General features: G+C 37.4%; 4 protein-coding genes across 10 annotated transcripts; 1 reads left to right on the top strand and 3 right to left on the bottom strand.

The window, feature by feature from the left end:
• Nucleotides 1-855: 855 nt before the first annotated feature.
• LOC126778727 (transmembrane protein 145-like) lies at nt 856-14,818 on the bottom strand. The gene is made up of 15 exons (XM_050502349.1): nt 14,765-14,818; nt 13,768-13,917; nt 13,242-13,378; nt 12,198-12,516; nt 11,103-11,303; nt 10,212-10,296; nt 9,470-9,691; nt 8,650-8,822; nt 8,359-8,490; nt 6,932-7,019; nt 6,224-6,297; nt 2,189-2,263; nt 1,846-1,937; nt 1,275-1,735; nt 856-1,004 (listed from the first exon to the last, which is right to left on the bottom strand). The coding sequence occupies exons 1-15, from the start codon at nt 14,816-14,818 to the stop codon at nt 856-858; spliced, it is 2,412 nt and encodes an 803-aa protein (XP_050358306.1).
• A 2,113-nt stretch (nt 14,819-16,931) lies between these two features.
• On the bottom strand, nt 16,932-34,420 carry LOC126778881 (sorting nexin-32). The gene is made up of 11 exons (XM_050502623.1): nt 34,280-34,420; nt 32,501-32,626; nt 31,493-31,663; nt 30,635-30,756; nt 29,567-29,735; nt 25,256-25,415; nt 24,651-24,766; nt 24,065-24,174; nt 23,717-23,789; nt 20,491-20,600; nt 16,932-19,953 (listed from the first exon to the last, which is right to left on the bottom strand). Exons 1-11 carry the CDS (start codon nt 34,283-34,285, stop codon nt 19,860-19,862), a joined length of 1,257 nt encoding a protein of 418 aa, XP_050358580.1. The 5' UTR covers nt 34,286-34,420; the 3' UTR covers nt 16,932-19,859.
• Nucleotides 34,421-35,171: 751 nt separating this feature from the next.
• On the top strand, nt 35,172-113,492 carry LOC126778767 (neurofibromin-like). Of its 3 annotated transcripts, XR_007670227.1 has the most exons (66): nt 35,172-35,301; nt 35,693-35,848; nt 42,621-42,807; nt 43,386-43,507; nt 43,848-43,950; nt 44,247-44,347; nt 45,427-45,576; nt 46,011-46,110; nt 47,138-47,280; nt 47,860-48,059; nt 48,383-48,491; nt 48,727-48,885; nt 49,046-49,239; nt 49,691-49,874; nt 50,637-50,823; nt 51,634-51,736; nt 52,973-53,096; nt 53,326-53,431; nt 59,045-59,084; nt 59,615-59,786; nt 61,110-61,252; nt 61,675-61,783; nt 62,100-62,206; nt 62,931-63,047; nt 63,730-63,884; nt 68,294-68,451; nt 68,979-69,131; nt 70,561-70,739; nt 73,277-73,412; nt 74,105-74,195; nt 74,535-74,709; nt 74,786-74,969; nt 75,442-75,494; nt 75,577-75,777; nt 76,304-76,426; nt 76,623-76,761; nt 77,215-77,379; nt 78,021-78,122; nt 78,418-78,555; nt 79,008-79,188; nt 79,534-79,640; nt 80,128-80,204; nt 81,329-81,510; nt 82,619-82,722; nt 84,232-84,282; nt 84,550-84,636; nt 85,112-85,283; nt 85,824-85,962; nt 91,314-91,532; nt 92,304-92,383; nt 92,805-92,938; nt 93,687-93,827; nt 94,383-94,462; nt 95,356-95,531; nt 95,602-95,714; nt 96,407-96,509; nt 97,182-97,252; nt 102,109-102,213; nt 103,208-103,337; nt 104,150-104,225; nt 105,674-105,761; nt 106,380-106,478; nt 107,076-107,256; nt 108,260-108,313; nt 108,468-112,083; nt 112,182-113,492. XR_007670227.1 is itself a non-coding variant. In XM_050502392.1 (65 exons), the coding sequence occupies exons 1-64, from the start codon at nt 35,242-35,244 to the stop codon at nt 108,262-108,264; spliced, it is 8,229 nt and encodes a 2,742-aa protein (XP_050358349.1). In that variant the 5' UTR covers nt 35,172-35,241; the 3' UTR covers nt 108,265-108,313; nt 108,468-113,492. The 3 variants fall into 3 exon arrangements, 2 of the variants coding, with proteins under 2 accessions (XP_050358349.1, XP_050358350.1); XM_050502392.1 differs by having other exon boundaries at nt 108,468-113,492; XM_050502393.1 differs by lacking the exons at nt 103,208-103,337; nt 104,150-104,225; nt 105,674-105,761; ... (3 more) ...; nt 108,468-112,083; nt 112,182-113,492 and having other exon boundaries at nt 102,144-102,183.
• Nucleotides 113,493-131,365: 17,873 nt separating this feature from the next.
• LOC126778764 (neurofibromin-like) lies at nt 131,366-213,935 on the bottom strand. 5 transcript variants are annotated; one of them, XM_050502383.1, is made up of 66 exons: nt 213,825-213,935; nt 213,278-213,433; nt 201,433-201,619; nt 200,733-200,854; nt 200,281-200,380; nt 199,884-199,984; nt 198,667-198,816; nt 197,620-197,719; nt 196,449-196,591; nt 195,670-195,869; nt 195,233-195,341; nt 194,841-194,999; nt 194,487-194,680; nt 193,852-194,035; nt 192,928-193,114; nt 192,028-192,127; nt 190,917-191,046; nt 189,945-190,050; nt 187,935-187,974; nt 187,233-187,404; nt 186,554-186,696; nt 186,023-186,131; nt 185,600-185,706; nt 184,758-184,889; nt 183,888-184,042; nt 182,567-182,724; nt 182,021-182,173; nt 180,448-180,626; nt 179,834-179,969; nt 179,094-179,184; nt 178,574-178,748; nt 178,261-178,438; nt 177,736-177,788; nt 177,453-177,653; nt 176,562-176,684; nt 176,093-176,231; nt 175,474-175,638; nt 174,731-174,832; nt 174,301-174,438; nt 173,668-173,848; nt 173,216-173,322; nt 172,651-172,727; nt 171,322-171,503; nt 159,549-159,652; nt 157,987-158,037; nt 157,643-157,729; nt 156,997-157,168; nt 156,315-156,453; nt 154,787-155,005; nt 154,020-154,099; nt 153,464-153,597; nt 152,441-152,581; nt 151,806-151,885; nt 150,737-150,912; nt 150,554-150,666; nt 149,759-149,861; nt 149,017-149,087; nt 139,075-139,179; nt 138,038-138,142; nt 136,914-137,043; nt 136,003-136,078; nt 134,492-134,579; nt 133,775-133,873; nt 132,997-133,177; nt 131,940-131,993; nt 131,366-131,785 (listed from the first exon to the last, which is right to left on the bottom strand). In XM_050502383.1, the coding sequence occupies exons 1-65, from the start codon at nt 213,882-213,884 to the stop codon at nt 131,989-131,991; spliced, it is 8,343 nt and encodes a 2,780-aa protein (XP_050358340.1). In that variant the 5' UTR covers nt 213,885-213,935; the 3' UTR covers nt 131,366-131,785; nt 131,940-131,988. The 5 variants fall into 5 exon arrangements, with proteins under 5 accessions (XP_050358340.1, XP_050358343.1, XP_050358342.1 ...); XM_050502386.1 differs by having other exon boundaries at nt 178,574-178,724; XM_050502385.1 differs by having other exon boundaries at nt 184,758-184,874.
• Between the last annotated feature and the right edge of the window lie 6,779 nt (nt 213,936-220,714).

Genomic DNA, 220,714 nt, shown 5'->3' with positions numbered 1-220,714 from the left:
CCGAGGCGAGAGACCGCGGCGACCGTCCAGGGTCGGCGGATGTCGGGCGGATCAGGGCTCTACCCCAGCAAGCCCTGATAGCCCGATGGGAGGAAGAACTGAGGTCCCCCACAGCGGGCCTGGCGACAGTGGAGGCGGTACGTCCCCACTTAAATCGCTGGGTCAAAAGAAAACGAGGCACGCTCTCGTTTAGGTTAACGCAGGTACTTACCGGGCACGGCTGCTTCGGTAAATACCTGCGCAAGGTAGCACGGCGGGAAATGTCACCTTCCTGCCACGAGTGTGGTGCGCCAACCGAGACGGCACAACACAACCTGATGGAGTGTGCCGCGTGGGGGCCCCAGAGGCTTTCTCTGGCGGCAGTTGTCGGCGGAGACCTCTCCGTGCCGAGCATCATCAACGCGATGCTCGGAAGCGATGAGTGTTGGTCGGAAATGGTCTCCTTGTGTGAAAATTTAATGTCGCAGAAGGAGGCCGCGGAGCGGGAGGACGCCGCTGCAAACCTGCTCCGCCGAAGAAGACTGGGGAGAAGAATGAGGCGCTATGCGCACCTTCTCCCTGCGCCGCAATAGGCGTCGCTGGGACTAGGGGGTTCTCAGTACCCTGGTAACCCCATAAAGAATGGAGGCCTGCATACGCAGGCCACTCGTCAGAGCGTCGCGGTAGCATGCGCAAGCGATCCCATGGCGCTCCTCGTTATGACGGAAAGGGTACCGCTGGTTTTTTAGTGGATATTCCGTTGTTCGGGGCGCACTCGGCGCCTCGGACATCGGCGAGCCCCACATCCCCCCACTGTTCCCGTGGGGGAAACGCGTAATGCGTTTTTCCAGCGTAAAAAAAAAACTATACTTATTGCTACTCTCTAGTTGGTACAGTGAAAATATCCGTTGGCGTACGAACATATTTCTTCTCTCGACCTTCGTGTATTGTGCTCATATCTCCAGAATTTGATTGTGAACTACGGAGCGAAGGTCTTTTGCCGTTTGATGGATTTTGCTGATTATCTGAAAATAATATTATATTATCTTAACCTCTGGTCGTGCGATCCACCAATAGAGAATATAAGCGCCTCAAACACGTGTTTGTTTTGTATGTGTTGCGTGAGCGTTGTAGACTAAGCTCCAAGCTTAGAAGTATTCCTCAAGTGTAGAGGAGACCTTTACTAAGCAGTTTGATATTTACAAGCTGTTGCTTTTAAGCATAAGTATTATAAATTTCGAAAAATCACAAGCCGGAAGATGTTTTAAGTAATAAATAATAAAAAGAAATGTTACCTTCTTCGTTTACACTTGTAGACGTTTTCAACTGCATGGCCACAACACACGGGCCTTTAGCCAACGACCATATCGGAACATCTCTCTGTATAGGCGCTAAAATATTTCTTTTAGACCTTAAAATCACGGGTAAATCCATCGTATCGTTGTCTCCATTCCCTAAGCTTGTTAAATTCTCGTTGTCTGGCAACACTGACTGATTCGACACTTCGTTTTCCCTCGCATTTTGCTCAATTTTAGACATTTGACTGTCTATAGTGAAAACCTCTTTATCGCTTATTGAAGGGTTTATATCATCTGAAGAGTTTGTCTCCGTGCTTGCGAGAGGCGTGAGTCCGTTTTTAGTGTTACTTTCTGTTCTCTTTATCCTGTTAACTTTTGACGTATCATTTTCTAACGACAATGGCGGCGCTGTCGCCATGTATTGACTGTACATATTATCTATTAATTCTTCTGTTCGCCTGTAAAAATTTTCGTTGCGCATTGATTTTTAAAAACAACACAAATTTTATAATTTACCATGTAATAAAGATTTTTGTATCAATCTGAAATTATTTAAGTAGGTACTTACCTAGTTAGCGGTATGATAACGGTCTGGGCTGGCCCATCGCTGGGATGATAAGCCGTGGGCCCAAACCTGTCTAAATTGGTGCTGCGGCTCACCTGACAGATAATTTACATAATAAGTTATTATTTAATGTTATGTTTCAGAATTTATTTAATTACTATTAATAGCCTAGCTTTAATAACTTTAAATAAGCGTAGATTAGATAAAAAATAGATTGGGGACATACTTATATATTAAAACGATAAGGGAGTGTTAAAATATAATAAAAATAGTAAAAAATAGATACAGTTTTAATATTGATATTATCAACACTTAACTCGGCTGTATCTAATGTTTGGGCACCTACCTCCATAACTCCAATTTGTGTTGTTCGCACGTGGTACGGGAAATTTTTGTTCGCGAACACAGGCAGAGTCAACAACTGAAAAAATATTTTGATATTTAATGAACATATTAAAAATATATTTTTATTTACATATATTTACTCAAATATATAATTTTTGGGAAGTAATATATTTTACCACTGCTTTTTGTCATGAAAACATTTCAGTTTAGTATCAAAAATTATTATAAAGGTTATTATGCTAAATTATGTCATGAATGAAATATATTTTTTTGTATTGTATTTGCCGTGGAGTACCGGCTTAGAATAGTACTCCCCCAATCTCATCCCGTGGGTGTCGTAAGAGGCGACTGAGGGACGGGGAAAAGGGGGGATGGGCAGCAGCGTCCCCCGTCCCATAAACATCTTACCCCCCTACTGCGCTCGCCAACACGCCTGCCCAGCGCGGCGAGTATGGGCAAACCCCTCCCTTAATGGCAGATGCGCCCAAAAAAAAGGCCCCCAGTTACCGGCAAGCCCGCTAGGCCCGACCAAGGTAGCGGTCGCGGTATCGGCAGGGCAGGGGGTGCTAAGAATCACCGGTTCACGGCAGGCTACCGTATAAAACGACTGCACATGGCAACGTATAATGGACGCTCGATGAGGCTGGACCATCACCTCGCCGAATTAGAAGTAGAGTTAAGTCATATAAACTGGCATATACTGGGGTTATCTGAAGTCCGAAGACAGGGGGAGTCCGGTAACTTACTCTACTTCCGCGAAGGTGATAACCTCTCCCAGGGTGGTGTCGGTTTTCTAGTCAAAAAGGATCTCATTAGCAGCATTGTGGAAATCAGTAGTGTGTCGAACCGGGTAGCGTACCTTGTCCTAAAACTTTCCGACAGGTACTTCCTGAAGGTCGTACAGGTATATGCGCCAACTTCGACATACTCTGATGATGTGGTCGAAGCGATGTACGAGGACATCGCAAAGGCCCTCAACGACACTTCGAAGGCCCACTACAATGTTGTTATGGGAGACTTTAATGCTAAAGTGGGAGTACAAGATAGCGGTGAATCGAAAGTCGGACCTTACGGCTTGGGCTGCAGAAATCACAGGGGGCAAATGCTGGTAAACTTTCTCGAAGCGCAGGGGCTTTTTTTGATGAATTCTTTCTTTCAAAAGAAGACTCAGAGGAGGTGGACCTGGCGAAGCCCCGATAACGTGACAAGGAACGAGATAGACTTTATCATTTCGAATAAAAGGCACATATTTAGAGATGTTTCAGTGATCAACAGGTTTAATACCGGAAGTGATCACCGCTTGGTTCAAGGCACTCTAAATATCAACTTAAAAGCCGAAAGATCGAGAATGATGAGGTCTACTCTCCGACCTACCATGCTCCAAGCTGCTCAAGGCTCCGAAAAGTTCCAAATGGAACTTCAAAATCAATTCACCGCGTTGGAAACCATAAGCAGCATTGATGAGAGAACCGACACGCTGGTCAAAATACTGCAAAACACATCCCGCAAGTGTTTTCCGCCACAGAGAAGAGACAACGCACCAAAATTCTCTGCCGAGACACTCGAGCTCATGAGAAAACGACGAGAACTACCATCGTTTTTGTCAGATAGGGCCTTAAATCGAATAATAAAAACGCTGACGCGACGCGATCTCCGACGCTCCAATACCCGTGCCATCAAGGCTGCGATTGAGCAAAATCGGGGATCGAAAGTGTTCGCTCGCAAGTTTGGGAGGCCGCGTCTGACAAAACTTAAAACTGAAAATGGTGGGGTCGTTACCTCTAGGCCTGAGATTGTCGGAGAAGTAGAGAGGTTTTATGGGCAGTTGTTCTCTTCAAGATCGGATAAACCCGTGGGAATCAGTACTGATGACCAGCGCGCCCCTCTTATGCGCCATTACTCCGAGGAGCTCCCGGTCGTTGACCAAGGAGAGATTAGGGCGGCTCTAGAACAGCTTAAAAACAACAAAGCTCCGGGAGATGACAGAATCACAACAGAGTTGCTTAAGGCAGGCGGGACTCCGGTCCTGAAAGAGCTAGCAAGCCTCTTTAATTCCGTCATCCAACATGGCAAGACCCCGGAAACGTGGAGCGGGAGTGAGGTGGTACTGTTTTTCAAGAAAGGTGATAAAACCCTCTTGAAAAACTACAGATCAATCTCCCTCCTGAGTCACGTGTATAAGCTGTTCTCAAGAGTCGTCACGAACCGTCTCGCCAGACGACTTGACGAGTTCCAGCCCCCAGAGCAAGCCGGCTTTCGATCAGGCTACAGCACCGTGGACCACATCCATACTGTTCGGCAGATTGTGCAGAAGACCGAAGAGTACAATCAGCCGCTGTGTATGGCATTTGTGGACTACGAGAAAGCCTTCGACTCCATCGAAACCTGGGCAATGCTCGACTCATTGCAGAGATGTCATATCGATTGGAGATATATCGAGGTACTGAGATGTCTGTACAACGCCGCTACAATGACTGTCCACATCCAGGACTGTAAGACGAAGGCGATCCAACTGCGCAGAGGGGTGAGACAGGGGGATGTAATATCCCCGAAACTGTTCACCAACGCGTTGGAAGACGTTTTCAAAACGCTGGATTGGACTAGGTATGGAGTCAATGTAAACGGCGAGTACATCTCACACCTTCGATTTGCCGACGATATCGTCATCATAGCAGAGTCGCTGGAACAACTCACCGAAATGCTGCGTAGCCTAGGCGAGTCTTCCCGGTGTGTCGGTCTCGGTATAAACTTGGACAAGACCAAGGTCATGTTCAATAGGCATGTCGTGCCGGGACCGATATACGTCGAGGGGAAACCTCTCGAAGTTGTTAGTGAATATACCTACCTAGACAGATAATACAAGTCGGTAGGAACAACTTCGAGAAGGAAGCCGATCGAAGAATTCGCTTGGGATGGGCAACATTTGGCAACCTTCGTCAAGTCCTCAAGTCGTCTATACCGCAATGTTTGAAGACGAAAGTCTTCAACCAATGCGTCTTACCTGCCATGACATACGGTGCCGAAACGTGGACACTAACTGCGGGACTAGTCCACAAATTCAAAGTCGCTCAGCGTGCTAAGGAGCGAGCTATGCTCGGAGTATCTTTGAAGGATAAGATCAGAAATGAGATTATCCGGAAAAGAACCGGAGTCACCGACATAGCTTGAAGTGGCAGTGGGCTGGTCACGTATGTCGTAGGACCGATGGCCGTTGGAGCAGACGAGTCCTAGAGTGGAGACCGCGAATCGGCAAGCGCAGCGTAGGGCGCCCTCCAGCCAGGTGGACCGACGACCTTAAGAAGGTGGCGGGCACCAACTGGATGCGGAAGGCGGAGGACAGGGAGCTTTGGCGCACCTTGGGAGAGGCCTATGTTCAGCAGTGGACAACGATTGGCTGTTGATTGATTGATTGATTGAATATATTTTAAAAATCATTTTATTATGTCCAAATGTTTAAGTTAGATGCGAAATCTACCAACACAATCTCAATAGCATGCAGCAATATGATGATGGTGTCCCGCTGAACGATTTCGGCCACGGTTATGTCTCATGGGATACTAACTAACCGCACGGGACATATACTTAATAGTGCACAAGTGTGTGCGCAAACACAGGTGAACTCTCTATTTCCTAACTCTCATAATCCGATGGCACGGCAATCCGACACGACCGGAAAGAGTTCAGGCGCAGGACCAACGGCTTTACGTGTTTTCCGAGACACGGGAGTGTACACACTACCAACTTCCAGACCCCGGGATGTTACTTAAGAGTTTTTTTGATTGGTTGATTTATCGGCCTGACCTGGGGTTTGAACCAAGAACCTCGGGATCTGTAACCTTATATCTAGTTACTCGAGCAACAATCTAAAGCTGACATAAACCACTGACCATCAAATAGAGCATATTCTCGACGTGAAAAATACAATCTATACAAACAGACACTTACTTACAGACACTTAACATACTTAAGGGGTTGACATACAATTTATAGCTATATATCATTTCAGAGTAGATGTAAGTTAATTCTATTGACTAACCAAGAACATGACGTGACCACAGAAAGTTATGAACAGCAGAACAGCCGTGACGACGCTCTCACGCACCCATTTATCTAAAAGATAAATATTTATATTGTATTATTCTCTATATAAATCTTTTATTATATTATTCTATATGCCTTGTTTATTTAACTATTCATCTATTAACTTTGACACAGTTATTATTTTCATTTTAGATCCAATCAAAGATATTAGAATGAGACCATAGACAATTTAGTACTTTTTAATGATATGACATATTCTTAATATTTATAAACAAATTTTAAAGGTACTTTTAAGTACGACATAAGTAACTTATATGAGGATAAGTTATATTTTCATTATTTAAGTAGTATTCTTAGAATCATAGAACACTGTTTTTAGCAGGCGCCGCTTTTACCACACTTTTTATTTCTATATAATTTAACAAAATAATTACAGTATACAGCTTCCGGATGTAGATTCTACCGAAAAGAATCGGCTAGAAACTCATTAGTTGTATTTCGAGCTTAGAAATAAAAAAGTACTATAATAATTTCACGCCAATTTTTGTCTATAATACATTTATTATCTTTAACAGATATATTTAGTCATTTTATTTTATGTAGGAATTATATCCCTTGTTAAACATCAATAAATACATTGTCAACCTAGCGAATAATTAATGAATTATGTTAAAACATATAAATGATATAATATTATACTTACCAATATAAGAATTTGCAGTTAGTATAAACAGTGGTCCCGCGAAAAACCATAAAGTGCCACAGATAAAAAATGGGCAATAGAACATGTTCTGAAAATAAAAACAATTATCAACCCTTACAATAATCAAAGATGGTAGCAGCCTGTGAATGTCCCACTGCTGGGCTAAGGCCTCCCCTCCCTTTCTGAGGAGAAGGTTTGGAGCTTATTCCACCACGCTACTCCAATGCGGGTTGGTGAAATACACATGTGGCGGAATTTCAGTAAATTTAGACACGTGCAGGTTTCCTCACGATGTTTTCCTTCACCGTAAAGCACGAGATGAATTATAATAACAAATTGAGCACATGAAAATTCAGTGGTGCTTGCCCGGGTTTGAACCCACGATCATCGGTTAAGATTCACGCGTTCTTACCACTGGGCTATAATCAAAAATAATTTAATCTTATTCATGTGAACAACGGTACTTGACGTACTCATGGTCCTCACGAGGGTTACAAGTGTGTGCGTCAACAGCGGTGCACTCAGTAAAAGGGGACGGGTTAAAGATAACGGGTTGGGCTTGTAACTCGAGAACTAATCTCATCCCATTACATAGTAATAAAGTGAAGTAACAGCTACTTATGGCCCACTGCTGAGCTAAGGCCTCCCCTCCTATTTAGGAGAAGGTCTTAAACCTTATTTCACCACGCTGTTCCAATACGGATTGGTATATACATATCCCAAATATCGCAGTGTGTCGAGTCGAAAGTCTTCGACCAGTGTGTGTTGCCAGTGATGACTTATGGATCAGAGACTTGGTCGCTCACAATGGGCCTCATAAGAAGGCTCAAGGTCACTTAAACGGCAAAGAAGAGGGCTATGCTGCGAGATCGAATCAGAAATGATGAAATCCGCAGGCGAACCAAAGTAACCGACATAGCCCGAAGAATTGCTTAATTGAGGTGGCAGTGGGCGGAGCACATTGCTCGCAGAACCGACGGCCGCTGGGGCAGAAAGGTTCTCGAGTGGCGACCACGAACCGGAAGACGCAGCGTGGGCAGGCCCCCTACAAGGTGGACCGACGACTTAGAACGAGTCGCGGGAAGCCGTTGGATGCGGGCAGTGCAAGACCGACCAACGTGGAAATCCTTGGGAGAGGCCTTTGTCCAACAGCGGACGTCTTTCGGCTGAGATGATGATGATGATAATATACATATGTATCAGATTTTTTTTCTAATATTTATGATTCATGTAAAGCACATAAAAAATCAGTGGTCGCTTCAATTAACATTTACGTAATCTAACCACAAGACAATTTCGGATAGACTTAGAGTACTAATGATTATTATGTCTTATTATATGATATTTTCCTGACTTACAATTCATCATAATATTTTTTTATTATTATACCTAGTAGCGTTGTTGGAATACTTTACTTTAACACCTACCTTTTCAGGGCACTTTTTGACTGTAAAAAACGTTGCATAAGCGAACGCGCACCAAGCAGCCACGCGTAGAACAATCAATCCATAACCAGCTGGACTCTCATACAGGTAGAGAACTTCTCCTGGATCGAATGCCTACAATTATAAAATACATATAATATTTTCAGATTCAGAAAAATGTATTTTCATACAAAAAAATTTATAGTTTTTAACTGTTTTACATACGATGCCTTGATAAGTTAACTTACAAACCAAAGAACTGTCAATGAACCTCTTGAATCATGGATTACTCACTTTTGCTTGGTAAACGAACAGCACCACATACGTCAGTACATAGCAGCACATGAATATCGTCAGCCTGACGGTAAATGCCACCTTGAGTCTCCCACGAGTGATGGTATATCCTTTCGCCATCAATATCAGGAGCAAAAGAAATGTCGTCTCCGATATCCCGCAAAGAAATTGACCTGCAATTTAGAATCAAATTGATAATGTTATGGTTGCTAGCTTAGTGATGGATATAACCCATTTGTGGTTGGTGAAATGTGTAAGCTGGTATATCATATGGCCAATATATCAGTAACACATACTTTCCAACAAATAAACTATGGACAGGTATTTTTAATTACATTAAAATACTATTACTATATAAGTTTCAATTGACTGCCTCGTTGGTCCAGTGGCTAGATGTAAGGCCCCAGACCCGGAGGTCCTAAGTTCGATTCCCAGTTCGGGTAAACAAAAAGGTATTGGGATTTTCTATCAGGAAATTCTCACTAACAGGCCGGAGTCTAGAAGTTAGAGTTGTGTACACCGGGAGTGTAGTGCCGAATAGAGAGTGCATCTGTGTTTGCGCACACCTAAATCGGTCAGAAGGACATTATAATTATTATTAAATTTCAATTATACATTTGGTACTACGTACAGTTATCTTCGTTCGAAGCTTCGTAAGATGAAAATATTGCGTCCTAAGTTGAAGCTTCGTAAGCTGTCAGGATTTTTTATAACCTTGACAGCGTTTGTCAAAATTCTTAATAATTGCGCCAGTATATTAAATGTCAAAGGTTGCAAACTCACTTTAGCATTTTTAATATATTAGTTAGCAAAAAGTCACCTGTTATCTTGGCGCTGGTGCTGCCAATTCCATTGTACGCGTAACGGATGTTCGCCATCGCCTGCAGCGCGACTCCACCGTGCTGGGCGACGAGAGACATCAGGAACAGCTTGTAAGTAGTGTGCAGCAAGTGACGGCACTTCAGTTCCACGCTGCACATCACCACTGCCACCATGACTATCACGTACGCGAAGGTATACGCTAACAGAATGGGAAGCACGTCTGAAAAACATAGTCAACATTTTTAAGTGTTTATTAAAATTAAGTAATATTTTTTACGTATGTTTTTCTTGCTTTGGTTTTTAAATTACATTTGTATGTATTTTTAATTTTTTTATAGTAGGCGAGGAGCTTATGGGCTACTTAATGGTAAGTCACAAAACGCCAATAGACATTGGCATTGTAAGAAATTTTAACCGTCGCTTACATAGCCAATGCGCCACCAACCTTGGGAACTAAGATGTTATGTCCCTTGTGCCTATAATTACACTAGCTTACTCACCCTTCAAACCGAAAAACAACAATACCAAGTACTGCTGTTTTGCGATAGAATATCTGATGAGTGGGTGGTACTAGACGCACTTACACAAAGCACTACCATCAGTTAATTTACATACATTTATAGCCAAGACCCGGGAAGAAAAACGATACGAATCGGGCGTCAGGCACTCGCGATTCGTAGCTGTACAAAATAGGTGCTAGATCAAGGAGATAGTGGAGTTTTTTATTAGTAAATACTTACAAAATTCATCAGCCGAAAAATGTTCATGCCAAAAATCTCCACTAGGTCCGTTCGTCATCAAAAATTTGTAGCGCACATCCAGTCCCTAAAAATATAAATAAAACAATTTATTCGGTTATAATATATAAGAGATTTTTATACCACAGATTTTAATATTACATTATTATTTTTAACTTATCCTATTAATAAATCTTATGCCAAAAAAACTTTGATAACTAAGGCATGTACATATATCTCAATACAAGATTATATAAATGATAAATAAATTTATTCTTACAAAACAGCTCTCGGCTCTATACAAGCGACTTACGTGAATAATTTTGAAACGTTTCACTTTAAAAAAAAGAAATATATTAACTAAACAAATAAAATCAATTAATCAAACTTTCAAAAATACACACAGTACTGGTATTGTCTGAATATCAGAAAGAAGAGCTCTTTTTTATGTTATAGGTAGGCCGACGGGCAAATGGGCCACCTGATGTATTGGTCACCATCGTCCATAGACATTGGCGATGTAATGAATATTAACCTTTTTTTTTTATAGAATAGGAAGGCGGACGAGTATATGGGCCACCTGATGGTAAGTGGTCACCAACGCCCTTAGACGTTGACATTCTAAGAAATGTCAACCATCGCTTACATAGCCAATGCGCCACCAACCTTGGGAACTAAGATTTTATGTCCGTTGTGCCTGTAATTACACTGGCTCACTCACCCTTCAAGCCAGAACACAACAATATCGAGTACTGCTGTTTTACGGTAGAATATCTGATGAGTGGGTGGTACCTACCCAGACGTGCTTTCACAAAGCCCTACCACAAGTACCATTCCTTCCTGGAATTCTCTTAGGGCTATTTTATTTACTTTTCAAGATATAATGTACGCTACCTTCGGATTGTCACAGTTGCTGATACCAATGAACCACCATCGTTCCCTCGCCGAGCGGAACCTTCTAGAATTGTGGCAGCTAACGACAAACTTAACCGTCTTCCCATTCGAGTTGCTAAGCTCGTTCTGATTGGACTCCGAATACAGTCTACGTCGACGATATCGTTCGTAGAGTTCAAATGTTGAGCGTTTAATTTTTTTCTGAAAATTAAACAACATTAATTACGATAATAAGCAATGTTACTTTTATATTTACCTTCTACTTATATTTGCGCTCACCGTACGCACCGTACACGTAACACGCTCATTATTCAACAGCATTCTATTTGTTTATTTCTTATTCGGGTTAGTTATATAACTATATACATACTGTATTATTTCAACTAGAATTTTTTAGTATTGTTTGTCTATTAATTATTAATATTCGAATTTATTATTAAAGAGGTTTACCGGCATAAACCACATGCAAAGCGTTTTAACGTGATGTCAGTATTGAACTGATTATATTAATTTTTATTATTGCTTATTATTTATATTAATTTATTATTGCTTATTATATATTAAGTTTTTTTTTATATGCGCCGGGATGGCAAATGACTACTCCACCTGATGGTAAGTGGTAGTAGAGTCCAAACGCGACGACGGCCAGTACAGTCGGGAAGAATGTTCTGTACTAGCCGTCCTCGCCTTGCCGGCCCGCAAGATGCCTCTTTACGCCTCGTTTGAAGGAACTCGGGTTGTAAGAGGAGGGGAATACGTGAGCTGGTAAGGAATTCCATTTTTCGGAAGTGCGACAAAGAAATGAGTTGCCAAAACTCTTTGTGCGCGATGGAATTGATGTCACAGTTAGGCGGTGACATCGGGAGCCAGCACGCGTAGACTTATGATAGAAGGGGGAAGCAGGAATAAGAGAGAATAATTCCTCAGAGCACTCGCCGTGATACAGTCGATAGAAAGTCTACTTTAAATTTGAAAAGAAATGGTTTTAAGTAAGATTTGATCAGATCGATTTCGTGGAATGTAAAAGTAGAGTATATTTTGTGTCTGTTTTTGTCTGTGATGTAAAATAAAAGATTATCTATCTATAATACTTACTCCGGTGTTGCTATGATTTTCAAACATAATTTCGACATCCCTTAAATTTTCCAATCGGCTCGCATTGTTCTCTGGCCCTATATTCTCCCATAATTCATCGTCAGGCGGCAACCCAGTTGTAGTAGAATTAAATTCATCGGTTGGTAATAGTTCGTACCATGTTGTGAAATTTGTATCGACTATAGTGGATTTCGGTTTTGGGGTAGTCGTTTTTAAAAATTTATCGTAATACGAGGGATCGGCGGGTAAATCGTTTTTGGTTGAATTTGTGTTCTTATCCTTTAATTTTGCCGTTGTTGTTTGTGGAACTGCCGTCGAACTGGAAATAGCATTTCGTTTATTTTTAATGTCGAAATCTATTATAGCAGGATTACCAAGTACATTTTTTTTTAATTTTTTTTTATAGAATAAGAAGGCGTACGAGCATATTGGCCACCTGATGGTAAGTGGTCACCAACGCCCTTAGACATTGGCATTGTAAGAAATGTCAACCATCGCTTACATAGCCAATGCGCCACCAACTTTGGGAACTAAGATTTTATGTCCCTTGTGCCTGTAATTACACTGGCTCACTCACCTTTTAAACCGGAACACAACAATATCAAGTACTGCTGTTTTGCAGTAGAATATCTGATGAGTGGGTGGTACCTACCCAGATGAGCTTGCACAAAGCCCTACCGCCAGTATACATAAAAGTACCACCACTATACATTAAACTTTCCAACTGTCAAAAGGATAATTAAAGCGAGATTTTCTTAAAATATATATACATACTTACATATAAACACGCGTGTAAATTATTACTTATAAATCGATTCGGATGCATTTTTCTGCGTTGGGTTTAGTATAACTTCAAGGTACCATCTCAATTACACTGATATTGGACATTGTTAAGTTTTTATCAAAGCGATAATTCAGGCAATTTTTACTTGTTTTTAAAAGGAATATTTGTTAGACTTACTTTCCAATCCAATTATATTATTTGCACCTAACCTATTTATATAACAAAATACATTGTTGTAAATTAAAATGACGTTTAAAAACCTTTTTCCGGCTGGCAATTCTTTATTCGCTTGAGTGAGTATACAACCCGAGTACTCTGTGTCTGGGTACCAGTGCGATAGTTTTATTATCTGGTTCTGTCCACCTTTGTTCAGTACTGCCTCACGTTCCTTGCAAGTCTGCAAATAACTGAGAGTAAGTCTTCTAAAAATAAATTCTTGATGAAAAAAAAAACTAAGAAAATTGGCTTATTAGGCTGCAGATCTTAACATCTTAGGTTCAGTTACAGTCCAGAGTTGGGAAGTTGTCAATGCCCGTTATGAAGTCACTGCCAACTTGGGAATAATTAGCGTTTTAGGGACTCAGTGCAAAAAATTACCGCCGAAACCAATGAGGCAATTAATGGATTACGTGTGTAAATAACTAGCTAACCGTAAAATACATTCTTATTGAGCGTCTACGTCGAGGAAGGAGTAACTGTGACAAATTTCAAGTTAATCGGGACCATAGCTTGGAGATCTCGTGATGAGTGGTATTTCGCTTATATATATGAGATGAATCAACCTACCTTGGTACTGTGGTACACAGACGGCCACTGGCTCTCATCATCGTAGTAAAGCAACAAGTTCAACGTCCCAACATCTCGTTCAAACTCTATCAAATATTCGAACTGTCCTTCCAAAGAAAGGAAACAGAATCGAGCGAGAAAAGCCCAGTTCTAGAAAATAATATATTAATTTGTTTAATTTCAAATTCCGGCTCCGAAATTTTTAGAAGCATGAAAATGTAAGTTTAGCTAAAGAAGTAACAGCCTGTGAATGTCCCACTGCTGGGCTAAGGCCTCCTCTCTTTTTGAGGGGGAAGAGGAAGTTTAGCTAGTTATATAAGAAAATACTAGAATGAGATAGATGTATAATTCTAAAATTCCAATTCCTTTGAAAGTATTCAAAATATTTTAATTGTAATTATTATTTATTTTAAGTAGTCTATTGTATTTTCTATCTATGATAACTTTATTTCCAGTAAAGATAAAGGCTATATAACGTATAGTATGCTTATGTGCTGCATATTTTTAAATAAAGTTTTTTTTTTGTTATAAGTAGGCGAATGGGCAAAGGAGCCTGATGGTAAGTCACCCATAGACATTAACGATGCAAGAAATATTAACCATCCCAAACTAAGGGACTGAGATGTTATGTCCCATGTGCCTGTAGTTACACTGGCTCACTCACTTTTTAAACCGGTACGCAACAATACAATTGCTGTTTAGCGGTATAATTACTGATGAGCAAGTGGTAGCTACCCAGACGGGCTTGCACAAAACCCTACCAATTTGAATAGCATATCCATAATCAACCAGAATAAATTACAAATTTACCTAAATTATGTAAAGTACAAACAATATCAATCCTTATAAAAACGCTCCAAATTACTTTGTATATAAATAACTTACTTAAAATAAAGCTCTTTTTTAGCGTTTTTCTTAACACACATTACTAATATCAATAATAATTATTTATCATCTGTGCGTGCAACACACAGCAAAACGAGATATTTATACAAACCTCTTTCGTGTTCACTCTCCCCTCTACCCATTTTCCCTGAACTCCGAGCGCCATGACCGATAATAAAAGAAATCCGAACGTTGTTGGGACCATATTGATGTAACATTATATTGTTAGGGAGTCTTGATTCTGTACATAAAATTTAAATAAATATATATGTTATGCTATATGCTACTTGTCCCTGATTCGCAAGTGTAGAATAAAGTTCTAAATTGAATAAAAAAGTTAATGTTGAAGGATATAATACAAATACAAAACAAACAAATTCTCGTTTTATTTGAGTCACGGACTCGCCAGTTTCATTATAGAAGACAAACATACGTAAGAAAATATTGAAATATTGGTAATTAGTTACGCTTTAATTAATTTAAACGAATGTACCTATAGTAAAAATGTTAATGAAATTCAGAAGATTTAAATCAAATTAGCGTTAGACGAAAATTGACTCGCTAGAATTTAAAATGTAAAATAATAATTCAGTTGTATTATTTAAAGCACCTATGTAATTTAACTATCGGAAAATATTAGCTATTGTTTTGCCGGTTCTTCTTGGTAGAATCTACATTAAGAACCGTTGTAACTTTAAATTTAAAACAATCCTGTAAAATGGCAAAATTAAAATTGTAAGAACCTACTCAAATAAAGTATAAAAATACATCTTCGGTTACATATAAGATTTAAACTATATATACGAATGCTACTTACCAATGTTTTAGTATTTGTTAACCATGACTATATTAATATTTATATTAATATTTTGTATGAAATGTTAAAGCTTAGGCTTGTTTTGAAGGTCCGTTTGTTGTGAATTTGGTTTCCATAGCAACGCGTCATATTTGAAGCGTTCATAATTATTAGTTAACCCAATTAGTTAAACGTAATAATTGTCTCTGGGTCTTTTTATTGTCTATGAAAATGTAATTGACATTCTTTCTCTTTGAGTACGCCAGAGCGCTAAATTAAACTTTTTTTTTTAGTTAGGAAAAAAATATACCAGGAACAAACATAAGCTTGTTAAGTGTAGCCTGACTGCACAAACCCTATTAATTATGTTTGCGGGATATTACAGTTTCTGAGAAAACAACAAAAATGTTAAATTATAAAAATCCAAAACAATTACATAATAAGGATCATTTGTGTTATGAAGCATATTATATAATAAACGACTTTTTTTAGATTGTATTAGAAATAATACACGAACGGTGTGTGTACTTGGTGTAGGACTTTGTGTTAGTAAGTCCGTACCATCCACTCATCTGATATTCTACCGCTAAACGGTATATTTAGTAATGATACAATCGAGTTAACATTTTAGTGCACAAGGATGGTGGCGCATTCGCGATGTTCAGAATAGTTAATATTTCTTACATACAGCCCACTTACATTCAAGTGACCAATTTGGCAGTTAGCCTACCTATTTCATAAAAAAACGCTTCTATTTTAATAAATAATATTTTATAAATATATAATTATAATGTCCTCTATGCATTACAAAACCAATCATCCGATTGTCACGAAACTGGTGAGGTAATTGCGTCCGCCCTTTAATTCCTTGTCTGAAAAATATTTTTCCTTTGCATAATAAAATATTTATGTAAACCAGTGGTACTAAACTTGAGGCCCGCGTGCGGCCCGCCGGTCTTTTGTGGTTGGTCCACTTGATGTTAATTTATTTTCACCTATTTTAAATTTGAAAGATTATTAACACCAAAATCCTTCTCCACCTTTTTATCTACCCCTGCGTAGCCTTTATTCTCCTGTAATCGGTTGTGCATAGTTAGTTTTAAGTTAATGTAAAAAGTGATTTTAATGTTTGCTTTGTGCAGCTGCTGGAGATTTTATTGGTGGTAGGGCTTTGTGCAAGCTCGTCTGGGTAGGTACCACCCACTCATCAGATATTCTACCGAAAAACAGCAGCACTTGTTATTGTTGTGTTCCGGTTTGAAGGGTGAGAGTGACCCAGTTTAATTACAGGCACAAGGGACATAAAATCTTAATTCCCAAGGTTGGTGGCGCATTGGCTATGTAAGTGATGGTTGACATTTCTTACAATGCCAATGTCTAATGGCCTTTGGTGCCCACACTACATCAGGTGGCCCACATGTTCGTCCGCCTTCCTATTCTATAAAAAAAAAGATCCAAAAAATAAATAAAAAAAAACACTCAAAATAATAAAATTCCTTTAATACATACATTTACCTAACATTTACATAATCATCATAACTTCATCACCCCCCTGCAGCTAAAACAAGTGATTATAACAAATACACTAAACACCTTATAGATACACCCATTTTATACGTAGTCGGGTAATAATATACACGTAGCCTTAAAAACAATTAAAACTATCCGCGTTACCTATAAATTTTTAGCAGGCGATCAGATAAACGATGCTGATCTCTTCTTTCGAATGTCAAATCCGTGATGAGAGAAAGAGAGAATGAATTCAACTAAACCTTTATAAGTAAGGCCAGGAAATACCTATAATCTATATTAATAGATAGAAGTTATCGTATAACATTGACGTAACGATAGGGTACGAAACGAAATGGCTCAACTAATAAATTTAAGAAAATCTGATGTCCGGTTTTTTATTTTCTACAGATAGGACTGATTCAAGGTTGCCATTTACTTGTTGAGCGAAGGTAACTTCGTTCAAATATCACGTTTTCAATCTTACTCAACGGCACTGCTCCAATGCCTGGGTTTACCGAGATCTAATACAAGTTTCTCGCCGGTTCTTTTCGTTAGAAACCGCATTCCGGACCGGTGCTAACGCTCGACTATCCAAAGTATTTGTAAAAGTCTATTTGAATGAAAAACGATTTGATTTGAATGCCATTTGGTGGAATGTGAATATTTTAGAGTTTTATCCAATATATGCAATGTTAGTTAAAATAAATAAAAATCAGACAATCATCGCTTCAAATCCATTCCATCCATACATTTCAATTGAGGGTAAAATTAGATAAACGATAATAAAACTGTTAAACAAGTGGATCTGTAATACTTAATAATATCTAATGTTATCAATATATTAGATATTTCAATAGATCTCAATCTGTGCCGCAAAGACCGCCATATGTTTTTATATATTCATTTCAATAAATCAAAAAATTCCAAGTTATTACATTTCATCCATTACTCTATAGTTACGTCAATTTAAACCAAAAACGATCTCCGTAATAATACATAAAAATAGTGACGTTTTTAATTGTTCACAATTTAAAATCGATTTATTTCATAATCATTAATATTTATAAATGTGTTACAAACATTTTTCACTTAAAATTTTCAATCAATTCAATGAAGCTAATTAAATAGGAAAAAAAAACTAAAAGCTTATACCTGAAGCAGACTAATTGTTTATTCTTTTAATTATATAAATCTTTATATAGCTAAAACAAGTATTTTAACAAATACACTAAACATCAACCAATAATTTTAACGTTTCTGCTGTCTAACCAATTCTTTAGATAAGGTTGTTTACACAGGACGCTGTAAAGGAAACGGGCGTTCAAATCCCGCGCGTGAAATATTATACTATATTCAGGTTAGCGTGAAAGGTAATTTATGTTGAAAATATTAATTTTCAATTAAATTAATATCAATTTATATTTTAGACAACCAGATTATGGAAATCGATATTTTACATTGTTGCAATCACTAATTCAATCTGTCAAAAAGCGTATATATATCCTCGCCGAAAGACTATATAACATAATATACATAATGAATAAAGTTTTTTTTTATATTAAACATTAAAACTTAAATAAATCAACTTGATATACATTATATACTAATCAGTACATATATTAAAATACACAATGGAATTTGCCAAAGGCATTGTTCTGATGTTGCCATTCACTGGCATTCAAAATAAAGATAGGAAAAATTACTTAGAACTTCTAAAAAAAAAATCACTAAAAAATAAATCAAATACATCTTACAACAGTAACGTTATAAATCACTTGAAACGAGAAAATATCATCAAATTTGGTACAGTATCTGTCCCGCGACGTAATGTCATGACAATTGTTGAGCTTGAAGATTCGGTGTGTGTGTGTGTACAAGCCCGTCTGGGTACAACCCATTCATCACATAATCTACCGCCAAACAGCAATGATTACTATCATTGTGTTTGTGAAGGGCGAGTAAGTCAGTGTAACTACAGGCATAGATAATATAACAACCAAGATACCAAGGTTGGTGGCGCATTGGCGATGCAAGGCATGGTTGGCATAGTTCCAATATCTGAGCGCTTGTGACCAATTACCATCATGTTAATGCTGAGCCATTTGCCAGTATGCCTGTTTGTTGATAAATGAGATAAATGGATGGTATCTACCCAGACGGGCTTCCACAAAGCTGTACACGATGTAAAGCTCGCAAGCATTTGACATTTCTAGAGACCTCGCTCTACACGAGCGCCTCTCGCGGTGTAATCAAGCGCGATAGTCCTTATTGGAAGTTGATTGTAAGCAAATTGTGATGATGATGTTCTACTGGTAGATTTCGGTCACGGCGACCATTTTTATGAGACTAGCAATCGCGGTATATTATAGTAATAATTTGACATTTTCACGTTAAAAGACTTGAAAAATATATAACCTAACAATTACAGTAGGCTCCCGGTAATCTGACACGTTTAGCAAGAGGACGTTGAATCAAATTATTGTGAATGTTGCCAGTTGCCTCTACTTTTTGAAAAAATAATAACTTACATTTCGACAAATGCCATGAAACGCCGAAAGCAAACTAAATACTACATAAGACGTAGTTATCGATAAAATAAATAGACGACAAAAAAGCGCACAGTCAGTATTAGTTGATTTCAATGGAGGATATATAAAAAATTATACACATATCAGGCTTTATAGGACCAAATATTCGACAATTGAGACAGAATCCGGCTTTTGCGTTTTCGAGCCTGGCAACTTTAATCATGTAACAGATTGAAACATTTACAACTCATGTTATGAGTTGCAACGAACTACCCGGAGCCTATTTTTTTACTTAATGTAAATAAGGTTTAATTAATAGAATTGAATACATAAACAAATTAATTTCATTGACGACGCTATCATCACTCACGTTACTGACATTCCCTTAGCACTTGTAGGGATTTCCTGAACAACTCCTGCTGGGCGCGCGCGTGTTTGATCTCAAGTTCCGCCAAATCTATCAAACTGTAAATGTAAATCAGTTTATTATTGGAGTCCGAAGTCAACTGCAGTTAATAAATAAAAGTCAAAACTCTATCAAAACTAGTAACAGCCTGTAACCCATTTCTGGAAAAAAGCTCCCCTGTTGTTGAGAGAGTTTGGAGAGCTAATCCACAAAGCTACTCCAACATGGATTGGTGAATACAAATGTAGCAGGATCAGATTATTAGAACATGAATTCAAACCCAAGATTGTAAGTCCAAACTCGGGCAAGCACCACTGACTCATCACAGCTGAATTTTAATAATATACCTCGTCCTCGGCGTTGTAGAAAAACATCTTGAGGAAACCTGCATGTAGGATGTACAGCATGATAAAAAAGCCACAAAAACTTTCAAGAGAATATGATTTTGCCCAGCAGTGGGACATGAACAAGCTGTTTACTTTTAATCATTGAAAAAGGTAAATTCTTGTAATATATAAAGAAAACGATTATGAAATGTTCGTGTCAAAATAACATTAATTCATACAAATAAAAACTAAACTATATAAATGACTTACCTCTTACGGAAAGCGGTGACTCTTCGCACGCGGAAGTCGAGCAGTTCTTCCCGCGCGCGCGCAGACAGCTGCTCGAAGCGCGCGCACGCGTCCGACTGCGCCTGCTCCGCCTGCGGGGGGGGGGGCGGGCTCAATGTATATGTGCGATTATATATTATGTATATAAGCAGCCACATGAAGTTCTCCTGACCGTTTTCGGTCACGGCTACCATACTTCTGGAATACTAGCCAACTGCGTCGGACATATTATAGTGCACAAGTGTTTGCGCAAAATGAAGTGCACTTTCTATTGCCTCACACTTATATTCTAATGGAACGACAATCTGAAACGACTGGAAAAAGTACAGGGCCGGAACCACTGGCATTACGTGTAATTCGAGGCACGGGAATGTAACACTGCCAACTTCCAAGCTCCTCCTTGCTGCTTTGTATTTTTTTAACATAAAAACCCAACAATTTTTGATCGACGCGCCCTGGGATTTGAGCCCAGACCCTCGGTATATACAGCTACATAAGCAAGCTACTACAATATCAACGAGGCAGCTGACAAAACTTCAAAACTACCTCGAAAAACTACGGAACCATCTCCACTACATCGGAACCGATTCTGTTGTACACACAACATTAATTTGACAAGACAAAATAACGCTATCCCTTTCAAACGTTTTAGGTTAAATGATAGCAAGCAAGCCTAATAATTTAGAGCATAATTCGTTATATTCGTCATAAGCTGGAGCCTTTCAGCCTGAGGTACTCAGAACACGTAGTTTAGAAACGCATAGATAACATACATTCATATTAATTAAGAATTTCAATAAAAAAAAAGTAAATCTTAATAAGACGTTGAGTTATGTTCTTTGCTTTCACTTCCGTTTCCATGGCAACGAAACTATCAACATACCTTTTCAATCAATCATAAATGCACAAATCAAAAAGCAGTCAATGATATACTATCTTGAATTGGAACTTGTTACATACTGATTCTGTTGTTTACTACCACTCATCAGATATTCTACCGCTAAACAGCAGTACTCAGTATTGTTGTGACAAGAGACATAACATCTTCGTTCCCAAGGCTGGTGGCTCATTGACGATGTACGAAATGGTGACCACATACCATCAGGATATCCATAAGTCAGTCCACCTATCTATTTCATAAAATTAAAAAATATATAATATATTTAAAAAAAAAAAAACAATCTTATACACTAACAAAACGAAACGTGCCTTCATATAATATATAACAAGCGTCATGCAAATGTTTAAAAGCGTGCGTTACCTCCTGGACTTCCATCGGCTGTGTGTGCATGGGAGGAGAACGTGATATTAATTAGTGATTTTTTTAATTATAACAATATAACAATGTACAATTACTAAGAAAATACGGCAAACCTGGTGTAGTACAACTAAAATCATACGGTGCGTATTATTTTTTAAAACAACGTTCCAATTCAGTCATAGACAATTCCAATCGAAAAATGGGAAACAAACCTTAGATCTTGCTATGCACTTAAATGTATAAACTTAAGTAAATCATTTAATTTAATTAATTATTGTTAATTTTAAACCAATTTTTTTATATATATTAGCCGGGAGGGCAAATGACTCTACTCCACCTGATGGTAAGTGGTAGTAGAGTCCAAACGCGACGACGGCCAGTACAGACGGGAAAAACGTTCTGCACTAGCCGCCTTCGCCTTGCCAGCCCGCAAGATGCCTCTTCACGCCTCGTTTGAAGCAATCATTTTATACATATATTAATAAAATTATTTCAATGTACATTTGGTGTGATCTGTACTTAATATTAATTACTTGTTAACAAATATATTTGCGGGCCTGTCGTGGACGAAATGTATTAGAGACTTGTAAAGAAATCATAACATCTGCAAAACTGTGTTTCGTGCAAATATATGATTATTATCATTATTATTTGTATCTTTTTTATATCTCCCTTGTAACAGGGGCAACTTAACTACCACGCGGGCCATGACCAAGCGTGACAGGTTTGTTAAATATTAAATTGACAATGGTGATGTGAGGAACTTTCGTGTAAGACGTGTGGTGTTCAGTATGACTGCCTTTTGTAAAAGTGCGACAGTGGACTTGGACATTTGGAGAATATTGAGATTAGTCTTGAGTGTTTTTGGGATAACGCCTGTACTGGAGAGAATGATTGGTAAAATTTTCACTGTGTTTATTGACCATTGTTTTTTAATTTCATTAGCCAATTCTATGTATTTTATTACTTTTTCATTGTGTGTACTGAGTAGCTCATTATTATTATTATTATAGATTTATACATTTACAAAATTCAAACTGTTCTCGATTAATATATCCTTATTAATAATACAACACTATTCCACTTAACTGGTTATAAACACTTTAATTCCAAATATAGTAATAATTTTGCTGACATTCAGAATCCAAGCGAATCCATAATTAAAATCATAGACAATTCAACATCTCGACCAATGATATCGCGTCGATTCAATGTCAAAGTTGTTTATTGGTCTTTACTTCTCTTGTCGTTTTAACATATATTATAAACGCACTAATCTAAGGTAATAGATTATTTCTGTAAACTTAATTATCGTTTGCAATTTTGTAATCTGATTAAGATTTATATAAACTAAAAGTAACAATTTTATCATTTATTACGTATCATAAAGACAAGTGGTATATAATTTGTCATGGCGATCAAACGGTATACAAGTTGACGTGTCGCAGCGCCATCTAGCGGCGAGATACCACCTTGTTAGTTCTATAAAAATCACAATAAAAATAGTTCAATAGCCACTGGGTCATAGTGACCCTGGCCCCTTGGGCCAAAATGGAAAGACGCGTCAGATAAATCTGACGGTGAGGAATAGCCCGGTAAACGGGGCAACCCCGAGGCCCGTACCTTGACTGGCCTAGGCCAGCCAGGAGGACCGAACTCTCTCACAATAAAAATACTATACGTGTCAACTTTAATGGTTTCTCTCACACTCTTTTTAAATCTGATATGTAATTTTGTATTTTAAGTTAAATATTTAGCTTATCCCTATACATATATATTAATGTTGTATGAACTTGGTTTTCGCTTATCTGTGAGCCCTAAAATTTTTGTTTAAAAAAAAAACTTATTCTACGTATGTGACAGTGCACGAATAATATTGTAATGTAGTGTGTATTTATGTGTGTACAGGCATGTGTCAAGTTTATTTTATCTGTGAACAATACTCACAGCGTGGACGTCCTTATTTTTGGCCCTCGCTCTTTCTAGATTCCTATTGGCTGCTTCATATGCGGCTAGACACCTAAACAAATAAATATAGGCGTAATATATTATTCAGTTGTTATTTACTATTACAAATACACAAAATATATAAATTTTAAATCGGACTCTCGTAAGGACTGGTAGGACTCTCGTAAGGACCGGGCCACCAGATGTCGTGAAGTTGTCACCACCAACAGACATCGGCACTGTAAGATATCCAAACCATCCCTTATATCAACAAAGCGCCACCAACCATAGGAGCTGAGACGTAATGTCTTATTCGTTGAAGTAAACAAAAGTATCCGAGTCTCCCACCTCAGTCTCCGCACGAGCACGGCCTTGGCTGCGTGCGCGTCCCGCATGTAATACCGGAGCGTGTCCGCCAACTTCAAATCCTGGTCCGAAGCCATTCGACCTTCGATTTTCTGAAAAGATTATTGATAGCTACTTCATCTTATTCATTTATTTATTCTTTACTAACAAAAATTAGTCTACAATATATATCTTAAAATAATCTTAATATATAGATAACTGCATGAGACGTGATCCTGCCTATAATATAGGAAATTAATTATAATAATAATAATATCCTGGGACATTATGCATACACGGCCATCTGATTGATCAAACTAAGCAGAGCTCGTACTATGGACACCAGACAACTGATATGCTACATATACTACTTTTCTTATGTAAATACATACTTATATAGATAATTACACCCAGACTCAGGACAAAGAGACATGTTCATGCACACAAATGTCTTGCCTGGGCGGGAATCGAACCCGCAACCATCGGCGTGAAAGGCAACCACGCCAACCGGCTCGTCAAATTGTAAATATATATTTTAAACATATTTTCTCAATTCATAAATAAACCACCAAAAGCACAATGTACATACCCTGCACTTGTCAAAGGTCTCGGCCGCTCGCGTGAGGAACCGCTCCGTGGAAGGCTGTTCCCTCGTCGCGAGCTGAGTGATGCAGGACGACAGTTTGATGTGAGCGTCCGCTACATCTGAAACGTTATCATACATACGAGCGTGAATTCTCTGGGAATTCTATAATATTCGGAAATAGATAGTTAATGATGACGATGATGGCGATGTGGCCGATTTCAGCCGCGGCGGTCATTCTCAAGAGAGATTAGCGTCTATCTAGCGACTGCGCAGGACATATTATACTGCACAAGTGTGTACATAGACAGATGCACTATTTATTCCCTCACTCTCATACACCGACGGTAATCCGAGACGAACGGAAACAGTTCAGGCGCAAAACCAACTTTACGTGCTTTTCGAGGCACGGGACTGTACAAATTTACATTTTGGATTACTACTGAGGATTTTCGACAAAAAAAACTCAAACTTTTTACTGGCCCGACCGTGGGCTAAAATTCTAATACATCCTTATTTAATTTGTGTAGTCGGAAACTTGGTATTGCAAGTTTACTGCTCATGATTCTTCACTGATTCTATCGAAATGTTTTGTTACGGTGAGTACTCACCCTTATGTTTGGAGGTCATCCTGTCGACCTTCGCGACGGCCTCCTTCAAATGCGAATAGTACTCCTGCAGGAACGCCGTCTCCTGCTCGAAGAAGTCGTTCACATCCCTCACCGTCGCCCCGAGGTAGATCTCGTCCGTCGTCGTCGTCATCGACCGGACCTGTACATTTATTACGAGAATTATTTCAACACTAACTACTGCTACTAAAGCTTTGTGCAAGCTCGTCTGGGTAGGTACCACCCACTCATCAGATATTCTACCGCAAAACAGCAGTACTTGGTAGTGTTGTGTTCCGGTTTGAAGGGTGAGTGAGCCAGTGTAATTACAGGCACAAGGGACATAACATCTTAGTTCCCAAGGTTGGTGGCGCATTGGTGATGTAAGCGATGGTTAACATTTCTTACAATGCCAATGTCTATGGGCGTTAGTGACCACTTACCATCAGGTGGTCCATATGCTCGTCCGCCTTCCTATTCTATAAAAAAAAAAAATAACTGACTTCAATATCATCTAGCTGATTCTTACATGAAAGAGAAGACAAATATGTCGTAGAGAGAGAGAGAAAGAGAGCTATATATCTTAACAAGTTTCACTTTAATCATTTGAACAGTGGGGCGCAATTTTTTATCCTTTTTCAATCAACAGCCAATCGTTGTCCACTGCTGAACATAGGCCTCTCCCAAGGTGCGCCAAAGCTCCCTGTCCTCCGCCTTCCGCATCCAGTTGGTGCCCGCCACCTTCTTAAGGTCGTCGGTCCACCTGGCTGGAGGGCGCCCTACGCTGCGCTTGCCGATTCGCGGTCTCCACTCTAGGACTCGTCTGCTCCAACGGCCATCGGTCCTACGACATACGTGACCAGCCCACTGCCACTTCAGCCTGCTAATTTTGCAAGCTATGTCGGTGACTCCAGTTCTTTTCCTGATAATCTCATTTCTGATCTTATCCTTCAAAGATACTCCGAGCATAGCTCGCTCCATAGCACGCTGAGCGACTTTGAATTTGTGGACTAGTCCCGCAGTTAGTGTCCACGTTTCGGCACCGTATGTCATGGCAGGTAAGACGCATTGGTTGAAGACTTTCGTCTTCAAACATTGCGGTATAGACGACTTGAGGACTTGACGAAGGTTGCCAAATGCTGCCCATCCCAAGCGAATTCTTCGATCGGCTTCCTTCTCGAAGTTGTTCCTACCGACTTGTATTATCTGTCCTAGGTAGGTATATTCACTAACAACTTCGAGAGGTTTCCCCTCGACGTATATCGGTCCCGGCACGACATGCCTATTGAACATGACCTTGGTCTTGTCCAAGTTCATACCGAGACCGACACACCGGGAAGACTCGCCTAGGTTACGCAGCATTTCGGTGAGTTGTTCCAGCGACTCTGCTATGATGACGATATCGTCGGCAAATCGAAGGTGTGAGATGTACTCGCCGTTTACATTGACTCCATACCTAGTCCAATCCAGCGTTTTGAAAACGTCTTCCAACGCGTTGGTGAACAGTTTCGGGGATATTACATCCCCCTGTCTCACCCCTCTGCGCAGTTGGATCGCCTTCGTCTTACAGTCCTGGATGTGGACAGTCATTGTAGCGGCGTTGTACAGACATCTCAGTACCTCGATATATCTCCAATCGATATGACATCTCTGCAATGAGTCGAGCACCGCCCAGGTTTCGATGGAGTCGAAGGCTTTCTCGTAGTCCACAAATGCCATACACAGCGGCTGATTGTACTCTTCGGTCTTCTGCACAATCTGCCGAACAGTATGGATGTGGTCCACGGTGCTGTAGCCTGATCGAAAGCCGGCTTGCTCTGGGGGCTGGAACTCGTCAAGTCGTCTGGCGAGACGGTTCGTGACGACTCTTGAGAACAGCTTATACACGTGACTCAGGAGGGAGATTGGTCTGTAGTTTTTCAAGAGGGTTTTATCACCTTTCTTGAAAAACAGTACCACCTCACTCCCGCTCCACGTTTCCGGGGTCTTGCCATGTTGGATGACGGAATTAAAGAGGCTTGCTAGCTCTTTCAGGACCGGGGTCCCGCCTGCCTTAAGCAACTCTGTTGTGATTCCGTCATCTCCCGGAGCTTTGTTGTTTTTAAGCTGTTCTAGAGCCGCCCTAATCTCTCCTTGGTCAACGACCGGGAGCTCCTCGGAGTAATGGCGCATAAGAGGGGCGCGCTGGTCATCAATACTGATTCCCACGGGTTTATCCGATCTTGAAGAGAACAACTGCCCATAAAACCTCTCTACTTCTCCGATAATCTCAGGCCTAGAGGTAACGACCCCACCATTTTCAGTTTTAAGTTTTGTCAGACGCGGCCTCCCAAACTTGCGAGCGAACACTTTCGATCCCCGATTTTGCTCAATCGCAGCCTTGATGGCACGGGTATTGGAGCGTCGGAGATCGCGTCGCGTCAGCGTTTTTATTGTTCGGTTTAAGGCCTTATCTGACAAAAACGATGGTAGTTCTCGTCGTTTTCTCATGAGCTCGAGTGTCTCAGCAGAGAGTTTTGGTGCGTTGTCTCTTCTCTGTGGCGGAAAACACTTGCGGGATGTGTTTTGCAGTATTTTGACCAGCGTGTCGGTTCTCTCATCAATGCTGCTTATGGTTTCCAACGCGGTGAATTGATTTTGAAGTTCCATTTGGAACTTTTCGGAGCCTTGAGCAGCTTGCAGCATGGTAGGTCGGAGAGTAGACCTCATCATTCTCGATCTTTCGGCTTTTAAGTTGATATTTAGAGTGCCTCGAACCAAGCGGTGATCACTTCCGGTATTAAACCTGTTGATCACTGAAACATCTCTAAATATGTGCCTTTTATTCGAAATGATAAAGTCTATCTCGTTCCTTGTCACGTTATCGGGGCTTCGCCAGGTCCACCTCCTCTGAGGCTTCTTTTGAAAGAAAGAATTCATCAAAAAAAGCCCCTGCGCTTCGAGAAAGTTTACCAGCATTTGCCCCCTGTGATTTCTGCAGCCCAAGCCGTAAGGTCCGACTTTCGATTCACCGCTATCTTGTACTCCCACTTTAGCATTAAAGTCTCCCATAACAACATTGTAGTGGGCCCTCGAGGTGTCGTTGAGGGCCTTTGCGATGTCCTCGTACATCGCTTCGACCACATCATCAGAGTATGTCGAAGTTGGCGCATATACCTGTACAACCTTCAGGGAGTACCTGTCGGAAAGTTTTAGGACAAGGTACGCTACCCGGTTCGACACACTACTGATTTCCACAATGCTGCTAATGAGATCCTTTTTGACTAGAAAACCGACACCACCCTGGGAGAGGTTATCACCTTCGCGGAAGTAGAGTAAGTTACCGGACTCTAGAGTTATCGTGTCCTCCCCCTGTCTTCGGACTTCAGATAACCCCAGTATATGCCAGTTTATATGACTTAACTCTACTTCTAATTCGGCGAGGTGATGGTCCAGCCTCATCGAGCGTCCATTATACGTTGCCATTTTCAGTCGCTTTATACGGTAGCCTGCCGTGAACCGGTGATTCTTAGCACCCCCTGCCCTGCCGATACCGCGACCGCTACCTTGGTCGGGCCTAGCGGGCTTGCCGGTAACTGGGGACCTTTTTTTGGGCGCATCTGCCATTTAGGGAGGGGTTTGCCCATACTCGCCGCGCTGGGCAGGCGTGTTGGCGAGCGCAGTAGGGGGTAAGATGTTTATGAGAGGGGGGACGCTGCTGCCCATCCCCCCTTTTCCCCGTCCCTCAGTTGCCTCTTACGACACCCACGGGATGAGATTGGGGGAGTACTATTCTAAGCCGGTACTCCACGGCGATCCTCCTTCTATCCTTAATATCCTCCTTTAAGTATCCTTTTTATTCTGATTTATTTAATGTATGTTTCATATAAAACAACTCTCGAGCAGTCTAATAAATCGTTCTTATTTATTTGTCCAGCTTTATTACTATTTGAATTTGTTACTATCGATCATATATAAAACTTGTAACAAAACTGCAATTTTATTCAATATTCCTAATCCCGTTTGCGTTTTTCACGTGACAATTTTATAACATAACTAGTTACTTCTAAGAAGGAACACATAACTACACATGACATGGATTAGATTAAAAAAAATCTGGAACTTCAAATCGTTCTTAATGATTGCGATGCTAATTATTAATGTATGTTATTTTTTGTACCAAAAGTATGGGCCTTGTTGCTGAACAATTAAAGATATTATTAATATTAATATTAATTATATGACCACACTGTATAAAAGCATATAATGTGCAAAACTATTTGTACAGGTAATATTATATATGATACTTAATGCGTTAAACGAAAATGAACTCACGAGACCACCGATAAGGTCCATTTTCCCTCGAGGCTTAGCGCACAAGTCCTGCTCGTACTCGAGGAACACCCTCAAGTGGGCGTCACTTCTGAACACAGGGTGCGCCGCTAAGCGCTGCAGGAAAACTTCGTGCATCGCCACAGTCTTCTTGAACGTTGCGAGATACTCCCTGAAAAAAAATTCATAACGCACAATGTTACCGAACGTTTAATCTCGAAATGTTACACAAAAACGTTGCTTTAATAATAACAGTAACAACCTTTGAATGTCCCACTGCTGGACTAAGGCCTCCTCTCCCTTTTTGAGGAGAAGGTTTGGAGCTTATTCCATCACGCTGCTCCAGTGCGGGTTTGTGGAATACACATGTGGCAGAATTTCAGTGAAATTAGACACATGCAGGTTTCCTCACGATGTTTTCCTTCACCGTCAAGCACGAGATGAATTATAACCACAAATTAAGCACATGAAAAGTCAGTAGTGCTTGCCCGGGTTTGAACCCACGATCATCGGTTAAGATTCACGCGTTCTTACCACTGGGCGATCTCGGCTTTTTTCATTAATAATAACACTACAAATAAAACTAAATTATTTGTTATTTTGTTGTAATAATGTTACCTTTGTTGGTAGTTCGATATTAAATAAATAAATATATATATATAGACACATAATACAACAAAATTATAATAATATAGGTAACATGTAATTTTAATACATTAAATAAACATTTGTTATTGTTGACAAAATTAAATAAACTAGTTTCCATTTGCGTATGAGGGGGGGGGGGGTTAGGTATTAAGTATTACTCCATATCAAGACATGAATTAAATATAATTACTATAAAAAAAAACTAAAATTTATATTATAATTAAAATAAAATTAACGGCATCGAGCCATATCAGTTTTTGTACCCCTGACAATGTATGCAAAATTTCATCGCAATCAGTTTAGGAATTAAAATGTGATAAATTAAAATATATACAAATAACATCTTTATACTTTTACGATTGGTAGTAAGTCGACAGCCAACATAGCATTTTAACATTATTATCAAGTATTTAATTCACTCACTCCTCAAGCTCCTCCTTCATCTTGAGGAACTCCTCACGAGTGAGCGCCCCCTCGCCCTCCCCGAGACGCTGCAACTTTTCACGGGACGCGTCGAAGTCCGGTCTCGGCGGCGCAGGCGGTATCTGAAGATAGCATACAAATAGCTCCTCAATCGTTAGAAATAAGTTACTTAATTATTATAAAATGCATGATCAGTTTTAATTAATACTTTTAATAATTTTTAATTATGATTTCACCGATTGATTTTTTATTATAATAATGACATTATTTATTATTTAATTTGACATTTTTTTTTTAAATTACTGATGATTTTTTGTTACTTTTAATTTGAATTTGATTAGATGGATCTGGAAGTGCTGTGTACACTTGTAATTGACATGCATATTAGATATATTATTATTATTTTATTTAAATTAATCTTTTCAATGATTTATATGTATGTTGTAAGTGTGCTATTATAAATAAATAAATAAAGCCTGTGTCCGCCACTAGATAATCCTGGTATTTACCTGGTATTTATATTTTGTTTTCCTTCAGCAACGATTAAGGGATAAATTATAAACTCAAATATATATATATAAGTGCATGAGAATTCAGTGATACTTGCTCACCACTTTATATTGCTGGGCAAGCATCTGAAGCAATTGAATAACAACACTGTATTTTTATGATCCGGTGTGAAGGGTGAGTGAGCCAGTGTAACTACGGGCATTAAGGACATAACACCTAAGTTACCATGGTCGGTGGTCACGTTAATGTTGTAAGGGATGGTTCATTTTCCTTACAGTGTCATTTGTCAGTCCACCTACCTATATTAAATTCAAAACGTAGAAAACCACAGATAAATATAAAACTCACAATATAACCAGCATACTCTTCATTCTCCTCGTATCTGTCATGCAGCCAGACAAACTCCTCGTGCTGTCTCACAACGAAAAACTCCGCCTTTTGAAACTCCGGTAGCGTTGTCTTCGTGTGAACAGTGAATTTTACTTTTTCCTTTTCGCTTAGAGCGTCGGAAATATCCACCTACAAACAAAAATAATAAAATATTTATATATATATATATAACGATTATCTGTGGACAATCGTATATCATAGTAAAGTAAAAGTAAAGTCACAGCCTGTTAATGTCCCACTGCTGGGTTAAAGGCCTCCTCTCCTCTTTTTGAGACGAAGGTTTGGAGCTTATTCCACCACGCTGCTCCAACGCGGGTTGGTAGAATACACATGTGGCACAATTTCAATAAAATCAGATAAATGCAGGTTTCCTCACGATGTTTTCCTTCACCGTCAAGTACGAGATGAATTATAAACACAAATTAAGCACATGAAAATTCAGTGGTGCTTGCCCGGGTTTGAACCCACGATCATCGGTTAAGATTCACGCGTTCTAACCACTAGGCCATATCGGTTTCTATCGTATATCGTAGCTGTCACGGAAACCTTTTGTTTATTCAATTTGTTGCGTGCAGTTACTCTGGCATTTGTTATTTTTAACGCAGAAGTAACTAATTTGAATTGTTTGTTACATGTCTTGATGAAATGTCCTTAAGTTCGTTATTTTGTGATTATTTACTTCTATATAATTAATGTTTCACTTCTTATACAAAATAATTATAAATGAGCCTCTTCTCATGGGGTGGTTTGGATTCCACCATGCTGATCCAAGGGGCTGGTGAATACACATGTGGCAGACATGATTCATACATCACAATGTGATTCTTCACCACTGATCACAAAATGAATTATAAATATAAATGCTGCATTTATGAAATTAAAATTCGAGATTTATTAACCACACTATCATTCGAATATTTAACTGACAGATATCAGACTTATATATATATACAATATCATACCAACCATTAAGCTATTATCAGCTAGAGAGACATTCTCATTCGGTTTCTTCTTTTCCGGTTTGATGTCACCGCTGGAGGGTGTCGATATGGGCACCGACAGGGGATCATGGTTGCTTTCTTCTACACAATCCTGAAAATATTACATTATCATAGTTAGTGAGAATAAATACTTATAATAGAAGTAGTGTAAAATAACTAGTTAATATTAACTCATTTTTACCATAGAAATTGTAACTATGAAACACCATCAGAGCCCCATCAACATTGGGAAATAACTGTTTACATTAATTGCAAGATTCCAACTTACAAAGTTAATTATGTACCTCACAAATTATCAAATCCAAATATTCTTTATTGTGTAATTGGGCTTACAAAGATCTTGAACATATAAAGTAGAATTAGCCAATTTCTGATACTTAGCATGCAATATTTAATATTTTGTTTAAATATCAATATTGTAATCTATTAATTTTATGGTGGTAGGGCTTTGTACAAGCATGTTTAGGTAGATACCACCCACTCATCAGATATTCTACCACCAAACAGCAGTAGTTGGTACAAGTAAGTGCAATTACAGGCACAAGGGACATAACATCTTAATTCCCAAGGTTAGTGGTGCATTGGTAATGTAAACAATGGTTTACATCTGTTACAATGCCAATTGCTATGGGCGTTGGTGACCACTTACCATCAGATAGCTCATATGATCGTCCACCTACCTATTCTATAAGAAAAAAAAATGAAATACAATTCATTACTACATAGTCTGTACAAGTCATACAATGATGTGCAGTTTATATAAATGTAATATTAATTAGAATTGGCTATAGATATGCTTGAACCAAATTCATATAACACTACAGTAGTCTTAAATAGTTCATAAACTTAGATTAACTGAAGAATTATGTTGTAAATATAATAAATATGATTTCAGCTACTGCGGCCAATCTCAAGTGAGATTAGCCAACTACACAGGAGATATTATAGTGCACAAGTGTGTGCGCAAACACAGGTGTACTCTCTATTCCCTAACTCTCATAATCCGATGGACGGCAATCCGACATGACCGGAAAGAGTTCAGGCGCAGGATCAACGGCTTTACGTGCTTTCCGAGGCATGGGAGTGTACACACTTCCAACTTCCAGGCTCCGGACTGCTACTGAGAATTTTCTATCAGAAAAACCCAATAACTTTTTTATTGGCCCGACCTGGCAATTGAACCCAGGACCTCCGGGTCTGCGGCCTTATATCAAGCCACTAGACCAACGAGGTAGTTGTAAATATACAAATATAATTACATATATTACTTATGCTTCTTAATTTTCATATATTGTTTTTATAACAAACAATTGAACAGGTTTTGTTTCATTTTCACTTGACGTAATTATTTTGTATAAAAAACTACTTTCAGTTTTTTTTATTTAATACAAAATATACATTTTTTTAATAAATTCATGACTAATACATCAGAATCATTCTCAAACTAATAATCCTCTATCGCCTTGAAGTAATTACTGATAGCGTAAACTATCGCGTTAACACAAAACAAAAAAAAACACTAACTCCACGTCACGATTTCTAATCCCGGTAAAAACTTCTTTCACCATTCATTTCTGTTTTCATATCATTACAAATACCTTACTGACCGAAATATGAAAATTTATTTGCAAAATATTCTTACTGAAAGATTTATAGCGTAAAAATATTGTTGGAATCTAATAGGATACGCCCCCCGGTATAAGTAAAAATAAAAAATAAAACAATAAGAATTTTAACAACTTACCATCATATTGGTTTAGGAAAGTATTGTTAAGTTTATTCCTCAGTTGATACTAACACAATTGAATTAAATATTAATTTGTTTAAACAAATCGGCGACACTTAACGAAAATCACAAAACCAATTGTCAAATGATCAATTGTCATTTGTCATGCTATGTCAAATAATCAAATTGTCAATATTGTAAATTGTAATGGCACTTTATAAGATTAGTGTTGGTACTCATAAAAATATATCTATCTTAGCTAGTTAAACTTAACAAAAAAAAAAAAGATTGTGGGTTCGGTGCGTTTTTTTTTAATTTTTAACTACTTAAATAAAGTTATATTCCATTTTTTATATTATGCTATTTACACTTCTAAGTTAAACATAATTTGCAATGGTTAGCTTTAGTTATTTTTCTAGTAAGTTGACTTAAAAAACTTTTTATGAAAAATAACCATTAAAGTTTAAATAAAGTTTTTTAGTTTATGGTAAGCAGTTATTTAGATGAATAATAAAAATTAGAATATTTGTTTTCAGCTAATTATATTTTCTGTTTTATTCATAATCAATGAAATGTTTTACTTACGAGTAAGCTATTAAAATTAATATTCTACTGGTTAGTAGAATATTCATATATGTACTACACAATAATGGTCTTTTGAATGTAATTTTAAACTTCACGTTAATTTGAAATACATTTTAAATAAAATAATAAAAGTAAATCTACTTACTATATATAAGAATATTATATTGGGGACTGAAGTATAATTTATTCCATTAATGATCAATCTAGTAGTTAAATTCTTTTTGTATCAAACGTCAGGCAGGAAAAAAAATTCCGTCAAATCACGATTTGGTGGGTAGGTACTGAAGCCTGGCCACACCGAAATATTTTATTGATCGATCGAGGAACAAAAAGGGATCGCACAAACTACTAGTTTATTAATTATTTTCCTTGAAAATACATTTAAAACAAACAAAATGGGAACGCAGAAACCTGGAGAATGGGCTAATTCGCTCATTGCCCGATTCGAAGACCAAGTAACTATAAAAATATTATATCTTTTAATTTATTTATCTCGACCATCCAATTTTCATAAAAATTTATTTAACTATATTTTTATCAAAATATTTTATTTCCCTTCAGCACGTACGTATTTTAAACATACAATTGCTTCATTCACTTTTGATTTCGTCAATTTAAATACGATACTTCTACGCCTACGCAAAATTTTTCTTTTTTTTACCGGATTTGCAGGTAGTTTTTAAATATATCGTTTTGAACTATCGCCTTTACGTTTAAATAATCTTCTTTTATTATTTATTTATAATATTAAAATCATTCGACAGTATTACTTGTATATTAATTGTAGTTTTTTAAAGGAAAATTCTATTTTTTTTATTATATTAAAAGAACAAAAACAAATTGCAGCTACCATACAAAACTGGGGCTCAGAACCTCCATTCTCGTATAAATGAAGAACAGTTAATGAAAAACAGCAAAGCATGTTTAGTTCAGATAAGTCGGCATCGCTTCTCTTTGGTGATTGCTGGCTTAACAAAAATATTGCAGAGAGTCAATGAATTGGTATGTATTAATCAAATTATATATTTATTTACAAAAACATGTAATGTCAATAATACTAATAACTTGATTAATAGTCTTAATTTAAAGCTGGTATAAGTTTTATTTTTATTGGTCGGCTCATCCGCCTACCTACTTTAAAAAAAATAAAAATATAATAGGTATAATAATATACACGGTGGTAGGGCGTGGTGGTGGTGTATAATAATATACAGGGTGGTTTGTGCAAGCCCGTCTAGATAAGTACCACAAGCTCATCAGATATTCTACCGCTAAGCAGAAATACTTTGGATTGTTGCATTCGGGTTTGAAGAAACCAGTGTAAATGTAGGCACAAGAGATATAATAACATCTTCGTTCCCAAGGGTGGTGGTGCATTGGTATTGGTGATGTAAGGAATGGTTAATATTTCTTACATCGCCAATGTCTACGGGTGTTGGTGACCACTTAACATAAGGTTTCCCATACGCTCGTCAGCCTACCTATAACATAATAAAAAGTGTTAATCACAAGGATAATAATTTACCAGTATTTCATTTTGAGTCTTAACTGCCACTGTGTAAATACAATAATTTATTTATTTAGGAAATATTTAACAAACATAGTGATGAGTAAATATTTAGGCTTATTATCTATCAACTTTTTACATATTATACCGTTTAACGGCAATACCTAGTAGTATCTTGTTCCACTTGAAGGGTGAACCAGTGAACTACAGGTACAAGGGATATAACATCTTGGTTCCTAGGTTTGGTGGGGCATTGAAGATATATAGGATGGTTATTATTTCTTACAGTGGCAATGACTATGGTAGTGGTAACCAACACGTGGCCCATTTGCTAGTTACAAAAAAGTTATAAAAAAGTTTCCACTGATTGTTCATGTATACATATGTGTATACATATGTATATCCTTATATTAGGAATTAAAAAACAGTTTTTACCCACCTAACTCATTGTATCGGCAAAAGGTGTTCATAATATAATTATCTAGTTTTATTTTGAATGAGGTAAGTGAGTTTACATTTTTTATAAGTGAGGGTATCTTATTGTACAATTGTGCGCCTTCAAAAGTTATACTTTTTTGCCGTAATTAGTTTTAGTTTTGGGCAAAACTAGAAGACTCGCACGACGGTTACATATTATATATAGATACATGTATTATAAATATATAATTGTGTGATTGTCGTACTTTTTGTTTCTTTATAAAAGTTATTTGTAGGTGTTAAAAGCGGGTAGTTAAAAATAATTTTTATAATTTTATTTGCAATGCATATATCTACAATGCTTTAGTAAATGGAGTTGTACTAAAGCTTTGTAGATTGTATGACGTAATTTGTAGGGAACACATCTGACTACGTTACGAAGTTGCCCAATTAAACTCGAAATTTTTCTTTTTATGTATTTTATACGCACAATTCATGTTAAAGCACTATCTATTTTTAGGCCAAGATAACTTTCACTGGTTTTTTGCTGTAAAGGTATATCATTAATCGTAAGAGGGTCAAACTGCGGAATTTTGTTTTTAACTTTAAATATTATATAAAATGTTTTAGAAATAACTAACATGTAATACTTTTTCGAGTATTTTTGATAGCACCGGCAGTACTGATATAGGTCGATAATTGTCTGGGTTCAGTGTTGAACTTGATTTATGATTTGGGCTAATCTTTGCTATTTTGAGAGTGTCCGGGATTCGTCTTTGATCAAAAGTCCATTTTTTTATTTTTTTATTTTATAGGAAGCCAACACAATGTACAATGTTTTTACATGTCTGTCCCAGAAAATAACAATTCCAAATAATGACACTTATTAACACTATACATCGCAATTATAGGCTAACTCATCATGGAATTTCACATTTTCAGCTTCGTTCACTCCAACGTAACATTTTTAAAGATATCGCGTAAACAACACGTATACAAATAAATTAAGGAAGAATAAAGAAATATATATATATATACATATACATACATATTATATATAAATATATACAATATTATATATATAAATACGAATATATATTATGATAAAAAAATTTATACACAAAAACGCAAAAAAAAAAAGAAAGAGTTAATTAATGAACCATTCGTGGCAGTACTTTGATCTTTAAATTTAAATATGCAATCCGTCATAATATATTTTTATTTTAAATTTGTGCCATCACCAAACAAATCTAAATCCGCCTCTTTATAAACATTATTGTACGTTTTGAAGGCCCTGTTTAAAGGCGCTGTTATGCCTATATTTGTTCGTGAAAACCGACATTTAAAAGTCGGTATGTTCACAAATCTTGAACTCTGTCTCGGTGTAACTAATTTATTTCATATGAGAAGATCGGGGCAGTCTATTCTGCCTGATATGATTTTATGTAGAAAACACATCCATGACATCTCTGCGACTTGCAAATGTACTCATGTTGTAATGTTTTAACATATCAGAGTATTCTTTCAAATATTTTTTATTCTTGTCCTTATAAGACAAATTTTTAAAAACTTTTTCTGTACTCTTTCCAACCTATCCTTATGAATTTGATAAAACGGATTCCACGCAACAGAGCAGTATTCTAACCTACTTCTTACGAATGATTTATACAAAGTAACCATTGAGTTTGATTTCTTATTTTTTTTTGTGTTTCTTTTAATAAACCCTAGAGCAATGAATGACTTACTTATAATGTGATCAATATGCGGGATAAAATTCATTTTTGAATCAATTATTATTCCTAAATCTTTTATTTGGTTTACTTTCTTTAGAATGCAATTATTTATGTTATAATCATAATTAATTTCTGATATTTTTCTACTAAACGTAGTACTGTGATATTTTATTTCATTTAGTTTCATGCGATTTTCATGACACCATTTCGTAAATTTATTTAGATCACTTTGTAAACATTTAGAATCTTGGATTGTATTTATATTCATATAAATTTTCAAGTCATCCGCATAAAAACTAAATTTACTATATTTAAAACAGTTAGCCGCGTCGTTAATGAAAATAACAAACAATACTGGATCCAAACAAGAGCCCTGTGGAACTCCAGATGTTGCAAAAATGTCTCTGACTCAAATCCTGGGCGGATTAACAACATTTATTTCTCTATTTTATAAGTACGTATCTAAAAGTTTAAGAAAATATCCATTAAGCTCATAGTTAAAAAGCTTACTCATCAGCACCTTATGATCAACGAGGTCAAATGCTTTTGCTAGATCGGTATAAATACTTGTGTATTATTATCCAATGAATTCGAAATGTCATTAACAAAAACTGCTAAGTTTGACATTGTAGACCTATTTTTAATGAAACCATGCTGATTTTTCGATATATGTGATTTAACTTTCCAAGTGAGAAAAGGTACATATTAATGTTTCGAAAATCAACCACCACTTTTAAATAAAGGAACTACTCGTGCTTTCTTCCAAAAACTTGGAAACTTTCCAATAGCTAATGATTCATGACAAATTATTGAAAGTGGTTTCACTAAAGTAGAAGCTAACCACTTAACGAATATTGGCGGTATATGTCAGAGCCTGCACCTTTATCAATACTTATGGTCTTTAGTTCCGACAGTATCTCCTTGTCGGCTATAATAACGTTACTTATCTGAGAGTTACTTTGGTATTTATTATTATTATAAGTAGTTAGTGAGGTATTGATAGGTGTTGAATCAGAAACATTGTATATACTTGAGAAATATTTAGCAAATTGGTCGCATATGTCTTTTCCGTTAGTAAAATTACGGTTATCCATTGTCATTAATGCCGGATAAGCACATTTTTCATTTCGAAGATTCTTTATATGAGTAAAAAAATTTTGGATTTCTTTTAATATTGTTTTCTATGTTTGCAATATATTTCAAATAGTCTACTAGTACTTTTTTGATACATAATTTTCTATGATTCGTCGTAATTCTATATAAAACAAATTAACCATATCATCAACATCTGTACATACAATAAATAGTTCTTTCCAATTTATTTCTTAAATTTTTTTGTTTATCACATCGTAATCTGCATTAATATACATAAATTTAACTATATCCCTAGGTAAAAAAAGAGTTTCCGATGAACCATCTACCTCAAAATTAATTTCCAGTGGAGGATGATATTTATCGATAGAGCAAACATGTGTGGTACTATCTTGAACATTGATCTTAATAATATTAGTAAAACCTAGGTCTAAAACTATTCCATAAACGTTATTAACTTTGTTTATTTGTGATAGGCCGGTTAAATCCATAAAATCCTTGACAATAGAGTTAGTTGATGAGTTTGTGCTATGTACATATAATTTTTTTGAGTTGTTTCCATTAAAGCATTCGCAAAGGCTAGCTATTATATTTTTAATACATTTTATTGCTTTAGTGTTGATTCCATCTATACCAGTACTGCAGTTTGCATCGAGATTATCAATTATTTTTAAAATTCCAGTAACTGTGCTTGGGCTGAAATCTGAAAGTTTGTGAGTTGCGTCAGTTAGTGGCTTTGGTAAGGCAAAAGAGGGGTGGTCATGAAATGTCTTTGGTATTTCATTTGCTAATTTGGTCCCTATTGTGGGAAACTAATCATTAAATATTTGACAAACTTCCACAGGATTAGTTACAAATTTACCATCTACATAGAATTTTGGAGTAGCACAAATTTGTTTAAGTTTATTAGATGTTAGTGTGTTAACTAAGTTGTACATCCTTTTTGTTTTTTTTTTACACATTTACTAAATTCTTTATAGTAATAAAAGGCCTTTCTATATTGAATCGATTGGTTACCTGTTTCCTCTTGATAAATTCTAGTTTTAATATGTCGTCTTCAGGCTTCCTCCTGTGTTCTGTCTACAGTATACTCCTTCGGTTTATGTCTGTCATGATATCCTTTTGTATCCGATCTTTTTGAGGTAAATTTAATTTTTTTGTTTTTATTATCTTATTTTTTTCTAAACAAAACTTCTATTTTTGTTCTAGCCTCAAGTAGTCTTTGCTCAATTCATCGAAATTGACTGTTTCTATGGTTTTGTAAAGGTTTTCGTAGTTTATCGTTTCGTATTGTGATACGCTCACAATTGCTTTGAGGGGGGGGATTTAATTTTCTTTAGTTCTAAGAATATTTGTTTATGATCTGACTTAGCAGAATTGATGATTGCCATATGATAGTTTTCGTTTGTCAAATTTGTAGTAACATGATCCAGGATAGATTTCCTTGTGCTATTGTCTCTTGTACAATATTTATTCAATATGATGTGTCCAGCTTCTTTTAGTAGGATTTTTGTGGTTACTATCTCTTTTGGTTATCTTTAATCAACTAGCATACAAAATTTCTAGTTTCTAAGTCCACGCGTTCAAGAGTTATATGCATATTAGCCATGATCAATAGACCACTCAGGAAAAATAAAAAAAAAAATGCTTAAAATTTCTGCGCTTTATTTTGTGGTCACTATCACTTTTAGATATCTTTAATTGACCAGCATACAAAATTTCAAGTTTCCAAGTCAATGCGTTTAAACGTTATATAAGCTACAAAGTAGTACAGTCTAGTAGAAAAGTTTAGGCTCAGGAATGTCATCTGACGGCTAGTTTCAGCGACGTCACACTGGCGGGGAGCTCCGCAGCGCCCCCTATTAATGTGAGATGCCAGACGATCAACATATTTAATCCTTAAAACGTTTTTTATTATCTCCATAAATATATTATTTATCATTTGCATCATTCGACCATTAAATACGCGTTTACACCCCGCGTTGAATGCGTGTGAGAGTGGAAGGGGGTTGTTAGGTATCCTATTTCCTCTTCTGTAATGTATACTTGATGGCTCAAAAGATAGTTAATATTATTGGCGTAGTGCTTTTTGATCCCCAAGCTAATATTAAATGTCAAGTCAGAGTACAGTAACAGATTGTTAATGTCCCACTGCTGGGCTAAGGCCTCCTCTCCATTTTGAGAAGGTTTGGAACTATCTCCTCTTCTGTAATGTATACTTGATGGCTTAAAAGATAGTTACTCTTATTGGCGTAGTGCTTTTTGATCCTCAAGCTAATATTAAATGTCTAGTCACTCACTTAATCAGAGTACTCACACAGTACTCTGACTAAGCCGAGATGGCCTAGTGGTTAGAACGCGTAAGTCTTAACCAATGATCGTAGGTTCAAACCCGGGCGATCATCACAGAATTTTCGTGTGCTTAATTTGTGTTTATAATTCATCTTGCGCTCGACGTGAAGGAAAACATCGCGAGAAAACCTACATGTGTCTAATTTCACTGAAGTTTTGCACATGTATATTCCACAACCCGATACTGATGCTCATACGATTGCAGATGACTGTATTCTTTGGTACGCGAATATGAACTTTAAATACTGCGTAGACACTTCAATTTCCCTTGTACAATTATAAATGCACGCAGCGATTCAATGCGGCGCGTTTGATAAGAATTTTTATTTACGTTTTTTTTTAATATTGTATAGGAAGGCGGACGAGCATATGGGCCTCCTGATGGTAAGTGGTCACTAACGCCCTCAGACATTGGCATTGTAAGATGTTAACCATCGCCTACATCGCCAATGCGTCACCAACCTTGGGAACTAAGATGTTATGTTTCTTGTGCCTGTAATTCCACTGGCTCACTCATCCTTCAACCCGGAATACAACAATACCAAGTACCGCTGTTTTGCGGTAGAATATCTGATGATTGGGTGGTACCTACGTAGACGAGCTTGCTCAAACCCTAGCACCAGTAAACGTATTTTACAGCAAAAACTATTCGATCCTCCTGTTTGATTTTCAGTATCAACCAACGACCACTACATGCGTCAACCAGCCTCAAACGGAGCTGGAGAAGGGTTACCATGATAGTTTAGTAATGGTCTTAGATACACTAGAGATATGCCTCAGCTCTCAGCCCAAGTACATGGCGAAGTACGAGGAAGTAATGAACGTTAAGATCTTATTGCGAGAAGTTTGCCAATTTATTGGTAAGTTGAATTCAGATATAACCAATAACTTCCATTTACCCCAATTTATTTAAAAGAATTGATGGAACTGACGGTAAGAATGGATTAAAGTTGAGGCTCAGGCTGGAAGACGTGAATCTAAAACGAAGTTTGCTTGCCTAGTTTGCGATAAAGCGAGTCTTATACAACGTCCTCTGCCCAGTGCCTAGTGGCTAGCTATAAGGCCGCACATCGCGAGGTCCTGAGTTCAAATCCCAAGTCGGGCCAGTAAAAAGTTATTGGGTTATGCCGTCGAAGATTCTCAGTAGCTGCCGGGAGTCTGGAAGTTCGAAGTGTGTACACTCTCTGTCTCGGAAAGCACGTGAACACGTTGGTCTTGCGCTTGAACTCTATCCTGTCGTGTCGGGTTGCTTTCCCATCGGATTATGAGGGTGATAGAATAGAGTGCACTTGTATTTGCGCACATACTTGTGTACTATAATATGTCCTGCGCAATATAAATAATAATTAAATATAAATAGTGTCCAAAAATAATAATGTCCTCCTGACCAAAAATTATTATTATTATCAAGTCAATAAGAAATTGTAATTGGTTTCAGATCTTCGAAACGAGAGCAACGTCAACAGCACCCTCCTCAGGCAATTAGCGAGTAAAGTACTCTTCGCTCTCAGTCTCAATTTTTTCAATGCAGTTTTCAATAGGATAAGCGCACGATTACAGGTTCGTATTGTATATGCATTAAAACTACTGGTTTTTGTTCGAGGTGTATGTTATATAGCCTAATCCAATGGCAGGTGAAGTAAGTTTAAGAAATAGTCAATATTTCTTAAGGCGCCAAGTGTATGAGCGGTCGTGACCACGTACTGTCAGGTGGCCCATCTGCCCGTCGGTCTACATATATTTATATGAATTTCAAAATGTAATATTGTTATTGCGTCTATGCGTTGGTTGTCCTATTAAAATAAATAAATAAAAATAATAATTAATGTATAATAGACGTTGCAATAAAATCCACTCAGCGTTTTGTTTCGAACAATTTTGACATTTTTTTTCCTTCTAGGAATTAGCATCTAGCTCAGAAGAAAACCCCGAAAATTACACTGATATAGAGCTGATACAGCACATCAATGTTGACATATTAAGGCTTATACGGCTTTTGACAAGTGAGTCGGTAAATATAAGTAATATCAAATATATCAATACCAAATGTTGCCATATATTTCTCGATTGTCAGAAAGAAATTCTATTCGTTATCATTGAATTTATATAGTTTTTTAAGTATATTTTATCGGCCTCCCTTATAAACGTTGTAAGACCAATAGATTAATTAAGCAATGCTGTGTCTTCTTCTTTCGAATGTCAAATCAATAATGACAGAAAGAGAGAAATCAGTGTTTAACTATAACTTTTTATATAAGGTAATATATATCTATGTTATATAAACATTATTGTATTTCAGAATCTATTCAAAAGTTTAAATTGTTAAGAAAATCAGCGCATATAGTACTCGTTGTGTCGCTAGAGAAAGCTGTCTGGAATTGGATGGACACATACCCGCAGGTTAGATTATATATTGTATAATTATCTGTGGAAACGTAACTGATGATTTATTATTTTATATTAATATACTATAAGTATCATCACACTGTATGATTCCCTAAAGAGTGAATATAATTTGCAAAAATAATATTTATTATAAAGCTTTAATATTTAAAAGTAATTATAATTTGGTGGTAGGGCTTTGTGCAAGCCCGTCTGGGTAGGTACCACCCACTCATCAGATATTCTACCGCAAAATAGTAGTACTTGTTATTGTTGTGTTCCGGTTTGAAGGATGAGTGAGCCAGTGTAATTACAGGCACAAGGGACATAACATCTTACTTCCCAAGGTTGGTGGCGCAATAGCGATGTAAGCGATGGTTAACATTTCTTACAATGGGAATATCTATTGGTGACACACAGGGCGTTGGTGACCACTTACCATCAAATGGCCCATATGATCGTCCGCCAACCTATACTATAAAAAAATAAAGTAAAATCAAGTAAATAGTAAGTTAATCATTTATATAAAAAGCAAGTTGTCTAACAGTAAATGCCCCACTACTGGGATTAGTTTCCTCTCATTTTATGCAGAAATTTTGGTGTTTACTCATTTCTCTAATGTGGGCTTGTACTTGGACATGAAACAGACTTTCATCCTACATATGCAGGTCCTCACAATCTTAACCTGCGACCAATAGAATCAATTGCAAACCAAAGAGAATTCTAAGAGATCATTTCCCAGCTGTGGAACTATAATAATAATATTTTATTTATTTCTTTGCAAAAAGTTAACAACTTGCCATAAAACATTTAAATACCAGCTAAATAGTGTGAATACTGGTGCTTGCATTAGGTAAACTGTTTTACAAGACACCAGGCATCCACTCCTGTTTATTTGAACAAAAAAGAAAAAGAAATGTATAAAGTGAGAAGTTAGAAATAAAAAAAATATAAAATGAAACAAATATGATGTCCATGCTTATGTGAGCGTGAGTACGTGCGCTGTATACAGTAAAGAGCTATTAAAAAAAAAGCAAGTGTTATACGACCTTTTTCTACTGACAGTTTTATAACATACATATTATTTTATGTTGCAGGAATTCGCAGAAGTCCAATGGCGGTCTAACGATGAATTAAGTAAATGCTGCGACACACTCTTCGAGATCCTACAAGATAGTATCTCGGACAACAAGAAGTCGAGGGTGGCGATGTGGCCGCTGCAGATTATGTTATTGATTTTGAATCCTGTATGTATAGCAATAGAGTTTATATTTCAATACACGCTTTTACATTTAATTAATTTTAAAACCACTTCCACACAATCGATTGTGCTGAAATATTGCACACACTTGATACTAGTGATAATACAAATTATTATAACTATTTACTTCGATTGAGATCAATTTAAATATAATTGTTTATTATTCTCACACGCGCAAATTTCATATATATATATACATATATTATATAAATTACTCAAATCAATGAAATTTCTAACATTCCTATTGACCCCTAATTAATATGTTAGAAGTGGGGATAACATAAGCCCAAGAGGTCAAAATAAAAAAATAAATAATATGTAATAATATCAGTTTTTAGTGATTTATAAAGTAATAGTCCCTAGAATTTGTGGAGATACATTTATTGTAGCGGGATGTTATTGTTTATTTTGTATTTCTAGAAAGTTCTGGAAGAAATAGTGAACGCTGACAGCGGGGCGCCGTACAGTCCGCGACACACGAAGAAGAAGCACTTCATAGACACTCTTAAGCGCGGACTTAGTGAGTTTATGAAAAGTCACACTTGCTTTTTCCAAGAATTAACGTATGCAAATTTTCACGTACGAAAAATCTTCTAAATATATCTAAATTGTGGGCGTGGAGCCGGTTTTTATGAGATTTACACTCAATGCCCCATTGCATTGTAATAAAAATTGCATGCGTAGTAAGAACAGACTAAAAGAGATTTTGGTCCCAATAGCATCCTCCGTGGTGACCACCAGAAGTTACCGTCTTTTTTTTTAACGCTAGAAAATCACATTACGCGTATCCCCCACGGGAACAGTGGGGGGGGGGGTATGTGAGGCCGCCGGTGTCCTAGGCGCCAAACGCGCCCCGAACATCGGAATACCCATTAAAAACCAGCGGTACCCTTTCCGCCTTAACGAGGAGCGCCACGGGATCGCTTTCGCATGCTACCGTCATTAGAAGTTATCGCCTTAACAACCTGCAGTAATAAATTTTAATTCAGCAACAAAAAAGCATATCGGATATCTATTAATTTATTTTTTACTGGCTAAACCCGTGGCATCGCCAGCGTGGATTTCGGATTGTGTCGAAAATCCTGCAAAATCAATTTCAACGTACATAATGCCTATTCGAATTATACATATTTAAATTATTAGGTAGAAGCGGTTGTCTAAAGGAATAAGAGTTTTAATAACTTCCAAATAGCCATAGATAGATAGATAGAATATACTTTATTGTTCACCATTGTTTTACTTTATAAAAATTACATAACATATTGTTACAACCTAATAAGCATTTTTATATTATATGTTTTATATCAAAATTATTTTCAATTTATACGCTCGTTGTCCGCAATTGAATTAATAAAATATACTAATAATTTATTTAATCGCTTAATTTCAGTTTATTAAAAATAATAAAAACATGATGTTTTCACTAATCACTTTAATTATAAGAGATGTTAGCAAATAGCGATTGCAAGCAAATGTACCTTCCGATATTTTCTAAGCAAATAATGAAATATTCACTCGTTTAAAGTAAAATGTGTGTTCATATTCAGGCCCCCAAAACAATTCGAAGCAGATGACAGAAGCTGCAATAGTGACGTGCGTTAAGCTCTGCAAGGCCTCAACTTACGTGAAAATAGCTGACTCGGGTAACGTTATCTTCGTGCTCGTCAAATCCGTCATTAATGACCTTAAGGTAAGTCAATGTTTGTTACACGCTAGATATGATAATGGTGTACTGCCTCGTTGGTCTAGTGGCTAGATATAAGGCCACCCGGAGTCAGGAAGTTGAAAGTATGTACGCTCCCATGCCTCGAAAAACACGTAAAGCTGTTGGTCCTGCGCTTGAACTGGTGGTGTTGGATTTGCCGCCCCATCAGATTATGAGAGTTAGGGAATAGAGAGTGCACCTGTGTTTAATTTTATTATTCAAACAGTAACTTAATATGTAGGTATTGTACTTGGCCACAGGACTAAGTGCAAGTACCTCTCTGTTAGTTACTCTGCCGCCGTAAACAGCATTATTGTAAATAGTAAGAGCAATGCTTAGTATTGTTGTGTTCAGGTATGAAATGTGAGTGAGTGAGCAAAGTAGACACAAGGGACATAACATCTTGGTTCCCAAGGTTGGTGCATTGACAATTTAAGGAATGGTTAATATTTCTTACGGCACCAAGTCTACGGGCGGTGGGACCACTTCCTCCAGACAGCCCATGTACCTCTACTATGAACGCATGTATGTATGTATGTATGTATGTCACGGCGCCTCCCGCAGTCGCTGCTGTTCAACCCCGAGAAGCCGTACGCTCTCGGCGCGCCGTACCCCGGGTACTCGGAGCTGGACCTGCTGACGGACTGCTTCGTGTCGCTGTTCCGCATCATGCCGCACTCCAACGACACGCACAAAGTGTGCCTGAACCTCCTCACCAACATCTCCTACCACTACCACTACGTCATCGTCGACTCGCTACTCAGGTTAGTTCTACTGATCTCTTATTCCTGTTTCTTGCCGACTACCAATAATTCTTGCAAGGAATGGTTAATATTTCTTACAATGCCAATGACTCATATTTTACACGTGGTAAAGGAAAGGTGTATATACAATAAATAAAGTCCACATTCGGATATCCGAATACAGTCTGCAATCGTATGCCGCCGCATGCAAGCGTTCCATGCAAATATTGACTTTATATATTGACAATTCAATTTCCTTTTTCACATGTAGTGTTAATGTAAATCGTAATTTAAACGATAGTTATACAAGTATCGATTCAATAATTTTGATGAAATGTTTTCAGGATAATCAAACAGCCTCGATTGCCGTGGTGGCCGCAAATTGAGCTGCTCTACTCGAGAGCTGCGGAACTACGGGCAATGTTTACGGACACGTTGAATAAAGCAAAGCAGGTATTTATTTATGATGATATCTTGGTTTAAAGTTTTGATTTTTTTTTCGTCATTGTATATATAATTGTTAAATAAAAAAAAAAAACAAATAAATATACATTTCTTATTGTTATAAAATTTAATAGCAACGAAGTATATAGTGGTCGGACCAAGGTTTAAATCAATATATTAAAAAAAACACTACAATAATAGTACACTCAAATATAATTAATAAAAGCTTTTTTTCTATTTTCAGGCCTATAAAGTCCAAACGTCATTACGAATGATATCATTATCACTAAAGTCTAAGGAAGTTCAATCGAAATTCAACAAGTCAGAAGAGATGACAGCGTATGGGAACCTGCTCCTACTGCTTGTGAAACTAGTTCACGCTGATCCCAAGCTCATGTTGAGTGTAAGTTATTTCTTGAGTCATTTCAGAATCATATAATCCTGTATAAGAAGACTTGTTGCCTGGTTCCTTAACTTGACCTTGAATTTGTGATTATCTCTTAAGAGGCGCACGCGCATCTTATCTGTGCTTACTAATATTTTTTTACTTTAATTTCCAATAGAATCGCAGCCGTACGGGGATAGAGATCCAATCGTCTACTATGGAACTGATCGACGGGCTCGTATCACTTGTTCATCACACCGGGATGGAGGAGATATCCCAGGAGGCGATGGACGCGCTGCTCGCCCTGCACAGGCCGGATAGGGTGCACATGTGGAACCCTGAAGCGCCGCTCGACACTTTCTGTGATTTCAGGTAAGAATAACCGGTCATGTTTTGTCTAATTAAGAATCTAGCCAGTCTGGATCAACATCACCTATAGCTGACTCCTATGGTAGGAGTGAAGATGAAATGAACAAGTTTGACCTTGACTTAAAATGGTACCATTGGTGGAGATCAAAATAATCAGTCATTGTATGCGAATTCGTGTAAAAATTTGAATATTGGTGAAGTTGTTATCGGAGCTATGGAAGTGAAATAAATAAATATATATTAATCAAGAAATGTTTGTAATGCATAATATAACAGAATTATCAGCGAATGGCATGGAATTGGATATAATAAACTTTGTAGTTTTATGTAGTGCCGTAATTAAATAATCTTTAAACTTAAGATGTCTTGGGCCCAGCGGGGGGATATTTACGTGCTGTTAAACACTACTGCTGTTATGTATTACTACTATACCAATATAATTTCCTCACTCCAGCTCGCAAATTCTGTACAACATAAGTCAGAAGCTGATCAAGCGAGAGATCGGGAACTATCGCGAAGTGCTGCGTTGGCTGCGCGACGTGTTGACATGCCGGAACGAGTTCCTCGCCAAGCAGAAGGAGTACGCCAACGTCGGCTCACAGATACCGATATGCAAACAGGCGCATATTGAGTTGGAGGTAAGTTGGAATTAAATATTCTGAGTAGATAATCTGATGTAGTACTGGTGGTAGGATTTTGTGCAAGCTAGTCTGGGTAGGTACAACCCACTCATCAGATATTCACCGAAAAACAGCAGTACTTGATTTTGTTCTGTTCCGGTTTGAAGGGTGAGTGAGCCAGTGTAATTACAGGCACAAGGGATATAAAATCTTAGGTCCCAAGGTTGGTGGCACATTGGCTATGTAAGCGATGGTTTACATTTCTTACAATGCCATTGTCTAAGGGCCTTGGTGACCACTTACCATCAGGTGGCTCATATGCTCGTCCGCCTTCCTATTTTATATATATATATAAAAATCAACACAAAATTAATTATACAATATATAAATTGATGGCGTTAGTTGTTATTTTAATCACTTGATGCGGAGATCTTGATATTGATAAACAAAACAGTGAACTGTATATAATATTAGATAGATAGAATAGACGGATTTATGCGCACGCACGTATCTTTGTAAGACGTTCAGATGATGCCGAGACGTCGGTCCGGACAACGGTTCATTCATTGTACTCAGCATCACGCTATATTCTGTTTTAATCTGTGTCTAAGCAAACAGATGCACTCGCATCCGACATATTGAAACACATCTGAATTAAGAATATGTACATACATATTCTTAATTCAGTGGTTACATAACCACAAATAATACAGTGCAGGATACCTGCAAATATAGGATGAAATACTGCCTCACGTTTATTCGCGCTGGCGCTCGTCGCAGGTGGTGTTCTTCATGTACCTGTGGTCCATCGACACGGAGGCGGTGCTGGTGGCCATGTCGTGCTTCGGCCTGCTGTGCCAGGAGGCCGACTCGCGTTGCGGCTCGGACGACGTGTCGGTGCACACGCTGCTGCCCAACTACGCCGTGTTCCAGGAGATCGCGCACACTTCCACCGTGCTCACCACCGGTGCGCCCCCCACTCCTATTTACACCTACACAATCTTAAATAACTTAATGTATACTCAACGTCATATTTGAATTATAAAAAATTGATTGAGTCCTAGAAATATTTACGAAAAGTGGTACTCGTTAGTTATTTGACTGATATTAGTAATGAATATCATATGATATTATATATATAATATCATTTATATTATAGCTTTCGATTCTCGATTTTCTGTATAAATGAAATTAACTAAAACAATTATTATAAACAAAAGTTGGGCCTGGCTTAAATATCTGAATGACGAAGGTCATAAGGTACTGTCGGCATCTTCAATAAAAAAAATATCTTTTTACAAGCAGCCAGTCAGGATGCTTTTACAAAAACATTCACAGTAAGTATCGTAGAAATATTATTAGTGGTAGAGCTGTGTCCAAATCCATCTAGGTAAGTACCGTCCCTCATCATATATACTACCGCCAAACAGCAATACTTAGTATTGTTGTATTTCGGTTTGGAAAGTGTGTGACCAAGTAACTACAGACATGAGAGACATGACACCGTAGTTTCCAAGGTTGCTACCAATTATGTAACTACTTGGCATCAGCTCTTGTCAGTTTATATAGACCCTTATTGTACACGCGTGGAGCCGGGCCAGAAAGCTAGTATTAATATAAACATAGAAGTTTTGAAACTTCTAATACACCGTTATTCCATTACTAAACTAATGAAAACTTGCCAGTACTTGCCATTACTTGCCATCTCTTTTCTATAATAGTAAAATTTAATTCTAGAATATTCCATATCAATTACTAATATAACACTATGATTTAGGTTCAGCAGCTCTTCAAAAACGTATAATGACATTGCTGAGGAAGATAGAACATTGCGTGAACGGTGTTCGGCCTGTCTGGAAGGTGACGTTTGGACGTTGGTGGTGAGTACACCATTTTATACACTTGGGCTACCTCGTTTGTTTAAAGGCTAGATCATAAGGCCTCAAATCGCTAGAGACTGGATTCAAACCCCTGTCAAAAGCCAATAATAATAATATCCTGGGACATTTTTTCACACACTGCCATCTGATCCCAAATTAAGCTTGTACAGAGCTTGTGTTATGGAAACCAGACAACTGATATACTACATATACTAATTTTCTTTTTGTAAATACATACTTATATAGATAATTACACCCAGACTCAGGACAAACAGACATGTTCATGCACACAAATATCTGTCCTGGGTGGGAATCGAACCCACAACCGTCGGTGTGATAGGCAAGCATCCACCAACCACCCCAACCGGCTCTAAAAAAAATAACCTGACAATGAACTCCCATGCATCGGAAGGTACGTAAAGCTTGATACTCTCCCCGGTCGTGTCGGATTGCTGTCCCATCAGATTATGAGATTGAGGGTATAGAGAGTGCACCGGTGTTTGCGCATTCACTCTTGCTACATCTTAGACCGTGTCGATGCTTAAGATTAGGCAAGTCAATGGTCAAACGCTTGCCTATTAAGTGTAAAAAAAAGAAAAAATACGTTTCACGCAGTTGGCTAGTCTCCTTCAGAATAGTATGAAATCGGTTAGGAGGAAATCATCATTATTATACATGTTTAATGCTTTTATTTAATGTTAAATAAGGGTCAAATGATGCAACCGAATTCGAAACCTGTCCCAATGTTTCGTCCAACACGCATGTATGTACTCATAGTGTTTGTTACGATACGAACTAGCAATATGATCTTGAAGTACTGTTAAAATTTGTTGTGAGAATTTTTGTAATGGTAAGGCGTTTAGCCTTTATGTACCGTTGGCAAAACGATTAAAATTATTCATTTTTGTTTTTGTGTATTATGTTTATATTTTATCCAAAGTGAGTATTGAAGAAACTCTTTTTAAAAAAGAAATAAACGTTTTTTAAACGTTTGTCTAAAGTTTGTTTTATACCTATGGCAGAAGAAGTAAAGACAAACAAACTTTTGATTTACACGTACCCATGCGTTTTGCTAAATAATTATATTATAAACTTAGATCAAATAGAGACATTATAAATATTGGAAGTATCGTGCTCATACAAACCGCACGGACACCCATAGACTCGCACAGACCCGCACCGGCACAGGCGGTCCGCGTCGGTGCAGTCGCAGTGTACCCTTACGCTCGTGCGCAGGGACTCGGTGTGCAAGCTGCAGCAGAAGTACCCGAAGGGCGTGGCGGGCGACAAGCCGCCCGAGTCGCCGCACCACGCCGCCGCCGAGCGCCGCGTGGTGCCGCACAGCGACCACGACGGGGAGGTGTGGGCGCGGTTCTTTGTTACCGCCTTTCCCCACGGGGACGGGGGGGGGGGCACACTGACCACTGGCTTAGCGACACCTGAACTCATTTACTTCAACTTGAGTATTTTTCATTTTATAAATAAATGTATATTTCCTACATTTAGATTACGAAGAAGTTATTACGTTCAAATGGACATTAGTATTTAATATATAACGATTAAAAAAAAAACAATATTTTCTCTTTTAGATGCAAATCCAGGAATGGGCGAACATGACCTCGTTCCTGTGCGCTCTCGGTGGAGTTTGTCTTAAATGGAAGCCAGCCCCCGTGCGGTCTCAATTGCACACTGACGGTGAGAACATTGATTTATTTATTTATCATTGTATTATTTTGTATGACGTCATCAGAGTGGGATGGAACCTTGTCAAAAGTAAATCGAACAAAGGAGCGATAGCAAAGAAGTTCCGAATAATAATAATTATTGTTAGTATGTATCATAATAATGTATCAAAATATCTGTGGTTTTAACTACTACTAACGCCACCTAGTGAATAAAGTTTACATCACTGATCCCACGTGTTTTAATAGGTTATGGGCCCAGTCATATGCGCACTCGCGCCACTGTCGACGTACCATTCCGTCTTGTTAAACTTGCCGTTTATTAAAACAACGTTAAAAACGCATTTATTAGTGGTTTTCTTCAATAACGGACACTGGTTCCGATAATGTCCGGTGCTTTTACATTTGTAACAAGTAACTTCCTTTGTTATTAAATCTGTCACTGACTTCTTGTTTGACGTAAATGCATGGGCATTTTGCTTCGGCTTACTTTTGCGATTTTTTAAATAATATTTATTTTTTGCCATAAATGCAGCGCCGCTAGATTCGGATTCATTTGCAACTTCCATGTCAAGCAATTTTGATTTAATGACATCAGCAGTTATCGGAATTCCTGAATGCTCTATAGCCATTATCATAGGTGAATAACGATCGGTTAAACCTGCTAATAATAATGATCTCACCCATTCGTCGGTGATTGTAAATCCTGTGCCATTTAGGCGTTGACCTGTTTCGACAATTTGTGTGACATAGGTAACCATCGAGTCACAACTATCCAGTCTAATGGATATTTAATGTCGAGGTAAGGTTATTTTCCTCGAGAAATCAGGGTCATCAAACATGGTTTTTAATTTAGTCCATAATGCCGCTGAACTTTCGGTATTTCTTTTGTGCACGTACAATGCTGGATCAATCGTCAATATTAACTTTGCCTTTTTTTTTGCCATCTTCTGCTGGCTTAATTTCGAAACCGGCTGGTGGTTTGATGTACTTTTCCATCCCGTCTAAGACCAGTAAGTTTTCAGCCGCAAACACCACTCGTCATAATTCTCCCTGCCTTTTAATTTTGGCACACTTGTTATATAGTTTGAATTCATGTTTCCGTGTATCACAAACACAATTTATCTATTTTTAATTAAAGAACTGATAAATTCGGAAGAGGCCCATAACCTATTAAAATAAGACCTATTATAATGAGAGCTATCAATAATGCAATTGAAGACAAACATGTCAATACCTGAGGTTTTGCAAACAAAAGTGGGGGAAATATGTTAAGGTTAAAAAGGGCTATTTATGGACTAAAGCAATCATCTCTAGCATGGTATGAGAGGGTTAAAGATTGTCTTTGTAAATTATGTTTCAACTATCCGTGCAGTGACGGAGAAGAATACATTTCACTGCCCCTCTCTTTCCCATGGGTGTCGTAAGAGGCGACTAAGGGATATCTGAGCGACCATCTGCTCATCTGGTGGTAGGATGCTAACATCCGCCTGGCTTGTTACCACCGTACGCATGGTGAAAAATTCGTGAAGTGGCTTGCAGCCGCGTTTCGAGGTCAGCCAGCGTACAGCCAGAGCCCGAGCGAGTATTGCCGCGATGGGTGTTGGTCCTATTGGAGACGGCTGTTGAACCAATCCCGGGGGAAACTGTATTGACCTGCCGGACAGGGAGACCCGAAGAAACGGCTGTTCCGCTGGCCGCCCGTGGCATAGTACAGGGGCCCGAGCGTGCCTAACCAGCTCGTGAGGCTGCCCCACCAGGCCACGCATAATCTCGGGGTGGAACGTCGTGCCGGTTGGTGACCGGTAGGTGGGGTCCCGGCGGCCACTTCCGGGGGGGGTTCGGGAGCCCTTCCGTCCGGCGGGTCAGTGTATTTTTCCTTTTGGCAACCACTTGGGGAAACACGCCTCCACACTTTGCCCATCCCTATCGTGGCAATACATCGCTCGCTTCACGTCTCTTTTCCATTTTATTTTTCCCAAATGGCGCAACAAAACAGAAATAACGGTCGTACAGCGGTGCACACCCCCACCATACCCTCGCTGTTTGAGGTCGAGTTCTCTAACATCCGAGGACTCCACACTAACCTCAACGCTGTCCACCACCATCTCGAGACAGCACGGCCAGCAATGTTGTTTCTCACGGAGACACAAATACTCCGTCCTGCCGATACCAGCTACCTTAATTATCCCGGCTACACGCTTGAAGAATCCTTCAAAGCGAAAGCCGGGGTATGCTTGTTCGTCAGGACGGATGTTTGCTGTCACCGACTGCGCTGCTTGGAGGATCCCTCCTTCTCCATGTTGGTGGTACGTGTGGACCTGGTTCGTCAGAGCCGAGTCTACGTGTGCCTCTACAGATCCCACAATGGTGACTTGGAGACAAGCCGATTATTTGACCATCTTAGTCGGGTGGCAGATGCTGCGCAAGAGCAATTTCCTAACGCGGAATTGGTGTTTTTGGGGGATTTTAATGCTCACCACGAATCCTGGTTGAAATCCCTCAAAACTAACCATGCTGGAAGGACTGCTCATGCTTTTGCTCTCACACATGACTTGACCCAACTGGTTGATCAGCCCACCAGGATCCCAGACATTGATGGGCAAGCACCTCCTCTACTGGACCTTCTGCTGACTTCTCACCCGGTGGAATATCAGGTTGTGGTTCAGGCTCCTCTTGGCTCTTCGGATCACAGCCTTATTTCTACCAGAGTGCCACAGGCCAAGCTGCCGCCACTAGCGGTATGCAAACGTCGCGTTTGGCAAATATAAGTCGGCGGATTGGGACGGTATGCGCGATTACTATGCGTCGGTCCCTTGGAAGGAACGTTGCTTCAGTGGGAATGACCCGACAGCTAGTGCCGCTGCTGTTGCTGGCGAGATCATGCTGGGAATGGAATACTACATTCCTAGCTCAGATCTCGTCAGTAGGAGTACGCGTAACCGTTGGTTCACTCGTGAATGTGCCGATGCTGTATCATCTAAGTAGGCGGCATATCACAAGTGGATCAACGGCTGCATTAGCGGGGCATCTAACATTGACTCACTGAAAGCAAACTATAATAAAAATTCCAAGTCCTGTAGAAAGGCATACACGAGAGCGGATGCACAGCGCATTGTACAGATTGGTCATGATCTTGTTTCGCATCCTAGGGGCTCCCGTAGCTTCTGGCGTCGGACCAAGTCTGTGCAAAACAATTTCTGCCAACCTTCGCTGCCACCGCTCAGAAATCCGGACGGATCGCTAGCTCACAGTCCGCAAGAGCAAGCTGATCTCCTGGCTAAACTCTTTGCCGACAATTCCGTCATCGATGATTGTAGTAGTGCACTGCCACCTACAATACCTGCATGTGGCCATACGATGCCTGACATTAAAATCAGGCAACGTGATGTGCGTGCGGAGCTGCAATCACTTGATGTACGGAAAGCTAGCGGTCCCGATGGAATACCAGCCATAGTGCTGAAGAAGTGCGCAGCGGAGCTGTCTCCTGTGTTAACGCGCCTGTTCCAACTTTCTCTCTCTTCGGGAAGTGTGCCGGAGGCTTCGAGAAGAGCTAATGTGCAAGCGGTTCCCAAAAAAGGGGATCGGTCTGACCCGGCAAATTATCGGCCAATAGCTATCACCTCAGTACTTTGTGAGGTGATGGAACGGATTTTAAACAACCAACTGATCCATTACCTAGAAGATCGCTCTTTAATTAATGATCGTCAATACGGGTTTCGACCAAAACAGTCCACAGGTGATCTTCTAGCGTACGTAACGCACCTCTGGGGTGAAGCTATCGACAAGCATGGAGAATCGTTGGTTGTCAGCCTCGATATCTCCAAGGCTTTCGACAGGGTCTGGCACAGAAGTCTTCTCTCCAAGCTGCCGGCATATGGTCTGCCTGCTCAGCTATGCACCTGGATTGCCAGCTTCCTACACAAGCGTAGCCTTCGTGTTTTAGTTGATGGTTGCGCTTCACAATTCTATGTAGTGAATGCTGGGGTCCCCCAGGGATCTGTGCTATCTCCCACACTCTTTCTTTTGCATATCAATGATATGCTCTCTCTTGGGAACATACATTGCTATGCAGATGATAGTACAGTGCATGGTGGATACCACGGACACGCAGTGGCTGGGCGGGCGGAAACTGAGGAGAGGCGGAAGAATCTTGTCATTGACGATAGGACGTTAGAGCTCATCGCCAAATGGGGCTCTGATAATCTTGTCGAGTTTAATGCCAAGAAAACACAGGTATGCGCTCTCACGGCGAAAAAGTCAACATTTTCCCCTCTTCCCTCCCTCTGTGGTACTCCGCTGGTGATGCAAAGCAAAATCGCCATGCTGGGGATTGTCCTTCGCTGCGACCTTCGTCCAAGGGATTACATCGAGGCTGTTATAAAAACAGCTTCACGGAAACTCGGAGTTCTGAACAAGGTGCGGCGCTATTTCACGCCACAACAACTGTGCCTGCTGTACAAAACACAGGTACGGTCTTGCGTGGAATATTGCTCGCACCTTTGAGATGGCTCCGCTAAGTACCTACTTGAGGCCTTGGACCGGTTGCAGCGACGTGCCGTACGCATTATTGGCGACGTAAAGGTCACAAACACCCTTGAACCTTTACAATTGCGTCGTGAGATAGCAGCACTGAGCGCTTTCTATCGACTGTATCACGGCGAGTGCTCTGAGGAATTATTCTCTCTAATTCCTGCTTCCCCCTTCCTTCTTAAGTCCACGCGAGCTGGTTCTCGATGTCCTTCCAAAAAATGGAATTCCTTACCAGCTCACGTGTTCCCCTCCTCTTACAACCCGGGTTCCTTCAAACGAGGCGTGAAGAGGCATCTTGCGGGCCGGCAAGGCGAAGGCGGCTAGTGCAGATCGTTTTTCCCGTCTGTACTGGCCGTCGTCGCATTTGGACTCTACTACCACTTACCATCAGGTGGAGTAGAGTCATTTGCCCTCCCGGCGAATATAAAAAAAAAAAATCTGCTCTCACCTAGCGGTTTAAAAAAAAAAAAAAAACAACAGCCAGTATGAACTATGTTTGTTTGCAAAAACTAAAGATAATGTTAAAATAATCATTGGGTTGTATGTAGATGATTTCTTAATTTTTTCAAAAACGACAAAGAAACTAAAAAATTGAAAAATGCATTAGCTTCAGAGTTTAAGTTAAAAGATTTGGGTCCTGTTAGACAGTATCTAGGAATGAGAATAAATGTAAACAAAGATTTTATTACTATTGATCAAACACACTATATTGAACAATTAGTTGAAAAATTTTAGATGTCTGATTATAAGCCTCAGAGTACTCCTATTGAACCTAAATTGAATATCGAAAATCTACAGAATGTTTGCCTAATGTTCCTTATCAAAAACTCATTGGCAGTTTAATGTATCTGGCAGTATTAACAAGACCAGACATTGCTTATGCTGTAAGCTATCTCAGCCAATTTAATACTTGTTATAATGTCAGTTGCTACAATTATGCAAAACGAATATTGAGATACTTGCAATGTACTAAAAATTATTGTTTAAAGTATACCTATATATATATTGTTTATAGTATATAAAGAATTGAACATAAAATAAAATTTAAAGAGTATCATTTCTATTTCATATACCAGAAAGTATAATGTTTCAGGAAAGACGCCCCTAGAAGACGAGTACTGTCTGGTCACCCGGTAAGTTTAATTATATATATTTTTTTATTTCAATGTTGTAGTTTTTACTTCCTACACAGACGTCGTCATATTTCTTGCCAATTCAAACAAAAAAATAATGAATTATACACTTAAACCTTCGTCGTGAATCTACTGGTGGTAGAGCTTTGTGCAAGCTCGTCTGGGTAGGTACCACCCACTCATCAGATATTCTACCGCAAAGCAGCAGTACTTGGTATTGTTGTGTTCCGGTTTGAAGGGTGAGTGAGCCAGCGTGATTACAGGCACAAGTGACATAACATCTTAGTTCCCAAGGTTGGTGGCGCATTGGTGATGTAAGCGATGGTTAACATTTCTTAAATGCCAATGTATATGGGCGTTGGTGACCACTTACCATCAGGTGGCCCATATGCACGTCCACCTTCCTATTCTATATAAAAAAAAACACTCCGTCCATTACTGAAAACCGTAGCGTTTTTGCATTTATCGCGTTCATACAGACGGACGCGACGGGAGGACTTTGTTTTATAATATGGTATTTCTTTTTATAGATTTATTGGCCAGCTATTAGGATTACTACTCTGCAGTAACGAAGGCTTCCGCGCCCAAATACAGAGTCACGTCAAGGAATCGGTCGGCGACAAAATGTCTCCGGCACTGTACCCGATAGTATTCGGTCAAATAAAAGTAATAATCGACAAGTTCTTCGATCAGCAACAACAGGTATGATATTCATTTTGATTCTTTCTCACAATTAATATATTTTTTAATATAAAATAGGTAGACATCCTGGCAATGAGCCTTGGTAAGTGGTTACCATTTGCCCATAGACATTGGAACTGTAAGAATCATATCATATCAACAACCCCTAACATACCCAATGCTTTTACAAACCACCAATCTAAGGAACTTAACAATACATCTTAGATGTGATGGTTGGTGGCGAATTAACAGTATATAGAGTGGTATAAAAAGTCAACATTTTCCCCTCTTCCCTCCCTCTGTGGTACTCCGCTGGTGATGCAAAGCAAAATCGCCATGCTGGGGATTGACGTTCGCTGCGACCTTAGTCCAAGGGATTACATCGAGGCTGTTATAAAAACAGCTTCACGGAAACTCGGAGTTCTGAACAAGGTGCGGCGCTTTTTCACGCCACAACAACTGTGCCTGCTGTACAAAACACAGGTACGGTCTTGCGTGGAATATTGCTCGCACCTTTGGGATGGCTCCGCTAAGTACCTACTTGAGGCCTTGGACCGGTTGCAGCGACGTGCCGTACGCATTATTGGCGACGTAAAGGTCACAAACACCCTTGAACCTTTACAATTGCGTCGTGAGATAGCAGCACTGAGCGCTTCTATCGACTGTATCACGGCGAGTGCTCTGAGGAATTATTCTCTCTAATTCCTGCTTCCCCCTTCCTTCTTAAGTCCACGCGAGCTGGTTCTCGATGTCACCGCCTAACTGTGACATCAATTCCATCGCGAACAAAGAAATTTGGCAACTCCTTTCTTTGTCGCACTTCCAAAAAATGGAATTCCTTACCAGCTCACGTGTTCCCCTCCTCTTACAACCCGGGTTCCTTCAAACGAGGCGTGAAGAGGCATCTTGCGGGCCGGCAAGGCGAAGGCGGCTAGTGCAGAACGTTTTTCCCGTCTGTACTGGCCGTCGTCGCGTTTGGACTCTACTACCACTTACCATCAGGTGGAGTAGAGTCATTTGCCCTCCCGGCGAATATAAAAAAAAAAAAATATATATATTTCTTGTAGAGCCAGTAAAAAAAGTCTAATCAAACTCAAAATCTATAGGAAATCTGTAGAAAAAGGTTTCCAAGTTTATTTTACAACTCCATTGCTCATTGGTCGATATGTATATACATAAATTACCGATCTAGGCAGGTTTCCTCAACGTATTTTCCTTCACCCAGCGCGTAACCTTCAAGCCCGAGATAACTTATCACAAACACAAATACAGCCAAGGTACAATACATGATCTGCGTTCTAGATACACGTATTATATACTTTAATATATTAATTATACTTATAGGTGATGCTAACAGATATAAACACGCAATTCGTCGAACATACGATATTCATAATGAAAAGTATATTGGATAAAAAGAAGAACGATCAGCCCTGTGAACATCTTAGCACTACATCCATCGAAGGATTGATGTTAGCCATTGTTAGGTAATTATATTTATAGTTATGTATTTCGGGCGATTTCACCCACTTTAAATGGTCCCAGAAATGAGTGTGTTCAAATAAAGAAAACGAACTCTACTGTTTTATTATATAAGCCGTATCTTGGGTTTTGACTTCAAATTTTTATTTAAAAATGTTATAAAACAGTGAGTTTTTTGGGTATTTGGGGTTGCGTTCGAGTATATACATATATATACATATGTAAAACATCTAGTGGTGTGTGCGCAAACACACACTCATAATTCGATGGAATGGTAATCTAACACGACCGAATTGGAGAGTTCAAGCGTGGGACCACCGGCTTTGGTCCGTAAGAAAACGTGCAAATTCCTGTATGTCTTCTTCAACTTTTCTATAATAATTCGACCACTGACCGAGCTTATAATAATACATATACTATTCCGCAGATACGTCCGTCACCTAGACATGACGGTGCTGTCCGTACATATCAAGACGAAGCTCTGCCAAGTCGTTGACGCAATGATGAGGCGGAGAGATGACCTAGCTTTCAGACAGGTAATTTAAAAAATTAGTCATCCGATTGATAAATGGCCCATTTATGACCTTATGGTAGTGGTCACAACCGCGCTTAGACATTGGCGCTGAAAAAAATATCAACCGTACCTTATATAGCCAATGCGCCAACCTTGGGAACTATGATGTTATGTTCCTGTTTGTAGTTACACTGGCCTACTCACCCTTAAAACCTGAACGCAACGATACTAAGTATTGCTGTTTAGCGGTAGAATATTTGATGAATGGATGGTACGTTAACCTGTACCTTTAAAAACACAGCACAGTTAATAATTCCATCGTCAAACGTTTCATCCAGGAGATGAAGTTCCGCAATAAAATGGTGGAGTACGTCACAGACTGGGTCCTCGGGGCCTCGCATCAAATCGCACTGCCCCTGAGGGCGGACGCTTCCTCCATAACCAGGTAGTATACATACAGCTTTGTTTATTTAAAACCAGCAATTAAATTCATTTGGACGATAAATTCAATAACCAATTGTATTTAATAATTATTATTTTAAATTTAATTTTGTAACTCTGATTTTCAAATGGTAAATGAAACTCAGGAAGTGCTTTCCATTAGTTTCATTTAACATAATTGTATTTTATGATATATACCCAGTAGCAAATAACTAGATAGCGCGATTCAGGAATGTGACATATTGAATGAGCGCCATCTATCGCCATTATGCATACTATATAAATTAACGAGATGAAATTTAATTCTTCTTCATTACATCGATAGAAAATAATATTATAAAGTTTCATCCTGTGATTGGAATAGGATATATATATATGTCTTTCTCATTCCATACTCGTGTGGTCCACATAGTGTGATCTTATAAGATAAATTGTATTATATCCTAAACATAACTAATATTGTCAATGCGAAAATGTGTTTGTTTGTTTGTGATCACGTATTAACTATTCAACTGATCATCATGAGATTTTGTATATACGTTGTCAGGGATCCAATAAAGAACATTGAGTATCCACACATACTGTATTTTTGATTGATTCACAAAAAAATCACATTATTTTTATGTTTCTCCAAATGACTAATAGTTGAGTCTTGCGATCTAAATGCACTGTACCACCAGCGGTTTAGTAGTCTTCCTCAATAGTATGATCAGGTATTATATTTCCAGGGAGCTGGACCAGGCCTGCATGGAGGCCGTGGCGGCACTGCTTAAAGGTCTGCCGCTGCAGCCCCAGGAGTCCAACCGTGGAAAACTCATGGAGGCCAAGAGCCAGCTCTTCTTGAAGTGAGATATTTACATGGCAGATATTCTTTATTTATGCATTTTATATAATGTTTAGTTATGTAACAAATACACTTACTCAGTGGTTTATGGTTTGTACCTCTCACTCATAAAATATTCTACCGGAAATCAGCAATACAATTGAAAGGTAGTGAGCCACAGATACAAGGGACATAGAATCTTAATTTTTAAGGTTGGTGGCGAATTTGCGGTGTAAGAGATGGATTAATATTTCATACAATGTGCCAATGTCTGTGACCCATGATTACCATTATTAATTAATTGTTCATACTTCGTAAAATTTTAAATAATCTTTAATTTTTATTTGTTATAACTCTGCTATGTATTTTGATTTAATTATTTGTGAAGACTTAATCGGTATATGTTATAACTGTTTGTCTTCCTAGATTAAATAAATAAATAAGTTAATCCATACGCTTGTCTGTCTATATATATAATAACTGTGCGATTCTGTGCGTTGATATGCCAGTAAGTCAAACTACTGGGGCTAGCACCATGAAAATCGGCATTTGAAAAGTTGTATGAAAATTTGTGTTTCTTCTAAATTATGAGGCGAGCGAAACTACGAGAAGCGGTAGTAATAAATAAATGGTCTTCTAGTATATGTTCTTTGTTATATATCACTTTTGGCGGTAAGTTATATAATGATATAATATATTTCCAGGTATTTCACTCTATTCATGAACTTACTGAACGATTGCAACGAGGTCGAGCTGACGGAGGGCCCGGGACGTTTGGACACCTTGAGGAACGCGACTATCCAGGCCATGTCCAACTTACTCTCCGCGAATATCGACTCCGGACTCATGCATAGTATTGGTAAGTGAGAATAACATTTTTTTTAATATTATGAGTAGTCGGACGAGGTAAAGGGCCACCTGATGATAAATTAGAAGAGGTAATGATGATATATTAGAGGTAAGAAATAATAAACATTTATTACATCGCCAATGCGTTATCGACCTTGGAAACTTTGGGAACTGAGATATTATGCCCCTTATGTTTGTAATTACATTGACTCTTATTAATATATATAATATATTAATAAGAGTCAGATAAAAAAATTGTTTAAGTGTTATTCTATTAATGCATAAGTGCCTAATTAAGATAATTTTTATTACATTTTATTTGCATGTTGATCGAGACGGTGATATTTATTTGTATTTATTATTTTATTATAAGGTTTGTGTTTGTTTACCATATTATTTTTTTAACCAATCGAGCTTACACTGGTGGACTTTGTTAATCAATGTAGAATTTATTTTTGGACATTTTAATGTATTCTTTAAGGGTCTTATGATTTTAATCTTAAACTGTGATTTTTATATCTTTATGTGTTATAATATTTTACCACGATCAATATGAATCTTAATATATTTTACCAAAATGTTCGTGGATTGCGAACTAAAACCAATGCTTTTTTTAGGAACTTAATACAGGAAGATTATGACATTATCTGTCTTAGTGAAACCTGGCTTCATGGTGATATTTTTAATGAGGAACTTTTCGACTCGCGCTACAGCGTATACAGAAGCGATAGAGACTACATTGCGCATGGTAGTAAAATGGGTGGTGGTGTTTTAATTGCTGTAAAATCTCACCTGTTAATAAGATCAACCGCCTCTCTCTCCCTGCTAAATTCTGCAGCTGATGTAGTTGGGGTTTCTATGCCTCTGTCTTTGGTGCCATCCTCTGCATTACTTCATATACACTGTTGTTATGCACCTCATGGTAAAAACCATTATGCAGCTTTGTGTGAATATTTTGAATTGGTTTCCAAAGACCTTCTATCTAATCCTAATGATATAATCCTAATTGTAGGCGATTTTAATGTTTCTACAGCGTCTTGGGTTCATGAAGGATTATTTATGAAATTATCAAACTGCTATGATGACGATATATTTATCAGTACTTTATATAATTTTCTTAATTTTAATAATCTTAAACAATTTAACTGCATTCCTAATAAGGATGATAGGTATCTCGATTTAATTATTAGCAATAGTGAGTGTCAAATATCTAAAATTTCTCCGTTAGTAGCTGAAGATAATTATCATCCTGCTTTGAATGTAAGGATTAATGTTACCACATTCTTTCTTCGTAGTGCTAATCGCGTTATACGCTTATTTAGACAAGCGGATTATGAAGCTATTAACAAGGCTTTAGAAAATATTGATTGGTTAGACTTATTAAATGACACTAATATATCTTCTTCAGTTGATATATTTTATCAAACTATTAATACTGTTATTACAGACTTAATCCCGACAAAAACCATTAAATATGATAATAGATATCCATTCTGGTATTCCAAATCGTTAATTAAAGTCATAGCCGAAAAACTTAAGTATCATAGCAAATGGAGGTCATATGGCAGGTTATATGATTACGATACATTCAGTATATTACGTGAGCGTCAAAAGAGAGCACAAGTCACGTGTTACGACGATTATATTGCTGCATCCGAAAGAAAAATTAAAAGTAACAGCAGGTTTTTTTGGAGTTTTGTGAAGTCAAAACAGACAACGAATGGTATTCCCGATACCCTAACTTACGGAAGTAGGACTGTTGGTGGAGGCACTGATATATGCGACACCTTTAATGAATATTTCAGTTCGGTTTTCACCACGTCGAATGCTGGAGGTTCAAACAGTCACCCAAAAGCTTTGTCTTTTAATAGATTAAATATAGGATCAATAAGTATTTCATTGCAAGCTGTTAAGAAATACCTCAAAAAGCTTGATGTTAATAAAGGCTATGGGCCAGATGGTTTGCCTCCTATATTTTTAAAGGAATGCTCTGAAACTCTTGCTATGCCCCTTTATTTATTATTTAACAAATCCTTAAACTCGGGTGAAATGCCTGCGTTGTGGAAGCGCTCATACGTTGTTCCCATATTGAAGTCTGGTGACAAACACGTTGTCCAAAATTACAGGCCCATATCTAAGCTTTGCACAATAGCAAAACTCTTTGAAAAAATAATATATGATAGCATCTACCCTATGCTGAGACCTTTGATTATTAAAGAACAGCATGGCTTTATTGATAAAAGATCTACGGAAACTAATGTGACAGAATTAATCCACCGCGTCATAACCAGTATGGACAGGGGATACCAGGTAGACGTTGTGTATACCGACTTCTCCAAAGCCTTCGATAAAATTTCACACTTCATTCTCGTTCGTAAATTGGAAGAGGTCGGTATACACGGTGATCTGCTTCGTTGGCTCTCTTCCTATTTATTAAATCGAAGTCAGGCGGTTGCGGTAAGAGGTTACTGCTCCTCATTTGTTCCGATTTCCTCAGGTGTTCCTCAGGGTTCTCACCTCGGACCATTACTATTCAATTTATTTATTAACGATGTCCAGAGCATCATCAAGCACTCGACTACACTTTTGTATGCTGATGATATGAAAATATTTCTCGAAGTTGAATCACAATCTGACTGTTTGTATCTACAAGAAGACCTCAATAGATTATTTCAATATTGCTGTGATAACCAGTTACTTCTTAACATTGATAAATGCAATGTAATATCTTTTTCGAGAAAACGAAAACCGATAGAATTCAGCTATCACTTAAATGGTATAAGTCTAAGACGGGTATCTTTCAAAGTTCGGGAAAGTTCAAAAAAAATTTGTTAAACACCTTGAGTTTAAAGTACAACAAAGTGCTTCCTATTCTTGTTCCTATAATTTATCACCTTTGGCTGACAGACGCATATTGAGAGATCAGGTTTTCATATTTAAAGTTATAAGGAATCTAGTTGACTCCCCTTACCTTTTATACAACATAAATTTTAAATGTCCCAGACTAAGTTCTCGCCACCAGTGTCTATTTGATGTACCTACTACAAGAACCAAATTCACACAAAACAGTTTTATATTCCGATCTTGTAGGAACTATAACAAATACTTTTCTAGTGTTGACTTATTTGTAACCTCACTAAATTATTTTAAAAAATTAATTAAAAATGTTTTAGATAATCGTAATTAGAGTTACTTTTAAAGAGGATGTAATTTGATGTATTTTTATTAATTTATTATTGTTAACATTATTTTATTTTAATTAAATGCTTTTCTCTTCAGATTTTATATTAGATTAGATTAGTTAATTAATATATTTAATTAAATTCATATCATTGTATTCAAATTGCTCTAATTCTGTATTATTTGTAAGTGGAAACTTAATTGGTATCTGTATTATCTTTTTCAATCATATATTTGTGTATTATGTTACTGTTTGTTTCCCAAATGAAATAAAAATAAAAAATAAATAAAATAATTACACTGACTGACTGGAACGCAACAATAATAAGTATTGCTGCTTAGTGACACAACATCTGATGAGTGGGTGGTACCCACCCAGGCGGGCTTGCACAAAGCCCTACCACCAGGTAAATTCGAAAACCATACTTCGAATTGTCGAGTCAAGTCAATTTTTGAAGTATGTATTGCAAACTTTATATTTAGGTCTAAAGAATTTATTTTTTAAAAAAATAAGCGTTTATTTTGAGCCTCTGATGCACAATCAATAATATTACAATTTAAAAAAAAAAACAAATGTATGTATTAAGATAATATTTTAAGTTTATATAGTCATGAATTATCAATCGTTAGTCATATACTGATCACATTGATAAGTCACACTGACAAATAACAGTTACCATGGTAACCGCGTCCTTGACAGCTGCAACGTGTATGCTGCCAGAGCTTTTGTCCACAGATAAACCGTAACGGCCTGTGATTGTCCCACTGCTGGGCTAAAGGCCTCTCCTCTTTTTGAGGAGAAGGTTTGAAGCTTATTCCACCACGCTGCTCCAATGCGGGTTGGTGGAATACACATGTGGCAGAATTTCAGTGAAATTAGACTCATGCAGGTTTTTTCACGTTGTTTTCCTTCACCGTAAAGCACGAGATGAATTATAATCACAAATTAAGCACATGAAAATTCAGTGAGGCTTGCCCGGGCTTGAAGCCACGATCATCGGTTAAGATTCACGCGTTCTTACCACTGGGCAATCTCGGCTCACAGATAAATGCTAACAATATATTTACGACTGCCTTTACAGGACAATCATCTAGCAATAGTAAAGTCTAACAATAGCGCAAGCAAGAAAATTTGCTCGATTTTTCCCTCCAAACACCGTTTCTGGTTGTTGCTGTAATGGGTACCACACCACTTTGATTCAATGACTGATCCTTTAAATTTTGCAATTTGTTAAACAGGTTTGGGTTACCATCGCGATTTACAAACGCGAGCTGCATTCATGGAAGTTTTGACGAAGATCCTGCAGCAAGGCACAGAGTTCGACACCCTGGCAGAGACCGTTCTGGCGGACCGCTTCGAGCAGCTCGTTCAGCTCGTCACCACGATATCGGATAAGGTGGGTGGAGCGATTCCAAGGTACTTACAGTATCAGGCTGTACATGTCCCACTGCTGGGCTAAGGTCGAGGTATTAAAATGCCTCGGCATTTTAATACGTAATGTTACCCATTGTTAGTAAACTGAATGTCCTTAGAATGAGGCTTAAAAATAAAAAGAATAGTTTTAATAATGATTGAAACAATGACATTATATAATTTTGACATTTTTAAAAATTACTGATGAGTTTTTGTTACTTTAAATTTGAATTTGGTTAGATTGAATCTGCAAGTGCTATGTACACTTGTAATTGAGATGCACATTAGATATACCATTATTATTTTATAAATTATTTTTTCAATGATTTATGTGTATGTTGTAAGTGTGCTATTATAAATAAATAAAAAAATAAATAGTTTTAGTGACCAGACGTCAGACATACGTTTGCTTTTGTCACTGGCTCAGTTTTTATTGTGATAATTTAGGTATGCTGTTGTAATGTATTTCAACAGCAATTAAAAAAGAATAAAAATGTGGCAAATTTCCAGGGTGAGCTGCCGATCGCTATGGCGCTGGCGAGCGTGGTGGGCTCCGCTCAGATGGACGAGCTGGCGCGCGTGCTGGTGTCGCTGTTCGACGCCAAGCACCTGCTGGCGCCGCTGCTCTTGAACATCTTCTACCGGGAGGTTGAGGTCTGTGCGGTGAGTGACCCTTACTATACAAATTCTCTGGTCTCAATGCCTTGGCTCATATTTAACCAACTTTCTTTTCGAAAAAGTCACTTACGCCCATATACGCTAAAACCACAGGATCTAAGATGCATCTCGTCGCGTCTATCCGTTCCAACGGCATAACCGGTTACACAAGTACGTCACGCAGCAAAACTTTCATTTTAGTTTCCATGATATTTAATAAAACGCAATAGACGAAAAAAAAGCCGAGATGGCCCAGTGGTAAGAACGCGTGAATCTTAACCGATGATCGTGGGGTCAAGCCCGGGCAGGTACCACTGAATTTTCATGTGCTTAATTTGTGATTATAATTCATCTCGTGCTTTACGGTGAAGGAAAACATTGTGAGGAAACCTGCATGTGTCTAATTTCACTGAAGTTCTGCCACATGTGTATTCCACCAACCCGCATTGGAGCAGCGTGGTGGGATAAGCTCCAAGCCTTCTCCTCAAAAAGAGGAGAGGAGGCCTTAGCCCAGCAGTGGGACACAGGCTGTTACGGTAGGGCAATAGACGAATAGAATTGATCATATTTCGTCTACATAACTTAATTCAACAGTATATCGAATTCATCATACACAATCTGTGCGATGAATCCCAAAAATAATTTCCATGAAACGTTCTTCACGTAACAAATGCTTTTAGGTCATTTTAAGGTACGACCTCGAAATGTAGGTCCGGGCTTTATATATTTCTCGTTGAACACAACGTTAGCGTCATTTAAAATACAAGTGGTGCCACCTAGGTTAGGCGTGTAATAGGGGAACTATATTTATAAGTATAGATATAAATCCAATGTAGTTCCAAGGCGAACCTACTAGCGCCATCTTGCGTGTTGTAATTATCAACAACTGCCACGTTGGTGGATAGAGGGCAGGGGCGATGAAAAGTTTGTTCCTATCTTTCTCTGACATATTTGTCTTAAAGTTAATCCATTATGGTGACGTTATTGATTCGTATATTAATATTAGCTACCCCGGTTTCGCACGGGTAGAATAATGTTTTACATAAAACGTTTATATTGAAGGACAAAAACAAAGAACAATTCTAGTTTTTTTTATTACAGAACAAAACATTTTAACATTTTTTTTATTGGGCAATTGTTTATGAACGCAATACAACAAACATACAACCATTTTTATTTATATACAAGATTATTTACTGGAATTAAATAATTAGAAATAATGTCAAAGAACCAGTATATAGAATAATAATTATATAATATATATATATATATATATATATATATATATATATATAATATATAATATATAATTAAATACTTGCCATATATACAAATTGTTGTTTTTCTGTATACGAGTATATAAGCTTCGATATTCGTGTTTATTTTGTTTATTTTATAACATAAAAACAAATAATTATGTAAAATTATTTTTTAGGTCTCGGACTGCATGCAAACGTTATTCAGGGGGAATTCGCTGGGCAGCAAAATTATGGCCTTCTGTTTCAAAATATACGACTACGGATACCTCCAGAGCTTACTGGAGCCGCTTATAACAGCGCTGCTGGACCAGGCGGATTGGAACGCTAGCTTGAGCTTCGAAGTGGACCCCGCTAGGTGAGAGCAGATTTTTTTTTGAGAGACAGCTCCGCTGCGCACTTCTTCAGCACTATGGCTGGTATTCCATTGGGACCGCTAGCTTTCCGTACATCAAGTGATTGCAGCTCCGCACGCACATCACGTTGCCTGATTTTGATGTCAGGCATCGTATGGCCACATGAAGGTATTATAGGTAGCAGCGCATTACAATCATCGATGACGGAATTATCGGCAAAGAGTTTAGCCAGGAGATTTAGCTTGCTCTTGCGGACTGTGAGCTAGCGATCCGTCCGGATTTCTGAGCGGTGGCAGCGAAGGTTGGCAGAAGCTACGGGAGCCCCTAGGATGCGAAACAAGGTCATGACCAATCTGTACAATGCGCTGTGCATCCGCTCTCATGTATGCCTTTCTACAGGACTTGGAATTTTTATTGTAGTTTGCTTTCAGTGAGTCAATGTTAGATGCCCCGCTAATGCAGCCGTTGATCCACTTGCGATATGCCGCCTGCTTAGATGATACAGCATCGGTACATTCACGAGTGAACCAACGGTTACGCGTACCTCTACTGACAAGATCTGAGCTAGGAATGTAGTATTCCATTCCCAACATGATCTCGTCAGCAACAGCAGTGGCACTAGCTGTCGGGTTATTCCCACTGAAGCAACGTTCCTTCCAAGGGACCGACGCATAGTAATCGCGCATACCGACCCAATCCACCGACTTAGCCAAGAGGAGCCTGAACCACAACCTGATATTCCACCGGGTGAGAAGTCAGCAGAAGGTCCAGTAGAGAAGATGCTTGCCCATCAATGTCATGACATGTCTGGGATCCTGGTGGGCTGATCAACCAGTTGGGTCAAGTCATGTGTGAGAGCAAAAGTATGAGCAGTCCACTTCCACTTCCAGCATGGTCAGTTTTGAGGGATTTCGACCATGATTCGTGGTGAGCATTAAAATCCCCCAAAAACACCAATTCCGCGTTAGGAAATCGCTCTTGCGCAGCATCTGCCACCCGACTAAGATGGTCAAATAATCGGCTTGTCTCCAAGTCACCATTGTGGGATCTGTAGAGGCACACGTAGATTCGACTCTGACGAACCAGGTCCACACGTACCACCAACATGGAGAAGGAGGGGTCGTCCAAGCAGCGCAGTCTGTGACAGCAAACATTCGTCGTGACGAACAAGCATACTCCGGCTTTCGCTTTGAAGGATTCTTCAAGCGTGTAGCCGGGATAATTAAGGTAGCTGGTATCGGCAGGACGGAGTATTTGTGTCTCCGTGAGAAACAACATTGCTGGCCGTGCTGTCTCGAGATGGTGGTGGACTGCGTTGAGGTTAGCGTGGAGTCCATGGATGTTAGAGAACTCGACCTCAAACAGCGAGGGTATGGTGCAGGTGTGCACCGCTGTACGACCGTTATTTCTGTTTTGTTGCGCTACCATTTGGGAAAAAAAGAATGGAAAAGAGACGTGAAGCGAGCGACGTATTGCCACGATAGGGATGGGCAAAGTGTAGAGGCGTGTTTTCCCTAGTGGTTGCCAATAGGAAAAATACACTGACCCGCCGGACGGAAGGGCCCCCGAACCCCCCTGGAAGTGGCCGCCGGGACCCCACCTTCCGGTCACCAACCGGCACGACGGTCCACCCCGAGATTATGCGTGGCCTGGTGGGGCAGCCTCGTGAGCTGGTTAGGCACGCTCGGGCCCCTGTACTATACCACAGGTGGCCAGCGGAACAGCCGTTTCTTCGGGTCTCCCTGTCCGGCAGGTCAATACAGTTTCCCCCGGCATTGGTTCAACAACCGTCTCCATTGGACCAACACCCATCGCGGCAATACTCGCTCGGGCACTGGCTGTACGCTGGCTGACCTCGAAATGCGGCTGCAAGCCACTTCACGAGTTTTTCACCATGCGTACGGTGGTAACAAGCCAGGCGGATGTTTAACATCCTACCACCAGATGAGCTGATGGTCGCTCAAATATCCCTTAGTCGCCTCTTACGACACCCATGGGAACGAGAGGGGCAGTGAAATGTATTCTTTCACCGTCACTGCACGGTAAATGCAGTGACGGTGAAAACAGTAGATGCTTACGATAAAATAATATGGTTCAAATTTTTTTACCTTTAATTTTATTATTGCAAGGCGACCTGGTGGTAATTTTTTGTTTATTTAGTACAGTTTAGATGACTGGCAATCGAGCTACCTGATGGTAAGTGGTCACCACCGCCCATAGATATTGGCACTGTATGAAATATTGACCATCCTTTACATTGCCAGGGCGCCACTAACATTAAAAACTATGATGTTATGTCCCTTTTGTATTTACACGGGCTCACTTACCCTTAACACTGAATACGACAATACTAAGTATTGCGCTTTGGTGCTTAGAATGTGTAATGTATGGGTGACAATTAAGTAGAAGCACTGTAAAGAATATAATCTGTTTCTCATACCGTCAATACGCTGCAAACCACGAGAACTATATCATAAATAGCTTATACCAATGGCAGAAATATGACCTCGGACTTATACATGCCGTTTATCCAATGCAGGCTAGACCCGACCCACGACATAGAAATCAACAGGAACAATCTCCGAAACCTGACACACGAGGTCTTCGAGAGTATCATCGGTTCCGCCGATAATTTCCCTTCGCAGCTGCGGAGCATGTGTCATTGCTTGTACCAGGTATGAATGACTTACTTGAATCAAGGTTTTTTTGGGTATGTCCCTGGAATACCATTGATTATCAACAGGTAACTGTATATATCTATGATTTGTTTCAATCAATCAATCAATCAATGGTTAAATGGTTTGTTTGTTACGTATTACCTAATATCATAAAATTTTGCATACATATCGACAGATGGTACAGAAAAGGTTAACCAAAACAGTAAACAAACCTCTCCCCCCTCCCCCTCTTCAAATGCAGGCGAAAATTAGTTTACTATATATTTATTTATATATTTAAGACGAAGTGCTCTAGAGGTTATAACGCGTTCAAACGTAGACAATCACCTCTGGATGTTCATGTGCTTAATTTGTGTTTATAATTCATCTCGTTCGTTGAGCGTGAAGGAAAACTTCGTGAGGAAACCTGCATGAGTCTTAATTTACTGAAATTCTGCCACATGTGTATTCCACAACCCGCAATGGATCGCCGTGTATAAGCTCCGACCTTTTCCTCAAAAAGGAGAACAGGCCTTAGCCCAGTCGTGGGATATTCATAGGCTGTTACTTACTTTTAAGAATAGATTACTGAAAAAGATTGGTCAAAATTTGTACTTTTTATATTTGGACTAAAAAAAATTACTTCAGATAATTTGCTTGAAAAGCCGTAGGACATACTTGATGTTAATCAACTTCAATTAAATTTCCAGGTCCTAAGCAAGAGATTCGTCCAGTTTCCGCAGAGAAGTGTGGGAGCGGTTGGTACCGTTTTATTCTTACGGTACATAAATCCAGCCATAGGTGAGTTTAATAATCGCAGTGTCATTAATGGTTGTAACCCAAATGTCAGTGAATATATGTACTGTGTATGAGCAGCTTGGTGAAGGGATTGGTGCAAGCCCGTTCTGCCGTCAAATAAAAATACTTAGTATTGTTGAGTTCCTGTTTAAAGTATGAGTGAGCCAGTGTAACTACACGGACAATCGGATATAACGTTTTTTTTTTTACTTAGGTTAGTTGTGTATTGACAACGTCTATGGATGGTGGTGACCACCAGGTGACATCTTTGCCAGTCTATCTACCCATTTTGAATTTTTAAAAAAATAACTATAGGCCTAAAACCAATCTTTTCGCTTCCAGTGTCCCCTCAGGAGATGGGAATAGTGAATCGACCCATTCCACCTCACATCAAGAGAGGGCTCATGCTCATGTCGAAGGTTCTGCAGAACATCGCGAACCACATGGAGTTCTCCAAGGAGCAACATATGTTGCCCTTCAACGATTTCCTGAGGGAACACTTTGAAGCTGGACGCAAGTAAGAGAATTGTTTGATTAATTTGAGATACGGTGTCCAAACGTAACTGTAACTTTAATACGTAAGATATTTACAGGTTCTTCATAGAAATAGCATCGGACCGCGAGACTGTGGACCAGACCTCGCACAACCCATCCTTCATCAGCGACGTCAACGTGGTGGCGCTGCATCGCCTGCTGTGGAACCACCAGGAGAAGATCGGAGACTACCTGTCCTGCAGCCGTGACCACAACGACGTCGGGCGGCGACCCTTCGACAAGGTGAGGTTTAAATACTTTGAGTATGAATGGTATATAAAGACAATTAAGGCGACATTCTCACAGCGAAAATACCGATCCGACAAAATATTCAGCGATCTTCTTTGAACGAGGCGTGAAGAGGCATCTTGCGGGCCGGCAAGGCGAAGGCGGCTAGTGCAGAACATTCTTCCCGACTGTACTGGCCGTCGTCGCGTTTGGACTCTACTACCACTTACCATCAGGTGGAGTAGAGTCATTTGCCCTCCCGGCAAATATGTAAAAAAAAGATTCGTTTTAATGGTCCGTTTTATGGTATTCGTTTTTATTCACTAATTTTTAACCAATCAAAATAGTCTTGTGTATGGTTACACATTTCTTTTTAATATATACAAATGTGCGTGTATACTATGTACGTTGAGTATGTACGTGTGTGTCTTTTGTGGATTATCCAACAGTATTTTACGCCTTAATTTATCATTTTTTTTATTTACAGATGGCAACACTTCTCGCCTATCTGGGACCACCTGAACATATGTCTGTGGAATCGTAAGTTAATCTTTGATAAATCACAGAACTCCACTAAGCAATGTGACCTTGGCACATTTTCTAATATAAAATCAACTCACAGCACTTCAAGTCTTCTGTTCTCGTCGTACGCGCGCTGGTCTTCCATTGACATGTCGTCACCGATTTTCGAGGAGCTTATATTCAAGCACAATATGCACCAGAAAGAAGAATATAAGAGCATAAAGAGTTTAAATATCTTCTACCAGGCCGGCACCAGCAAGATCGGTAACCCGGTCTTCTATTTCATTTCTAGGAGATACAAGTAAGTTGTATATTTATTTTAATTTTAAAATTTATTTTAAATCACCTAACATAGGGACACAGCATAACAAACAACCTAGGAAATATATACGAGTAATAGTATTCGCCCGTGCATTAGGGGGTAATTCCTTGAGGCCTAAGCTTGCTTTGTACCAAATTTTATCAAAATCGATTCAGTATCTTAGCCTTGAAACCGTAACAGGAAGACATAGTTACTTTTACATTTATAATGTTACTATAAATATTTCAATAAGCAAAGAGAATAGATAGACAAACGCGAACGTCACGCGTCACATACATACCTACATAGACTTATATACTTCTATTTGCCAAAATATATTGTTATTCGTCGTTGAAAAAGTGAGATAGAAGAGTGAGATTATAATGTATTATTATAAACAAACACACAAACAGACAGACAGACTTCGTAGGCAACTCAGTAGATAATCAAAGAAAAAAAAATAACTATTAAGTTAGAAAATATGAAATAATACAAAAAATAGTATATTTTTTTGTCATTTTTACAGGATTGGTGAAATAAATGCTAACTTGCTCATATACCACGTGATTATAACCCTGAAGCCGTTCTGCCAGAAACCGTTCGAGTTGATCGTCGACTTCACACACACGAACTCGGATAACCGGTTCAGGTGAGCTTGATAGACATTTATCTGTTCTGTGTATTAATGTGACTCATCGATTATTGTTCAAGTTTTGTCTCTAAAATTTGTGAGAACATTTTGTAGTATAAATTAGAATCTTATGCGTTGCGGTTTCTAAAAATATGGGAAAAATGCTCATTGGCAAAGCCCGCATTGAAGTAATGTCCATTGTTCTATATTGCAGGACGAAGTTCCTGCAGAAGTGGTTCAGCGTGCTCCCCGAGGTGGCGTACTCTAGCGCGCACGCGTGCTACATCTACAACTGCAACAGCTATGTGCGGGAGTACACCAAGTTCCACGAGTCCATTCTGGCGCCGCTCAGGGTATGTCACTACTCACGTAAGCAGGGCGACACCACAACTGGACATCTGGTGTTGGCATAAGTCAACTCACTGATCTAACGATACAATACAATATTCACAAGGGATATGACATCTTAGTTGGTGAAAAAGAAGGTTCATATTTCTTACTGCGTGATTATACCTACCTATTTTATATATACATATATATAAAAAAATGTTTACTCAAATATTTTTAACGCCATTGAATGCCTTTTGAATAATTTAAAGAACCGGGAAAATTGCGTTTTAGAGCAAAAGTGTAAGCAAACATTACACTCAATTGTAGTCCATTTAAAAATATATTGTACAAACATTGTGAAAAAAAAAATTCGAGACCTTTTTTTTAAATTTAAAATGTTCCACTTACCTTTTTTATATAAATAATAAGATGTATAGTGGCAATTCTTCATAAAGTATATCTCGTTTTCCCTCCAGGGCAATAGAAAGCTCATATTCATAGATAACATCAGTCGCCTCAGCGATTACGTTGATCCGGAACAGCAGATGTTACCAGGAACGACTTTGGCCTTGGGAGGACATCTAACGGTCTTCAAGAATGTTTTGAAATTGTCGCACAAAGACACCAAAGTTACCATAAAGGTATGCACATAATGATATACATTTTTGTACACAGAAGCCTTTAAAGTCGCACTCGATATTAATATATTTAATTAATTCTATATATCATTACTAAAAGTATAGATTGCCACATACCAGCTTCTATAAAGATATAGTATTATATATACAGTATTTACTAGCTGTGCCCGCGGTTTCCATCCGCGTATAACTTAAAGAAATAACTATAAGCAGACTTATAATATTTCAGTATATACAACATTTTTAGTTTTATTTACGTTTGATATTAGCCAAAGTTTCACCCAATATAACTGAACAGTTATTTGATAGCATTTAAGTGAAGTTAGCCACAATACATTAGTAAAAACCGCACCCAAATCCGTAAAGCCGTTTTGAAGATTAGCGTGCACAAACGCACGGACAAAAATTGTAACAATTGTTGGTTCGACGCAATAGTTGATAAAGACCCCCGATAATAGTTTTACTCAAATATCTGCCATGTACAGACAGCGATAAGCTACAATTTTATAATATGTTTAGACTTATTTAATTATTATTTAAACTAACAATTAAAAAAGTTTATAATCATAAATAATTCCCCGTTAAAAATAAGTTTATAACATGAATGCAATAAAATGTTCTACCGAAAAATGTGTCCTCAATAGGTGGGAAAAACGGCTCTTCAAATAACGTCAGTCGAGAAGTCGAAAGTGTTGGGTTTGCCAGTTCTCTTGAACGACGTTTACTACGTTTCGGAGATTGACGAGGTGAGTGTTTCCATCACAACTAAGAATGTAGTAAAGAAGATAATACTTTGATTGATTTTCGTCTGATCGGCTTTGGTCTTGGTAACTATACTTGACAGAAAATGGCTAATCAGATTATAGTGCGCAAGTATGTGCGCAAATCAAAGTGCACTCTCGCTTATGTCAATCCAAGATCAATTTTTTTAGTATAAAAATGCAAATAAAATAGAAACGTAATAAATTTGTCATGGTAGAATATTTGACGAGTAGGGTTCGCACAAGGTCCTTCCACTAACGAAAATGTTCTGAATTACAGGTGTGTCTCGTGAACGACAAACAGTTCTCGCTGTCCATCATCAACGAGTCGACCCCTCTGAGCTTCATCCACGACGACTGTAAGAACATCGTGCAATCCATCATATATATCCGGCTCAGATGGGAGCTGACACAGCCTGTAAGTCACTTGTGTGATTTATTACTATATATATGTCTTCATTTTAGGGTCTATTGATAATTTATAAGATCATTTTATTTCGTTTTAGTATCATTGTTAATTGGTTTTTAGTTAGTGATAGAAAAATTTTTCTTTTTTAAAATAGGTAGGCGAATAGGCAAAGGGGCTCCTGGTGTTAGGTGGTCACCGCCGCCCATAGGTATAGATGCCGTAATAAATTTTAACCGTTTCTAACATCGCCATTGCGCCACCATTCTCGGGGACTAAGATGTTATGTCACTTGGAAACGTTTATCATAATAGTTGTAAGCACCTTTGTAATAAAAAATTGAAAATCTGTATTACTAAGACTTAGTAAATAAATTTGTACATAAAATTGATTTCAATGTTAGTATATATTATGTAGCGTTATAAAATAAAAGATACTAATTTGGCTATGTCTTGATGTGCCAGGACTCGGTGACGGACCACCAGAAGATCCGGCCCAAGAACGTCCCTGGCACGCTGCTGAACATGGCGCTGCTGAACCTCGGCTCCAGCGACCTCACGCTGCGGACGGCCGCCTACAACCAGCTGTGCGCGCTCACCGATACCTTCCACCTCAAGATCGAGGGGCTGCTGCTGGAGACCTCGGGTGAGTCCAGCGCGAGGCGATGTTATTTACCACTTAAACGTAAATCAAAGTTCGCATTATTTTTTCTTAAATTATTTCAGAAAGGCAGACGAGCAAATATGCTTGTTGGTAACTGGTCATCTTTACCCGTAGACACTGGCACTGTAAAAAATATCAACAATTCTGCTAACGTCAATATTGTACCTGTAATTACACTCACTACTTAAACCGAAATACAACAATATTCAGTATGGGTGCTAATATGAAACGAGAGAAAGTTACTTACCCAGACGGGCGTAAAAAAATCCCTACCACCGTCCGTATATAGATTGTATAATTTATTTAATGATATAATAATTTCAACAGGACTCTGCATTCCTTCCAACAACACGATCTTCATAAAGACGGTCAGCGAGAAACTCGCTCACAACGAACCGCACCTGACCCTCGAGTTCCTGGAGGAATGTATACAGGTAAACATATTGGAAATATATTGTTACGGTCATTCGTACATTATCATTCGTTCATTGGCCCATTACATTCATTCAATATTCGAAGACTTGACAGTTGACCGTCAGCCAATCGTGAGTCATCCTTTTGGTTGGAAAGGACGCGTGTCGATTGGAGCTTGAAATATATAATAAATATAATTGTGGAATTATATTTCTGGTGTTATTTCTAAATTCCTTCCGAGCGTAAAACTGTTAAAAAATAATGTATTGGGTTTTTTTTGTCTTGTTTGGAGGATATTGTAGGTAGATAGTGCGCGCCTGTGTTTTTTTTTACGGTTAAGCATTGTAATGTCTTCTGCGCAGTTTCCTATCCGTACAGCGATCCCTTAAAGCATCATATGATAGAAACTTAACTATGAGAATGAAAAACTACATATATAAACGCATATAATGAAATAGATTAATTATAATTTTAACGTAACCTTAACGGTTTTATTTATATTTTCAGGGTTTCCGAGTATCGACCATTGAGCTGAAACATTTGTGCCTAGAATACATGACGCCTTGGTTGCCTAACTTAGTCAGGTATGTTAATTATCACTTTCACTCACACCTCACTATATATTTCACACTTTACTTTATATTAATATAATACTCGTTACGTAGCTTTACAAACGTCGTCTAGCAGTACTATTCCGTAAGAACCGACTTCGTATCTCACTCTGAAATGTTGACCACCGTTATATTTAACATTAATATCAAGTCGGCGTTTTTGAATTGTTAAAATTATACCATTGGTTACAACTTATGTACTTGATGCTACTATTGTCGCAATAATGTTCTGGCAGCCATTTTGTTTAGCAACTCTTCCTTTCCTTCCATTGTAGTTGTGAACAGTGAATCTGACTTTTGATAAATTATTAATAATTTTCATCAGTAGTTTTGGCGGGGGGTAACGAGATGGTGACTACTTCCCATAAATTGTTCCATTTGCTTATTCACCATATAGGATATAACATAAAAGTGGTTTTTACAACATCTCTTCTATTCTTATTCTATTGATATAAGAGTAAATATCCTCTAATAATAATAATATCGTGGGACATTACTCACACACGGCCACCTGATCCCAAACTAAGCAGAGCTCGTACTATGGAAACCAGACAGCTGATATACTACTTTTCTTTTGTAAATACGTACTTATATACACAATTATCGTCACTCATTAGTATAATAATACTTTAATAAAACTGTAATCGGCGCAAGAACTCTATACATGCAGTGTTTGCTTTCAAAAGGGTGTACAACAAATGTTCCTAGTTTTAGTACACAATTCATTACGATATAATGTATGTAGCATCCGCTAGCAAACCTTTAATAAATACATAATTACACCCAGACTCAGGACAATGTCTGTACTGGATGGGAATCGAACCCACAACCTTTGGCATGAAAGTATCTACCAACCAAAACCAAAATTGGATATATAAGAGTGTTTTTTTTATAACATACACATGTTATAAAAAACACTTTTGAACAATCAATCAATCAATCATCAGCCAATCATCGTCCACTGCTGAACATAGGCCTCTCCCAAGGTGCGCCAAAGCTCCCGGTCCTACTTACTAAAATGTATTTATTAATAACACTTAAGTTCGTCAATAACACCCAAAAGGTACGAAACTGCTCAGTCATGTATTTATTTTTAGATTTTGCAAGCTGCCCGATCAAAAGCAAGTTGGCCAAATTTTAGAAAAACTGATCACTCTAACCATTGAGGAGACGGAAATGTTCCCCTCGGTGCAGGCTAAGATTTGGGGCACCATCGGCCAGGTGCCCGAACTGATCGATATGGTGCTGGACAGCTTCATAGAGCGAAGCGTCAACTATGGTGTGTATAACGAACGAGCTGATAGTTAAATGGTGTAAATGCCAATTTTCCCAAAGTTGGATTAGACTGACGAAAAGTCCAAAATAACTTATATCGATTTTTAATTAATAGCAACTTCGCCGACATTCAAAACGTCATTTTAAATCTCTATAATGATATCTTAACCGATGATCATGGGTTCAAACCCGGGCAAGCACCACTGAATTTTCATGTGCTTAATTTGTGATTATAATTCATCGTGCTTTACGGTGAAGGAAAACATTGTGAGGAAACCTGCATGTGTCTAATTTCACTGAAATTCTGCCACATGTGTATTCCACCAACCCGCATTGGAGCAGCGTGGTGGAATAAGCTCCAAACCTTCTCCTCAAAAAGAGGAGAGGAGGCCTTTAGCCCAGCAGTGGGACATTCACAGGCTGTTACGGTACGGATATCGCGTCAAATCAAGGTCAAACTTGTTTATTTGTCTTTACTCCTTCTGTGGTTTGGATAGACTATAGACTCTAATGACCGTATAAGCTTATATATATATATATCCTGGTGTCCTGAAACAGTCGACCGTGTTTTTTTTATTATTTCGAGATACCTAAATTATTCCTTTTATTCTATTTTAATTTTATATTAATTAACGCTGCATACATTATTAATTACTATTTTAATTTATTTTATTATTATTTATTTTATTTTATTATTTATAATATATAAATAATAAAATGTAATATGTATATATGTAATATGTAATAATGTAATAATATATATATATATATATATAACCGCATTGGTCTATTAACTAGCGTTTTAAAAAGCTATAGAGCTTTAAGTGATGGGTTCAAACCCCGGTAGAACCAATAAAATTAATTTGGTTATTAAGAAGTTCTTAAGTCACGCGTGTATTGCTGTTGTATTGCTGCGCATATGACCTCGGCTTCCTGAGTGTCGTGGAGAGTAATGTGTGCGCAGAAACGTGCATTAATTTGTTAAGTCTCTGATAGTATGACCGCTGTAACGTAAATCCGTCATCACAACAATGATGGCAATATTCGAAGCATCTTAAATACCTTCTGAGGAGTTTGTCTACGAGTTCGTAAATAATCATACGTGATTTAAGGTCTCGGATCTCCAATGGTCGAGATAATGGCGGATACGGCGGTAGCCTTGGCCTCCGCGAACGTTCAGCTCGTATCTAAGAAAGTTATCGACAGACTGTATAGTGTGAGTCATTATTTTAACTATTTGAAAATAGAATACATTTTTTTTTTAATTTTTTTTTTCATTTATTTTATTTTTTAAACATTTGTTTATACTATAATAGTTTTTCGTAATTACAACCCGCATGAGATAACTCGAGTGTTCGCTCGGATGACATGCGTACTGTTACACCCCTACTTTACATGGGATAAAGCTGAGACTAACATTGCAAAGCGAGAATAAGCTCCAAACCTTCTCCTTAAAAAGGAGAGAACTCCTTAGCCCAGCAGTGGGACATTCACAGGCTGTTACTGTAACATTGCAAAGGCTCAGCAGGAGTCAGTCTCTTCCCAAACACGCTCGCGACGTTTGCCTAAAGATCAATTTACTATTATTCTAAATCATAATTATAATTCTATTTCCATATTTAATAAATACTAATAAGCTTATAATCCATATTTTATTTTTTTAAACTCGGGTCAAGAGGCTCGTTGTAACAGTACCATTTGCTAATGGCACGGACGAGTCGCTGGCGCGTAAAGCGTGGGGTGGTCTGATCTCCTCGGTTCTCGAGTTAACTCTTGTGGGTAATTAATTAAATTTTAAGGTGAGGGAGTTAACAATCGAGGGTCCCCAAAGACGGTAAATTGCGATTGTTCATATTTATGCCATTGATCAAAATGAAATAATGATCCTTTTACTATAGAAAGTATAGCATTTATGTATTATATATTAATATATTTGATCGCACAACACGAAGTATATAATCGTGCTGACGACGGGCTTAAAACAAATTCTCTACCAGACAACATGCCTTGGCCTAGGTGTAGGGAGTTGGTACTTGTGTATTAAAAAAATAAATTTACATAAAACACAAATTATTCAAATACACACGAAAATATATAAATATAAATGTATTATGTATTTAATATAACGTGAAATATGAACTGTTATGACTGCATAGAGTCAACTCTTGCAGGGCAATGCCTACGTCTTACAACAAGATCACAGAAAACTATCAAATTTTATCTGTTGCCAAATTAAAAATAATACTTTAACTTAAATAACGCTGTCTTTAATGAATAAAGGGATTCGATTTTGATTTATTCAATAGCATAAACATTAACTATATAATTATAAACCGCGCTCTATGAGAATGGGATGGACCTTTGTCAAACTCTAACCAAAATGACAGCGAAGGAGCAAGAAGGGGCATTGATAACCATGTATATATTGGTCTATATGTATGTTGAACTGCCAGAATAATTTCGCGTGATTGACTCTGACCCATTATATCAAATTACTAAAATAATCGTACTATTATTATAAATCTCCTGAGCAAAAATCCATACTAATAAACAAGTATCAACGTCTCGCGAGCATCGACGCGAGTTTGCCGATGTCTGACGTCACCGCTGGCGGTGGAGACGTATTCTATTTCCAAAAAGTCGGATCCCATTCTGATCGCGCGCGGGTTATGCAATTGACCATCTCTGAGACCCTTGACATGTACGAACACCTATCATCCTGCAGGCTCTGTCCAAACTACTAAACAATACACTTAGTCCTGAGAACGCAGACACAGTGAGTTTTTTTTTCTTATTTTTTTTTTAATACACTTATTTTTTTTATTGTTTTTTTGACATTTTTTTTTATTTTCTTACAACGTACAAACACATAGATTTAGTACAAGACCTAGTTGAAAAGTTTTTGTGTCAGAAACGTTACATATACGTTGAATTATATATACACTAAAAAAATCTCTTATATTTTTCATTTAGCACGCATTGCTTCAATAAATCCACGATTAAATTCGAATAATGTCAAGTTTCTAATAATATTTTTTAATAGGCTGTAGATAAGACTTGCCTCTCGGCGAAGGCGATGCTGGAACAACATATGATGTGGGTTGATATTGCCATCCTCGCTAGATACTTGGTAAGTCCAATCCTAGACCAGATCCAGGTTTTGCGTCCACCTTCAACCAAAAGACGTCTTGATTAAGTAACCAGTGTCCGCCCAGTAGCCGAAATACGACCATAGACATTTTTCAAAGTTTGCGGAAAAATCTATGAAAATGTATTATTCGAATATTTTTACTGATAAAACTAAAACTTGTCAACAAAATCATTGACTAACAAAGGAGAAAAAGCTATTGAACTGGTCTTTGCATGTTTATATGTAGATAATATATTCTGTTTATTTTTTATTTATTAAGACAAACTCAGGTAAAGTCCATTTTTGTTTCTTGTCTATAAAAAAAAACATTCGTGTCATAATTTGTTATTAAATAACAGATTAAACGAATGTTACCAAAATATGTATGATTCAAGTATTTGATTTTCGTTTTACAATATACAATTGAATAAAAAGCCGAGCCTGGTGATGTGAAGTGGTTTGTGTTGCCGCCCAGATGATGATGTCCTTCAACAACTGCCTGGACGTGGCGAGCCACCTGCCGTACCTGTTCCACATGGTGACGTTCCTCGTGTGCTCGGGCACCGTGTCCATGCGCACCTCCATGCACGGGCTCGTCATCAACATTATACACTCGCTCTGCACCTGCAACTCGCCCAGCTTCTCGGGTGAGTGCCGCCGACTCGCTCGGGATGAGTCAAACGTCTTCTACCCCCGGTTCCGAAATAAACACCGCAAATCTTAGAAGAACCGGCGAAAGAATCTAAGTTTGTCTAAGCTAAGACGTTTTTGTCATTTTTTACAGTTATAGGTATTATACAATAGCAGAATTATATTTTTCATTTGCAATGGTCTGAAGGCGATCGTTTCAGTGTCAAAGCGTGCAATAATCTAAAAAGTCATCGGTTTTGTAATATCCTTTAGCAGACAAACTATTTAACGATTATTTTAGATTTGACAGTTAAATATTTTTGAAATGACGTAGGTAACTAATAACACAATATTATATAATAATAAGAAAATCAAAGCTTTGTTGTAGCCTGTGGTAAGTTGTAAACCCGCTGTGCTTGAACAACAAGAGATTCCAAGGTCAAGGTTCTATTAGTTCGAGAATGTTCGACAAGTCAATCGTGGAACTTTCTCGAAATTTATCATTTATGATTCGTGCATTAAAATTATTTATGTATTGTGAAATGTTTATTTCACAGAGGAGACGCGGCGAGTCTTAATGTTATCATTGGACGAGTTCGCTTTGCCGAAATTCTACCAAATGTTCGGTATATCTAAAGTGAAGTCAGCTGCCTTGACCGCGTTCAGAAGTCCCTACAAGAGACACACTGCAGATTGGTAAACAATTAACTTATACTAACAACTTTTTATTTAAAACATCTATAGGCGATTTGAAAGTGAGATACTACGAATAACACTCACTTGTGCTGTCAAGCCCTTCGTCAGCTGATGCTCTTATTTATTAATTTATTAAAGGTCTTCAACGAAGGATACACTTACAAGTCCAATACAATGTGGAATAATGTTTTAAAATATGTATACTCCTTCAATTATAGGAAACCACATAAACATAATACAATGACTAAACAGAATTAAAAAAAAATGACAAGAAAGTTATGAAATGGTAAGACGATATGGCCTGGTGGTTAGAACGCGTGAATCTTAACCGATGATCGTGGGTTCAAACCCGGGCAAGCACCACTGAATTTTCATGTGCTTAATTTGTGATTATAATTCATGTGTATTCTACCAACCCGCATTGGAGCAGCGTGGTGGAATAAGCTCTAAACCTTCTTCTCAAAAAGAGAGAGGAGGCCTTAGCCCAGCAGTGGGACATTAACAAGCTGTTACAGTTACTCAACAAATTAACATAGGAACTAGTTACGCAAACCTGCTCCAGGAAGATAGCTGACGTAGATTTCCCTCGAACCAAACAATAATGTGCATTTGTCGGGAATCCTAAATTGCAATTTAGAAATAAGTTTCTTTATTATAACTTTCTCACCATTATTATATTATAAAGCTTACATCGAGTAGGTTGTACATTTCATTGTAAAATTAACTTTAAATTAAATTAGTTTTTGGTTCTTTTTCGGCCTTCCGACTGTAGCTAACGTAACTAGTAACGTAGAGTTAGAATAAAGAGCGACGGCTGATGATGGAACAGGGTGGCACCTTGTGATTGCGTAGCGTGTATATTATATACACCGTTGTTGGATATTAAAATATAATAATAATATGTATATTTTGGTAACGGTACTCAGTTTTTATTTATTTTTTTGGTTTTTAATATTGTTATATTTATTATATTTGTTTTATGAGTACGTTTTGTTATGTTCGTCAAGAAACTGTTGAATACCTTTTTACCTTTTATCCATTTCTTTCCTTCCCCATAATTCCTTACCCAGACATTATCCCCTTGTTTAAATTGCCTTATAACTCCTTTTCCTCTTTCTATTTGCTTATTTTGCACCTCCCGTACTCTATCTTCCATCGCCCAATCCCTATGCAATAAGTCTAGTCTTGATCTTATACGCCTACGTTGTAAAATCATGGCAGGTGAAAGACCCGTGGTACTTTGATCGACGTTCCTGTATGCTAATAAATAGGTTTGCAATGCGGCATCGATATCGCAACCATCCCTTAACGACTTTTTTATTGCCCGTTTGCACAACTTAACAGCGCCTTCCGCTGCTCCATTACTAGACGGATGATACACGGGGGAGAATGTAACCTTAATACCGTTGTTCCTCATAAAATTGGCATATTCTTTGCTCGAGAAAGGCGGCCCATTATCCGAAACAATTTCTTTAGGCAAACCGAACCTAGCGAAAGTTTCCCGTAAAACTTTAATAACAGCAGCCGCGGTCGTATTTGGCATGTTAAAAATTTCTAACCATTTCGATGTGGAGTCTATTAAAACTAAAAATGTTTTACCGTTAAGCGGTCCTAAGAAGTCAATGTGTATTCTTGACCATGGCTCCGGAATAAAAGGCCATGGCTTGATCGGAGCTTTCGCTGGTGCTGCGTTTTCCATCGCACACGTAACACACTCATTACAAGTGCGTTCAATGTCGGCGTCGATACCGGGCCACCAAACGTAACTACGTGCAATGCTCTTCATCTTTACTATACCTAAATGACCAACGTGTATTTCCTTTAGCAACTCAGATGTTAATGATTTAGGTATTACTAAGCGGTATCCCCAAATTATACACCCCGCATCTAAATACAATTCATTACGACGTACAAAATATGGCTTAAGATCTTCATCGTCGCACGCCTTGGACCACCCGGATTGTAAGTATAAAATTACTTTCTTAAGTATGTTATCCTTATTCTGATGTTCTACTACTGTCTTCCGTGTTATAGGTAAAAAATTTTGTATGAAATTAACGTAAGTTTTCTCCTCTACTTGTAGTTTCCCTTCTCCCGTTGGAAATCTAGATAAAGCATCGGCCGCGTTCTTATTACTTTGAACGTATTCAATATTATAATTATAACCAGCTAAAATAACGGCCCACCGTTGCATTCTGCTAGCCGCCATTGTAGGGATACCATGTTTATCACCGAAAATAGCTACTAACGGTTTATGATCCGTGCGTAACGTAAATTTCCTTCCGTATAAGTACGTGTGAAATTTTTTAATGCCATAAATAATAGCTAAAGCTTCCTTTTCTATTTGAGCATACGATTTCTCAGCAGCATTAAGTACCCGAGACGCATAAGCTATAGGTCGCTCCCCTTTAGCGGTTATATGTGAAATTACAGCCCCTACTCCATAACTACTAGCGTCAGTTGTTAGAATTAAGGGTAAGTCAGGTGAATAATGTGCTAAAATTTCACTAGATGTTAACAATTGCTTAACCTTATTAAAAGCTATATTACTTTCTGTATTCCATTCATATTTTTTTTCCTTTTTTAATAAAACATACAATGGTGCTAAAATTGTACTAATGTTTGGAACAAATCTAGCGTAATACATAACTAATCCTAAAAATGAGCGCAATTCGGATACATTATTCGGTATGCGAACTTTCTGAATTGCTTCAATCTTATTTGGGCATGTATGAACCCCTTCTTTACTAATTACAAAGCCTAAATATGTAACAGAGTCGGCAAAGAAACTTATCTTTTTTAATTTTTAAACCATATTTTTGTAATCGATTAAATACCTCGTGAAGTGTTTTTAAATGTGATTGGTCGTCCTCCCCGGTAATTATCACATCATCTAGGAAAACACCCACTCGAGGCATATCCGAAAATAGTTGTTCTAACAATCTTTGAAAAATACCTGGACTCGAAGCCAAACCATAAATCAGTCTATTATACCTAAATAAGCCCTTGTGAGTGTTTATTACAGTGTATTTTTTTGATTCATCAAGTTCAAGTTGTGCATAGGCTTGAGACAGATCTAACTAAATCTATCTAACTAAATCGATCTAGTAAATTTGATACCCCCGTGTAATTTAACTAACAGATCCTCGACTCTCGGTAAAGGAAAACGATCCACCTCCAAGCACTTATTTAATGTTAATTTAAAATCACCACATACGCGTATTGTGCCGTCCTTTTTCATTACCGGTACGATCGGTGTAGCCCAGTCAGATGTAGTAACCGGCGTGATCACTCCATCCCGTACCAGCTGATCCAGCGCCCGCTCCACAGGCTCGCGAAGTGCGTAAGCGAGCGGTCGTGCGCGCATGAACACCGGCTTCGCGTCGGGTCGCAGCCGAAAACCAACCGTTCCACCATTGAATCGTCCCAGCCCGTCCGAAAACACTTCACAATATCTGGAACTGAATTCATTAAAATTAAACAGCTTGGAATTAAAATCAATACTATTACAATTCATAATAGGAATCTCGATCTGTAACTCGCTAATCCAATGCCTGCCTAACAGATTCGTTTTTGCATCTTTTATAATAAATAAATCCAACGATTTTCTTTTATTTTTGTAACTAACTATAGGACTTATTTTACCAACGGGTTTTACAATTTCTCCAGTATAATAGCGTAAATTTAAATCACACTTTCGAATTAAATTATGTGACAGATATTTCTTATAGCAATTATAACTAATGCATGATATCGCACTGCCCGTGTCTATTTCCATACAAAGAACACAGTTATCAATATTGATACTAATTGTGTATGGTGCAAATTTTTTAAAATAACTACTTATAGAAAAATTGTTTACCTCCTCACTGCCCGAGCCTTCGTTTTCTGTGCATACGGAACTATCATTTTTTTACGATGTTTAATGACACCTGACTTTGTAGTACTGGACAAACCTTTTTTAAATGACCTTGTTCGTTGCAAACTCGACATATATAAAGTCTAAATTTACACCGATTTACTTGATGATTTGCACCACAAACGTCACACACTTGTTTAAAAGTCGTTCCCTTCTTTTGTCGTGTGAAGTCATTCATATTATTATCGCTCCGCCTGCTAATTATCGCTCCGCTTGTGAGGCTTGTACCACTGCTTAAAACCGGTTCTCGCGTTCCTACGTTCATATATTTTTGTAGATGTTTCCCTGTGCTTCTTTTCCTGGACGTAATCTGGTTTATAGATTCCTCCGCCTCTGATACGCCGTCTCCTGGTACAAATCTCCTGGTACGACCTTCTACCAAGGCTGCATCCGCCTCTGCAGCTTCCATTGTCACCGCGAGTTTAAACGCCGAATCGAACGTTATATTATCCTCCGCAAACATTCTTTGACGGATACAGTCACTGTTAATACCACATACAAATTGATCCCTCAAATAATCCAATAATGTTTCCGAACAAAAACCGCAATGTTTCGTCAATTTCTTTAATGCCGCCGCATATTCCGCCACGGACTCATTATGACGTTGCACTCTTTGTCTGAATTTGAACCGTTCCGCCAATACACTCGGTTTAGGTTGAAGATGACGTCGCATAACATCCACCAGCTCTTCATAGCTTTTCGCAGATGGTTTGACTGGTGTACATAAATTCACCATCAGTTCGTACGCGTCACTTCCGATCACCGTTATCAGTGTCGCTACTCGTATCGCCGGTTTCACATCGTTAACAATAAAATACTGTTCCAACCGATCCACATACAAATTCCAATCGTCCTTGCCAAGGTCGAATTGTTCCAGTTTTCCCACCGACATAGTAATAAAACGATGCGTCACACACGTAGTTTCTTTACTACTCGTCGCCACTGTTGAATATGTGAATAATATATAATATTATTATTAATTATTTGAGGATAATTACTGAGCGCAATAAAAGACGTCCATTCGGTTGAGCGTTTAATAGCGAGAGACCACCATATATGGGTTTACAATTACCCACAGTTATAAAAGTAATATTCTAAAACTACCCCATACATTACAGAAACGAACATTATCATTTATTAAGATAATTCGTGTTAAATAAATTTAAATCAATAAATTAAGTTACGATATTAAAAAAAAAAATTGTTTTGCTAATGGTACTAAAATTGTTTTTAATTTTCATTTCCATTTTTTTTATTACTTGTGTTCATACAGTTACTCTAGTATCCGATATTCGTAGCCTTCTGATCCTTAAGGACGAGTAACGAGTAATATAAGTAACGCCTCAAATACCACCAATACCACCAATCGTACAATCATAAGCAATATAGCAATTGTTAATCGTATAATTAATATTTCATTTAAACAAATCAGGTACTCAGAGCATTCGTACACTTGCTCGGAATTGAGTTGCGGAGCGCCTTCAGCATCCGGGGGTCTAGTGGGTGCCCTCACAGTGGCTCAGCCGGGCGGCTCGCAGTCTGACCGCGAACGTCTTCCACTACAGTCGTTGGAGGTCATCACAGACGCGTTACTCGAGATCATGGAGACGTGTATGAAGGATATACCGAACTGTGACTGGTTGAACACGTGGTGAGTGGAATATGTATATATCTAAGTTAACATGACATTATTCACACACGGCCATCTGATTCCAAACTAAGCAGAGCTCTCGTACTATGGTAACCAGACAACTGATATACTACATATATACTTTTCTTTTGTAAATACATTCTTATATAGATAATTACACCCATACTCAGGACAAACAGACATGTTCATGCACACAAATATCTTTCCTGGGTGGGAATCGAACCCACAACCTTAGCGTGAAAGGCAAGTATCGACCAACCACGCCAACCACGCCTTTCTCTTCAACAACTTTATGATTTAATTTAAAATTCATTATTGTACTGCGATCATTCCTTCTTAATGTAATATCTAATAGTGTTTCGGCAGTAAGCCGTGACGGCTACCGGCACGATGCCGTCATATCTTTGCCATCGCTTTCTACATGCACCCACGCGTGGCGCGTATACTCTATAATTCGCTGCCATATATTATTATAATAATAATAAGCAAAATATATTTATGAAAAAAACGAAACTATTATATGTTTTTATTTATTTTGTGCCATAATAATTCATCGACTCTCTTTAATTATCAATAATTTTAATAACCATCGGTTTATATGTTACAAATCTACCGGTCGTTCCGTTCCACGCAATTACAATAGCCGTGATTACGAGCTTACTTAAATATAGTAGAAACTACATGTAAAAACGCATTGTCATGTTTCTTTTTTTGAAAAATTGCGCGTAGGTATGAAACGGTCAAGATTTTGATGAACACTTTTGCTTGCAGGACATTTTTAGCGAACAAATATATATTTAGCATCAACCCGGCGTATCAGCCGCGTGCGTTGATCGTGTTCGGATGTATCAGTAAGTATAGAAAACTAATCTATGATCTATACACAGGGGGAGCAAAAAGATATTCGACCTTGCATTAACACTATATTGGTCGAAAACTCGAATATTCTATGTTATCCATTATAGTTTTGCGAACTATTTTATTTTATCTTATAACTTAATATTATTTATGATTGGAGATGTTATATCTCTAGTGTATTTAAATCACTGGCACACTCAGCTTTTAAACACCGACACACAACAAAGTATTGCCGTTTGAAGGTAGTGTATGTGATGAGTGGGTATCTACCCATACCGGCTTGCACAAAGCCCCACCACAAAGTGAACCATGTACCAGCTACTGCTGACTGAAAAAAAAGTGTATTCACAATTAGAATCAGTAAAGTGACTAAGTATATCTTTGCTAGTTTGCTGATTCCTGCCGATGTTACAGGTAAGAACGTAACAGATGACGATATGAAGCAACTCCTGCGCATACTCGTGATGGCATTGAACTCGTTCAACGATCTGGCGCTGCTGGAGGCCATCATCATGTGCCTAACGAGACTGCAGCCACTGTTACACCCAGTAAGATATTTGTGGATAGTTTTATTACACAATGGGAAATTCACACTAAAGACTCGTAGTTAATCTAGTGAAGTTTAAAAGTATAGTTATAGTTCGTGGTTGATGGACTTAGATAAGTGCGTTTCTTATGGTTTGCATCAGTATGTCAGGTTTCATGGATACGCTCAAGATCATATAAAAAAGTTTGGTTACCTATTAACCGCCTATGAGTAATCAAACACCACTTTAAATAAAGAACTGTATTGAAAAACAATAAAATTATATAACAAAACATTTTATAATTCTGACTGAGGTTTTATACAGCGCGTTTTACTACTAGTGCCATCTACCGACATACATCGTAACTACGTATATTAATCGAACAAAGTTAATGTCCCCAAAGGACTATTAAGGGCGTCTTGGTGGTGTCATCTGTCCCATAGTTACTACAAGAAGTATGAACTATTTATTTACATTGGAATCTAAGATATTATGGCGCACTCTCCTTTCAAAACCAAACTTGCATAAAGCTTGCATAATGTTGACCAATCCTACCACTTAATAATTACTTAATAAATAATTAACAGCCAGTAAACGTCCCACTGATGGGTACAGGCCCTCCTCTCGAGAGGGCTTATTGGACACGAGTTGCCAGAATTTCATGAAGCCATGATTTTCTTGAACCCGTAATCTCCCGTTACTATTCACGAGTTCCAGCCACTGGCGATCTCGGTTCTCTATATACATTGGTCATATTTTATCCCAACAGGAATCACCAATCCTCAAAGCGTTGTTCTGGGTGGCGTTATCCGTTCTACAGTTGGACGACCCGACGCTATACGCGGCCGGTCTCGCCCTGATGGAACAGAATTTACACACCCTGGACTCGCAAGGAGCTTTTGATAATAAAGTACGTGAAGCATTTATTATTATTTTTCTTCCAAATATTTTGGCAGTCTGACAAATGGGCCATCGGCTGGTAAGTGGTCACCACCGCTGATAGATATTGGCGCTGTAAGAAATATTAACCATCACCAACTGGCCATAAGAGAAAATATCACAGAAAAATCAAATCTTTTGATTACTTTGTTCAACATAGATTACACTTACTTATTGTTAGTCAAATTAGAAACTACTTCCGGTTCGAAAAAGAAATACGCTGAGAAGAACGCCTGAGAAGAACCGAAAGAAACACGGCGGGTAATTTTATCATGTCTTGTTTACGAACTTTCAGTATAAAAAATAGCCAGCAGGCGATCGTTTCATTCCCACAACCATAAATTCACTAATTGTATAATAAACTTTTGTGCACAAGCGTTCGTTTAATTTTTTTTTAAATTAAGAACAGAAGCATTTCGTACGCTTTCTGGGATCCTGTTGTAGAACCGTATGCATTAGCTCATATAAATTGAAGCCGCAAGCCGCAGAGATGTATTCATGACATTTAATCATTTGTGTTCAACAGACATTGGAGGATGTATTGATGGAAACACGGGAGCCCTTCGAAGAGTACTTCAAGCTGCTCGATGACGCCGTCGGACTGAGGTGAGTACATTGTTAAATATATTATCGAACCCATTTGGTATACAGTAAGAAATAATTATTTATCATTTATTTTTTATTTACATAGAACGATAAGTCACTAAAATATGAGAGGACACTGATTTATGTAATACAGGTCTTTGAGCCTAGCTCAGAAATCAGGGACTTCATTATACTTTGTAACTTTTTATGTGAATAAAGATTATTTATTATTACTATTATTACATTATTTTTTATCTTCGGTATAAAAATTCAAGCCTGTTTACCAATATGAGACGCAAGGAGTATGAAATATTTCTTTATTATATATATCCAAGATCCTTTTGTCAATCACCATGAAAGTTGCCACATATATTCTCATTGATAAGGTGTTTTTCATAGTTTCGAGCAAAAATACGAGTGAACGTTGCACAATAGAGGGCGCTGCACGATTGGTATTTACACAGGCGGACAACGTTTACCGGTCTTTCCTTTTTATATATGTATATAATAAGTAGACGAATTGGCAAATAGGCCACTTGTTGGTAAGTGGTCACAATTCGCCCATAAAAAATGGCGTTTTAAAAAAATTTAAACGATCCTTCTATTACCAATGCGCTACCAACTTCGGCAACTAAGATGTTATATGTCACGTGTCTGTATTTACTGGCTCACTCGCAATCCGGGATGCAATTTTTAGCCGTTTCAAAGATTAGCCCGGACAAACAGACTTTTCAATTTTATTTATTTGTAGAGATTTATATAGATTAAGCATTATTTTTCGGTGCTAGTAAATTAAGTGAATTAAATCTATGACACATGTAATGTGTTTGGGTTATCTGTTAAATAATAATAAAGCAACGAATGCCGCTGATTCTATTTAAAAACCCGCGCCGACGTGTTCAATCCTGCCGCAGCTTCTGCTCCAACTTCCACTTCGCGCTGGTGGGCCACCTCATCAAGGGGTTCCGCCACCCGGCGGGCGGCACGGTGTCGCGCACGTGCTGCGTGCTGTCCGCGCTGCTCGCCCTCGCCGCGCGCCCCGCCCACGACAAGTTCCAGCCCACCACGCGCACCGTCGCCTACCTCACGGGTACCGCACTGCAGTACACCGCCACTTCTCTTTGAACGTTCTTTAACAATTGTTTTATCGTATGTTACAGCGTTGGTATGCGTCAGCGAGGAGGTCCGGTCACGGTGTCACGTCAAGCACTCGTTGCCGAAATGGTTGCCGGATAATTGCGACCACTACTGTCCCCCCGTTGAACACCGTCGGGTATATAACGATGTTTATTACATCATTTTTCAATCAATCTCTTGCCTTCTGACCTCAAGTCTTTCCCAAGTTGTGTCAGAGCTCACGATTCTCCTCCCTTCATCCGTTCGGAAACTTCTTATTATATTGCTATCCCTTTCTCGAAGTGTAGAAGGTCAAGGTCAACATATGTACGATTCGTTCACACTGCAGCACGTGTTACACGCGGTAAAGGAAATTAAAATATCTACCCTATATTTAAAGTTCATATTTGAATAGAACGCGCATACCAAGAACGCACGCATGGGGCACTTTTCGATAGTCAACTGTGTTCGTTTACCCAAATGTGGACTTTAAACATTTTGTAAAATACGCTGTGACGCGTTTGATGTGATTATCTTACCAAGGATATAACATATTTATATATGTTAAGGTTGTATGGGCAAGTGTAAAGTAAAACACTACCAATCTTCAAAGTTGACGATTTATTTAGCTTACTTATCTGCAGGTACAATTATAATTGAACTAATTGAGAAGGCGTCCACGAACGCGAAGCACACATTTCGTCTAACTTTAACCTGAGTGGGTGGTACATACCCAGACGAGCTTGCACAAAGCCATACAACCAGTATTACTAAAGTAGATTTTTGTTATTACTGTTGATTATCTACTATATCATACATATAAATAAGAAATTTATGCTATATTTCCAGTCTTCAATGCTAATACAGCCACAGTCCTCCCACACCTCGTGTCACGGGCGAAGGCAGAAGTCCTGTGACGTGCTGGACCAGACTACGTCTTCAGTACACGGGGGTAAGGTGTAAGACATAATACTAACTAGCAAAATTCTTATAGTCTTATAGAAAGAAAGATAAATAGACAACTTTGACCTTGAAATAACGTGACGTCATCGGTCGAGATCTAAGTAGTCTGTGGTAATCATTATGGATTTGTAAAAAATAGCATTTTGAATGTTAGAGAAGCTGTTATGGGAACTTTGGAAGTAAATTTAAAGTGTATACAAGTGGTTAAGTGCAATAGTGTTGTATTATAAATAAAGATAAATTAATCGAGAACTGTTTTTAGTGCATAATACAGCAGAGCTGTTAGCGAAACGCATGGAGTATGTCTATGGATTGTTTATCTTTATTCATGTCATTAAGCGAATGTAGGTGTATCATACATAACGATATATGTTAATAAATGATGATGATGAATGATGAGGCTTCATAAGGTTGGATTATTTGCAGAACCCTAGTTCGGGTCACGTCTGTTTACACTGAATTTTTATGTGCAAAAAATGTCTTCTTAACTGTGAAAGAAATGTCAGCAAAGGAAACCTTTTTGTGTCAGATACATTCAACGTTGGAGCAGCGTAATAAACCAGATCTCTTTGAAAGGAGATGAAGCCCTAGCCCAGCAGTGGGACATTAACATGCTGTTACTACTTGTCATAAATTTAACCAAACATTTTTTTTCTTCAAGGGAAATCCCCGTCCCCTCAGCCGTCGAGCAGCGGCGGTCACAGCCCGCACTTACTTTATATTGCATATCAGGTATAATTCGACATATATATTTAAATTATTGGCGTTTAGTTTGGAGTTATATATCGAGAGAGGCTATTTAATTGGCAATATATACGTATATACAGTAATTATAGCTTGGGTAATGTTGAGGGGACTTATGTTATTGAAACGAATGTATTTGGTAGAAGATGATTTATTAATGACTAATTAGTGCAACGATCTTAATATTTATACGCCATCTGACTTACATACTACTTATTAGACTACACATCGGGGGGTGAATTGAGAAAAAAAAAAATGTTTTGATACAATTTTTTTTTTTAGGAATAGGTACATAATAATTGAATTTAGGTTTTAAATGGCTTAGTTCTATTTTTATGGACAATATAAGGCTTATTACATTTTTAAATTTTTACATTTAGTCCTAAATCTTCTAAAATTACAAATGGTCCAATCCAATGTGTGTCCAGTTTATTTGCCGTTTCATTTTTAATTAAAATTAGTTGTCCATTTGTATAAGTTACATTATTTGTCTATTTATCGTAATTACATTTACGATTTTGTTTGCTTAAAATTAAATTTTCACGAGCATCTTGCTGCGCTACTTGTAACTTAAACTTAAGATCTAAAGCATAATTATCTGGGTTATATAATGGTTCAATATATTGACTTACTCTACAAGATATTACACTTGGTCTACCAAAAACTAGCTCGAATGGTGTGTATTTCGTTTCTGTGTGAACAGTATTATTAAAACTAAAACACCAAAAAGATAACCATTGACTCCAGGTGTCTTTCTGACGAATATGAACGATTTGTTTGGACTGAAGTTGGACTTTTCTCGTTAATTTATTTAAGGGATATGTTATTTCGGCAAAATTTTTGATAAATTTTCGATAATAATTACAAAACGCTACGAACCTTTTAACTTCGTCAGTATTAGTAGGTATGGGATATTTTTGTAGGATTTCGATTTTTGCAGGGTCAGGTAAAACTCCATCTTTTGAAACTAAATGTCCTATATAAAGAATTTCTTTCTTCAAAAAATTACATTTCTTGGGATTTAATTTTAAATTAACTTTTCTTAGCCTTTCCATAACGTCAATCAAATTTTTATTATGTACGCTCAAATTTCTTCCAAATACAACTAAATCATCTAAATAAACAAAACACTTATCAAATGTTAACCCTGACATTGCAACTGACATGGCTCTGTTAAAAGCGCTAGGACTAGTCTTAAGACCCATTGGTAATCTTTTCATTTGGTATTGACCAGTGTTTGTCGTAAAAGCCGTGTATTCCCCCTACTTCGTTTATCTAACTCTACCTGATAGTAACTTTGATTAAGATCTAAGTGTGAGAAATAGATAGAACCACAGAGAGAGTAAAATTTCATTCATATTTGGCAAAGGGAACTTATCGTCCACAATGCAGTCATTAAGTTTCCGATAGTCGATAACAAGTCTCCACTTTTTATCACTATCACTTTTTTTCGGTACTAACAAAATTGGACTTGACCACTCGCTCTTAGCTTCTTCTATAATGTCATTCTTAAGCATTTCTGTAACTTGATTATTAACTTCATTTTTTAAAGAATGGGGTAATCTACACTGCTTAACATATACCGGACTCGTATTTGGTTTCAAAGTTATTGATTGTTGATAAATATTGGTAGTATTTAATTTATCGCCTGGCAAAAAGAAAACATCTGAATACTTTGCACATATATCCTGAATGGATTTGCGCTCCTCTGTATTGAGGTGATTTAAATTTAAAATGTTTAATAAAGCTTTAGCCCTATTTAAGTCATTAGCAGTTGACCTAAAGTCGCATAACTCCTAATCTTGAATCGAATATATTTCCGGTTGAAACATTGGCAAAGTAACATCATGTTCATTGGTATTTAAAATTTCAACAAGTAATCTGTTATTTCGTATCCTACTGATACAACCTGCAAGGAAAACGTTATCAGCTAATTGCTGACTGTGGATAACAAAGTCATTTTCCGAATCATTATCCTAAAGTAAGTAATGAAATGATTCACAACGCGCAGGTATAAGTAAACTTTCATTAGAATAATTCAACGAATCATAAAGTGGTAAGGAACATTCCATTCCATATTTGTTTAAGGTAATGAATGGAATTGTTATAAAAAGTTGATACTTGATACGTAGCGACACAGAAAATCTAAACCTAAAATACCGTCAGCCTTTAAAGGTAAGTTATTGAAAACATGTAGCCTAATATTAAAGTCAACATGAAACTGTTGATCACGATGAAATAAGATGACATCAGTGTAACCTATGGACTGAATTTTACCTCCAATACCATTTATGATAGTTTCGTCTCTAATTACTTTACTGTTACTGGGTAATGCCTGTTTCTTTATAACAGATAATGATGCTCCTGTATCTACTAACCAAAAATATTTCCTATTGTTAATAAAAAATAATAAATATTTGGCTTTGCCATTTAATGCCAAAATTTTATGTTTCAACACGAAAAAACTGCATTTCACTATTATTATCTGCGTTTACGGATTGATTTTGTTCAAGTTTTTCTGAATAAAATCTCTGTTTCTATTGCCACTGCCACGAGATATCGAACTCGATGGATTCTCGTTCGAATCTCGTCCGCGATTCAATTTATGAAATTTAGGTCTACCATGATAATATGTTTGGCCGCGTGGATAATTATTAAAATTTCTTCGATTATTAAAATAACTGGAATTATTTGGCTTACCTGCGTTATTTTGTGGGAAATATGATCTTTCTTGTGATGAATGTGACTTGCCTCTTCCACCAGTGGAGAAATGCATGACATCCTCACCTCGCGACGAAGATGCAGCTGACAGCCATTCATCTTTCGCAGCTTGAATCGCCTCGTTTAGGTGTTTGTATTTGCGTGCTGCAATAATCGTACTTAGTCTTGAATTTCTTAGACCGTCAGAAAAACGTTGTATTGCGAATCGCTCATTAATAGGTTTTAAAATTTCGTATTTTTCAGCATCGCCGTCTGCCTGAGCTATCGTTAAATCTGCAAATAATTTCTCTATCTCGGTCAGCCTACTTTTTAAAACAAATGTAATTAGTAATTTTTGACCCGATGATGACAACATATCCGAATACATTTCTATAGAGTCAATGATACCTTTAATGCTGTTTTCGTTATTATTCATAACAGGAATTAAACTACATGCTGTTTTCAAATCGAACTCCATTTTTAGTTCAGGATTCGAACGTTTCGCTGTCACTGTCACTACTACTCATATGACATGCAGGCTTAGAACATAAATTGATAATTTGTGAGTGGTATGACTTTATTTCATCGCTTATTGAAGCAATGAATATAAAAGACTTAGGCTTTATTTCTTTAGAAGTAATACATTGGATTATATTCGAACTTTTCTCAAATATTTTCTCAGTTTCCGCTAACTTATTTTTTATAACATTACCTTGATATCCTAACTTTCCCTTCTTAATTAAATATTTTCTTATCAATTTAAGTTCATCTAAACATTTAACTAAATCATCTTCCATTCCCTTATAACAACATATTTATAAAAGTAATACATACCAAGTATATTAACTCACTTACGAGTAGTTACCATGGTAGGGGCTACGACCTGATACATTGCAATATGAAACTCTTTGTTTACATTATACATACTTAATCGATTAAATAATATTAATAGGATACATTTATTTTACTAGATTCTACACTAATTCGTTAAAAAAAAAACACCTTAAAGTTTATAAATAGTCATTTTAACAGTTCAAAGTTTATTTCTGAAATGTTATTGGATCACTTTACAAAACACTCACGCACTTTTTATTAATATTAAATATAAACACCTGGTTTTTACGCACTTTCTTCATAATTCTAATGCCGTCACTTCTCTACTGGTTGGGTATGTCTCTTGCGCGGGTGAATGACCGTCTTAAGTTGTTTTGCGTGATCTCATCCGATATCCAATTTTTATGGCATTTTTTGTACTTTTTATAAATAAAGTACAGTGCTGCAATGCCCAGTAGCACACAAATAACCAATAAAACTATGCTGATTGTAGACAGATGCATTCGTATTTCTTCAACTTGTGCCTGGTTCGAGCCTGCGGCGTTTTGATTTACAAATACTGTTTCTTTCTCGTCACTGGATCGGCACATAGTTAGATTTTTTTTTTTTTAGTAAAACAGTAACGAAGAATAAACTTAAATTTCTACATCTTGCTTTAATTTGAACTTATATCCAATTCTTCAACTCGTCGTCCGATTTTGGAGCTGCAACACTATACTGCGATCAAATTCGCGTCGCGCGCCCCAAATATGGCAGGGTCGCCATGAGGGGACTTATGTTATTGAAACGAGTGTATTTGGTAGTAGATGATTTATTAATGAATAATTAGTGCAACGGTCTTAATATTTATACGCCATCTGACTTACATACTACTTATTACACTACAGTAACATCGAGGAATAAACTCAAAACTTTCTCCTTAAGAGACGAGAAGTGTAAACACTTGAAATCGAAATAAAAAACCTGAGATTATATTGTAACGTTTTATAAGCTATTCACTAAACCAAATAGGCTGTTTTTGCCCTCTATAAAAGTCAACCCGCTTTTTTCTATTCTTTTAACTCGTTACTATATTTGATGTGTAAATATCTTAGCACCTCGGTACACTGTAGGGGCAAACTGAGACTTCGAGTGTCAAACGCGGGAGCGTAAGATTTCGAGCGTCAGATGACGTCAGCGTGAGATTTGTCATTGTAAGTGTGTTAACGTGTGCGTGAGATCAGTACAAGAGCTTACATGCTTACACATAAATTCTCGTGAGTACCTATGCACCCACACATATAATCAATAACTTCACCAATATCTTCTAGCCGGTAGACGATGACGGTCGTGTTTCTCCCGGCAGCACGGACGAGATTGAACGCCCTTCGTCCACCAAGTCTGGCGCTAGCGATTGCCCGGATGCCGCTACGAAGGTGACTATTATGCAGCTAATTTTTTTTGTTTTAAGATAATAATGGGAACTGTTCGTATGGGGTATAATAGAACCACCTCTACCCGGGGTACCATGAATAACTTTAATATCACATATCTATGAAAAAAGTATATTATAATATATTTGAAGACGTAAGAATTACGTAAAATCGAAAATAAAATATATATGACAATTTTTTTAGCAATACTTACTGCTACTGTAATTCAAATACTCTTTAAATGCTTTCTCGGATTTCAGGAAGGTTTTTCATAAATTATTATAAAAAGTAAGCTAAGTATATTACTATATGTCGCGGATTCAAATGGATTGCCATTTTAATGGCCGCCATTGTCGTGCAATATGTTGATTTTATTAAATCAGTCTGAGAGCGAGAGACCAAGGGGGCCGTTCGACAAAATGATCACACGCGCTACTGACATACTCCTTTATATTTTATATTTCCATCAGTCGGCTACATAATAAAATAGGCATCTTATATATAGGGGTCTCATACCAACCTACATGACATACGTCACGTTGCGTGGTGTTGCTATTCTAATGAGTGACGTCGTATACCCGCTTAAATTTATTATCTCTGACATATATATCACAACATGTATTATATTAAAAGTTGTATGTCGTAGTATTTTAAAGTTGCACAAGTGATATTACAGTTAGCATGTGTGTGCACAAACACAAGTGCACACTATTTCTAACTCTCATAATCCGATACCATTGGAAGGGGTTTTTGCCTCGCATAACCACCGTGGAACCCGCTTTCGCCAGTGGGTTTCCTGAATCGACAGAAAAACCCAATAACTTTTACTTGGTAGGCCTTTGTCTACCCCTCCGGGTAGGTACCACTCACTCATCATATTATGTACTATCAAACAAAAATAATATCGTTGTATTCCAGTTTCAATATACATAACATTGTATATATAAGTGTATATATTTTCGACGATACATGTATTCATGTTTTTTTTCCTTGCTAGCAATCATCTGAAGACAAAGAGTCTAGCAGTCCGGAATGCAACTCGCTGCTGGACCCGTCCGTGCTCTGCGACTTCACCACGCAGGCGCTCGTCTTGACCGTTCTCGCCACACTGGTTAAATATACCACAGGTAATAAATAATAATAAATAAATTATTCCTTATTTCTCAACACAGAATACCATAGATAAAAAATAAACGTGTTAATAAATAAACGAGTTAGTATTCATCGATTTCGAGACAAGACGTGGAGAAATGTATTAGTTTTTAATTTACATATGTGATTTAATTGACAACAAATAAAATGAAAGATAAGAAATTCAAGTAATTTTTGGCACAATGTTTTGTCCTTCTCTTTCGAAAGTCAAATTATTAATGACAGAAAGAGACAGTCGGTGTGAAACCGTCTATCCGCTAAATAACGTATTAGTGAGGTTAATAAAGTTTGTAGTTTTAGTATGTATCGAAAACAACAGATGGCGTTAGCAGTGTTTTAAATAGGTCCCATGTGTTGTTGTCTGAATGTGTTCTGTTATTTGCTCTCAAGGTTAGCAATTGCACCGATATGTGGATGAATGTATGACGATTTTTATACTGATTTATATATGTTTGATTCTAATAACGCATTAATAAATACACACAATGTATATACCAACACAGATACACTCTAATAATCCGATGGAAAGGCAATTCGTCACGACCAGAAGAGTTCAAGTACAGGACCAACAACTTTACTTGCTTTCCGAGGCACGGAAGTGTACTTCCAACTTCCAGACTCTGAGCCACCACTGAGAATCTTTAACAGAAAAACTCAATAACTTTTTTATCGGCCCGACCAGAGTAGATGTCGGATTTGAACCCAGGACCTCGCGATCTGTGGCGTTATAGCTAGCCACTAGACGAAGAGGTAGTCATTACACTCATTATATTTATCTTGTATATAGATGAAGATGAAATAAGGATACTCTACCAGTACCTGGCGGACGGTTCAGTGGTGTTCCCGAAAGTGTTTCCCGTCATGTAAGTATTTATTATTATTAAGTATTTATATATAGCCATTATTACGACCTATGTATTTATATACAACATAACAGCTCGTTGATGACCCATAACTGGACAAATCTTAAGCACGTTATATACTTTTCTGTATCCCTGATATTTTGTATGTAAAATTTCATGATGCTCGGTTGAGTAGGTAAGACGTGATAGGTCTGACGCTCTCAGCGTCAGGGTAGCATGCGAAAGCGATTCCGTGGCGCTCCTCGTTAAGACGGAAAGGGTACCGCTGGTTTTTTAGTGAGTATTCCGATGTTCGGGGCGCACTCGGCGCCTTGGACACCGGCGGGCCCCACATATCCCCCCCCTTCCCACTGTTCCCGTGGGGGAAACGCGTAATGCGTTTTTCCAGCGTTAAAAAAAAGGTAACATGTGATAACGTAACAAACAAACTCCCTTTCGCTTTTAAAATATAAGTGAATAAATAAAACCGACCCTATAAAAATGAATGAAGTATTCGAATTTTAGTCATGAATCTGTAGAATAACAGCTGTGCTAGATGAAGTGTGTTCAGCAATCGTCGAAGTGACTTGGTCTAAATTATTCAATACAATACATAAAATTACTTTTATCAGGGAGAATGTCTGTCGCCCCCCTGGATTTGACAGAAAAAAAAAACCCGCTGAGTTTCTTTCGCCGGTTCTTCTCAGGTCTGAGGTGCTTATTTCCGAACCGGTGGTAGATTTATGACAGTCAATAAGCAAGTGTAACGCTTCTATATTGAATAAAGATTTTTGATTTTTGACTTTGAGTCGCTCCGGGTCTTACTTGGCACAGAGGTTGTCCATTACCATACAGCGTGGAAATGTGGCCTGTGTTATGGGCTTTGCGTCGGGTGGGAATCGAGAGGGACTTTTTTAAATTTGATTTAAAAAAAAAGTCATTAAAAAAATTCATAAAATTTTTGAATACATGATAAAATAAAATACATATTGTTTACAAACAATTTGGTTATTTCTATAAATGAAATTGATAATCAGTAACAGTAACAGCTTGTTAATGTCCCACTGCTGGGCTAAGGCCTCCTCTCCCTTTTTCAGGAGAAGGTTTAGAGCTGATTCATAGAGCATTGGAGCAGCGTGGTGCTCCAATGCGGGTTGGTAGAATACACATGTGACATAATTTTAATGAAATTAGACACATGCAGGTTTCCTCACGATGTTTTCCTTCACCGTCAAGCACGAGATGAATTATAATCACAAATTAAGCACATGAAAATTCTGTGGTGCTTACCCGGGTTTGAACCCACGATCATCGGTTAAGATTCACGCGTTCTAACCACTAGGCCATCTCGGCTTATAAATTGATAATCGCTATGACTTTATTCACGTCCGCTGATGAGTAGGGTACCATTAACTGCCATGGTCCGTCATAATCAGACGAGTCATCGATATTTTTAATTATCATTACAGCCACAGTCTCCTGGATATGAAGATCAACAATGTTCTAATGCATTGCCACGATCAAGTGATTCTGAGCGCGGTACAGAGCATCATACAGGTAATAACTTTTTTTTGGCATTGATGTTGTAAGAAATGTTAACCATCGCTTACATAGCCAATACGCCACCATCCTTGGGAACTAAGATGTTATGTCCCTTGTGCCTGTAATTACACTGAGTCACTCACCCTCCAAACCGGAACACAACATGTTTAGCGGTAGAATATCGGATGAGTGGGTGGTACCTACCCAGACGAACTTGCGCAAAGCCCTACCACCAGTGAAATGAAGAAAAGAAAAGAGTAACTAATAATAATATAACTCTTTATTGCCACACGTAATAAGGAACATCAAAATTAAATTAAATGAATGGCTAAGGAGGTGGCTCAGCTTAACCTGCAGCGGGAACACGTTCCCATGCAGAGCTGTTTTTGAGCCATCCCCTCCTCCCTGGGATGTAAGGTGGGTGAGACTGCAGGGTTAACTGTGATTCTGTTTCTGCGTGCGTGTGTGCGCGTGCGTGCGTGCATGCATCAGTGCGTGCGTGCGTGTATATGTATCTCTTAAAGAAACTACCGAGTATCTTGCCGATTCTTTTCGGTTCTATATTGTAACATGGACTTAAAAGTACTGTTAATAGTGTACTGGAATACATTTTGATTTTGAAACAACTTTCAGAATATGATAGCGTCGGAGGACGCGAGTCAGCAGCAGCTGCACTACATGCAGAGTCGCGGCTTCGGAGGCCTCTGGAGGTTCGCGGCGCCCTTCACCAAGGTATGTCCTTGAAATCAGAAAATAAATTACTTGAAGAAGAACTGGTGTTAAAAATATGGCTGGCATGACTAGTACATTAAAGTGGCAGTACCCTGGTCACGTATGTCGAAGGACCGATGGCTGTTGGATCAGACGACGCCTAGAGTTCCCCCACTCTAGGATCGGCAATCATAACGTAGAGCGTCCTCTAGCCATTTGGATCTGAAGGTGAAGAAGGTGCTGGACTGGAAGACGGAGAACCGAGAGCTTTGGCGCAACTTGAGAGAGACCAAATCTCTAGCAGCGGATGATGTTTATATAGCATATATATAAGAATTGCAGTTAAATTACAGCTTAATAGGTTGCTACAATCTGCAATCTCCTGTCTGCGATATAAAAATTTAGATTTTGGTCGTTATGAATTGAAATTAATGTTTGTTCACGTGTCTTTTGTTACATCATGCCTAATAATAATAAATATATTCATTGCACAGATAAAAAAGAACAAAAAGGTTTATTAAAAAAAAACATTTGTTTTTTTTTAATTTCCTGGTATTATGGCAAATATATTATAGGCAATAGAATTCGTGCGCACTCACTATCGACTGTACCCCCTAGAACCAGTGCACGGCGGTGAACAGCGCGTTCGTGTACTACCTGGTGACGATGGTGGAAAAATATCTCCCGGGTGACGACTGCGTGCGGCAACCGTCCCCCGACCCCGACCGATCCGATCGAATCGACCGACCCGAGCGCCCCGAGCGACTCGACCTGCACGACCTCGACCAGCGGTTTCCGGGTAAATACATACCTGCATACGTGCATATAAGGTGCTCCAAACCGATTTCGGCCACGGCGGCCAATTTCTTTCGATAGAAAAACCCAATAACTTTTTATTGACTTGAGATTTGAACTGCGGCCTTACATCTAGCCACTAGACCAACGAGGCATACAAACATACATACATTATTACATACATAATCAAATCAAAATATCTTTATTCAAATAGACTTCTACGAGTAATTATGAATCGTCAAGCGCTACCACCGGTTCGGAATGTGGATTCTAGTGAGAAGAACCGGCAAGAAACTCTGCAGTTACTTTTCTATGAGAACCAGCTATCATTCAATCCATGCATAAACAGATCACATAAACGGAGTAATAAGATAATTGAAGGGACAGAGTACTTGAAGCCTGTTTAGCGGCAAGTACTGCTGTTCTGCGGTAGAATATCTGATGGGCGAGTGGTGCCCAGACGAGCTTGCACAAAGCCCTACCACCAGTAAAACCCACTAACGCAGCCACTGATCCACGCGCGATATGCCGCCTGCTTAGGCTACACAGCATCGGCACATTCGCGAGTGGACCAACGGTTACGCGTACCCTTGCTGATGAGATCTGAGTGAGGAATGTAGTATTCCATCCCTAACAGAATCTCATCAGCAACAGCAGCGGCGCTGGCAGTCGGGTCATTCCCATTGAAACAACGTTCCTTCCAAGGAACTGACGCATAGTCATCGCGCATACCGTCCTAATCTGCCGACTTATAGTGCCAAACGCGACGTTTGCATACCGCTGGTGGCAGCGGCTTGGCTTGTGCCAGTATACCTAGAAAAGATTTAACTTTATTAAGACGGAAGCTATTCTATTTCTAGTACAAAACATATTTTTCGAAACAATTTCTACACACACACATACACAACGTATACAAACAAACACGCACACACACACACGCCTTATTTTCTTGCTGTATCGTATTTCCACATTCACATCTAACATAACCGATTTCTTAATTTTTCCAGGGTAATCGCCAACCTACAATATTCTGTCCAGATCGAGAGTCGTAGTTTAATAATGTAAGTATTAAAAACTGTGTCAAATATTATTAAGAAAATCAATTATTTTATAATATAAAATATATAAACAAATTACTATATATGTAATGTTTTTATCGAAATAATTAAGTTTATTCACTAAAGTGTTTATGTATAAGTATTATGTAATTTACAGGACGCGTTGGCAATTGTAGAAAAAACTGCAAACGAAAATTAATAATATCAAGCCCATACCTTTAAAAAAAATGGTGCAAATATCCACAAACGTAAAAAACAATGAATCGAGAAACGGAACACAGCGTTCTGTGCCCTATTGCTAAAAGGCCTAAAGTATATTTTTGATTCAAATGTAAATATCATATGCTAAATCGTTTAAATATAATAAAATTAATTTGCAACACGGCATAAAGATCATATTGCTCATACCAACAGTACTACAACAGTACTACACAAAAGGGTTATGTTATATTGAACAAAGAACATCTAATCCTCGTTTCTATTTATATAACAAAAGAAAAGGTTATTGATATAGGCCCTTCTAGCACCGGGACACAGCGTTATATATAATAATAATTAATAATGTATTAGTCAATTACTAAATTTACGCGCAAAATGTATTTAAGACCGATATAACTACAGTAAATATACAGTAGCACTTCTCCAAGTCGAACTTGAACGGAGATGTCCAAAAATTTAGGGCTTCAAGGAAAGTAAACACAACATTTCGACTTAACGAGGTTCAACTTAAAGAGGTGCTACGATATATATCAATGTTGCTAGCAATAAAAAATATGCCATATTATACCATGACATGAATATATCTATATATATTTGTACTTATTATATTAGAATTTAATTATTTTAAATGAATTAATAATACTATATTTTAATCATGATATGTACCTAACTAGCGCACAAATTTTTTAATTAATATATAAGCAGCTATACTTCTATGCTAAGGCTGTTCTGTAAGAACGAACTCGGACATCGCAAACGGTCGTGTAATGTCGGAAAGTGATACGCGATATTGACCGTTATAATCATAACAGTACAAGGACACACGCGTCAAAATAGTGTATCACTACAAGTCGGTTGTCAACATTTCACGGGGGAATGAAGTTTGTTCTTACTGAATAGCACTGCAAGCGGAATATCGTTGAACCGTCATAACTTGTCTCTGTCACTCTCGTATGAACATATTGGCATCTCATTCGCACGCGTGTTGAACGTCATTAAAGATTTCAATATATATAATTTATCGTCACTTTCATGTGTACGTGTTCTTTGGTCTTCAATTATCGCTATGACAAACATCATAAATAGATTGGCGGTAGGTTTTAATAATGTTTATATACCTAAAGTCTTCTATTTGTATTTTATAAGCGTTATGTATTAAATCCTATACGGCCTATGTCCAGTAGTGGACGAGAATGAGATGACCATGTATAAAAAATTATAGATATAAGTCACACACTTAAACGTATGTATGTATGTATATATAATCATTGACAGGAAGAGATATTTCTCTTCATAAACAAACCATATATTTACATATTACATGCGTTTTGCTAACAGCTCTTATACACTATGTACCACAAACAGTTCGCGATTAACTTACATTTATATCTTAATACAACTCTACCTGTAAATCGTACTTGAAGGGAGACGTCAAAAAATTCAAGTTATAGAGTTTTCGACTATCTTAATACGAATAAGCACACAAAACACTATCCCCGTATTCTAAGCCCTTAAATGGGCTCCCAACATCCGGCTGAGTATCTTAAAGACTCGCCCCCCGCCCGGTGACGCTGTCGAGGCCCTTTGGGCCAACAGCAACAAGTCAATTCGAAAAAAAAAACACTTCCAATTTCAAGTTCAACTAGTTCCGTTCAAAACTTCATCGACATTCCAAATGATTTCCAAATGATTCGGGAATCCATAATGATTCAATACAATTTAATTGATTATTTATATCTCGACCAATGACGTCATGCCGACTCAAGGTCAATAGTTGTTTGTTTGTCTGTCACTCTGACGTCATATATATTATTGTTTTTATGCTGGATGAAGTAAATTTATTTTTATATATATCGGCCGTGTGAACAGGCGTTAAAGTAAGTGTCCTGTGCTCCTGCTTCTGAACTGCTTGAGCTGGTCATGTTATATGCGATCACGTCGGGGTTCACCAAGGGGGTCACTAATTATACCTTCCTTACCTTAAACTTCAATTAAATCCGACGTCCGATTAACACCTGGGTCACAGAGCGCCTGAATATAATTACACATGTGTGCACACGGCACATATACATTTCTATAAACACAAAATCTAGACAAGCATCCATACATCGATATATATTTTGTCCAAAACACTTAGGTGCACTTAGGTTTTGTTTTCTTTTAAATCACAGGACATAGTATAAGGAGCATATTTTAAGTAGTTGAATACAGACGCGGGTTACTATGTAAACAGATTCATGTAACGCTTAATTATTTACTTATATTATAGTGTAATATTAAGCTTTGTGTGCCATATTTATAGTTATAGTTTGTGGAATACATATATATGTAAATAAGCAAGTTTAGTATATATATTTACGAATTTTTTTTCATTGGATAAATGCATTTACGCGTTTCCCCCATATGAAGGGGGGGTATGTGGGACTGAAGGTACTCTTTACAGGGAAATATTCTATATATAAGATTTTTTTGTAGTTAAAATGAATTAAAATTGTATGCCATGATTATATGGCTTGAGTACGTTATGTAGCCTATTATCCGGCTTCAGAAAGAATGCGTTCGTGACAGGTCACGGATCGAATGGACGAACTTTGAAGAGGCGAAGCATTTCTGAGATAAATGTTACCACCGATATTATTAGACCACTAACAAATAATATTGTACTTATTTACTAGGTGGTAGGGATTTTTGCAAGCTCGCCTGGGTAGGTATTTTTGTTATAGATAGGAGGACGGGAAAACGGGTCAATCGATGGTAAGTGGTCACCACCGTCCACCACCGTCGTTGATATTTGCTATTTAAGAAATATTAAACATTCCTTACATCGCCAATGCTCTACTAGGTTTGGAAACTAAGCCGTTATTTCCTTTGTCCCTGTAGTTACACTGGCTTACTCACCTTTGAAATTGGAACGCAACAACACTTATCGTTTTGTTTGGTGGTACCACCCACCATCACATCATCACATATTCTTCCGCAAAACTGCAGTATTTTGTTCCCAAGATTGACGGTGCATTGACGTTGTAAGGGATGCTTAATATTTTATACAATGCCAATGGGCGGTGGTGATCTCTTACCTCCAGATCATCATCTATAAAAAAAAATCATTTCAAAATGTAGCAACTTAGACTAGACGTTATAATTTTGTTGCTTTTAAATCAAATTTGCGATGTTGCAAGCTTATGTCAACTGTCTATTGTAATGCATTCAAGGTTACCAACTGACAAACGTCATGAACGCATTCTTTCAACGGACGGACGTGATTTAATTTTTATATCCTAATGCCAAATGAACATTAGGCGAGCGTTCACAGCTATTGTAAAGCCAGCCAGACTGTGAGCGAGCATTACGTCGATACTATTAAATTTTTCGTTCACGCCAAACGATATAACACAACTACGCTGTGTGCAGTCACTGCTTTGTCTACTGTGGTACTACGCCATTACGCCGCGGACTCTGATTGGCTAGCAGAACCGCTCGTCAAAAAGCCGATCAGCTAACGCTGTGTGAGTGCAATGTCTCCATATCTTATTCCAATCGGAGTAGGAGCAAAGGTAAACAAACGTAGATTTACAAATTGCATGTGATTTTCTAATAGTTCTGCTGTATTACTCACTACAAACAGTTCTTGATTTTTATTTTTTTTATATAGTTGAAATGGAATAGGCGTTTGTCTTCCATCTCATCTGATGGAAAGTGTAGATGAAGACGAAGATGGTACACATACACACACAGATGGTATGGATGGGCATCCAAAAGAAACCTGTTCACTCTACTCTTAAAGGCTCCAGAGTTCAACTTATTAGGAAAAATAGACCCAGGCAGGTCGTTCCAAATCTTGGCGACTTTCACCAAAAACGAGCTGTCAAACCGACTTTTGGGTATGTCAACAACGTATGAATGAAACTTTTGCCTGCGCCTAGTAGTCCGATAAAGGAATGGAGATGGCTCAATCAGTTCGAAAAGAGCCTTCGAGCACTCTCCAAAGTGTATCCTATAAAAAACCGATAAGCTGGCAACTCGACGACGATGCTCAAGGCTGTGTAGTCTGCTGTTTGAGAGCTTTTCGTTGTTAATTAACCTACGGGCTCTTCGGTCAACTGAGGTCTTGATTAGTTTACCTTTATTTATAAAACAACACTATTCCACTTAACTAGTTATAAACACATTAATTTAACTTTCGAATTTCCGATTACAACTTCGCGGACATTGAAAACGCCATTTTTCGCGAATCCATAGTGAATATCATAGATTATTGGAGATCTCGACCAATGATGTCGGTGTCAAAGTTGTTTATTTGGGTTTATTCCTCTGGTGGTTGAAATAGGCTGTACTTTCACACTAGAGGCTCAAAGTGGTCCAGCTGACTTTACGTTTCATGTGTACGCTTCCTAAGTGTTGCTGTTTATCGAATAATGGTCGACAACATTCGAAAATTTAGTTTTATATCGATCAATCGTTAACACGATTTTGTCGCTGACACGTCACGTTTTAACAGCATCAATGAATAATTATATTTTTATATTATATGACATTAAATTAAACGAAGCTTTAATAATAGTTATGTCAGGTGCTAGTTTTTTTTACTTATTCATTCGCTTTTACGTTCAACGCGATTTGTGTGGAATTCTGATTATTGTTACTAGATGGCGCTGTTTTTATTCCATACAAATCGCGATATTAAAATTAAATAAGTAAAAAAAGGCTAGCACACACATCATTTAATTTTCAATATTTTGTAAATTGTCTTTGTAAAATTTTTACTTTTAAAACTCTTAGCGATTAAGACGTTGTTATTTTAAATGGTTATTTACTTAAATTTTTTTTAGTTACATAGAAATATTAATTATACATAAATACATAGAATTTATTACTCGATGCATTTAAAATAGCTGTTCATTTCTTTTCAACGCGTGGCAATAGAGAAAAGGTTTAAAAATGGCGGAATGTACTTCTGTATCACTTACCATCAGGTGTAGTAGTCATTTGCCATCCCGGCGCATATAAAAAAAAATGTTAGTACGGTCAGCAAAATAAAAGGTGTAGTTTTAAAACTACATATTATTATTATTATTACTAATTTTATTACAGTTTATTTATTTATTATATCAACACCAACAAGAAGTACACTAATAAATACAATTGAGTCTTTAAACATGACGTTATACAAATCAAGTGTCTCCTAAATTAGTGTTGCAAAATATGTCAACATTTCGAGTTAACAAAAAATAATAATTTTAAAAATCAAAATATTTATTACAAATAGAAAAGACATTAACAATTAAATTATTATAAAATTATCACTTGATTGGTATAAAATGAGTAAAATATAAATATCGGAGAACATTTAATTTTTTTGAATATTAATTATTTGATTAAAAGCAAACAAAATTAAGAGGTACATTTATACATAAAGAAAAAGATGTTAAAAACAAAAATTTATACAATATTTTATACATTATTATTAAGGAAAAAAAAGATATTTTTTACGAAACTGATTCAAATTTTCATTAAAAATATCAATTTTAAGAGCTTCGTTTGACACTTTTTTATTGTTAAGCGGAGTTAGAGCGGAATGTACTTGTATGAGTAATAATACGTTTATTTGCATAAAAGGATTATACGTTAGGTATTATGATTTACATTGTAAAAAACAATAACATATAACTATACGAATATTATATAGTATGCAAATAATTATAATAATCTGGATTAAAAATAAAATAACAAGAGTAATAATCTACAATCGTCCCTTGACAAATTATAAATAAAAAAATAGAAAAATGTATATTAATATGTATTTTTTGTGTATAATGAGTTATATTTGCTTTAGGCGTTATTGAAAAAGAAAAAATATCTTTATTGTAAAAAAAATGTATACAAATAAATTTATTACAGTTAGTGTATTAGTTTATAAAAGAATATAAAGAAGTTAATTGTTAATAACACAGACAGTGCATTTCTTCGACTAATGTAAGTAGTTATGATGTTTGTCGGTAGATGGCATTACTAGTACATTGTGCTTTTCGTAATCGCGCTGGCCAAACCCCAATTAGAACACACCACATACTTACCCTGGTTTCGCCGGCGGAAACGGGTAGTGACGTCACGACACCGCTCGTGGCTTTAAGTACAGTGCTTCGTTTCCCACCATCCCACCGACTACGTCCTGAGCCGAAGTGCGATCTCGTAGCCCGAGACGGTTCAAATTTCAAGATGGAGGACGCTGTAAAGGCCAGGAGGGCCAACAGCATACTCATTCAAAAAAAAGTCTCATTATCACAGGTCTTTGTTTTAAGCGGTGTTTGATTTCTCCTAGGCGATTACTAGGTAAGCTTTTGTTATAAATTTATAACGGATTTGATAATGAGAATAATTATTCTAATAATAATTATTCTCATTATCAAATCTTATAAATTATTATAAACAATGACGATACTAATTATCGCACTTGAAATACAAAAAGTAAGCTATTCAACTTCATTAAAATATTTGGGTTGTTTTTCTAACCGTAATAGGTGCAACAGAGACGCGAATAGTGTTCGAGTGAAAAAGCGTGAGATCGGCGCCATTTATAAATCGTTTCTCTATTATGACATATACATGATGAAACATTATAAATGTTTAAATAGCTTCAAATATTTGGCCTAAAATTTTCGACCTACATACATGAATACCATATTTTTTAGAAATTAACATTTTTTTTTTGAGAAAATATATTATAAATTGTTAAACAGAAGGAAGTGGATCAGTTGTAAATAAATATTTTATGTATTTTAAATCGATGATAAAAAATTCGTCGTTTAAATGAAACTTTTTATACGTACAGTACAAGTTAGCCGATATGTATTATTTGGTCCTTAATAAATATTGTAAAAAATATAAATTTGTTTTTTATTTACCACCTGTCAATGTCAAATAAATGCTAAATAAATGAGCCACCTGATGGTAAGTGGTAACTGCAAATAGACATAGCGCTGTAAGAAATATTAAACATCCCTAAAACCGCCGAAGAGAGAATTGGAAACTAAGATGTTATGTCCCTTGTGCCTGTAGTTAAACTGGGGAGTGAAATCAAATCGGAACATATTTGAGTATTCTTAAAAATTCATTTTAGATTTAAAAGCACAATTAAACCTAGCGATCACGTACACAATGTTCAGACTTCAAGCCAAGCACTAAACAACATGGATGCATCCAAGATCCAAACACTGGCATTTGATTGATTACGCTATCGTGCGCCAAAAAGATCTCCGAAGTCCAAATCACACGCGTCATGCGCGGTGCCCACTGTTGGACCGACCACCGGCTTGTAGTCACTAAGCTAAATCTCCGTCTTCTTCGTTCTCGAAGATCCGAAAGAGCGAAACCTGCATCTTTGGACGCGAGAGGCTACAAGATTTCGAAACTAGGAAGAAATATGCTGAAGCCTTGACCAGCGCATTTATATCAAATGAAAGAACCGGTGATGTTGAAGCTGATTGGGGTTCTCTGTGTTCTCAAATATTAGATACTGCTGCTGCTACTACGGGTCTTAAAGTCCGCAAGAACGAGGACTGGTATGATGAGAATGACGGAGTCCTTACTGAGGCAATTGACAAGCATCGGCGTCTTTTACAAGTGCGTAGCAGAACACAGCCAGGCCAAGGCGTAGTGGGGATCAAGCAAGGTGACGTGGAGCTGCGAAAGCTATCTCTAGAGATTAAGGACAAGCGGTGGCGGGACAAAGCGCGTCAAGTGCAGTGGCTTGCAGACACTAATCAGCTAGGAGAGTTCTACAGTGAGGTTCGAAGGTTGCTCGGTACATCCCGCTTGAGAAAAGTGCCACTTCGTCCAGCATCTGGCGATGGGCTTCTTAAAAGCAGGGAGGAAGTACTCAGGCGTTGGGCAGAACACTTTAACTTCCTTCTCAATGTAGACCGAACATTTAATCTGGAATACATTTATTCCTTACCTCAGCTCCCTACTTTTATCAAGCTAGATGAGCCGCTGTCACGTGATGAGGTTGTTTCAGCCACCAGACAACAACAGAATAAGCGCGCGGTTGGCATAGACTTTATACGCTTCCACCTTAAATGCCTACGCAAAATCTTGATTATCCAGTGGTCTGATCGTGTGCGGAATTCAGAAGTGCTGCGAAGAGCTAATGTAGGTGGCATTGAAGCTTACCTTATGCGGCGACAACTTCGTTGATGTGGTCACGTGTCAAGGATGGCGGATCAGCGTGTCGCTGATCCGCCATCCGTTGGCTGAGTTGGACAAAATGCTGTCCGAAGCTCCATCTTCCATCCAGAATCAGGCCCAGATAGCTCATCTATATATATTTCTTATGAAGTTAGAATAACTTTAATTATAATATCTAGAATTATTTTAATTATAGATTTTAATTTAATAAAAATTTTTAATTATCAGATTTTAGTTTGATTTATTTTTATAATAATACCTTTAAGATTTTGTTTTTTATCTTCTTTAATAGCAGAATCTTCGTAACGTGTATTTTGCCTTGAAGTGATGAGACCAGATGTCGCTAAAGTCACTGCATTGTTGACTGCCGAATATAAATAGCCTTTTCTTTATGCCTTTTTTTGGTGGAGTTTTGTTCGTTATAAGTTTCTCTAAGTTCAATATTGTGTCTTCTTAATTTTTTTCATTTCCTTTTATAAAATTATAACATGCTTAACTTAATGTTTTTAAATTCTGTTCCAGAATAAGAATTATTAAGATTATTGTTTTCTATAATTAGGTCATTAATTTCACGATTTGCAACTGAGTGAAAAAATTTAATTTTTTCCTGCAATTCATGAAACTCGCTCTGCGTCGTGGACAATTCTGGCAAGCTTTTAGGCTCAAAATTTGATTGCATAGATATGAAGGACTGATTTAAAGAATCATTGAGGCTTATATTCTTTTTATTCTTTCTTGTTGTGATATTTTCAATTTCCATTTTTAGTTGGATTTACTGTCAAATAATTAACTATCTATTATATAATGTTTTTTAAAAATGATGAATCTTTCGCAGAATAGCGGTACCAATTTGTAACTGTACTAACGATCCCGCTCCTCTTAAGTATTTGCTTGGCGCTAGATGGCGTTTTATACATGATTTAATATTATTTTTAAAATGCGGTCAGTTTGATGTTTAGACCATCATATTATGTTTCCTTTTTACTTGAATTATGTGATAAATGTACCTTTTTTTCGTTGCTTACTATGTTGTTTTATCAATATTTTGCAATAGAATCCTCTTATAATAATCACTGATTTTTTTAATAGAAACGACCGTTACACCTTTTCATTCACAAATTTCACTTTTTTATCATTGTCCTTAGAAAAGTACACTTGCAAACACTAGTACAGTTTTATTAGAGGTTTACGCACAGTTGCTTTTTTTTTATTATTTTTTTAAATGTTAGTGATCTTTATTTGCTTACAGTGTAGTGTAATAAGTAGTATGTAAGTCAGATGGCGTATAAATATTAAGATCGTTGCACTAATTAGTCATTAATAAATCATCTTCTACCAAATACACTCGTTTCAATAACATAAGTCCCCTCATGGCGACCCTGCCATATTTGGGGCGCGCGACGCGAATTTGATCGCAGTATAGTGTTGCAGCTCCAAAATCGGACGACGAGTTGAAGAATTGGATATAAGTTCAAATTAAAGCAAGATGTAGAAATTTAAGTTTATTCTTCGTTACTGTTTTACTAAAAAAAAAAAATCTAACTATGTGCTGATCCAGTGACGAGAAAGAAACAGTATTTGTAAATCAAAACGCCGCAGGCTCGAACCAGGCACAAGTTGAAGAAATACGAATGCATCTGTCTACAATCAGCATAGTTTTATTGGTTATTTGTGTGCTACTGGGCATTGCAGCACTGTACTTTATTTATAAAAAGTACAAAAAATGCCATAAAAATTGGATATCGGATGAGATCACGCAAAACAACTTAAGACGGTCATCCACCCGCGCAAGAGACATACCCAACCAGTAGAGAAGTGACGGCATTAGAATTACGAAGAAAGTGCGTGAAAACCAGGTGTTTATATTTAACATTAATAAAAAGTGCTACCAACCCGCATTGGAGCAGCGTGGTGGAATAAGCTCCAAACATTCTCCTCAAAAGGGAGAGGAGGCCTTAGCCCAGCAGTGGGACATTAACAGGCTGTTACTGTAAAAAGTGCGTGAGTGTTTTGTAAAGTGATCCAATAACATTTCAGAAATAAACTTTGAACTGTTAAAATGACTATTTATAAACTTTAAGGTGTTTTTTTTTCACGAATTAGTGTAGAATCTAGTAAAATAAATGTATCCTATTAATATTATTTAATCGATTAAGTATGTATAATGTAAACAAAGAGTTTCATATTGCAATGTATCAGGTCGTAGCCCCTATCATGGTAACTACTCGTAAGTGAGTTAATATACTTGGTATGTATTACTTTTATAAATATGTTGTTATAAGGGAATGGAAGATGATTTAGTTAAATGTTTAGATGAACTTAAATTGATAAGAAAATATTTAATTAAGAAGGGAAAGTTAGGATATCAAGGTAATGTTATAAAAAATAAGTTAGCGGAAACTGAGAAAATATTTGAGAAAAGTTCGAATATAATCCAATGTATTACTTCTAAAGAAATAAAGCCTAAGTCTTTTATATTCATTGCTTCAATAAGCGATGAAATAAAGTCATACCACTCACAAATTATCAATTTATGTTCTAAGCCTGCATGTCATATGAGTAGTAGTGACAGTGACAGCGAAACGTTCGAATCCTGAACTAAAAATGGAGTTCGATTTGAAAACAGCATGTAGTTTAATTCCTGTTATGAATAATAACGAAAACAGCATTAAAGGTATCATTGACTCTATAGAAATGTATTCGGATATGTTGTCATCATCGGGTCAAAAATTACTAATTACATTTGTTTTAAAAAGTAGGCTGTCACAGAATGCTAAATTACGAATGTTACCTGAATACAAAAGACTTAATTAAGGATTTAAAAAACAAATTATTGGTAAAGAAAAGTCCTACCGCAATACAATCACGGCTACAAACTGTATCTCAAGGAAATCGCACTATAGATAATAAATCATCTTCTACCAAATACACTCGTTTCAATAACATAAGTCCCCTCAACAGATTAGCATCCTTCCCATACTTGGCGGTAAGGACAACCTTCTGATAAAACGAACACATGTCTTTTATAATACTATTACTTGTCCATTTTTATTAATTATATAAGCTTTTTAGCACTTGCATCAGGTAATAAGAATCTATCACCTCAGACTTAATAAAATCTGCGGGGCTTTTTTAAATCTAATAATACTCTCCCGACCGATTTCGGCCACGGCGACCGCTTCAACTCCCTGCATGGTGTCGTTCATGTGCTCGCATGTGGCTTATGTAGCCAATCACTCCATTGATGTAATTGTAGTTGATTTCCGCGGGTGGTCGGGCTTTCAACTGGCCGCGTCTGGCATCAAGCTCAGCGTTGCGACTCACTTCAAATTCTTGGATCCTCGCTTTAATGTTGGATCTCCATTGTTCCCTGTTGGCGGCCTGCTGCTCCGACTGTGCGGTTTTTATATTGCACCTTTTCGTGTGCCGCTTAAGCACTTCTTTGTATCTATTTTTTTTTTTTTATATTCTCCGGGAGGGCAAATGACTCTACTCCACCTGTTGGTAAGTGGTAGTAGAGTCCAAACGCGACGACGGCCAGTACAGACGGGAAAAAAAGTTCTGCACTAGCCGCCTTCGCCTTGCCGGCCCGCAAGATGCCTCTTCACGCCTCGTTTGAAGGAACCCGGGTTGTAAGAGGAGGGGAACACGTGAGCTGGTAAGGAATTCCATTTTTTGGAAGTGCGACAAAGAAAGGAGTTGCCAAATTTCTTTGTTCGCGATGGAATTGATGTCACAGTTAGGCGGTGACATCGAGAACCAGCTCGCGTGGACTTAAGAAGGAAGGGGGAAGCAGGAATTAGAGAGAATAATTCCTCAGAGCACTCGCCGTGATACAGTCGATAGAAAGCGCTCAGTGCTGCTATCTCACGACGCAATTGTAAAGGTTCAAGGGTGTTTGTGACCTTTACGTCGCCAATAATGCGTACGGCACGTCGCTGCAACCGGTCCAAGGCCTCAAGTAGGTACTTAGCGGAGCCATCCCAAAGGTGCGAGCAATATTCCACGCAAGACCGTACCTGTGTTTTGTACAGCAGGCACAGTTGTTGTGGCGTGAAAAAGCGCCGCACCTTGTTCAGAACTCCGAGTTTCCGTGAAGCTGTTTTTATAACAGCCTCGATGTAATCCCTTGGACTAAGGTCGCAGCGAACGTCAATCCCCAGCATGGCGATTTTGTTTTGCATCACCAGCGGAATACCACAGAGGGAGGGAAGAGGGGAAAATGTTGACTTTTTCGCCGTGAGAGCGCATACCTGTGTTTTCTTGGCATTAAACTCAACAAGATTATCAGAGCCCCATTTGGCGATGAGCTCTAACGTCCTATCGAGTTCAATGACAAGATTCTTCCGCCTCTCCTCAATTTCCGCTCGCCCAGCCACTGCGCGTCCGTGGTATCCACCATGCACTGTACTATCGTCTGCATAGCAATGTATGTTCCCAAGAGAGAGCATATCATTGATATGCAAAAGAAAGAGTGTGGGAGATAGCACAGATCCCTGGGGGACCCCAGCATTCACTACATAGAATTGTGAAGCGCAACCATCAACTAAAACACGAAGGCTACGCTTGTGTAGGAAGCTGGCAATCCAGGTGCATAGCTGAGAAGGCAGACCATATGCCGGCAGCTTGGAGAGGAGACTTCTGTGCCAGACCCTGTCGAAAGCCTTGGAGATATCGAGGCTGACAGCCAACGATTCTCCATGCTTGTCGATAGCTTCACCCCAGAGGTGTGTTACGTACGCTAGAAGATCGCCTGTGGACCGTTTTGATCGAAAGCCGTACTGACGATCATTAATTAGACAGTGATCTTCTAGGTAATGGATCAGTTGGTTGTTTAAAATCCGTCCCATCACCTTACAAAGTACTGAGGTGATAGCTCCGCACGCACATCACGCGGCACTAGCTGTCGGGTCATTCCCACTGAAGCAACGTTCCTTCCAAGGGACCGACGCATAGTAATCGCGCATACCGTCCCAATCCGCCGACTTATATTTGCCAAACGCGACGTTTGCATACCGCTAGTGGCGGCAGCTTGGCCTGTGGCACTCTGGTAGAAATAAGGCTGTGATCCGAAGAGCCAAGAGGAGCCTGAACCACAACCTGATATTCCACCGGGTGAGAAGTCAGCAGAAGGTCCAGTAGAGAAGGTGCTTGCCCATCGATGTCTGGGATCCTGGTGGGCTGATCAACCAGTTGGGTCAAGTCATGTGTGAGAGCAAAAGCATGAGCAGTCCTTCCAGCATGGTCAGTTTTGAGGGATTTCAACCAGGATTCGTGGTGAGCATTAAAATCCCCCAAAAACACCAATTCCGCGTTAGGAAATTGCTCTTGCGCAGCATCTGCCACCCGACTAAGATGGTCAAATAATCGGCTTGTCTCCAAGTCACCATTGTGGGATCTGTAGAGGCACACGTAGACTCGGCTCTGACGAACCAGGTCCACACGTACCACCAACATGGAGAAGGAGGGGTCCTCCAAGCAGCGCAGTTGGTGACAGCAAACATCCGTCCTGACGAACAAGCATACTCCGGCTTTCGCTTTGAAGGATTCTTCAAGCGTGTAGCCGGGATAATTAAGGTAGCTGGTATCGGCAGGACGGAGTATTTGTGTCTCCGTGAGAAACAACATTGCTGGCCGTGCTGTCTCGAGATGGTCGTGGACAGCGTTGAGGTTAGTGTGGAGTCCTCGGATGTTAGAGAACTCGACCTCAAACAGCGAGGGTATGGTGGGGGTGTGCACCGCTGTACGACCGTTATTTCTGTTTTGTTGCGCCATTTGGGAAAAATAGAATGGAAAAGAGACGTGAAGCGAGCGATGTATTGCCACGATAGGGATGGGCAAAGCGTGGAGGCGTGTTTCCCCAAGTGGTTGCCAAAAGGGAAAATACACTGACCCGCCGGACGGAAGGGCCCCCGAACCCCCCCGGAAGTGGCCGCCGGGACCCCACCTACCGGTCACCAACCGGCACGACGGTCCACCCCGTGATTATGCGTGGCAAAATCTAAGGAGTTGTCCGCCATGCTTACGCTTGCCTTCCATAAGTTCGCCATAAAAGATGCGCTTAGCAACACGCTGATCCGCCATCCTTGATACGTGACCACATCAACGAAGTTGTCGCCGCATAAAGTAAGCTTCAATGCCACCTACATTAGCTCTTCGTAGCACTTCTGTATTCCGCACACGATCAGACTACTGGATAATCAAGATTTTGCGTAGGCATTTAAGGTGAAGCGGTCTAATGTGCGAATATGATGTCGGTACACGGTCCAGGTTTCGGCAGAGTATAGAATATTAGGAAGCACGACCGCCATATATACAGAAATTTTGGTAGCCAGTTTTAGGTCATGTGAGCGGAAGACTCGTATTCAGTTTGCCGAATGCCGCGGCTGCAGCACCGATCCTGCTGTGGATTTCGGCATCCAATTCGCACTTGGATGTAACAGTGCTCCCCAAGTAACGAAACTGATCAACCTGCTTTAGTACGTCATCTCCAAGTTTGATGACCAGTGTTTCACGGCCGTGGATATCCAAAGACATTACTTCTGTCTTTTTGACACTGATCTTTAGGCCAAACTTGCGGCAGGACACATGAAACTCGGACATGAGCTTTTGCAGGCCATCTGGGGAATCTGCCACAAAACATAAGTCATCCGCATAAGTGATCTCAGTAAACATTGCGTGAGACACATTTGTTCGGGCCTTTAACTTGGCTAAATTGAAAAGGCTGCTATCAGTGCGGAAATGGACGCGAACTCCCTCGAGAGTCGTCTGTAGGACATCGCGGACTACAACTGCAAAGTACAAGGCAAACAGTGTGGGCGACAGCACGCATCCTTGCTTTACCCCACAGGTAACGAGGAAAAAGTCTGACTGTTCACCGTCAATAGTGACGCAGCTCCTCATTCCGTCATGCAGTATTCTCACTAGTCGCACAAACTTCTCCGTGCATCCCAATTTTCCTAGAACATTCTAAAGAGCTTCACGAGTCACGTTATCAAATGCCTTCTCAAGGTCGACAAAGCAAAGATACATGTTACGACCCTGCTCTCTGCTTTTCTTCCAGATTAAATGTTCGGTCTACATTGAGAAGGAAGTTAAAGTGTTCTGCCCAACGCCTGAGTACTTCCTCCCTGCTTTTAAGAAGCCCATCGCCAGATGCTGGACGAAGTGGCACTTTTCTCAAGCGGGATGTACCGAGCAACCTTCGAACCTCACTGTAGAACTCTCCTAGCTGATTAGTGTCTGCAAGCCACTGCACTTGACGCGCTTTGTCCCGCCACCGCTTGTCCTTAATCTCTAGAGATAGCTTTCGCAGCTCCACGTCACCTTGCTTGATCCCCACTACGCCTTGGCCTGGCTGTGTTCTGCTACGCACTTGTAAAAGACGCCGATGCTTGTCAATTGCCTCAGTAAGGACTCCGTCATTCTCATCATACCAGTCCTCGTTCTTGCGGACTTTAAGACCCGTAGTAGCAGCAGCAGTATCTAATATTTGAGAACACAGAGAACCCCAATCAGCTTCAACATCACCGGTTCTTTCATTTGATATAAATGCGCTGGTCAAGGCTTCAGCATATTTCTTCCTAGTTTCGAAATCTTGTAGCCTCTCGCGTCCAAAGATGCAGGTTTCGCTCTTTCGGATCTTCGAGAACGAAGAAGACGGAGATTTAGCTTAGTGACTACAAGCCGGTGGTCGGTCCAACAGTGGGCACCGCGCATGACGCGTGTGATTTGGACTTCGGAGATCTTTTTGGCGCACGATAGCGTAATCAATCAAATGCCAGTGTTTGGATCTTGGATGCATCCATGTTGTTTAGTGCTTGGCTTGAAGTCTGAACATTGTGTACGTGATCGCTAGGTTTAATTGTGCTTTTAAATCTAAAATGAATTTTTAAGAATACTCAAATATGTTCCGATTTGATTTCACTCCCCAGTTTAACTACAGGCACAAGGGACATAACATCTTAGTTTCCAATTCTCTCTTCGGCGGTTTTAGGGATGTTTAATATTTCTTACAGCGCTATGTCTATTTGCAGTTACCACTTACCATCAGGTGGCTCATTTATTTAGCATTTATTTGACATTGACAGGTGGTAAATAAAAAACAAATTTATATTTTTTACAATATTTATTAAGGACCAAATAATACATATCGGCTAACTTGTACTGTACGTATAAAAAGTTTCATTTAAACGACGAATTTTTTATCATCGATTTAAAATACATAAAATATTTATTTACAACTGATCCACTTCCTTCTGTTTAACAATTTATAATATATTTTCTCAAAAAAAAAATGTTAATTTCTAAAAAATATGGTATTCATGTATGTAGGTCGAAAATTTTAGGCCAAATATTTGAAGCTATTTAAACATTTATAATGTTTCATCATGTATATGTCATAATAGAGAAACGATTTATAAATGGCGCCGATCTCACGCTTTTTCACTCGAACACTATTCGCGTCTCTGTTGCACCTATTACGGTTAGAAAAACAACCCAAATATTTTAATGAAGTTGAATAGCTTACTTTTTGTATTTCAAGTGCGATAATTAGTATCGTCATTGTTTATAATAATTTATAAGATTTGATAATGAGAATAATTATTATTAGAATAATTATTCTCATTATCAAATCCGTTATAAATTTATAACAAAAGCTTACCTAGTAATCGCCTAGGAGAAATCAAACACCGCTTAAAACAAAGACCTGTGATAATGAGACTTTTTTTTGAATGAGTATGCTGTTGGCCCTCCTGGCCTTTACAGCGTCCTCCATCTTGAAATTTGAACCGTCTCGGGCTACGAGATTGCGATCTCGTAGCCCGAGACGGTTCAAATTTCAAATTGAGATCGCACTTCGGCTCAGGACGTAGTCGGTGGGTTGGTGGGAAACGAAGCACTGTACTTAAAGCCACGAGCGGTGTCGTGACGTCACTACCCGTTTCCGCCGGCGAAACCAGGGTAAGTATGTGGTGTGTTCTAATTGGGGTTTGGCCAGCGCGATTACGAAAAGCACAATGTACTAGTAATGCCATCTACCGACAAACATCATAACTACTTACATTAGTCGAAGAAATGCACTGTCTGTGTTATTAACAATTAACTTCTTTATATTCTTTTATAAACTAATACACTAACTGTAATAAATTTATTTGTATACATTTTTTTTACAATAAAGATATTTTTTCTTTTTCAATAACGCTTAAAGCAAATATAACTCATTATACACAAAAAATACATATTAATATACATTTTTCTATTTTTTTATTTATAATTTGTCAAAGGACGATTGTAGAGTATTACTCTTATTATTTTATTTTTAATCCAGATTATTATAATTATTTGCATACTATATAATATTCGTATAGTTATATGTTATTGTTTTTTACAATGTAAACCATAATACCTAACGTATAATCCTTTTACGCAAATAAACGTATTATTACTCATACAAGTATATTCCGCTCTAACTCCGCTTAACAATAAAAAAAGTGTCAAACGAAGCTCTTAAAATTGATATTTTTAATGAAAATTTGAATCAGTTTCGTAAAAAATTCTTTTTTTTCCTCAAAAATAATGTATAAAATATTGTATAAATTTTTGTTTTTAACATCTTTTTCTTTATGTATAAATGTACCTCTTAATTTTGTTTGCTTTTAATCAAATAATTAACATTCAAAAAATTTAAATGTTCTCCGATATTTATATTTTACTCATTTTATACCAATCAAGTGATAATTTTATAATAATTTAATTGTTAATGTCTTTTCTATTTGTAATAAATATTTTGATTTTTAAAATTATTATTTTTTGTTAACTCGAAATGTTGACATATTTTGCAACACTAATTTAGGAGACACTTGATTTGTATAACGTCATGTTTAAAGACTCAATTGTATTTATTAGTGTACTTCTTGTTGGTGTTGATATAATAAATAAATAAACTGTAATAAAATTAGTAATAATAATAATAATATGTAGTTTTAAAACTACACCTTTTATTTTGCTGACCGTACTAACATTTTTTTTTATATGCGCCGGGATGGCAAATGACTACTACACCTGATGGTAAGTGATAGAGAAGTACATTCCGCCATTTTTAAACCTTTTCTCTATTGCCACGCGTTGAAAAGAAATGAACAGCTATTTTAAATGCATCGAGTAATAAATTCTATGTATTTATGTATAATTAATATTTCTATGTAACTAAAAAAAATTTAAGTAAATAACCATTTAAAATAACAACGTCTTAATCGCTAAGAGTTTTAAAAGTAAAAATTTTACAAAGACAATTTACAAAATATTGAAAATTAAATGATGTGTGTGCTAGCCTTTTTTTACTTATTTAATTATAATATCTCGATTTGTATGGAATAAAAACAGCGCCATCTAGTAACAATAATCGGAATTCCACACAAATCGCGTTGAACGTAAAAGCGAATGAATAAGTAAAAAAAACTAGCACCTGACATAACTATTATTAAAGCTTCGTTTAATTTAATGTCATATAATATAAAAATATAATTATTCATTGATGCTGTTAAAACGTGAAGTGTCAGCGACAAAATCGTGTCAACGATTGATCGATATAAAACTAAATTTTCGAAAGTTGTCGAGCATTATTCGATAAATAGCAACACTTAGGAAGCGTTCACATGAAACGTAAAGTCAGCTGGACCACTTTGAGCTTCTAGTGTGAAAGTACAGCCTATTTCAACCACCAGAGGAATAAACCCAAATAAACAATTTTGACACCGACATCACTGGTGGAGATCTCGAATAATCTATGATATTCACTATGGATTCGCGAAAAAATGGCGTTTTCAATGTCCGCGAAGTTGTAATCGGAAATTCGAAAGTTAAATTAATGTGTTTATAACTAGTTAAGTGGAATAGTGTTGTTTTATAAATAAAGGTAAACTAATCAAGACCTCAGTTGACCGAAGAGCCCGTAGGTTAATTAACAACGAAAAGCTCTCAAACAGCAGACTACACAGCCTTGAGCATCGTCGTCGAGTTGCCAGCTTATCGGTTTTTTATAGGATACACTTTGGAGAGTGCTCGAAGGCTCTTTTCGAACTGATTGAGCCATCTCCATTCCTTTATCGGACTACTAGGCGCAGGCAAAAGTTTCATCCATACGTTGTTGACATACCCAAAAGTCGGTTTGACAGCTCGTTTTTGGTGAAAGTCGCCAAGATTTGGAACGACCTGCCTGGGTCTATTTTTCCTAATAAGTTGAACTCTGGAGCCTTTAAGAGTAGAGTGAACAGGTTTCTTTTGGATGGGCGTGTACCATCTTCGTCTTCATCTACACTTTCCATCAGGTGAGATGGAAGACAAACGCCTATTCCATTTCAACTATATAAAAAAAATAAAAATCAAGAACTGTTTGTAGTGAGTAATACAGCAGAACTATTAGAAAATCACATGCAATTTGTAAATCTACGTTTGTTTACCTTTGCTCCTACTCCGATTGGAATAAGATATGGAGACATTGCACTCACACAGCGTTAGCTGATCGGCTTTTTGACGAGCGGTTCTGCTAGCCAATCAGAGTCCGCGGCGTAATGGCGTAGTACCACAGTAGACAAAGCAGTGACTGCACACAGCGTAGTTGTGTTATATCGTTTGGCGTGAACGAAAAATTTAATAGTATCGACGTAATGCTCGCTCACAGTCTGGCTGGCTTTACAATAGCTGTGAACGCTCGCCTAATGTTCATTTGGCATTAGGATATAAAAATTAAATCACGTCCGTCCGTTGAAAGAATGCGTTCGTGACGTTTGTCAGTTGGTAACCTTGAATGCATTACAATAGACAGTTGACATAAGCTTGCAACATCGCAAATTTGATTTAAAAGCAACAAAATTATAACGTCTAGTCTAAGTTGCTACATTTTGAAATGATTTTTTTTATAGATGATGATCTGGAGGTAAGAGATCACCACCGCCCATTGGCATTGTATAAAATATTAAGCATCCCTTACAACGTCAATGCACCGTCAATCTTGGGAACAAAATACTGCAGTTTTGCGGAAGAATATGTGATGATGTGATGGTGGGTGGTACCACCAAACAAAACGATAAGTGTTGTTGCGTTCCAATTTCAAAGGTGAGTAAGCCAGTGTAACTACAGGGACAAAGGAAATAACGGCTTAGTTTCCAAACCTAGTAGAGCATTGGCGATGTAAGGAATGTTTAATATTTCTTAAATAGCAAATATCAACGACGGTGGTGGACGGTGGTGACCACTTACCATCGATTGACCCGTTTTCCCGTCCTCCTATCTATAACAAAAATACCTACCCAGGCGAGCTTGCAAAAATCCCTACCACCTAGTAAATAAGTACAATATTATTTGTTAGTGGTCTAATAATATCGGTGGTAACATTTATCTCAGAAATGCTTCGCCTCTTCAAAGTTCGTCCATTCGATCCGTGACCTGTCACGAACGCATTCTTTCTGAAGCCGGATAATAGGCTACATAACGTACTCAAGCCATATAATCATGGCATACAATTTTAATTCATTTTAACTACAAAAAAATCTTATATATAGAATATTTCCCTGTAAAGAGTACCTTCAGTCCCACATACCCCCCCTTCATATGGGGGAAACGCGTAAATGCATTTATCCAATGAAAAAAAATTCGTAAAGATACTAAACTTGCTTATTTACATATATATGTATTCCACAAACTATAACTATAAATATGGCACACAAAGCTTAATATTACACTATAATATAAGTAAATAATTAAGCGTTACATGAATCTGTTTACATAGTAACCCGCGTCTGTATTCAACTACTTAAAATATGCTCCTTATACTATGTCCTGTGTTTTAAAAGAAAACAAAACCTAAGTGCACCTAAGTGTTTTGGACAAAATATATATCGATGTATGGATGCTTGTCTAGATTTTGTGTTTATAGAAATGTATATGTGCCGTGTGCACACATGTGTAATTATATTCAGGCGCTCTGTGACCCAGGTGTTAATCGGACGTCGGATTTAATTGAAGTTTAAGGTAAGGAAGGTATAATTAGTGACCCCCTTGGTGAACCCCGACGTGATCGCATATAACATGACCAGCTCCAGCAGTTCAGAAGCAGGAGCACAGGACACTTACTTTAACGCCTGTTCACACGGCCGATATATATAAAAATAAATTTACTTCATCCAGCATAAAAACAATAATATATATGACGTCAGAGTGACAGACAAACAAACAACTATTGACCTTGAGTCGGCATGACGTCATTGGTCGAGATATAAATAATCAATTAAATTGTATTGAATCATTATGGATTCCCGAATCATTTGGAAATCATTTGGAATGTCGATGAAGTTTTGAACGGAACTAGTTGAACTTGAAATTGGAAGTGTTTTTTTTTCGAATTGACTTGTTGCTGTTGGCCCAAAGGGCCTCGACAGCGTCACCGGGCGGGGGGCGAGTCTTTAAGATACTCAGCCGGATGTTGGGAGCCCATTTAAGGGCTTAGAATACGGGAATAGTGTTTTGTGTGCTTATTCGTATTAAGATAGTCGAAAACTCTATAACTTGAATTTTTTGACGTCTCCCTTCAAGTACGATTTACAGGTAGAGTTGTATTAAGATATAAATGTAAGTTAATCGCGAACTGTTTGTGGTACATAGTGTATAAGAGCTGTTAGCAAAACGCATGTAATATGTAAATATATGGTTTGTTTATGAAGAGAAATATCTCTTCCTGTCAATGATTATATATACATACATACATACGTTTAAGTGTGTGACTTATATCTATAATTTTTTATACATGGTCATCTCATTCTCGTCCACTACTGGACATAGGCCGTATAGGATTTAATACATAACGCTTATAAAATACAAATAGAAGACTTTAGGTATATAAACATTATTAAAACCTACCGCCAATCTATTTATGATGTTTGTCATAGCGATAATTGAAGACCAAAGAACACGTACACATGAAAGTGACGATAAATTATATATATTGAAATCTTTAATGACGTTCAACACGCGTGCGAATGAGATGCCAATATGTTCATACGAGAGTGACAGAGACAAGTTATGACGGTTCAACGATATTCCGCTTGCAGTGCTATTCAGTAAGAACAAACTTCATTCCCCCGTGAAATGTTGACAACCGACTTGTAGTGATACACTATTTTGACGCGTGTGTCCTTGTACTGTTATGATTATAACGGTCAATATCGCGTATCACTTTCCGACATTACACGACCGTTTGCGATGTCCGAGTTCGTTCTTACAGAACAGCCTTAGCATAGAAGTATAGCTGCTTATATATTAATTAAAAAATTTGTGCGCTAGTTAGGTACATATCATGATTAAAATATAGTATTATTAATTCATTTAAAATAATTAAATTCTAATATAATAAGTACAAATATATATAGATATATTCATGTCATGGTATAATATGGCATATTTTTTATTGCTAGCAACATTGATATATATCGTAGCACCTCTTTAAGTTGAACCTCGTTAAGTCGAAATGTTGTGTTTACTTTCCTTGAAGCCCTAAATTTTTGGACATCTCCGTTCAAGTTCGACTTGGAGAAGTGCTACTGTATATTTACTGTAGTTATATCGGTCTTGAATACATTTTGCGCGTAAATTTAGTAATTGACTAATACATTATTAATTATTATTATATATAACGCTGTGTCCCGGTGCTAGAAGGGCCTATATCAATAACCTTTTCTTTTGTTATATAAATAGAAACGAGGATTAGATGTTCTTTGTTCAATATAACATAACCCTTTTGTGTAGTACTGTTGTAGTACTGTTGGTATGAGCAATATGATCTTTATGCCGTGTTGCAAATTAATTTTATTATATTTAAACGATTTAGCATATGATATTTACATTTGAATCAAAAATATACTTTAGGCCTTTTAGCAATAGGGCACAGAACGCTGTGTTCCGTTTCTCGATTCATTGTTTTTTACGTTTGTGGATATTTGCACCATTTTTTTTAAAGGTATGGGCTTGATATTATTAATTTTCGTTTGCAGTTTTTTCTACAATTGCCAACGCGTCCTGTAAATTACATAATACTTATACATAAACACTTTAGTGAATAAACTTAATTATTTCGATAAAAACATTACATATATAGTAATTTGTTTATATATTTTATATTATAAAATAATTGATTTTCTTAATAATATTTGACACAGTTTTTGATACTTACATTATTAAACTACGACTCTCGATCTGGACAGAATATTGTAGGTTGGCGATTACCCTGGAAAAATTAAGAAATCGGTTATGTTAGATGTGAATGTGGAAATACGATACAGCAAGAAAATAGGGCGTGTGTGTGTGTGCGTGTTTGTTTGTATACGTTGTGTATGTGTGTGTGTAGAAATTGTTTCGAAAAATATGTTTTGTACTAGAAATAGAATAGCTTCCGTCTTAATAAAGTTAAATCTTTTCTAGGTATACTGGCACAAGCCAAGCCGCTGCCACCAGCGGTATGCAAACGTCGCGTTTGGCACTATAAGTCGGCAGATTAGGACGGTATGCGCGATGACTATGCGTCAGTTCCTTGGAAGGAACGTTGTTTCAATGGGAATGACCCGACTGCCAGCGCCGCTGCTGTTGCTGATGAGATTCTGTTAGGGATGGAATACTACATTCCTCACTCAGATCTCATCAGCAAGGGTACGCGTAACCGTTGGTCCACTCGCGAATGTGCCGATGCTGTGTAGCCTAAGCAGGCGGCATATCGCGCGTGGATCAGTGGCTGCGTTAGTGGGTTTTACTGGTGGTAGGGCTTTGTGCAAGCTCGTCTGGGCACCACTCGCCCATCAGATATTCTACCGCAGAACAGCAGTACTTGCCGCTAAACAGGCTTCAAGTACTCTGTCCCTTCAATTATCTTATTACTCCGTTTATGTGATCTGTTTATGCATGGATTGAATGATAGCTGGTTCTCATAGAAAAGTAACTGCAGAGTTTCTTGCCGGTTCTTCTCACTAGAATCCACATTCCGAACCGGTGGTAGCGCTTGACGATTCATAATTACTCGTAGAAGTCTATTTGAATAAAGATATTTTGATTTGATTATGTATGTAATAATGTATGTATGTTTGTATGCCTCGTTGGTCTAGTGGCTAGATGTAAGGCCGCAGTTCAAATCTCAAGTCAATAAAAAATTATTGGGTTTTTCTATCGAAAGAAATTGGCCGCCGTGGCCGAAATCGGTTTGGAGCACCTTATATGCACGTATGCAGGTATGTATTTACCCGGAAACCGCTGGTCGAGGTCGTGCAGGTCGAGTCGCTCGGGGCGCTCGGGTCGGTCGATTCGATCGGATCGGTCGGGGTCGGGGGACGGTTGCCGCACGCAGTCGTCACCCGGGAGATATTTTTCCACCATCGTCACCAGGTAGTACACGAACGCGCTGTTCACCGCCGTGCACTGGTTCTAGGGGGTACAGTCGATAGTGAGTGCGCACGAATTCTATTGCCTATAATATATTTGCCATAATACCAGGAAATTAAAAAAAAACAAATGTTTTTTTTTAATAAACCTTTTTGTTCTTTTTTATCTGTGCAATGAATATATTTATTATTATTAGGCATGATGTAACAAAAGACACGTGAACAAACATTAATTTCAATTCATAACGACCAAAATCTAAATTTTTATATCGCAGACAGGAGATTGCAGATTGTAGCAACCTATTAAGCTGTAATTTAACTGCAATTCTTATATATATGCTATATAAACATCATCCGCTGCTAGAGATTTGGTCTCTCTCAAGTTGCGCCAAAGCTCTCGGTTCTCCGTCTTCCAGTCCAGCACCTTCTTCACCTTCAGATCCAAATGGCTAGAGGACGCTCTACGTTATGATTGCCGATCCTAGAGTGGGGGAACTCTAGGCGTCGTCTGATCCAACAGCCATCGGTCCTTCGACATACGTGACCAGGGTACTGCCACTTTAATGTACTAGTCATGCCAGCCATATTTTTAACACCAGTTCTTCTTCAAGTAATTTATTTTCTGATTTCAAGGACATACCTTGGTGAAGGGCGCCGCGAACCTCCAGAGGCCTCCGAAGCCGCGACTCTGCATGTAGTGCAGCTGCTGCTGACTCGCGTCCTCCGACGCTATCATATTCTGAAAGTTGTTTCAAAATCAAAATGTATTCCAGTACACTATTAACAGTACTTTTAAGTCCATGTTACAATATAGAACCGAAAAGAATCGGCAAGATACTCGGTAGTTTCTTTAAGAGATACATATACACGCACGCACGCACTGATGCATGCACGCACGCACGCGCACACACGCACGCAGAAACAGAATCACAGTTAACCCTGCAGTCTCACCCACCTTACATCCCAGGGAGGAGGGGATGGCTCAAAAACAGCTCTGCATGGGAACGTGTTCCCGCTGCAGGTTAAGCTGAGCCACCTCCTTAGCCATTCATTTAATTTAATTTTGATGTTCCTTATTACGTGTGGCAATAAAGAGTTATATTATTATTAGTTACTCTTTTCTTTTCTTCATTTCACTGGTGGTAGGGCTTTGCGCAAGTTCGTCTGGGTAGGTACCACCCACTCATCCGATATTCTACCGCAAAACATGTTGTGTTCCGGTTTGGAGGGTGAGTGACTCAGTGTAATTACAGGCACAAGGGACATAACATCTTAGTTCCCAAGGATGGTGGCGTATTGGCTATGTAAGCGATGGTTAACATTTCTTACAACATCAATGCCAAAAAAAAGTTATTACCTGTATGATGCTCTGTACCGCGCTCAGAATCACTTGATCGTGGCAATGCATTAGAACATTGTTGATCTTCATATCCAGGAGACTGTGGCTGTAATGATAATTAAAAATATCGATGACTCGTCTGATTATGACGGACCATGGCAGTTAATGGTACCCTACTCATCAGCGGACGTGAATAAAGTCATAGCGATTATCAATTTATAAGCCGAGATGGCCTAGTGGTTAGAACGCGTGAATCTTAACCGATGATCGTGGGTTCAAACCCGGGTAAGCACCACTGAATTTTCATGTGCTTAATTTGTGATTATAATTCATCTCGTGCTTGACGGTGAAGGAAAACATCGTGAGGAAACCTGCATGTGTCTAATTTCATTAAAATTATGTTACATGTGTATTCTACCAACCCGCATTGGAGCAGCGTGGTGGAATAAGCTCTAAACCTTCTCCTGAAAAAGGGAGAGGAGGCCCAGCAGTGGGACATTAACAAGCTGTTACTGTTACTGATTATCAATTTCATTTATAGAAATAACCAAATTGTTGTTTGTAAACAATATGTATTCTTTTTATCATGTATTCAAAAATTTTATGAATTTTTTTAATGACTTTTTTTTTAAATCAAATTTAAAAAAGTCCCTCTCGATTCCCACCCGACGTAAAGCCCATAACACAGGCCACATTTCCACGATGTATGGTAATGGACAACCTCTGTGCCAAGTAAGACCCGGAGCGACTCAAAAATCAAAAATCTTTATTCAATATAGAAGCGTTACACTTGCTTATTGACTGTCATAAATCTACCACTGGTTCGGAAATAAGCACCTCAGACCTGAGAAGAACCGGCGAAAGAAACTCAGCGGGTTTTTTTTTCTGTCAAATCCAGGGGGGCGACAGACATTCTCCCTGATAAAAGTAATTTTATGTATTGTATTGAATAATTTAGACCAAGTCACTTCGACGATTGCTGAACACACTTCATCTAGCACAGCTGTTATTCTACAGATTCATGACTAAAATTCGAATACTTCATTCATTTTTATAGGGTCGGTTTTATTTATTCACTTATATTTTAAAAGCGAAAGGGAGTTTGTTTGTTACGTTATCACATGTTACCTTTTTTTTAACGCTGGAAAAACGCATTACGCGTTTCCCCCACGGGAACAGTGGGAAGGGGGGGGATATGTGGGGCCCGCCGGTGTCCAAGGCGCCGAGTGCGCCCCGAACATCGGAATACTCACTAAAAAACCAGCGGTACCCTTTCCGTCTTAACGAGGAGCGCCACGGAATCGCTTTCGCATGCTACCCTGACGCTGAGAGCGTCAGACCTATCACGTCTTACCTACTCAACCGAGCATCATGAAATTTTACATACAAAATATCAGGGATACAGAAAAGTATATAACGTGCTTAAGATTTGTCCAGTTATGGGTCATCAACGAGCTGTTATGTTGTATATAAATACATAGGTCGTAATAATGGCTATATATAAATACTTAATAATAATAAATACTTACATGACGGGAAACACTTTCGGGAACACCACTGAACCGTCCGCCAGGTACTGGTAGAGTATCCTTATTTCATCTTCATCTATATACAAGATAAATATAATGAGTGTAATGACTGCCTCTTCGTCTAGTGGCTAGCTATAACGCCAAAGATCGCGAGGTCCTGGGTTCAAATCCGACATCTAATCTGGTCGGGCCGATAAAAAAGTTATTGAGTTTTTCTGTTAAAGATTCTCAGTGGTGGCTCAGAGTCTGGAAGTTGGAAGTACACTTCCGTGCCTCGGAAAGCAAGTAAAGTTGTTGGTCCTGTACTTGAACTCTTCTGGTCGTGACGAATTGCCTTTCCATCGGATTATTAGAGTGCATCTGTGTTGGTATATACATTGTGTGTATTTATTAATGCGTTATTAGAATCAAACATATATAAATCAGTATAAAAATCGTCATACATTCATCCACATATCGGTGCAATTGCTAACCTTAAGAGCAAATAACCGAACACATTAAGACAACAACACATGGGACCTATTTAAAACACTGCTAACGCCATCTGTTGTTTTCGATACATACTAAAACTACAAACTTTATAACTTAAGACGAATAAACACATTCGACCTCACTAATACGTTATTTAGCGGATAGACGGTTTCACACCGACTGTCTCTTTCTGTCATTAATAATTTGACTTTCGAAAGAGAAGGACAAAACATTGTGCCAAAAATTACTTGAATTTCTTATCTTTCATTTTATTTGTTGTCAATTAAATCACATATGTAAATTAAAAACTAATACATTTCTCCATGTCTTGTCTCGAAATCGATGAATACTAACTCGTTTATTTATTAACACCTTTATTTATTATCTATGGTATTCTGTGTTGAGAAATAAGGAATAATTTATTTATTATTATTTATTACCTGTGGTATATTTAACCAGTGTGGCGAGAACGGTCAAGACGAGCGCCTGCGTGGTGAAGTCGCAGAGCACGGACGGGTCCAGCAGCGAGTTGCATTCCGGACTGCTAGACTCTTTGTCTTCAGATGATTGCTAGCAAGGAAAAAAAACATGAATACATGTATCGTCGAAAATATATACACTTATATATACAATGTTATGTATATTGAAACTGGAATACAACGATATTATTTTTGTTTGATAGTACATAATATGATGAGTGAGTGGTACCTACCCGAAGGGGTAGACAAAGGCCTACCAAGTAAAAGTTATTGGGTTTTTCTGTCGATTCAGGAAACCCACTGGCGAAAGCGGGTTCCACGGTGGTTATGCGAGGCAAAAACCCCTTCCAATGGTATCGGATTATGAGAGTTAGAAATAGTGTGCACTTGTGTTTGTGCACACACATGCTAACTGTAATATCACTTGTGCAACTTTAAAATACTACGACATACAACTTTCAATATAATACATGTTGTGATATATATGTCAGAGATAATAAATTTAAGCGGGTATACGACGTCACTCATTAGAATAGCAACACCACGCAACGTGACGTATGTCATGTAGGTTGGTATGAGACCCCTATATATAAGATGCCTATTTTATTATGTAGCCGACTGATGGAAATATAAAATATAAAGGAGTATGTCAGTAGCGCGTGTGATCATTTTGTCGAACGGCCCCCTTGGTCTCTCACTCTCAGACTGATTTAATAAAATCAACATATTGCACGACAATGGCGGCCATTAAAATGGCAATCCATTTGAATCCGCGAGATATAGTAATATACTTAGCTTACTTTTTATAATAATTTATGAAAAACCTTCCTGAAATCCGAGAAAGCATTTAAAGAGTATTTGAATTACAGTAGCAGTAAGTATTGCTAAAAAAATTGTCATATATATTTTATTTTCGATTTTACGTAATTCTTACGTCTTCAAATATATTATAATATACTTTTTTCATAGATATGTGATATTAAAGTTATTCATGGTACCCCGGGTAGAGGTGGTTCTATTATACCCCATACGAACAGTTCCCATTATTATCTTAAAACAAAAAAAATTAGCTGCATAATAGTCACCTTCGTAGCGGCATCCGGGCAATCGCTAGCGCCAGACTTGGTGGACGAAGGGCGTTCAATCTCGTCCGTGCTGCCGGGAGAACCACGACCGTCATCGTCTACCGGCTAGAAGATATTGGTGAAGTTATTGATTATATGTGTGGGTGCATAGGTACTCACGAGAATTTATGTGTAAGCATGTAAGCTCTTGTACTGATCTCACGCACACGTTAACACACTTACAATGACAAATCTCACGCTGACGTCATCTGACGCTCGAAATCTTACGCTCCCTCGTTTGACACTCGAAGTCTCAGTTTGCCCCTACAGTGTACCGAGGTGCTAAGATATTTACATATCAAATATAGTAACGAGTTAAAAGAATAGAAAAAAGCGGGTTGACTTTTATAGAGGGCAAAAACAACCAATTTGGTTTAGTGAATAGCTTATAAAACGTTACAATATAATCTCAGGTTTTTTATTTCGATTTCAAGTGTTTACACTTCTCGTCTCTTAAGGAGAAAGTTTTGAGTTTATTCCTCGATGTTACTCCAATGCTTGTGTAACACATATGGTACAATTTTATCCCACACAATCCCACCCTCACTAAGTTTTTTTTTAAGATGTGATAGCGATCGAAAGACCCTGACACTGGCTTTTAAGACCTCCTCATTCCGAAGCGGTTAGAGTAAAATTATATTATTCTTGGCTTGGTGGGGACCCTCGGCTGGCGGTGCCGGTGCCTTGTTGGCCTAGGCATAAATCTGGGGTAGATACTCCAGATATTTTAACCCGCGAACTTTGGATAACAAGTGATCTGGCAATTTAGCCATCTCTATAAATCTATGTTGATTTCATTCAAGTATTTAGCACTTTTGAATAGTCATTTTAGATTATATTCAATGTAAAGCTACAACCGGTTCGGAATGTTCTACAGAAATAGCACCAGAATAGGCTAACTCACGTCGAGTCCACTGTCAATTTCCAAGTCCCTCGCGGCGTCCCCGGTCGCCGTCTATAATCTTAAAACAAAAAAAAATTAGCTGCATAATAGTCACCTTTGTAGCGGCATCCGGGCAATCGCTAGCGCCAGACTTGGTGGACGAAGGGCGTTCAATCTCGTCCGTGCTGCCGGGAGAACCACGACCGTCATCGTCTAACGGCTAGAAGATATTGGTGAAGTTATTGATTATATGTGTGGGTGCATAGGTACTCACGAGAATTTATGTGTAAGCATGTAAGCTCTTGTACTGATCTCACGCACACATTAACACACTTACAATGACAAATCTCACGCTGACATCATCTCACGCTGACGTCATCTGACGCTCGAAATCTTACGCTCCCGCGTTTGACACTCGAAGTCTCAGTTTGCCCCTACAGTGTACCGAGGTGCTAAGATATTTACACATCAAATATAGTAACGAGTTAAAAGAATAGAAAAAAGCGGGTTGACTTTTATAGAGGGCAAAAACAACCTATTTGGTTTAGTGAATAGCTTATAAAACGTTACAATATAATCTCAGGTTTTTTATTTCGATTTCAAGTGTTTACACTTCTCGTCTCTTAAGGAGAAAGTTTTGAGTTTATTCCTCGATGTTACTGTAGTGTAATAAGTAGTATGTAAGTCAGATGGCGTATAAATATTAAGACCGTTGCACTAATTATTCATTAATAAATCATCTACTACCAAATACACTCGTTTCAATAACATAAGTCCCCTCATGGCGACCCTGCCATATTTGGGGCGCGCGACGCGAATTTGATCGCAGTATAGTGTTGCAGCTCCAAAATCGGACGACGAGTTGAAGAATTGGATATAAGTTATTATTAGCATAGTTTTATTGGTTATTTGTGTGCTACTGGGCATTGCAGCACTGTACTTTATTTATAAAAAGTACAAAAAATGCCATAAAAATTGGATATCGGATGAGATCACGCAAAACAACTTAAGACGGTCATTCACCCGCGCAAGAGACATACCCAACCAGTAGAGAAGTGACGGCATTAGAATTACGAAGAAAGTGCGTAAAAACCAGGTGTTTATATTTAATATTAATAAAAAGTGCGTGCGTGCGTTTTGTAAAGTGATCCAATAACATTTCAGAAATAAACTTTGAACTGTTAAAATGACTATTTATAAACTTTAAGGTGTTTTTTTTTTAACGAATTAGTGTAGAATCTAGTAAAATAAATGTATCCTATTAATATTATTTAATTGATTAAGTATGTATAATGTAAACAAAGAGTTTCATATTGCAATGTATCAGGTCGTAGCCCCTACCATGGTAACTACTCGTAAGTGAGTTAATATACTTGGTATGTATTACTTTTATAAATATGTTGTTATAAGGGAATGGAAGATGATTTAGTTAAATGTTTAGATGAACTTAAATTGATAAGAAAATATTTAATTAAGAAGGGAAAGTTAAGATATCAAGGTAATGTTATAAAAAATAAGTTAGCGGAAACTGAGAAAATATTTGAGAAAAGTTCGAATATAATCCAATGTATTACTTCTAAAGAAATAAAGCCTAAGTCTTTTACATTCATTGCTTCAATAAGCTTATATATTATTCTTATCCGTGCAGTGACGGAGAAAGAATACATTTCACTGCCCCTCTCTTTCCCATGGGTGTCGTAAGAGGCGACTAAGGGATATCTGAGCGACCATCTGCTCATCTGGTGGTAGGATGCTAACATCCGCCTGGCTTGTTACCACCGTACGCATGGTGAAAAACTCGTGAAGTGGCTTGCAGCCGCGTTTCGAGGTCAGCCAGCATACAGCCAGAGCCCGAGCGAGTATTGCCGCGATGGGTGTTGGTCCAATTGGAGACGGCTGTTGAACCAATGCCGGGGGAAACTGTATTGACCTGCCGGACAGGGAGAACCGAAGAAACGGCTGTTCCGCTGGCCGCCCGTGGCATAGTACAGGGGCCCGAGCGTGCCTAACCAGCTCGTGAGGCTGCCCCACCAGGCCACGCATAATCTCGGGGTGCACCGTCGTGCCGGTTGGTGACCGGTAGGTGGGGTCCCGGTGGCCACTTCCGGGGGGGTTCGGGGGCCCTTCCGTCCGGCGGGTCAGTGTATTTTCCCTTTTGGCAACCACTTGGGGAAACACGCCTCCACGCTTTGCCCATCCCTATCGTGGCAATACATCGCTCGCTTCACGTCTCTTTTCCATTCTATTTTTCCCAAATGGCGCAACAAAACAGAAATAACGGTCGTACAGCGGTGCACACCCCCACCATACCCTCGCTGTTTGAGGTCGAGTTCTCTAACATCCGAGGACTCCACACTAACCTCAACGCTGTCCACCACCATCTCGAGACAGCACGGCCAGCAATGTTGTTTCTCACGGAGACACAAATACTCCGTCCTGCCGATACCAGCTACCTTAATTATCCCGGCTACACGCTTGAAGAATCCTTCAAAGCGAAAGCCGGAGTATGCTTGTTCGTCAGGACGGATGTTTGCTGTCACCGACTGCGCTGCTTGGAGGACCCCTCCTTCTCCATGTTGGTGGTACGTGTGGACTTGGTTCTTCAGAGCCGAGTCTACGTGTGCCTCTACAGATCCCACAATGGTGACTTGGAGACAAGCCGATTATTTGACCATCTTAGTCGGGTGGCAGATGCTGCGCAAGAGCAATTTCCTAACGCGGAATTGGTGTTTTTGGGGGATTTTAATGCTCACCACGAATCCTGGTTGAAATCCCTCAAAACTAACCATGCTGGAAGGACTGCTCATGCTTTTGCTCTCACACATGACTTGACCCAACTGGTTGATCAGCCCACCAGGATCCCAGACATCGATGGGCAAGCACCTTCTCTACTGGACCTTCTGCTGACTTCTCACCCGGTGGAATATCAGGTTGTGGTTCAGGCTCCTCTTGGCTCTTCGGATCACAGCCTTATTTCTACCAGAGTGCCACAGGCCAAGCTGCCGCCACTAGCGGTGTGCAAACGTCGCGTTTGGCACTATAAGTCGGCGGATTGGGACGGTATGCGCGATTACTATGCGTCGGTCCCTTGGAAGGAACGTTGCTTCAGTGGGAATGACCCGACAGCTAGTGCCGCTGCTGTTGCTGGCGAGATCATGCTGGGAATGGAATACTACATTCCTAGCTCAGATCTCGTCAGTAGGAGTACGCGTAACCGTTGGTTCACTCGTGAATGTGCCGATGCTGTATCAGCTAAGCAGGCGGCATATCGCAAGTGGATCAACGGCTGCATTAGCGGGGCATCTAACATTGACTCACTGAAAGCAAACTATAATAAAAATTCCAAGTCCTGTAGAAAGGCATACACGAGAGCGGATGCACAGCGCATTGTACAGATTGGTCATGATCTTGTTTCGCATCCTAGGGGCTCCCGTAGCTTCTGGCGTCTGACCAAGTCTGTGCAAAACAATTTCTGCCAACCTTCGCTGCCACCGCTCAGAAATCCGGACGGATCGCTAGCTCACAGTCCGCAAGAGCAAGCTGATCTCCTGGCTAAACTCTTTGCCGACAATTCCGTCATCGATGATTGTAGTGCACTGCCACCTACAATACCTGCATGTGGCCATACGATGCCTGACATTAAAATCAGGCAACGTGATGTGCGTGCGGAGCTGCAATCACTTGATGTACGGAAAGCTAGCGGTCCCGATGGAATACCAGCCATAGTGCTGAAGAAGTGCGCAGCGGAGCTGTCTCCTGTGTTAACGCGCCTGTTCCAACTTTCTCTCTCTTCGGGAAGTGTGCCGGAGGCTTGGAGAAGAGCTAATGTGCAAGCGGTTCCCAAAAAAGGGGATCGGTCTGACCCGGCAAATTATCGGCCAAAAGCTATCACCTCAGTACTTTGTAAGGTGATGGAACGGATTTTAAACAACCAACTGATCCATTACCTAGAAGATCACTCTTTAATTAATGATCGTCAATACGGGTTTCGACCAAAACGGTCCACAGGTGATCTTCTAGCGTACGTAACGCACCTCTGGGGTGAAGCTATCGACAAGCATGGAGAATCGTTGGTTGTCAGCCTCGATATCTCCAAGGCTTTCGACAGGGTCTTCTCACACACAGAAGTCTTCTCTCCAAGCTGCCGGCATATGGTCTGCCTGCTCAGCTATGCACCTGGATTGCCAGCTTCCTACACAAGCGTAGCCTTCGTGTTTTAGTTGATGGTTGCGCTTCACAATTCTATGTAGTGAATGCTGGGGTCCCCCAGGGATCTGTGCTATCTCCCACACTGTTTCTTTTGCATATCAATGATATGCTCTCTCTTGGGAACATACATTGCTATGCAGACGATAGTACAGTGCATGGTGGATACCACGGACGCGCAGTGGCTGGGCGAGCGGAAATTGAGGAGAGGCGGAAGAATCTTGTCATTGAACTCGATAGGACGTTAGAGCTCATCGCCAAATGGGGCTCTGATAATCTTGTTGAGTTTAATGCCAAGAAAACACAGGTATGCGCTCTCACGGCGAAAAAGTCAACATTTTCCCCTCTTCCCTCCCTCTGTGGTACTCCGCTGGTGATGCAAAGCAAAATTGCCATGCTGGGGATTGACGTTCGCTGCGACCTTAGTCCAAGGGATTACATCGAGGCTGTTATAAAAACAGCTTCACGGAAACTCGGAGTTCTGAACAAGGTGCGGCGCTTTTTCACGCCACAACAACTGTGCCTGCTGTACAAAACACAGGTACGGTCTTGCGTGGAATATTGCTCGCACCTTTGGGATGGCTCCGCTAAGTACCTACTTGAGGCCTTGGACCGGTTGCAGCGACGTGCCGTACGCATTATTGGCGACGTAAAGGTCACAAACACCCTTGAACCTTTACAATTGCGTCGTGAGATAGCAGCACTGAGCGCTTTCTATCGACTGTATCACGGCGAGTGCTCTGAGGAATTATTCTCTCTAATTCCTGCTTCCCCCTTCCTTCTTAAGTCCACGCGAGCTGGTTCTCGATGTCACCGCCTAACTGTGACATCAATTCCATCGCGAACAAAGAAATTTGGCAACTCCTTTCTTTGTCGCACTTCCAAAAAATGGAATTCCTTACCAGCTCACGTGTTCCCCTCCTCTTACAACCCGGGTTCCTTCAAACGAGGCGTGAAGAAGCATCTTGCGGGCCGGCAAGGCGAAGGCGGCTAGTGCAGAACGTTTTTCCCGTCTGTACTGGCCGTCGTCGCGTTTGGACTCTACTACCACTTACCAACAGGTGGAGTAGAGTCATTTGCCCTCCCGGCGAATATATAAAAAAAAAAAAAAAAGTGGGAGTTCGATTTGAAAACAGCAGGTAGTTTAATTCCTGTTATGAATAATAACGAAAACAGCATTAAAGGTATCATTGACTCTATAGAAATGTATTCGGATATGTTGTCATCATCGGGTCAAAAATTACTAATTACATTTGTTTTAAAAAGTAGGCTCACCGAGATAGAGAAATTATTTGCAGATTTAACGATAGCTCAGGCAGACGGCGATGCTGAAAAATACGAAATTTTAAAACCTATTAATGAGCGATTCGCAATACAACGTTTTTCTGACGGTCTAAGAAATTCAAGACTAAGTACGATTATTGCAGCACGCAAATACAAACACCTAAACGAGGCGATTCAAGCTGCGAAAGATGAATGGCTGTCAGCTGCATCTTCGTCGCGAGGTGAGGATGTCATGCATTTCTCCACTCGTGGAAGAGGTAAGTCACATTCATCACAAGAAAGATCATATTTCCCACAAAATAACGCAGGCAAGCCAAATAATTCCAGTTATTTTAATAATCGAAGAAATTTTAATAATTATCCACGCGGCCAAACATATTATCATGGTAGACCTAAATTTCATAAATTGAATCGCGGACGAGATTCGAACGAGAATCCATCGAGTTCGATATCTCGTGGTAGTGGCAATAGAAACAGAGTATTTTATTCAGAAAAACTTGAACAAAATCAATCCGTAAACGCAGATAATAATAGTGAAATGCAGTTTTTTCGTGTTGAAACATAACATTTTGGCATTAAATGGCAAAGCCAAATATTTATCATTTTTTATTAACAATAGGAAATATTTTTGGTTAGTAGATACAGGAGCATCATTATCTGTAATAAAGAAACAGGCATTACCCAGTAACAGTAAAGTAATTAGAGACGAAACTATCATAAATGGTATTGGAGGTAAAATTCAGTCCATAGGTTACACTGATGTCATCTTATTTCATCGTGATCAACAGTTTCATGTTGACTTTAATATTAGGCTACATGTTTTCAATAACTTACCTTTAAAGGCTGACGGTATTTTAGGTTTAGATTTTCTGTGTCGCTACGTATCAAGTATCAACTTTTTATAACAATTCCATTCATTACCTTAAACAAATATGAAATGGAATGTTCCTTACCACTTTATGATTCGTTGAATTATTCTAATGAAAGTTTACTTATACCTGCGCGTTGTGAATCATTTCATTACTTACTTTAGGATAATGATTCGGAAAATGACTTTGTTATCCACAGTCAGCAATTAGCTGATAACGTTTTCCTTGCAGGTTGTATCAGTAGGATACGAAATAACAGATTACTTGTTAAAATTTTAAATACCAATGAACATGATGTTACTTTGCCAATGTTTCAACCGGAAATATATTCGATTCAAGATTATGAGTTATGCGACTTTAGGTCAACTGCTAATGACTTAAATAGGGCTAAAGCTTTATTAAACATTTTAAATTTAAATCACCTCAATACAGAGGAGCGCAAATCCATTCAGGATATATGTGCAAAGTATTCAGATGTTTTCTTTTTGCCAGGCGATAAATTAAATACTACCAATATTTATCAACAATCAATAAGTTTGAAACCAAATACGAGTCCGGTATATGTTAAGCAGTGTAGATTACCCCATTCTTTAAAAAATGAAGTTAATAATCAAGTTACAGAAATGCTTAAGAATGACATTATAGAAGAAGCTAAGAGCGAGTGGTCAAGTCCAATTTTGTTAGTACCGAAAAAAAGTGATAGTGATAAAAAGTGGAGACTTGTTATCGACTATCGGAAACTTAATGACTGCATTGTGGACGATAAGTTCCCTTTGCCAAATATGAATGAAATTTTAGACTCTCTCTGTGGTTCTATCTATTTCTCACACTTAGATCTTAATCAAAGTTACTATCAGGTAGAGTTAGATAAACGAAGTAGGGGGAATACGCGGCTTTTACGACAAACACTGGTCAATACCAAATGAAAAGATTACCAATGGGTCTTAAGACTAGTCCTAGCGCTTTTAACAGAGCCATGTCAGTTGCAATGTCAGGGTTAACATTTGATAAGTGTTTTGTTTATTTAGATGATTTAGTTGTATTTGGAAGAAATTTGAGCGTACATAATAAAAATTTGATTGACGTTATGGAAAGGCTAAGAAAAGTTAATTTAAAATTAAATCCCAAGAAATGTAATTTTTTGAAGAAAGAAATTCTTTATATAGGACATTTAGTTTCAAAAGATGGAGTTTTACCTGACCCTGCAAAAATCGAAATCCTACAAAAATATCCCATACCTACTAATACTGACGAAGTTAAAAGGTTCGTAGCGTTTTGTAATTATTATCGAAAATTTATCAAAAATTTTGCCGAAATAACATATCCCTTAAATAAATTAACGAGAAAATATGAAAGATTTGTTTGGACTGAAGAGTGTCAAAAAAGTTTCGAAAAATTAAAACAGTCTGACAAGTCCCCCAGTATTAGAATTTCCCGATTTTTCAGAAAATAATGAATTCGTCATTCAAACTGACGCTTCAGATACAGCAATTGGCGCTGTTTTGTGTAATCAACATATGAAACCGGTAGCTTTTGCAAGCAGACCTCTTAATAAAGCCGAAACAAACTACCCCACTAATCAAAAAGAGTTACTTGCTATAGTGTGGGCAGTAAAATACTTTAGACCATATGTATACGGTAGATCTTTTACGATTATGACAGACCATAGACCTTTATTATATCTATTCTCAATGAAAGACCCCTCAAGTAGACTTCTTAAGTTTAGGTTAGCACTAGAAGAATACGACTTTAAAATTATATATGTAAAAGGTAAGGATAATAGCGTAGCGGACGCTTTGTCTAGAATTAGCATAACATCGGACACTTTAAAACAAATGAACGAAGAAATATTGTTAGTTATGACAAGAGGCCAAAAGAGGCGTTTAGAAAATAAAGTAGAGCAGGATAATACAATTAAAATTAGTAAACCTAACGAATCGTGGCCTGATCAACCACGAGTAGTTGAGGTACTAAAGATACCAAATGATTCAGTGGAAATGACTTTTATAAATAATGAGGAGTTAAATAAATTGAAAAATAATGATAATTTATACGAAGAGAAAGAATGTTTTATTTATAGTCTACGTAGAAAAATATTATATATTAATCTTAACTTTAGGGCACAATTTACGCGAGCCGAATTTGTGACTAAGTTAGGAGAATTTTGTAAAACTAGAAAAATAAATGAACTATGCATAGTAAAGAATAATGAAATTGCAAATATCATAAAAGAATTGTTAAAAGAAATGAAAGAACGAAAGGACTGGAGTGGTCCACGTATCTATGTTCTAAGAGGAGTTAAAAAAAATATGATGGGGAAGAAAGAAAATACATATTACATGACTTTCATGTACTACCCACCGCAGGTCATGCAGGTGTGCGTAGAATGACATATAATATTAAAAGAAAATTTTACTGGCCAGGCTTGGATAAAGATGTTAAAACATTTGTTAGCAAGTGCGTTCAGTGTAAAAAATGGAACATAGTAGGTATGTCAAGGCGCCCATGGACATAACTACAACGGCTTCACATGCTTTTGAAAAGATCTATCTTGACGTCGTAGGACCTTTGCAAAAGGACATTGAAGACAATTGCTACATTTTAACACTTCAATGTGAATTGACTAAGTTCGTAGAGGCCTATCCTCTAAAAAATAAGGACACGGTAAGTATAGCAAAAGCATTAGTTAATAATTTTATATTAAGGTTCGGGATACCAAACACCATAGCTACAGATCGTGGGACAGAGTTTGTATCTACTGTAATGGAACAGGTATGTAAAATTTTAAATATACAAAAATTGACTTCTACAGCTTATCACCACCAATCTATCGGTGCACTTGAAAATTCGCATAAAAATTTAGGTGCTTTCTTACGCATTCAGTGTGATGGTCAGAAAGACACCTGGAGTCAATGGTTATCTTTTTGGTGTTTTAGTTTTAATAATACTGTTCACACAGAAACGAAATACACACCATTCGAGCTAGTTTTTGGTAGACCAAGTGTAATACCTTGTAGAGTAAGTCAATATATTGAACCATTATATAACCCAGATAATTATGCTTTAGATCTTAAGTTTAAGTTACAAGTAGCGCAGCAAGATGCTCGTGAAAATTTAATTTTAAGCAAACAAAATCGTAAATGTAATTACGATAAATATACAAATAATGTAACTTATACAAATGGACAACTAATTTTAATTAAAAATGAAACGGCAAATAAACTGGACACACAGTGGATTGGACCATTTGTAATTTTAGAAGATTTAGGACTAAATGTAAAAATTTTAAAATGTAATAAGCCTTATATTGTCCATAAAAATAGAACTAAACCATTTAAAACCTAAATTCAATTATTATGTACCTATTCCTAAAAAAAAAAAATGTATCAAAACATTTTTTTTTTTTTCAATTCACCCCCCGATGTGTAGTGTAATAAGTAGTATGTAAGTCAGATGGCGTATAAATATTAAGATCGTTGCACTAATTAGTCATTAATAAATCATCTTCTACCAAATACACTCGTTTCAATAACATAAGTCCCCTCAACATTACCCAAGCTATAATTACTGTATATACGTATATATCGCCAATTAAATAGCCTCTCTCGATATATAACTCCAAACTAAACGCCAATTTAAATATATATAAATATATATAATATAAAAACGCTAATTTAAATATATATGTCGAATTATACCTGATATGCAATATAAAGTAAGTGCGGGCTGTGACTGCCGCTGCTCGACGACTGAGGGGACGGGGATTTCCCTTGAAGAAAAAAAATGTTTGGTTAAATTTATGACAAGTAGTAACAGCATGTTAATGTCCCACTGCTGGGCTAGGGCTTAACTCCTTTCAAAGAGATTTGGTTTATTACGCTGCTCCAACGTTGAATGTATCTGACACAAAAAGGTTTCCTTTGCTGACATTTCTTTCACAGTTAAGAAGACATTTTTTGCACATGAAAATTCTGTGTAAACGGACGTGACCCGAACTAGGGTTCTGCAAATAATCCTACCTTATGAAGCCTCATCATTCATCATCATCATTTATTAACATATATCGTTATGTATGATACACCTACATTCGCTCAATGACATGAATAAAGATAAACAATCCATAGACATACTCCATGCGTTTCGCTAACAGCTCTGCTGTATTATGCACTAAAAACAGTTCTCGATTAATTTATCTTTATTTATAATACAACACTATTGCACTTAACCACTTGTATACACTTTAAATTTACTTCCAAAGTTCCCATAACAGCTTCTCTAACATTCAAAATGCTATTTTTTACAAATCCATAATGATTACCACAGACTACTTAGATCTCGACCGATGACGTCACGTTATTTCAAGGTCAAAGTTGTCTATTTATCTTTCTTTCTATAAGACTATAAGAATTTTGCTAGTTAGTATTATGTCTTACACCTTACCCCCGTGTACTGAAGACGTAGTCTGGTCCAGCACGTCACAGGACTTCTGCCTTCGCCCGTGACGCGAGGTGTGGGAGGACTGTGGCTGTATTAGCATTGAAGACTGGAAATATAGCATAAATTTCTTATTTATATGTATGATATAGTAGATAATCAACAGTAATAACAAAAATCTACTTTAGTAATACTGGTTGTATGGCTTTGTGCAAGCTCGTCTGGGTATGTACCACCCACTCAGGTTAAAGTTAGACGAAATGTGTGCTTCGCGTTCGTGGACGCCTTCTCAATTAGTTCAATTATAATTGTACCTGCAGATAAGTAAGCTAAATAAATCGTCAACTTTGAAGATTGGTAGTGTTTTACTTTACACTTGCCCATACAACCTTAACATATATAAATATGTTATATCCTTGGTAAGATAATCACATCAAACGCGTCACAGCGTATTTTACAAAATGTTTAAAGTCCACATTTGGGTAAACGAACACAGTTGACTATCGAAAAGTGCCCCATGCGTGCGTTCTTGGTATGCGCGTTCCATTCAAATATGAACTTTAAATATAGGGTAGATATTTTAATTTCCTTTACCGCGTGTAACACGTGCTGCAGTGTGAACGAATCGTACATATGTTGACCTTGACCTTCTACACTTCGAGAAAGGGATAGCAATATAATAAGAAGTTTCCGAACGGATGAAGGGAGGAGAATCGTGAGCTCTGACACAACTTGGGAAAGACTTGAGGTCAGAAGGCAAGAGATTGATTGAAAAATGATGTAATAAACATCGTTATATACCCGACGGTGTTCAACGGGGGGACAGTAGTAGTCGCAATTATCCGGCAACCATTTCGGCAACGAGTGCTTGACGTGACACCGTGACCGGACCTCCTCGCTGACGCATACCAACGCTGTAACATACGATAAAACAATTGTTAAAGAACGTTCAAAGAGAAGTGGCGGTGTACTGCAGTGCGGTACCCGTGAGGTAGGCGACGGTGCGCGTGGTGGGCTGGAACTTGTCGTGGGCGGGGCGCGCGGCGAGGGCGAGCAGCGCGGACAGCACGCGGCACGTGCGCGACACCGTGCCGCCCGCCGGGTGGCGGAACCCCTTGATGAGGTGGCCCACCAGCGCGAAGTGGAAGTTGGAGCAGAAGCTGCGGCAGGATTGAACACGTGGGCGCGGGTTTTTAAATAGAATCAGCGGCATTCGTTGCTTTATTATTATTTAACCGATAACCCAAACACATTACATGTGTCATAGATTCAATTCACTTAATTTACTAGCACCGAAAAATAATGCTTAATCTATATAAATCTCTACAAATAAATAAAATTGAAAAGTCTGTTTGTCCGGGCTAATCTTTGAAACGGCTAAAAATTGCATCCCGGATTGCGAGTGAGCCAGTAACTACAGACACGTGACGTATAACATCTTAGTTTCCGAAGTTGGTAGCGCATTGGTAATAGAAGGATCGTTTAATTTTTTTTAAAACGCCATTTTTTATGGGCGAATTGTGACCACTTACCAACAAGTGGCCTATTTGCCAATTCGTCTACTTATTATATACATATATAAAAAGGAAAGACCGGTAAACGTTGTCCGCTTGTGTAAATACCAATCGTGCAGCGCCCTCTATTGTGCAACGTTCACTCGTATTTTTGCTCGAAACTATGAAAAACACCTTATCAATGAGAATATATGTGGCAACTTTCATGGTGATTGACAAAAGGATCTTGGATATATATAATAAAGAAATATTTCATACTCCTTGCGTCTCATATTGGTAAACAGGCTTGAATTTTTATACCGAAGATAAAAAATAATGTAATAATAGTAATAATAAATAATCTTTATTCACATAAAAAGTTACAAAGTATAATGAAGTCCCTGATTTCTGAGCTAGGCTCAAAGACCTGTATTACATAAATCAGTGTCCTCTCATATTTTAGTGACATATCGTTCTATGTAAATAAAAAATAAATGATAAATAATTATTTCTTACTGTATACCAAATGGGTTCGATTATATATTTAACAATGTACTCACCTCAGTCCGACGGCGTCATCGAGCAGCTTGAAGTACCTTTCGAAGGGCTCCCGTGTTTCCATCAATACATCCTCCAATGTCTGTTGAACACAAATGATTAAATGTCATGAATACATCTCTGCGGCTTGCGGCTTCAATTTATATGAGCTAATGCATACGGTTCTACAACAGGATCCCAGAAAGCGTACGAAATGCTTCTGTTCTTAATTTAAAAAAAAATTAAACGAACGCTTGTGCACAAAAGTTTATTATACAATTAGTGAATTTATGGTTGTGGGAATGAAACGATCGCCTGCTGGCTATTTTTTATACTGAAAGTTCGTAAACAAGACATGATAAAATTACCCGCCGTGTTTCTTTCGGTTCTTCTCAGGTGTTCTTCTCAGCGTATTTCTTTTTCGAACCGGAAGTAGTTTCTAATTTGACTAACAATAAGTAAGTGTAATCTATGTTGAACAAAGTAATCAAAAGATTTGATTTTTCTGTGATATTTTCTCTTATGGCCAGTTGGTGATGGTTAATATTTCTTACAGCGCCAATATCTATCAGCGGTGGTGACCACTTACCAGCCGATGGCCCATTTGTCAGACTGCCAAAATATTTGGAAGAAAAATAATAATAAATGCTTCACGTACTTTATTATCAAAAGCTCCTTGCGAGTCCAGGGTGTGTAAATTCTGTTCCATCAGGGCGAGACCGGCCGCGTATAGCGTCGGGTCGTCCAACTGTAGAACGGATAACGCCACCCAGAACAACGCTTTGAGGATTGGTGATTCCTGTTGGGATAAAATATGACCAATGTATATAGAGAACCGAGATCGCCAGTGGCTGGAACTCGTGAATAGTAACGGGAGATTACGGGTTCAAGAAAATCATGGCTTCATGAAATTCTGGCAACTCGTGTCCACCAACCCGCATTGGAGCAGCGTGGTGGAATAAGCTCCAAACCTTCTCCTCAAAAAGAGGAGAGGAGGCCTTTAGCCCAGCAGTGGGACATTCACAGGCTGTTACGGTACGGTACGGTGTCCAATAAGCCCTCTCGAGAGGAGGGCCTGTACCCATCAGTGGGACGTTTACTGGCTGTTAATTATTTATTAGGTAATTATTAAGTGGTAGGATTGGTCAACATTATGCAAGCTTTATGCAAGTTTGGTTTTGAAAGGAGAGTGCGCCATAATATCTTAGATTCCAATGTAAATAAATGGTTCATACTTCTTGTACTATGGGACAGTGTAACTATGGGACAGATGACACCACCAAGACGCCCTTAATAGTCCTTTGGGGACATTAACTTTGTTCGATTAATATACGTAGTTACGATGTATGTCGGTAGATGGCACTAGTAGTAAAACGCGCTGTATAAAACCTCAATCAGAATTATAAAATGTTTTGTTATATAATTTTATTGTTTTTCAATACAGTTCTTTATTTAAAGTGGTGTTTGATTACTCATAGGCGGTTAATAGGTAACCAAACTTTTTTATATGATCTTGAGCGTATCCATGAAACCTGACATACTGATGCAAACCATAAAAAACGCACTTATCTAAGTCCATCAACCACGAACTATAACTATACTTTTAAACTTCACTAGATTAACTACGAGTCTTTAGTGTGAATTTCCCATTGTGTAATAAAACTATCCACAAATATCTTACTGGGTGTAACAGTGGCTGCAGTCTCGTCAGGCACATGATTATGGCCTCCAGCAGCGCCAGATCGTTGAACGACTTCAATGCCATCACGAGTATGTGCAGGAGTTGCTTCATATCGTCATCTGTTACGTTCTTACCTGTAACATCGGCAGGAATCAGCAAACTAGCAAAGATATACTTAGTCACTTTACTGATTCTAATTGTGAATACACTTTTTTTTTCAGTCAGCAGTAGCTGGTACATGGTTCACTTTGTGGTGGGGCTTTGTGCAAGCCGGTATGGGTAGATACCCACTCATCACATACACTACCTTCAAACGGCAATACTTTGTTGTGTGTCGGTGTTTAAAAGCTGAGTGTGCCAGTGATTTAAATACACTAGAGATATAACATCTCCAATCATAAATAATATTAAGTTATAAGATAAAATAAAATAGTTCGCAAAACTATAATGGATAACATAGAATATTCGAGTTTTCGACCAATATAGTGTTAATGCAAGGTCGAATATCTTTTTGCTCCCCCTGTGTATAGATCATAGATTAGTTTTCTATACTTACTGATACATCCGAACACGATCAACGCACGCGGCTGATGCGCCGGGTTGATGCTAAATGTATATTTGTTCGCTAAAGATGTCCTGCAAGCAAAAGTGTTCATCAAAATCTTGACCGTTTCATACCTACGCGCAATTTTTCAAAAAAAGAAACATGACAATGCGTTTTTACATGTAGTTTCTACTATATTTAAGTAAGCTCGTAATCACGGCTATTGTAATTGCGTGGAACGGAACGACCGGTAGATTTGTAACATATAAACCGATGGTTATTAAAATTATTGATAATTAAAGAGAGTCGATGAATTATTATGGCACAAAATAAATAAAAACATATAATAGTTTCGTTTTTTTCATAAATATATTTTGCTTATTATTATTATAATAATATATGGCAGCGAATTATAGAGTATACGCGCCACGCGTGGGTGCATGTAGAAAGCGATGGCAAAGATATGACGGCATCGTGCCGGTAGCCGTCACGGCTTACTGCCGAAACACTATTAGATATTACATTAAGAAGGAATGATCGCAGTACAATGATGTATTTTAAATTAAATCATAAAGTTGTTGAAGAGAAAGGCGTGGTTGGCGTGGTTGGTAGATACTTGCCTATCATGCTCAAGGTTGTGGGTTCGATTCCCACCCAGGACAGACATTTGTGTGCATGAACATGTCTGTTTGTCCATGTTGTTTGTGTTTGTGAATAATGTCCCAGGATATTATTATTATTAGTTAGTGTTAACTAAGATATATACATATTCCACACACCACGTGTTCAACCAGTCACAGTTCGGTATATCCTTCATACACGTCTCCATGATCTCGAGTAACGCGTCTGTGATGACCTCCAACGACTGTAGTGGAAGACGTTCGCGGTCAGACTGCGAGCCGCCCGGCTGAGCCACTGTGAGGGCACCCACTAGACCCCCGGATGCTGAAGGCGCTCCGCAACTCAATTCCGAGCAAGTGTACGAATGCTCTGAGTACCTGATTTGTTTAAATGAAATATTAATTATACGATTAACAATTGCTATATTGCTTATGATTGTACGATTGGTGGTATTGGTGGTATTTGAGACGTTACTTATATTACTCGTTACTCGTCCTTAAGGATCAGAAGGCTACGAATATCGGATACTAGAGTAACTATGTATGAAGACAAGTAATAAAAAAAATGGAAATGAAAATTAAAAACAATTTTAGTACCATTAGCAAAACAATTTTTTTTGAATTGATTTAAATTTATTTAACACAAATTATCTTAATAAATGATAATGTTCATTTCTTGTTGAACATAACAAAACGTACTCATAAAACAAATATAATAAATATAACAATATTAAAAACCAAAAAAATAAATAAAAAAACTGAGTATCGTTAACAAAATATACATATTATTATTATATTTTAATATCCAACAACGGTGTATATAATATACACGCTACGCAATCACAAGGTGCCACCCTGTTCCATCATCAGCCGTCGCTCTTTATTCTAACTCTACGTTACTAGTTACGTTAGCTACAGTCGGAAGGCCGAAAAAGAACCAAATACTAATTTAATTAATTAAAGTTAATTTTACAATGAAATGTACAACCTACTCGATGTAAGCTTTATAATATAATAATGGTGAGAAAGTTATAATAAAGAAACTTATTTCTAAATTGCAATTTAGGATTCCCGACAAATGCACATTATTGTTTGGTTCGAGGGAAATCTACGTCAGCTATCTTCCTGGAGCAAGTTTGCGTAACTAGTTCCTATGTTAATTTGTTGAGTAACTGTAACAGCTTGTTAATGTCCCACTGCTGGGCTAAGGCCTCCTCTCTCTTTTTGAGAAGAAGGTTTAGAGCTTATTCCACCACGCTGCTCCAATGCGGGTTGGTAGAATACACATGAATTATAATCACAAATTAAGCACATGAAAATTCAGTGGTGCTTGCCCGGGTTTGAACCCACGATCATCGGTTAAGATTTACGCGTTCTAACCACCAGGCCATATCGTCTTACCATTTCATAACTTTCTTGTCATTTTTTTTTAATTCTGTTTAGTCATTGTATTATGTTTATGTGGTTTCCTATAATTGAAGGAGTATACATATTTTAAAACATTATTCCACAATGTATTGGACTTGTATGTGTATCCTTCGTTGAAGACCTTTAATAAATTAATAAATAAGAGCATCAGCTGACGAAGGGCTTGACAGCACAAGTGAGCGTTATTCGTAGTATCTCACTTTCAAATCGCCTATAGATGTTTTAAATAAAAAGTTGTTAGTATAAGTTAATTGTTTACCAATCTGCAATGTGTCTCTTGTAGGGACTTCTGAACGCGGTCAAGGCAGCTGACTTCACTTTAGATATACCGAACATTTGGTAGAATTTCGGCAAAGCGAACTCGTCCAATGATAACATTAAGACTCGCCGCGTCTCCTCTGTGAAATAAACATTTCACAATACATAAATACTTTTAATGCACGAATCATAAATGATAAATTTCGAGAAAGTTCCACGATTGACTCTGATGTCGAACATTCTCGAACTAATAGAACCTTGACCTTGGAATCTCTTGTTGTTCAAGCACAGCGGGTTTACAACTTAGAACAGGCTACAACAAAGCTTTGATTTTCTTATTATTATATAATATTGTGTTATTAGTTACCTACGTCATTTCAAAAATATTTAACTGTCAAATCTAAAATAATCGTTAAATAGTTTGTCTGCTAAAGGATATTACAAAACCGATGATTTTTAGATTATTGCACGCTTTGACACTGAAACGATCGCCTTCAGACCATTGCAAATGAAAAATATAATTCTGCTATTGTATAATACCTATAACTGTAAAAAATGACAAAAACGTCTTAGCTTAGACAAACTTAGATTCTTTCGCCGGTTCTTCTAAGATTTGCGGTGTTTATTTCGGAACCGGGGGTAGAAGACGTTTGACTCATCCCGAGCGAGTCGGGGGCACTCACCCGAGAAGCTGGGCGAGTTGCAGGTGCAGAGCGAGTGTATAATGTTGATGACGAGCCCGTGCATGGAGGCGCGCATGGACACGGTGCCCGAGCACACGAGGAACGTCACCATGTGGAACAGGTACGGCAGGTGGCTCGCCACGTCCAGGCAGTTGTTGAAGGACAGCATCATCTGGGCGGCAACACAAACCACTTCACATCACCAGGCTCGGCTTTTTATTCAATTGTATATTGTAAAACGACAATCAAATACTTGAATCATATATATTTTGGTAACATTCGTTTAATCTGTTATTTAATAACAAATTATGACACGAATGTTTTTTTTATAGACAAGAAACAAAAATGGACTTTACCTGAGTTTGTCTTAATAAATAAAAAATAAACAGAATATATTATCTATATATAAACATGCAAAGACCAGTTCAATAGCTTTTTCTCCTTTGTTAGTCAACGATTTTGTTGAAAAGTTTTAGTTTTATCAGTAAAAATATTCGAATAATACATTTTCATAGATTTTTCCGCAAACTTTGAAAAATGTCTATGGTCGTATTTCGCCTACTGGGCGGACACTGGTTACTTAATCAAGACGTCTTTTGGTTGAAGGTGGACGCAAAACCTGGATCTGGTCTAGGATTGGACTTACCAAGTATCTAGCGAGGATGGCAATATCAACCCACATCATATGTTGTTCCAGCATCGGCCTCGCCGAGAGGCAAGTCTTATCTACAGCCTATTAAAAAATATTATTAGAAACTTGACATTATTCGAATTTAATCGTGGATTTATTGAAGCAATGCGTGCTAAATGAAAAATATAAGAGAATTTTTTTAGTGCAACGTATATGTAACGTTTCTGCCACAAAAACTTTTCAACTAGGTCTTGTACTGAATCTATGTGTTTGTACGTTGTAAGAAAATAAAAAAAAATGTCAAAAAAACAATAAAAAAAATAAAAGTGTATTAAAAAAAAATAAGAAAAAAAACTCACTCTGGCTGCGGTCTCAGGATTAAGTGTATTGTTTAGTAGTTTGGACAGAGCCTGCAGGATGATAGACGTTCGTATATGTCAAGGGTCCCAGAGATGGTCAATTGCATAATCCGCGCGCGATCAGAATGGGATCCGACTTTTTGGAAATAGAATACGTCTCCACCGCCAGCGGTGACGTCAGACATCGGCAAACTCGCGTCGATGCTCGCGAGACGTTGATACTTGTTTATTAGTATGGATTTTTGCTCAGGAGATTTATAATAATAGTACGATTATTTTAGTAATTTGATATAATGGGTCAGAGTCAATCACGCGAAATTATTCTGGCAGTTCAACATACATATAGACCAATATATACATGGTTATCAATACCCCTTCTTGCTCCTTCGCTGTCATTTTGGTTAGAGTTTGACAAAGGTCCATCCCATTCTCATAGAGCGCGGCTTATAATTATATAGTTAATGTTTATGCTATTGAATAAATCAAAATCGAATCCCTTTATTCATTAAAGACAGCGTTATTTAAGTTAAAGTATTATTTTTAATTTGGCAACAGATAAAATTTGATAGTTTTCTGTGATCTTGTTGTAAGACCGTAGGCATTGCCCTGCAAGAGTTGACTCTATGCAGTCATAACAGTTCATATTTCACGTTATATTAAATACATAATACATTTATATTTATATATTTTCGTGTGTATTTGAATAATTTGTATTTTATGTAAATTTATTTTTTTAATACACAAGTACCAACTCCCTACACCTAGGCCAAGGCATGTTGTCTGGTAGAGAATTTGTTTTAAGCCCGTCGTCAGCACGATTATATACTTCGTGTTGTGCGATCAAATATATTAATATATAATACATAAATGCTGTACTTTCTATAGTAAAAGGATCATTATTTCATTTTGATCAATGGCATAAATATGAACAATCGCAATTTACCGTCTTTGGGGACCCTCGATTGTTAACTCCCTCATCTTAAAATTTAATTAATTACCCACAAGAGTTAACTCGAGAACCGAGGAAATCAGACCACCCCACGCTTTACGCGCCAGCGACTCGTCCGTGCCATTAGCAAATGGTACTGTTACAACGAGCCTCTTGACCCGAGTTTAAAAAAATAAAATATGGATTATAAGCTTATTAGTGTTTATTAAATATGGAAATAGAATTATAATTATGATTTAGAATAATAGTAAATTGATCTTTAGGCAAACGTCGCGAGCGTGTTTGGGAAGAGACTGACTCCTGCTGAGCCTTTGCAATGTTACAGTAACAGCCTGTGAATGTCCCACTGCTGGGCTAAGGATTTCTCTCCTTTTTGAGGAGAAGGTTTGGAGCTTATTCTCGCTTTGCAATGTTAGTCTCAGCTTTATCCCATGTAAAGTAGGGGTGTAACAGTACGCATGTCATCCGAGCGAACTCTCGAGTTATCTCATGCGGGTTGTAATTACGAAAAACTATTATAGTATAAACAAATGTTTAAAAAATAAAATAAATGAAAAAAATTTTTTTTAAAAAAAATGTATTCTATTTTCAAATAGTTAAAATAATGACTCACACTATACATTCTGTCGATAACTTTCTTAGATACGAGCTGAACGTTCGCGGAGGCCAAGGCTACCGCCGTATCCGCCATTATCTCGACCATTGGAGATCCGAGACCTTAAATCACGTATGATTATTTACGAACTCGTAGACAAACTCCTCAGAAGGTACTTAAGATGCTTTGAATATTGCCATCATTGTTGTGATGACGGATTTACGTTACAGCGGTCATACTATCAGAGACTTAACAAATTAATGCACGTTTCTGCGCACACACTACTCTCCACGACACTCAGGAAGCCGAGGTCATGTGCGCAGCAATACAACAGCAATACACGCGTGACTTAAGAACTTCTTAATAACCAAATTAATTTTATTGGTCCTACCGGGGCTTGAACCCATCACTTAAAGCTCTATAGCTTTTTAAAACGCTAGTTAATAGACCAATATAATATAATAATACTGTTTGAATGTTATTTTTAATTAAAAAAAAGGAAAAACATTCCATTTTCAGTAATAATATAATTTATTATTATATGTTGATGAACCACTCTGAAACATTTTAAAATATATTAAAAACTAATAATGTATGCAGCGTTAATTAGAATAAAAGGAATAATTTAGTGTTAGCTTGATAAAATAATCATATTGTAATTTCAAATAACTATTGAGCATTTTGTAAAGAACACGGCTTTTTTGGGCACGGCTAGCCCATTAAAATAAGTCTGCATTATGAAAAGAATTTAATAAGTTGTAATTTATATTATTGTCATATTTACTACAAAATGTGATTTTTGCTTGTTTATTTTTTATATTGTATATTTAAATATTTCGTACTTTTATTATTTAGTAGCTCTATTTTGACTACCGGTTCCGAAAAATATTATATTATGATTAGTCAGTTGAGTACTAGCAAGAGGCTAGCATTGTTTGGTTTTTTTAAAAAAGAGGAACGGTAATTTTTGAGTTGTAAAACAAATTGTATTACCAGTGTGGATAATATTGAGTTATATTAAAATAATAAAACTGTTAAGACGGAGAAGAATGTTTGAATTTTAACACCTTCGAAATTAAGAAAGTTTACAATTCTGAAGTGGGATTACATCGGGCTATACTGGTGAGATTCTATTACTCTGGTGTGATCATACGCCTGCATCAAGGTATGTAACGATTAAATTTAATTATTTATCTATTAAAAGTACAAACTTTTAGTTAGTTATTTTTGTTCAAAACAATGGTATAAAAAAAATTTTTTTTTTGGTTTACTCTATGATGAAGTGAGATTATTGATAGTAATTGATGAATTTGAATACTTCTTGTAAGGTATATCATAATTAGACTACTTTAACTGTGTAATTCTAAATAAACAGTATCTTCTTGTTATAATCATTTAACTGGTAACGAAATTAGTTTGTCTATAATAGTATAGGTTAGAAGGATACTAGAATTTATGATTGTTTTACAAACAAACATAAAATAATACAGTTTGCCCTATCAATAAAAATTATAATTAATAAAATACTAAATTATAATTAAAATATGCATATATGACGAAATTGAAAACTTAACTATGCCATTTTGCTAAGTTATCAATTTATGTACTTTACTCAGTTGTCACTAAAAATTGTGTTTCGTACAATTAACTTAATTTTACAAAATAGATACTTGTTGTTATAATTATTTCAGAATCAGTGGGTGCAGTACAATCGAGTGAAAATGCCTCGTGGTCGGGCCAATAGTAGACGGAGGTCAACTGGGAGGCATCACAGCATTGTGCTGGGAGGTATTGCGAAACACAGCCGATCCCGGACGCGTGCTCGAGGCTCGAGGCAACGTCATCGTTCACCAGCAGAGCTCTACGCTGATCGTCGTGACATCGAGCGTCGCAGATCAAGAAGATCACCTCCAAGGGAGCCCCAGGCAAGAAGTCGAAGCAGGTCAGTTGTAACATCTCCACTACAGCGTACACCACCCTTGGACACGCAGTTACGTGGACCGATAGATAAACTAATAGATCATCGTAGTAGTAGTAGGCAAAAGCGTCGCAGATTAAAGACTCCTTGTAGAGAAAGAGTTAATACATCATGTAGTTCAGTCCGTGATGTTAATAGTGAATTACTCAAATGTATCAAAGAGTCCTTACAATCTATTTCTGCTATACAACCACAAAATAAAGATGGTTTTACGAATAACAATGTAGTTCCAGAATTTGATCCTAAATAAAAAAATCAAACAATTGATACATGGCTGCATAAAGTAAAAGAATGCTCTGAGAGTTATAGTTGGGATAACAAACAGACTGCTCATTACGCTCTACCAAAGCTATTTGGTACTGCAAAAAAATGGTACGAAGGGCAGCCATCAGTTTTTTTTTTTATAGAATAGGAAGGCGGACGAGCATATGGGCCACCTGATGGTAAGTGGTCACCAACGCTCTTAGACATTGGCATTGTAAGAAATGTCAACCATCGCTTACATATCCAATGCGCCACCAACCTTGGGAACTAAGATTTTATGTCCCTTGTGCCTGTAATTACACTGGCTCACTCACCCTTCAAACCGGAACACAACAATATCAAGTATTGCTGTTTTGCGGTAGAATATCTGATGAGTGGGTGGTACCTACCCAGACGAGCTTGCACAAAGCCCTACCACCAGTAAATACCAGTAAGTTTTGATTACATGGGACGAATGGGTCGCAAAATTGAAATCTACCTTCCCGTCATACGAAAATTATGGCCATTTACTTACAGAAATGTTAGCAAAAAGAGCAAAATTTGGAAATGATTTAGAAGAGTACTACTATGAAAAATTAATAGCCTTGAATCGATGTGGGATAGTGGGAAGGAACGCTGTTAATTGCATTGTTTATGGAATAGACGATAGGTCGGTGCGATACGGGGCAGAGGCAGTAGGCTTCGAGAATGCTGATAAACTATTGGGTTATTTGAGGGGTGTTAAGCATGAGCGATTAGACAACTTCAATAAAAAACCGGTACGTTCTGTAACTGGAAATCCACATAAACCAATTAAGAATGATTTAGGAAGGCCATTTAAATGTTTTAACTGTCATGAAACAGGTCATGTAGTATCGGGATGTCAAAAGCCTATTATTAAATGTCAAAAGTGCAAACGCATTGGTCATGATGATCCTGAATGTAATAGGAGCGTTTGGGTAAATAAAGCCGAAGTTAGAACATTATGACTAGAGACCAGTACTGACATGCGAGAAGACGACAAATTTATCAAGAGTATAACAGTTAATGATGTACAGTTAACGGGGTACGTAGATTTTGGTAGTCAGTGTACTTTGATAAAAGAATCCGTCATGAAAGGAATAGTACCACGCGAAAAGTGGCAAGTAAATAATCTACCATCTCTCAAGGGTTTTGTAATACATACGTGAATGCCTTAGGTAAAATTAAAATTTCGTGAAGTATTGACAATGCAAAAATTACAGTAGAGGCAGTTGTGGTACCTGATAATTATCTAAATCATGACCTACTTATTGGACAGACTGCCACGGAGCAACCACACTTATGGGTATTTAAAACTAGTAAAGAATTATTGATTACCGATAGGCGAGTGAGATACGATAGGCGGTTTTAAGATCTCTAAAGACTGTTATGGCTGAAGGTTGTATTTCTGTAAAGGTGTTCATCAATACAAATTTTAGTGGAATGGTTTTTGTTGAAAATGGTCGTCGCTTAAAATATGATATAATGATTGGTACTTACAATATCAAAAACGGTAGTGGTCATTTAACTATTCTGAACTATGAAAATAAATTAATTCATTTTAAAGAGGGTCAAATCCTAGTTCGTGCCTGTATTATGGAAATAAATAAAAACTTTAAAAGTATTAATAGAATACAAGATGTACAAGATCACCATGCTAAAACTCCACTTACATTGGATGACCTTAACATTAATGAAAATCTCGATAAAAGACAGAAACTTAAATTATTACAAACATTAAACCAGTACCGCAATTGTTTTGCTAAGGACTTGTCGGAACTAGGACATACAACGATTGCAGAAATGAATATTCACTTAAAGGATTCAGAACCAGTTGTTTATCGACCATATAGATTGAGCCACTCAGAACGCGAAGAAGTTAGAATCATGTTCGAAGAACTCTTGAAATATGACATTGTACGGGAATCTCAATCGCCATATGCAAATCCCGTTTTGTTAGTGAGAAAGAAAACTGGGGATAAACGCCTTTGTGTTGATTATCGCGCACTAAATAAGAAAACGATTAAGCAACATTACCCGTTGCCTCGTATCGAGGACCAAATTGACAGATTAGCGGGAAATAAATATTTTTGTGCTTTAGATTTGGCGTCGGGATATTACCAAATTCCACTGGCTGAAGAAAGTAAGAGTAAAAGTTCGTTTGTAACACCTGATGGGCAATTTGAGTTTAATAGAATGCCCTTCGGATTAGCTAATGCACCGACCGTTTTCCAGAGAACTGTTAATTTGGTTCTGGGCAATTTACGATATAGCATCGCATTAGCGTATATGGACGACATTTTGGTACCTAGTACATCGTTTGAAGAAGGTATTAAGAGATTAGAAATCGTACTTGAAAGACTTAGAGAGTCGGGATTGACCCTAAACCCCCAAAAATGTTACTTCTTCCGAAATAATGTTGACTACCTAGGTTTTGAAATTTCCAGCGAAGGCGTAAGACCAGGAATTAATAAAATTGAATCCGTCAAAAATTTTCCCAAGCCCAAAGACGTACATAATATCAGACAGTTTATCGGCTTAGCCAGTTCTTTCCGACGTTTTTAAAACGAGATATGGTTAGAAGAGTGGCGCGTTGGTGGAGTTTGATTCAAGAATATGACTGTAATGTGGTATATAAATCTGGCAAAGGTATGATACATGTTGATGCATTGAGTAGGAATCCAACAATGGAAGGCGCAGGGATAATTCAAGCTATTGACGCTTCAGATATAATGACTATAACAGATGATTGGTTAACGACGGTACAGCTAGAGGACTCCGAAATACAACGCATAAAAAAAATTCTTTCTGATAAAGAATTTGAGAACTTGTTAGAGATACGTAAGAATTTTGTCCTTAAACGAGAGAGAGTGTATAAAATAACTGAGGATGGATTGAGATGGGTGGTGCCGAAGGGCTGTAGGTGGCATTTGCACCCGATCCCTAAAGAAACTACGCCCTTCCATACTATTCATATTGATCATGTTGGACCATTTGTAAAATCAAAAAGGAAGAATTGTTACATCTTGGTTATAGTAGAGACGTTCACAAAATTTATTGTTTTGAAGGCGGTTAAAAATACTTAATCCACTTCCACTATTACAGTTCTTAAGGACTATTTTGGAACGTTTGGTTTACCGAAACGGCTAATTAGTGATAGGGGCACGTCATTTACAAGTTTGAAATTTAAAAAGTTTCTTACTGAAGTAGGAGTTCATCACATAAAGAATGCAGTTGCTTCACCTAGGGCAAATGGCCAGGTAGAGCGATATAATCGGACTATTTTGGACTCCTTAGCCTCACAAAATCACGGTAAAGATGAGACTTTGGGATGACAGATTATTACAGGTACAATGGGGATTAAATAATACAGTTAATAAAGGTACGGGCAAAACTCCTATTGAAGTTTTATTCGGATTTAATCTAATTCTAAGCTTACTGGAATTAATGAAGGTAGACTCATTTCGCAAATAGATGAAGACATAATCAAAAGCAATCCTGATGAAAATGAAATAAGCAACATACATGACAGTTTACGTAAGATGAGGGATGATGAAGTAGATGAACATACAAAAATATCACAAGAAAAACAGAAAAATAGATATGATAAAAAGAGAAAAAAACCGTTAGATTTTAAAGTTGCGGATTTGGTAAGAGTTGAAAGAACAACTCATACCATAGGTAGAAGTAGAAAGTTATTACCAAAGTGTTCAGGCCATACAGAATAACAAAAATTATGGATCACGATAGATTTGAGGTAGTAGATACTCCAATTACAAAAAAAGGGGGTACAAAGTATAAGGGTATATACTCAGTTGATAAAATACATCCTTGGCTTTGTTTTAATTCCCAGGATAGTGAATCGTCTACTAGCGAGAATACTGATGATTAATTTATTTATGTATTTATTTATTTATTTATTAGGGAAACATACAGCATATCGTATATTACAACTTAATATAATAATCATATTTTAACACTTATGCCAGTTAAGTTTCCACTACTGTTTTAACAGGGAAGTGGACTAATTTTGATGTTACATAAAATATAACTATTTATGATAAAGTAAAATTTTAACGTAAATATGGTTATGGTTAATTACTAATAAGTATTTTTCACAAGATTATAAAATTTACTTAAACTATTTTTAAACAGATCAATGTGGTTGTATTTTCTATTATGACTATTACAAGATCTTAGAATAAAAGAATTTTTGAAATAATTAGTTTTATAAGTGGGTATTGAAAAAGTATCCTGAGTGCGAGCGTTAAAACGAGGACACTTAAATAAAATCTCACTGAGCAGATATGGAGAATCAATTAAATTATTTAATATTTTGTAAAGAAACATTTGGTCTCTTTGTTCTCTACGTTCTTCAAGTGGCATAAAAACAGAGTCAGGAAAAGTAAATTTGTATCGCAACCTCCTGATAAATTTGTTTTGTATATTTTCAATTAAGTTGACATATTTTGCATATTGTGGATTCCAAACTGTTGACGCATACTTTAAATGTGATCTAACGAAAGCATTGTACAAAATTACAAAGGTATGAATATTTTTAAAATCTGCCCCTTGCCGAAAGATAAATCCAAGCATTTTATACGACTTCATCACTATTTCCTCAATATGCTTATCGAATATAAGTTTGTTGTCTAGTTGTACCCCAAGGTCTCTCACCTCGGTTACCCTTTTTAATTTAGTATTAAATATGGAATAGTCAAAAATTATTTGTTCTTTTTTTTTCGAAAATGTAATTACACAGCACTTGTCAACATTAAGCTGCAAATTATTAGCAATGCAATATTGTCCTAATTTATTTAAATCCTCTTGTAAATGAAAACAGTCTTGATTATTTTTTATTATCTTAAAAATTTTAGTGTCATCAGCGTATAAAAATTCTCAAGTTTTAGAATTTTTGAAACAATTAGTTACGTCATTAATAAAAATGTTAAAAAGTAAAGGGCCAAGGTGAGAACCTTGTGGTACACCCGATGTTACAGGAATAAAACTAGACGTATATCCTTTAATAGCAACGGCTTGAGATCTTTCGCGGAGATAAGATGTAAGCCAACGTAGAAGGTCACCATGTATACCGATGTTGTTAAGTTTTTGTAATAACAAATTGTGCGATATCTTATCAAATGCTTTCGAGTAATCAGTGTATACGACATCTACCTGGAAACCAACTTCCATAGCACTCAATACTGTATGCAAGAACTCACACAGATTGGACTCAGTGGATCGCTTATTAATAAAACCATGTTGGTTACAGGTAAGTAGAGGCCTTAATAATGGAAATATCGTATCATAGACAATCTTTTCAAAAAGTTTTGGAATAACTGACAATTTAGAAATACCGCGATAGTTTTTTATATCGTTTTTATTTCCAGACTTATAAATCGGCGTAATTAAAGATTTTTTCCAAATAGTTGGTAATAATCCGTTGTCCAATGATTTTTTGAAAAGCATTGTTAAAGGCACACATAACACTTTACTGCAGTTTTTTAGGAAAATGGGATGTATTCCATCTGGACCATAACCCTTGGATGTATCTATGTTCGATAAATATCGTTCTACTTTTTTGTCAACAATCTCGATAGAGCTGATGATAGTCTGATTTGCGCTAGTAGAATAGTGATCCATTGTTTGATTTCCACTATTATCCTCAAAAACTGAATGAAAATAAGAATTAAACATATTTGCTATATCGTGTCCACTGTATCCAACTTGAGAGTTAAAATACATTACATTAGGTACAGATGTATGACCTTTTTTAGCCTTTATATAGGACCAAAACTGTTTTGAGCTAAAACGAATATTATTCTCTGCTCGTTCCAGAAACTCATTATAACACGTTCCTTCTAAGTTTTTTGATTGTAGTCGTAATTCAGAGAACTTGTTATAATCGTTTTGTTGGCCATAAATTTTCCATTTTTTGTGGAATTTTAATTTTTTATTAATTAATTTTATCAAGGGTCGCGTAAACCAGCGTGGATATTTATTGATCTCATTTATACACTTAGACGGGACAAATGTCTCTATAATGTGATTTACGATAAGATAGAACGTATCAACTGCCTGACTAATATCTTTGTTTTTAAATTCGTGTTGCCAGTTAACTTTAGCTAATTCAAAATTAATTTTATCATAATCAGCGCTGTGAAAGCGACGTACAACACGAATAGCTGGATTTAAATTTCGCTCAATGGTATTCATATCAACTTTAATACAAAGGGAAGGATGATGTTCATCTGATAAAGGGTCCACACGAGATATGTTACAATTCAGATTGGAAAGTACTAAGTCTAAGAGCCTGTTATTTAAGTTAAGAATATAATTTAATTATTGTAATCCAGTAAAATTCATAAAAACAAATATTTGATGTACAAGGAGACATTCCGAGGGATTTAAAATATAAATTGAATTATTATTATTTAATGACCAAACAGCATCTCGTATATTAAAATCACCTGTAATAATTATATCATCTTGTGAATTTTCTATAATCAAATCAGACATAAATTCAAAAAAATTAAGCTGTGAATCCGTTTGAGAATTATTCTGTGGAAAGTAACAACAAAAAAGATGCAGAATTTTCCTAATAATACCGCGTTTAGTTATAATTTTTATATAAGTGACTTCAGCACTAGGAAAATTAGGCAACTGAACATTTCTCACATCAACATCAATTTCGCGACGGACCGCTATCAGAGTACCACCTCCCTTTGTCATTTCTAACTGCTCGTAATCACGGTCGTTACGATAAACATTATATCGAGCATCAAATAATTCACTGTCAAAGATTCCAGGTAAAAGCCAAGTTTCTGTTAGGCAAATAATGTCATAATCGCAATTAAGCACGTTTTTATAAAATTGATTAGTTTTAGTCTGTAAACCTCGGACGTTTTGATAAAAAATATTTAAGAACATGTTGAATACTTAAAACACAAATAATAATTGTATATATTACATATCTGTAATAAAAATTCCTTCATAGTTTCTATTTCTAATAAGTCATAAATAAATGATTCCCGCAATGAACGCTGCTCAGATAAAACGAATAAAATCATAAAAGAATATACAACACTAACAATAAAATAATAACTAAAAAAGTCATGAAAATGGACATTAACTAAAAAAGTAAAGTTATGAAAAAATACTAACAAAATAAAATTAGACACTTGAAACTTATGTTTTAAATAAAACAATTTCGCACTTATACGATTTTTTTTAAACAATCTTCAGAAGTGATGTGCAGGACAAGCGAGCTTTCTCTGCGTCTAACCATAATCGTGCAGTTACGTACCCAACAAAACAAATAACCCTTTTCCTTTGACTTACGCTTTGCCTCATTGAATAAAGTTTTATTGCGAGTAGAAAGGTGATCATTAACGTAAATTTGATTTTGCATTCCTGAAAATCCTATATCGCAAGCTCTTATAGTTTTTAATTTTCGAAGCAATGACAAAAAACTCGTCTTTTTTGTAACGAGCTTGCATTTTTAAAATAATTGGTTTAGGCCTGATGTCATTGGAATCATTCTTAGTCGCTACTCTTGTGATAAAGTCTATGTCAGTAACCGGGTTCAAAGGGAAATTGCACTTATCAGCGAGCACTTTTATTAACTGTATAAGGTTTTCGCCTTTCTTTTGGGGAACTCCACTAATTTGGATATTTGAACGTCGAACCCATTGTTCACTCTTGTAATGGCTATCTTTTAAATCTTTCATAGAATTCTTTAGCTCATTTAACTCCAATTCGATGTTATGTATTTTTGTAACTTCCTTGTCAAAATTATTAACTTGATCCATGACCACATGACAATTGATGATTCAACGAGCTTAATTTTTTTTGTCCATTCGTTTACAGTTTCTGTAACTTTTTTAAACTCATTGGTTTTAAAATTTTATTGTGGTCGATTATATTTTTGTTTGCGGGTGTTTCGTGTATTTATAAAGCATAGTGTCGTGAAAGATAAACAATAATACTTTGTGTAAATGTGTATTGTAATAATTCAAGTACAATAATGATTTGTTTATCTAAATAAGAAATGTAAAATAAATATAGTAATTTTATTTGGAATTCTATTTTTGAGTTTGTATATATATATATTTTTTTACTAATTTAGAATTGTACATTAATGTTAATTTGCTATGAGCAAAATAATTTTGAAGTGCAAGGTGCACATAATTAACCCATATGAAACGCTATGAGCGAACATAATGTTTGAAGTGCTATGCGCGCATATCAATAAAACGCTATGAGCGATTATTACGAGAAGTGCAATGTGCACGGAGGTAAGTATGTACTGCTAAGACGATACACTACTTGTGAAGTGCAAAGTGCACAGTAACTATAGGAATGAGTGATTTTAGAATAGTAAATTTAATTTATCCAATTATCCTATGTTTGTGTTATTACCGTTATATATAATAAATAAACATGTGTTTGTAAGAACATACTAGTAGTTATATATGTAATCGAATGTAAACACCATATAAATTTGTATTCTTCGCGGGGACGCGAAACTTATCAGGATGGACGAATTGTTAGCTTGATAAAATAATCATATTGTAATTTCAAATAACTATTGAGCATTTTGTAAAGAATAGCCGTGCCCATTAAAATAAGTCTGCATTATGAAAAGAATTTAATAAGTTATATTATTGTCATATTTACTACAAAACGTGATTTTTGCTTGTTTATTTTTTATATTGTATATTTAAATATTTCGTACTTTTATTATTTAGTAGCTCTATTTTGACTACCGGTTCCGAAAAATATTATATTATGATTAGTCAGTTGAGTACTAGCAAGAGGCTCGCATTGTTTGGTTTTTTTAAAAAAGAGGAACGGTAATTTTTGAGTTGTAAAACAAATTGTATTACCACTGTGGATAATATTGAGTTATATTAAAATAATAAAACTGTTAAGACGGAGAAGAATGTTTGAATTTTAATACCTTCGAAATTAAGAAAGTTTACATTAGGTATCTCGAAATAATAAAAAAAACACGGTCGACTGTTTCAGGACACCAGGTTATATATATAAGCTTATACGGTCATTGGAGTCTATAGTCTATCCAAACCACAGAAGGAGTAAAGACAAATAAACAAGTTTGACCTTGAATTGACGCGATATCACTGCTGGGCTAAAGGCCTCCTGTCTTTTTTTTTTGAGGAGAAGGTTTGGAGCTTATTCCACCACACTGCTCCAATGCGGGTTAGTGGAATACACATGTGGCAGAATTTCAGTGAAATTAGACACATGCAGGTTTCTTCACAATGTTTTCCTTCACCGTAAAGCACGAGATGAATTATAATTACAAATTAAGCACATGAAAAAGCACGTGTTGCTTGCCCGGGTTTGAAACCACGATCATCGGTTAAGATATCATTATAGAGATTTAAAATGACGTTTTGAATGTCGGCGAAGTTGCTATTAATTAAAAATCGATATAAGTTATTTTGGACTTTTCGTCAGTCTAATCCAACTTTGGGAAACTTGGCATTTACACCATTTAACTATCAGCTCGTTCGTTATACACACCAGAGTTGACGCTTCGCTCTATGAAGCTGTCCAGCACCATATCGATCAGTTCGGGCACCTGGCCGATGGTGCCCCAAATCTTAGCCTGCACCGAGGGGAACATTTCCGTCTCCTCAATGGTTAGAGTGATCAGTTTTTCTAAAATTTGGCCAACTTGCTTTTGATCGGGCAGCTTGCAAAATCTAAAAATAAATACATGACTGAGCAGTTTCGTACCTTTTGGGTGTTATTGACGAACTTAAGTGTTATTAATAAATACATTTTAGTAAGTAGGACCGGGAGCTTTGGCGCACCTTGGGAGAGGCCTATGTTCAGCAGTGGACGATGATTGGCTGATGATTGATTGATTGATTGTTCAAAAGTGTTTTTTATAACATGTGTATGTTATAAAAAAAACACTCTTATATATCCAATTTTGGTTTTGGTTGGTAGATACTTTCATGCCAAAGGTTGTGGGTTCGATTCCCATCCAGTACAGACATTTGTGTGCATGAACATGTATGTTTGTCCTGAGTCTGGGTGTAATTATGTATTTATTAAAGGTTTGCTAGCGGATGCTACATACATTATGTCGTAATGAATTGTGTACTAAAACTAGGAACATTTGTTGTACACCCTTTTGAAAGCAAACACTGCATGTATAGAGTTCTTGCGCCGATTACAGTTTTATTAAAGTATTATTATACTAATGAGTGACGATAATTGTGTATATAAGTACGTATTTACAAAAGAAAAGTAGTATATCAGCTGTCTGGTTTCCATAGTACGAGCTCTGCTTAGTTTGGGATCAGGTGGCCGTGTGTGAGTAATGTCCCACGATATTATTATTATTAGAGGATATTTACTCTTATATCAATAGAATAAGAATAGAAGAGATGTTGTAAAAACCACTTTTATGTTATATCCTATATGGTGAATAAGCAAATGGAACAATTTATGGGAAGTAGTCACCATCTCGTTACCCCCCGCCAAAACTACTGATGAAAATTATTAATAATTTATCAAAAGTCAGATTCACTGTTCACAACTACAATGGAAGGAAAGGAAGAGTTGCTAAACAAAATGGCTGCCAGAACATTATTGCGACAATAGTAGCATCAAGTACATAAGTTGTAACCAATGGTATAATTTTAACAATTCAAAAACGCCGACTTGATATTAATGTTAAATATAACGGTGGTCAACATTTCAGAGTGAGATACGAAGTCGGTTCTTACGGAATAGTACTGCTAGACGACGTTTGTAAAGCTACGTAACGAGTATTATATTAATATAAAGTAAAGTGTGAAATATATAGTGAGGTGTGAGTGAAAGTGATAATTAACATACCTGACTAAGTTAGGCAACCAAGGCGTCATGTATTCTAGGCACAAATGTTTCAGCTCAATGGTCGATACTCGGAAACCCTGAAAATATAAATAAAACCGTTAAGGTTACGTTAAAATTATAATTAATCTATTTCATTATATGCGTTTATATATGTAGTTTTTCATTCTCATAGTTAAGTTTCTATCATATGATGCTTTAAGGGATCGCTGTACGGATAGGAAACTGCGCAGAAGACATTACAATGCTTAACCGTAAAAAAAAAACACAGGCGCGCACTATCTACCTACAATATCCTCCAAACAAGACAAAAAAAACCCAATACATTATTTTTTAACAGTTTTACGCTCGGAAGGAATTTAGAAATAACACCAGAAATATAATTCCACAATTATATTTATTATATATTTCAAGCTCCAATCGACACGCGTCCTTTCCAACCAAAAGGATGACTCACGATTGGCTGACGGTCAACTGTCAAGTCTTCGAATATTGAATGAATGTAATGGGCGAATGAACGAATGATAATGTACGAATGACCGTAACAATATATTTCCAATATGTTTACCTGTATACATTCCTCCAGGAACTCGAGGGTCAGGTGCGGTTCGTTGTGAGCGAGTTTCTCGCTGACCGTCTTTATGAAGATCGTGTTGTTGGAAGGAATGCAGAGTCCTGTTGAAATTATTATATCATTAAATAAATTATACAATCTATATACGGACGGTGGTAGGGATTTTTTTACGCCCGTCTGGGTAAGTAACTTTCTCTCGTTTCATATTAGCACCCATACTGAATATTGTTGTATTTCGGTTTAAGTAGTGAGTGTAATTACAGGTACAATATTGACGTTAGCAGAATTGTTGATATTTTTTACAGTGCCAGTGTCTACGGGTAAAGATGACCAGTTACCAACAAGCATATTTGCTCGTCTGCCTTTCTGAAATAATTTAAGAAAAAATAATGCGAACTTTGATTTACGTTTAAGTGGTAAATAACATCGCCTCGCGCTGGACTCACCCGAGGTCTCCAGCAGCAGCCCCTCGATCTTGAGGTGGAAGGTGTCGGTGAGCGCGCACAGCTGGTTGTAGGCGGCCGTCCGCAGCGTGGGGTCGCTGGAGCCGAGGTTCAGCAGCGCCATGTTCAGCAGCGTGCCAGGGACGTCCTTGGGCCGGATCTTCTGGTGGACCGTCACCGAGTCCTGGCACATCAAGACATAGCCAAATTAGTATCTTTTATTTTATAACGCTACATAATATATACTAACATTGAAATCAATTTTATGTACAAATTTATTTACTAAGTCTTAGTAATACAGATTTTCAATTTTTTATTACAAAGGTGCTTACAACTATTATGATAAACGTTTCCAAGTGACATAACATCTTAGTCCCCTAGAATGGTGGCGCAATGGCGATGTTAGAAACGGTTAAAATTTATTACGGCATCTATACCTATGGGCGGCGGTGACCACCTAACACCAAGAGCCCCTTTGCTTATTCGCCTACCTATTTTAAAAAAGAAAAATTTTTCTATCACTAACTAAAAACCAATTAACAATGATACTAAAACGAAATAAAATGATCTTATAAATTATCAATAGACCCTAAAATGAAGACATATATATAGTAATAAATCACACAAGTGACTTACAGGCTGTGTCAGCTCCCAGCTGTGCCGGATATGTATGATGGATTGCACGATGTTCTTACAGTCGTCGTGGATGAAGCTCAGAGGGGTCCACTCGTTGATGATGGACAGCGAGAACTGTTTGTCGTCCACGAGATACACCTGTAATTCAGAACATTTTCATTAGTGGAAGGACCTTGTGCGAACCCTACTCGTCAAATATTCTACCATGACAAATTTATTACGTTTCTATTTTATTTGCATTTTTATACTAAAAAAATTGACCTTGGATTGACATAAGCGAGAGTGCACTTTGATTTACGCACATACTTGCGCACTATAATCTGATTGGCCATTTTCTGTCAAGTATAGTTACCAAGACCAAAGCCGATCAGACGAAAATCAATCAAAGTATTATTTTTACTACATTCTTAGTTGTGATGGAAACACTCACCTCGTCAATCTCCGAAACGTAGTAAACGTCGTTCAAGAGAACTGGCAAACCCAACACTTTCGACTTCTCGACTGACGTTATTTGAAGAGCCGTTTTTCCCACCTATTGAGGACACATTTTTCGGTAGAACATTTTATTGCATTCATGTTATAAACTTATTTTTAACGGGGAATTATTTATGATTATAAACTTTTTTAATTGTTAGTTTAAATAATAATTAAATAAGTCTAAACATATTATAAAATTGTAGCTTATCGCTGTCTGTACATGGCAGATATTTGAGTAAAACTATTATCGGGGGTCTTTATCAACTATTGCGTCGAACCAACAATTGTTACAATTTTTGTCCGTGCGTTTGTGCACGCTAATCTTCAAAACGGCTTTACGGATTTGGGTGCGGTTTTTACTAATGTATTGTGGCTAACTTCACTTAAATGCTATCAAATAACTGTTCAGTTACATTGGGTGAAACTTTGGCTAATATCAAACGTAAATAAAACTAAAAATGTTGTATATACTGAAATATTATAAGTCTGCTTATAGTTATTTCTTTAAGTTATACGCGGATGGAAACCGCGGGCACAGCTAGTAAATACTGTATATATAATACTATATCTTTATAGCAGCTGGTATGTGGCAATCTATACTTTTAGTAATGATATATAGAATTAATTAAATATATTAATATCGAGTGCGACTTTAAAGGCTTCTGTGTACAAAAATGTATATCATTATGTGCATACCTTTATGGTAACTTTGGTGTCTTTGTGCGACAATTTCAAAACATTCTTGAAGACCGTTAGATGTCCTCCCAAGGCCAAAGTCGTTCCTGGTAACATCTGCTGTTCCGGATCAACGTAATCGCTGAGGCGACTGATGTTATCTATGAATATGAGCTTTCTATTGCCCTGGAGGGAAAACGAGATATACTTTATGAAGAATTGCCACTATACATCTTATTATTTATATAAAAAAGGTAAGTGGAACATTTTAAATTTAAAAAAAAGGTCTCGAATTTTTTTTTTCACAATGTTTGTACAATATATTTTTAAATGGACTACAATTGAGTGTAATGTTTGCTTACACTTTTGCTCTAAAACGCAATTTTCCCGGTTCTTTAAATTATTCAAAAGGCATTCAATGGCGTTAAAAATATTTGAGTAAACATTTTTTTATATATATGTATATATAAAATAGGTAGGTATAATCACGCAGTAAGAAATATGAACCTTCTTTTTCACCAACTAAGATGTTATATCCCTTGTGAATATTGTATTGTATCGTTAGATCAGTGAGTTGACTTATGCCAACACCAGATGTCCAGTTGTGGTGGTCGCCCTGCTTACGTGAGTAGTGACATACCCTGAGCGGCGCCAGAATGGACTCGTGGAACTTGGTGTACTCCCGCACATAGCTGTTGCAGTTGTAGATGTAGCACGCGTGCGCGCTAGAGTACGCCACCTCAGGGAGCACGCTGAACCACTTCTGCAGGAAGTTCGTCCTGTAATATAGAACAATGGACATTACTTCAATGCGGGCTTTGCCAATGAGCATTTTTCCCATATTTTTGGAAACCGTAACGCATAAGATTCTAATTTATACTGCAAAATGTTCTCATAATTTTTTCACCTAAAATCTAAAATCACAGTAAAAGCACACACACACACGCACACACGCGCACACACACACACACACGCGCACACACACACACACACACGGTGACTCAATATCGCACCGAGCACTAATAAAGATATCTCAAAGAGACAAAGCTTAAACAATAATCGATGAGTCACATTAATACACAGAACAGATAAATGTCTATCAAGCTCACCTGAACCGGTTATTCGAGTTCGTGTGTGTGAAGTCGACGATCAACTCGAACGGTTTCTGGCAGAACGGCTTCAGGGTTATAATCACGTGGTATATGAACAAGTTCGCATTTATTTCACCAATCCTGTAAAAATGACAAAAAAAATATATTATTTTTTGTATTATTTCATATTTTCTATTAAATACGAGTTGAAAACTTAATAGTTATTCTTTTTTCTTTGATTATCTACTGAGCTGCCTACGAAGTCTGTCTGTCTGTTTGTGTGTTTCTTTATAATAATACATTATAATCTCACTCTTCTATCTCACTCTTTCAACGACGAATAACAATATGTTTTGGCAAATAGAAGTACCGTACCGTACCGTACCGTAACAGCCTGTGAATGTCCCACTGCTGGGCTAAAGGCCTCCTCTCCTCTTTTTGAGGAGAAGGTTTGGAGCTTATTCCACCACGCTGCTCCAATGCGGGTTGGTAGAATTCTGAATTTTGCGGTGAAGGAAAACATCGTGAGGAAACCTGCATGTGTCTAATTTCACTGAAGTTCTGCCACATGCGAATTCTACCAAATAGAAGTATATAAGTCTATGTAGGTATGTATGTGACGCGTGACGTTCGCGTTTGTCTATCTATTCTCTTTGCTTATTGAAATATCTATAGTAACATTATAAATGTAAAAGTAACTATGTCTTCCTGTTACGCTTTCAAGGCTAAGATACTGAATCGATTTTGATAAAATTTGGTACAAAGCAAGCTTAAGCCTCAAGGAATTACCCCCTAATGCACGGGCGAGTACTATTACTCGTATATATTACCTAGGTTGTTTGTTATGTCGTGTACCTATGTTAGGTGATTTAAAATAAATTTTAAAATTAAAATAAATATACAACTTACTTGTATCTCCTAGAAATGAAATAGAAGACCGGGTTACCGATCTTGCTGGTGCCGGCCTGGTAGAAGATATTTAAACTCTGTATGCTCTTATATTCTTCTTTCTGGTGCATATTGTGCTCGACTATAAGCTCCTCGAAAATCGGTGACGACATGTCAATGGAAGACAAGCGCGCGTACGACGAGAACAGAAGACTTGAAGTGCTGTGAGTTGAGTTTATATTAGAAAATGTGCCAAGATCACATTGCTTAGTGGAGTTCTGTGATTTATCAAAGATTAACTTACGATTCCACAGACTTATGTTCAGGTGGTCCCAGATAGGCGAGAAGTGTTGCCATCTGTAAATAAAAAAAATTATATTTTAAGGCGTAAAATACTATTGGATAATCCACAGAAGACACACACGTACATACTCAACGTACATAGTATACACGCACATTTGTATATATTAAAAAGAAATGAGTAACCATACACAAGACTATTTTGATTGGTTAAAAATTAGTGAATAAAAACGAATACCATAAAACGGACCATTAAAACGAATCTTTTTTTTACATATTTGCCGGGAGGGCAAATGACTCTACTCCACCTGATGGTAAGTGGTAGTAGAGTCCAAACGCGACGACGGCCAGTACAGTCGGGAAGAATGTTCTGCACTAGCCGCCTTCGCCTTGCCGGCCCGCAAGATGCCTCTTCACGCCTCGTTCAAAGAAGATCGCTGAATATTTTGTCGGATCGGTATTTTCGCTGTGAGAATGTCGCCTAAATTGTCTTTATATACCATTCATACTCAAAGTATTTAAACCTCACCTTGTCGAAGGGTCGCCGCCCGACGTCGTTGTAGTCACGGCTGCAGGACAGGTAGTCTCCGATCTTCTCCTGGTGGTTCCACAGCAGGCGATGCAGCGCCACCACGTCGCTGATGAAGGATAGGTTGTGCGAGGTCTGGTCCACCGACTGGCAGTCCGATGCTATCTCTATGAAGAACCTGTAAATATCTTACGTATTAAAGTTACAGTTACGTTTGGACACCGTATCTCATGTCTGTCTGGTAAGAAGGTTTCCTGACAGCCAATGGGCTAACAGGAAACTTTGTCTCAAATTAATCAAACAATTCTCTTACTTGCGTCCAGCTTCAAAGTGTTCCCTCAGGAAATCGTTGAAGGGCAACATATGTTGCTCCTTGGAGAACTCCATGTGGTTCGCGATGTTCTGCAGAACCTTCGACATGAGCAGGAGCCCTCTCTTGATGTGAGGTGGAATGGGTCGATTCACTATTCCCATCTCCTGAGGGGACACTGGAAGCGAAAAGATTGGTTTTAGGCCTATATATATATATATATATATATTTTTTTTTTAATTCAAAATGAGTAGATAGACTGGCAAAGATGTCACCTGGTGGTCACCACCATCCATAGACGTTGTCAATACACAACTAACCTAAGTAAAAAAAAACGTTATATCCGATTGTAGTTACACTGGCTCACTCATACTTTAAACAGGAACTCAACAAAACTAAGTATTTTTATTTGACGGCAGAACGGGCTTGCACCAATCCCTTCACCAAGCTGCTCATACACAGTACATATATTAACTGACATTTGGGTTACAACCATTAATGACACTGCGATTATTAAACTCACCTATGGCTGGATTTATGTACCGTAAGAATAAAACGGCACCAACCACTCCCACATTTGTCTGCGAAAACTGGCCGAATCTCTTTCTTAGGACCTGGAAATTTAATTGAAGTTGATTAACATCAAGTATGTCCTACGGCTTTTCAGGCAAATTATCTGAAGTAATTGTTTTTAGTCCAAATATAAAAAGTACAAATTTTGACCAATCTTTTTCAGTAATCTATTCTTAAAAGTAAGTAACAGCCTATGAATATCCCACTACTGGGCTAAGGCCTGCTCTCCTTTTTGAGGAAAAGGTCGGAGCTTATACACGGCGATCCATTGCGGGTTGGTGGAATACACATGTGGCAGAATTTCAGTAAATTAAGACTCATGCAGGTTTCCTCACGAAGTTTTCCTTCACGCTCAACGAACGAGATGAATTATAAACACAAATTAAGCACATGAACATCCAGTGGTGATTGTCTAGGTTTGAACGCGTTATAACCTCTAGAGCACTTCGTCTTAAATATATAAATAAATATATAGTAAACTAATTTTCGCCTGCATTTGAAGAGGGGGAGAGTTTTGTTTACTGTTCGGATAACCTTTTCTGTACCATCTGTCGATATGTATGCAAAATTTCATGATATTAGTTATTACGTAACAAACAAAATATAGATATATACAGTTGCCTGTTGATAATCAATGGTGTTCCAGGGACATACCCAAAAAAAACCTTGATTCAAGTAAGTCATTCATACCTGGTACAAGCAATGACACATGCTCCGCAGCTGCGAAGGGAATTTATCGGCGGAACCGATGATCCTCTCGAAGACCTCGTGTGTCAGGTTTCGGAGATTGTTCCTGTTGATTTCTATGTCGTGGGTCGGGTCCAGCCTGCATTGGATAAACGGCATGTATAAGTCCGAGCTCATATTTCTGCCATTGGTATAAGCTATTTATGATATAGTTCTCGTGGTTTGCAGCGTATTGACGGTATGAGAAACAGATTATATTCTTTACAGTGCTTCTACTTAATTGTCACCCATACATTACACATTCTAAGCACCAAAGCGCAATACTTAGTATTGTCGTATTCAGTGTTAAGGGTAAGTGAGCCCGTGTAAATACAAAAGGGACATAACAGGGAGTTTTTAATGTTGGTGGCGCCCTGGCAATGTAAAGGATGGTCAATATTTCATACAGTGCCAATGTCTGTGGGCGGTGGTGACCACTTACCATCAGGTAGCTGGATTGCCAGTCATCCAAACTGTACTAAATAAACAAAAAATTACGACCAGGTTGCCTTGCAATAATAAAATTAAAGGTAAAAAAAATTGAACCATATTATTTTATCGTAAGCAGCTGCTCTCACCTAGCGGGGTCGATTTCGAAGCTCAAACTAGCGTTACGATCCGCCTCGTCCAGCAGCGCTGTTATCGGCGGCTCCAGTAAGCTCTGGAGGTATCCGTAGTCGTATATTTTGAAACAGAAGGCCATAATTTTGCTGCCTACCGAATTCCCCCTGAATAACGTTTGCATGCAGTCCGAGACCTAAAAAAATAATTTTACATAATTATTTGTTTTTATGTTATAAAATAAACAAAATAAAAACAAATATCGAAGCTTATATACTCGTATACAGAAAAACAACAATTTGTATATATGGCAAGTATTTAATTGTATATTATATATATATAATTATTATTCTATATACTGGTTCTTTGACATTATTTCTAATTATTTAATTCCAGTAAATAATCTTGTATATAAATAAAAATGGTTGTATGTTTGTTGTATTGCGTTCATAAACAATTGCCCAATAAAAAAAATGTTAAAATGTTTTGTTCTGTAAAAAAAAAAACTAGAATTGTTCTTTGTTTTTGTCCTTCAATATAAACGTTTTATGTAGAACATTATTCTACCCGTGCGAAACCGGGGTAGCTAATATTAATATACGAATCAATAACGTCACCATAATGGATTAACTTTAAGACAAATATGTCAGAGAAAGATAGGAACAAACTTTTCATCGCCCCTGTCCTCTATCCACCAACGTGGCAGTTGTTGATAATTACAACACGCAAGATGGCGCTAGTAGGTTCGCCTTGGAACTACATTGGATTTATATCTATACTTATAAATATAGTTCCCCTATTACACGCCTAAAATAGGTGGCACCACTTGTATTTTAAATGACGCTAACGTTGTGTTCAACGAGAAATATATAAAGCCCGGACCTACATTTCGAGGTCGTACCTTAAAATGACCTAAAAGCATTTGTTACGTGAAGAACGTTTCATGGAAATTATTTTTGGGATTCATCGCACAGATTGTGTATGATGAATTCGATATACTGTTGAATTAAGTTATGTAGACGAAATATGATCAATTCTATTCGTCTATTGCCCTACCGTAACAGCCTGTGAATGTCCCACTGCTGGGCTAAGGCCTCCTCTCCTCTTTTTGAGGAGAAGGCTTGGACCTTATTCCACCACGCTGCTCCAATGCGGGTTGGTGGAATACACATGTGGCAGAATTTCAGTGAAATTAGACACATGCAGGTTTCCTCACAATGTTTTACTTCACCGTAAAGCACGAGATGAATTATAATCACAAATTAAGCACATGAAAATTCAGTGGTACCTGCCCGGGCTTGACCCCACGATCATCGGTTAAGATTCACGCGTTCTTACCACTGGGCCATCTCGGCTTTTTTTTCGTCTATTGCGTTTTATTAAATATCATGGAAACTAAAATGAAAGTTTTGCTGCGTGACGTACTTGTGTAACCGGTTATGCCGTTGGAACGGATAGACGCGACGAGATGCATCTTAGATCCTGTGGTTTTAGCGTATATGGGCGTAAGTGACTTTTTCGAAAAGAAAGTTGGTTAAATATGAGCCAAGGCATTGAGACCAGAGAATTTGTATAGTAAGGGTCACTCACCGCACAGACCTCAACCTCCCGGTAGAAGATGTTCAAGAGCAGCGGCGCCAGCAGGTGCTTGGCGTCGAACAGCGACACCAGCACGCGCGCCAGCTCGTCCATCTGAGCGGAGCCCACCACGCTCGCCAGCGCCATAGCGATCGGCAGCTCACCCTGGAAATTTGCCACATTTTTATTCTTTTTTAATTGCTGTTGAAATACATTACAACAGCATACCTAAATTATCACAATAAAAACTGAGCCAGTGACAAAAGCAAACGTATGTCTGACGTCTGGTCACTAAAACTATTTATTTTTTTATTTATTTATAATAGCACACTTACAACATACACATAAATCATTGAAAAAATAATTTATAAAACAATAATAGTATATCTAATGTGCATCTCAATTACAAGTGTACATAGCACTTGCACTTGCCTCATCCTAACGACATTCAGTTTACTAACTATGGGTAACATTACGTATTAAAATGCCTCGGTCTTAGCCCAGCAGTGGGACATGTACAGCCTGATACTGTAAGTATCTTGGAAACGCTCCACCCACCTTATCCGATTTCGTGGTGACGAGCTGAACGAGCTGCTCGAAGCGGTCCGCCAGAACGGTCTCTGCCAGGGCGTCGAACCCTGTGCCTTGCTGCAGGATCTTCGTCAAAACTTTCATGAATGCAGCTCGCGTTTGTAAATCGCGGTGGTAACCCAAACCTGTTTAACAAATTGCAAAATTTAAAGGATCAGTCATTGAATCAAAGTGGTGTGGTACCCATTACAGCAACAACCAGAAACGGTGTTTGGAGGGAAAAATCGAGCAAAATTTCTTGCTTGCGCTATTGTTAGACTTTACTATTGCTAGATGATTGTCCTGTAAAGGCAGTCATAAATATATTGTTAGCGTTTATCTGTGAGCCGAGATTGCCCAGTGGTAAGAACGCGTGAATCTTAACCGATGATCGTGGGTTCAAGCCTGGGCAAGCCTCACTGAATTTTCATGTGCTTAATTTGTGATTATAATTCATCTCCTGCTTTACGGTGAAGGAAAACAACGTGAAGAAACCTGCATGTGTCTAATTTCACTGAAATTCTGCCACATGTGTATTCCACCAACCCGCATTGGAGCAGCGTGGTGGAATAAGCTTCAAACCTTCTCCTCAAAAAGAGGAGAGGCCTTTAGCCCAGCAGTGGGACAATCACAGGCCGTTACGGTTTATCTGTGGACAAAAGCTCTGGCAGCATACACGTTGCAGCTGTCAAGGACGCGGTTACCATGGTAACTGTTATTTGTCAGTGTGACTTATCAATGTGATCAGTAAATGACTAACGATTGATAATCCATGACTTTATAAACTTAAAATATTATCTTAATACATACATTTGTTTATTTTTTAAAATTGTAATATTATTGATTGTGCATCAGAGGCTCAAAATAAACGCTTTTTTTTATAAAACATAAATTCTTTAGACCTAAATATAAAGTTATACATACTGTAAAAATCGACTTGACTCGACAATTCGAAGTATGGTTTTCGAATTTACCTGGTGGTAGGGCTTTGTGCAAGCCCGCCTGGGTGGGTACCACCCACTCATCAGATGTTGTGTCACTAAGCAGCAATACTTATTATTGTTGCGTTCCAGTCAGTCAGTGTAATTATAATTAATTATTAATAAGAGTCAGTGTAATTACAAACATAAGGGGCATAATATCTCAGTTCCCAAAATTCCCAAGGTTGATAGCGCATTGGCGATGTAAGGAATGTTTATTATTTCTTACCTCGCCAATGCCTATGGGCGGTAGTGACAATTTATCATCAGGTGGCCCTTTACCTCGTCCCACTACTCATAATATTAAAAAAAATGTTATTCTCACTTACCAATACTATGCATGAATCCGGAGTCGATATTCGCGGAAAGTAAGTTGGACATGGCCTGGATGGTCGCGTTCCTTAAGGTGTCCAGACGTCCCGGGCCCTCCGTCAGCTCGACCTCGTTGCAATCGTTCAGTAAGTTCATGAATAGAGTGAAATACCTGGAAATATATTATATCATTATATAAATTACCGCCAAAAGTGATATATAACAAAGAACATATACTAGAAGACCATTTATTTATTACTACCGCTTCTCGTAGTTTCGCTCGCCTCATAATTTAGAAGAAACACAAATTTTCATACAACTTTTCAAATGCCGATTTTCATTGTGCTAGCCCCAGTAGTTAGTATAGTGACTTACTGGCATATCAACGCACAGAATCGCACAGTTATTATATATATAGACAGACAAGCGAATGGATTAACTTATTTATTTATTTAATCTAGGAAGACAAACAGTTATAACATATACCGATTAAGTCTTCACAAATAATTAAATCAAAATACATAGCAGAGTTATAACAAATAAAAATAAAAATTAAAGATTATTTAAAATTTTACGAAGTAGGAACAATTAATTAATAATGGTAATCATGGGTCACAGACAGACAGGTCACACACACACAGACAGCGCATTGTATGAAATATTAATCCATCTCTTACACCGCAAATTCGCCACCAACCTTAAAAATTAAGATTCAATGTCCCTTGTATCTGTGGCTCACTACCTTTCAATTGTATTGCTGATTTCCGGTAGAATATTTTATGAGTGAGAGGTACAAACCATATACCACTGAGTAAGTGTATTTGTTACATAACTAAACATTATATAAAATGCATAAATAAAGAATATCTGCCATGTAAATATCTCACTTCAAGAAGAGCTGGCTCTTGGCCTCCATGAGTTTTCCACGGTTGGACTCCTGGGGCTGCAGCGGCAGACCTTTAAGCAGTGCCGCCACGGCCTCCATGCAGGCCTGGTCCAGCTCCCTGGAAATATAATACCTGATCATACTATTGAGGAAGACTACTAAACCGCTGGTGGTACAGTGCATTTAGATCGCAAGACTCAACTATTAGTCATTTGGAGAAACATAAAAATAATGTGATTTTTTTGTGAATCAATCAAAAATACAGTATGTGTGGGTACTCTTATGTTCTTTATTGGATCCCTGACAACGTATATACAAAATCTCATGATGATCAGTTGAATAGTTAATACGTGATCACAAACAAACAAACACAATTTCGCATTGACAATATTAGTTATGTTTAGGATATAATACAATTTATCTTATAAGATCACACTATGTGGACCACACGAGTATGGAATGAGAAAGACATATATATATATCCTATTCCAATCACAGGATGAAACTTTATAATATTATTTTCTATCGATGTAATGAAGAAGAATTAAATTTCATCTCGTTAATTTATATAGTATGCATAATGGCGATAGATGGCGCTCATTCAATATGTCACATTCCTGAATCGCGCTATCTAGTTATTTGCTACTGGGTATATATCATAAAATACAATTATGTTAAATGTAACTAATGGAAAGCACTTCCTGAGTTTCATTTACCATTTGAAAATCAGAGTTACAAAATTAAATTTAAAATAATAATTATTAAATACAATCGGTTATTGAATTTATCGTCCAAATGAATTTAATTGCTGGTTTTAAATAAACAAAGCTGTATGTATACTACCTGGTAATGGAGGAAGCGTCCGCCCTCAGGGGCAGTGCGATTTGATGCGAGGTCCCGAGGACCCAGTCTGTGACGTACTCCACCATTTTATTGCGGAACTTCATCTCCTGGATGAAACGTTTGACGATGGAATTATTAACTGTGCTGTGTTTTTAAAGGTACAGGTTAACGTACCATCCATTCATCAAATATTCTACCGCTAAACAGCAGTACTTGATATTGTTGTGTTCCGGTTTTAAGGGTGAGTAGGCCAGTGTAACTACAAACAGGAACATAACATCATAGTACCCAAGGTTGGCGCATTGGCTATATAAGGTACGGTTGATATTTTTTTCAGCGCCAATGTCTAAGCGCGGTTGTGACCACTACCATAAGGTCATAAATGGGCCATTTATCAATCGGATGACTAATTCTTTAAATTACCTGTCTGAAAGCTAGGTCATCTCTCCGCCTCATCATTGCGTCAACGACTTGGCAGAGCTTCGTCTTGATATGTACGGACAGCACCGTCATGTCTAGGTGACGGACGTATCTGCGGAATAGTATATGTATTATTATAAGCTCGGTCAGTGGTCGAATTATTATAGAAAAGTTGAAGAAGACATACAGGAATTTGCACGTTTTCTTACGGACCAAAGCCGGTGGTCCCACGCTTGAACTCTCCAATTCGGTCGTGTTAGATTACCATTCCATCGAATTATGAGTGTGTGTTTGCGCACACACCACTAGATGTTTTACATATGTATATATATGTATATACTCGAACGCAACCCCAAATACCCAAAAAACTCACTGTTTTATAACATTTTTAAATAAAAATTTGAAGTCAAAACCCAAGATACGGCTTATATAATAAAACAGTAGAGTTCGTTGTCTTTATTTGAACACACTCATCTCTGGGACCATTTAAAGTGGGTGAAATCGCCCGAAATACATAACTATAAATATAATTACCTAACAATGGCTAACATCAATCCTTCGATGGATGTAGTGCTAAGATGTTCACAGGGCTGGTCGTTCTTCTTATTATCCAATATACTTTTCATTATGAATATCGTATGTTCGACGAATTGCGTGTTTATATCTGTTAGCATCACCTATAAGTATAATTAATATATTAAAGTATATAATACGTGTATCTAGAACGCAGATCATGTATTGTACCTTGGCTGTATTTGTGTTTGTGATAAGTTATCTCGGGCTTGAAGGTTAGGCGCTGGGTGAAGGAAAATACGTTGAGTAAACCTGCCTAGATCGGTAATTTATGTATATACATATCGACCAATGAGCAATGGAGTTGTAAAATAAACTTGAAAACCTTTTTCTACAGATTTCCTATAGATTTTGAGTTTGATTAGACTTTTTTTACTGGCTCTACAAGAAATATATACCACTCTATATACTGTCAATTCGCCACCAACCATCACATCTAAGATTTATTGTTAAGTTCCTTAGATTGGTGGTTTGTAAAAGCATTGGGTATGTTAGGGGTTGTTGATATGATATGATTCTTACAGTTCCAATGTCTATGGGCAATGGTAACCACTTACCATGGCTCATTTGCCACGATGTCTACCTATTTTATATTAAAAAATATATTAATTGTGAGAAAGAATCAAAATGAATATCATACCTGTTGTTGCTGATCGAAGAACTTGTCGACTATTGCTTTTATTTGATCGAATAGTATCGGGTACAGTGCCGGAGACATTTCGTCGCCGACCGATACCTTGACGTGACTCTGTATTTGGGCGCCGAAGCCTTCGTTACTGCAGAGTAGTAATCCTAATAGCTGGCCAATAAATCTATAAAAAGAAATACCATATTATAAAACAAAGTCCTCCCGTCGCGTCCGTCTGTATGAACGCGATAAATGCAAAAACGCTACGGTTTTCAGCAATGGACGGAGTGTTTTTTTTTATATAGAATAGGAAGGTGGACGTGCATATGGGCCACCTGATGGTAAGTGGTCACCAACGCCCATATACATTGGCATTTAAGAAATGTTAACCATCGCTTACATCACCAATGCGCCACCAACCTTGGGAACTAAGATGTTATGTCACTTGTGCCTGTAATCACGCTGGCTCACTCACCCTTCAAACCGGAACACAACAATACCAAGTACTGCTGCTTTGCGGTAGAATATCTGATGAGTGGGTGGTACCTACCCAGACGAGCTTGCACAAAGCTCTACCACCAGTAGATTCACGACGAAGGTTTAAGTGTATAATTCATTATTTTTTTGTTTGAATTGGCAAGAAATATGACGACGTCTGTGTAGGAAGTAAAAACTACAACATTGAAATAAAAAAATATATATAATTAAACTTACCGGGTGACCAGACAGTACTCGACTTCTTGGGGCGTCTTTCCTGAAACATTATACTTTCTGGTATATGAAATAGAAATGATACTCTTTAAATTTTATTTTATGTTCAATTCTTTATATACTATAAACAATATATATATAGGTATACTTTAAACAATAATTTTTAGTACATTGCAAGTATCTCAATATTCGTTTTGCATAATTGTAGCAACTGACATTATAACAAGTATTAAATTGGCTGAGATAGCTTACAGCATAAGCAATGTCTGGTCTTGTTAATACTGCCAGATACATTAAACTGCCAATGAGTTTTTGATAAGGAACATTAGGCAAACATTCTGTAGATTTTCGATATTCAATTTAGGTTCAATAGGAGTACTCTGAGGCTTATAATCAGACATCTAAAATTTTTCAACTAATTGTTCAATATACTGTGTTTGATCAATAGTAATAAAATCTTTGTTTACATTTATTCTCATTCCTAGATACTGTCTAACAGGACCCAAATCTTTTAACTTAAACTCTGAAGCTAATGCATTTTTCAATTTTTTAGTTTCTTTGTCGTTGTTTGAAAAAATTAAGAAATCATCTACATACAACCCAATGATTATTTTAACATTATCTTTAGTTTTTGCAAACAAACATAGTTCATACTGGCTGTTGTTGAAACATAATTTACAAAGACAATCTTTAACCCTCTCATACCATGCTAGAGATGATTGCTTTAGTCCATAAATAGCCCTTTTTAACCTTAACACATTTCCCCCACTTTTGTTTGCAAAACCTCAGGTATTGACATGTTTGTCTTCAATTGCATTATTGATAGCTCTCATTATAATAGGTCTTATTTTAATAGGTTATGGGCCTCTTCCGAATTTATCAGTTATTTAATTGAAAATAGATAAATTGTGTTTGTGATTCACGGAAACATTAATTCAAACTATATAACAAGTGTGCCAAAATTAAAAGGCAGGGAGAATTATGACGAGTGGTGTTTTGCGGCTGATAACTTACTGGTTTTAGACGGGATGGAAAAGTACATCAAACCACCAGCCGGTTTCGAAATTAAGCCAGCAGAAGATGGCAAAACAAAGGCAAAGTTAATATTGACGATTGATCCAGCATTGTACGTGCACAAAAGAAATACCGAAAGTTCAGCGGCATTATGGACTAAATTAAAAACCATGTTTGATGACCCCGATTTCTCGAGGAAAATAACCTTACCTCGACATTAAATATATATTAGACTGGATAGTTGTGACTCGATGGTTACCTATGTCACACAAATTGTCGAAACAGGTCAACGCCTAAATGGCACAGGATTTACAATCACCGACGAATGGGTGAGATCATTATTATTAGCAGGTTTAACCGATCGTTATTCACCTATGATAATGGCTATAGAGCATTCAGGAATTCCGATAACTGCTGATGTCATTAAATCAAAATTGCTTGACATGGAAGTTGCAAATGAATCCGAATCTAGCGGCGCTGCATTTATGGCAAAAAATAAATATTATTTAAAAAATCGCAAAAGTAAGCCGAAGCAAAATGCCCATGCATTTACGTCAAACAAGAAGTCAGTGACAGATTTAATAACAAAGGAAGTTACTTGTTACAAATGTAAAAGCACCGGACATTATCGGAACCAGTGTCCGTTATTGAAGAAAACCACTAATAAATGCGTTTTTAACGTTGTTTTAATAAACGGCAAGTTTAACAAGACGGAATGGTACGTCGACAGTGGCGCGAGTGCGCATATGACTGGGCCCATAACCTATTAAAACACGTGGGATCAGTGATGTAAACTTTATTCACTAGGTGGCGTTAGTAGTAGTTAAAACCACAGATATTTTGATACATTATTATGATACATACTAACAATAATTATTATTATTCGGAACTTCTTTGCTATCGCTCCTTTGTTCGATTTACTTTTGACAAGGTTCCATCCCACTCTGATGACGTCATACAAAATAATACAATGATAAATAAATAAATCAATGTTCTCACCGTCAGTGTGCAATTGAGACCGCACGGGGGCTGGCTTCCGTTTAAGACAAACTCCACCGAGAGCGCACAGGAACGAGGTCATGTTCGCCCATTCCTGGATTTGCATCTAAAAGAGAAAATATTGTTTTTTTTAATCGTTATAGATTAAATACTAATGTCCATTTGAACGTGATAACTTCTTCGTAATCTAAATGTAGGCAATATATTTATTTATTTATTTATTTATATACTCTTTATTGCACACCAATATAGACAAAAATAATAGGAGTAAAACAAAACAAAGAAAAGAAAAATGTACAATAGGCGGCCTTATCGCTAAAACAGCGATCTCTTCCAGGCAACCTTTGGTAGAGGAGAGAGATAGGATGGTAGGGGTGTACAATTATTTAATACATAAAAAAAAAAAAATAGATACAATATATATATGTATATATACGATACATAAATAAATATTCCATAAATATATAATTATATAATAATATAATATACATACACATTATAAATATATACATTTACATACTATAGATACTTACATAATAAATAAAATATTTAATTGCAGTATTTCTTCATGAAGCAAGATAGTGCTCTTTTATCATTTTTTTAAAAGAAGTAATAGTTGGTGCACGTCTTGCTTCTAGTGGAAGAGAGTTCCAAAGACGAATTGAATGGACTGTAAATGAGTCACTATAAAAAGATGTTGTATGAGGTGGTATTTTTAAAATCAAATTCTCTTCAGAACGAAGATTATGGCTATGTGAAGAACTAAGAAATTGAAAACGTTCTTTTAGATATGAAGGAGAAGACGGATTGAACAGAATACAGTACAGAAGTTGAAGGATGTGGCAATATACATTTATTTATAAAATGAAAAATACTCAAGTTGAAGTAAATGAGTTCAGGTGTCGCTAAGCCAGTGGTCAGTGTGCCCCCCCCCCCGTCCCCGTGGGGAAAGGCGGTAACAAAGAACCGCACCCGCACCTCCCCGTCGTGGTCGCTGTGCGGCGCCACGCGGCACTCGGCGGCGGCGTGGTGCGGCGACTCGGGCGGCTTGTCACCCGCCACGCCCTTCGGGTACTTCTGCTGCAGCTTGCACACCGAGTCCCTGCGCACGAGCGTAAGGGTACACTGCGACTGCACTGACGTGGACCGACGCGGACCGCCTGTGCCGGTGCGGGTCTGTGCGAGTCTAAGGGTGTCCGTGCGGTTTGTATGAGCACGATACTTCCAATATTTATAATGTCTCTATTTGATCTAAGTTTATAATATAATTATTTAGCAAAACGCATGGGTACGTGTAAATCAAAAGTTTGTTTGTCTTTACTTCTTCTGCCATAGGTATAAAACAAACTTTAGACAAACGTTTAAAAAACGTTTATTTCTTTTTTAAAAAGAGTTTCTTCAATACTCACTTTGGATAAAATATAAACATAATACACAAAAACAAAAATGAATAATTTTAATCGTTTTGCCAACGGTACATAAAGGCTAAACGCCTTACCATTACAAAAATTCTCACAACAAATTTTAACAGTACTTCAAGATCATATTGCTAGTTCGTATCGTAACAAACACTATGAGTACATACATGCGTGTTGGACGAAACACTGGGACAGGTTTCGAATTCGGTTGCATCATTTGACCCTTATTTAACATTAAATAAAAGCATTAAACATGTATAATAATGATGATTTCCTCCTAACCGATTTCATACCATTCTGAAGGAGACTATCCAACTGCGTGAAACGTATTTTTTCTTTTTTTTACACTTAATAGGCAAGCGTTTGACCATTGACTTGCCTAATCTTAAGCATCGACACGGTCTAAGATGTAGCAAGAGTGAATGCGCAAACACCGGTGCACTCTCTATACCCTCAATCTCATAATCTGATGGGACAGCAATCCGACACGACCGGGAAGAGTATCAAGCTTTACGTACCTTCCTGCATGGCATGGGAGTTCATTGTCAGGTTATTTTTTATTGGCTTTTAACCGGGGTTTGAATCCAGTCTCTAGCGATTTGAGGGCTTATGATCTAGCCTTTAAACAAACGAGGTAGCCCAAGTGTATAAAATGGTGTACTCACCAACGTATAAACGTCTCCTCCCAGGCAGGCTGAACACCGTTCACGCAATGTTCTATCTTCCTCAGCAATGCCATTATACGTTTTTGAAGAGCTGCTGAACCTAAATCATAGTGTTATATTAGTAATTGATATGGAATATTCTAGAATTAAATTTTACTATTATAGAAAAGAGATGGCAAGTACTGGCAAGTTTTCATTAGTTTAGTAACGGAATAACGATGTATTAGAAGCTCCAAAACTTCTATGTTTATATTAATACTAGCTTTCTGGCCCGGCTCCACGCGTGTATAATAAGGGTCTATATAAACTGACAAGAGCTGATGCCAAGTAGTTACATAATTGGTAGCAACCTTGGAAACTACGGTGTCATGTCTCTCATGTCTGTAGTTACTTGGTCACACACTTTCCAAACCGAAATACAACAATACTAAGTATTGCTGTTTGGCGGTAGTATATATGATGAGGGACGGTACTTACCTAGATGGATTTGGACACAGCTCTACCACTAATAATATTTCTACGATACTTACTGTGAATGTTTTTGTAAAAGCATCCTGACTGGCTGCTTGTAAAAAGATATTTTTTTTATTGAAGATGCCGACAGTACCTTATGACCTTCGTCATTCAGATATTTAAGCCACGCCCAACTTTTGTTTATAATAATTGTTTTAGTTAATTTCATTTATACAGAAAATCGAGAATCGAAAGCTATAATATAAATGATATCATATATATAATATCATATGATATTCATTACTAATATCAGTCAAATAACTAACGAGTACCACTTTTCGTAAATATTTCTAGAACTCAATCAATTTTTTATAATTCAAATATGACGTTGAGTATACATTAAATTATTTAAGATTGTGTAGGTGTAAATAGGAGTGGGGGGCGCACCGGTGGTGAGCACGGTGGAAGTGTGCGCGATCTCCTGGAACACGGCGTAGTTGGGCAGCAGCGTGTGCACCGACACGTCGTCCGAGCCGCAGCGCGAGTCGGCCTCCTGGCACAGCAGGGCGAAGCACGACATGGCCACCAGCACCGCCTCCGTGTCGATGGACCACAGGTACATGAAGAACACCACCTGCGACGAGCGCCAGCGCGAATAAACGTGAGGCAGTATTTCATCCTACATTTGCAGGTATCCTGCACTGTATTATCTGTGGTTACATACATATTCTTAATTCAGATGTGTTTCAATATGTCGGATGCGAGTGCATCTGTTTGCTTAGACACAGATTAAAACAGAATATAGCGTGATGCTGAGTACAATGAATGAACCGTTGTCCGGGCCGACGTCTCGGCATCATCTGAACGTCTTACAAAGATACGTGCGTGCGCATAAATCCGTCTATTCTGTCTATCTAATATTATATACAGTTCACTGTTTTGTTTATCAATATCAAGCTCTCCGCATCAAGTGATTAAAATAACAACTAACGCCATCAATTTATATATTGTATAATTAATTATGTGTTGATTTATATATATATATAAAAAAATAGGAAGGCGGACGAGCATATGAGCCACCTGATGGTAAGTGGTCACCAAGGCCCTTAGACAATGGCATTGTAAGAAATGTAAACCATCGCTTACATAGCCAATGCGCCACCAACCTTGGGAACTAAGATTTTATATCCCTTGTGCCTGTAATTACACTGGCTCACTCACCCTTCAAACCGGAACAGAACAAAATCAAGTACTGCTGTTTTTCGGTGAATATCTGATGAGTGGGTTGTACCTACCCAGACTAGCTTGCACAAAATCCTACCACCAGTACTACATCAGATTATCTACTCAGAATATTTAATTCCAACTTACCTCCAAATTAAAATGCGCCTGTTTGCATTTCGGTATCTGTGAGCTGACGTTGGCGTAGTCCTTCTGCTTGGCGAGGAACTCGTTCCGGCATGTCAGCACGTCGCGCAGCCAACGCAGCACTTCGCGATAGTTCCCGATCTCTCGCTGGATCAGCTTCTGACTTATGTTGTACAGAATTTGCGAGCTGGAGTGAGGAAATTATATTGGTATAGTAGTAATACATAACAGCAGTAGTGTTTAACAGCACGTAAATATCCCCCCGCTGGGCCCAAGACATCTTAAGTTTAAAGATTATTTAATTACGGCACTACATAAAACTACAAAGTTTATTATATCCAATTCCATGCCATTCGCTGATAATTCCGTTATATTATGCATTACAAACATTTCTTGATTAATATATATTTATTTATTTCACTTCCATAGCTCCGAAAACAACTTCACCAATATTCAAATTTTTACACGAATTCACATACAATGACTGATTATTTTGATCTCCACCAATGGTACCATTTTAAGTCAAGGTCAAACTTGTTCATTTCACCTTCACTCCTACCATAGGAGTCAGCTATAGGTGATGTTGATCCAGACTGGCTAGATTCTTAATTAGACAAAACATGACCGGTTATTCTTACCTGAAATCACAGAAAGTGTCGAGCGGCGCTTCAGGGTTCCACATGTGCACCCTATCCGGCCTGTGCAGGGCGAGCAGCGCGTCCATCGCCTCCTGGGATATCTCCTCCATTCCGGTGTGATGAACAAGTGATACGAGCCCGTCGATCAGTTCCATAGTAGACGATTGGATCTCTATCCCCGTACGGCTGCGATTCTATTGGAAATTAAAGTAAAAAAATATTAGTAAGCACAGATAAGATGCGCGTGCGCCTCTTAAGAGATAATCGCAAATTCAAGGTCAAGTTAAGGAACCAGGCAACAAGTCTTCTTATACAGGATTATATGATTCTGAAATGACTCAAGAAATAACTTACACTCAACATGAGCTTGGGATCAGCGTGAACTAGTTTCACAAGCAGTAGGAGCAGGTTCCCATACGCTGTCATCTCTTCTGACTTGTTGAATTTCGATTGAACTTCTTTAGACTTTAGTGATAATGATATCATTCGTAATGGCGATTGGACTTTATAGGCCTGAAAATAGAAAAAAAGCTTTTATTAATTATATTTGAGTGTACTATTATTGTAGTGTTTTTTTTAATATATTGATTTAAGCCTTGGTCCGACCACTATATACTTCGTTGCTATTAAATTTTATAACAATAAGAAATGTATATTTATTTGTTTTTTTTTTATTTAACAATTATATATACAATGACGAAAAAAAAATCAAAACTTTAAACCAAGATATCATCATAAATAAATACCTGCTTTGCTTTGTTCAACGTGGCCGTAAACATTGCCCGTAGTTCCGCAGCTCTCGAGTAGAGCAGCTCAATTTGCGGCCACCACGGCAATCGAGGCTGTTTGATTATCCTGAAAACATTTCATCAAAATTATTGAATCGATACTTGTATAACTATCGTTTAAATTACGATTTACATTAACACTACATGTGAAAAAGGAAATTGAATTGTCTACGCAATATATAAAGTCAATATTTGCATGGAACGCTTGCATGCGGCGGCATACGATTGCAGACTGTATTCGGATATCCGAATGTGGACTTTATTTATTGTATATACACCTTTCCTTTACCACGTGTAAAATATGAGTCATTGGCATTGTAAGAAATATTAACCATTCCTTGCAAGAATTATTGGTAGTCGGCAAGAAACAGGAATAAGAGATCAGTAGAACTAACCTGAGTAGCGAGTCGACGATGACGTAGTGGTAGTGGTAGGAGATGTTGGTGAGGAGGTTCAGGCACACTTTGTGCGTGTCGTTGGAGTGCGGCATGACGCGGAACAGCGACACGAAGCAGTCCGTCAGCAGGTCCAGCTCCGAGTACCCGGGGTACGGCGCGCCGCGAGCGTACGGCTTCTCGGGGTTGAACAGCAGCGACTGCGGGAGGCGCCGTGACATATATACATACATACATACATGCGTTCATAGTAGAGGTACATGGGCTGTCTGGAGGAAGTGGTCCCACCGCCCGTAGACTTGGTGCCGTAAGAAATATTAACCATTCCTTAAATTGTCAATGCACCAACCTTGGGAACCAAGATGTTATGTCCCTTGTGTCTACTTTGCTCACTCACTCACATTTCATACCTGAACACAACAATACTAAGCATTGCTCTTACTATTTACAATAATGCTGTTTACGGCGGCAGAGTAACTAACAGAGAGGTACTTGCACTTAGTCCTGTGGCCAAGTACAATACCTACATATTAAGTTACTGTTTGAATAATAAAATTAAACACAGGTGCACTCTCTATTCCCTAACTCTCATAATCTGATGGGGCGGCAAATCCAACACCACCAGTTCAAGCGCAGGACCAACAGCTTTACGTGTTTTTCGAGGCATGGGAGCGTACATACTTTCAACTTCCTGACTCCGGGTGGCCTTATATCTAGCCACTAGACCAACGAGGCAGTACACCATTATCATATCTAGCGTGTAACAAACATTGACTTACCTTAAGGTCATTAATGACGGATTTGACGAGCACGAAGATAACGTTACCCGAGTCAGCTATTTTCACGTAAGTTGAGGCCTTGCAGAGCTTAACGCACGTCACTATTGCAGCTTCTGTTATCTGCTTCCAATTGTTTTGGGGGCCTGAATATGAACACACATTTTACTTTAAACGAGTGAATATTTCATTGTTTGCTTAGAAAATATCGGAAGGTACATTTGCTTGCAATCGCTATTTGCTAACATCTCTTATAATTCAAGTGATTAGTGAAAACATCATGTTTTTATTATTTTTAATAAATTGAAATTAAGCGATTAAATAAATTATTAGTATATTTTATTAATTCAATTGCGGACAACGAGCGTATAAATTGAAAATAATTTTGATATAAAACATATAATATAAAAATGCTTATTAGGTTGTAACAATATGTTATGTAATTTTTATAAAGTAAAACAATGGTGAACAATAAAGTATATTCTATCTATCTATCTATGGCTATTTGGAAGTTATTAAAACTCTTATTCCTTTAGACAACCGCTTCTACCTAATAATTTAAATATGTATAATTCGAATAGGCATTATGTACGTTGAAATTGATTTTGCAGGATTTTCGACACAATCCGAAATCCACGCTGGCGATGCCACGGGTTTAGCCAGTAAAAAATAAATTAATAGATATCCGATATGCTTTTTTGTTGCTGAATTAACATTTATTACTGCAGGTTGTTAAGGCGATAACTTCTAATGACGGTAGCATGCGAAAGCGATCCCGTGGCGCTCCTCGTTAAGGCGGAAAGGGTACCGCTGGTTTTTAATGGGTATTCCGATGTTCGGGGCGCGTTTGGCGCCTAGGACACCGGCGAGCCTCACATACCCCTCCCCCCCCACTGTTCCCGTGGGGGATACGCGTAATGCGATTTTCTAGCGTTAAAAAAAAAGACGGTAACTTCTGGTGGTCACCACGGAGGATGCTATTGGGACCAAAATCTCTTTTAGTCTGTTCTTACTACGCATGCAATTTTTTACAATGCAATGGGGCATTGAGTGTAAATCTCATAAAAACCGGCTCCACGCCCACAATTTAGATATATTTAGAAGATTTTTCGTACGTGAAAATTTGCATACGTTAATTCTTGGAAAAAGCAAGTGTGACTTTTCATAAACTCACTAAGTCCGCGCTTAAGAGTGTCTATGAAGTGCTTCTTCTTCGTGTGTCGCGGACTGTACGGCGCCCCGCTGTCAGCGTTCACTATTTCTTCCAGAACTTTCTAGAAATACAAAATAAACAATAACATCCCGCTACAATAAATGTATCTCCACAAATTCTAGGGACTATTACTTTATAAATCACTAAAAGCTGATATTATTACATATTATTTATTTTTTTATTTTGACCTCTTGGGCTTATGTTATCCCCACTTCTAACATATTAATTAGGGGTCAATAGGAATGTTAGAAATTTCATTGATTTATGGGTAAGTGACGCGTGTGTTAGGGTCTGTGAGAATATTATAATAAGAAATGAAACTCACGCGGATGGTCACACAATATATGCACACAGAAGAAATAACGTTATACAGGCATAGAAGATCACATATGTACACATAAACACGAACACAAAACTTAAACACAAAGCGAATTATTTTGAAGCGCAAGTAACGGTTATGACGGTGGTAGAATAATGCGTAAGTCGTAAACGTTGGTAGGATCATTCGTAGCCAATATAAAAGATCCGTCGCTCCAATGCGCTTGCACCGGTAGGCGGGGCCTCAACACAGAACAAAGGACGACGTCACAACGGAGATAAACAATGCGGTTGTCCACTGTGTACGTTCGATCGTCCGTTGTGTCGTCAATCCAATATTCTATGTTGAGTTGGAATGTGTTGTGTAGTATGTCTGTTTGGATGTGTGTTTATGTATGTTTATAATATGTGTGTAAGTATGTATGTTAGTGGGATGCACATGTGGTGGACGCCACAGATTTGAGTAATTTATATAATATATGTATATATATATGAAATTTGCGCGTGTGACAATAATAAACAATTATATTTAAATTGATCTCAATCGAAGTAAATAGTTATAATAATTTGCATTATCACTAGTACCAAGTGTGTGCAAAATTTCAGCACAATCGGTTGTATGAAAGTGGTTTTAAAATTAATTAAATGTAAAAGCGTGTATTGAAATATAAACTCTATTGCTATACATACAGGATTCAAAATCAATAACATAATCTGCAGCGGCCACATCGCCACCCTCGACTTCTTGTTGTCCGAGATACTATCTTGTAGGATCTCGAAGAGTGTGTCGCAGCATTTACTTAATTCATCGTTAGACCGCCATTGGACTTCTGCGAATTCCTGCAACATAAAATAATATGTACGTTATAAAACTGTCAGTAGAAAAAGGTCGTATAACACTTGCTTTTTTTTTAATAGCTCTTTACTGTATACAGCGCACGTACTCACGCTCACATAAGCATGGACATCATATTTGTTTCATTTTATATTTTTTTTATTTCTAACTTCTCACTTTATACATTTCTTTTTCTTTTTTGTTCAAATAAACAGGAGTGGATGCCTGGTGTCTTGTAAAACAGTTTACCTAATGCAAGCACCAGTATTCACACTATTTAGCTGGTATTTAAATGTTTTATGGCAAGTTGTTAACTTTTTGCAAAGAAATAAATAAAATATTATTATTATAGTTCCACAGCTGGGAAATGATCTCTTAGAATTCTCTTTGGTTTGCAATTGATTCTATTGGTCGCAGGTTAAGATTGTGAGGACCTGCATATGTAGGATGAAAGTCTGTTTCATGTCCAAGTACAAGCCCACATTAGAGAAATGAGTAAACACCAAAATTTCTGCATAAAATGAGAGGAAACTAATCCCAGTAGTGGGGCATTTACTGTTAGACAACTTGCTTTTTATATAAATGATTAACTTACTATTTACTTGATTTTACTTTATTTTTTTATAGTATAGGTTGGCGGACGATCATATGGGCCATTTGATGGTAAGTGGTCACCAACGCCCATAGATATTCCCATTGTAAGAAATGTTAACCATCGCTTACATCGCTATTGCGCCACCAACCTTGGGAACTAAGATGTTATGTCCCTTGTGCCTGTAATTACACTGGCTCACTCATCCTTCAAACCGGAACACAACAATAACAAGTACTACTGTTTTGCGGTAGAATATCTGATGAGTGGGTGGTACCTACCCAGACGGGCTTGCACAAAGCCCTACCACCAGATTATAATTACCTTTAAATATTAAAGCTTTATAATAAATATTATTTTTGCAAATTATATTCACTCTTTAGGGAATCGTACAGTGTGATGATACTTATAGTATATTAATATAAAATAATAAAACAGCAGTTAAGTTTCCACAGATAATTAAACAATATATAATCTAACCTGCGGGTATGTGTCTATCCAATTCCAGACAGCTTTCTCCAGCGACACAACGAGTACTATATGCGCTGATTTTCTTAACAATTTAAACTTTTGAATAGATTCTGAAATACAATAATGTTTATATAACATAGATATATATTACCTTATATAAAAAGTTATAGTTAAACACTGATTTCTCTCTTTCTGTCATTATTGATTTGACATTCGAAAGAAGAAGACACAGCATTGCTTAATTAATCTATTGGTCTTACAACGTTTATAAGGGAGGCCGATAAAATATACTTAAAAAACTATATAAATTCAATGATAACGAATAGAATTTCTTTCTGACAATCGAGAAATATATGGCAACATTTGGTATTGATATATTTGATATTACTTATATTTACCGACTCACCTGTCAAAAGCCGTATAAGCCTCAATATGTCAACATTGACGTGCTGTATCAGCTCTATATCAGTGTAATCGGGGTTTTCTTCTGAGCTAGATGCTAATTCCTAGAAGAAGAAAAAATGTCAGAATTGTTCGAAACAAAACGCTGAGTGGATTTTATTGCAACCTCTATTATACATTAATTATTATTTTTATTTATTTATTTTAATAGGACAACCAACGCATAGACGCAATAACACATGAAATAACAATATTACATTTTGAAATTCATATAAATATATGTAGACCGACGGGCAGATGGGCCACCTGACAGTACGTGGTCACGACCGCTCATACACTTGGCGCCTTAAGAAATATTGACTATTTCTTAAACTTACTTCACCTGCCATTGGATTAGGCTATATAACATACACCTCGAACAAAAACCAGTAGTTTTAATGCATATACAATACGAACCTGTAATCGTGCGCTTATCCTATTGAAAACTGCATTGAAAAAATTGAGACTGAGAGCGAAGAGTACTTTACTCGCTAATTGCCTGAGGAGGGTGCTGTTGACGTTGCTCTCGTTTCGAAGATCTGAAACCAATTACAATTTCTTATTGACTTGATAATAATAATAATTTTCGGTCAGGAGGACATTATTATTTTTGAACACTATTTATATTTAATTATTATTTATATTGCGCAGGACATATTATCGTACACAAGTATGTGCGCAAATACAAGTGCACTCTATTCTATCACCCTCATAATCCGATGGGAAAGCAACCCGACACGACAGGATAGAGTTCAAGCGCAAGACCAACGTGTTCACGTGCTTTCCGAGACAGAGAGTGTACACACTTCGAACTTCCAGACTCCCGGCAGCTACTGAGAATCTTCGACGGCATAACCCAATAACTTTTTACTGGCCCGACTTGGGATTTGAACTCAGGACCTCGCGATGTGCGGCCTTATAGCTAGCCACTAGGCACTGGGCAGAGGACGTTGTATAAGACTCGCTTTATCGCAAACTAGGCAAGCAAACTTCGTTTTAGATTCACGTCTTCCAGCCTGAGCCTCAACTTTAATCCATTCTTACCGTCAGTTCCATCAATTCTTTCAAATAAATTGGGGTTAATGAAAGGTATTGGTTATATCTGAATTCAACTTACCAATGAATTGGCAAACTTCTCGCAATAAGATCTTAACGTTCATTGCTTCCTCGTACTTCGCCGTGGACTTGGGCTGAGAGCTGAGGCATATCTCTAGTGTATCTAAGACCATTACTAAACTATCATGGTAACCCTTCTCCAGCTCCGTTTGAGGCCGGTTGACGCATGTAGTGGTCGTTGGTGGATACTGAAAAGCAAACAGGAGGATTGAATCGCTGAACGTGAACATTGAATCGCTGTGCATTTATAATTGTACAAGGGAAATTGAAGTGTCTACGCAGTGTTTAAAGTCCATATTCGCGTACCACAGTCATCTGCAATTGTATGAGCATCCCATGCAAATAAGTATAAACTTTAATAAAAATATGAATACATAAAACCGGTTGGCGTGGTTGGTAGATACTTGTCATTCACGCCAAAGGTTGTGGGTTCGATTCCCACCCAGGACAGACATTTGTGTGCATGAACATGTCTGTTTATCCTGAGTCTAGGTGTAATTATCTATATAAGTATGTATTTACAAAAGAAAAGTATATGTAGTATATCAGTTGTCTGGTTTCCATAGTACTGTAATGTATGGGGTAGTTTTAGAATACTACTTTTATAACTGTGGGTAATTGTAAACCCATGTATGGTGGTCTCTCGCTATTAAACGCTCAACCGAATGGACGTCTTTTATTGCGCTCAGTAATTATCCTCAAACAATTATCAATAATATTATATATTATTCACATATTCAACAGTGGCGACGAGTAGTAAAGAAACTACGTGTGTGACGCATCGTTTTTATTACTATGTCGGTGGGAAAACTGGAACACTTCGACCTTGGCAAGGACGATTGGAATTTGTATGTGGATCGGTTGGAACAGTATTTTATTGTTAACGATGTGAAACCGGCGATACGAGTAGCGACACTGATAACGGTGATCGGAAGTGACGCGTACGAACTGATGGTGAATTTATTTACACCAGTCAAACCATCTGCGAAAAGCTATGAAGAGCTGGTGGATGTTATGCGACGCCATCTTCAACCAAAACCGAGTGTATTGGCGGAGCGGTTCAAATTCAGACAAAGAGTGCAACGTCATAATGAGTCCGTGGCGGAATATGCGGCGGCATTAAAGAAATTGACGAAACATTGCGGTTTTTGTTCGGAAACATTATTGGATAATTTGAGGGATCAATTTGTATGTGGTATTAACAGTGACTGTATCCGTCAAAGAATGTTTGCGGAGGATAATATAACGTTCGATTCGGCGTTTAAACTCGCGGTGACAATGGAAGCTGCAGAGGCGGATGCAGCCTTGGTAGAAGGTCGTACCAGGAGATTAGGTGACGGCGTATCAGAGGCGGAGGAATCTATAAACCAGATGACGTCCAGGAGAAGAAGCACAGGGAAACATCTACAAAAATATATGAACGTATGAACGCGAGAACCGGTTTTAAGCAGTGGTACAAGCCTCACAAGCGGAGCGATAATTAGCAGGCGGAGCGATAATAATATGAATGACTTCGCACGACAAAAGAAGGGAACGACTTTTAAACAAGTGTGTGACGTTTGTGGTGCAAATCATCAAGTAAATCGGTGTAAATTTAGACTTTATATATGTCGAGTTTGCAACGAACAAGGTCATTTAAAAAAGGTTTGTCCAGTACTACAAAGTCAGGTGTCATTAAACATCGTAAAAAAGTGATAGTTCCGTATGCACAGAAAACGAAGGCTCGGGCAGTGAGGAGGTAAACAATTTTTCTATAAGTAGTTATTTAAAAAAAATTGCACCATACACAATTAGTATCAATATTGATAAATGTGTTCTTTGTATGGAAATAGACACGGGCAGTGCGATATCATGCATTAGTTATAATTGCTATAAGAAATATCTGTCACATAATTTAATTCGAAAGTGTGATTTAAATTTACGCTATTATACTGGAGAAATTGTAAAACCCGTTGGTAAAATAAGTCCTATAGTTAGTTACAAAAATAAAAGAAAATCGTTGGATTTATTTATTATAAAAGATGCAAAAACGAATCTGTTAGGCAGGCATTGTATTAGCGAGTTACAGATCGAGATTCCTATTATGAATTGTAATAGTATTGATTTTAATTCCAAGCTGTTTAATTTAAATGAATTCAGTTCCAGATATTTTGAAGTGTTTTCGGACGGGCTGGGACGATTCAATGGTGGAACGGTTGGTTTTCGGCTGCGACCCGACGCGAAGCCGGTGTTCATGCGCGCACGACCGCTCGCTTACGCACTTCGCGAGCCTGTGGAGCGGGCGCTGGATCAGCTGGTACGGGATGGAGTGATCACGCCGGTTACTACATCTGACTGGGCTACACCGATCGTACCGGTAATGAAAAAGGACGGCACAATACGCGTATGTGGTGATTTTAAATTAACATTAAATAAGTGCTTGGAGGTGGATCGTTTTCCTTTACCGAGAGTCGAGGATCTGTTAGTTAAATTACACGGGGGTATCAAATTTACTAAGTTAGATCTGTCTCAGGCCTATGCACAACTTGAACTTGATGAATCAAAAAAATACACTGTAATAAACACTCACAAGGGCTTATTTAGGTATAATACACGGAAGACAGTAGTAGAACATCAGAATAAGGATAACATACTTAAGAAAGTAATTTTATACTTACAATCCGGGTGGTCCAAGGCGTGCGACGATGAAGATCTTAAGCCATATTTTGTACGTCGTAATGAATTGTATTTAGATGCGGGGTGTATAATTTGGGGATACCGCTTAGTAATACCTAAATCATTAACATCTGATTTGCTAAAGGAAATACACGTTGGTCATTTAGGTATAGTAAAGATGAAGAGCATTGCACGTAGTTACGTTTGGTGGCCCGGTATCGACGCCGACATTGAACGCACTTGTAATGAGTGTGTTACGTGTGCGATGGAAAACGCAGCACCAGCGAAAGCTCCGATCAAGCCATGGCCTTTTATTCCGGAGCCATGGTCAAGAATACACATTGACTTCTTAGGACCGCTTAACGGTAAAACATTTTTAGTTTTAATAGACTCCACATCGAAATGGTTAGAAATTTTTAACATGCCAAATACGACCGCGGCTGCTGTTATTAAAGTTTTACGGGAAACTTTCGCTAGGTTCGGTTTGCCTAAAGAAATTGTTTCGGATAATGGGCCGCCTTTCTCGAGCAAAGAATATGCCAATTTTATGAGGAACAACGGTATTAAGGTTACATTCTCCCCCGTGTATCATCCGTCTAGTAATGGAGCAGCGGAAGGCGCTGTTAAGTTGTGCAAACGGGCAATAAAAAAGTCTTTAAGAGATGGTTGCGATATCGATGCCGCATTGCAAACCTATTTATTAGCATACAGGAACGTCGATCAAAGTACCACGGGTCTTTCACCTGCCATGATTTTACAACGTAGGCGTATAAGATCAAGACTAGACTTATTGCATAGGGATTGGGCGATGGAAGATAGAGTACGGGAGGTGCAAAATAAGCAAATAGAAAGAGGAAAAGGAGTTATAAGGCAATTTAAACAAGGGGATAATGTCTGGGTAAGGAATTATGGGGAAGGAAACAAATGGTTAAAAGGTAAAATAGATGGTAATTTTGGATCTCGTAATTACCTCATAGGTAGGGATGACGGTCCACCTATCAAAAGACACGTTAATCAGATAATAAAACGTTGGGTAAGCTTTGATTTATCTACGTCAAAATCGCCACCACAAAACCAAAACATGCCGAGTGATCACCCCATATCTGAGCCACAGCTAGAAATACCGACGACTGAGTCGGCTGAATCATCCAACACGGAACTTATTATTCCACCATATTCATATCATCTGATACTCAGGTAAATGTTCCACCATCGATTCGTTCCCAGCGCGTTAGGAAACCAGTTGAACGATTTCGATTCGAATTTGATTAGGCAACTAATATTATATAATTTATTTTAAGTTAGGTTAAGTTAATTCTAAGTAATGTATAAGTAATTAAGGGTGAGGGTGTAATGTATGGGGTAGTTTTAGAATATTACTTTTATAACTGTGGGTAATTGTAAACCCATGTATGGTGGTCTCTCGCTATTAAACGCTCAACCGAATGGACGTCTTTTATTGCGCTCAGTAATTATCCTCAAACAATTATCAATAATATTATATATTATTCACATATTCAACAAGTACGAGCTCTGCTTAGTTTGGGATCAGATGGCCGTGTGTGAATAATGTCCCAGGACATTATTATTATTATACAATACTTCTGTGTTACCTAAAGGTAAGGTTAGGTTCATCTTAACTTTAGACATCTTATATATCAAGTGTATGTTGGTGTATTATTGTTATTATTAGAATTTAGTCTTTGTATATATACACCTATACACCATTAACGTATTGACTGCTTCGTTGGTCTAGTGGTTTGATGTCCAGGAGGTCCTGGGTTCAATTCGAAGGTCGGGCCCATAAAAAGTTATTGGGTTTTTCTGCCAGAAAATTCTTAGTAGCAGCCCGGAGTCTGGAAATTGGAAGTGTGTTCACTCCCGTGCCTCGGAAAGCACGCAAAACCGTTGATCCTACGCCTATACTCTTTCCGGCGCAGGACCATCCGACAGATTGCCGTTCCATCGGATTATGAGAGTTAGGGAATAGACAGTGCACCTGTGTTTGCGCACACTTTTGCACTATAATATCTCTTGCGCAGTTAACTTATCTCTCTTGAGATTGGCCGCCGTGCCGAAATCGGTATGGAGGACATTATTATTATTATTATTAACATATTAATACGTCACTGAGTTAACTGATTGATTGATGACACACGCAGCTTTAAGCCGGACTGTTCTATCGTTTTGACATAACAGTTGGTATATCTGTTTAAGGTAAATCATCTTCGACACCGTTGGACACATGTATGTATTTATTCAAGTACATGTTTTTTTTGTTTTGTTTTGTTTTCTCTCCATATTATATATGTACATCGCTTACTGTAATCTAGTTTAATTAACCGTGCACTAATTTATACACAGCTTGCGATATTCCAGTTGTAGGATCAGCGAGGACACTGTTTCAGGCCCCCCGCAATAGTTACTTAAACTTTTTTTATGTTATAGGTAGACGTAAATGGGCTACCTGATGTTAAGTGATCACCAACGATATAGACATTTTTGTAGGACAGATTTAATAATTCCGAATGACAAGGCAAGCGATATTTGAAAATTCCATCTTTTGCAGCATTGCATGGACTTCTATGGGTATATGAGACAAATCAAGTGGGATATCGCATATTTATTTTAAGGAGGGAGAGAAAATATCCGTGTTCCTCGAAATTGTTGAGTTAAGACGAGCCACATGGTGCAATATGCTGCTCCAATTCGGGTTGTGGAATATACATATGCAAAACTTCAGTGAAATTAGACACATATAGGTTTCCTCACGATGTTTTCCTTCACGTCGAGCGCAAGATGAATTATAAACACAAATTAAGCACACGAAAATTCTGTGATGATCGCCCGGGTTTGAACCTACGATCATTGGTTAAGACTTACGCGTTCTAACCACTAGGCCATCTCGGCTTAGTCAGAGTACTGTGTGAGTACTCTGACTAAGTGAGTGACTTGACATTTAATATTAGGATATTAGGATCAAAAAGCACTACGCCAATAAGAGTAACTATCTTTTGAGCCATCAAGTATACATTACAGAAGAGGAGTTAGTTCCAAACCTTCTCAAAATGGAGAGGAGGCCTTAGCCCAGCAGTGGGACATTAACAATCTTAATATTAGCTTGGGGATCAAAAAGCACTACGCCAATAATAGTAACTATCTTTTGAGCCATCAAGTATACATTACAGAAGAGGAGATAGGATACCTAACACCCCCCTTCCACTCTCACACGCATTCAACGCGGGATGAAAATAATTAATTTCACGGATCCACGGATATCGGTGTAAACGCGTATTTAATGGTCGAATGATGCAAATGATAAATAATATATTTATGGAGATAATAAAAAACGTTTTGGGGATTAAATATGTTGATCGTCTGGCATCTCACATTAATAGGGGGCGCTGCAGAGCTCCCCGCCAGTGTGACGTCGCTGAAACTAGCCGTCAGATGACATTCCTGAGCCTAAACTTTTCTACTAGACTGTACTACTTTGTAGCTTATATAACGTTTAAACGCATTGACTTGGAAACTTGAAATTTTGTATTCTGGTCAATTAAAGATATCTAAAAGTGATAGTGACCACAAAATAAGGCGCAGAAATTTTAAGCATTTTTTTTTATTTTTCCTGAGTGGTCTATTGACCATGGCTAATATGCATATAACTCTTGAACGCGTGGACTTAGAAACAAGAAATTTTGTATGTTAGTTAATTAAAGATAACCAAAAGAGATAGTAACCACAAAAATCCTACTAAAAGAAGATGGACACATCATATTGAATAAATATTGTACAAGAGACAGTAGCACAAGAAAATCTATCCTGGATCATGTTACTACAAATTTGACAAACGAAAACTATCATATGGCAATCATCAACTCTGCTAAGTCAGATCATAAACAAATATTCTTAGAACTAAAGAAAATTAAATCCCCCCCCCCCCCAAAGCAATTGTGAGCGTATCACAATACGAAACGATAAACTACGAAAACCTTTACAAAACCATAGAAACAGTCAATTTCGATGAATTGAGCAAAGACTACTTGAGGCTAGAACAAAAATAGAAGTTTTGTTTAGAAGAAAATAAGATAATAAAAACAAAAAAATTAAATTTACCTCAAAAAGATCGGATACAAAAGGATATCATGACAGACATAAATCAAAGGAGTATACTGTAGACAGAACACAGGAGGAAGCCTGAAGACGACATATTAAAACTAGAATTTATCAAGAGGAAACAGGTAACCAATCGATTCAATATAGAAAGGCCTTTTATTACTATAAAAAATTTAGTAAATGTGTAAAAAAAAAAACAAAAAGGATGTACAACTTAGTTAACACACTAACATCTAATAAACTTAAACAAATTTGTGCTACTCCAAAATTCTATGTAGATGGTAAATTTGTAACTAATCCTGTGGAAGTTTGTCAAATATTTAATGATTAGTTTCCCACAATAGGGACCAAATTAGCAAATGAAATACCAAAGACATTTCATGACCACCCCTCTTTTGCCTTACCAAATCCACTAACTGACGCAACTCACAAACTTTCAGATTTCAGCCCAAGCACAGTTACTGAAATCTTAAAAATAATTGATAATCTCGATGCAAACTGCAGTACTGGTATAGATGGAATCAACACTAAAGCAATAAAATGTATTAAAAATATAATAGCTAGCCTTTGCGAATGCTTTAATGGAAACAACTCAAAAAAATTATATGTACATAGCACAAACTCATCAACTAACTCTATTGTCAAGGATTTTATGGATTTAACCGGCCTATCACAAATAAACAAAGTTAATAACGTTTATGGAATAGTTTTAGACCTAGGTTTTACTAATATTATTAAGATCAATGTTCAAGATACATATGTACCACACATGTTTGCTCTATCGATAAATATCATCCTCCACTGGAAATTAATTTTGAGGTAGATGGTTCATCGGAAACTCTATTTTTACCTAGGGATATAGTTAAATTTATGTATATTGATGCAGATTACGATGTGATAAACAAAAAAAATTAAGAAATAAATTGGAAAGAACTATTTATTATGTGTATGTAGTATTGTGTACAGATGTTGATGATATGGTTAATTTGTTTTATATAGAATTACGACGAATCATAGAAAATTATGTACCAAAAAAGTCTATTAAACACCAAATAAAATATACAGTATGGTATTCGTTCCAGCTCAAAATAAGGTTAAAAGAAAAAAACAAGTATAGGATATTATTTAAAAAATATGGTAACCCACTAGATGGATATGAATTCAAAATACTTAGGGGTGGGTGTAGAGATCTCATTAACTTAGACTATTTGAAATATATTGAAAACATAGAAAACAATATTAAAAGAAATCCAAAGTTTTTTTACTCTTATATAAAGAATCTTCGAAATGAAAAATGTGCTTATCCGGCATTAATGACAATGGATAACCGTAATTTTACTAACGGAAAAGACATATGCGACCAATTTGCTAAATATTTCTCAAGTATATACAATGTTTCTGATTCAACACCTATCAATACCTCACTAACTATATATATTATAATAATAAAAAATACCAATGTAACTCTCAGATAAGTAACGTTATTATAGCCGACAAGGAGATACTGTCGGAACTAAAGACCCTAAGTATTGATAAAGGTGCAGGCTCTGACAATATACCGCCAATATTCGTTAAGTGGTTTGCTTCTACTTTAGTGAAACCACTTTCAATAATTTGTCATGAATCATTAGCTATTGGAAAGTTTCCAAGTCTTTGGAAGAAAGCACGAGTAGTTCCTATATTTAAAAGTGGTGACAAAAAGGATATAAGAAACTATAGAGCAATTTCCATTTTGTCGGTGTTCTCAAAGATTTTCGAAACATTAATATGTACCTTTTCTCACTTGGAAAGTTAAATCACATATATCGAAAAATCAGCATGGTTTCATTAAAAATAGGTCTACAATGTCAAACTTAGCAGTTTTTGTTAATGACATTTCGAATTCATTGGATAATAATACACAAGTATTTATACCGATCTAGCAAAAGCATTTGACCTCGTTGATCATAAGGTGCTGATGAGTAAGCTTTTTAACTATGAGTTTAATGGATATTTTCTTAAACTTTTAGATACGTACTTATAAAATAGAGAAATAAATGTTGTTAATCCGCCCAGGATTTGAGTCAGAGACATTTTTGCAACATCTGGAGTTCCACAGGGCTCTTGGTTGGATCCAGTATTGTTTGTTATTTTCATTAACGACGCGGCTAACTGTTTTAAATATAGTAAATTTAGTTTTTATGCGGATGACTTGAAAATTTATATGAATATAAATACAATCCAAGATTCTAAATGTTTACAAAGTGATCTAAATAAATTTACGAAATGGTGTCATGAAAATCGCATGAAACTAAATGAAATAAAATATCACAGTACTACGTTTAGTAGAAAAATATCAGAAATTAATTATGATTATAACATAAATAATTGCATTCTAAAGAAAGTAAACCAAATAAAAGATTTAGGAATAATAATTGATTCAAAAATGAATTTTATCCCGCATATTGATCACATTATAAGTAAGTCATTCATTGCGCTAGGGTTTATTAAAAGAAACACAAAAAAATTTAAGAAATCAAACTCAATGGTTACTTTGTATAAATCATTCGTAAGTAGGTTAGAATACTGCTCTGTTGCGTGGAATCCGTTTTATCAAATTCATAAGGACAGGTTGGAAAGAGTACAGAAAAAGTTTTTAAAATTTTTGTCTTATAAGGACAAGAATAAAAAATATTTGAAAGAATACTCTGATATGTTAAAACATTACAACATGAGTACACTTGCAAGTCGCAGAGATGTCATGGATTTGTGTTTTCTACATAAAATCATATCAGGCAGAATAGACTGCCCCGATCTTCTCATATGAAATAAATTAGTTACACCGAGACAGAGTTCAAGATTTGTGAACATACCGACTTTTAAATGTCGGTTTTCACGAACAAATATAGGCATAACAGCGCCTTTAAACAGGGCCCTCAAAACGTACAATAATGTTTATAAAGAGGCGGATTTAGATTTGTTTGGTGATGGCACAAATTTAAAATAAAAATATATTATGACGGATTGCATATTTAAATTTAAAGATCAAAGTACTGCCACGAATGGTTCATTAATTAACTCTTTCTGATTTTTTTTTGCGTTTTTGTGTATAAATTTTTTTATCATAATATATATTCGTATTTATATATTCGTATTTATATATATATATATATATATATATATATTTCTTTATTCTTCCTTAATTTATTTGTATACGTGTTGTTTACGCGATATCTTTAAAAATGTTACGTTGGAGTGAACGAAGCTGAAAATGTGAAATTCCATGATGAGTTAGCCTATAATTGCGATGTATAGTGTTAATAAGTGTCATCATTTGGAATTGTTATTTTCTGGGACAGACATGTAAAAACATTGTACATTGTGTTGGCTTCCTATAAAATAAAAAAATAAAAAAATGGACTTTTGATCAAAGACGAATCCCGGACACTCTCAAAATAGCAAAGACACTGAACCCAGACAATTATCGACCTATATCAGTACTGCCGGTGCTATCAAAAATACTCGAAAAAGTATTACATGTTAGTTATTTCTAAAACAATTATTTTATATAATATTTAAAGCTAAAAACAAAATTCCGCAGTTTGACCCTCTTACGATTAATGATATACCTTTACAGCAAAAAACCAGTGAAAGTTATCTTGGCCTAAAAATAGATAGTGCTTTAACATGAATTGTGCGTATAAAATACATAAAAAGAAAAATTTCGAGTTTAATTGGGCAACTTCGTAACGTAGTCAGATGTGTTCCCTACAAATTACGTCATACAATCTACAAAGCTTTAGTACAACTCCATTTACTAAAGCATTGTAGATATATGCATTGCAAATAAAATTATAAAAATTATTTTTAACTACCCGCTTTTAACACCTACAAATAACTTTTATAAAGAAACAAAAAGTACGACAATCACACAATTATATATTTATAATACATGTATCTATATATAATATGTAACCGTCGTGCGAGTCTTCTAGTTTTGCCCAAAACTAAAACTAATTACGGCAAAAAAGTATAACTTCTGAAGGCGCACAATTGTACAATAAGATACCCTCACTTATAAAAAATGTAAACTCACTTACCTCATTCAAAATAAAACTAGATAATTATATTATGAACACCTTTTGCCAATACAATGAGTTAGGTGGGTAAAAACTGTTTTTTAATTCCTAATATAAGGATATACATATGTATATACATGAACAATCAGTGGAAACTTTTTTGTAACTTTTTTGTAACTAGCAAATGGGCCACGTGTTGGTTACCACTACCATAGTCATTGACACTGTAAGAAATAATAACCATCCTATATATCTTCAATGCCCCACCAAACCTAGGAACCAAGATGTTATATCCCTTGTACCTGTAGTTCACTGGTTCACCCTTCAAGTGGAACAAGATACTACTAGGTATTGCCGTTAAACGGTATAATATGTAAAAAGTTGATAGATAATAAGCCTAAATATTTACTCATCACTATGTTTGTTAAATATTTCCTAAATAAATAAATTATTGTATTTACACAGTGGCAGTTAAGACTCAAAATGAAATACTGGTAAATTATTATCCTTGTGATTAACACTTTTTATTATGTTATAGGTAGGCTGACGAGCTTATGGGAAACCTTATGTTAAGTGGTCACCAACACCCGTAGACATTGGCGATGTAAGAAATATTAACCATTCCTTACATCACCAATACCAATGCACCACCACCCTTGGGAACGAAGATGTTATTATATCTCTTGTGCCTACATTTACACTGGTTTCTTCAAACCCGAATGCAACGATCCAAAGTATTTCTGCTTAGCGGTAGAATATCTGATGAGCTTGTGGTACTTATCTAGACGGGCTTGCACAAACCACCCTGTATATTATTATACACCACCACCACGCCCTACCACCGTGTATATTATTATACCTATTATATTTTTATTTTTTTTAAAGTAGGTAGGCGGATGAACCGACCAATAAAAATAAAACTTATACCAGCTTTAAATTAAGACTATTAATCAAGTTATTAGTATTATTGACATTACATGTTTTTGTAAATAAATATATAATTTGATTAATACATACCAATTCATTGACTCTCTGCAATATTTTTGTTAAGCCAGCAATCACCAAAGAGAAGCGATGCCGACTTATCTGAACTAAACATGCTTTGCTGTTTTTCATTAACTGTTCTTCATTTCTACGAGAATGGAGGTTCTGAGCCCCAGTTTTGTATGGTAGCTGCAATTTGTTTTTGTTCTTTTAATATAATAAAAAAAATAGAATTTTCCTTTAAAAAACTACAATTAATATACAAGTAATACTGTCGAATGATTTTAATATTATAAATAAATAATAAAAGAAGATTATTTAAACGTAAAGGCGATAGTTCAAAACGATATATTTAAAAACTACCTGCAAATCCGGTAAAAAAAAGAAAAATTTTGCGTAGGCGTAGAAGTATCGTATTTAAATTGACGAAATCAAAAGTGAATAAAGCAATTGTATGTTTAAAATACGTACGTGCTGAAGGGAAATAAAGTATTTTAATAAATATTTAGTTAAATAAATTTTTATGAAAATTGGGTGGTCGAGATAAATAAATTAAAAGATATAATATTTTTATAGTTACTTGGTCTTCGAATCGGGCAATGAGCGAATTAGCCCATTCTCCAGGTTTCTGCGTTCCCATTTTGTTTGTTTTAAATGTATTTTCAAGGAAAATAATTAATAAACTAGTAGTTTGTGCGATCCCTTTTTGTGCCTCGATCGATCAATAAAATATTTCGGTGTGGCCAGGCTTCAGTACCTACCCACCAAATCGTGATTTGACGGATTTTTTTTTCCTGCCTGACGTTTGATACAAAAAGAATTTAACTACTAGATTGATCATTAATGGAATAAATTATACTTCAGTCCCCAATATAATATTCTTATATATAGTAAGTAGATTTACTTTTATTATTTTATTTAAAATGTATTTCAAATTAACGTGAAGTTTAAAATTACATTCAAAAGACCATTATTGTGTAGTACATATATGAATATTCTACTAACCAGTAGAATATTAATTTTAATAGCTTACTCGTAAGTAAAACATTTCATTGATTATGAATAAAACAGAAAATATAATTAGCTGAAAACAAGGCCTCCTCTCCTCTTTTTGAGGAGAAGGTTTGGAGCTTATTCCACCACGCTGCTCCAATGCGGGTTGGTAGAATTCAGATGTGGCAGAATTTCAGTGAAATTAGACACATGCAAGTTTCCTCACGATGTTTTCCTTCATCGTAAAGCACGAGATGAATTATAATCACAAATTAAGCACATGAAAATTCAGTGGTGCTTGCCCGGGTCTGAACCCACGATCATCGGTTAAGATTCACGCGTTCTTACCACCGGGCCATCTCGCCTTACCATAAACTAAAAAACTTTATTTAAACTTTAATGGTTATTTTTCATAAAAAGTTTTTTAAGTCAACTTACTAAAAAATAATTAAAACTAACCATTGCAAATTATGTTTAGCTTAGAAGTGTAAATAGCATAATATAAAAAATGGAATATAACTTTATTTAAGTAGTTAAAAATTAAAAAAAAACGCACCGAACCCACAATCTTTTTTTTTTGTTAAGTTTAACTAGCTAAGATAGATATATTTTTATGAGTACCAACACTAATCTTATAAAGTGCCATTACAATTTACAATATTGACAATTTGATTATTTGACATAGCATGACAAATGACAATTGATCATTTGACAATTTGTTTTGTGATTTTCGTTAAGTGTCGTCGATTTGTTTAAACAAATTAATATTTAATTCAATTGTGTTAGTATCAACTGAGGAATAAACTTAACAATACCTTCCTAAACCAATATGATGGTAAGTTGTTAAAATTCTTATTGTTTTATTTTTTATTTTTACTTATACCGGGGGGCGTATCCTATTAGATTCCAACAATATTTTTACGCTATAAATCTTTCAGTAAGAATATTTTGCAAACAAGTTTTCTTATTTCGGTCAGTAAGGAATTTGTAATGATATGAAAACAGAAATGAATGGTGAAAGAAGTTTTTACCGGGATTAGAAATCATGACGTGGAGTTAGTGTTTTTTTTTGTTTTGTGTTAACGCGATAGTTTACGCTATCAGTAATTACTTCAAGGCGATAGAGGATTATTAGTTTGAGAATGATTCTGATGTATTAGTCATGAATTTATTAAAAAAATATATATTTTGTATTAAATAAAAAAACTGAAAGTTTTTTATACAAAATAATTACGTCAAGTGAAAATGAAACAAAACCTGTTCAATTGTTTGTTATAAAAACAATATATGAAAATAAGAAGCATAAGTAGTATATGTAATTATATTTGTACAATTTCAACTGCCTCGTTGGTCTAGTGGCTTGATATAAGGCCGCAGACCCGGAGGTCCTGGGTTCAATTCCAAGGTCGGGCCAATGAAAAAGTTATTGGGTTTTTCTGTTAGAAAATTCTCAGTAGTAGCCCGGAGCCTGGAAGTTGGAAGTGTGTACACTCCTGTGCCTCAGAAAACACGTAAAGCTGTTGGTCCTGCGCCTGAACTCTTTCCGGTCATGTCGGATTGCTGTCCCATCGGATTATGAGAGTGCACCTGTGTTTGCGCACACACTTGTGCACTATAATATCTCCTGTGTAGTTGGCTAATCTCACTTGAGATTGGCCGCAGTAGCTGAAATCATATTTATTATATTTACAACATAATTCTTCAGTTAATCTAAGTTTATGAACTATCTAAGACTACTGTAGTGTTATATGAATTTGGTTCAAGCATATCATAGCCAATTCTAATTAATATTACATTTATATAAACTGCACATCATTGTATGACATGTACAGACTATGTAATAATGAATTGTATTTTATTTTTTTTCTTATAGAATAGGTAGGTGGACGATCATATGAGCCATCTGATGGTAAGTGGTCACCAATGCCCATAGACATTGGCATTGTAAGAGATGTAAACCATTGTTTACATTACCAATGCACCACTAACCTTGGGAATTAAGATGTTATGTCCCTTGTGCCTGTAATTGCACTGGCTTACTTGTACCAACTACTGCTGTTTGGTGGTAGAATATCTGATGAGTGGGTGGTACCTACCTAAACATGCTTGTACAAAGCCCTACCACCATAAAATTTATAGATTACAATATTGATATTTAAACAAAATATTAAATATTGCATGCTAAGTATCAGAAATTGGCTAATTCTTCTTTATATGTTCAAGATCTTTGTAAGCCCAATTCCACAATAAAGAATATTTGAATTTGATAATTTGTGAGGTACATAATGTAACTTTGTAAGTTGGAATCTGTTGATGGGGCTCTGATGGTGTTTCATAGTTACAATTTCTATGGTAAAAATGAGTTAATATCAACTAGTTATTTTACACTACTTCTATTATAAGTATTTATTCTCACTAACTATAATAATGTAATATTTTCAGGATTGTGTAGAAGAAAGCAACCATGATCCCCTGTCGGTGCCCATATCGACACCCTCCAGCGGTGACATCAAACCGGAAAAGAAGAAACCGAATGAGAATGTCTCTCTAGCTGATAATAGCTTAATGGTTGGTATGATATTGTATATATATATAAGTCTGATATCTGTCAGTTAAATATTCGAATGATAGTGTGGTTAATAAATCTCGAATTTTAATTTCATAAATGCAGCATTTATATTTATAATTCATTTTGTGATCAGTGGTGAAGAATCACATTGTGATGTATGAATCATGTTTGCCACATGTGTATTCATCAGCCCCTTGGATCAGCATGGTGGAATCCAAACCACCCCATGAGAAGAGGCTCATTTATAATTATTTTATATAAGAAGTGAAACATGAATTATATAGAAGTAAAGTTAAGTTTAAAGAATTTATTTCTCATAAAGAATTACAGAAATTCGCTTACATGAGAAAGTTACAAACTAATATAAAAATCTAAGCGTACAGTGTTACAAAAATTCATAAGAAAGAAGGTAGATGCAGAAATTTTTTGACGATCTAAGAGCTTGTTAAACATATCGCCCGCCGTGTCACCTCAGGAATACAAAAGTATGGATGCGGCATATTTATTGAAATCTGTTCATCATTTTATTTTATTATTATTATTTTTTTTTTTTAAATATATATTTTCCCTTTTTTCCATTCTCTTTTTTTTTTCATTTTTTAGACATTTTGTTTTTGTTTTTAGAATTTTTTAGAATTATTGTTTTATCATTTATATATATTTATTGTACAATGTTGTTTGTTATATAAAATCTTAGACGTCTTTTGAAACTTGCCATAGATGTGGGCTCTTTAATGTCTCTCGGTAACCCGTTGTACAGCTTAGCTCCCTCGAAAGTAATATTTTTTTTCCGTAATTAGTTCTAGGGATGCGCAAGGTAATATGATCTGCGTTACGCAATTGAATTCTTTATATAGCTGATTTTGTTTTAAAATTTAAATTTGTGTGGATTTCTTTATTCAATATTTTTCGTACTAATATGCACGTTTTATAGGCATATGTTTGAGCGATATTTACTATTTTAGTATTTTTATAAATTTTTTCAGATGATGTTAGGAAGTTGTAGTTAAACAACACTTTAATTAATTTATTTTGAGCGGTTTGTATTTTCTTAAGGTGTACTTTCGCCGCAGTCCCCCAGATCTCAATTAAGTAATCGATATGTGGTTTCACCAATGAGTTATATATCAGATATTTTACTTTTCGCGGTAAACATCGCGCTACACCACGAAGAGCTCCGGTCAACGATGATAATTTTGATATGATTTTTTGGATGTGCGGTTCCCATGTCAGCTTATTGTCGAATATCAAACCAAGATATTTTTCCGACGTCTTTTTATTTATTTGTTCGGAATTAATAGTAGGTTCAGTGTAGGCTTTTATCTTCTTGTTTTTTTGCAGTAAATATTACATAATTTGTTTTTTCTATATTAATAGTCAGCAAATTACGTTTAAATATATCAAGAAGTTGTAGGTCGTCCTGAACGTCGTTGATAATGTCAGTAATAGAGGAACCATAATAGAAAAGACTAGAGTCGTCGGCGTAGAGAGCCAAATCTCCTTTTAATCCAATATCTTGTATATCGTTGATATATATTAGGAATAGTAGAGGTCCCAAAATGGAACCTTGAGGTACGCCGTACAGAATGGGTCTTGGACTACTTTGTTTGTCATTTATTTTCACAATTTGGTGACGATTATTTAAGTAAGATTTTCACACCTCAAGGGCCTTTCCAGTTACGCCTATATTAGATAATTTCTGCAGTAGTATGTCATGGCTCACTGTATCGAATGCTTTTCTGAGATCAATAAAAACATCTAATACTATATTTTTTTTGTCAATATTGGTTTTAATTCGGGTGATGAGGTCAAATGATGATGAGATGAGGTAGAAGTAAATAATCACAAAATAACGAACTTAAGGACATTTCATCAAGACATGTAACAAACAATTCAAATTAGTTAATTCTGCGTTAAAAATAACAAATGCCACAGTAACTGAACGCAACAAGTTGAATAAACAAAAGTTTTCCGTGACAGCTACGATATACGATAGAAACCGATATGGCCTAGTGGTTAGAACGCGTGCATCTTAACAGATGATCGTGGGTTCAAACCCGGGCAAGCACCACTGAATTTTCATGTGCTTAATTTGTGTTTATAATTCATCTCGTGCTTAACGGTGAAGGAAAACATCGTGAGGAAACCTGCATGTGTCTAATTTCATTGAAATTCTGCCACATGTGTATTCTGCCAACCCGCATTGGAGCAGCGTGCTGGAATAAGCTCCAAACCTTCTCCTCAAAAGGGAGAGGAGGCCTTAGCCCAGCAGTGGGACATTAACAGGCTGTTACTGTACTGTACTGTATATATATATTTTTATTGATAACACAAGATCGTCAGAATTCGGCCAAAAAAAATCGGTTGAACAAACAGAAGACATGAAGTTACGGAACTGCCTATTTATAAATATTTATGTGTTATCAATAAAAAAAAATGGGAATAAGAAAGTGTTCTTTAAATTTTTCAATAATATGTATGGTCGAATAACGACCACTAAGCGAACACTATAATAAGTCAATATCACCCTTTGTTTTCTAACGCTAAAAAAACGTTTAACGCGTTTCCCTCACGGGAACAGTGGGGGGGGGGGTATGTCCGAGGCGCCGAGAGCGCCCCGAGCATCGGAATACCCACTAAAAAACCAGCGGTACCCTTTCCGTCTTAACGAGGAGCGCCACGGGATCGCTTTCGCATGCTACCGTGACGCTCTGATAGTCAATTTCACCCTCAGCTAAGCATATTGTTTATGCAAAAGTGTTTTACTTTATGGAGAAACCAACGATGTGTACGCTCTGGAAATCCCCAATTTGAGTTAACCCCTCAAAAACTTAGTTAAGCAGATAATGCTTATCGTATCTTTTGATATAAGTTTAATTTGTATGTTATAGACACTTGCGTCGCGCGCGTCCTAAGCCGCGGGTAAAGCGCGAGGCGGCGCCGGCGGGGGACGCTACGGACTCCGAGCACTTCACAGATTGCCAATCTTTAATAGGTTGATAACGCTTTAACTTTCAAATCCGAGCCACGATATTACTTGTACATTTTTAGTGTCGTTTTGTTATTTGTATAAAGATCCAACAATGATTTAAGGAGTCACTAATATTCCTCTTTCCACCAATTAAGCCTAAAGCTTGATCAAACCTGCGATTGCGAGAAATATTTTGAGGTTCCGTCAAGCTACTCCCGCATTGGAGCGGGGATATACGTCATTAAGTCGGCGAAGTTGTTTACGAGATTTTTGGGACATACTTAAAGTTGACATAAGTAGTTAAGTCGAATACTGTTGTATTATAAATAAATATATATTAATCAAGTTTGATGTTACCAGGCACAGATATCGACATGGACAGCGAGGAGTTCTACGACGTGCCGTCTGACGAGGAGGACACCCTCCGCGAGTCCTTACGGAACGGACACGTTGCAAAAGTTGACAATGAGGTAATATACTCGGTTTTCTTTTTTTATTATACAGGAAATGGTACTAATGGTAAGTGGTCACCAACATTCATAGACATGTAGAAGAATGTACTGGTGGTAGGGTTCTGTGCAAGCCCGTCTGGGTAGGTACCACCCACTCATCAGATATTCTACCGCAAAACAGCAATACTACATAATGTCACTTATATTTGTTAATTGATTCCAGAAAACAACAATAACTGACGATTCAAAAACTTCGAAGGACAGCACGTAGCTCAATTGTTAAAAATTATATGTATGTTTTTTTATTAACGAGTCCTGAAATTATTTTTTATGAAAAATACAATAGTGCTTAATCTATTCGATTACCTATAATAATTTAAAAAATATCTAAGAATATCACTTGCGATTTAAAACATGGCGCCGCTTACGCAAAAGTAAGCACCACTGAATTTTCATGTGCTTAATTTGTGATTATAATTCATATC

Source organism: Nymphalis io, chromosome 27, assembly GCF_905147045.1.
Source record: "Nymphalis io chromosome 27, ilAglIoxx1.1, whole genome shotgun sequence".
Classification (NCBI taxonomy): domain Eukaryota; kingdom Metazoa; phylum Arthropoda; class Insecta; order Lepidoptera; family Nymphalidae; genus Nymphalis; species Nymphalis io.
Note: the sequence above shows the minus strand (reverse complement) of the source record. Positions and strands in the feature narration are given on the sequence as shown.

What these genes read in the sequence shown, in the direction of transcription:
- LOC126778727 (XM_050502349.1), bottom strand. Translation starts at nt 14,818, where the DNA reads ATGGCGCTCGGAGTTCAGGGAAAATGGGTAGAGGGGAGAGTGAACACG. An exon ending in GAATTGCCAGCCGGAAAAAG is followed by an intron (nt 12,517 to 13,241) that starts GTTTTTAAACGT and finishes TGCTATTTCCAG; the next exon opens with TTCGACGGCAGTTCCACAAA. An exon ending in GCAACTGTGACAATCCGAAG is followed by an intron (nt 10,297 to 11,102) that starts GTAGCGTACATT and finishes TTATATTTTTAG; the next exon opens with GGACTGGATGTGCGCTACAA.
- LOC126778767 (XM_050502392.1), top strand. Translation starts at nt 35,242, where the DNA reads ATGGGAACGCAGAAACCTGGAGAATGGGCTAATTCGCTCATTGCCCGA. An exon ending in TTGATGTTAGCCATTGTTAG is followed by an intron (nt 61,253 to 61,674) that starts GTAATTATATTT and finishes ACTATTCCGCAG; the next exon opens with ATACGTCCGTCACCTAGACA. An exon ending in CCCCCGTTGAACACCGTCGG is followed by an intron (nt 95,715 to 96,406) that starts GTATATAACGAT and finishes CTATATTTCCAG; the next exon opens with TCTTCAATGCTAATACAGCC.
- LOC126778764 (XM_050502383.1), bottom strand. Translation starts at nt 213,884, where the DNA reads ATGGGAACGCAGAAACCTGGAGAATGGGCTAATTCGCTCATTGCCCGA. An exon ending in ACGTTTCGGAGATTGACGAG is followed by an intron (nt 174,439 to 174,730) that starts GTGAGTGTTTCC and finishes TCTGAATTACAG; the next exon opens with GTGTATCTCGTGGACGACAA. An exon ending in AAGAGACACATTGCAGATTG is followed by an intron (nt 155,006 to 156,314) that starts GTAAACAATTAA and finishes TAAACAAATCAG; the next exon opens with GTACTCAGAGCATTCGTACA.
- LOC126778881 (XM_050502623.1), bottom strand. An exon ending in AAGAGTATGCTGGTTATATT is followed by an intron (nt 30,757 to 31,492) that starts GTGAGTTTTATA and finishes TGCTATCTTCAG; the next exon opens with ATACCGCCTGCGCCGCCGAG. An exon ending in AAAATAAGGACGTCCACGCT is followed by an intron (nt 20,601 to 23,716) that starts GTGAGTATTGTT and finishes CCCCCCCCGCAG; the next exon opens with GCGGAGCAGGCGCAGTCGGA.